At 43.6% G+C, this 270,039-nt stretch overlaps 4 protein-coding genes, 4 non-coding genes and 1 pseudogene across 12 annotated transcripts; 5 read left to right on the top strand and 4 right to left on the bottom strand.

Annotated features, from left to right (window-relative positions):
- Window positions 1-10,519: 10,519 nt before the first annotated feature.
- On the bottom strand, window positions 10,520-10,622 carry LOC131753891 (U6 spliceosomal RNA). Its single transcript, XR_009334959.1, has one exon. It is a non-coding gene; the product is annotated as a U6 spliceosomal RNA (small nuclear RNA).
- A 7,675-nt stretch (window positions 10,623-18,297) lies between these two features.
- GATM (glycine amidinotransferase) lies at window positions 18,298-34,649 on the top strand. The gene is made up of 9 exons (XM_059059405.2): window positions 18,298-18,649; window positions 20,126-20,344; window positions 26,407-26,602; window positions 28,031-28,221; window positions 29,360-29,497; window positions 29,639-29,803; window positions 31,078-31,141; window positions 31,825-31,941; window positions 33,914-34,649. The coding sequence occupies exons 1-9, from the start codon at window positions 18,581-18,583 to the stop codon at window positions 34,024-34,026; spliced, it is 1,272 nt and encodes a 423-aa protein (XP_058915388.1). The 5' UTR covers window positions 18,298-18,580; the 3' UTR covers window positions 34,027-34,649.
- Window positions 34,650-58,401: 23,752 nt separating this feature from the next.
- LOC131752858 (52 kDa repressor of the inhibitor of the protein kinase-like) lies at window positions 58,402-61,190 on the top strand (annotated as a pseudogene).
- A 58,311-nt stretch (window positions 61,191-119,501) lies between these two features.
- On the bottom strand, window positions 119,502-196,432 carry SLC28A2 (solute carrier family 28 member 2). The gene is made up of 21 exons (XM_059059376.2): window positions 196,370-196,432; window positions 195,499-195,571; window positions 178,492-178,596; window positions 162,727-162,976; window positions 159,278-159,369; window positions 159,055-159,143; window positions 143,113-143,204; window positions 141,837-142,020; window positions 139,524-139,665; window positions 138,209-138,322; window positions 137,777-137,854; window positions 137,243-137,323; window positions 136,717-136,797; window positions 135,221-135,346; window positions 135,008-135,138; window positions 134,408-134,576; window positions 134,032-134,229; window positions 133,359-133,440; window positions 131,580-131,678; window positions 131,302-131,413; window positions 119,502-120,735 (listed from the first exon to the last, which is right to left on the bottom strand). The coding sequence occupies exons 5-21, from the start codon at window positions 159,356-159,358 to the stop codon at window positions 120,618-120,620; spliced, it is 1,977 nt and encodes a 658-aa protein (XP_058915359.1). The 5' UTR covers window positions 159,359-159,369; window positions 162,727-162,976; window positions 178,492-178,596; window positions 195,499-195,571; window positions 196,370-196,432; the 3' UTR covers window positions 119,502-120,617.
- A 6,418-nt stretch (window positions 196,433-202,850) lies between these two features.
- Window positions 202,851-202,922, bottom strand: TRNAH-GUG (transfer RNA histidin (anticodon GUG)). The gene has a single exon. It is a non-coding gene; the product is annotated as a tRNA-His (tRNA).
- A 675-nt stretch (window positions 202,923-203,597) lies between these two features.
- Window positions 203,598-203,669, top strand: TRNAH-GUG (transfer RNA histidin (anticodon GUG)). The gene has a single exon. It is a non-coding gene; the product is annotated as a tRNA-His (tRNA).
- Window positions 203,670-205,179: 1,510 nt separating this feature from the next.
- Window positions 205,180-205,251, top strand: TRNAH-GUG (transfer RNA histidin (anticodon GUG)). The gene has a single exon. It is a non-coding gene; the product is annotated as a tRNA-His (tRNA).
- A 6,548-nt stretch (window positions 205,252-211,799) lies between these two features.
- SHF (Src homology 2 domain containing F) lies at window positions 211,800-232,009 on the top strand. 5 transcript variants are annotated; one of them, XM_059059391.2, is made up of 7 exons: window positions 211,800-212,297; window positions 221,175-221,316; window positions 224,228-224,437; window positions 225,855-225,995; window positions 227,278-227,449; window positions 227,592-227,711; window positions 231,195-232,006. In XM_059059391.2, the coding sequence occupies exons 1-7, from the start codon at window positions 211,800-211,802 to the stop codon at window positions 231,379-231,381; spliced, it is 1,470 nt and encodes a 489-aa protein (XP_058915374.1). In that variant the 3' UTR covers window positions 231,382-232,006. The 5 variants fall into 5 exon arrangements, with proteins under 5 accessions (XP_058915374.1, XP_058915375.1, XP_066886800.1 ...); XM_059059392.2 differs by lacking the exon at window positions 231,195-232,006 and adding an exon at window positions 229,078-229,214; XM_067030701.1 differs by having other exon boundaries at window positions 211,825-212,297; window positions 221,179-221,316; window positions 231,195-232,004.
- Window positions 232,010-234,187: 2,178 nt separating this feature from the next.
- DUOX1 (dual oxidase 1) lies at window positions 234,188-264,458 on the bottom strand. Its single transcript, XM_059057544.2, is given in 37 exon segments — window positions 234,188-234,375; window positions 235,037-235,165; window positions 235,321-235,476; window positions 236,616-236,774; window positions 237,023-237,255; window positions 237,681-237,834; window positions 241,592-241,702; window positions 242,177-242,187; window positions 243,171-243,226; window positions 243,482-243,581; window positions 244,262-244,492; window positions 244,702-244,738; window positions 244,740-244,881; window positions 245,416-245,547; window positions 246,185-246,254; window positions 248,162-248,345; window positions 248,619-248,716; window positions 248,975-249,200; window positions 251,326-251,511; window positions 252,178-252,216; window positions 252,219-252,323; window positions 252,325-252,396; window positions 253,129-253,241; window positions 253,937-254,074; window positions 254,658-254,776; window positions 254,987-255,152; window positions 256,538-256,738; window positions 256,962-257,064; window positions 258,130-258,220; window positions 259,615-259,711; window positions 259,861-259,921; window positions 260,305-260,453; window positions 260,554-260,755; window positions 260,920-261,107; window positions 261,853-262,050; window positions 262,240-262,301; window positions 264,397-264,458. Coding segments are annotated over 37 exon segments (4,686 nt in total). The 3' UTR covers window positions 234,188-234,270.
- Between the last annotated feature and the right edge of the window lie 5,581 nt (window positions 264,459-270,039).

The raw sequence follows: 270,039 nt of genomic DNA, 5'->3' as shown, positions 1-270,039 counted from the left end.
AGAGAGAGAAAGATAAATATCATATGATATCTCTTTTATGTGGAATCTAAAAAAAGGGTACAAATGAACTTATTTACAAAACAGAAATAGAGTCCCAGTTGGAGAAAACAAACTTATGGTTACCAAAGGTGAAGGCCGGGGTGGGGAGGGGGAATAAATTAGGAGATTGTGATTAGCATATACACACTACTATATATAAAATGGATATCTAATAAGGACCTACTGTACAGCACAGGGAACTCTACTCAATATTCTGTAATAACCTATATGGGAAAAGAATATAAAAAAGAATGGATATGTGTGTATGCACAACCAATTCACTTTGCTGTACACCTGAAACTAACAACATTGTAAATTAACTATAGTCCAATAAAATTTTTTTTAAAAAGCCAATGTTTTTACCTCTGAAGATGTGAACAAAATGCCCATTAAGTTATTCAATTATAATACCTCTACCTCACAGAGGTTCTCTTATTCTGGTTCCAAGAAGCTTTGGAGATCAAAAAAAGGGAAAGAAGACAGGACATGATAACTGTCCTAAATATGCAAAGGGCCGTCATATTAAAGAGTTGGCAGGTTTATGTATATCTACAATGCAGAACTGGCCAGGAAGTGAAAGTTTAATGGAGTGAACACCAGAGTTTGCCTCCTCATGTGGTCATGTGCAAGAAGTAGGAGACATAGCCAAGAGGCATAACCAAAGCCAATATAGGGAAGCAAATAAAGTTAAATCACTCTTAGAATTTTCTGAATTTGGTTTAAAACAGATGTATAGGCTGCAATATTAGAGATATGATATGAAGGAAACCACATGTTGCTTTGGGTTGGTCTGAAAGGTTGACTTTATACAAGGTCAAGCTAGAATTCTCTGACCTTGTAGGACCCATATACACAGAAAATAGTCACTTCTCTCTATCCCTAAAAGGTTGAATTCTCACCTTAGGTTGCAAACAAAAGCAAACAGAAATCCTGTTCCTGGACCTTCAGCTATTATCTACACATTCTCAGCAGAGCTATAACTGGCTTTTCTAGTCAGCCAGTGAAATCCACTGTGTCCCTTTAGGTCAGACCATTTGCAACACTATTATTTCAACTACCTTAATAGCCACATTATCATACCATTCAATCACATAGTTTTCTTCTTGTGGGAAACCACTCTAATAGGAGTTGTGTGGTCCTTTTGCCTGTTTTTAATATGACCCCAAATTTGGTGATTCTACGAATTGAAGAGTACCAATTAAAGCACCAAAGGTTGAACCACTAGAGGGAGTCCAGAACCAAATAAGCCCTAAGGCTGTAAAATTTGAGGTTGAAGTGTTCTCAACTGGTGGTTCTAGGTTTTCCCAAGATTCACACCCAGGTGTATGAAACAATCTGTTGACTATATAGTTACTTATATTCACATAATTTCTACATGCCTCAAGCCATGTATAACTCACTTCCCACATTGTTCACATTATCCTCGGTACTGAATACTTCATTTGTCCTTTGAAATGAAGGTCACTGTTTCCCTCCCACATCCAAAAAATGTGTGGGAGTGGTCATGAATGCTTAGGCATTTTTCAAAGTTTTCTTTGGGAAACTTCTTTCCATGTTTCTCTGCTACTCCCAGACCCTCAAACTTTTCTGACTTCAAGCAGACTCAGTATGTTTCATTGCGATGAAACAGTGTCTGACCTGCTTTGGTGCCACTGGGGTGGATTCTAGGCAAACATACCACCTCCAGACAGAATTCATCAATTCTTCCTTTGGCTTTCCTCGGCATGTAACCTGCACCCCTTTTAGTACATGGCTTCATCATGCCTTGAATGAGCTAGTTGTTTTCCTACCTGTCTTCCCTCTACTCCCTTCTTATTTTAAGAGTTGACACTGTGTGTTATCTTTAATCTTTCATTCTACCTTTTCTCAACAGGGCCTAGCTACTTGCTGTATGATCTTCAGCAACCCATTTAACCTTTCTGAGCCTGATTCTTGTAATCTATAAAATGGATTATTGTGAGGATCAAGTGAGATAATATTATTTTTTAAATTGAAGTATAGTTGATTTAGAATATTATATTAGTTTCAGGTGTACAACATAGTGATTCAGTATTTTTATTGATTATACTCCATGATATTCTATTATCTTAATTATAATGATTATTGTCCACCTTATAAGGACGTTATGAGATAATGTATAAGAATTTCTTTTGAAAAGTTGAAAACTCTATTGGTATGTAATATAAGGCTCTACTAAACAGTAATAGATATATTTAGAGGGTGCCAGTCACAGTTCTAAGTGCTTTACATGTGTGATCTCATTTAATCCTCCCAATAACCTTGGGAGGTTGGGATTATTATTTCTAATTTACAGATGAAGGAACTGAGGCACAGAAAGGCCAAGTAACTTCCCCAAGGTCACACGGTTAGTTAAGTGGCAGAGCTAGGATTCAAAACTAGCTCTGTGGTTCCCACTCTGAACCACTACACTATGTTTTGCTACAATCAAATTTCAGTTTACCAGCTAGGTTCACTTGTTACTTATTAGTTATGTGACCTTAGGCAAAGCTTAAAATTCTAAACCTAATTTTCATCATTTGTAAAAATTGATAAAAGGAATTCCTATCTCACAGATTTATTTACTCAACAAATACCTATTAAACTCCTCCTGTTTGCTATATGCTGGGCATATTGCAATATCACGTTGATTATATTCACATAAAACACCTGGCATACTGCCAGGCACATGGTAAGTGGCCAATGTTAATTATTGTTTTAATTAATAACAATAAGCCAATAACTTCTCTGACACATGTTTCCTATTACTCAGCTAGAGATAATGTACTGATCATCACCATATTGTCATTTCTACTGGTCCTTTAATTCTATTTGAAATATTTTTGTGGCACTGTTCTGTAGGATATTGCCTTGCTATCATAGCAAAAACAAACAAAACAAAACAGCAATACAAGTATCTCTCAGGGCTAAACAGAGAAAGTGCTTTAAATGGCTACTTTCTGATACATAGCTAAGGCTGGGTGAGGCATGCAAAATATGCTTACTACCAAGGAACATGAAGTACTGGGTTGGCCAAAATATTCGTTCTGTAACATCTTACAGAAAAACCCGCACAAACTTTTTGGCCAGCCCAATATATTCGATGAATGGGAAGCTGTGAGGATTATCAAATATAATGTTTTCAGGAAATGTACAATAAGGTCATCTTGGGAAAGAAAATAGCCCCACATTACATCTCCAGTGCCATATAAAGAGCCCAGCAACACTTCTGGTAATCCAGACAGGAAGGGATGGCCTGTTATGCTCTACTGTGCTCTCCTGCACTGTACTTTGGTGCTCTGAGGGTCCATCCTGTGCTTGCCTTACCCACATACTGTGAGAGTCAGCAGTATTTGCTAGATTGCATAAGAGATTTTACCTCCCTATATTGCTGATAATCAAATGAAATGATATATAGGAAATCACTTTGAAATAGTACACACAAACACACATGCAGATAGTGAAGAGTTATATACAAGAGTGTTGTAGTCACATCCAGAGAATACCTGATGTAGGAAGCAGATGTGGAAAGTATTATCTTCCCCATTTCTGCACTTGCTCTCAGCGTCGTTTTCTTAATGTGGCTACGCTTGCCTTCCTGTCTTGACTAGTTCCCCTTCGCCCCATTTCAGTTCCTATTTTTTTAAATAAATTTATTTTATTTATTTATTTTTGGCTGCGCTGTGTCTTCGTTGCTGCTCGCAGGCTTTCTCTAGTTGTGGAGAGAGGGGGCTACTCTTCGTTGAGGTGCACGTGCTTCTCATTGCGGTGGCTTTTCTTGTTGCCAAGCGCGGACTCTAGGCGTGCGGGCTTCAGTAGTTGTGGCGCATGGGCTTAGTTGCTCCACGGCATGTGGCATCTTCCCAGACCAGGGATCAAACCTGTGTCCCTTGCATTGGCAGGTGGATTCTTAACCACTGCGCCACCAGGGAAGTCCCCCAGTTCCTATGAATAAGAATAACAATAGCGAACGTGTAGTGAGTGGTGCTTTACATATATTATTTAATCATCATAACAACTCTGTGAGTTATCTACTAGTACTATTCCTGTTACTTTCAAGAAAGCTGAGATCCAGAGGGTTTAAACAACTTCACAAGGTCATACAGCCAACAAGTGGTAGAGTCAGACTTCAAACCTGGAAGTACAGCTCTAGAGCCCATGTTCCCACTACTATGCTGACTGCATCTCACCCTGCTATAGTGCCTGCCACTGTCTTAGATATGTATTTACCAAGCTAAATTTTTTCAGGCAGCAGTCAACATTTTTCTTCTTTACCGTTTATAATTCAGTCAATGATACCAGAGTCATTTTTTCATCTAAAATCAACTCTGGGGACTTCCCTGGTAGTCCAGTGGTTAAGACTCCGTGTTTCTACTGCAGCGGGTGCGGGTTGGAACCCTGGTTGGGGAAGTAAGATCCCACATGCCTCACAGTGCGGCCAAAAAATTAAAAATATATTAATTAATTAATTAAATCAACTCATATAATATTTGTTACCCAGTATGATAAATTCAGAATCCTATCAACTGATTCATGCTATAAACTTTGATTTTTAGTCATTATCTGGGGAAAAAAAGAGTTTAGCAATAACTGCATAATATTAACTAAACCACTAGCTTAGCCAGCTGACAACCACAAACATATCTACCCAAGAAATGAGGTCAAATCTCAGCTATTTTTCCTCTGATGATTACTTGATATAACATTAAAGCTGTAACCTCCTCAAGGGTTAGGCACAAGTTGGCAGAATCAGCTTTAGTAATGACATTGTAAACAGGGGTAAGCATTTTGAAATGTATGATGCAAAATATCTTTCTGAGCTATGGGAATGGAGTGGTGAAAGACTAGGACTTGAAAGAAACCCTGACTTGAGCATCCATGGATTTTGGAATCCACAGGGGTCCTGAAGCCAATCCCCCTTGGATAGTGAGGAATGACTTTAGATTTAAATAAGTAGATTCCATATGTCATATTAGTTTAATTTGAAAGCAGCTAAGGGTTTGGCTGCTGTCGCTTAGATCTTGAAGGACAGACAAATCCACCTTGTGTTTGTGAGAAAATAGAAGCAATCATATAAAATGTACATTAGTGTCATCCTAAAATCCTCAAGTGTAATTTTAGGATAAGAAGCCTCAAGTTCTAGAAGTGGACCTCTCTCCACAAAACTGATCTTTATGTAAAACTAGCTTATTGTCCTTTTGATGTAGTCTGGGTGCTTCTTTTCAACATCAAAGGAACCGGAAAGTCCAAGAACTGTTTGCCTCTAAAGTAGTTCTCTTAAGGAAGAGAATTCTCTTTCCCTCCTTTGGCTTATTTTAGAAGTATGAGTTATTTGTTTTTGTCACCTAGCTCCTTCTTTTTCTAAGCTCTGACTGTACTTTGTGAATGATCCATGTCTATTCAAAGCTCTTTGCAGCAAGAGAGAAAAGTTCTTCCCTGTCCCAGCAACTTCCTGGCCTCCTAAAGCCTTGCCAACAGCCAGACTACAAAGTGGGGTATATAGGGTTCCCTGGGTCCTTGTCACTCAAAGAATGATCTATGGACCAGCAACACTGGCATCACCTGGGAGGTTGTTAGAAATGCAGAATCTCAGGCCTGAATCAGAATCTGGCTTTTAACAACCTCCCTGCATGATTTCTATGAGCTGTCCTGCCTGCTCTTGTGTGAACACCTGTTACTTCTCTCTGGTCTAGAAGTAAGGCTGAGACCACTGTACCCCAGCCCAAAGTAAAAACCTTAGGTTTAAAACAAGAAGTCTTTGGTTATTTGGGGACGTAACTTCATTAATCTTGTCTGCTGGTTGTTAAACTTGGATTGGAAAAAACTTTAGAGGTCATCAAGTTTAACCATCATCATTGCTGTGAATTTTAGTATCATGATCAATTTTTGTAAAAAGGCTAAATTTTTGTTCAGGATATTCTGTTCAAGACGATAAAAGCATATGATATACCGTAGAAAGGCAGCCAGAAGAATGGGAGAAATTTATATATTTTTTTTAAAAAAGCTCTTGGTGACTGAAGGCATACATTTCAGTAATCTGGAAAGTTTATTGATGTGAACTCTCTTAGCCATGGTGGTGTCCCCCAAAGAAGTGTTTATCTCTTAAATTCATATTCTAACACCATATGCTTATTTTATATCTGCTCAAACTTACTGTCTTATACAGTTATAATTTTAGTTTAACTTCCCACAAATTCAAGGAATTGCTATTATCTACTAAACTAAAATCCCCATAAATAAAGGGAGGATAAGAGATAAATCTCCCTAATGAAAGAATTCCAAATACTATATGAAGATAAACCTCTCTTCCCTTCCAGGCCGGTCCTAGTGACTCACTTCTAAAGAATAGAGAATGGAAAGGAAAAATACTAACTTTATAGTGGAGAAACCTGGCACATACCACCTTCACCAAGTGATCAGGGTTAACCTCACTAGTGATAGCATGGAGATATCATTTACCTCCTCATGTAATGTGATGAGAAGGGCACTTGGCATTTGTGGTATGCTTTCCAAAAACACATAACCCCAGTCTAATCATGAGGAAAACATAAGACTAAACCAATTTGAGGGACAATCTAACAAATACCCAAAGAGTACTCTTCAAAACTATCATGGTAGCCATAAAAAAGAACAAAATAATGTCATTTGCAGCAACATGGATGGACCTAGAGATTGAGTGAAGTCAGAGAAAGACAAATATATGATATCGCTTATATATGGAATCTAAAAAAAGGCTACCAATGAACTTATTTACAAAACAGAAATGGAGTCACAGATGTAGAAAATAAACTTATACTTACCAGGGGGTAAGGGGGGGAGGGATAAATTGGGAGATTGGGATTGACATATACACACTACTAATATATAAAATAGATAACTAATAAGGACCTATTATATAGCATACGGAACTCTGCTCAGGACCCTGTAATGGCCTATACGGGAAAAGAATCTAAAAAAGAATGGATATATGTATATGTATAACTGATTCACTTTGCTGTACACCTGAAATGAACACAGCATTGTAAATCAACTATACTCCAATAAAAACTAAAAACAAACTGTCATAGAGCAAAGACTAAGAAACTGTCACAGACCAGAGAAGACCAGAGAAGACATGACAACTAAACATAATGTGGTATCCTGGATGGGATACTGGAATGGAAAAAGGACATTGGTGGGAAAACTGGTGAAATCTGAATAAAGTCTGGAGTTTCATTAATAGGAATACACAGTGTTAGTTCCTTAGTTTTGACAAATGTACCGTGGTAATGTAAGATGCCAGCATTAGGGAGAACTGACACTGGGTGACAGGTATATAGGAACTCTGTACTACCTTTGTAACTTTTCTATAAATCTAAAACCTGTAATGGAAAATAAAAATAAAATGTCCCACAAACTCATGAGAATAGTTTTAACACATTAAAGTAAGATTTCTCTTGATACGTATCTTCTGCAAGTTTAGAGGGCAGACTTGGGCCAAACACCGACCTATACTATCCACCTTTAAAATACTTCTTGAGGCTTGTTAGCACCATTTTGCTAAACCTGGAAGTTAAAGTTTTACACATTTGAATTCCCAGAACGTAAAATAGAAGTCCATTTTCCTAAAGCTCATTTAACTCTCGCAAAGAGAATTGCACTGATCTCAGCAACGTTTGATGCATTCGCATGGGTCATTGGGCTTTTCTGAGCCGTGGTTATCCCATCGACAAAGTGAGGTCCCTCCCGGTTCTAAAATTCTATATATATGCCTCTCTCAAATATGTTAAACATTATTTAAAGTTCGGTATCGACTCTGAGAGGAGAAAAAAAATGAACATTTTGATTAGGCAATTCATTCCACAGACATTTATTAAGCAGCAATCACTGTGCTCTGGTACAGGACCTATAGCCCTTGCTCTCCAGAGGTCTCAGTCTGGTGATAGAGACAGATCTGGAAACAAGCTGTTACAGGCATGTAACAAGTGCTGTAAAAGAGGTGCACTGGTACTCAGGGAGGAATTGCTTCGCTCCGCCTGTAGAGGCTAGAGACGGCTTTGGATCTGACAAACAAGGACAACAATGAAACATTACAAGTTGATCTAACCGGAGTCAGTGAGGAATCTGTCCTATAGTAGTAAAATTTATTTGAATTGGCTGTGTATGAGAATTTGGGATTCCTGGATTTTCCCAGCCATACATTGGCTGTTGAGTCAGTAATTCGGCTGCTACAGAGCTGGGCCAGAAAAGTACACTGTCTCACGTGGCAGATGCGCTCTCTGGGGAATGTTGATATGCGTCAACATTCACATGAACGAGAAAACTTTCTAGAATAGGCCATGTGTGGGCTACATATTCTGTCATTTCTAAATCAGGCCTCATTAAACATTCATGCCTCTCAGATCATTTCATTTCCATCTTACGGCTGACCATCTGTGGCTCAGGCCTTACAACCCTCAGTCTTAGCATATAGCTTTGCTTTTAAATTCTGAACAGCCTGGCAGAAATGGAAATTTAGGATTCCTAAGCAAAAATTCAAAATTGGCTCCTACCTGGACCCTAAGCTTGCAAATTCTGAATAATTCTACTTAGGCAGGTCTTTCTTGATCGAGAACGTTGACATGACTGTGGGGGGAGCTTTGCCACTTAAATGATCTTGATGGGGGTGGGGATAAGTGCTCTCTCCTGGGATGTTGCCCAAGCCAACCCGAGAGAGGGGTACAGAAAACTGGTAAATGTTACTTCTCCACTTCCCAAGGCCTAGTTAGAGAAATGCCTTCTCCTGGGAGTGATAATTTGGGGAAATTCCTCACCAACAACAAGTGAGACAGATGGGAGTGAAACAGCAAGCACAGATCTGAGAGAGCTGGGCAAAGTGCACAACAGACAGACGTGCCTTCCCACGCTAATCCCTGCGTCCTGCCAGATCATCACCTGCGTGGACACAGAGGAGCCAGGTGGCCATGGAAGGTGTTCTCCCAGAGCAGGGTTTGCAGCTTTCCTGGCGCTGTGAGGGAAAACATCTGGGACAGTAAGAGAGTTCTTTGCAGTATACAAAGAATCCTTTTCTTCTAAAGAAAAAATTGAGATTTATGGGTTTTTTTTTTCCTGATTATAAATGTAAGAATGGCTCATAGAGAAAACTGCACAAGTTGCTGAAAAGAAGAAAGAAGAATATAAAGAACACCCATTATCTCTCTATCCAAGGATAGTAACTATTAAAATTTTAGTGAATTTCTTTCCAGGATTTTACATGCATAGGTATTCATCACGGTTGAGAGCATAATATATGTATAATTTCATATTCTGTTCTTTTTCTCTTAATATCATGACATAAGAATTGCCCTATGTTATTAAAATTCTCTGTAAACATTCTTCTTAGTGGCTGCATGTTTTATCCGATGATGAAATTTATTTACTCTAAATCCTAAATTTATTCATTCATTTAAGAAATATTCATTAAATGTTTTTATTTTTTCACTTAAGAGCCCAATGCTGAATGTGTTTTAATTTCCTTACCCATCCGTTAGTTGTTGGCCACTCGATCCCTTTCTTATTTCATAGCTTTTTTTTTTTTTTTTTTTTTTTTTTTGAGGATCTAGGCCAGACATGAAAATAGGGAGTCAGAGTTAAGAAGAAGGTTGAAAAAATAATGGGAGAGGAATTTAGGCTGAATGAATGAGACAAGGGAGAGGGTCCAGTGAAAGCTGCTCTCCCACCACTAAGGCATCCAAGGATATTTCCTGCAAAATCAGGAATTGTTCATGGGCAAATAAATCTTTTGGCACTAACATTATATAACTTAATGATGGTGATTCAGTAACTTCTCCACCATTTCTGGAATTGGTCAAATGCCTTCCTCACTCTTGGGTGCTGACTACATGTGGCCGACCCCTGGCCAGCACCACCAGTGCAAGCAGCTGTTGGATTAGGAAAGGGAAGTGCCAACTCAGAGGGGAATGTGAGGCACCTTTTACAGCAGGGTGAGTGGAGCTATTTTAGCCCCTGCTAAAAGTCTAAAGGGTGGACTCAAGAGGGGATGAATATGTAGTCTATTTCCAGAACCATCCCCATAGGATAGACCTTTGTGGAGCATCCATTCCCTCCCTGATGTTCTCCCCTCTTTGACTGAAGTGCAGGGGCAACAGCTGCACCTACGCTAAAGAGGTAAAGAGAAGGTATCTTCTCTTGCTTCTGCAGAGTTCTCAGTAAAACACCTAAGCCATTACTATGCTTGTTTAGAGTGCTCATACTTTATGCTTTCCTTTGCTGTGCAAAGCTTTTAAGTTTCATTAGGTCCCATTTGTTTATCCTTGTTTTTATTTTCATTACTCTAGGAGGTGGATCAGAAAAGATCTTGCTGCGATTTACGTCAGAGAGTGTTCTGCCTATGTTTTCCCCTAAGAGGTTTATAGTATCCGGTCTTACATTTAGGTCTTTAATCCATTTTGAGGTTATTTTTGTGTATGGTGTTAGAGAATGTTCTAACTTCATTCTTTTACATAAAAATATGGAACGCTTCATAAATTTGCATGTCATCCTTGTGCGGGGGCCAGCTAATCTCTGTATTGTTCCAATTTTAGTATACATGCTGCCGAAGCAAGCACTGGAGTGCTCACACTATGTTCTGGTCTTTCCCTGTCTTTGGCATTCAGCTATAGCTGACCTGCAGAAGTTCAATTTGTCAAAGACTCTACCACGCAATCTTTATAGGTACAGTGTTATCCTAAGCAGGGCAGTTATCTGATAAATAACTCCCAGAAGAAACACTCAGATATCCTGAAGGATAAATGGAAGCATGTGACACAACATGAAGCTTACAGGAGAGTATCTGATATTGAAAGCAGTTGGATTACACATATAATGTGTTGCAATATGTATTTCCCTGAGAATTTGGAGAAAATCAAGAAGTATGAGAGGTAAGGGCACAGGCTTTGAACTCTGTGCTTGTGTTTGAATTTGCCTCTGTCAGTCACTTGGCAGCTGTTTGACGTTGGGCAATTTATTTAACCTCCCTAAGGCTTAATTTCTTCATCTACATGAGATTTGAGATTATTTTAAGAATACCTCCTCAGGACTTCCCTGGTGGCGCAGTGGTTAAGAATCTGCCTGCCAATGCAGGGGACACATCCCTGGTCCGGGAAGATCCCACATGCCCGGAGCAACTAAGCCCATGCGCCACAAATACTGAGCTTGCGCTCTACAGCCCATGAGCCACAACTACTGAGCCCACGTGCTGCAACTACTGAAGCCCGTGCGCCTAGAGCCCGTGCTCCGCAACAAGAGAAGCCACAGCAATAAGAAGTCTGCGCACCGCAACGAAGTGTAGCCCTGCTCGCTGCAACTAGAGAAAGTCCGCGCACAGCAGAGAAGACCCAACGCAGCCAAAAATCAATCAATCAATAAATAAAATTTAAAGATAAATGAATAAATAAAATTTGTCCTTATTTTTTTAAAAAAAGAATATTTCTTCATAGATGAGTGAATAAGATAACATACATGAAGCTCTTAATCTGGCACATTTAAGCACTCAGTAAATAGTAGCTATTATTAAGTAGAGTGGAAGTTATTTTCAAATTAATTCAGTCAACAAATATTAATTGAGCACTGTCAGGGGCAGGGCTGTATGATAGCCCCCCTCCCCTTATACTTTATCTTTCATGTGAACTGAGTTTTTCTCCGTGGGTTCATTTATATTAAAATGATAACATTATCTTTTTCAAAACAGCAGATTTGTTACATTATCTACTAAGTCCTAAGCAAGTCTCAGAGGCTCCTCCAAAAGATAGGAATATTGGTGGTAATGTCTCTTACAAGCCCATTGTTTAATTCTTGATGTGAGCAGTAGTTACTATTTATTTTTCTGCTCTAAAAGAGAAATTTCCTTAGCTTTTCTTAAGAGAAATCACTTAGCTTTGAGGTTAACTTTTGTAACTTTTTAAAGATAAAAGTGTGTTTTTAACCCCAGAGTCCTATGCTATATATTTAAAGAAGTATTCCCCCCTTTACTATTTTTTTTTTTTTTGCGTTACGCGGGCCTCTCACTGCTATGGCCTCTCCCGTTGCGGAGCACAGGCTGCGGAGCACAGGCTCAGCGGCCATGGCTCACGGGCCCAGCCGCTCCGCGGCACGTGGGATCTTCCCGGACCGGGGCACGAACCCGTGTCCCCTGCATCAGCAGGCAGACTCAACCACTGCTCCACCAGGGAAGCCCCCGCTTTGCATTTTTAAACAACTATTAATTTGGCCTCACTTGAAAGAATGCTGTTGGTTCCTATAAACGGGCATCAGTTCCTCTCTAAATAAAGGTATTTTAATTTTTATCTGTCCGAAGACTGAGGTGACCCAAAGATGATGTACCAATGGCCAATATGCACATGTAAAGACCATCAACATCATTAGTCACTGGGGAAATGCAAATTAAACCCACAGTGAGACACCATGTCACACCCACTAGGATGGATATGATCAAAAACAATGGACTTACAAGTGTTGATGAGGATGTGAAGAAACTGGAACCCTCACACATTGCTGGTGGGAATTTAAAACTCGTGCAGCCGCTTTGGAAAACAGTCTGCCAGTTCCTCAGAGTGTTAACCGTGGAGTTAACATATGATACAGCGATTCCATTCCTAGATATACATCCATGATCAATGAAAAATACATTCACAAAAAAACCTGTACATAAACGTTCACAACAGCATTATTCATAATAGCCCAAAATGAAAACTATACGCATCCATCAACTGATGAATAAATATAATGTGGTAAATCTATCTATGGATAGAATAGATATGGAGTATTATTTGGCCTTAAAAAGGAATAGTAAAATAGATAGCTAGTGGGAAGCAGCTGCATAGCACAGGGAGATCTGCTGGGTGCTTTGTGACCACCTAGAGGGGTGGGATAGGGAGGATGGGAGGGAGGCTCAAGAGGGAGGGGATATGGGGATATATATATATGTACAGCTGATTCACTTTGTTATAAAGCAGAAACTAACACACCATTGTAAAGCAAATATATGCCAATAAAGATGTTAAAAAGAAAAAAAAAAGGAATAAAGTACTGATACATGCTACAATATGGATTAACCTTAAAAACATTATGCAAATTGAAAGACGCCAGGCACAAAAGACCACATATTGTATGGCTCCATTTACATGAAATGCCCAGAATAGGTAAATCAATAGATAAAAAGTAGATTAGTGGTTGCCAGGGGCTGGGAGGAGGTGGAAGGGGAGTGTCTGCTAATGAGTACAGGATTTCTTTGGGGGATGATGAAAATGTACTGGAATTAGTGATGACAGATGGACAATTCTGTGACTATACTAAAAACTGCCAACTTGTACTCCTTAAAAGAGTGAACTTCATGCTATGTGAATTTATATCTTCTCAATAAAGCTACTATTTAAAAGTAAAAGACTGGGCTGGAACAGATGCAGTTGTTTTTCCATTAACAAAAATTGCCTGCCATATACTCATGTATCAAGACATTATCACATATTATCATTATGACCTTTGCCTTTTAGTTTAAGTTCACTTAGGACCTGAAAGAGAAGAGTGCTTACTGCTTTTAAATTCCAGAGGGTATCTGAAGACTGAAGTGAAAGAAATTAGAAGATTCCTTGAAGCAGACACTACACGTTTCTTCCTTAATTTTCTTAAAGCCAGGTCAGTTTGAATGCTGAAAATTGGTATCAGAGCTCCTAGGCTAACATTCTGAGCTGCAAGTAGTTGGAAATGTAGACCAGACACTCAGGAGAGAAAGTGCTGCTACTTGGAAAGAACAACTTGGAAGTCAGCTGAATGGTGGGGATAGCTGAAGTTATGTGAGAGGATTTCTAGAGACATAAAGGATGTTGAAATCAATGACTGCAATGACTCAAAGAGGGAGGTCCGGTGATCCTAGCCTGGGCTTTCAGAGCAGCACCTCCTTCACTGGACGATTGATTGAGGGCCTATGTTTTGTCAGGTGCTGTGCTCAGCATACAGTGGCAGATAAAAGAGGCTCCCAGCCGTTTTGGAGCCAACGCCCAGTGAGAGAGAGATCAGCAGGCAATTCCAGTGCAGTGTGACAGATGCTGTGAGGTAAGAGAATGGGGTGTGGTGGGGGCCAAGCCGGTCCCCCAGCATTTCAGGTCCAGAAACTGAATTTTATCAGTTTACCCAGAATTGACTAGGCAGGCAGGAAAGGGAGAACATTATGAAGGAGAACATACTTTGAGAACAAGAACTGAGCTACACTAACCACACCCACCAGACTGTGAAGGATAAGCTAGAAAAAGGATTTAATACTTGACGAGGAAGGTTCTATCTTTCCAGCCTTATCTTTCACTTGTGCTCATCCTGCAGGGTAACCCCCTCCCCATGTCCCCATTCCCAGGAATTGGAAGCTTGCTTGGTAAAGTCAGAATCTGAAGGAGGTGAATATTCTTAAAGGATATTTCATCAAAACCCATGAAATCATTCTTGTCCTCAATAGATATCACCTTTCCAGGAACCAGAATATTGATTCCATCCTTAGATAGAGCTGGATGAATAGACTCTGATAGATGGTACACTCTGGCTTCCTTTGTAAAAACTCCATTTTGGCAATCATACCTCTATAAATGCAGTCCTTTAAATATTTATTTGCTTATTAGGTAATTCATTCACATGTTCAAAATGTAAAAGTACAATATGGTATACAGTGAAAAATCTCCCTCTTGCCCTGACCCCTAGTCACGCAGGTCCCTGTCCTGGGGCAACTTAAGTTATCCGTGTCTCATGTAGCCTTCCAGAGATTTTTTTTTTTTTTTTTTTTTTTTTTCTGCGGTATGCGGGCCTCTCACTGCTGTGGTCTCTCCCGTTGCGGAGCACAGGCTCCGGACGCGCAGGCCCAGCGGCCATGGCTCACGGGCTCAGTTGCTCCGCGGCATGTGGGATCTTCCCGGACCATGTCACCAACCCGCGTCTCCTGCATCAGCAGGCGGATTCTCAACCACTGCGCCACCAGGGAAGCCCCAGAGATATTTTTTTAATGCAGTCTAAATAATATTTTTTAAAAATTGCACCTTCCTTTAATTACATTCCAGTCATGAGAATATATTTAAGTCACCTTGTTTGAATTTGAGTAATCCCATTTTTTTCTGATTTCATTTGAGAGCTATCCTGTCTCTTAAACTATAGGTACAAACATCTCTTAGAATGGGTAACTTCTGCTGACAGCCAATCTCATCCATATGTGTGTGTATGTGTGTGTGTGTGTGTGTGTGTGTGTGTGTGTGTGTGTGTGTGAGCTTCACAGTGTATCTGTATCTTTAAGTTCTAGGAACACATTATGATTGCTTCCTATGTACAGATTCTGATGTCAATCATGATAGTAAAATAATGACTTCTTACAATAAGCTCTTTTGTTATTTATTTTCTTGACCCTATAACTATACTAGTTTTTTGTTTTAATCTCAGGACACGTTTCAAAAACTCTGTACTTTGTTGGTTGGAACTAGGTAGAGTAGGGCATATCCCCAAAGCAACAGTAATGAGGGAGATATTGGAAAGCAGAATTTGCCATGCTTCTGATGTGTTTTCTATTCCTTGTCCTCTTACCTGTCCCCACCATCTGCCACATTACCCTAAATTATGCCTCTAGATTAACCTATAAGAGTATACTACTATTAGACATGAATATGCATAACCATTAGTTACGAGACCACCAAGATCCTACAGGTACTGGCTCAGTCAAAGTTATTGGTGTCATACTAACCTATTGCGAATGAGGGAAAAGACGACAGAGTTCACACTGTATTCCATTTCTTCTGAAAAAAGCAGCAACCAAAGACCGAGGTGTTAACAGGTATCACCATCAATACTTTGCAGAGTTGGCTCAGCAGTACACAAACAAACCAGTGTGGAAGACGTGTGCATCCAACTGATAAGGTCAATCTAAAAATTGTTACAGGACTTTTTCAAGAGAAAAAATAAATGAATAATAAATTAACAAATAGGAAAGGAAAATTAGGGGGTGAGGAAAGTGCTTTGATTTGCTTTTACAGTGGTAGGACTGGTTTGGGTGGCTCTATCCATATACTTCCCTCTGGATTCCAGGAGATAAAGGTATGTACTATGACTATAATGAGGGTTTTTTTGTAATGTGAAACTTAATAACCTCCTGGCCTTATTATTTCCAGACACTCCCAATTCTTACATCTACAAAACCAAAACAGTGCCTTTAATGAGTGACATGAGGATGTCCTCAGATCTCAGACAGAAATGGAACAAGTAATGTCAATACCACTTGTTGTGTATACTTACTGTCCCCTTACATTCCTTTATTGAAGAGCAGCACATCTCTGGCCACGCTAAGTACACTGAGAGAATTAGAATTTAGAGGTGGCTGCATTTAATTGCTGGGAGAAGGCACTCTAAATTTTGAGAAATGTTAGAGATTTCCCAAAGCCTTTACTAGAAGTGTGACACCTTCATGAGAAAGGTGAAGGAATTTGATTCCAGGTCACACAGCAGGTTAGTAGCAAAGCTAAGACAAGAACATAGATTTATTGACTCCTTTCACCTGATTATCACATTTGGAGGCCTCCTTATTGTTAGGGCTGGTAAACTATTACCTCATATTCGTATAGCTCTTAGTGCCACATTAAGTTCTGCGTGTACGACCTCTCCTTTTGGCCCATTTGTGTGCTGGGGACAATAAATGCAATTGTTCTCCCTTTGAGGATAAGAATATTACAACTCAAGAAGACACAAGGTAGTCTATAACAGAGTCAAGACCAGAACCCAGTACTCCCAATTCCCTCTCCAAGGCTGTTTCCACCATGCTATCCTGCTTGTCTAGTGCCTGAACTGGAAAATGAGTGCGAGACAACACAGTTTAAAAGACAGCTCTTAGAACAGTATGGAGGTGCCTTAAAAAACTAAAAATAGAACTACCATATGACCCAGCAATCCCACTACTGGGCATATACCCTGAGAAAATAATAATCAAAAAGAGTCATGTACCACGAAGTTCATTGCAGCTCTATTTACGATAGCCAGGACATGGAAGTAACCTAAGTGTGCATCGACAGATGAATGGATAAATTACTCAGCCATAAAAAGAAACAAAATTGAGTTATTTGTAGTGAGGTGGATGGACCTAGAGTCTGTCATACAGGGTGAAGTAAGTCAGAAAGAGAAAAACAAATACTGTATGCTAACACATATATGTGGAATCTAAAAAAAAAAAAAAAGCTTCTGATGAACTTAGGGTCAGGACAGGAATAAAGATGTAGACGTAGAGAATGGACTTGAGGACACGGGGACGGGGAAGGGTAAGCTGGGACGAAGTGAGAGAGTAACATGGACATACATACACTACCAAATGTAAAACAGATAGCTAGTGGGAAGCAGCCGCATAGCACAGGGAGATCAGCTGGGTGCTTTGTGACCACCTAGAGGGGTGGGATAGGGAGGGAGGGAGGGAGATGCAAGAGGGAGGGGATATGGGGCTATATGTATACGTATAGCTGATTCACTTTGTTATACAGCAGAAACTAACACACCATTGTAAAGCAATTATACTCCAATAAAGATGTTAAAAAAAAAAAGACAGCTCTTAATTACTTATTAAAAATAATTACATATATTGTAGGCACAGACACTAAATACTCTCTGTCCCCTCTCCTTCTAACAATATAAATGTTAAACCGAGTTCTCTAGTTTTGCACAAATCCGCAGCAATTAAAACTTTGCACTGTTTGGGAGCTACTTTTCTAACAAATGTATCCTTATCAAATTGAAACAAAATTTTAAATACATGAAATAGAAGGGAAAAAATTCCCTGTAGTCCTCCCTCATTTCTGGCCCACATTTATCTCTATTTTCATGACTGAGTTTCTCAAGCCAGGGACACATGGCTGAAGACTATTTGAAACGACAAGTATTCCAAACAACACGTAACAGGCTAGTGGGTGGACCACGCAGCACCCCGGGGAGCGGATGACCTGAGTTCCAGACTTGGTCCCCTCTAGGCTCCGTCCCGGGGTTGCCCTAAGAAGCCACCTAAACTTGAGGTGGTTTCGTTCACTGCAAAATGAGGGGACTAGATCAGTGCACGGAGATGAATTTAAACGTGAGACTCTACTCACGCTTTGCATATTTAAATGCATAAGTGTAAATTTAAAACCATACATGTATATATCATTACGTTGACTCGTCAGAAATCGCGTCCTCCTCCCCGTCCCTGAGACTGGAGGCCTGGTTCGGCGGACCCTGGCGGGGCTGGCTGAGCTCGGCAGAAACCAGTAGGCGGACTGACAAGCTAACAGAGGGCCAGCCCGGGGTACTTGACCCCGCGTCCCCCGCTCTCCCTGCCCTTCCTAACTCCCGGGCGGCCCCGCGCGCCGCCGTGCGCTCCGCGGCCCCGCCACCTGCTCCCGGCAGCCAATGGGGCGCGCGGCGGGGGGGCGGGGCGAGGCTACAAAAGGCCGCGCACCAAGACACCCTGCTGCGGGCGCGCTCTCGGGGCACTGGGAAGGAGGTGACCGAGCGCTGGGCACAGTCGGCTTGTGGACCAGGCGGGCGCGAGGCGATGCTGCGGGTGCGGTGTCTGCGCGGCGGGAGCCGCGGCGCCGAAGCGGTGCACTACATCGGGTCTCGGGTGCGTGCGCCGCCGCCTCATCGGGCAGCCGCGTGCTCTCTTCTCCCTCTCCTTTCCTGGTTTTCCCCCGCCAGCCTTGCACGACCCTGTCCTTTCTGGGCCCCCTTGGAAGCTCGGCTTCAGGAGCCTTTGCCGGCTGCCGGAAGCTTGGCGGTGCCCCAGGGGAAGGGGGCGTGCGTTGGGGCCACACCTAGTGGGCACAGCTGCGGTCTGCGCGCCCCGGGCTGCGTTGGCCTTCAGCGCGGGGCTTGCCGCCCTCCCCAGCCGGAGGGGGCGAGGGCGACAAGCAACACCGTTTAGTGAAAAAGGGCGGCCTTTTGGCGGCTCATCGCTATGGGTGGGCAGAGAGTTGGGCATGCGTGTACCGTGGATGGACGGGAGAAGGGGCGAAGTGGGACTCGGGGACGGAGGGGGAGCGAGCAGTCTCATTCCAAGTGTAACGTGGAGTCCTCAGTCGCGAGAGGAGTTGGAGCGAGTTCGGTCTGTACCCAGATTTCTGCCCGGTCCTGCCCTCCGCTTCCCTGGTATGCAAACACGCGCCTGCGGCAAACGCTCCCTAGCTCCTGGGACGGGAATAGCCAGGCAGTTTGGCTTCCGCCAGCAACTGGCTTCAGAACAGCTGTCACTCCCTCCTGCTTTTTAGTTTCCACCTTGGCTCCCCTCCTGCCTCCTTCCTAAGGCTTTTAACAGAACCGGATAGAGATTTGTGGGGTTGAGGTTTGCCCAGTGTGTGAGAGACTCTCCCTGCTCTAGAGTTTATGGGCTCTACATTTTCAAAAGCCTTTTTTGAAGTTCTTAGATCTCCTTCCTAGTTGTTTAAGTTTGTACCTGGGTTAGTTAAACCTTATCTTGGCTAGGGTACTGTGGACCATCTGTAAAATAAGCCCATGGCACTTGGTCACTCTCTCATAATCGCAGTGCCAAATAATGTGAAGTGTGTGTCAGTGAGGACAAATTGATGGTTTGAAGCTGATTATTCTGAAAGATAAAGTCATTTAAAATGCTTCTATATTTTCATTTGCGTGGGGCGGGGGGAGAGGATCCGAATACTAGTAACCTTTGGTACTGAAAGGGACAGGAGGGTCCCTCCCCCAGCTGGACTTGGCAGGGAGATCTGGAGCCACTTTCTGTGCTTTTCTGGGAAGAAGGGTGACCCATCATCTGCAGAAAACTTGATTGCAGAAAACCATTCCGAGATATAAATGGGGGTGTATGGTCTTTGGGGACAAAATCTTCTGAGAAGTTTTAAAGATTTATACCAATTAACATAATAGATAAAAAGATAATGTATACATAAACACAAAAGTAAAATCTGTAACCCCACTACCCACCTATCCACTAACATCTCGGTTTACATTCTCCTAAAAGATTTTAAATGCCTGGCTGTGTTATTCTGGGTTTTCATCCCACCTCTACTTCCCCCTCCCCCAAGTACTGTGCAGGACCACACAATAATCTTTTCTTTGTTCTTGGAAGCTTGGAAGAACTGTAACGGGATGGGTGCAGCGAACTTTCCAGAGCACCCAGGCAGCTACGGCTTCCTCCCGGAATTCCTGTGCAGCTGACGACAAGGCCACAGATCCTCTGCCCAAGGACTGCCCTGTCTCGTCTTACAACGAATGGGACCCCTTAGAGGAAGTGATAGTGGGCAGAGCAGAAAATGCCTGTGTTCCACCATTCACTGTGGAGGTGAAGGTAAAGCCAGCGTTTCACATGTCTGAGCGGGTTTATAGCTCATGGTCTGCAGTCTGGCTTCTGCTCCCAGTCTCCTCTGTAACTGTGCACTTTAGCTTACCCAAGACTACCCAGATCCAGTGGCTGATGATATCTTACTTGGCATCTCTGCAGTATTTGACACTATCTACACCAATGATTACTCCCTCCTTCAGGTTTGGGGAGACCGTTTTGGGGGGTGGGGGTGATATTAGTTCTTTCCCTATTCCTCACATCTTCTTCCTTTACGGTCTGTAATGTTGGGCTAAACAGAGTTTCACTGTAGCTGTTCTCACAGCTTCCTCCCACCCCTCCACTCTGGTCCAGATCTCTCTTCTGAATTCTGTCCATATGAACACGTGAAATTCCTTGCTGGATATTGCCACTGGACCTCAGACGTGGCACATCTGAGTTCAGCTTCCAGCCACTCTGCAAAACTGGGACGTTCTTCATTCCTTCCTTTCAGTTTCTGGCATTCCTGTTTATTCAAGCTAAAACGTGTATTTATTTCTCCTTCAGTCACATCCTCCACATCCATTCTCCAAGATTGAACAAGTCTTTTATCAAAATGAACCTTACCTCCATCCCTCTGCTACTGCCTTAGGTCAGGATCTCACCTACTGCCTGGACTATTGCAGTTAACTCCTAACTGGTCTCCCCTATTTGCTGCACTCTCTAAACCACCTCTAGCTTCTATCAGAGTAATTTTTTAAAACCCAAATTCAATATTGTTACTCATCTGCTCCTATCAGTCCTCTATTTTGCTAGCCTCTCTCCTCTAATAATTTCACCCAGGTTTCAGCAGACTTTATGAGATAACCATATAAACAGCCAAATTAGACTACTACCAAACAAGCCTGAGGCCTTTGCTCCCACCTAGAACTCTCCCACCTACCTTCCTGCACCCCTTTTGTCTGCAGTTTAAATCTCCCCCTCTTCCTACCACCTAGTTCCAGTGGCACCTCCCACAAAGCCTTCCAGGATTTCCCTGGCAACAAGGAATATCTTCCTTTTTTTAAAACTCTTAGTGCTCTTTATCTGTAATATTATTATGACCAGAGTCTCTGTGGGCTGATATTCTGGTTGTATACTGCATAAGGGTTCCATCCGCACTTCAGATGCAGCTTAAGCTTCCATTAATAATGGGTTACAAATACATCTTCAATGTACTTAAATTCTTCCTGAATATTAACATTTTTATTTGTAATGTGGGTTGAGGAAATAAGTTCTGTTACATCACTGTCATCATCATCAGAAATGTTGCCTACCTTGTATCAGGGCTCCAGAGTTATTAGCACAAAAGAACTTGCTTTCCATCTGGAGAGGTATGATGTCTGTTAACGTAGAAATGAAGACTAATAGTAAGTATCTTATGGCAACTAGCTGGCAAGACAGTTGAATTCAAATACCAGGAGAGCTAAGGGAAAAGCAATGACCAAATGCTGGATAGTTAGGAAGTCTTCTTCCTAAACGAAGAAAATAATTCTTGAGTTAGACCTTGAAGAGAAGGTAATAGAAAAAGTCATAACTTCTTCTAGTTGTTCTGAAACTACCTTTGGTTTTGATATTTGAAATTTGATGAACAGATTAATTTATGTATCATCCACATGTTTTAAAAAGGCACGACCTTTTTAAAGTCTTTTCTTGAAAGAAGTCCCATCCCCTAACCATTTTAATTGGGTGGAATTAAATTTCAAATTCAGGCAATAGTTTATCCTTCTATTTGTCTTTAGAATAATTGACTTTTATATCATGTGATCTTATAGAATCAGAATTCTAAGACATTATTTTGAGTTCTTTGTCACTTGATTTATGATTTTAGATTTTGAAATTTCATGGACTTTTGGAAGGTGTGCCAGGCTGAAGTCAGGAGATGAGGATTGAATTAGGTATTTGATAAAAGCTTATTAGCTAATCTCAGTTAATCAGCTATTTGACCTTGTGATCTTGATTCCACAAATTTCTGGGCCTCACTAAAATGAAGATATTAAGAGGGTTGCTATCTACCTAATGAGATGAAATGGGAAGGTAAAAGATTACATGTTACTTATTTTTAAAGGACAAAACTACAACTCATTGTAGTTTTATGTATGCAATTTGCCAAGTCTGTTGAGGGTATAATAATTGTAGATAATAGTAGCTTTAGCAGTATTGCTTTCATTCATTTGTCTGGTTATTTCTGCTTTATGACACATAAGAAACTAGGTATCGAGGGAGAGGAAATTAAATCTAAGACATGCATGGCCAACTAGAAGGTCTTACCTTCTAGTTGGAGAAAAATGACACAGATATATTAATCAGTTTGGGACCAATGAAATATAAAATAATGTAGTAAACCATTTATAGGCAGTTAGAGCATAAGATGTGTTGGAAGATGTAAGTGCTAGAAAAATTTTATGGGAATGAGGAACATAGTCATCAGGAAGCACAATTTTTGAAAGCTATGTGGCTTTTTATTCTGCAAACATGGTGAATACTTTCCATCAAATATGTGCTTTTTGTTTTGCTTTTGTCTTTTCTTTCTAAAGCCCTCGATAAAAGGACCTTTTAAAAATACAAAGTCGAGGGCTTCCCTGGTGGCACGGTGGTTGGGAGCCCGCCTGCCGATGCAGGAGACACGGGTTCGTGCCCCGGTCCGGGAAGATCCCACATGCCGCGGAGCGGCTGGGCCCGTGAGCCATGGCCGCTGAGCCCGCGCGTCCGGAGCCTGCGCTCCGCAGCGGGAGAGGCCACAACAGTGAGAGGCCCGCGTTACTACAAAAAACAAAAAACAAAAAACAAAACAAAACAAAACAAAAATACAAAGTCGAGTGGGATGAATTGGGAGATTGGGATTGACATATACACACTACTGTGTATAAAATAGATAACTAACAAGAGCCTACTGTATAGCACAGGGAATTCTACTCAATGCTCCGTGGTGACATAAATGGGAAGGAAATCCAAAAAACAGGGGATATGTGTATACGTATAGCTGATTCACTTTGCTGTACAGCAGAAACTAACACAACATTGGAAAGCAACTATACTCCAATAAAATTAATTAAAAAAATACAAAGTCGATCAAGGTTAATGTAATAAAGTTTGCAGCTGGATAAATAATGTTTCTATTGAGATTTCCTAGCCTTCCAAAGACAGTATTTAAAATTCATTTGGCAAACACCCCTAAAGGATTTTAGGCTCTGAAAGACTGTCAGGTTTCTAGGAGTGCAGCCACATGTCTGAAACAGATTATTAAAAACATCACATGCTAAGCATTTAATATAGTGTTTTTTTATCTTGCAGACACTTGGTAAATGATTGCTAACTTATTTAGCAGGGTTATAAAGGAAGTGTAAATAATTTCCAACTATCTCTTGGAAAATGTAGCCTGGCCTGATCATTCAGACTTTGTTCAACCTTAGCCAGAGTATGAACTATACAAGAGAATTCACACTTGTTCAAATAACTATTTTCTCCCAGGAAAGTTTATATTTATCAAGCAAGCTTCACTCTGCACAAATAGTCACATGGGATACTTTGGAATGTGTCCAGCAAGAAAACATGGCTGTGCAGCAGAAACTATTTAACCCAGTGTTAAATTTTCAAAGACTTCTTGTCCCCTCGTGGACTGTTAGAGATGTGCCTGGCATGAGAAGGAGGAAGTGGTGAATGGATGAGTAGTACCCGGATGTATTTGAGAGGAATATAAAGAGTTATTATTATCCTCTCCTCTGGTTGCTACTGTAGGACCTCCTAGGAGTAGAAAACAGTAGAGTGCTCTTGTTTTGTTTTGTTTTTTAAAAGAGTGGATTGATCTTAACAAGCCATCAGATTTTTAATTCTGATAACATTTTTCATGGGCCAGAAATTGAGCTTATTGTTTACCTATAGATCTTCAAAAATAAAGCAACTAACTGATCATTTAGACAGGGTTTGGCAACAATTTTCTTTACAGGGCCAGTTAATAAATGTTTCAGGCTTTGCAGACCATAGGTCTCTGTCACAAATACTCCACTCTCAGCTCTGCCACTGTAGTGCAAAACCACCACAGGCAATATGTAAATGAGTATTTCTATATTCCATAAAACTTTATTCACAAAAACAGGCAGCAGTCCAGATTTGGCCCATGGACTTTAGTTTGCCAGTCCGTTTCAGAGCTTCACTGGCATCTCCCTGTTTGCTGAAGACCTGTTTTTCAGATTCTTAATCCCTCCCCAGCAGGCTCAGCTCCAGCCTAATTGACGTGAACCTAGGTATTGAACTAACAAGAGGCAGGTCTGCTTCCATATGTTTGATGTTTATCAGGCTGAGGTGAAAGTGGAAGTAGAGACGTATAATCTGGAAAAGACATGGTCTTTGACATTAAAGAGCTAGACATCTAGATAGTCTATCTCATTACCCAGTTTCCCCTTCTTTATGGCACTTACCACTGTCTGAAGTTATCTGATTTTGAAGTTATCTGATAATAGAAACCTTATCGGACATGATTAGGACTGGTGGTTGGTTAATCAATGATATAAGGAAACATTTTAAAAACACCCACTTTAACACAGACCTACTAGAGAATGGACTTGAGGATACGGGGAGGGGGAAGGGTAAGCTGGGACAAAGTGAGAAAGTGGCATGGACATATATACACTACCAAATGTAAAACAGATAGCTAGTGGGAAGCTGCTGCATAGCACAGGGAGATCAGCTCTGTGCTTTGTGACCACCCAGAGGGGTGGGATAGGGAGGGTGGGAGGGAGGTGCAAGAGGGAGGAGATATGGGAACATGTATATGTATAACGGATTCACTTTGTTATAAAGCAGAAACTAACACACCATTGTAAAGCAGTTATACTCCAGTAAAGACATTAAAAATAAGAATAAAATTAAAATTAAAATACCTGCTTTAAACATTTTTTAAAAACTTAAAACATATAAATGTATGTTGCTTTGCCAATCTTTTGATGAAGGTCCAAGGATTTTTCTAGCATTTGGATCTTCTGATTGGAATTCTGCTTTATGTGTCTTAATAAATTATATCCATGTGCGTCTCCCACATTTCCCAATGTATTTTTTAATTTGACTGAGAACTTTGCACATGGAAAACAATCTGAATGAAGAATGCTTCCAGACTTTTCCACTTTTGAAAACCAGTATTTTATAGTTGTTGTACCTACCCTAATTCAATAGTAATTTTTAGCAAATTGATTGAGCCTTTTTAAAGCATTCAACCGCTTTCCATTCAGTTGTCTTTTAAAATGCATATAACCCTCGGACACTTTCTAAATGTTAAGTTTTTTTTCAGCTACTTAAAATTTTGGGGATTTGCTTATCAAATCACTTCTTTTTATGGTGAAAGGACCTGAAGCACTATGAGAGCTTAGATGGATTGGGGAGAAGAGAGGTTGGTGGGGAGAGACACTTTGGCAGGGAAGTGTAGGAAGCACTAAAGGTAGACTTACACCGCTGCACAGGTTTGCCAAGTGGTGATTCTGTTGAATGAGAAAATAATCAATAATGGCTTTTTAAGACAAACAAAGCATAGTTGAGAGTATGTCCCTAACCTTTAAGCGAGCAGTGTCCTATTTTCCTGCAAAGTATCTTGAAGTGCTGTTTTTTAGACAGAATTCTGGGATGCCTGGGTAGCCCATGGTTTTATCTTTGTATAGGTGTGCTTTTATTCTTTTAAGCTATTTTGTTTGTTCTCTTCTTTGATTTCATTGAGACTGTCTAATGGGAGCGTCCATGTCCTATTTTGTCTATGAAGCATGTAAAAACTGGTCCAAGAGCATTCCAAGCCCGTGTGAGGGCAGACATGCTGTGTGTGGTAAGGCATGAGATCTCAGGCAGAAGGAACAAAAGGTCTCAAAACATCCAGAGAATTTAGAGATCTTCATTCAACAAATATTGAGTGTCTTCCCAGAGTCAGTGCGCTTGGTTCTGGGGATGAACACTGCACCAGATGTGGTCTCAGTCTGAATTCCATTAAGTTATACAAGTTCACAATCTATGAACCTATCTTGAGTTGTAATTTTTTCCTGTTAAGTATTTCACTTACTTTCTTCTGGTTCTAGGCCAACACATATGAAAAGTACTGGACTTTTTACCAAAAGTATGGGGGCCATCACTTTCCCAAAGATCATTTGAAAAAGGCTGTTGCCGAAATTGAAGAAATGTGCAATATTTTAAAAATGGAAGGAGTGACAGTGAGGAGGCCTGACACCATTGACTGGTCCTTGAAGTATAAAACTCCTGATTTTGAGTCTACGGGTAAGTGATGTTGGATACTTAAACTGCTAGAGTCTTAATTTTTTTATTTCTCTCATATCTGTAAGGAGAAAGCTCTGATTATTTCTCAGAGATCCCTTTGTTTTAATAATCCTTCAAAACTTTAAAGAGGGCTTCCCTGGTGGCACAGTGGTTGAGAGTCTGCCTGCCAGTGCAGGGGACACGGGTTCGAGCCCTGGTCTGGGGGGGATCCCACATGCCACAAAGCAACTGGGCCCGTGAGCCACAATTACTGAGCCTGCACATCTGGAGCCCGCGAGCCACAACTGCTGAGCACGCGTGCCACGAAGACCGTGCTCCACAGCAAGAGAGGCCGCGATAGTGAGAGGCCCACGCACCGCAATGAAGAGTGGCCCCCGCTTGCCACAACTAGAGAAAGCCCTCGCGCAGAAACAAAGACCCAACACAGCCATAAATAAATTAATTAATTAAAAAAAAAACTTTAAAGATTATTTAGGAACAGTTTGGTTCTTTCTGGTAAGACTTAGATACACATTCTAAACTCCATTGTAAATCTAGAATTTCCTTGAAAGAAGCAGGTTTTCTAAACTTAATGAGCATTCCCTTACATAAGACCAGTGGATTCCATTTACTTTTCCTCAAGAACAGAAATTAAAAGGGGAACAGAAACATTCCCATCTTATTTTTATTTTTTATTTATTTATTTATTTTTGCAGTACGCAGGCCTCTCACTGTTGTGGCCTCTCCCGTTGCGGAGCACAGGCTCCGGACACGCAGGCTCAGCGGCCATGGCTCACGGGCCCAGCCGCTGCGCGGCATGTGGGATCTTCCCGGACCGGGGCACAAACCCGTGTCCCCTGCATTGGCAGGCGGACTCTCAATCACTGTGCCACCAGGGAAGCCCCCATCTTATTTTTAACTGACACTGCTGCAGGATTGTTTTTGTGCCTGAGTTCAGTGTGTGTTTTTTTAAAAATATTTATTTATTTATTTATTTGGTTGTGCTGGGTCTTAGTTGTGGCAGGTGGGCTCCTTAGTTGCAGAGTTCGGTGTGTTCTAATTTACAGTTGTATAAGTGATCCTTGGCCCAATTTTCATCTTGTGGTACTTATATTCCCTGAAAAACTCTGTTAGGAGTTACAAAAGGTGAAAACTTGGTGGTTCAAGATGTCTTTGAACAAGAGATGCTTCTTTTTCTCTTTTCTTCTTCATTTTCTTTTTTTTTTTTTCTATTTGGCCTGGCTTCACCATCCCCATACAGAATTCATTTTAACAGTCTAGCATGTGTCATTTAATATTTTTTCATTTGCGTATAATTATATACATATACACATATAGGTTTTCTGTAATTTTAATTTTTTTACCAAAGAATGAAATCACATTATATAGACTCTTCTGTCTTGGAAATTAGCATCACTGAAGTTGCTGTGGAACTTTCTGGCCTGACAGGTTTATATGGTGCGATGCCTCGAGACATCCTGATAGTTGTGGGAAATGAGATTATTGAGGCTCCCATGGCCTGGCGCGCTCGCTTCTTTGAGTACCGCGCATACAGAGCAATTATCAAAGACTACTTCCGCCGCGGGGCCAAGTGGACAACAGCTCCTAAGCCCACAATGGCTGATGAGCTTTATGACCAGGTAAGTCCCCAGTTATGGGAGAGCTTATTAGTAACTTTTCTAAATAATCCACAGAGACTGAAAGATTCTCTGATACCTTGTATTTATTATGTATTTCAGAAGCTGAGATCACTTACTTTTCGAAAACTGATTGTTTTATGATGAAAATAAGAATAAATGATAAGTATAATAACAGTAATAATAATAGCTAACACTTATTGGTGTTTACCACGTGCCAGATCTTTGAGCACAGGCTCCGGACGCGCAGGCTCAGCGGCCATGGCTCACAGGCCTAGCCGCTCCGCGGCATGTGGGATTTTCCCGGACCGGGGCACGAACCCATGTCCCCTGCATCAGCAGGTGGACTCTCAACCACTGCACCACCAGGGAAGCCCCATGTGCCAGATCTTGAACTAAGTACTTTATTTACATCCTCAGTCCTGTTTATTTTTCATAACAGCCCCACTAGGGAGTAGTTTCATTCCATTACAGGGAGGAAAACTTGTCTAAAGGCACATTGGTGGTGACAGAACAGTCACTAGACTGAACTCCAGCCATTTCTAGAAAAAGAATTTGGTCTGTAGGCCATATTCACAGTAAAAGGAAGTATATGTCTCTTATTAGATCACTTACTATTTGATGACTTATAGAAAGAATCAAAAAATGAAAATTTCTTTAAACCCTTTATGGGTTTAAAGACAGAAGTAAGTAATGAATCTATTACCCAACCGCACACCCAATCAAATTTGGTAGGGGATGCATGGCATCGCGTTTTATGGTATGAGTTAGTCTCAGGGCCAACTTCCTTTTTCAAAAGAACAGAATGACTTCATCTTGCAGATTTTCAATAATGTAGATAGATACATAAATCATTGGATGGGTCATGGAGTATTTCCAGTTTCATTACTGCCTCTGTACCACTTGCTTCCAAGTATCAGGAACTTGTCATGCCTTGTTTTTACTTTTTTTGTTGGTGGTTTGGTTTATTTTGGTTTGCTCAGCATGGGCCTACATCTTCCCATGCATGTTTCAGTCTAGAACAGGGCAGTAGTATTTCAGGAAATGATGACGTTGAACTAATTTTCTTAGTAATGAAGGCCCTATGAGTCATCTCCTCATGAACCAAGGCATTGTGTGTGTTCATTCTTCTTCCAATTAGGATTACCCCATCCGTTCTGTAGAAGACAGACACAAATTGGCTGCTCAGGGAAAATTTGTGACGACTGAGTTCGAGCCATGCTTTGATGCTGCTGACTTCATTCGAGCTGGAAGAGACATCTTTGCACAGAGAAGCCAGGTTGATAAAGGCTACCTCGGAAATTTCTCACTTTATTATTATATTTTAAATTTCTGAAATTAAAATATTTTCATCCTATTTTTAGTTATCTAAACATAGAACCAAATCTTTATAGGTTTATGTCTCCTTTTTTATTTTCAGGTGACAAACTACATGGGCATTGAATGGATGCGTAAGCATCTCGCTCCAGACTACAGAGTGCATATCATCTCCTTTAAAGACCCCAATCCGATGCACATTGATGCCACCTTCAATATCATTGGGCCCGGTCTTGTGCTTTCCAATCCTGACCGACCATGTCACCAGGTAGGGGAGTTCTTAGGACTCTGGAAAATCAAGAGAGTTTGGCAACTGAAGGAATTGCCACTATTATTTTAAGCACTTCTGTGATTCCTAATGGTTCTAAATGACAGATTCAGCAATGCTCACATTATTATGATCAAACATTGGATTGCTTATGTTATATTTACTACAGGATGTCCAACACTCAGAAATATACACTATAGCCATGATAATTAGTGTAGTGTCATCAGACTCTAACTTTGGCTGCTTGCTGCTGTCAGGGCCTCAAGTTTGTGCGTATGTGTGTGTTTTTATTGAACAGAGTGGTATTATCTCATAACTTGCAGCCAAGGTTCCTCAGCAGATGAATTGCAAACAAGATGATCTCTGCATGTCTGGGGTAACACCACTAGGTAGTGAGTGTCCTCTTCCCTCTCCAGCGGGGCCCCCTTCAGCCAGGTCCACCCTGCAGGGGAAGAGCAGAGCCACTGCACTGCAGCAGGTCTATCCCCACTGCAGCCTCCTACTTCTGCCCACTGTCCCCTACTTCCAGTTGGGCGGTGACTGATTCTGTGTTATTTGCTGGGCTGCAGTGCGCCATTGCAGAATTCACTATTTTACCATATCACTTTTCATTTCTATTCTATATATTGAGACCAATGACCAAGATTACTTATTCACTTCATTTTAATTTATTTATATATAATTTATATAAATCAATTATATATATTATGAAATATTTATTTAATATAATTTATTGATGTACTAAGTGGGTATGTGAACTAGGGATGGTTGGGTTATAACAGGTCACTAGGGACAGTTATGGTTCTTTGGGAGTATATACCTAACATCTGTCTTTATACCATGGTCACAGACGTAAAGTGACAGACTATGAAGTGGATGGACTATGGGTTTGACATAGTCATATTTTGTTTTCTTACAACTAAGTAATAGGAAATATTTTCATTTTCTTTAAAGAGAATTTCTCAAGGAAAATATCTTTGGTCTTTTAAAATCTCTGAAACCTGTGAAAAGCACAAGAATATTTTGAAAAGCTTTAACATTTCTGTTACTTTTTAACTTTAATCTGGCAATCTGAGGATTTTATGTACATTTTAACTAAGATTCAGACAAAATCAAATGTTTTTAATTTTTTAATTTTGACAGTTGAGAAGACAGCTTCTCAAAAAGAATTATTAATCATTAAGGGCTATCAGAGACCAAGAATGATAAGAATAGTATTTATAGATTTAAGCCTCTTTGGGTTTGGGGGGTTTTTTTTTATCTTGGTCTTGCAGATTGATCTTTTCAAGAAAGCAGGATGGACCATAGTTACTCCTCCAATACCAGTCATCCCAGATGGTATGTTTACTTTTGTATACTCATAGCCTAAAATAATTACTTCAGTGGCCAAGAATCTTTCACCTATAGACAGCAGCCTGCATATTAGCAATTTAGAATATTTCTCTGGTAAGCAGTAAACTGGTGCTTGGCACTACGGGTACTAGAACAAGGCTGGACTTGCGTTCACAACCTCTCCTTCCATAGAAAATGAAAAGACAGGAAAAATCAGTATAAAACAATATCACGGAAAGCAAGAAATGGCTTTTTAAAGACAACAAGGTGACGGGCTTCCCTGGTAGCGCAGTGGTTGAGAGTCCGCCTGCCGATGCAGGGGACGCGGGTTCGTGCCCCGGTCCGGGAAGATCCCACATGCCGCAGAGCGGCTGGGCCCGTGAGCCGCGGCCGCTGAGCCTACGCGTCTGGAGCCTGTGCTCCGCAACGGGAGGGGCCACAACAGTGAGAGGCCCGCGTACCCAAAATAAATAAATAAATAATAAAGACAACAAGGTGAAATTCAAATGTGTAATGAGTATGGATTGATTCATAACATTTACAGATAGTCTTAAGATTAAAAGAAACTTTCACAGGGAAACTGAACTATTGAAAGAATTGAGCTGTCACTTGAATATTCTTCACTTCTGAATCCTTGCTTTAACCAAGAATAACAGCAGACATGATTTAACGGTTATTGCTATTTTTAGATCACCCACTCTGGATGTCGTCCAAATGGCTTTCCATGAATGTCTTAATGCTAGATGAAAAGCGTGTTATGGTGGATGCCAACGAAGTCCCGATTCAAAAGATGTTTGAAAAGCTGGGTATGTACCCAGCATAAATGAAACATGTTCATATTCAAAACTATTAAATGAGAAGAAATGACATGCTAGGTCTGATGTATGATTTATCTAATCAAATTTCTGTTCCTTTTAGAAGTACCAAGTTATTATTTCATAGATGGACAATATATTTGTTTTCAACAATCACAACCTCAAAAGGTTGGAGATGCATCCCAGGCTTCTTAGACACCCCCTTAGCAATAAGTTTATCAATCTTCTGTGACTTATCTAACTTCCTGGTGCCCAAGTGTGGAGAACTACCCCTTTGCAGATAAGCATATAGATGATTTGGCCCTTCGCCAAATAAGAAATTGTTGGGGTCCTTTAAAAGTAATTTGTCATTACATATTTTAAAGGACGTATGAGGATACAGATATAGAAGTGACTTATATGTGTGATAAGCACTGTGAACAAAGTAATAAAATACAATAGAGGATGTCAGTAAATCATTTCAGCTTTGAACTGAAAAGCAGAACTGGTTAGTACTTGGGTGGGAATTTGCTTATCGTGGTATTCAAAATTTAGACCAGTTATTCTATACTGAGAAAAGCGTTGAAAGAATTTTCATATGGCTGTTAGTAGGGTGCAGAAGTGTGAGTTTATCACTATCATTCTACTTGACATATCCTAAGTGTCTAATAAAGTCAGGCGGTACACTTGTTGAAATCATGTCATGTTTTGATTTATGTCTTATATTTCAGGTGTACTACTCAGAAGATATTGTTTGCCCCTTTGAAACATCCCTCTTTAATGAAGTATCAGTTTTAAAAGATTAGCCCATTAGTTTTAGATTAAGCCCAATCTAATGATTTCACCCCTAATGCTATCCCACTTTTTTTTTCATGGCTTTCGTTAAATAAGCCAATTGCTTGGGTTCAGTTTCCTTGTCCATTAAGATTTTATTGTTTCTCAACTTAAAATATTATTAAGTACCAAATATTTGATTTATAATTTTGTTTTTAATAAAGTCTTTTTGAACATAGGGAACTTGTTAAAGCAATTTAAAGTTCTGTCCAATTCAGGGTTAAATGGCTCTAGCCATCTGACTAACATAGATATGTCTTTCTATCAGGAAACACATGCTCATGGTTAAAAGCCCACTTCTTATCCCAAGCCCACTCCTGAACCCATGTCCTAACCCTGTTTTTACTCTTCAGAGCCCTGCTCAGTCTTACTTTCTCATGAAAGGCTTTCCAGATGACTCATGCTGCCTTTCTAACTATACCAGTGGACCCTTTAGCAGCTCTGTAGCTTAGCTTTCCTCTCAAAATAATGGATTCCTCGAGAGAGAGGAGGATAGATTTTCTTTTTAAAACCCCATTATGCCAAACAAAACAGATTCTTCCAAAATACCATTGGTTGACTGGGCCATGTACATCATAACCATATTAATACAAACGGTGCTGGATTAAATTAATTGCCTGAGTAGCTTTGATACCTGTATGACCATACAACCCAGATGAGCTCTGTTCCATTTTTTCCTTAAGGTGGCCTGGTCAAGCTAATTGTGTCAGATAAACTCTGCTTATATGTGGGTAGTTTAAGTCAACTTTTCAGGTTGGCTAAACTATACTTTTCTTAGTAAATTGACATGGTAAAATTAGAAACAGTCTGACAAAGTAGTTAAAGCATAATTCTAAAAGGCCTTGAAATTTTACTATTTGGATTGTTTCTGAACGTTTGTCAGATATATCCGCTCATGAAACCTGTTGACTTGTGAATAGTCAATAGAACAAAATAGACTTCAGAGTCTCTGCTGACTTTCTGGTGAAGGTTTTATATTAGAAGTGGAACAGATTAGATGAAATATAATTGATGAATAAAATTGAAAGACTATCCTGGGGTGTACTTAAGGGTTAGAACCACAGGATTCCTACCCATTTTTAGGTTCGTTTCTATAGAAGAATCTTCATGTGAGTCCATCTAACTGGCCACGTCTCTCTCTTTCATGCAGGTATCAGTACCATTAAGGTTAACATTCGTAATGCCAATTCCCTGGGAGGAGGTTTCCACTGCTGGACCTGCGATGTCCGGCGCCGAGGCACCCTACAGTCCTACTTTGATTGACCAGGCCTGCTGGGGCTTGGGGCTTGGCCTCAAATAAACCTAGGAAGCTTAGGGATAAGGTTCATTCTCCTGCTTTAAAAAGTGCATGAACTGTAGTGCTTTATACAATCATATCCATAACAGGGGTCTTAAGCCTGGTTTATTATTATTACTTTTCTTTGATAAAAGGAAAATAACCTGTGCTAGATCTTACTATCTTCTCCTAAATTTTTTACTATTTGGCTTCAAGCATAAAAATTTGGTGAATGTCTACCAAAACAAAAATTAGTCATTTGAGTAACTTGGCTACTAATATATTTAACCATCTACCTCTGTTTTTAATTTTCTTTCCAAAAGGCAGCTTGAAATGTTAGTCCTAATAGTCACGTTTTTTCCTTTTTGCTAAACTTGTGAATGTTTGTATCACTCCTTTTTTCTAAATAAAAGACTCAGAATGTACATACATCTTATAGAACCAGTAATTGTCTCTTTTTCTAATAAGGAATTTTGGTAATTTTTAATTTTTTGTTTTAAAAAGTAACTTAGACTATGCAAACATTTAAGTGAATTTTCCATGAATATTTTTAATATTCTCATCACAACATTGGTGATATTTGCTATTAAAAACCTTTTCATACAACTTACCTCATTTCAAGTGATTTATTTTAATCTCTTTTTTCTTCTCTGTCCAGAATTTTAGAGGAATATTTAGTGCAATAGGATATAACTATCAGTTCCAATTCCTAAATTTTGATGTTCAGTATCTAATGGATACACTGCATCTTTGGTAATCTAAGATTTGTTTACAGATGTGTAAATTATTTAAAGCACAGACTTTAAAAGCATTAAAAAAAAACAAACTAAAGGAGGTAAAAACTACATGCGATGTGAAATAATTTTAATGTTGGATACGGTACATGTATTTTTATTCTAATAAACTTTTGTGTTACAGAATGGGTTTTATTAGAGTTTGGCATCAGCCTAATCATTTTAAGCATAAGTAAATTATGGGAATATAGCTCTTGGAACAGTGTTCTAATGCTTTGAATTAATCAATATATTCACCTCCAGTAGACAAAAATTTAAACCTGATGCTTGTATTCAGAAATGTTTAGCAGAGTCAGATTTTATTTATTAGTTAATCCAATCAGTCAACAGTATCTGAATGTCTTTTGAATATAAGGGACTAATCCTAGGCCCCAGAAGAGGAAAAAAGTCTCCATTCTCTAGATACTCAGTATTTTGACCCATGAAAAATCTGTGGGGTGGGGATGGGGGGAGGTGTACTTTGAAGTGGTCATGGGTTTCGACCGTGCCTTTGTAGCCTAGTGTCTTTTTTCACACACCACAGAAATACCTGTCCATTCTACACTCGACTGAATCCTGCTTAAGAAACCTTAAAATCATGTGGATTGGTGCACGCTTAGGGGATATATTCCCGGGTCTAAATACTACTCTGCAATTCTATTACACACCCCTCCACATTCTCCTCAGTGGCTATTCCAAACCTTCACTTTGTTCTCTTATCTGATCGTATTGTTTCATTTTTCACAGAGAAAATAGAGGCCTTCAGGTGTCAGTTCCCTCAGCTTTTCTGCTCCAATTCTCTATAGATTTACCTACATTTGCATTCCCTGGTTAAATTCTTTCTCTCCTTGCCTGTACTAGCTAAGCTTCTAAAGAGAAAAGTTGGGTCTTCCTCTCAGCACTCAACTGTACTTCTCAACGCTCTACAAAGACACTTCTTTCACTGATGCAGAGAAAGAGGTGAACCTTTTGACCAGGTCTAATCCACACAACTGTCCTTAGATTTTAATCTTTCTCTTCTCTTTCAGGAACTGGCTTCATCAGTTATCATCTTTCTTATAACTCCAGCCTGTGTGTGTGTGTGTGTTTTCCCTCAGTAAATAGTCATGTTCAAAATAATCTTCAAAACAAAAACTATCCCAACTGGCAATGTCACTGTCTTTTAGAGCTCAGTTTCCAGAAAGAATACATCTACTGATATGTCCACTTTTTCACCTTTCATTTACTCTCCAATCTCTTGCTATCTGATTTCTACCTTATTGCTTCAGTGTACTGCTGAGAACCCTGACCCAAGTGTCATTTCCAGTGCACACAATTCAGGCCTTACTGACCATTCCTTTGAATGTCTCTCCTCTTTTGGGTTTCTGAGATAGCACTCTCTCCCATCTCTTACTGATTTTCAACCTCCTCCACTGGACTGTCTTCTTCCTCTGTGAAGGGTGGATGTCCACAGGGTGCTTCCCTGGGACCTATTCTTCTCTTCTGGATCCTCCCAGGTTATCTCACCTGTGCACAGGTCTTCCCTCTGCATATCCACCAGTAATTCTCAGAGGCTATGTGGGAGGGGAGGCCCTAAGCCTGGACCTTCTAGTCTAGGCCTGGCCCTGAGCCCCAGGTCCTGTTCCCCAACTGTCTGTGGACATTATCTGGATGTGCAAAGGCATCTCAGGCTCAACACGATCACAACTGACTCAGTTGGCCAAGCCATCCTGGACTCTTCCCTCTTCCTCATCTCATTGGGTCTCTAGCATTGGCCTTTTGCATGGTTATTAAATAAGATGATTACTTCAACAAAGATAGCTCAACTGAATGATTTAATAAAGTCTCTATTTTTAGATCCTTGACACTGCTTGTGGGTGTCCCCTCTTGTCAGAGTTGTGGAGGAAAACAGAAGCAGCCTGGTGTCCACCACACAATTGCTATCAGGTTTCTTTTTGTCATCCACCAGTCCTGCAACCTGGTGGCTTCTCTGGTATCTGCAGCAGGCAAAAGCCCACCATTTGCCGCTTTAGAGTCACGGTTTCCAGATCACTTGCCAACAACTGCAGATTGCCATTCCTCCTAGGGAACACCAAGCCTTTTGTAACTCGATGTCTAAGGAAACAGCTGTGCATATTAGGATGAACCTACTGTCATAAAAAATGAACTAAATTTAAATAAAAATATCTAATATCGCCAGGGCAGGTCTAGTTTCTAGTAAAATAGCAAGGTATTCCTTTCAGGAATAGCCTTTTTTTTTTTTTTTAACATCTTTATTGGAGTATAACTGTTTTACAATAGTGTGTTAGTTTCTCCTTTACAACAAAGTGAATCAGTTATACATATACATATGTTCCCATATCTCTTCCCTCTTGCGTCACCCTCCCTCCTTTTAAAAATAAAGTTCATGGATCTGACCACTCTAGTGTGTTAACTTGCAACTACATAGGAATACTACCCAATAGTTCAGAAGAATGTAAAAATACACTACCTCAGATTTTTTTCGGTCAACTTTTTGATGTAGAGAATCTTTTTTTTTTTTTAGAAATTAGAAGAATACGAAAAACACTTAAATTCCCATCACAGTGCACTAACAGTAACAGTTAAAGGAAGTTTGACTGCTAAAGTCTCATAGCACTTAAAATGACAGTGCTTATAAATCTATACAGTTTATTGCAGGAAAAGGACACAATATAGCAATAGTATTAAAGTAAAGCTATGCGTCACAGCCAAAGGCCATCTCACAGCAAAGAGTCCAGGGCAGCCAAGCCTGACCTGCATTTGTTAACCCCCCGTAAGGGCTGTCTAGACACACTTTCTCAGATCTGGAACCACCAATATGAGCATGGACCATCTCAGAACCAAGGAGCCCAAGATAGAGTCTCTACCAGGGTTTCTCATCCCCTGTTGGTCACGTGGGCATATACTTGCTATGTAACCAGTTCCAATGACAGAACCCTCGGGGTGTCTCAGACCGGGTGCAAGTCAACTTCACTGTTATCAATAAACAATGTCAACAGCTTGCCTTGAAACTCCTCCCACCCATGGTTACAAAGCAGCACTAATAATCAGTAGATATTATGCCTGGACCAGAGGACAGTGTCAGGTGGGTACATTTCTTATTTTAGTAAAAACAGTTCAGGCCAATTTCAGGTCTGCAGGAATTAACCCTCACAGCACGGTCTATCCCCCTCATCCATGGTCAAGACCATTTGAGGACAAAATGGTCACTCTTAGTTTGAGAGCCATTACTTGCTTGACAATATATAATCAAGTAGACAATCAAAATGTACATGAAAATTCCATGCATTTGTAATAATCCGTGGGCAGCTGGTATGGATTTAAACAAATAGCTGAAAGCTCCAGCATAAACTTTCTTGTACTTCTGAACTAACTTTACAATTTGTCTACTTCTACAGCCACTGTATTTATGGTATGTATCTGCTGAGGGATTTCAGGGAATGTAGTCGACCTACCATTGCTCAGGTCAAAAGTTTCTTCATGCCGGTTCTCCTCCACAGGGATAATATCCTAAAGGGGTTTAGTTCAGTCTCCCAATATTCACATTTGATTGTCCATATCAATATTATCACACGTTTTTTTTTAGCTTCTACAATATTAGTTTTACCCAATTATCTAATGTAATTCTACCTTTAATCCTCCTCAGGTCAAGTTATAAGACATAGTCCTATAATTTTGTGGAACGGCCCTTCAATCACTTGTTTTCCCTCAGTTTAAAAAGCATATGTTTTGTTTATCCCCATTTTCTATTAACCCATTACTTTGAGAGTGACAAGTAATATGCTAAGCCTACTGAATATGTTTCTTTGCCTACCGTTTCACTGTATATATAGGCAGTGAAGTGTCTTGATCTGATCTGATGATGTAACTAGGAGGGCCAAACAGGAAGGAGATATGTGTGTGTGTGTGTGCGCGCGCGCATGCGTGGTTGTTGCAGTCCTTGGACAGAATTTGCAACGCTGACTTTAGCCATTGGTATGTGAAACCAAACCCTTAAAGCCAATATTTAAGTTGCCAAACAATAGGTAAAGGGACAATGTAATCTATTTGCCAGCTATATGATGGACCTTTTCCCCTGGGAATACTTCCCCAGAGGAACTGAAAATTCTGCCTTTCCTGTTGGCAAATAGGGCAATTTTTATTAAGAGTTTGGGGCTCAGCAGGGCCAAATAACAGCTGGCCAATCCTCTTCAGGAGGTTCTACAGTCAGTCCTAGGGGAAAAGAGGTTACTTGTTTGTGACTACAGTGAGTTCCTCACATGGAAACTCCCAGGAACATGCTCCCATTGTGTACCAAATCCATTTTAGGATGGAACTTGTTTGGGCATTGTCCTTCTTGTTGGAATGCTTTTCTAACATCACCCAGGACATGCTGGTATTTCAGGTCTTAATATAATCTTATATCCTTCTATTATTGGAGCTGTTCCGTAAATGCTCAATAACAAGCCTGTAACTGTCTTCAAAAGGAATATACTAGAGAGCAGCATTTGGCACTTTTCTAGTTCAAAAGTCCAGGTCAACATTGAGCAGTAGACCTTTGGCCAGAGACTCCAGTTGGCATGAGTGCAGGCAGCCAACACTTCTAATTTTATTTCATCATTAGGATCATAAGGTCCTAATGGGATCATTTGGGCTACAGCCCTCTGCGGTTCTAAGAAGCCTTGTTGCTATTCAGCTCCTCAGTCAAATATAGCCTTTTTCTTGGTAATCTTATAAAGTGAAACTAACAGTATCCCTAAGTGAGGGATACAATTTTTCCAAAAGCCAAACAGGCCCACTAGGTGTTGAGTCCCTATAGCCTGAGAGGTGGGAAGCAATAATTTATTGCTCATTGTCTATAGTATGCAGTCCCCCCAAATTTCATAGTCTGTGTACAGCCCTGGATTTTTTTGGAGTTAATCAATTATCTCCAATTAGTTATATGATTTATGACCTCTGTAAGGTCTCTTTTAGCTTGATCCTCAGATTTTGAGATAACCATAATATCACCAATATAGCATATTCAAACATTTTCCAGTTGTATTAGATCTAGGGCCCACCTGACCAGACTGTGACAATACATGGGCGAGTAAAAATATCCTTGATGTGATACAGTAATTGTGTATTACAGACCATAACATGTCAATGCAAGTTGTGGTTGCCTCCCCCTGTCGACTGATAATGGGAACAACACATTTTCTGTGGGATTCTGTGGTGAACTGGCTCACATTCTGCTTCCTGTACCCTGCTGTCTGGATTAGATACCACTCCTCCATCAACTGTCCTGTCTTCCAAAAATTTATAGGCAGCTCTCATCTACTGTTCTCTCTTTTCTCTTAGTCCTTGTGGGTTTTTACCTTGTTATTGCATTAGTATCATTTTAGGGCAGTTTCAGGGGAAAGTGAAGATAAATGTTTATTTTTAATCCAATTCAGTCCCTAATCATGTGTTAGTCTTTAGACAGTTAATTCTAAATAGCATGATAAAGGAAGAAATTGAGGGAATTTCCCCCAAATCGCACAACCTGGTTGCACACCGGGAATTAAGGTGAAATGGAAGTGAACCAGCCCTTGTACCATCTGCAGCTCAGCTTCACATCATTTGAGTAGCCCAGAAAATCTCTAGCTTGGAATTGGATTAAAGTGATACTTGATGGCTGGTACTCTCAGATGCCTGAAAAAAGTAATAAGAATTCTTCTTTGAGGGAATGTAACATCTGTCTAGGCTTCAGATTGTTTCTAAAAATAAGATTTCATATACAAAGTCCCATACACAACCAAAGATAGACAGATAAATGAAGAGTAAAGACCCTTTCAGCAAAACATTCAACAGAAATATATCCACAGAGACTCCAGATATCAGATTATCAGACAACAGACTATAAAGTATCCTCCCACTAAGAAGCCCCATACCCATTAGCAGTCATTCTCCTTTCTCTTCTAAGCCCTAGGCTATGACTAATCTACTTTCTGTCTCTATAGATTTATCTATTCTGCAAATTTAATAAATGGAATCATACAAAATGTGGTCTTTTGTGATGGGATTTTTTCACTTAGCAAAATGTTTTCAAGTTTTATCCACTTTGTAGCTCATATCAGCACTTTACTCTTTTTTTGTGGTTGAACAAAATTCCATTATATGGGTATTCCACATTTCATCTGTCCATCAGTTGGTGCATATTTATGTTATATCCATTTTGGGGCAATTATGAATAGTGCTGCTGTGAACATTTGTGTGCAATTTTTCGTGCGGACCGAGCAATACCAGAGTGGAATTGGAATTGCTCGGTCATATGGTAACTCCATGTACTACTTACAGAAAGAAAAAAAAAGTTACATTAAAAAGAAACTAGTAAGGATTCTTTGAGAAGATAAAATTGATAAACCATTAGCCAGACTCATCAAGAAAAAGAGGGAGAGGGCTCAAATCAATAAAATTAGAAATGAAAAAGGAGAAGTTACAAAGACACCGCAGAAATACAAAGCATCCTAAGAGACTACTACAAGCAACTCTATGCCAACAAAATGAACAACCTGGAAGAAATGGACAAATTCTTAGAAAGGTATAACCTTCCAAGACTGAACCAGGAAGAAATAGAAAATATGAACAGACCAATCACAAGTAATGAAATGGAAACTGTGATTAAAAATCTTCCAACAAACAAAAGTCCAGGACCAGATGGCTTCACAGGTGAATTCTATCAAACATTTAGAGAAGAGCTAACACCCATCCTTCTGAAACTCTGCCAAAAAATTGCAGAGGAAGGAACACTCCCAAACTCATTCTATGAGGCCACCATCGCCCTGATACCAAAACCAGACAAAGATACTACAAAAAAAGAAAATTACAGACCAATATCACTGATGAATGTAGATATAAAAATCCTCAACAAAATACTAGCAAACAGAATCCAACAACACATTAAAAGGATCATACACCATGATCAAGTGAGATTTATCCCAGGGATACAAGGATTCTTCAATATATGTAAATCAATCAATGTGATAAACCACATTAACAAATTGAAGAATAAAAACCATATGATCATCTCAATAGATGCAGAAAAAGCTTTTGACAAAATTCAACACCCATTTGTAATAAAAACTCTCCAGAAAGTGGGCATAGAGGAAACCTACCACAACATAATAAAGGCCATATATGACAAACCTACAGCAAACATCATTCTCAATGGTGAAAAACTGAAAGCATTTCCTCTAGATCAGGAACAAGACAAGGATGTCCACTCTCACTACTATTATTCAACATAGTTTTGGAAGTCCTAGCCATGGCAATCAGAGAAGAAAAAGAAATAAAAGGAATCCAAATTGGAAAAGAAGAAGTAAAACTGTCACTGTTTGCAGATGACATGATACTATACATAGAGAATCCTAAGGATGCCACCAGAAAACTACTAGAGCTAATCAATGAATTTGGTAAAGTTGCAGGATACAAAATTAATGCACAGAAATCTCTTGCATTCCTAGAGACTAATGATGAAAAATCTGAAAGAGAAATGAAGGAAACACTCCCATTTACCATTGCAACAAAAAGAATAAAATACCTAGGAATAAACCTACCTAGGGAGACAAAAGACCTGTATACAGAAAATCATGACACTGATGAAAGAAATTAAAGATGATACCAACAGATGGAGAGATATGCCATGTTCTTGGATTGGAAGAATCAATATTGTGAAAATGACTATACTACCCAAAGCAATCTACAGATTCAATGCAATCCCTATCAAATTACCAATGGCATTTTTTACAGAACTAGAACAAAAAAACCTTAAAATTTGTATGGAGACACAAAGGAACTCCGAATAGTCAAAGCAGTCTTGAGGGAACAAAACGGAGCTGGCGGAATCAGACTCCCTGACTTCAGACTATACTACAAAGCTACAGTAATCAAGACAATATGGTACTGGCACAAAAACAGAAATATAGATCAATCGAACAGGATAGAAAGCCCAGAGATAAACCCACGCACCTATGGTCAACTAATCTATGACAAAGGAGGCAAGGATATACAATGGAGAAAAGACAGTCTCTTCAATAATTGGTGCTAGGAAAACTGGACAGCTACATGTAAAAGAATGAAATTAGAACACTCCCTAACACCATACACAAAAGTAAACTCAAAATGTATTTGAGACCTAAATGTAAGACCGGACACTATAAAACTCTTAGAGGAAAACATAGGAAGAACACTCTTTGACATAAATCACAGCAAGATCTTTTTTTAATCCACCTCCTAGAGTAATGGAAATAAAACCAAAAATAAACAAGTGGGACCTAATGAAACTTCAAAGCTTTTGCACAGAAAAGGAAACCATAAACAAGATGAAAAGACAACCCTCAGAATGGTAGAAAATATTTGCAAACGCATCAACGGACAAAGTATTAATCTCCAAAATTTATAAATAGCTCATGCAGCTCAATATTAAAAAAACAAACAACCTAATCCAAAAATGGGCAGAAGACCTAAATAGACATTTCTCCAAAGAAGACATACAGATGGCCAGGAAGCACATGAAAAGCTGCTCAACATCACTAATTATTAGAGAAATGCAAATCCAAACTACAATGAGGTATCACCTCACACCAGTTAGAATGGGCATCATCAGAAAATCTACAAACAACAAATGCTGGAGAGGGTGTGGAGAAAAGGGAATCCTCTTGCACTGTTGGTGGGAATGTAAATTGATACAGCCACTACGGAGAACAGTATGGAGGTTCCTTAAAAAACGAAAAATAGAATTACCATATGATCCAGCAATCCCACTACTAGGCATATACCCAGAGAAAACCATAATTCAAAAAGACCCATGCACCCCAATGTTCAGTGCAGCACTACTTACAATAGCCAGGTCATGGAAGCAACCTAAATGCCCATTGACAGATGAATGGATAAAGAAGATGTGGTACATATATACAATGGAATATTCCTCAGCCATAAAATGGAATGAAATTGGGTCATTTGTAGAGATGTGGATGGACCTAGAATCTGTCATACAGAGTGAAGTAAGTCAGAAAGAGAAAAACAAATATCGTATATTAACACATATATTTGGAACGTAGAATAATGGTACAGATGAACCAGTTTGCAGGGCAGAAATTGAGAAACAGATGTAGAGAACAAACGTATGGACACCAAGGGGGGATAGCGGCAGGGGGGTGGGGGTGGGGGGGTGATGAATTGGGTGATGGGGTTTGACATGTGTACAATGATGTGTGTAAAATTGATGACGAATAAGGACCTGCTGTATAAAAAAAAATTAAATTTAATTTTAAAAAAATTTACATTCCCCCCTCAAAAAAACTAGTAAGAATAAAAATAAGCCTACTAATATACCAAATCAGTATATGATTTGTGTGATTCATTTGTATAATAGTTGGTATGACTGTATTATGGTTTGAAAAAGATGATGAAAAGGATCTGAAGGGCAAAATTGCTCTCATGTGAAGATATACTAAATTGATTGAACTCAGTCTAGAAGAAGGAAAGCTGAGGAAGTTATAAAATCAAAATTATTGACGTTACAAAATCTTGACTAACTGGTCAACCTCCAATTTATTTAACCATTTTCAAAACACCTCAGTAAGAGTACAGTCTTGATTTTAAATAAGATAGTTTAGGAACCTAATAGCAAAGTAATCTGGACTCTGTTGGGTTTTTTACCCAAAAAAAAGAACATATATGAATATTAATATATGAGTTATTGAGAATCTACCATAAGCTAGGCATCATCCTGAGTACAAAACATGCTTTATCTCATTTGACCTTTCTAAAAAACTTCAAGATAGGTATTATTTTTCTTATTAAAAAAGGAAGAGAAAATAAAGGTTAAGTGCTCATGTCCAAATCTCTCCTATTTTAACAACAACAATTTTCTCTTAAATCACATCATCCCCCAGCTACCTCTCATTTTATTCCCCCCATGTAGAGGGAAATTTCATGAAAAGATTGCTTGTATTTCCCATAATCATTTTCTTACCATCCACTTATACCTGAAGTTTGCCCCACGACATTGTCAGAAACTGCCTCCTCTGAGTTCAACACAGAAGTGAGAGTTCCAGTGCCATTTTCCAGACTTTCTCTTAAAAACCTCTTCCCTTGGCTCATCCTCTAGAGCAGGATTTAGCAAATGTTTTCAACATCCTTGGAGCTAAAAATGGCCTTTGTATTCTTCAATAGTTGAAAAAAGTCAAAAGAAGATTTCACAACATGTGAAAGATTACATGAAATTCTCATTTCAGTGTCCGTAGATAATGCTTATGGGACTCAGACACATGTATTCACTTCTGTATTGTCTATGGTTGCTTTGGTGCTACAACGGCAGAGTTGAGTAAGTTGGGACAGAGGCCTTATGTGGTGTGCTATCACTACTTCCCACTGCTGCTTGTGGGCTATGAATCATACTGACACACTTAGAACTTGACAGATCCCACTGACACAGTTAGAACTTGACAGTGTTTCAAGTGCTTTATGTATCACTGTATCCATGACATTTTATTTTTTTCACTGCCAGTGCATACCCATCATGTCAAAACAAGAAAAGTGGACTTCAAATGTCATGTCTCTAAGGCACAGTGGAATGTGGGTTATTTTGATCAAATTAGATGGCAAAGCATTGTTTATTATACAATGACATTAAGGCTGTGCTGACATTACCAACCTAAGTCTCATCACAATATTCCCAACTCACAGGAGAGGAACAGTCAGAAAAATTGAAAAATCTTAAATGGAATATCTCATCACAGAAAAATTTCTTCACAAAAATAAAAAATGAAAATAAGGCTGCAACAAAAGCCAGTTTCCTACTGGCTCATTTGTTAGCCAAGAAAGGAAAGCCATTTACTGCTGGTAAGTTCACTGGATCATGTGGATTGTAGCAGCTAAAGGAATGTGTCCAGAAAAAACAAACTTGCTTAAAACTATTAGCCATTTGGTGGGAAGTGTTGCTCCAAGAGTTGAGGACATTGGGAGCAACATCAATAATCAATTAAACAAGAAGGTAAACGGGCCTCTCACTGTTGTGGCCTCTCCCATTGTGGAGCACAGGTTCCGGCCGCGCAGGCCCAGCGGCCATGGCTCACGGGCCCAGCCGCTCCGCGGCATGTGGGATCTTCCTGGACCGTAGCACGAACCCGTGTTCTCTGCATCAGCAGGCGGACTCTCAACCACTGCACCACCAGGGAAGCCCATGTCAACAGCTATTACTGATACTGTATCTGCTAACACGGAGAGGGATCAACTTGAAGTCTTAACACACATCATGCCCTAGAGAATTTTCATCTTTCCTTCTCTAGACAGCTTTCACACATACCACAAAGGTTTCAGATTCGTTCTCTTCTCAAGCAGGGGCATATTTATTCTTGCAGGATTCTAACTGCAATTCTCAAAGCTCTAGGATAAATATAGTACATTTTCAGAGAGTGTCAGTTTTATTCCAGGATTTGGAGAAAAACTGTTTAAAATGTTTGCCCCTTAAAAGGTTTTTGTGACACATGTACAAGTAAAATTAGCAAAATTCTGCTTTTCCATGTCAGTCAAACTTGTGTTTTTTCTTTAATGAATACTGTAGAGTAGAAAAGTTTTTATGTGTAGAGAGTGATTGAAAACTCTGGCGTTTTTTGGTGTAATCGGGGAACCCATTGATATTAGCTCTGGAGTCCCTTAAGTGAATGCAAGACGCTACACAAGGCAAAAACAAATTTTGTGAGTATCTGTGGCCCACATTTATACTTTGACCAGAGTAGACAAACTTGAACATGTGACTTCTCTGGGAATCCAAGAAGGCTGAGATATCTATTGTACAATAGATATTTATCTACCTTATAAGTTTCTCACCTCGTAAATCACTGCTACTACTTGGATTATACACAAAACCATTGGCTCCTGCAAATCAGCTCCATTTCCTGATATAATTGCCCTCAATCAAATGTTCTGGTATATTTAAATATTTCTGGATAAAATCATATGATATTTAGGATTTGGTTCAAAATAATATGGGATAGGAGAAGTACACTGGAGTAAGGTTTCAAACTCAAGGTCGACTTGCTTTTCATTAGGCAAGAAAAGAGAGGTGATGACCAAAGACAAAAACCTGGATAATTTGACTAACTTGTTCATCGTGGTGATAAAGAAAGTCTCACTCAATTTTTTTATTTAATAGCTTTGGGTTTATTTGTTTGAAGTCTAAATAATTTCAGATAACAACTGCAAAGCAAAACTGTTAATTTTTTTTGTGAACATCAATAAAATTGCTATAATAATAAAGATTGAGAGTTAGATGGATATCATAAGGACTAAAACATTGAGATTCTCTGTTCATTTAAGCATAGTGAAAGTTTTGGCTTTAGTGAAATAGAAAACATCATTACTCATCTTTCTTCAACATAAAAGTGTTTTGACAAGAATTCTGTGGAAATAGTAAAAAAGGCTGACTGGGTCAGAGAGCAGATCATATGACACTGGTTACTTGGCCTGTGAGTAGGATGTTGCAATTCTCAGAATTGTTTATCACAGGAACCTGAAAATATTGCACCATCACTGTCTCTCCAGCAGCATCCTACAAATATTTTTTCAGCATTTACCCTTTTATAGCCCACAAAGCAGTGAAAAACTGTTTGCCAGTTTTTTGTGGGTGTGGGTTCTAGAGACACTGGGACTCCAAAATAGAGAAGAGAAATTGTCGAGATGATGAATCTGATATTGGTGTCAGCTGCCTTCGGTGCAGCCCAGTTTTCTGACATGGCCAGAATCCAAGGAAAGCAGCCTCTCCATTGAACCAATGATATAAGCAGAACATTTCTTTTTCCCTGAATGATAATTTAAAATATTTTAATATATTTTAAAATATGGTGTTATTATAGTATAAAATGAAATATTTGTATGGATTTTAATATTTCAAAAAGAGACTTCAAAGAAATTTAATGATTTTATTGGCTACTTTGGCCATACCCCCGTACTCTCCAGAGTATGATTTGTTCTCCTCTGGAGGGGTAACTGGTGGAAAATACTGAAAAGTCCTGATTGAACTGTTTTTTTTTTTTTTTTTTTTTTTTTTAAGGAAAGCTTAGGAAGGTATCAATTATTTAAAACTTCTCTACATGAAACATAGGGTGGATAGCTAGTGGGAAGCAGCCGCATGGCACAGGGAGATCAGCTTGGTGGTTTGTGACCACCTAGAGGGGTGGGATAGGGAGGGTGGGAGGGAGGGAGATGTAAGAGGGAAGAGATATGGGAACATATGTATATGTATAACTAACTGATTCACTTTGTTGTAGAGCAGAAACTAACACACCATTGTAAAGCAATTATACTCCAATAAAGATGTTAAAAAAAAATTCTCTAAACCATACATATGGGGAGAAATTCTTCTCAGTTATTTAAAATTCAGGCTAACAAAATATTTTTACATAAACAGTAGTTTTATTATTTTCTAATACTCTAGTGTATTCAAATTAGGCTAAGAAAGCATTGCCTAATAGAGAATCGGTGAAATGGGGGAAAAAATGAACTGATTTAAGAAACCATGGGCTTACCACAAATCAATTCCTAAATTGAAATTTATTATTTGCATAGACATTGAAGATAATGCCTGAAACCTTTTAAAAAACTAAGTAAAATTTCCTGTATAATTCTGTAGACAGCCTAAATTTTCTATGGGAACAATTATCTCTAAGGTAAAAGGGGAAACTTTGATTTTGTCCCTTCAAATGGTCAAATCTGTTTTAGGAAGGTTTTATTATAACCTACATTGCACAGAAAGGATGCTTGGGTGGTATTTGTGGAGATGCCCAGAAAAAAAATGTATCGTCTGGTCAAAGCTGAGACATTGAGGTCAGCATTTTCATCCCATCCTGTCCTTGGGCTCCAGGATGCAGGGATTGTGGCTTTCAAGTGAGCGCCACAAGTCTTTCCACTCTGTCCCTACAGAAGCTATTTCCTTAACCAGAATTGCTGGCACTTATTGTGCACAGAGTGGGAACAAACTCCTGGCACAAGGTTAGAATGTGTTCAGCGTTCTGAGAATTGCTTTAGCAATTCTCCCCTCTATAATGCATCCATATTTTTTTTCTCTTTACTAGACATTTCCACTAGTATACAAATATAGTACTATTACTTCCACTTAAAAAACAAACAAACAGCCACTCCTGACCTCATTCCCCCATCTAGCTTACTGCTCTATTTCTGCTCCTGACACAGAAAAACTCCTCAAAATAATCATCTACCCACCTTGTCTGCAACTCCTCTCCCCTTCTCTTCTGAGCCCACTCACTCAGGCCTCTACCCCGACCTCTTCACATAAATTGCCCTTGTTAGGGCTATTAATGTCTCCCACGTTGTAAAATCTAAGGCACATCTTCTTTATCCTTACTTGACCCATCAGCAGTGTCCTCGACAATTGATCACTTTATTTTTCTTCCTTGTAACATTTTCTGCCTCTGCTTTTCAGGACACCCCTCTCTCCTGGCTCTCCTCTCTCCTCAATGGCCGCTACTCAGTCTCCCTGGTTCCTCGTGTCTCTCTGACTTGAAACGCAGGACTGCTCCAGGGCTCAGTTTTGGCTCTTTGTCTTAGACTACAATTTCTCCTGGGGAATCTCATTCAGTCTCATGCATGTAGATGACATCCAAATGCACATTTCCAGCCCTGACCTGTCCACACGCATATCTTCAGCTGCCTGCTCCACATTTCTACTTGTATGTCTAATAGGCGTCTCAATTTTCATATGTCCCAAACTGAACTCCTGATCTTTCCCCCCAAACCTGCTTCTCCCTGAGTCTGCCTCTGCTTATTTAAAGTAATTCCAACCTTCCAGTGACTCAGGCTAAAAACTTTGGACTCATTGTCCTTCACTCCTCTCTTTCTCTTGAATAAAATGATGAAAGAAAACGTTGAAGTCTGCACAACATAATGCTTAAAGACAAAGGGCTAGAATTTTTACCACAGCCTAAAAGTTGCAAAAGGGCTACTGCCACCTCTTTCTCTCTAGAAATGTCAAGCTTCCAACCATCAGCTATAATCACCCTATGGAGAGATCAGGAAGCTTCTGTTCAGACCTGCAACTTCTACTAACTGGGTAACAATTGTTCAAACTGGTTCCAGGAAGGAAGGAAAAACACAAGGTTGGACATCACATTCCCTTTACACACACCACTTATATACGCCAAGTATTTTCACACACGTTTCTTTTATTCTCTACTTTCAAGTGGTCAACTTTCCCACCAAGTGCTAAAGGGGAGCTCTGTGGCCCTGGAGACATCAACTACTGGAAAAGTTCTTTGCAGAGCACGTAGGTGCCATAGTTGCTGCTGGGCACTTGTATTGGAGAAACAGAGCTGGCCTCACCTCCTTTGAGGACATATCGATAGAGAGAGGATTCCCAAGTAGTGGGGAAAAATGCTCCCACGGGTAGAATGTAGAATTTAAATCTCTCCGGGAATTTTTAAACAGTAAAGTATGTCTTCTGCTTTTTTGAAAATCAGCCCATCTGTAATTTCTTTGAAGATAAGAGATCTGTTTTCTACTTTCTTTTGTACCACTCCCAAGAGCCTGAGTGAGGTGCTTTGCATTTGATGGGTACTCAAAAAAAATGTTGGTGATTGTTCTGAACTTTATCCTCCCCCTTGGGAACTGGGTGGGTTCCTTTATTCTTTAAGAACTAAATCATATTTCTATGTGCTTCTATCTCCAAGACCCAAAGACGCACCTACTTGCCACACAAGCAGGTAAAGATACACAAGCCCCAGTGAAGAAGGCACTCATGCAGTCTTGGAAAGTTGGTCTTCTGGTGGGACATCACTGAGGCTTCAGGCAACAGGGGAGATGAGGAGAAAGGAACTTAAGGTAGCCAAGTGTTCTTGGCTACCAGTTTATTAGGAGAAATTCTGATAGGATTCTTAGTTTATCACTACTAACAGCTCTGCCTTCTCCTTTGCAAATTGGCATTTGTATTCTGTCATCATTTTCACTATCAACCTTGCAGTCTTTAGTGTCTTAAATTCATTTAAATACATTTCTTCTTCCCTACCCACAATCCATCATACATAACTGATTCTGATAAAAAAGAAATGGGACATTATCTGATACATATCCTCAAAGACCTAAAATATTTTTAACAGCTCCATCTGAAAAAATTGTGACAAAGGAGCATGAAGAATTCACTTAGTATTTATGTTTTAACTTTACTTTCTGTTAAATGTAATTTTAAAATGTTCTTTTCTAGAAAAGATACATGAATGATAAGGTTCTTTAAAAAAAGAAGGTGCACAATAGAAACCTGTTAGAGCTATTACTAAGGAAACCCACGAACCCAAGAAATGCCTGTAAATAAGTGCAAGTGACTGATGCAGATTAGAAGCTCAATTCTGGTTTCAAAGAAAAAAAGCAAAGATAGAGGAATAACTTTCTTTTTTCCCCATGTTTTACTGAGGTGTAACTGATGTATAACATGGTATTAATTTAAGGTGTACAACCTAATGACTTGATTTATGTAAACATTGCAAAATTACAATCGTCTAGTTAACATCCATCATCTCATATAGTCATATGATTTTTTCTTATGATTAGAATTTTAAGATCTACTCTCTTAGCAACTTTCAAATATACAATATAGTATTGTTAACTATAGTCATCATGCTGTATATTGCATCCCCAGAACTTATTTCTTATAACTGGAAGTTTGTATTTTTGACCCCCTTCACCCATCCCCTCCATCCCCCACCTCTGGCAACTACCAATCTGTTCTGTTTCTACGAGTTCATTTTGTTTAGATTCCAGATATGTAATACTATATGGTATTTGTCTTTCTCTGTCTGACTTATTTCACTAGAAATAACTTTCTTATTAGAAAGGTTGTATTAGTCAGGGTTCTCCAGAGATACAAAACCAATAGGATAGAGAGAGAGACAGAGAGAGAAGAGAGACTTATTTTAAGGATTGGCTCATGGAATTTTAGAGGCTAGAGAGTCTGCAGTCTTTAGGGCAGGCAGGCAGAGTTTCTCTATTGCAGTCTTGAGAAGAATTCCTTCTCCTTTGGGAAACCTCAGTCTTCGATTTTAAGACCTTCAGCTGATTAGATGAGGCTTACTTACATCATGGAAGGTAAACTGCATCATTCAAAGTCTACTGATTTAATGTTAATCATATCTAAAAATACCTTCACAGCAACGTCTAGACCGGTGTTTGACCAAACAACTGGGCCAGGTTGACACAGAGTTAACCATCACAGAGGTAGTCAAGAAGGCGTGTTCTTCCTCTAGTTCTTCTAGCTGAGGAAGGAAACAGCTCTGAGTACTCAGGGATGTGGTGCACTGGGCAAAGTCACCTAAGCTTGTTCAAGACTAGCAGACACCAGCCTAAAGCTTAAGTTAAAGCCTCAGCGGAAGTAAGAGGTTTTGGTAGTTGACAAAGCTGCTGAAGGTCCCAGAACTGTGACTAGGGCCCTTGGAAGACCAAATTCAAGAAGCGTTCAGGGTGAATTTGAAAATTCTGTTCTTCTTAAGGCTTAGATAAAATGAAGTAAGAGAGATAATACTAGAATAAGCAATAATCGATAACATCGAAATTAGTATGGGATAAAATTAATTATACCTAGGAATTTTTTGAAACTGCCTCCGATTATGTATAATGCTTTACACTTAAGGAGAATTCTAGGAATTATTTATGTCTAGGTCCCTTATGAGACTACTATTTCTTTTAAAAAATCAAAAGCACATCAGTCTTTGACCCTCTTAACCACTGTCTGTGAGAATGGCACCTAGTGGTAGCTTAATTAATACCTAAGTAGAAATAAAACAATTTCTGGAACGCTAGTTTTGCAAATCTAAGCCAAAACCTATCATGTGAGAGCAAAAGTCCAAACTGTTGCTTTAAAATATTCCTTCTAAACATCTAACTCTTGACTCTTCCTCCCTTATTCCTCTTCTTTGAATTTCAGTGAAGAACACGCATTCTTAAGAAACCTCCTTTTATTATGCCTTCCATTACTAATCCTATGTTCATCTACTTAGCAAGGGCACAGGGAATTGACACCATTTCTATTCCCCTGGTTTCTGATCATTTTAATAAATTCAGTATTCATGCTTTACATTGTATAGAAACAAATCTTCCACCAGGGCCTTCACTTTGGCCCTAATGAAATATACTCATTTCTAAAATTGCCTGTAATATTCCAGAGGTTTAATAGGAGGAAAAGGAAGTGGGGAGTTCCTATTGTGATCACTCAAGTTTTCTCACATGATCCCTACCGGGGCCCAGGTTGCCAAATCCACAAAGAACAAGCTCTTTCCTAAGAAAGAGAAAGTAGATGTGAGAAGTTCTGTTTCTCCTGCCAAAAGTCTTTCCATCAGCCCAATTATACGAAAAAAAAAACTTAAGAAAAACGCAGATTAAGGGATGGGCAACTGTCAGAGATTAGACTAGTGACTCTATCCTTTATTGACAGGCTAGGGAAGCTGGCCTTCTTTACACTATGGATTTGAAAACTATTTCATGATGTTGTTGGGGCCAGTGATATCACTAATTCCCTGGGAATGGGGTGGATTAACTAGGAAAGGAATGTATTATCAATTCTAAAGGACTGGCTATTAAGTCTGTGGCTCTTCCTTTTTTCTTTCTCTTTGCCCTCTAGTTATTTACAGAACTTTTAGTGCTCACTAGCACCTTCAGCCCGGGCCGAAACATGCAAAAGAATTAAAATTCAAACTATCATTTCCCATAGATCTGTCTTCATTTCTAGGCACCAACCCCGCGTTGGTTTCCATACTACATTGGAGGGGATTATATTGTTCTCTTCCACATTTTATTGTTAACACAAGCTGGTATGGATGTGACTGTATACTTCTGTGGGTAGGCTACGTATAGAAATGTACCGTTATTCATTTCCTGCCCATTCTTCTATTCCAGAGAGACATTTATTCTCATGCTGGAACAACTACTGACAGGCCACAAACTTATTCAGAGAAATTTAATCCACAGCATCTCAGCGGCTACAGGATAGGGCTGATGCTCCATTGGTAGCAGCTGCCAAGAGGTTCTGTGCCTCCCTGTTGTGTTAGAAATTATTTTTATGGCACATTTTCTGAAAACTGTTAAGATTTTATGGGCCTATAAACAACTCAGCTAGAGAAAACTGCTATAGCCTACACAAGGAAATTTGGGGGAAAAGCAGTAGAATTCAGGGCCAAGTGGCTGTCCATAGTGTCTGACAAGAAAGATTATTCTAGACATAATGAGAGAGTAAACTCTGCCCAAAGATGAGTATGGTAAAATGTCAGAGAGACTGTTTTAAGAAAGAGCATATTTATTATAATGGGATATCAGTGTGCAGTGGAATGTAGAAGCTACTCATTTTCTTCCTCTACGATTTGTCTACTTTTTATCCTGGATTTGGACTCTTCCACTGCCAGATAGATCAGTTTCAATATGGCAAAGCCTCTGGGGGCAGCCATTTCAGAGTCAGCAAGCAAAGATGAAGAGTTAGTTTGCAAGGTCAGTGTAACAGAAATTGCTTTCTTATCCTGAAATTCCTGGTAGATGGGAATGCTCTGCCACCCACTACTGGATGGCATCTAGGATGATTTCTGATTCTTCCAAGGAACTCAGTTTAGAGAATGAGTTAACACCCCCATCTTTCCTTCACTCTCTAGAAGACTTGCTGTAGACTAATAATTTCCTGTCATAGTTATAGAGCAAAGAGGCTTGGCTTTCATTACAATAGGGGCATAAAAATACTAATTTAGAAAAAAAATGAATTCAGCTACTATGGTTGGATAAAAAGCCAATATGATGAGATTTGTTAAATTCATAAATGACTTCAGGGCGGTAATCTGCAAATGGGAAACTGAGTCAACTCTGTGTGTTAATAGCAGTGAAGCAGTTTCCCCTGTGCTGGTTCAAGTAGCCATCCCTACACTGGGGAACCTTGGGAAGAACCTGGGAAGTACTGGGTTGGCCAAAAAGTTTGAGTTTTTCTGTAACCTCTTATGGAAAAACCCAAAGAAATTTTTGGCCAACCCAATACACTCCATATAAAGTAAATTCCAGGGGCATTCACTGAAGCCAAAGCAAAACTAGCGTCCAGACCAGAAAACTGACCCATATCATACCAGAATTTAGTTCTGGGGATTGATGGAAGTAGGAAGGAGAATACATTTTTATTGTTTATTTTGCCATCTTGTTTGCAGATTGCCTGGTTAATGTAGGTTACTTTGGGCATAGCAGCCACAGAAACTGAGTGCAGCGGGAAACAATTCTTGTGGGTATGGTAAGTAGAATGTATCTTTTTCATTAGGTAATCTCAGATATTTTTATAAACACATCTCAGAGTCCCCAGAGCTCTGTTGGGTATAGAAGGTTTTTCAATAACTTTTTTTGTAGGAACTTTCCACAATGATAGAAACTCATCCCTGCCGTTCAGTTAACTTGAGGTTTTCCTAATGTTTGACTACTTAATTCTCCGGATTCAGGTTCCCACAGTAAAATAACTTGCTCCTTCTACTTCTGGGGTTGTTTCGTGAGCAGAGTAGCGAGTGTTCTTTCATCTCTGGCTGCCCACATCCAATTCCGATTATCGTTCTAGTTTGCATACAGCGGCACTGCTAATTTGTCCGTGCATTGCAGGCTATTGCTCTCTGAAATCCATGCCTTGATGACTGGTGACTTTGCTACTACTGCAAGGAGTATGATGGATGTCTACATGTCTTTTGTTAAGCTTCTGGCAAAAGTCAGAGCACCAGACACTGAGGAATGTAAGCTTCTAATATAGCATATCAGGCATGTAATATGGTTATTCAACTGCCCCTTCTAGAGTACTGGATCCTGAACATGTATGTAGGCATTTCCTTACTGGTTTTAATGAGTGCTTTGGTTCTTTAGGGAAGACAAAGGTAAAAGAATGAGGACCCCAGGGGAATTTTCCACTCAATTCCTAAAACACAAGTGTACCCTAAATGCGGTATTCTTTGGTCTAGTCTAATTTATCCCTAGGAACACTGTCTGAATATCAATAACTATTTTCAAGGTAGCCTAACTTTCCAGTAGTGTGTTCCAGAAGCCACTGTCATAAGGAATCCCTTTGGTGTACTTGTCCTGCATCCAGTCACAAATCTGTGGGGAGATTAGGGATTTCTAGTTTGTCTACAAACTGTAGGGTGGCTAAGGGACCTCTTACCTTCAGGGTAGACCCAGAATATAGGCTTTTGGGGAAGGGGTTCTGTTTAGTCTTGTTAAGGAGAAGTCCAATGGGAGAGGTCTGCTCATCTGAGCATTTCTTTTCCCTTTGAAGAATTCCAGGGCATTCCATTTTGGCTCAGAATATGTGGCGAATTGAAGTAAAAGCAGACCTTTCTTGGACTAGCTGTGAGCTACAATAGTTTCACATCATCGCCACTCAGGAATGATATGACAACTGTGTGGTTATAGGAAATACTTCAGGAAAATATATTGAGATAATATCTTTTAAAGTTTATGAATTTCTTTCTCCTCTAGTATTTATTGAGCTCAATCTCAGCTTATACTCAGAAATTCTGATTTAATTATCTAGGACGGGGACCAGGGATCCTGATGATCTGAATATGCAGCCTGCGTTGAGAGCCACCAACTACCTAACCCCCTCATTCTACAGATGAGGAAATTGGGGGATTAATTAAAATGGCACCAATACAGCATATTTAAGTAAAAAAATTTTTCATAAATATGTAGTTAATAATTTTTAAAACCTGAAACTGCTTGACCAAGGGAGACTTAAATGTCTGGACAATCGTTTACCACTTTTTTGGGGGGGTAGGGGAGGACTAAAGGTCTCCTTATCTCTGATATTAACTCTCTAAACATGGATTAACCTTTCTTTGAAAGAATTACCAGCCAAATATTTACCCACAGGAGCTGACACAAGCAAGTTTAAAAAGAAAAAAGAGGGACTTCCCTGCTGGTTCAGTGGTTAAGACTCTGCGCTCCCAATGCAGGGGGCCCGGGTTCAATCCCTGGTTGGGTAACTATTCCATATGCTGCCTGGCACGGCCTAAAAAAAAATAATAATAAACAAAAAAAAAGAAAAAAAGAATAAAACTTGAAATAACATAGTTGACTCTCACTTTTTAACTTTCTCTAACAGAACTTTTGTATACAAATAGAAGAGCTATTTTAAATAGCTTACCAAATTAAAAACCAAACAAGGATTAAAATCTGAGAGGCAAACAGGTGCCATGGTGATTTTTTTTTTTTTTTTTTTTTTTGCGGTACGCGGGCCTCTCACTGTTGTGGCCTCTCCCATTGCGGAGCACAGGCTCCGGACGCACAGGCTCAGCGGCCATGGCTCACTGGCCCAGCCGCTCCGCGGCATGTGGGATCTTCCCAGACCGGTGCACGAACTCGTGTCCCCTGCATCGGCAGGCTCACTCTCAACCACTGCGCCACCAGGGAAGCCCCATGGTGATTTTTTTAAATGGCTATACCTTCTTTGACACACCCCCCTCAAAGAGTGGGGTTTGTTTCCTCCCCTTGATACAGAATAGCTAGAGACTGCTTTAACCAATAGGGCAGGGCTCAGCAAACCTTTTCTGTAATGGACCAGATAGTAAATATTTTAGGCTTTGCAGACCTGTTGCAACTACTCAACTCTGCATCAGAGCACGAAAGCAGACACAGAAGATACATAAACGAATGGACATGGCTATGTTCCAATAACACTTTCTTTACAAAGTCAGGTGGTAGGATGGATTAGCCATCAGGCCACTGTTTGCTGACCCCTGCAATAGAGTGTGGAAGAAGTGATGCTCTGTGACTGCTGAGGTGAGGTCATAAAAGGCCACAGAGCTCCTGCCTGGGTCTCCTGGAACACTCATGCTCAGGAAGGTTCCTCTTGGAATTTGGTCACCATCCTGGGAGAAGCCCACACGAGAGAGAGGCCCCACACAGGTGCTCTCCTCAACAGCCCCAGCCCAGCCCTTCATGTCATCCCAGCCCAGATGCCAGCATGGGAGTGAGGAAGCCTCCACATGATTCCAGTTTCCAGCCTTTCAAATCACCCCTCAGCCTTTGAGTCTTCCCCGCTGAGGCCCTAGACATCGTGGAGCAGACATAAAATGTCCCCACCATGCCCTATCTGAATTCCATTAGGATAATAAAACTTTTGTTTTTATGTTGCTAGGTTTGGAAGTAGTTTGGTGTGCAGCAACAAATAATTAGAACAGACATTGAATAAACAAAATGCAAGAGCACATGTGGAAGGATAAAAATCTCAGGAAAGAGAGTTTCTGTATGTGTAGAACATTCAGTGCCTGACATTGCTGTGGTTTCAGATACTTTGTAAGTAATACTAAAACAAAATTTATGATGCTAGTCTATACTAGAAAAGCTTTCAAACTTTAAGTAGTATGAACTATGCTAGCAGTCACATTTAAATTACAATGAACTAACTTCATCAGAATAAGCAAGAGAGAATGCAAGCATGATCAAGTCGGTCTTTTGTAACCTAATCTTGGAAGTGATATCCATCATTTTTGCCATGTTCTATTTATTAGAAGCAAACCATTAGGTCCAGCCCACACACAGAGGCAAAATCATTGGGGGGCAGTTTAGAAGCGTGCCTACCCCAGAATGCAAGAGGTAAATTTTGGGGGGAATGTTTGCATACCTAAAATGGTCTTTTTCTACTCTCATATTTAATTCATAGCTTGGGCATAGAATTCTAGGTTGGCAGAGTTAGGCTGGTTCTCCTCCCCAACCTTGCCTGAGGGTGGGATGCCCTGAGGAGATAGGAAGGGGGAAGCAAGACTTGAGAGATGAGGACGCTTAACTCCTTCACGGCCCCCACTGCACAAGGAAGAGTCAGAGCTGGTCTTTAGGTTCCCTGGAGGACCTAACCAGAGGCAGAGCAGGTGAAGAAGCATAGCAAAGCAGACTTAAAAATATAAAACTTAGAAGATAAAACATTATTGGTGATGTGCCAAACACTTTGAGACCTCTATGATCTGTAGAAATAGTCATTATAGTACACTTTTTTTTATCTCAACAGTCATCTGAACAATTTGCCTAATAAACAGAAAACAAAAAAATTGAGTGAAAGTGAAATCATGACACTGAAACATAAAAACCAAAACCAAAATCAACAAAACTTCTGAACAGGAACAAAAATATAAGGATACAAAGTGATGCTCAGACCCCCCGTGCAGAAGGAGGTGAAGAACTAGATGAAGACATTTTATCTTCAACTCTTGAAGAGAATGAAACAATACCTTAAAACCTTTATTTGAAATTTCCTTAAAAGAACTTTTTTTTTTAGATTTAAGTATAGTTGATTTACAATATTATATTAGTTTCAGGTGTACAACATAGTGGTTCAATACTTTTATAGAGTATACTCCATTTAAAGTTATTACAACATAATGGCTATATTTCCCTGTGCTGTACAGTATGTCCTTGTTTACTATTTATTTTATACATAGTAGTTTGTATTAAAATTTCAATTTCTATGTAAAACAAAACCTACCTCTGGATGGACATGAGGCTGATGAACTCCCATAAATTCTCTTGACTTCTGATAACTCTCAAGCACTGCAGAAGTGCAAGACAAATTCTGGTGAAGAGGTCCTGAGAAGGCACTTTGAGACAACACCAGTTAACATACTCTGTTGGCAAACAGCAGAATCAGCTGCTAGAGATCCGTGAGAGCCTCATTCAGGAAGAAACCCTCAGGGAAGTGAGGGACTCGTGATCATGACGATGTGTGAACGTAACTGGAGAAGAACACCAGACCTTCCTGGTGAGGTTTGCTGATGAATTTCATACTCAAGAGAAGAATTTGTAGGATTCCTTCCTCATCAAGATGATACAGAAATTCTGGTTGTGTAATTTCACACTGGGGTAACTGAGAAGTAGGGACTAAATATGGAGCACTGACATGGCCAGGCAGACGTTGTATCCAGTAGATTTTCTTCAAAAATGAAAGTTGTTGCTTTAAGACTCGTAGGGAAGTATCACTAAGCTGTCTACCCACTCTGTTCTTCCTGTGCCTTATATATGTGGTTGGCAAAATCAGTGCCTTTTAGGGGCGTACCTGTTGCATTGGGAACAATTGAGGAAGGTTGTTCTTTTATCCATCAATTACCATGACTCTTTCAGAACTTGCCAATGTAATTTCTGTCTCTTCTCAGAATAATGAAAAGGGTAATGACCTGAAGGAAATTTATCATTCTCAGTGGACAGACAAGAACGATGCTTTTGAAATTTAAATAGATCTCCTACAAGCACTTACTTTATGTTTAGATGGAATAACCATCTAGCTGGCGGAGCATTTGTCCTCTGCAGTGTATCAACAGATTTTTATTTCATTTTTGTCACTGTTGTCGTTTAAAGTGTCCTATCTTAACCTCTTTTAAAAGTCCTACCTTTTTCAAGAGTCTTTGGAGAAAATCTCCAGGGGGCAAATCTTTGATGTTTTCTTTGCAGTCAGTAGAATGATTGCAGCATTGCATTCACTAATGAGGTGATGGAAAATATTAAAACTTACCATGGATTTTGGTTTGAGGAAGCCATAAGTTTGATAACCAAACCTGATATTCAAATCAAACTCCCTGGGAAATTCCACAGAGTTCAGCAAGGTAACCTGGAATCTCAATTAACCTCTGAGACTTACTCTGAAGAATCCCTAAATGTTCCAACAGTGGAGCACATTACTTGGGAACTTAAAGATACAGCTGACCCCTGAACAACACAGATTTGAACTGCACAGGCCCACTTATACGGGATTTTTGCAATAATAAATACCACAGTACTATGTGATCCACAGTTGGGCAAATCCATGGATAGGGAGGAACTGTGGTTAGGGACAGCTGACTGTAAGTTACATGCAGATTGACTGCAGGCAATGTTGGTGCCCCTAACCCCCAAGTTGTTCAAGTATCAACTGTATATACTCAGAACAACACCCCAAAGCCTGTAAATGTTCATCTCTGGTACCATCGGTCACAGGACAGCTCAAATTCAACATATCAGAGGAATAGCATGCTGACATGTACACAAGTGACTTAGCAAACCTTGACACACTCTCAACCCAGCTCCACAATTGGAGAATCAAGCAGAAACACAGAAGGACAGAGGTAGAGCTTCCATCCACCCCTTATGAAGCCCTCCACCTGCCGGGCCTCAAGTTTTTTCCTAATGTTTATGCATTGCTGAAGGGCCTTTGCATTCTTCCTGTGATGGAGGTTAAGAATGAGCCCCATGAAAATGGAGGAAAGCATCTCAAAGCACACCTGAGGAACACTTTGACAGACCTAAGCTCAAGTAACTTGGTTTTGCTTAAAATGAATTTTTATATAAAACATGACCTGGATTTCATGGTAGACACATATATCAAACTATACAACTATGCTTCCTACACATAAGTCATAAACTATCAAAATATCTAAAAGAATGTTTAAAAATAGGTTTCCTCCTATATTTAATATTTGAAGGAAAAGCTGTAAGGTGCACGTAGTCACCTTAATCTTTGAATATTTTTGCCTACAGGGCTCTGACTGAATACATTAGCCATTGATAACCTACCTGTTTAAAAAACCACCATTTTAACATTCACACTTTGAAAACTTATCTGGTCTTCCGGAAGATAGTACTGAAAGCACCACGTTTCATTTCTGCCTGATCTCTGGTACCGGCACTCTGGAATTGTTCAAAGTCATTTCAAACACAGCATTTGTTATCACTGTGGACCCAACTGTATTGAGTTATCAGTTCTTTGAAGGAATAAATTTTGGGGAGGTGTGGGAGGAAAGAATACATTTTATAAAATATTACAATGAATCTCACAACTGACCTTTGACTAGTTGAAGGTTTAAGTGTATTGTTAAACATTTGTAATGTACAGCGAAGGGAATTACCAGAGAGAGAGAGAGAGAGAGAGCGAAACTGTGAGCTGGTTAAACAGTGTAGTTTTGTCTTTATCAAGTGAACCTAAAGGAACAAGTTACAATTGAAGTTCAAATGAAGAGCCTACCACTGTTGTTCCACATCTGGTTGCTGCTATTTACGTTATTTTGTGGAGCCTACATCTTCTTTTATCATAACCTTTTTATCAGGTATATGTTAAACACTTCTGCATCATGCTCAAGACAGAATTAGAGGCAATGGATACAACTAATTTACTGTTTTCTTCTGCTTTTTCTCTGACTACACTTACTTCATCTTGAGCTGGAAAACTTGCAAAAATAAATATTTTGTGGTTCATTTAGGAATAAAACAGTATATATGGCTATTGTCTTTAGTGAGGAAAATAAATTTTATTTTAATCTAAATGAATTTTTATTTCATCTTATTTCAACAAAATAAGCTTATTTCAATATAAATAAAATATAGATTTGGCTTTTCAATAAATTTGTTTTAAAATTTCATTTTGAAAACATTGTGCCTAGATGAGTTTGCTGGTGAATTCTTCCAAACTTTTTATATGGAAAAAATTACACCAATTCTCTATAATCTCTTTCAGAAGACAGAAGCAGAGGAAATACTTCCTGATTTTAGGAGGCCAGAATTACCATGATATCAAAACTAGACAAAGACATTACAAGAAAAGGAAACAACAGACTGATCTCTCTCATGAACATAAATGCAAAAATATTTAGCAAAATATTAGCAAACCAAATCCAATAATGTATAAAAAGTATTATACACCATGACCAAGTGGGATTTATCCCAGGTATGCAAGATTGGTTCAACATTCAAAAATCAACTAATGTAATCCATCACATCAACAGGCTAAAGAAAATCACATGATCATATCAATAAATGCAGGAAAAACATTTGACAAAATCCAATACCCATTCCTAATAAAATCTATCAGAAAACTAGGAATAGAGGAAAATATCCTCAACTTCATAAAGAACAGCTACAGAATACAGTTAAAATACTTAATGGTGAGAAGTTAATTGTCTGTGTAGAAAATGTGAAAGAATCCACCAAAAATATCCTGGAACTAATAAGCAATTATAGCAAGGTTGCAGGATACAAAGTTAATATACAAAAGCCAATCATTTTCTTATGTACCAGCAATGAAGAAGTGGAATCTAAAATGAAAAACACACTACCATTTATATTAGCACTTAAAAAATCTAATACTGAGGTGTAAATCTAACAAAATATATGCAAGTTCTATATGAGGAAAAATACAGAACTCTGATGAACAAAATCAGAGAAGAGCTAAATAAATGGAGAGATATTCCATTTTCACAGACAGGAGGACTCAATATTGTCAAGATATCAGTTCTTCCCAACTTGCTCTATAGATTCAACACAATCACAATAAAAATTCCAGAAAGTTATTTTTGTAGATGTTGACAAACTGATTCTAAAGTTTCTATGAAGAGGCCAAAGACCCAGAATAGCCAACACAACATTGAAGGAGAACAAAACTGGAAGACTGATACCACCAGACTTCAGGATTTACTATAAAGCTACAGTAATCAAAACAGAGTGGTATTGGCATAAGAATAAAGAAATAGATCAAGGGAACAGAGTACAGAGCCCAGAAACTGACCCACATAAATAAAGTCAACTGATCTTCAATGAAGGAGCAAAGGTAATATAATAGAGCAAAGACAGTCTTCTCAACAAATGGTACTGGAACAACTGGACATACACATGCAAAAAAAAAAAAGAAAGGAATCTAGACACAGACCTTATACCTTTCACCAAAACTAAATCAAAATGGATCACAGGCCTAAATGTAAATGCAAAAATATAAAAGATAACATAGGCGAAAATCCTAGTTGACCTTAGATATAGGGGTAACTTTTTAGATACACCAAAGGCATGATCCATGAAAGAGATAATTGATAACCTAGACTTCATTAAGATTAAAAACTTCTGCTCTGTGGAAGACAATGTCAAGAGAATGAGAAGACAAGCCACAGACAGACATATTTGCAAAAGACACATCTGATAAAGGACTGTTGTCCAAAATATACAAAGGACTATTAAAATGCAACAATAAGAAAACAACCCAACTGAAAAATGGGCCAAAGACCTTAACAGACACCTCATCAAAAAAGACGTACAGAAGAAAAATAAGCATATGAAAATATGCCATCACATTAAACATCTTCAGGGATATGCAAATTAAAACAACAGTGAGGTCGTCACAACTACCAGAATGGCCGAAATCCAGAACACTGACAACACTAAATGCTGACAAATATGTAGAGCAACAGGAACTCTCATACATTGCAAAATGGTACAGCTGCTTTGGAAGACAGTTTGACAGTTACTTACAAAACTTTTTAAAAAGATACTTTAAAAAATCAGCTTGGGGCTTCCCTTGTGGCGCAGTGGTTGAGAATCCGCCTGCCGACGCAGGGGACGCGGGTTCGTGCCCCGATCCGGGAAGATCCCACATGCCGCGGAGCGGCTGGGCCCGTGAGCCATGGCCGCTGAGCCTGCGCGTCCGGAGCCTGTGCTCCGCAACGGGAGAGGCCACAACAGTGAGAGGCCCGCGTACCACAAAAAAAAAATTAAAAAATAAACACTTATATGTATATAAAAACATGCACACAGATGTTTATAGCAGCTTTATTCATAGTTGCCAAAAGTTGGAGCAACCAAATGTCCTTCGGCAGGCAAATCAATAAACCATAGTACATTTTATTTTTGGCCACGCCACATGGCATGTGGGATCTTTGTTTCCTGACCAGGGATTGAACCTGCACCTCCTTCATTGGAAGCGTGGAGTCTTAACCACTGGGCCGCCAGGGAAGTCCCAATCTGTGGTACATTCAGACAATAGGATATTATTCAGTGTTAAAAAGAAATGAGCTAGGGCTTCCCTGGTGGCGCAGTGGTTGAGAGTCCGCCTGCCGATGCAGGGGACACGGGTTCGTGCCCCGGTCCGGGAAGATCCCACGTGCCGCGGAGCGGCTGGGCCCGTGAGCCATGGCCGCTGAGCCTGTGCGTCCGGAGCCTGTGCTCCACAACGGGAGAGGCCACAGCAGTGAGAGGCCCGTGTACCGCAAAAAAAAAAAAAAAAAAAAAAAAAAAAAAGAAATGAGCTATGAAAAGCCATGAAAAGACACAGAGGAAACTGAAGTACATGTTACTAAGTAAAAGAAGCCAATCTGTAAAAGCTACACACTCTATGATTCCAACAACATGACATCATGACATTCTGGAAAAGGCAAAACTATGGAGATAGTAAAAAGATCAGTGATTGCCGGGGGTTAGGGTAGAAGTAGGGACCAAGAGGTGGAGTACAAAAGACTTAGTGCAGTGACAATACTCCGTATGCTATAACGGTAGATACACGTCATTATACATTTGTCAAACCCATAGAACGTACAACACTAAAAGGGAATAATGTACGCTGTGGACTCTGGGTGATTATTATATGTCAATGACGTTCAATGATTGTAAAAAATGTACCACTGGTGGGGGGATGTTTGTAGTAGAGGAGGCTGTGGGTGGGCAGGAAGGAAGAATATGGTAAATCTTGCCTTTTCTGCTCAATTTTGCTGTGAATCTGAAACTGCTCTAAAAAAATAGTCTATTTTTAAAAAATTTAACTAATTCACAGAGTGATTTTTAAAAAATATTTATTTGGCTGAGCTGGGTCTTAGCTGCGCACAATCTTCGTTGCCGTGTGTGGGATCTTTTAGTTGCAGCATGTGAACTCTTAGTTGCAGCATGTGGGATCTAGTTCTCTGAACAGGGATCAAACCCGGGCCCCCTGCATTGGGAGAACAGAGTCTTAGCCACTGGACCACCAGGGAAATCCCTCACAGAATGATTTTAACAGAGTTTATGTGATGAATAAAGAGTACTCCAAATACCTAAGCACATTTTTTTCTCTTTTGTAAAACTTCTCAGTGGCCTCACTGAAGGCAGAGAAACTAGTTATGAGTCTATTAGAAATGATCATACCTGAAAAGCTGATTTTTTCAATCAGTATGTCTCCAAAGACAAATCTAGAACCAACTATGGTACTGTTCAGGAAAATCTGGGTGGGTGCGGGGGAAGAGCTATAGTTAATACACAATCTCTCTAACCTCTAGATGAGGGTTCTCAACAGGGGACCATGGACTCCTGTGACATCCATAGATCAAGGCAGTCCTTGAACTCTATGAAACTTTGTAACATTTTCATGTATGTGTATTTTCATGGTTTTTAAAAAATCAAATTCTAAAAGGATTCCATGACCCAAAAAAGGTTAAGAACTACTAGCTAAATTATGTTTTTACCCACGTTTAATCTGCTTTTTAAAAAGTAGACCTAAGTAACTCTTTGGAGAATGAAAAAAACTACCACAACAGGAATACTGAGCACCCGGAATTGTGGAAAAACTGCTAGGTACAGCATGTTTAATTGGATGAACCTAAGAATCATGTGGGAAATCAAAAAAATCTGGTCCTACTCAACTAGGTGCTGACGATAGGAAAAAAACTCAAAACTTTTCTCTTTTTTTGTCTCTTTATGCCTTTTGTCATCCTGTAAGGATCATGGGACCCTCCTTAGCAGAGGACTATCTCCTACATCAAACCAGAACTATTGGGACTTCCCTGGTGGCACAGTGGTTAGGAATCCGCCTGCTAATGCAGGGGACACGGGTTCGAGCCCTGGCCTGGGCAGATCCCACGTGCCGTGGAGCAACTAAGCCTGTGTGCCACAACTACTGAGCCTGCACTCTAGAGCCCACGAGCCACAACTATGGAGCCTGCGTGCCACAACTGCTGAAGCCTGCGCACCTAGAGCCCATGCTCCACAACAAGAGAAGCCACGGCAATGAGAAGCCCGCACACTGCAACAAAGAGTAGCCCCCGCTCGCTACAACAAGAGAAAGCCCATGCACAGCAACAAAGACCCAACGCAGCCAAATGAATGAATGAATGAATTTTTTAAAAATCAGAACCATTATCTGGTAATGCTGGTATTTGGATTAAATGAATACATTGGCTTAATGCCTGGAAATATTAAGGATGGATAAGCCAGCAGCTGATGGGTGTGACAATATCATGCCATATTGATATGGCCTACTCATAATTCCATAAATGCCTCACTCTGAACCCTTCAGCATTAGGATGTATAATTCTCCTTTGTGTTGAATGGGAAGACTATGTTTTTACCATGAAGTTCAAGTCATTTTTAGGATATCATCTTCCACACCACAACTCTTACCTAATATCATTTCCTTTAAAGTGTGACTGAAGTGAGTATTTTTTGTACAGAGTACACTAAAATCCTGATGCAGTTACCTTTTGTTAATTTATTACAAGCATAATCCATAGTAATTTATGCCTTTCTGTTATATAAAACCATATCCTCCCCAAACGATTCATTTGTAATTTGACATGAATTATATTATTTTTCACTTTCCAAACATCTTGCTTAGGCCAATATTAAAGTAGCTTAAAGGCCCAAAGCATACAGCAAAATGGGAATATGACCCTGAAGAACTTTAAATACCAAGATGAAACTAAATTAGAATAATGGGCTGTGGGTTATAATACATTATTACATTATAATAATGTAATATTAGTAAATATAATCATAGTAAGTTTAAGAGAAGGAATTTTATTTTATTTTATTTTATTTTTTTTTTGCAGTACGCGGGCCTCTCACTGCTGTGGCCTCTCCCGTTGCAGAGCACAGGCTCTGGACGCGCAGGCTCAGTGGCCATGGCTCACACGGCTCATGGGCCCAGCCGCTCCGCGGCACGTGGGATCTTCCCGAACCGGGGCACGAACTCGCGTCCCCTGCATCGGCAGGCACACTCTCAACCACTGCGCCACCAGGGAAGCCCTAAGAGAAGGAATTTTATTTACTGATCTTCATAGCCTCTACAGAACTTAGCACAGTGTCTACAACAAAGTAGATTCCAGAAGAGTCTGATAAATAATCTCTTAAATATTTATTTTCTTTGCTTGCCTGTATTTATATTAACAGAAAAACTCTGAAATGTTGGGCCCCAAATTCAGTTGAGGTATTGCTAGTTTAGTCCTATATTTTCTATAGCCATCTTTATATTGTGTTGTAGTAAGACCCTTAAGAATTTCACTTCTATATATTATCATGGGGACATAATCTGAAAGTCAACAAAACTGTATGCACAATGATATCTGTAAAATCCTTAATTATAAAAACAAACACTGAAAACAACTTAAGTGTCAACAATGGGAAAATGGTTAACTAGTTACAATGGAATGCTTAAAGTAAGTTTTATTTAATTAAATAAATTACATTAAGAATATAATTAATTTTAACATTAAGGTAATGTTTAATGATAATATTAAGTTAAAAAAGAACAGTCTACAAAAATGTATATACATTTTACATTTCAACTATGTAAAAATATACAAAGGAAAAAAGTTGGAAAGAAAACAAAATTCATCAATTTTAAGATATATTCTCTACCACACACATTTTCTAAAATTGGGATTCATTGTATCACCAAGTATATATTAACTGTAGTATCCTTGTTTTTCTAAAAGGTTGTTGGTATATTTGAATTTCCTTTCATGCCTTACTTTTTAAATGTCAATTGGTTATCTGGGTAGTGGGCCATTTTGTGGGTAATGGGTCATTTTATGCTTTCCTGTATTTTTTTAAAAACCCTATATTTAAATGTTTTTAGAAAATTAATGTTATGGGAAATTCTAGCCAAAGTCTCTAACACTATGATGTATATATTTTTTTCATTTTTCTTCTGGAAAGAAGATGAAGTTAACAAATCATGATCATGAAGTATTTTGTTTTGTTTTGTTTTGTTTTGTTTTGCGGTACGCGCGCCTCTCACTGTTGTGGCCCCTCCCGTTTCGGAGCACAGGCTCTGGACGCGCAGGCCCAGCGGCCATGGCTCACGGGCCCAGCCGCTCTGCAGCATGTGGGATCCTCCCGGACCAGGGCACAAACCCATGTCCCCTGTATTGGCAGGCGCCACCAGGGAAGCCCCATGAAGTAATTTTTACCAGGATTTGTGTAATCTTTCCAAGAAAGTAAATGCATATATATCAATAAGGAAAAAGTACATGCAGTTTTGCAGAATGTCCATGAGAAGTCATACATCTTTCTTTGTTAATGCTTACTTGCTATTTAATGTTTCTATTAGAAAGTTGAGAGAGACCTGCCCCTTAGTACTTTGAATGAGGCTACAAAGTTGCATGAATGTCAATGTTGAAACTGCCTCAAGTGAGGAGTAAGAGTTAAGTACACACTGTCACCAAGCGCCCACAGTATTTGCTTGGTGGAGGTATTAAAGGGATCAGAAACCATTGCCCTCTTCCTTGAAGCTGTCACTCAATACTGCCCAGGAAGTTGGGCTGTAGGTTGTCCAGCAAATGCTGTCCAGCTCTAGGACCATGCAAGCCATGTCAGCTTGGGTGGCCCTGGACTGCACAAATACTTGAGAGAGTCTCACCTTTGGCACGAGACTAAATGCAATGCAAATAACACAAAAATTATGCTTAGAAATGTCTTAGAGAATAAAGGAAAATTTTAAAAAAATTTTTAATGTTTTTTGCTTTTTTGTATCCTAAAATTTCCATTTCATTTCATTTAAAAGCTTTGTCCAGAGACAGGAGATCATCTTTATTTTTGGCAAGGTTCTAAATGGCTAGGCAACTATCCTAACATAATTTATTTACTAATTAATCTTTTCCACATTGATTTGAAATAATGCCTGTATCATTTACAAAATTCCCATATACACATTCTATTTTTAGACTCCCAATACTATTCCACTGAAGTGTAGATTTCTTGGCATAACATACCAAATTGTTTCAAGCATTATAGCTTCATGATTAAATATCCAATTGGGTCAGTGTATTAGTTATCTATTGCTGCATAACAAATAACCCCTGAAATTCAGCATCATAAAACAACATTACCTCACACAATTGTAAGCAATCTGGGAGCAGCTTAGCTGGGTGGTTCTGCCTCAGAGTCTCACAAGGTGGCTATCCAGGTGTAGGACGGGGCTGAAGTCATCTCAAGGCTTGACTGGGCTGAAGGAGCTCACCCACATTGTTGTTGTTGACAAGGATTGGTTCCTCACTTAAGGCTGGCAAGAGGTTTTAATTCCTTACCACGTAGGTCTTTCCACAGGGCTGCTCACAATATGGCAGCTTGCACCCTCCAGGGTGAGAGACCAGGGGACAGGGGAATGTCCAAGGCCGAAGCCTGTCTTTTATAACCTAATCTTGAAGCTGACATATCCTTACCTCTGTCATATGTTATGGGTAACACAGACCAATTAATTTGTAAATTAATAGTGTTCCAGATTTAACAAAGAAAAGTATAGCATTCTCAGTTAAATATAATTTTCAGATAAACATCAAAATTTAGTATATCGCAATAAAGTGAGTCACATGAATTTTTTGGTTTCCTAGTGCACGTAAAAGTTATGTTTACACTATAATGTAGTCCAGTAAGTGTGCAATAGCATTATGTCTGAAAAAACAATGCACATACCTTAATTAAAAAATACTTTATCACTAAAATATGTTACCCACCATCACAGCCTTCAGTGAGTTGTAAGTTTCTTTGCTGCTGAGGGTCCTGCCTCGGTGTTGATGGCTGCTGACTGATCAGGGTGGTGGTTGCCGAAGGCTGGGGTGGCTATGACCGTTTCTTAAAATAAGACAACCAAGAAGTTTGCCACATCGACTCACTCTTCCTTTCACGAATGATTCCTCTGTAGCCTGCAATGCTGTTGGATAGTATTTTACCCACAGAACTTCTCTCAAAATTGGAGTCAATCCTCTTAAACCCTGGCACTGCTTTATCAACTAAGTTTATGTAATACAGTAGGCCCCTACACACGAATGAGTTCTGTTCCGAGAGCGCGTTCCTAAGTCCAATTTGTTTGTTAAGTCCAACAAAGTTAGCCTAGATACCCAACTAACACAATTGGCTATATAGTACTGGACTGTAATAGGTTTATAATACTTTTCACACAAATAATACATAAAAAACAAACACGAAAAATAAAGAAAACATTTTTAATCTTACAGTACAGTACCTTGAAAAGTGCAGTAGTACAGCACAACAGCTGGCATCCAGGGGCTGGCATCAAGTGAACAGGCAAGGAGAGTTACTGACTGGAGGAGGGAGAGGTGGTAGGATCACCAGCAATAGGAGACGGAGGGCAAGCTGCAATTTCACTCACGCCTGACACTGTCAGCACAGATTCTGGTTCCTTGCTGGATTCAATTCTATCTACCCTCTTGAAAAAACGATCCAGTGATGTCTGAGTAGTAGCTCTTTTTTTCTCTTCACAGATAACACAGTAGCACTGGATTGCACTCTGAACGGCGGCTGCAACCTTCGTGTACCATTCTACGTTTGGGTCCTGTGCCTCAAAAACTAACAGTGCCTCCTCAGATAAAGAAGATCCCCTTGCCATTTCCTGCGTCATGAATCTCTTCGATTCTTCAATTACTTCTTCTTCCTCTTGTCTCTCTTCGTCCTTTCTCTGGGCCTCCAATTCCATCAGGTCTTCACTAGTATGCTCTTCGAGTTGCACAGCCAGGAGTTCAATGAAGTCATCCTCTTGCAGATCTAGCTCCACCTTCTCTCTGAGGGTCACTAAGTTGCTGAAGACCTCTTTGGACTCCTCATCCACCTTCTCAAATCCACGAAAATCATGAACAAAGGTTCTTCCAAACCCCATTCATGGTGATGGGCATAACCTCACACCAAGCAAAATCAATGGTTTTTATGGCGTTGTAGATGTTGTAGTCCTTCCAAAATTGTCACAAGGTTGTTTCTGATTCATCACTTGCCTTTACTGCCTGACGAAAAGTGTGACGTAAATAATATTTCCTGAAAGTCACTATAACTACCTGGTCCATAGGTTGGATGAGTGACATAGTATTCAATGGCAGATGCACTACTTTGACGTTGGGATGAAAGTCATCCATGAATGAGGGTAGCCCAGAGCACTGTTGAGCAGCAAAAGAATGTTGAATGGGACATCCTTCTCCCAGCAATATTTCTCTACCTCTGGGATAAAGTGGTGGAAAAACCAGTGCTGGAAAATGGCCTGTGTAACCCAGGCTTTGGGGTTACTCTTCCACACAACAGGAAGAGAGCCCTTGACTATGTTTTTAAGGGCTCTTGGGTTCTCTGAATGATAAACTAAGAGAGGCTTCAGCATTGACACCAAACAACAGAGTTAGCCTATCCTTTGCTGCTTCATAGTCAGGCAACCACTTTTCCTCTTTACTGATATAACTTTGGTCTGGCATCCTCTTCCAGTACAGCCATGTCTCATCCACATTGAAAACCTGTGCCTTCATCACTAATTTCTCGAAGTGTTTCAGGAAATTCCTGGGCAGCTACCATACCTGCATTTGCTACTTCACCACATACTTTTTTTAAAAAAATTGGAGTAAAATTGCTTTACAATGTTGTGTTAGTTTCTGCTGTAAAACAAAGTGAATCAGCTATATGTATACATATATCCCCTCCCTCTTGGACCTCACTCCCATCCCCCACCATCCCACCCAGCTAGGTCATCACAGAGCACCAAACTGAGATCCCTGTGCTTTATAGCAGGTTCCCACTAGCTATCTATTTTACACACAGTAGTGTATTTATGTCAAACCTAATTTCCCAATTCATCCCACCCTCCCCTTCCCGCCCTGTGTCCACACGGTCCTTTCTCTACATCTGCGTCTCTATTCCTGCCCTGGAAATAGGTTCATCTGTACTATTTTTCTAGATCCCACATATATGAGGTAATATACGATATTTGTTTTTCTCTTTCTGACTTACTTCACTCTGTATGACAGATTCTAGGTCCATCCACATCTCTACAAATGACCCAATTTTGTTCCTTTTTATGGTTGAGTAATATTCCATTGTATATATGTACCACATCTTCTCTATCCATTCATCTGTCAATGGGCATTTAGGTCACTTCCATGACCTGGCTATTGCAAATAGTGCTGCAATGAACATTGGGGTGCATGTGTATTTCTGAATTATGGTTTTCTCTGGCTATATGCCCAGTAGTAGGATTGCTGGATCATATGGTAATTCTATTTTTCATTTTTTAAGGAACCTCCATACTGTTCTCCGTAGTGGCTGTATCAATTTACATTCCCACCAACAGTGCAAGAGGGTTCCCTTTTCTCCATACCCTCTCCAGCATTTACTGTTTGTAGATTTTTGATGACGGCCATTCTGACCAGTGTGAGGTGATGCCTCACTGTAGTTTTGATTTGCATTCCTCTAATAATTAGTGATGTTGAGCAGCTTTTCATGTGCTTCCTGGCCATCTGTATGTCTTCTGTGGAGAAATGTCTATTTAGGTCTTCTTCCCGGTTTTGGATTGGGTTGTTTGTTTTTTTGATATTGAACTGCATGAGCTGCTAATATATTTTGGAGATTAATCCTTTGTCCATTGATTCGTTTGCAAATATTTTCTCCCATTCTGAGGGTTGTCTTTTCATCTTGTTTCTAGTTTCCTTTGCTGGGCAAAAGGTTTTAAGTTTCATTAGGTCCCATTTGTTTATTTTTGGTTTTATTTCCATTACTCTAGGAGGTGGGTCAAAAAAGATCTTGCTGTGATTTATGTCATAGAGTGTCCTTCCTCTGTTTTCCTCTAAGAGTTTTATAGTGTCTGGTCTTACATTTAGGTCTCAAATCCATTTTGAGTTTATTTTTGTGTATGGTGTTACGGAGTGTTTTAATTTCATTCTTTTATACATAGCTGTCCAGGTTTCCCAGCACCACTTATTGAAGAGGCTGTCTTTTCTCCATTATATATCCTTGCCTCCTTTGTCATAGATTAGGTGACCACAGGTGCATGGGTTTATCTCTGGGCTTTCTATCCTGTTCGATTGATCTATATTTCTGTTTTTGTGCCAGTACCATGTTATCTTGATTACTGTAGCTTTGTAGTATAGTCTGAAGTCCAGGAGCCTGATTCCACCAGCTCCGTTTTTTTCCCTCAAGACTGCTTTGGCTATTCGGGGTTTTTTGTGTCCCCATACAAATTTTAAGATTTTTTTGTTCTAGTTCTGTAAAAAACGCCATTGGCAATTTGATAGGGATGACACTGAATCTGTAGATTGCTTTGGGTAGTATAGTCATTTTCACAATATTGATTCTCCCAATCCAAGAACATGGTATATCTCTCCATCTGTTGGTATCAACTTTAATTTCTTTCATCAATGTCTTATAGTTTTCTGCATACAGGTCTTCTGTTTCCCTAGGTAGGTTTATTCCTAGGTATTTTATTCTTTGTGTTGCAATGGTAAATGGGAGTGTTTCCTTCATTTCTCTTTCAGATTTTTCATCATTAGCGTATAGGAATGCAAGAGACTTCTGTGCATTAATTTTGTATCCTGCAACTTTACCAAATTCATTGATTAGCTCTAGTAGTTTTCTGGTGGCATCCTTAGGATTCTCTATGTATAGTATCATGTCATCTGCAAACAGTGACAGTTTTACTTCTTCTTTTCTAATTTGGATTCCTTTTATTTCTTTTTCTTCTCTGATTGACATGGCTAGGACTTCCAAAACTATGTTGAATAATAGTGGTGAGAGTGGACATCCTTGTCTTGTTCCTGATCTTAGAGGAAATGCTTTCAGTTTTTCACCATTGAGAATGATGCTTGCTGTAGGTTTGTCATATATAGCCTTTATTATTTTGAGGTAGGTTCGCTCTATCCCACTTTCTGGAGAATTTTTATCATAAATGGGTGTTGAATTTTGTCAAAAGCTTTTTCTGCATCTATTGAGATGATCATATGGTTTTTATTCTTCAATTTGTTAATATGGTTTATCACATTGATTGATTTACATATATTGAAGAATACTTGCATCCCTGGGATAAATTTCACTTGATCATGTTGTATGATCCTTTTAATATGTTGTTGGATTCTGTTTGCTAGTATTTTGTTGAGGATTTTTGCATCTATATTCATCAGTGATATTGGTCTGTAATTTTCTTTTTTTGTAGTATCGTTGTCTGGTTTTGGTATCAGGGTGATGGTGGCCTCATAGAATGAGTTTGGGAGTGTTCCTTCCTCTGCAATTTTTTGGAGGAGTTTGAGAAGGATGGGTGTTAGCTCTTCTCTAAATGTTTGATAGAATTCACCTGTGAAGCCATCTGGTCCTGGACTTTTGTTTGTTGGAAGATTTTTTTTTTTTTTTTTTTGTGGTACGCGGGCCTCTCACCGTTGTGGCCTCTCCCGTTGCGGAGCACAGGCTCCGGACGCACAGGCTCAGTGGCCATGGCTCACGGACCCAGCCACTCCACAGCATGTGGGATCTTCCCGGACCGGGGCATGAACCCGTGTCCCCTGCATCAGCAGGCGGATTCTCAACCACTGCGCCACCAGGGAAGCCCTGTTGGAAGATTTTTAATCACAGTTTCCATTTCATTACTTGTGATTGGTCTGTTCATATTTTCTATTTCTTCCTGGTTCAGTCTTGGAAGGTTATACCTTTCTAAGAATTTGTCCATTTCTTCCAGGTTGTCCATTTTATTGGCATAGATTTGCTTCTAGTAGTCTCTTAGGATGCCTTGTATTTCTGCGGTGTCTGTTGTAACTTCTTTTCCATTTCTAATTTTATTGATTTAAGTCCTCTCCATCTTTCTCTTGATGAGTCTGGCTAATGGTTCATCAATTTTTTTATCTTCTCAAAGAACCAGCTTTTAGTTTTATTGATCTTTCCTATTGTTTTCTTTGTTTCTATTTCATTTATTTCTGCTCTGATCTTTATTATTTCTTTCCTTCTACTAACTTCGGGTTTTGTTTGTTCTTCTTTCTATAATTCCTTTCGGTGTAAGGTTAGATTGTTTATTTGAGATTTTTTTTCTTGTTTCTTGAGGTGCGATTGAATTGCTATAAACTTCCCTCTAAGAACTGCTTTTACTGAGCCCCATAGATTTTGGGTAATCGAGTTTTCATTTTCATGTGTTTCTATGTACGTTTTAAATTTCCTCTTTGATTTCTTCAGTGATCTCTTGGTTATTTAGCAGTGTACTGTTTATACTCCATGTATTTGTGTTTTTTACAGGTTTTTTCCTGTAATTGATTTCTAATCTCATAGAACTGTGGTCGGAAAAGATGCTTGATATGATTTCAGTTTTCTTAAATTTTCCAAGGCTTGATTTGTGACCCAAGATGTGATCTATCCTGGAGAATGTTCTGTGTGCACTTGAGAAGAAATTGTATTCTGCTGCTTTTGAGTGGAATGTCCTGTAAATATCAGTTAAATCTATCTGGTCTCTTGTGTCATTTAAAGCTTGTGTTTCCTTATTTATTTTCTGTCTGAATGATTTGTCCATTGGTATAAGTGGGATGTTAAAGTTCCCCGCTATTATTGTGTTACTGTCGATTTCCCCTTTTATGGATGTTAGCATTTGCCTTATGTATTGAAGTGCTCCTATGCTGTGCGCATAAATATTTATAATTGTTATATCTTTTTCTTGGGTTGATCCCTTGATCATTATGTGGTGTCCTTCCTTATCTCTTGTAACAGTCTTTATTTTCACGTCTATTTTATCTGTTATGAGTATTGCTACTCCAGCTTTCTTTTGATTTCCATTTGCATGGACTATCTTTTTCCATCCCCTCACTTTCAGTCTGTATGTATCCCTAGGTCTGAAGTGGGTCTCTTGTAGACAGTATATATATGGGTCTTGTTTTTGTATCCATTCAGCCAGTCTGTGTCTTTTGGTTGAAGCATTCAATCCATTTACATTCAAGGTAATTATTGATATGTATGTTCCTATTACCATTTTCTTGTTTTGGGTTTGTTTTTGTGGGTCTTTTTTAAAAATTATCTATCTATCTATCTATATATTTATTTTATTTATCTGGCTGCATTGGGTCTTCAGTTGTGGCACGCAGGCTCTTCATTGCAGTGTGCAGGCTTCTCTCTAGTTGTGGTGCACAGGCTCCAGAGCATGCTGGCTTAGTTGCCCTGCAGCATGTGGGATCTTAGTTCCCCAACCAGGGCCCAAACCTGCATCCTCTGCATTGGAAGGTGTATTCTTAACAACTGGACCACCAGGGAAGTCCCTGCCTTTCTCTTCTCTTGTGTTTCCTGCTTAGAGAAGTTCCTTTAGCATTTGCTACAAAGCTGGTTTGGTGGTGCTGAATTCTCTTAGTTTTTGCTTGTCTGTAAAGCTTTGATTACTCCATCGAATTTGAATGAGATCCTTGCTGGGTAGAGTAATCTTGGTTGTACGTTTTTCCCTTTCATCACTTTAAATATATCCTGCCACTCCCTTCTGACCTGCAGAGTTTCTTTTGAAAAATCAGCAATAACCTATGGGGATTCCCTTGTATGTTATTTGTTGCTTTTTCCTTGTTGCTTTTAATTTTTTTCTTTGAATTTAATTTTTGTTAGTTTGATTAATATGTGTCTTGGTGTGTTTCTCCTAGGGTTTATCCTGTATGGGACTCTCTGTGCTTCCTGGACTTGGGTGGCTATTTCCTTTCCCATGTTAGGGAAGTTTTCGACTATAATCTCTTCAAATATTTTTTCAGACCCTTTCTGCTTCTCTTCTTCTGGGACCCCCATAATTCGAATGTTGGTGCATTTAATGTTGTCCCAGAGGTCTCTGAGACTGTCCTCAATTCTTTCCATTCTTTTTTCTTCATTCTGCTCCTCAGCAGTTATTCCCACCATTCTATCTTCCAGCTCACTTATTCATTGTTCTGTCTCAGTTATTCTGTTATTGATTCCTTCTAGAGTATTTTTCATTTCAGTTATTGTGTTGTTCATCACTGTTCTTTAGTTCTTCTAGGTCTTTGTTAAACATTTCTTCTATTTTCTCAATCCGTGCCTCCATTCTATTTCTGAGATTTTGGATCACCTTTACTATCATTACTCTGAATTCTTTTTCAGGTAGGTTGCCTATTTCCTCTTCATTTATTTGGTCTTCTAGGTTTTTACCTTGCTCCTTCATCTGTAACATATATTTTTGTCACCTCATTTTTTTTTTGATGGGTGGGGCTGTGTTCCTGTCTTAGTGACTGTTTGGCCTGAGGCGTCCAGTTTGCAGGCAGTTGGGTAGAGTCGGGTCTTGGTTCCAAGATGAGGACCTCCAAGAGACCTCACCCCGATTAATATTCCCTGGGGTCTGAAGTTCTCTGTTAGTCCAGCAGTTTGGACTCAGCCCTCCCACCACAGGAGCTCAGGCCCAACCCCCAGTCTGGGAGCCAAGATCCTGCAAGCTGCTTGGCTCGACCAAAACAAAAAGGGGGGGGGGGCAGAACAATAATAAAGAATAAAAAATAAAATAAAATTAGAAAAATAAAAAAATGTATTATAAAAATTAAAAATATAAGTGAAACAACAACAGCAAGGTAAAACAACCACACACACAAAAAAAAGCCAGAAAAGGCCTTGGCCGTGGGAGGCAGGGCTTTGGCGGGAGCAGGGCTTTGGCATAGGGTGTGGCCAGAAGGGGCCTCAGAGGGCAGAAGATCAGGACCTCAGCAGGCTCCCTGGGGCCCAAATGGGTGGGGGAAATGCTGGCCCATTCCCTCCTATCCCTCAAGGGTCTCTTTCCATTTCCACTGATCTCACCGTGGGTGCGCCCCTCCCGAGCATGGGAACCCCTCCCCTCCCCCAGCCGCCCCTCAGGGGCACAGGTCCTGTCCTGCCTCCACTTCTCCTCCCCACTTCTCCCCCACCACATCCTACCAGGTCGCTCAGGGGTTCCTCCCATCCCCTTAGATGTCCGAGGTCCCCCACCAGCACCTGGTAGGTGCCCTAGTTGTGAGGAGACGCAAACTCCATGTCCTCCTACTCCTCCATCTTGACCTCCCCAGTTTCTCGCCATTTATCTTTACATTGTGAATCTAGCCTTGAACCAATGAAACCTGCCACGGCTGGCATGAAAAGATGAGCCCTCTGATTATTTGCTGTGCTTCTTCTTCAAGTCTTCATAAAGGCTTTTAGCTTTCTCTTGAATCAGCATTAAGCTGAGCAAGACTCGAGGCTGATGCTGATCCTGCATCCATACACTGAAAAGCTTCTCTATCTCCTCCATCACTTGTCCACACTTCTTCAATATTATCATCAACATCATCAGCACAGCAGACTTCACATGTTCCATGATCTTGTCCTTGTTCTTTAGAATTGTGCCAACGGTGGAACAATTAATGTTATAATAATGAGTGACAGCTACCATCTTTTTGCCTCTCTCCACTCTCTTAATTATTTTCAGTTTGTTTACATCGTTATCGCTTGTTGCTTCTTAGCAGTACCAGCTATATCACCACTGCTTTTACACTTGTTTCCAGACATCCTGGGCTTGAAATAAAGATACTGTACTACTGTACTCTATACAGTACTGTAAAGTACACAAAAGCACAACCACTTGTAGAGGATGCATGCACGTGACAATGTACGCCAGACACATGAACTTACTTACATGATTGGACATGCAAATTCACGTTCGCATCTTTGAAAGTTCACAACTTGAAGGTTTGTACTTAGGGGACTTACTGTTTTATAAATCCTCTGTGGTCATTTCAACAGTCTTCACAGCATCTTCACCAGGAGTCGATTTCATCTCAAGAAATCACTTTCTTTGTTCATCCATAAGAAACAACTCTTCATCCATTCAAGTTTTATCATGAGATGGCAGCAATTCAGTCATATATTCAGGCTCCACTTCTAATTCTAGTTCTCTTGCTACCACATCTACTGAGGCCTTTAACTCCTCAAAGTCATCCATGAGGGTTGGAATCAACTTCTTCCAAACTCCTATGGATACTGATATACTGACCTCTTCCCATGAATCATGAAAGGTTTTTTTGTTTTTTTTTCCCTTTCGGGAGGAAGAAAGATTGATTTATTACTTGCAGCTAGTAAGGAGAACACCCGGGGATCTTTCCCGAAGCAGTGTCTCCACAAATGTTCTTAATGGCATCTAGGATGGTGAACCCTTTCCAGAAAGCTTTCTATTTAGTTTACCCAGATCCATCAGCGGAATCACTATCTATGGCAGCTATAACCTTATAAAATGTGTTTCTTAAATAATAAGACTCAAAACTGTTAATTACTCCTTGATCCATAGCCAGCAGAATGGATGTTATGCTAGCAGGCATGAAAACAACATGAGGGAATTCCCTCGTGGTCTAGTGGTTAAGACTCAGGGCTCCCAATACAGAGGGCACGGGTTTGATCCCTGGTCAGGGAACTAAGATCCCGCATGCCACTCGGCGCAGCCAAAACAAAAAATAAAAAAAAAACACATGAATCTCATTGTACATCTATCTCCATCAGAGCTCTTGGGTGACTGGGTCCATTGTCAATAAGAGTAATATTTTGAAATGAATCTTTTTTTCTGAGCAGTAGGTCTCAACAGTGGGCTCAAAATATTCAGTAAACCATGTGGTCAACTGATGTGATGTCATCCAGGCTTTGTTGTTCCATTTACACAGCACAGGCAGAGTACGTTTAGCATAATTCTTAAGGGCCCTAGGATTTTCAGAATGGTAAATGAGTATTGGCTTTAACTTAAAGTCACCAGCTGCATTAGCCCTTAACAAGAGAATCAGCTTGTCCTTTGAATCTTTGAAGCCAGATATTGACTTCTCCTCTCTAGCTATGAAAGTCATAGAGGGCATCTTCTTCCAATATAAAGCTGTTTCATCTATATTGAACTCTGTTGCTTAGTGCAGCCACCTTCATTAATTATCTTAGCTAGATCTTCTGAATAACCTGCTGCAGCTTCTACATCAGCCCTTGCTGCTTCACCTTGCACTTTTATGTTATGGAGACAGCTTCTTTCCTTAAACCTCATGAACCAACCTTGACTGGCTTCAAACTTTTCTTCTGTAGCTTCCTCACTCTCTCAGCCTTCACAGAATTGAACAGCGTTAGGGTCTTGCTCTGGATTAGGCTTTGGCTGAAGGGAATGTTGTGGCTGGTTTGATCTTCTATCTGGACTAATAAAACTTTCTCCCTATCATCAGTTAGGCTGTTTTACTTTCTTATCATTTGTATATTCACTACAGTAACACTTTTAATTTCCTTCAAGAACTTTTCCTTTGCATTCATAACTTAGGTAACTGTTTGGTGCAAGAGTCGTAGCTTTCAAGTCTATCTGGGCTTTTGACTGCCTTCCTCACTAAGCTCAATCATTTCCAGCCTTTGATTTAAAGTGAGAGATGTGCAGCTCTTCCTTTCACTTGAACACTCAGAAGCCACTGTAGGGTTATCGACTGGCCTAATTTCTATATTGTTGTGTATCAGGGAATAGGGAGGCCCAAGGAGACAGAGAGAGAGATGGGGGAACAGCTGCTGGGTAAAGCAGTCAGAACACACACATTTATCAACTAAGTTTGCCATCTTATATAAGTGCAGCTTGTGGTGCCCCAAAACAATTATAATAGTAACATCAAAGATCACTGATCACAGATCACCATAACAGGTAAAATAAAAATGAAAAAGTTTGAAGTACTGTGAGAATTACCAAAATGTGACACAGAGACACAATATGAGCAAATGCTCTTGGAAAAATGGCACCAACAGGACTGCTCAACACAGGGTTATCACAAACCTTTAATTTGTAAAAAAACACAGTATCTGTGAAGTATAATAAAGCAAAGCACAATAAAATAAGGTATGCCTACTAAAAACTTATGCATTGTTTGTCTGAAGTTCAAATTTAACTGAGAATTCTATATTTTATCTGGCAGCCCTACCCTGGTACAATATAGGAGGGGACTACACAAGGGTGTGAAAGCCAAGAGGCAGACAGTGATCACTGGGGTCTGTCTTATAGGCTGGCTACCTGAGCTAAGTCTTCCCATACAACACTTTTTTTTTTTTTTTTTTTTTTTTGGCTGATCAATTTCACAGTCACTCTTTCAGTGAAACTGAAAATCAAGTCACGTTCCAAAAAAAGAAATCAGTTATAGTTTTTGTTGAGATTTCATTAATTCTACAGATTAATGCAAGGGAAATGGATATATTTATAGTATGGTGTGTTCTCAGCAAGCCTTTTTATATCCTCTATTAAGTTTTATATTTTTCTTCATCTAGGTCATGCATACTTCCTGTTTGGAGTTTGCTGTTATTATAGTTTTGATTTGTGATTATAATTTTACCTATGACAGATTTGAGCTGGGTTTGGTTGGAATATAAGACTATTATTGATTTTTGTACATTTTGTAATGGCTACCTTACTGAAGGTTCCTATTATTTCTAGTAACTTTTAAGTTGACTCCCTTAGGTTTTCCAAGTACGTTATAATGTCATCTGCAACTAATGATAATTTTGTCACCTCCTTTTCAATATTTACTATTTTGTTTTTTTGACTGATTATACTATCAAGCAGTTATTTTTATGAGAAAAACTTGAGCCTCAGAATAGTCTTCTGAATTGGGAGAAAATAATATATAGGAAAAGTACTTTACACATTTTATTATTTAGATTGAGGTGTAACTGTAAGTATGATGTTTCCAGACTACCCTCCCCAAATCTGCTACACAAAAAGCTTCCCAGAATTTCACTTGTTTAAGTATCCCACATCTGCGTTACTTTGAAAGAACTTATAACAAAGTCTGCCTTCCAGAAACAGTGGAACTTTTTCCTTACCATTTCAGGCAGACATTCAAGGGGAATTTTCACAGGACTTTAGACATGTCACTTCCCCCCAAAGTGTATTACATAAAAAGCTTTGGATCAGGAAAACAAGAATCACACACACACAGATAAATAAAGACTCCTGAAAATCCAGAATACGGTCCACAGCACAAAAACAACATAACCTAATGTGAGAGGGAGAAGAAAAGCCCAGAGAGAGAGACAGCTCACAGGGGAATGCTCTGCCAGGCACTGGCTCCCTCTCTTAAATAACAGCTGTTAATAAATCTCTTGAGCAGTGGGAGTGTCAGATTTTTTTAGCTGGGAAACAGGGGTAGCTATCTGGCCGGAAGGGAAGACTGGAGGACTTGTCTTAACTGAGTGCTGCTTCTGGGTAGTTAGCACACCGTTTTTACTTCGAATACATGTTACACAACAATAAAAATAACGTGCTTTCTAAAGATGCTCTTATTTATAATTTACAAACTTTTTTCTTCTTACATATGAATTCTGATTTTGGAGGGCAGTTGTGGGTTTTATGCAAATCGGTGGGGGAAGCTAAAGCTCTCCTAGGCCACTCCTTCACACCCACAGGTCTACAAAGCACTGTTCTAAATTGTATGAAAGCATAAAGTTTAAAAAGATACGATTCTACCCATATGAGAATAGAATCTAGAAAGGAGTGGATAGATGTGTAACTGATTCACTTCGCCATACAGCAGAAACTAACACAACATTGTAAATCAACTACACTCCAAAAAAAATTAATTAAAAAATAAAAATATAAAAATAAAATATACAGTTCTTACCCTCAGAAAAGCACAATCCAAAGGTGTAAAGAGAACGCAAGGAGGGAATCAAAGAAGGTGACTGAGGTAACTAACTGTTGACTATGGGCACAGCACAGAACTACTCAACCTCCAGGTTTCAAATGATAACACAGATGTTCAGGGCTAAGTTGATTTTAAAATTCTGCCTTAACACTCTGTTGATGATGGCAAAATATGCCCATGGAGGGGGGTTATAGGAACAAGGAAGGAGGTGTGTCTTTTCCTAACACACCGGGTGATGTGGTCCTAAGCCGTGATGAGTCTGGGCACCAGACTCATGGGCACCTCCTCCCGTGTAACAGCTTTTTGGGAAACAGGTAATATGAGCTATTTCAAGTCCTATGGAGAGTTTAACTTGGGTCTGGAGGCTTGGAAAAAAATCCAGATGGAGTGGCTTCAATTCAATACATATTTACTGAGTACGTTTGTATCAGGTACTACGTTGGGGACAAAATAAGACAAAGGTCTCTATCCTCAGAGTCAATGGAAGACGTTTTCATCTCTGACATCTCAGAATCACACTCAGGATCTTACCTGTAAATACTAGCGCAAGGAGCCACCAACACAACTGGTCTTGCATTTTCTAGAAGTTTCTTGCCTTTGAGATTGTGTGCCATTTCTGAACAGAGTACAAAAAATAAAATGTAAAAGGTGCTCTGGCATGCTCTTTAACTCTCAAATGCAGACCTCAGGGAAAAAACACTGCAAATTTCAGCTGATTTTGCTCTTGCTCCGTGGGAGACTGAGTTAAAGCAATTTTTAACTTAATGAATGCTAACTGTGAGCCAATTTAAAACAAATATGCCAGACCAAGCCATCCTGTTTGGGCAGTAATCAAAGCAAACCTCATCTTAGCCTGGATCAGTGACGTCTACCAGAACCTGAATGCCTGGGGAGAAAGACTAACTTAATTAATATTCCGCACTGAATTCTTCATTCTAACCACCATCCCCTCCTCCAAAACCTCTTTCTCTCCATGCTTTCTGCACCTGAGAAAATGGCAACCCAGCCACCCAGCCACTTGCTCTATCTGGACACGTTAACACATCTGCTCTAGACAATGACCGAGCCCAGACCATGACCAAGTCCTGTCAACTCTGCCCTCCAATACATCTTGAATTTGCTTACTTCTCTCTCCCCTACCAGTACTGTAACCCAAGTCATTCATATCTCCCACCCGGACAACTGCATTAGCTTCCAAGCTGGTGTGCTTGCTTCTACCCTGACCTCTATCAAATTCCTCAGATACATATTTGATTTAACTTGTTTATTGGATATTTCTCCCCTCAGAATGTAAGCTCTGTGAAGACAAAGACCCCTTCTGATTTTTACTGGGGTATTCCTGGTGCCTAGCACAGTACATGGCATACAGTAGGCATCAATAAGACTTGAGAGAATAAATGAATGATAGAAGTCCTCCTGTCCACACAGACAAGTAAGGTTCAGAGTCCACTCTCTTAAGAGTCTTTTTTCCCTCAGAGCCACATGAGCCATTCCTCAAAGAGAACTGTCTTTTTATTTCCTTCCTTCATTGTACGGTGATCTTTTAGCAGTCTTTTAGGAAAAAATCAGAGTGAGCTCTGAAAGAATCCAGACAGAGCCTGCTTCTTTCTCATGCTTTGGAAAGAGATGACATTTTATGAAGAAAAAACAAAACAAAACAATCTTAGCCCTTTTGAGGCATTACTGCCATCTGGGGGCAATAATATTAATCTGCAGGCAACCAAGAACTTTTCCCTCTGCCTACTAATTGTCTCAATTTTTCTGAAATGTAACAATGATTTTAACCTTGGTACAAGTCTCCTTTTATCCATCATGCCTTCTATTCTGGAAACATATGTCCTTCAGTTCTAGGGTATTTTCTTGAATTATTTCATTGATATTTTTCTCCCCATTTTCTCTTTTGGGAATTCTTATAATTTGGATGTTAGATCTCCTGAATTGGCTTTTAACTGTCTTATCCTTTTTCTCCCATGTTCCTCCTCTCTTTTTTTGTACTACTTTTTTTTTTTTTTTTTTTTTTTTTTTTTTGCGGTATGCGGGCCTCTCACTGTTGTGGCCTCTCCCGTTGCGGAGCACAGGCTCCGGGCACACAGGCCCAGCGGCCATGGCTCACGGGCTTAGTTGCTCCGCGGCATGTGGGATCTTCCCGGACCAGGGCACGAACCCATGTCTCCTGCATCGGCAGGCGGACTCTCAACCACTGCGCCACCAGGGAAGCCCTGTACTACTTTTTTAGAGGCGATATTTCTGGCTCCACCAACATATCTCCAAAACAACCTTTGGCAAAACAAAGCTGAGGGACTTCCCTGGTGGCGCAGTACTTAAGAATCCGCCTGCCAATGCAGGGGACACGGGCTCGAGCCCTGGTCCGGGAAGATCCCACATGTCATGGAGCAACTAAGCCCGTGCATCACAACTACTGAGCCTGCGCTCTACAGCCCGCGAGCCACAACTACTGAGTCCACGTGCCACAACTACTGAAGCCCATGTGACTAGAGCCCGTGCTCCACAACGAGAAGCCACCACAATGAGAAGCCTGCACACCGCAACGAAGAGTAGTCCCCACTTGACGCAAATAGAGAAAGCCTGCACACAGCAACGAAGACCCAACGCAGCCAAAAATAAAAATAATTTTTTTTTAAAAAAGCTGAGTTTATTCTTACTGAAGGAAGGGACAGCACTAACTTGACGGAGTCTTAGCCTCTTGGAGGGGGGGAGGGCAAAGCTTAGTTATTTCTGAGGTTTTGAAACCTGGTTTAGGGCAGGTCTTTCAATGCTAGGGCTTGATTAGGATTGGACAAGAAAAATAGTTTAGCGTTGGTGGTCCCAGCAAGGAAGGATTTTGAGATGCAGATTCAAAGAGTCTAGGGGAGTAAACTGTTCCTTGATGCTATCTATTGGTAAGCCCAGCATTTAAATGGGTTTGGGGGATGGACAGTCCCAGAAAAAACAAAATTATTTACATCTGTCACTGCCTTGTGAAAAAGTTCCCTGTAATAATAAAGTTACACTTGAGATGAGTGGAATAGTAAGTCTTGTAAGTGAAAACAATAAGCTGTGTGGGTACAGATGGTTTCAGTTCTCAGGGGTCTCCTCACCTTTTCTTTTTTTTTTTTTTTTTTTTTTTTTTTTTTTTTTTTTTTTTTTTTTTCGGTACGCGGGCCTCTCACTGCTGTGGCCTCTCCCGTTGCGGAGCACAGACTCCGGACACGCAGGCTCAGCGGCCATGGCTCACGGGCCCAGCCGCTCCGCGGCATGTGGGATCTTCCCGGACCGGGGCACGAACCCACGTCCCCCACTTCGGCAGGCGGACTCTCAACCACTGCGCCACCAGGGAAGCCCTCCTCACCTTATTTTCCTTCCTTTCTGCTGAATTCTTCACTTCTACTATAGTATCTTCAATTTATCAGTCTTTTTTCTTCTGAAAGCTCCTTTTTAAAGCCTTCTTTCTTTGGAGGGACAAGGATATCAACAAGGACAGAAAACAGAATTTTTTAAAACAAGTTTCCCTGCCAGCTTCATCGCCTCAATGTCCTCTGAGTTCCTTTTGGTGTCTTTCATGCTGGGGCTTTCCTGGATTGTCTGAGGGTGAGCCTTGGCTGTCTATGAGGAACAATGAGACCAACAGCAGAGGTGAGGCAGGGTAGGAGGCCAGGCTGGTCAGTGCAGGATGATCGTATTAGGACTGCAGGGTTTTGCCCCTCTTGGGCTGGAAAGTTTTCCCACTGAGGAATTATCCAATTGCCTGTGGGTCAAGGAGGGCATGGAGCAAGGCTGGTTGCCAACATTCTCGGAGCTGAGTTGCAAAAGGGGGCTGAGATATCACCATCCAATACTGAGGTTCACTTAATTCTAATTTTCATTACAGTATCTCTGTCCTCAGCTATGCCTCTTATTTTTTTGTCTCACTCACACTCCCCCTTTCAGAGACATCTAGTATCTTTCCTGGGGGTTCTAAAAATTGGCTTGTTATGGCTTCCCCACTAATAGCTTGGTGAATTACTACTCTGCTAAGTCAGTTTCCACTCTTCCAAAATGTGGTTGCTGTCATCTGCTCACCCAGGTTCTTTGTCTTGTGGGTTTATGCATTTTGAACTTATTCCTTTTAGAAGACTTTGGATAGGCAGCAGAGATAAACGAATGTGTTCACTCAACCACATTCAACTAGGAGTCTGCATTATATTCCTAAGGTTCCCTCCAACACTAAATACTGTGATTTTAAGTGCATTTTTGTTAAAGCAAGAGTGAACACAGTTGGGAATGATACTGGAGCAAGTACAACTTAAGAATCTCATGTCCAACTGCATTAGGAGAAGAGAGGTAATTAGCTTTTTTTCCCCCCAATGATCAGTCTGGGAAGGCTTTATGGAAAAAGCAAAATTTGAGGAACTATTTATATGATAAGAAATACTCATTTTGACACAGATTAGATGAAAAAATATTTTAATAACTAAACCTGAGGAATTATTTATTTATACATTTTAAAAAGCAGCAGGAGTGGAATAAAAGAGAAGTTGAGGGAGCCTACAGCAAACTTATTCTTGATCTAGAATGCAACAGGGACCTACCATCAGGCTTTAGGTAGTGAAATGGTATCAGAAAGGTGTGAAAAGAAAGATAATGCAGGAAATTTTGGTATCAATTATAAGGATAAATTGAGGGAGGAAGAGACAATACTAAAAGAGAAGAAGAAGAAGCTTTTTTAAAGAAATGGAAAAGCCAATCTTCTAAAATTCATAGCGAAATGCAAAGGACCTTGATCAGCCAAAACAATACTGAGAAAGAAGAACAAAGTTGGAGGACTCCCTCTCCAATTTCCAAGCTTACTATATGGCTATGGTAACCTAGAACAGTGTGGTACTGTTCATGCATAAGGATAGACATATAGACCAATGGAATATAACTGAGAGTCCAGAAATAAACCCATACATCTATGGCCAATTGATTTTCAACAAGCATGCCAAGACTATTCAACAAGAAAAGAATAGTCTCTTCCATAAATGGTGCTGGGACAACTGGATACCCACACTTCTACTTCAAATGATATATCAAAATTAACTCAAAACGGATCAACAGCCTAAATATAGGCTAAAACTAAAAAACTCTTAGAAGGATACATATGGGTAAATCTTCAGGACCTTGGATTCAGAATGGATTCTTAGATATGACATAAAAAGCAAAAGCAACAAAAGAAAACTGGATAAATTAGACTTTATCAAGATTGAAAACTTTTGTTCATCAAAGTATGTTATCAGGAAAATGAGAAAGACAACCCATAGAAGAAGAGAAAATATTTGCAAATCACATGACTAATAATATAGAGTCTAGGGACTTCCCTGGTGGCACAGTGGTTAAGACTCCACACTCCCAATGCAGGGGGGTCTGGGTTCGATCCCTGGTTAGGGAACTAGATCCCACATGCATGCCGCAAATAAGAGTTCTCATGCCACAACTAAGGAGCCCGCATGCTGCAAATAAGAAGTCCTTGAGCCGCGACTAAGGAGCCCACCTGCTGCAACTAAGACCCAGCACAACCAAATAAATAAATATATTTTTTTAAAGAGTCAGGGGCTTCCCTGGTGGCGCAGTGGTTGAGAGTCCGCCTGCCGATGCAGGAGACATGGGTTCATGCCCTGGTCCGGGAAGATCCCACATGCCGCGGAACGGCTGGGCCCGTGAGCCATGGCCGCTGAGCCTGCACGTCCGGAGCCTGTGCTCTGCAATGGGAGAGGCCACAACAGTGAGAGGCCCGTGTAATGCAAATAAATAAATAAATAAATAAATAAATAAATAATAAAAGAGTCAGTATTCAGAATGTATAAAGAACTCTTACAACTCAACAACAAAAAGATAAACAACCCGAAGTAAAAATGGGCAAATAACTTGAATAGACATGTCTTCAAACAAATTATGCTGGGACTTCCCTGGTGACGCAGTGGTTAAGAATCCGCTTGCTAATGCACGGGACACAGGTTCAAGCCAGGTCCGGGAAGATGCCACATGCTGCGGAGCAACTAAACCTGTGCGGCACAACTACTGAGCCTGCGCTCTAGAGCCTGCGAGCCACAACTACTGAGTCCACGTGCCACAGCTACTGAAGCCCATGCTCCTCAACAAAGACAAGCCACCCCAATGAGAAGCCCGCACACTGCAACGAAGAGTAGCCCCTACTCGCCGCAACTAGAGAAAGCCCGCAGCAATGAAGATCCAACGCAGCCAAAAATAAGTAAATTAATTAATTTAAAAAATTAACCAATGGCCAACAGGCACATGAAAAGGTGCTCAGTATCATTAATCATTAAGGAAATGCAAATCAAAACCATGAGATAACACTTTAAGTCCATTAGGATGACTATTTTTGAAAAGTGGAAAATAAGTGTTGGAAAGGACTGGAGAAATTGGAACCCTTGTGCATTGCTGATGGAAACGTAAAATGGTGCGCCTGCCACAAAAAACAATTTGGTGGTTCCTCAAAAAGTTAAACATAGGATTACCATACGACCCAGCTATTCTACCCCTAGGTATACTGTATATAGAGGAATTGAAAACAGGGACTCAAGCAAGTACATGTACATGAATGTTCACAGCAGCATTATTCACAAAGCTGAACGGTGGAAACAGTCCAAATGTCCGTCAACAGATGAATGGATAAACAAGTTATGGTACACACATACGCACAATGGAATTTTATTCAGCCATAAAGAGAAATGAAGCACTGATACATGATACGTGGAGGAACCTCGAAAACACTATGCTTAGTTTAAGCCAGACAAAAGAGATAACATGATTTTACTTCTGTGAAATACCCAGAATAAGTAAATCCACAGAGATAGAAAACAGTCTGGAGTTGTCAGGAACTTGGAGGAAGAAAGAGTGAAGAATGACTGTTTAACACATATGGGGTTATCTTTTTTTTTGGGCGGGGGGTCAATAAAAATGTTTTGGAACCTGATAAAAGTGGTGACTGAATGATACTGTGAACGTTCTAAATGTCACTGATCTGTATACTTTAAACTGGTTAATTTTATTATGTGAATTTCACCTCAATAAAAAAAGGGGGAGATGCTGAAAGACCCACTAAAAAGGCCTTAGGAGTAAGACAGAAAAAAGCATAGTGACACAAATACAAAGAAAATCAAAACAAGGAATTATAAAACTGAGAATTTCACCCTGGAAACAATGATGGATATGAACATTCTTAGCTCAAAAAAAGGGAGCGGGGTGTACATAATCACCAAAAAAGCAAATGCAAGGATTTTCTCATTGGTAGAGCTCTGGGAATGCTGGTGGAATAGGTGAGACGAGTGATTATCTAAGACTCACTAAGATACTGAAGGGCAAGAAACCTAGAGAGAATAGAGATAGGGAAGAACCCTGCATTTCTGAGAACAAGGGAATTTGACAGGGATACCTCAGAATGGTTTGAAAGTGGATACAGGGAAGACTAGAAAAGAAAAACTATTACCCTAAGGATCAGGACCTACAGACAGGATATCGTGATAAAAGATAGGAAGACACTGAATACCTAACGGAGACTATTCAAGCTTTAAAACCTACATCTGTCTAAGTAATTTGTGAGGAAACCTTGATTATATTACAACTACACATTGTGTATATACTGTACAGTATATACACGTACTACAGTACATTTGCATTGGAGCTCTATGAGTTGATATAGTGGACAAACCGGAAGATGTGAGGATTCACAAAGCAGTAATCTAACATTTTAATTCTCAGAAAATAGTGTTGAAAGGTTAACCTAATGAGTGTATAAAGGTATGTATACAAAGGTTTATTGCAGCGCTGATTCTTTTAGCAAAAGAAAAAAATTGAATCAAAGTGAATATCTACTAGAATGGAAAAGGATACTTTATGGTACCTCCATACAATGAGATACTATGAAGACATTTAAAAGGGTGAGGTAGATTTTTACATATTGGCTTAGAAAGAGGTCCAAAACATAACTAAGTGGGAAAAAAGCATAATGTATAAAGCATAAAGCAACAATATATGCACAAGAGTTTCTATTTTTTGTAAAAACCAAAGCAAAGGGAAAGTCCCAAGGAATAAGTTCTATAAATGTGTGTTTGTGTTAGCCTAGAATAAAGCCTAGAAGACCACACACACAACTGTCAACAGCAGTTACCTCAGGTGGTAATGATTGACAGACTGTGCTTAAGTTAATATGCCCTCAGAATACTGCCTGGCACATAGTTAATGCTCATTACACGTTAACCACTATCATTTTCACTTTATATACTTTGACACTGAATTATTATAAAAATTACTTCTGTAATTTAAAAACACAATGCTTGCAGAATGAGAAAAAAAATGGCCAAAAACATGAATAGATGGTTACTCTCATTAAGAATCAAGAAAATACAAATTAAAACAACATCATTTCTACCCATTAGATGGGCAAAAAATAAAACATTTATGATATCCATTTTGTTAAAAGTTTGACTGAAGCTGCATTATCATGCACAACTGGTGAAAAATCAATTTGTATTATATTTATAAAGGTTTAAACATGTATATCCTTTGATCCAGCAATTCCACTTCTAGAAATTAACCCTAAAGATATAGTTGCCATATACACAAGTGATTTGTATAAGAATGCTCACCCAGCAGTGAGAAACTGAAAATAACCCAAATATCTATCAAGGAATGAAATTAAGTCACATGCAATATTATGTAATCATGAAAAAGAATAAGACAGAGCTGTATATATCAAATGGAGAATTCTCTAAGATGTTAAGTGAAAAAAAGTAAGTTGTGAATCTGTGCCAGGTAGTTTATTGCTCCTTAGCTCCAAATCTACCCTTCTTTGCCTGTTTTGTGATCCCGGACGTTGTAAGCATTTTTCCTTTGCCCTCTGATATGATTTTAACCTTTACCAGTAGAGGGCGCCGGAGGAACTCTCATGAGGAAAGGGTAGGCTTCTCCGTGCCTGGGTGCTTGCCTACCATCAAGTTTTAACAGCACCCCGTGGGTGTCTTCCCATTGAGTTCCCTCAGCATCCCTGTGAGCAGCTTCCCAAAATCCTAGTGGCTTCCTGGCGAGTTTCCTCAGCCCTCCAACTCGGCATTCCAGCACATCCAGTTTCCTGCATGCCAGCCCTTCAGTGGGCAGCAACTCAGCAAACTTTGTCATCCAGTGACATAAACCATCACAGACCCTTCCATATAGTCCAATTATCAGTCCTGGAGGAAAAGAGGGCCTCTTCCAAATTCTTTCCTTCCTTAAATGCTTTGCCTCAACCCTGGAGGTAGTGGCTGCTCCCTATATCGGCTATCGAATTCTTTTAGAGTTCTCGTCACCCCTTAGTAGTTAATTCCCTATTACTACTTAATAATTCTCTATGTCAAACTTACTCTATTTGATGTGTGGTTTCTGTCTCCTGACTGAGACCCTAGATGGATATAGTGTCTCATTTATGTTTTTAATAACCTGTGTGTGTATGTGTACGCACATACCCACCCCCCACACACACCTATGTAAATGTACAGACGAAATGGAATACACTAAATTATTAACAGTGATTATTTCAGGAAAATAAGTGGGATACAAGGATAGGGTAAAAAAAAAAGGATTTTCTCATTTACTCTATATACATCTCTTGTTTTAATTTTTTACAATAAACATTAATTCAGGTATTACATAATTAAAACACATCTATAATATTTAAATATATAATATTAATATATTTTAATATATAATATTAATATATTTAAAATATGGTATATATGGTAATTACATATAAAATGTCAATTTCTGGGACTTAAATTATATAATTTAAAACACATATATATTTTTAATATATAGAGAGAAGGTATATATTTTTTATCTCTATGGCATATATATGGACATATATATATATCTCATGACAATTTCTGGGAATTAAAATGGTAGATGGCTGTTTCATGACTGATGTTTGCTTCTGAATAAATAAGCTATCTAATTATAAATAGAAAAAAAGAATAAATTATAAAAAGGCAATGAATAGTATGAAAAGGACAAATTCTAGGTGATGAGGATTTGAGATTATTGCATGATATCAAGAGATGCCAGAAATCATGGCACTGCTCACCATGTCAAGAGTTGCACATGCAGGAAAAATGGTAATAGGAAGATGGACAACTACAGCTTCATGATATTCAATTTAAATAGAAGTTAGTAGCTACAGTATAAGAGGACACTTATACATTTAAAACCTGCCTAAGCCACTCCTAAAACCTGGGAGCTTTGAGTAGAAGGGAACCTAATAGATTAAACCCTTAAGTGCCAGCAACTGTCATTCCAATAATTTCCAGCTTTATTTCTCAACTTTCACCCTTGCCTAATTGCCTATTCCACAGTAGCCATAGCAAAATGTACTGCTACAGTCAGAACTGTAAAATCAGCATCCCCTAACTCCTAATTTAGCAGGGAAGCCTAAAATATAAAATTTTCTTGAAACTAAAGTGTTTTATGACCAAATGGAGGAACTGAACTTGCAGTAGCGAAGTAGATACATGCTCCATTTATATACAGTATAGATTACTGAACTTGTGATAAGTATAAAGAGCCTTAGACTTAAGACATGGAAACTTTGGTGTGGTTAAAAAAAAAAAAATCATGGCCCTGCCACTATCCAGTAATTCTTTTTTTTGTACTTAATCAGTTAGGCAGACAGGTTTTAGAGTCAGATCTCTGGTGATCAAATCCCAGCTATACCACATATTAGAAAGTTAATCACTCAGCCTGTTTCCTTATTTGTAAAAAGAGAACAATAGTACCTATAGCCCAGGTTTTTGAAGAATACATATAAGACATGCACAGCACCTGGTGCTTACTAAGGTCGCAATACATGTCACGTTCACCTTTCCGAGTCTCTGTTATTTTTGTTTTTTGGGGGTTTTTTGTTTTGTTTTGTTTGTTTTGTTTTTACCTAATAAATGTGGGATCCCCACTAGATTATCTCAAAAGTCCCAAACCTGCCTTACCAGTCTGTAAGTCTACACGATCATGATGGGTTTCTTAGGCGGCGGCGGGCTGGGAGGATGTACAGAAAATAGCCTAACATAAAAGTCAACGAAAGAAAATTTTTCAGAAAGGTGGCAGATAAATCAGTAGAAACTGTCTTCAGGGAGTATACGTTAGAGAATGTGTTGGAGGAGTCAAAGTGCCAGGTATCCTGTAAAGGAAGAGGTAAGAAAAGATTCTCCTTTCTCAAAACTAGAGGATGTGAGGGGTAATCTTTCAGTGACCTAGAGGTCGAATCTGTTGATCCGTTAGTCCAATGCTTTGAGTAGAATGACAGTCCCAGTCAAAAGAGCCTAGGAAAAGTCCCATTATCAGCCTCGTCTTAAAGGGCCAGACAGCACTTCTGCACTCACCAGGTAATTTGCAGGCCGAGCGAGGCAGAAAGTGTGGCTAGGTTGGTGATCATATGACAGCTCTCTTCCAGGCTGTGCTTTACTGCCTCACTCGGAATGAACTCCTAGGGCATCCTGTAAGGTGGGTTATCCTACTCTTCCCACTCCTCTTTCAACGTCCCGTCTGCACTCTCCCTTCCCCGTCCAGTTGGTCTGACCACGCCGCCCGGTCCCCATCCTTCCCTCACTCTCTCCCTCTCCCCAATTTCTCCGGACCCTTCCAAACTCCCACACTCTCTTTCTTTCCCATCGTTTCTTATTTCCCATGTTCTGCGGTCGCAGCCCCCGCTCTTTCCTTTACCACCCCGTACACGCTGCTTTCTCGTGCTCACCTTGCTCCAGCCGACCGCGGCTCGCCGACCCTCGCAGGATTGAAGGCAGAATTGCGAGCGCCCCAGAGGCCCCGCCCAACGCGCGTGAACGTCCCGATTCTCCCGCCCCCTGAAGGCGCAGCCCGAGAGCAATTGGTCCCCAGGGTGCGCCTCCCAGGACTGGCAGCTCTTTCCACCCAACCGACGTGTCCAGCCTGCCAAGGTCCGAACAAGCCTCCTTGTTGTTCCTCTTCCAACCTTTCAGTCTGTTCTGCGGGGGATGGTTTTAGTACGGTCCTGTTTCCTTGCGAGGAGAGCTGCACCCAGATTTGCTTTACATAGGAGACGAGTCAGAATTAGAAAGCCTGCCCTTCCTCTCCAAATTGTCTCCATGTTCATGTGTGTTGGCCCAACTTTTAAAGAAGTCCAACAAACTGATTCATAGCCATGGACTGAGCTCCATGATGATAACAGTAGCTAACACTCCAAACTTACTGTGCCACAGACACTATTATAGAAGCTTTATAAGAATTAGCTAATTTCTCTGTAAGGTAGATGCATATTATCTCCATTTTACAAATGAGGAAACTAAGTTACAGGGAGGTTAAGTATCTTGACCATGATCAGCTTAATAAGTGAACTAAAACTAGAACACAGGTGGTCGGATTTCCAGCTTTATTTCTCAGCTTTCACCCTTGCCTATTCCACAGTAGCCATAGCAAAATGTACTGCTACAGTCAGAACTGTAAAGTCAGCATTCCCTAACTCCTAATTTAGCAGGGAAGCCTAAAATATAAAATTTTCTTGAAACTAAAGTGTTTTATGACCAAATGGAGGAACTGAACTTGCGGTAGCGAAGTAGATATATGCTCCATTTATATACAGTATAGATAACTGAACTTGTGATAAGTATAAAGAGCCTTAGACTTAAGACATGGAAACTTTGGTGTGGTTAAAAAAAAAAAAATCATGGCCCTGCCACTATCTAGTAATTCTTTTTGTTGTACTTAATCAGTTAGGCAGACAGGTGTTTTTTTTTTTTTTTTGCAGTACGCGGGCCTCTCACTGTTGTGGCCTCTCCCGTTGCGGAGCACAGGCTCCAGACGCGCAGGCTCAGCGGCCATGACTCACGGGCCCAGCCGCTCCGCGGCATGTGGGATCTTCCCGGACCGGGGCACAAACCTGTGTCCCCTGCATCGGCAGGCGGACTCTCAACCACTGCGCCACCAGGGAAGCCCGGCAGACAGGTTTTAGAGTCAGATCTCTGGGGATCAAATCCCAGCTATACCACACATTAGAAAGTTAATCACTCAGCCTGTTTCCTTATTTGTAAAAAGGGAACAATAGTACCTACAGCCCAGGTTTTTGAAGAATACATATAAGACATGCACAGCACCTGGTGCTTACTAAGGTCGCAATACATGTCATATTCACCATGATTCCATTACTCATCATAACACATGTATACCACATTACATCATATAATTTATAGACTGACTACCAGGAACAAAAATGTTAAGAATTTGATTGAATTTATTACCATATTATGGTAATATTTATTATGTCAAATCTAAGTTCAGATAAGGTCCATGGGCAATTTCTAATATTGTTCAACAAGTTTTCATTTTTAGGATACAGTGAACAGACTAAATTTAAGATTTTCTATTAAAGATCTTGGTGAGTTGATTGTAGAGCAGGAACTCAACTAACTTTGCCAACAAAAAGGTAATTTGAATAAGGAATAGTAAAGAAATGAACCAGTCTCACAGTGGCCTATTTAAACCCTAAACTCTTTTTCACTTAGGGACTGGAAAGTGATGGTCCCTTCAGGGAAGTGGTGACATGAAAAGGCAAAGGAATACATAGTGGTTCAGATTAATACAGAGCAACGAGACTGTATCAATATGTTATGCTAAGTAGCTGGAGATGAGGACTTCAGCAGTGAATAAGTGAATAAAAAATGTATTTTCTCTTTCATACTTCAAATTATACCAGTAAGGAACTCTATAGGATGTGTTAGGAGAACTAGTTCCTTCCTTTCTTCTCCCATGCTTCATACTTAACTCTGCCCCTGTTGCGAAACTCATTTCCCAACCTTTGCTGCAACTTAGTTCATGCTTTTGCTTTACCAAGTAATTTCTTTGGTGGGCCTCCATCCTAAAAGTTGAGTTAGGTATCCTCAGGGCTCTTTACTTCTGAGGCAGAGAGGATAGAAATTCAAGCTTAATGTCTAGTATAACTGATTGGGTAAAAATTGTCCTTCCTTCAGATTCTGGATGCTAATGGCCTTCATTATGGAGCTTTAGCAAACAGTCAATTCTGGCTCTGAAAGAAGAGAGTAAGAAACACTCTTGCATTTTTTTTCATTTTGGCATAATATATATGAGTGATGTGACTACGACTCGTGAACAAAAGTTGGTTATTTTTATACTATTCTTTACTACATTTGGCCTTAATGATGACACAGAGACACAATAGGAACAAAAGAATTAAAATTCTTTAAGAAAAGACCAGGTCCAGATTGTACAGCTCAGAATTCTCACAGTGGACCAAAAGGACTAAATTGGATAACTAGATTGCCTTCCCTGATGTTAACCTACAGATTCAACAGGAAAGCATCTTGTAACTTTCCCTGCATGGAGCCAGGATTGAGAACATAATACCTCTATTGTGACTGTCACTTATTTGCTGTTGGTTCCAAATCTATGTCTCCAACTCTGATTTCCTATCCTGAACTTTAAACTCCAGCTGCCTTCTTCATCTCTACCTGGATGCCCGGAGTGTCCCACAGCATCTCCAACCCAGAGTGTCCAAAATGGGGGAATTCCCTAGTGGTCCAGTGGTTAGGACTCTGTACTTCTGGGGGTGCAGGGGGTGCAGGTGAAACTAAGATCCCACATGCAGTACAGCTCGACCAAAAAGAAAACAAACACAAAACGGAATTAGCCTATCTCCTCCCTTACCCCCACCCCAGAACTATTTCAGTAAATGAATAACAGCCCCCACTTAGACTCAAGCCAGATTTAGAGAACATTCCAGATCCCTTCCTCTCCTCATCTTCCCTTCTCACTCCTCTAATTAGTAGTAGCCAATCTCTTGTATCCACCCCGTGGAGGCATTGTAACTTCCTGGGTGAGGTGGCCGCAGTCAGTGGTGGGTAATTAATTCTCTGGAGAAAGAGGCAGCTGTGAGCCATCAGCATCCACAGACACTGCCGGGCCTGGGGGCTCCAGCCCGGTGCAAGGAGATCTGGGCAGGGCACCCCAGTGTCTACCACACCAGCCCTCATCACCACTTGAACTACTGCAGTAGCCTTCTCGTTAGAAACTCTACCTCTAGACTCAACCATCTCTTCTTGTTCAGCATCCAGGTGGCAACCAAGAATGATCTTTCCAAAAAGAAACTGATCATGCAACTATTCAAAATTATAGAGGAAAAAGCTAAACTCCTTAACTTTTCACATCAACCCTTCATGATAAGACCTTACACCACCTTCCTAGCCTTATTTCCAAGAAATCTGTTCACCCACCTACACTTCATGACGATCTCACACACACACACGTACACACACGCAAGTTTCACACTGACCTCTGCTCTAGCAATATCAAACGCAAACCCTTCAAACTCTCTCACGTTGCCATGCTTTTACACTGCTGCTCAATCTGCCTACAATGTCTTTCTTACTCCTTGTTCCCACTTACCTACCTGAGAAATTCCTGTTCCTTCAACTGTAAGTGCAGCATCACCTTTAAAGCCTTCCCTGGTTTCTTTAGACCTACTCAACACTCTCATGGTACCAAATGACAGCACATAGCACATTGCGTTGTAATTGTGTACTTAAGCACACGTCTCTCCCATTAAACACTAAGCTACTCATTGAGTCTCCTGGAACCAGCGTGTAGTTAACACTCAATAAATGTCAGCTGTTGATCTTCCAGCTTTATCACCTGTGGAATAACAGGTTCCACGAGTTTACGACTCACCGTTTCATGTGATCCTCTCTTACATGCCCCCAAGATGCCATTTTGAAGCTCCACGACATATTCCCTTCCTTTAATATTGTAGAACTTGGTAAACAAGTCCATGCTCACTTGTGATTTTTACCAACTTCAGCATTATTCCTCCTGAGTCTTTTGCGGTTCTAACTAATATGATAATTTATATTTGAGCTGAGTAAGCTTTAAAAGCTGAGTAAGATTTCTATAAATGAGGAATGAGACAGTGTCCTTCCAGACTTAGGAAATAGCATGGATGTGGGTGGAAGAATGAAAGCACCAGTGAGTCAGAGCACTGACCAGCAGTCTCAGGAGAACGAGGGATGTGGTAGGAGAAGAGACAGGAGACCAGTGAATGTGGAACCTTGAAGGCCTCGCTGATTGAGATGGAGGGCACACCTGGGGAGTTAGAGTGTGTGTAAGTCCTGGCTCTACCACATCCCAGCTGGGTGATCTTAGGTAAGCATCTTAACCTCTCTGAGCATCACTTTCCTCATTTGTAAAATGAGAAAGCTATGAAAGTTAAAAAAAAAAAAAAAAGGCCCCTTAAAATGTGCGGACTGGACGCTAGTGGGGAGATGGCTGTCAGAACGGAAAGGGAAGAAAACCATTTCTAAGGAAGGGGGAGGCCCGGATGGGGTCTGGGAGGACTCCTGTCCCAGACCTTGGTGGCCCAGCATATGCAGATGGAAAAAGAAAGATGGAAGTGACTTCCTGGTCAGACTGAAATATCCCAGAACGACTCAGGAGGCGCAGTAGACAGGCTCAGCTGTTGCCCAAGCCAGTTAACTTCCTGGGAGAGGTTGCCCAAGTGGGCTGAGAAATAGGAAAATAGTAGGTCTTCCTAGGGTGAGAATTGGGCTGGGGGAGACCACCAAGTGGTTCTCACTCTACACCTGGCACAGAGTCGCTTGCCTGAGAGTTGACAGCACGTGCAGATAGCAGAGAAGCAGCACCAGCTGCAAGAGCATTCACACCCATGCTGAGATCAACACACTTCTCAGTGGGTGGTGAGACTGGAGCAGAGGAATTTCTGGGCAACTGCAGGGTTCATGCCCCCCAAAGTAATCGAGGAGCCCATGAGGCAACCCACCAACACCTGAAAAACAGGAGGCTCCTCAAAACAAGGCTGTTGAGGAATAACACTTATGTTCAATCTTTGTGTTTCCGAGTAGAGAGACATCAGCTAAATGAGGTTCCCTCCGTCACTCCTCCTTGGGTATCTGTGTTCGAGATGTGCTGGGAGGAGACTTGTGTGAGTGGTGAGTTTGCAAGAAGGGACACAGCGTATGAGGTTCAGCCTCTCACTTCCTCCTCTTTGGGACCCAGCCTATTCTTGGGATGCAGATATTTTAGTCTGTATAGTAAAGAGACTGTTCCTGCAGAGTGAGGCCTGAGGTTGTCCTTGGCTATTTGTCCTGGGTGGAAAAGGGCTGTACGTTCTTCAACTTAGCTTTCATCAGTCAAATAAGGAAAAGAAAAAAAGCTGACATTCTCTTTTAATTAATTTAAAGATTTTTTTGAAATTGATAAATTACTAACTTTATTTATCGAAAATAAATTTGAATTTATTTTCAAACTTTCAGAAAAATTGCAAGTGCAGTACAAAGAATATCCACATCCCCCTCACCCAGGGGGTGTTACATTTGATCACATTTGCTCCTTCTACAGAAGGAGTGTACTGTATGTATATATATAATTAGTTGTTTTCTGAGCCTTTTGAGAACAAGTTACATCCATGATACCCCACTATCCCTAAATACTTCAGTGTGTATTTCCCCAAATTAAGGACGCTTTGCTACTCAACTACCATAAAACCCTCCGAGTTAGGAAATCAACATTGATACAACACCATCTGTTAGTTCACAGACTTCCACCCGCATCCTGTCCCAAGTCACATTTCCCCAACTCTCCCAACAATGCCTCTTCCTCCTTTCTGGCAACTAGCCCTCACAGGAACACACGCTGCCATTGGGGTCCTGTCTCTTCCGTCTCCTCTGGCCAGAAACTGTTCTCCCTTTTTCCCTGCCTTTCACATCCTCAACAGTTTTACCTCATGTCTGTGACACTTTTAAGGAATACAGACCTTACACTCTGGAGAAATGATCCTTAATCTAAGTTTGGTGTTTCCTCTTGACCATGCTGGAGTTGTGCTTTCTTGTCAGGAATTCCTCAGAAATGATGCTGGACACTTTCTAGGGTAGAGACGGGGCCTGCGTTGTCAATCCATCCCACCACTGGTGATATTAACCTTTGTCACCTGGTGGTGTTACGTCTGCAGTTTTCTCTCCTGTAAGGTCCCCATTCACCTTTGTAAATGTTGATTAGTACTTCCTGGAGATGTGCTGCCAAATTTTGCCATCAACCTCCAGTTACAGCCCTAGCCTTCACTGACAGCTTTACCTCAATAAACCACTACTATGAACGTTGCCAAATGGTGATTTTCTACATCCAGCATTCCTGCTACGTTTAGTACTTGATATTTCTACTGTAAAGAAGATCTTTCCCTCCTCCCTATTTATTTACTCTTTCATTTATTTATTTATATTAGTATGGACTCATGAATTCCTATTCATTTATTCATTCATTATCATAAGTTACTATCATTATTTTCATGCTTAAATTGATCTAGGTTTGGCCAACGGGAGTTCCATCAAGGGACTTCTAAGATCTTTTGACATGTCCCCATCATTCTGTAAATATTTTCTTGCTTTCTGGAACAAGATATTCCAGGATCACCTTGTATGTTCCCTGCCCCAGCCCTGGAATCAAGCATTTTTTCAAGGAGTCCTGGCATTTTAGAGAAGGGTGGTATTTGGAAACCAAGATCTGGCTACTAGATGTGCTCACTGCTTCCAGAGTGTCATTGCTTCCAGACTTTTTTTCAGTGGACAGAGCTAGGAGGTCTATGTACATAAGTAGGCATGTATGTAGACACATATCCATGAATTTATACCAGTACTTCTAAAACCACTACAACACCTCTGGGTTCTTTTGAACTTTGCCTCTTTCCATGCTTCCCTTCTCCAATGGTGAGAAACCTGGCTCTCTAATCCCAAATATATTTAATTATTTGCTCAATGAATTTTCTTAGTTGCTCAGTGTAAGCAGCCTCCCAGCCCTGCTGTTTGTCTCCTCACCTCGCTCTTGGGCACCAGTGGGCACAACGCCAACATGTTCTGCACAGGGCCTTCCTTTCCCCTTGTGTGTGTGTCCCGGGGTGCAGGTGGGCAGCTGCCACACCACCTCATGCAGCTCACCCCCGCCCCCAGCTCACTGCCTTCGCGCCCAGGAGGAAAGAAAACGAAAGGGAAGACAAGACTGGGGCCGGGGAGCGAGGGGAGCAGGGAATGGGATTTAAAAAGAATGGCAGATGTTCTCTCATTAAAAAAATATCCAGCTAACCAACTCCTTTGTCTTTCAGTTGATCCTGAACTTGGGCAGGTAAGGAAGGTGTTTTTTTTTTTTTTTTTTTTTTTTTTTTTTTTTTTTGCGTTATGCGGGCCTCTCACTGTTGTGGCCTCTCCGGTTGCGGAGCACAGGCTCCGGACGCACAGGCCTAGCGGCCATGGCTCACGGGCTTAGTTGCTCCGCGGCATGTGGGATCCTCCCGGACCAGGGCACGAACCCGTGTCTCCTGCATCGGCAGGCGGATTCTCAACCACTGCGCCACCAGGGAAGCCCGGAAGGTGTTTTTTTGATTGTTTGTTTTTACTGCCAGTTTTCCTTCACTGCATGCAGAACTTCAACAATGGAATTTTATTTCCTGGGAGGCAAAGATTTATTTCTTTTATATTTGGCTATCCCCCCAGAGAGACCGGTTACATTTTCACAAACTGTTTGAAATTCAAACAGTGTAAAATTTCTTTGTTCTGCTGCTGGCTGTAGTTCACTTCTTCATCTTGGAAAGCACTATCTATCCTTATCAAACTACTAGCCAGATGGTGTCCTAATGACCTGGGAGAGGACTTGGGGAAATATCTTGAAGTGAGAAAATTGTTGAAATTACTTTGTTGTGGCATCATACTCCTCTGAGGGATACACTTTTGAGCCCAGATTGTATTGAAGAGTTTGGTGTTCTACCTCCTGAGAAAAGTATAAAGGAGGAGGGCATTTAAAAATCAGTCCAGGGACTTGCCTGGTGGCTCAGTGGTTAAGAATCCACCTGCCAATGCAGGGGACATGGGTTCGAGCCCTGGTCCAGGAAGATCCCACATGCCATGGAGCAGCTAAGCCCGTGAGCCACAACTACTGAGCCTGCGCTCTAGAGCCCGTGAGCCACAACTACTGAACCCACATGCCATAACTACTGACCCCGTGTGCTACAGCTACTGAAGCCTGGGCACCTAGAGCCCGAGCTCCACAACAAGAGAAGCCACTGCGATAAGAAGCCTGTGCACCACAACTAAGAGTAGCCCCTGCTCGCTGCAACTAGAGAAAGCCCACGAGCAGCAACAAAGACCCAGCACAGCCAAAAATAAATAAATAAATTTTTTTAAAAAAAACAGCCCATAGCCTCTTTAGCCATACATTTTCTAAAGTGCTTGAGCTGAAGTGCCATCCCTTACAGAAAGGATTGGGTTGGTCCAAAGGCCAAATGGGAGTTGGGAAACAAGAGAAGGCAGGGGAGAGGCGTAGAGGGTGGGCGTGGGTAAACAGCAGATGGTCTGGGACTGAATCTGGAGGCGAGGCTGGGTGCAACTGGAGGTAATAAGTACTGAGGTCACCAGCCAAGGCTGTGAGCGAGGAGGAAGCCTAAGCCACAGGGCCATAAAAGGACCCCCAGACCTCTACACACACAGCACTCGGTCTCTGTTTACTGCTTGCAAGCCAGTCCTTGCAAGCTAGCGGTGGAGTACAGTGTCAGAGGTCCACAGAGGCCAGAGGTGCTCCTGGTGCTGGGCCTCTCAGCAGCACCCCCTCACCCGACCCACCTCACCTCCTCTCTGCCACAACAGCGCTGCCCTTGCCCCTCCAAGTCAGGAAGTGACGGAGGAGGCAGCCAGGGAGTCTTAGATGAGTCATCCTCCCTCGTGAAGGAGGGTGGCTCTCAGCCCTCACTGGCTCTTTTTTAAATTTTATTTTCAGTTTTGGCTGCGTTGGGTCTTCGTTGCTGCGCGCGGGCTTTCTCTAGTTGCGGCGAGCGGGGGCTACTCTTGGTTGCGGTGCGCGGGCTTCTCATTGCGGTGGCTTCTCTTATTGCGGAGCTTGGGCTCTAGGTGCCCAGGCTTCAGTAGCTGTAGCACACGGGCTCAGCAGTTGTGGCACGAAGACTCAATTGTTGTGGCTCATGGGCTCTAGAGTGCAGGCTCAGTAGTTGTGGCACACGGGCTTAATTGCCCCACGGCATGTGGGATCTTCCTGGACCAGGGCTCGAACCCATATCCTCTGTATTGGCAGGCGGATTCTTAACGACTGCGCCACCAGGGAAGCCCTCACTGGCTCTTTTTAATCCAAGCCCATCATTATTGCTAGAAGAAATGCCTCCAGATTCTTAGTTTATAGATGATTCCAACCTTAGTTTTCAGTAGTGATAAATTATTTCCTCCCGTCTCCATGCTCTATTGATTATTTCAGTGGACTTGGGGGAGGGAGATGCTAGGCTTCCATACTCTACCACCATTCTGCTCGGAAGAGTCATACATAAGGAGCAGGCAGAAGAGACTTAGAAGGAGCCATCGGAGAAGTAGGAGGAGAACCAGAAGAGGTCAATACCGCAGAGGTCACAGGAAGATGAGTGGTCAGCGGTTCCAAATACAGGAGTAAAGAATAGACCAAATTTGGCAATCAGGAGGTGACTGGAGAGGGTTGAAAGCACTGTTTCAAAGGAGTTACTGGGGTGTCAACTGAGCTTCATATGTAGAAATGGAAAAGAGCAAATGTGAGAACCTTTAAAAGACGTTCAGCAATAAAGAGACAAGAAGAGTGACGGGATAAAGATTGAGAGGGAGTAAGGTGAGGAGAGAAGGTTTTTTGGGGTAGAGGAACCTTGGCGCAAGGGAGGTGAGTGGCTCCCTGTCCCCAGGTCCCCCCTGCTGCACAGCTTGCTTCATTCCCACTGTTGGGCTCAGAGTATGACGTGGGAAGGCAAGTGTGCCCTGGAGAGATCACCCTGACATCCACTCCAGCCTCTGTAACTTCCAAATGTGACCTAGACCACACTGCTTCTTGCAAATCATGGCCAGCAGTACAGCTGAGGACCTGAAGAGCTGACTAAGTTCTGCTCTTACAGAAATCCTAGCAACAACAATGAACTAACATGCTGAATACATACAGTAGACCCCATGATTCCAGGTTTTACATAGCTCATCTGAGCTTCACAATCACTCCCTCATGTGTCAATATTAGGGCTCATATTTTGTAATGAGAAATCTGAGGTTTGGGAGGTGAAATTAGTTGCCAAAGTCATAGGGTTGGTAAGTAATAAAGCAGAGGTTCAAAATCAGATCTTTCTGATTCTCCTTGGATACCTGAGGCCAAAATATAAGCCATGAGCAACATGAGACCTGAGGACAGACCACGAGTAGCCTAGATTCATGGAGAGTATTGAGTTATAGGACCAAAGAGAGAAAAGTTAGGGCCAAGTGGGTTTGCCTGATAAAATACAGGATGCCCAGAGGGCTTCCCTGGTGGCGCAGTGGTTGAGAGTCCGCCTGCCGATGCAGGGGACACAGGTTCGTGCCCCGGTCTGGGAAGATCCCACATGCCGCAAAGCGGCTAGGCCCGTGAGCCATGGCCGCTGAACCTGCGTGTCTGGAGCCTGTGCTCCACAATGGGAGAGGCCCGCGAACCGCAAAAAAAAAAAAAAAAAAAACAAATACAGGATGCCCAGTTAAGTTTGAATTTCAGATGAACAGCAAAAAATTTACTAGTATAAATACATCCCAAATATTGCATGTGACATACTTTTACCAAAAAAATTGGTTGTTTATCTACAATTCAAAATTAACTGGGCTCCATGTATTTTTATTTGCTAAATCTGGCAACCATATGGCCAGATTATGGAAGGTTTTCATATATACTAAGGAACTGAGACTTTATTCCATAGCTAATAAGGATCCATGGAAGATTTTGGCACAAAGGAGTGACATTGGTGAAGTGGTACCTGATACCAGCCAGAAGACAATGGCAAGTCCAGGTAGGGAATTCTGAAGTATAAGACAAGGATGCTAGAAGAAGGAAAGAAAAAGGGCAGGATCTTGTGGCTGGTTAAAAATAGGCAGGTAAAGAATGAGGAGAAATCCAATATGACAGGTTTTCAGCCTGGCTGGCTGGAAGAATGACAGAGCTACTAATGAAAAGACAGGTCTGGGGGAGTAATTGCTTTGGAAAGAAAAATAGACTTTGAGATGACACTTGTATTTCTAAGTGAATCTTAAAACAGGAAAAATAAGTTACCTCTTCTTCAGCACCTCCTCCCAGGTTCTGCATGATAGGATGTTACTCAGCCTCACAGCCACCCTGCCGGTACATATTATTACCGCAGTTTTCTTTTTCTTTTTTTTTTTTTAACATCTTTATTGGAGTATAATTGCTTTACACTGTTGTGCTAGTTTCTGCTGTATAACAAAGTGAATCAGCTACATGTATACATATATCCCCATATCCCCTCCCTCTTGCATTTCCCTCCCACCCTCCCTATCCCACCCCTCTAGGTGGTCACAAAGCACCGAGCTGATCTCCCTGTGCTATGTGGCTGCTTCCCGCTAGCTATCTATTTTACATTTGGTAGTGTATATATGTCCATGCCAGTCTCTCACTTCATCACAGCTTACCCTTCCCCCTCTCCATATCCTCAGGTCCATGCTCTAGTAGGTCTGTGTTTTATTCCCGTCCTACCCCTAGTCTCTTCATGACTTTTTTTTTTCTTAGATTCCATATATATGTGTTAGCATGAGCAAAATCGACGTCACCAGTAGGTGGCAGAGCCAGGTTTTAAAGTCCCAGGCTACCTGACTAAAGTCTGGTCTTATTTCCTCTACTCCACACTGCCTGGGATTAGAGAAATAGAAGCAGAACTTCAGAGTAGTTGTGTCTTGAGTTCTCTTGATCCATCTACCTTGTTTAGAGGCTTGGCTATCTAATGCCTCTATTGATGCATGAGGCTTACCAAAGTTGTCCTGTAAACTGCCAATTTCTGAATACATTCGGAGGTCAGTTAAGACACCCATCTATAGAATGATGGAATTAATGAAATGTTACAGGTTTAAACAGTTTAGGTGGGGATTCACTCTTGGGTTATTTTCCTACAACTTTCATTTTCCAAGAGAAAATGACATCAGAGATTATCTTGATCTTTTATTCTACCTAGAACTAAAGTCTTTTCAAATTTGGCTCTGCATGATTTTTGTCAAGTTCCTTCCTATATTATTCTGATCCTCACATATTCTCAGGTCCTATAATTCTTTTAGAATGTAGGCAAATTCCTTCTGGAGCAGGACCTGTACTTTCCTGGTTAGGGTGTGCACAGCTCTGACACTGGTTATCAGACTGGAAGCAAAAAAGGGCAATGGAGGAAAACAAGAGTCATCTTGCAATGAATCTATTAATATTTCATTCATGTACAGTCTCCAGGTAAAGGGAGACTGTTTTCTTCAGTCAAGAGGAAATGGACTGCTTCTTCAGGCCAAGAAGATTTAGGGACAATTGGGAGGTAAAGGTTCTGAGGCTCTCATCCACCCAAATATTTCTTGTCCAGGTCTTAAGGTCTCATATTTTTCCTATCTGGAAAAGTCCTTGACCTGTTGAAGCTCTGCATTCAATCTCTTTTGCAGCTCTGCCACTCTGGATCCTGAATCTAATTTTCCACAGTGCCTCACTTGCTCTGCAAGAGATCAGAGTCTCCTTTATGGCTGCCAGAGAAGTCCTCAGGCTTCCACAGTGTTCCTACATCAGCAATTAGCTGCTTCAAACTATTGTTTTCTTTTTTGCAAGGCTTCCAGTGCTGTCAAAAGCAGCCAGTCTCAGGAGTTTGGGGTTGGTAGATGCAAACTATTACATTTAGAATGGATAAACAACAAGGTCCTACTGTATAGCACAGGGAACTATATCCAATCTCCTGGGATAAACGATAGTAGAAAAGAGTGTATATATATATATATATAAAGAATATCTCTATGTGTATAACTGAGTCACTTTGCTGTACAGCAGAGACTGGCACAATGTTGTAAATCAACTATACTTCAAAAGAAAAAAGGAGCCAATCTCTTCCCCAATCCTTATCATTATCATTTCTCCCATACCAATCAAGTACAGCATCTACTTGGTATCCCAGTGCTTTATCTTCCTCCTGCACCTCATCCCATTTCACTATAGATGAAAGCTTTAGTAACTGTGATGCCATGCTACTTCATAGCAGGAATTATTATCCCACTTACTATCAGCAAAACCATTCCTATTGCCTTCAGATAGGTGGGCTATTCAACTCCAAAATCTCATTTTGAGGGTCTGTTCTTAAAGACCACTCCTGGTACCAGTGCTTTTTTTTTTTTTTTTTTTTTTGCGGTATGCGGGCCTCTCACTGTTGCGGCCTCTCCCGTTGCGGAGCACAGGCTGCGGACGCGCAGGCTCAGCGGCCATGGCTCACGGGCCCAGCCGCTCCGTGGCATGTGGGATCTTCCCGGACCAGGGCACGAACCCGTGTCTCCTGCATCGGCAGGCGGATTCTCAACCACTGCGCCACCAGGGAAGCCCGGTACCAGTGCTTTTTAATAAAGAGTCCTAAGAAAACAAAACTTGAAGCAGAAGATAATGTACTAATGCTTTGTTGATGGGTGAAATTTCAGGGAAGAAAGTGTGAGAGAAAAAGGAAGTGAGGTAGGGAAAAAGTGAAAACAGACATAACGGATGTGTTACTAAGATGGCCATAGCTTCACTGCAAACAAAGTTGGCGGCTTGATCATCCAGGGCATCTCCAGGAAGTACTTATGAAGCTACTACTTCTCAGAACTGCCCTTCACACAGGAGAAAGAGTGAGCAATGCTGGCTTCTTTCTGTCTCCTGTCTCTCATTGGTTAAGTTTGATCTACCCCCAGACATAACTCCCCTACACTTCTGGATTGTTTTACCCAGCCCTACCCCTCCCCACCCAGGTAGCTTCTTGGGAAGCTAAAGCCTCGGCAGTTCATTCTGGCCAATTTTCAGGTGCTTCAGTTTTTCCTCCCAGTCAGTACTACCTGTGGAGGACCCTCAGTTTGTGGGGGCCAGATAGCACCAGGAGCTATAACTTCACGACTATAGGATACCTCATAGTGTTTTTGTGAGGACTCAGTCAAGTAATACCCAGTGCCTGGCATTTAGTATACACCCAGCAAATGTTAGCTATTATTATTAATAGTAATTAAGTGAAAATTTTGTGTGTGATTGTTATGTGATATGACTGTTATGAGCATCCTCCTCTCCACCCCCCAAGCCTTTGTCAGGCACCACTGGACCCAATCATCACTCTGATACACAGCCAGACTCATCTGGGTGGTTCAGCAATGCCATAGGCAGTGGTCCACAACAGCGGGGGATAGCCAAACATCCAAATGGATTTGCAACAAATTCACAAGAGTGGTGGCCACTGGCCAGGCAGCATACAGCTGTGCGATGGAGCTGAGTATCTTCCCTTTATAAAATATGACTAGTGATACTGCCTTTCATTGTTTAGCCACCTTAAAAAATTCTTTTAAACATTTAACTTGGCTCTGAAATCCACTAAGGAAATAAGTTGGTATTGTTTTTTTTTTGTTCTATAAATCATAGCCATGTAGCTGAATGATAATTTGCCCTTTCACAGAGTCATAGATTTGCTTCTGAAACCATGAACACAGGAGCCCTCAAATATCAAATACCTGAAGGATAATATTTTCTTTGGGAAATTTCCTACATCATCCTCTGAGTTTGGTTCATCACAAACAAATATCCTTCACTTAATGAATAATTCAAACCTTAGTCTTGTCACCATGGAAAAGAGGGCTCCCTCCTCCATTTTTTCTGTATGAGACACTCAGTGCCACAGACATAATGTGTACTTCCCTTGAGGGAACAACAGCTCTTGACAAGTGGAAATATGATTTCAGCAAAGAAATTGCTGCTCTATGTGTTAAAAATGGCTTCAATATTCTGTTTGGATTCCTGCTTAAAATATACAGAAAGGATTTTTATAGTCAAGGTAAATCTATGTGATAAATGTGATAGACATAAGCCTTGAAACTGAAAAGTGCATTTGGGGTTTTCAAAAGATATGCTTTTCTTTTCTGGATATAAGAGTTGAGTTTTTAAAAATAAAAACTGGTAAAAGTTATTATCTAATGAAAAATGTAAGCTGTTAACACGGGTGGTTTCTAATAAATTTCCTAAATCATGCTTTTCTTGTTGATGACAAGTGTTTGTCATGAGTATCTGGTACTTGTTTGAAACCCTTTGATGACCTAGTCGCCCCTGTTCCCAGATCTACATCACCTCCATTCCCTGAGAAAAGATTTGGCTCCATCAAGTCTGATCTTTGGTCTTGTGACTTAAACGTGGCATGGGGTTCCTGTTGGAGTGCCTCAGGCCACCCTCAGCAACTACCAGCCAGACCTAACCCAGCCCTTTGCCCCATCCTTCTGAGACTACCTTTGGCCCCAGGGGAGGAGTTGGGACATGGGCAGGACATGAAGCCAGGTGCCATCGAAGTTGCAGAGAAATATAAGAAATATTTGGTAGAGTTATGCAGAAAGTATTGAACTTTAAGTTGAAAGATATGAAAAAGAAAGCAAGCCAAGGAATCAAGGAGAGAACGTTCCTTAAGAATTTCTGTGTTCGAAGCGCCTTAGAGTTAAAAAATTTAACCTCCAAAACAACCCTGTAATGAAGCCATTATTATCTTCGTTAGTATAACTGTGAGAATAGAGGCTCTTGGAGGTTAGGTACTTTTTCAAAATCACTGAGGTGTAGATTTCTTAGGGAAAGTCGGTAGATCTCTGTGGTGATTGTGTACATGGATGGGTAGCATGAGACAGTGGTAAGAAAGAGACTGGATGGACTACTACTCAGCTATAAAAAAAAAAAGAATGAAATTTTGCCATGTGCAACAACATGGCTGGGCCTGGAGGGTATCATGCTTAGTGAAATAAGTCAGACACAGAAAGACAAATACTGTATATTATCACTTACATATGGAATCTAAAAATTAAAACAAACTAGTGAATATAACAAGAAGAAAAAGACTCACAGATACAGAGAATAAACTAGTGCGGGAGAGGCAAGATAGGGATAGGGGATTAGGAGGTACAAACTACTATGTGTAAAGTGAATAAGCTACAAGGATATATTGTACAGCACACGGAATATAGCCAATATTTTATAATAACTATAAATGGAGTATAAAGTGTAAAAATTTTGAATCACTATGTTGTACACCTGAAACTAATATAATATTGTAAATCAACTATATCTCAATTTTTAAAAAAGAGAAGAAAAAATAAAAGAAAGAGATTGGAAAGCTAGATTTCACCCATATAGCGAAAAGCCTTATTAAACTATATCCTTTTCATTATACCATGCTGGCTGAGGTCCTTGCTAGCTCTGTAACCAAGGGTAGGTGTACTTAAACTCTCTGTGCATGAATTGCCTTGTTTTTAAAACAGAGGGGAGAAAAGTGATGACATCATACATACCACAAATGGTTCTGTTAGTTTCAATGAACTCATGTAAAAAAAAGAAATTCATACATAGAAAAATGCCATACAAACTCAACTCATTTCTCATTATTTCAAGTTTCAAAATTTTACAATCCAGCTGGGAGGACATGACATAAACATAACTTACAGAGAATAACCACAGCAGTGTAACTCAAGGTTTAGCTGTCTTGATATATCAAAAGTCCTCTCACCTACTGGAGAATTCCCCATCCTTTACAATTTAATGGAAATGGTCTTGAGCCCCCGTCCTATATAAAATGAGAAAAACCAGCATTGTTCCCAATGTTTCTGAGGTTTCTTGGACACCTTACCTCTCTCCTTATAATTTATGGCTCTATTTTACTCCTGTTGACTGGAGTGCCTATACCATACTATCTGTACTGGATACCACCTGCATTCTTGAATTCATCAAAATACCACTGGCACCAGATCATATAGAGAGCAGACTTTTCCTGAAGATTTGAGGGCAAAGTTGGTGGGGTTAAATATTAAGTATCCCTCTTCTTAAATGTTCTTTGCCCATTTCTGCCTGAAAAGTCCTCACTGGCCATCTATTCACAAACTAGCCCAGCATCATTTTGCTCTATTTTTGTGTGTGTGTGGTATGCGGGCCTGTCACTGTTGTGGCCTCTCCCGTTGTGGAGCACAGACTCCGGATGCACAGGCTCAGCGGCCATGGCTCACGGGCCCAGCAGCTCCACAGCATGTGGGATCTTCCCAGACCGGGGCACGAACCCATGTCCCCTGCATCGGCAGGCGGACTCTCAACCACTGCGCCACCAGGGAAGCCCCATTTTGCTCTATTTTTTCTTTCTTTCACCTTCCCATTTTCTACCTGCTACCCATACCCTCCCCAAACCTATAATGCATATGTAGCAATAATAACTAATACTGATTAAAAGCTTACTTTGTACTAGGCCGTATGGTCTTTCATATAGCAGACATTTTCTCTCGCTTTGTTTTGCCCCCAGGTGTCTAGGCCAAAACCTTTGGAGTTTCCTCTTTTTTGTTTCTCAACAATATTAAATGCATTTTTTGCTTGCAGGTTTGGTCTGTTTTGCTAGGCACAGTGCTAGCTCCTAAGCTTTGGTAATAAATAAAACAGACTTGGTTTCTGCCCTCATGGAGCTCCATGTTCAAAGACCTGATAAAAGTAACTTGTTAAATAAAGACAATTCTGTCCTTGAGGTAATTGCCAGTTTTTATAACAATCATTTTTCTACTTACTGCAATAGAAGACAACAATAAGACAAACTGCAAAATAAGACAAAAATACAAAAGATGCCACACAGCAGGACATGATTGGCACACAAGTCGTTCAGAAATAATAAATACTTTAGAAGCTGATGAAATCACGTGGGTTAAGCTGGTCGGCCTTGAGGCACTGGATTAGAGAAGGAAAGAAGGCAGGGAGGGCTGGGATAGAATGAGAACAGACATAGTGGTTAAGAGTCTTTTGGAGTTAGACACTCCCTGGGCTCAAATCATGTTTCTGTCACTTACTATGTGACTCTAGGGAGCAACTTAATCTCTCTAAGCCTATCTCTCCTTTGGAAAACTGGGATATTAACTACTTTTTTTTTTTTTGGTATGCGGGCCTCTGACTGTTGTGGCCTCTCCCGTTGCGGAGCACAGGCTCCGGACGCGCAGGCTCAGCAGCCATGGCTCACGGGCCCAGCCGCTCCGCAGCATGTGGGATCTTCCCGGATCGGGGCACGAACCCGTGTCCCCTGCATGGGCAGGCGGACCCTCAACCACTGCGCCACCCGGGAAGCCCTACCTTTCTTAAAGGATTGTTGTACAGATTAAATTGGGGCAGAGGACATGCAAATCTCATTAAGCAACTGCAAGGAACTTGATAAGTGTCAAGCAAACGTTCATGTATAAAGGAACAAATGCTCTCTATTTAAGATCCTTACACCTTGGGACTTCCCTGGTGGTCCAGTAGTTAAGACTCCATGCTCCTAATGCAGGGGGACCGGGTCGGATCACTAGTCGGGGAACTAAGACCCTGCATGCGGCACAGCAGAGCCCAAAGGGAAAAAAAAAAATCCGTGCACTTTAACTACTTGTGAAAAGAATAGCTTTGGCACACCTTATCATTTACATAATGTACTTTTTTCATATATATTATTAATTCAAATTTTCTAGCAACTTATAAGGTAGATATTATTATCATCACCTTCATTATTATAATTATCAGCAGAAGTGGAAATTAAGCTTTCGAATTATTAAGAACTTTCAGGTGGCTTGAAAGGGACTCAGGACAGGACTTAGAATCCAGATCTTCCAGCTTCTAATCTTTTTATTCCTATCTTGAAAGTCAATTATTCCCACAGATGGGATAACCTTTTAAATGTCTGACAACCAATAGCTTAGCCAAAGAATTTCACCAAGAGTAGTTCAGGCATCTAAAGGAGAGTCAGAAGTGGGAGGCTAACACAAACTGTTTACATGTACCGGTCTAGAAAGATGTCCACACACATAAGCAAAAATTGCAGGTTGTGGAATACTATACACAAAAGAGGCTTTTGATGGTGTAATGTTTGCAAGAACAGACTCTACCCATTCAGTGATCCAGTCGGCCACTCTCCTTTCTTCATTTCCACAGTCTCCCTTCCATTAGGGGAAACACTGACTGAAACCACCCGCTCTGGCCAGGCAAAGACAGTAACAGTTTGCATGAGTTATTTTACGACAGGAGATCCTAGTAAGGACCACGGAACTAACAAGCCACCACCAACCAGAAGAATATGGGAAAGGTCAAAAGGAAAGAGGAGACGCCAGTCCACAGGTCCTACCAACCTCCCAGAATCCTCGCCGGAATCCATCTTGGTTGAGGTGTTGTGCGCCACCAGGAAGGACCCTGAGTCAGAATGATTGGCCAGAGACAACCCGGAAACTAATCCCATCACCATAAAGCCCGAGACTGCGAGCCACGTGGCAGAGCAGTCCTTCCTGGGTTCCCTTACCCTCCTGCTCTCCACCTGGGTGCCCCTTCCCAATAAAGTCTCTCACCTTGTCAGCACGTGTGTCTCCTCCGACAATTCATTTCCGAGTGTTAGACAAGAGCCCACTCTCGGGCCCTGGAAGGGGTCCCCCTTCCTGCAACATTTCCCACTACTGCTCCTACATCCCAACACAGCCCCCTTCCTAGTTCTCCAGTCTTTTCTCTTGGCCGCTCTTCCTCAGGCTCCTCTCTTCTTTCTGCCTAAGACTCCTTTATCAGGGATGGAAACAGGGAGACTTGTTTGTGGAGGTCAAGTGCATGCGCCATGGGAATCTGCATGTTTGCCCCGCCCCCAGGACGGAGCCCGAGGGCTATTGGTCCCCGTCTTGCGCCTCCCCTACGGGTTGACCAGGCACTTCGAACTCAACCCGGGCCCGCCCAGCGCACTTCCACCCCGGTCTCCGCCGTGCTCACCTGCGAGTGCCTCTTGGCCCCAGGAGGCAGCATTGGGTTTGCCCGTATTACGCTCAGCTTTTCCTGTTCGTTCCTCCCGCTTGTGAGGCTGTTCTGCTGGTGATGGTGTTGTCACGCTTCCGGCTGTTACAGGGTGGCCCTCTAAGTGTGAGAGTTGAGACCAGATTTGCTTGAAATAGGAGACAGAGTTAGAAGGCCAGCCCATTCCCCTGAAAGGAGATAAGAAGATCCCTCCACCCCATACCCATCCTCGTGTGAACTAAATTTCATACATAACTCAATAAACTCATGGTTGTGAACTCAGCTCCTTAAATGGTAATAGTAGCTAACCCTTACATTGGGCTTACAGTGAGCGGACACCCTTGATCCCTTTACAACCTCACAACCGTTAACTATAAAGGTAGGTCCCATTAACCCCATTTTACAGACAAAGATGCCAAGGCACAGAGACGTTAAGGAACTTGCCCATGATCCTCTGGGATAAGTGGCAGAGCTCAAAGCAGAACCCAGGTAATCTGGCCTACTGTCCAGTACCACCAACCACTGCATTCAGCTGCCTCTCAGAAAGAAACTAGGCTAGGGTAAAAATCAGCGTGCAGGACAAGAAGCACGTTTCTTTATTGAGGCTTCGTTTTCTTTTACCTCAAGTTTGGAAAATAAGGGAGAGAAGTTGGGACAGGAAACTGGAAGGAAGACCAAGAGGTTCTTTTTAAAATAGAATTATTTATTTATTTATTTATTTATTTTATTTTATTTTTTTGTACAACAGGTTCTTATTAGTTATCCATAAGATAACTATATGGATAGTCAATCCCAATCTCCCAATTCATCACACCACCACCCCCTCGCCACTTAAAGTTATATATTTATTTATTTAATAAACTTTAATAAAGTTTAATAAACTTTATTTTAACGTATTTCTTTATTAAAGTATAAAGATATTTATTTATTTATCTTTGGCTGCGTTGGGTCTTCATTGCTGTGCACGGCTTTCTCTAGTTGTGGCAAGCAGGCGCTACTCTTCTCTGCAGTTCGTGGGCTTCTCATTGCAGTGGCTTCTCTTGTTGCAGAGCACGGGTTCTAGGTGCACAGGCTTCAGTAGTTGTGGCACATGGGCTTCAGTAGTTGTGGCTCGCGGGCTCTAGAGCGCAGGCTCAGTAGTTTTGGTGCACGGGCTTGGTTGCTCTGCGGCATGTGGGATTTTCCTGGACCAGAGATCTAACCCGTGTCCCCTGCATTGGCAGTCAGATTCTTAACCACTGTGCCACCACGGAAGCCCAGATCAAGAGGTTCTGAGCTCAGATAATTGTGAAATGGAAGAAGGTAGACTAGCTAAAGGAACATACAAATAGTCTCTCTATATAAAATTATATATATATTTATATATAAATTTTACATATATATAAAATTTACTGAGGTGAAATTCACATAACATAAAACTAACCATTTGAAAGTGAACAAATCAGTGACATTTAGTACATTCACAATGTTGTGTAACCACCATTTTGATCTAGTTCCAAAACTTTTCCATCATCCCACAGTAAAACTGCATACTCATTAAGTAGTAATTCCCTATTCCCCCCCCACACCCTTGGCAACCACCAATCTGTATTCCGTCTCTATGGATTTATCTATGCTGAATATTTCATATAAAGGGAATCATACAAAATAGAAACATACAATAATAAGCCTTTGTGTCTGGCTTTTTGACTTAGCATAATGTTTTCTAGGTTCTTCTGTGTAGGATATATCAGTACTTCATGCTTTTTATGGCTGAATAGAATTCCATTGTATGTACATAACACAGTTTGTTTATCCGTTCAGCCATTGATGAACATTTGGACTGTTTCCACCTTCTGACTATCATGAATAGTGCTGCCATGGTCATGCATGTACGTGTACTTGTTGGCATACCTGTTTTCAGTTCTTTTGGGTATAGCAAGGAATAGAACTGTGGGGCCAGGGGGTAAATTTAACTTTTTGAGGAACTCCTACATCCTTTTGAAACTCTTCCTTAAGGCTATAATATTATTAATACTATAAATAATATTAGATATAAGAAATATGTTAAATATTTTCAATCAGAGTATCTCAGCCTTAGTACCGCTGACATTTGGGGCCAGAGAATTCTTTGTTGTGGAGGCTAACTCGTGCATTGTAGAATGTTTAGCAGCAGTTCTGGCCTCTACTCCGTCGAAGATGTCAGTAGCATTCCCCCAGTTGTGACAACTAATTATATCTCAAGACATTGCCAAATGTCCTCTGGGAGGACAAACTGTCCCCCCTCCCTGCCGAAAATCACCTTTTTAAAAGAGTCATTGTAAACTTGAAGCAAATATGGCACTAAAGCAGAATACTAAAATGAAGTAAGGGCCTCTAAGAAACGGATATTCCTTATAAGTTTGCATATAGGAAAAACTGTTTACTGTGTAATGATGTTAAAGAGTTTTCAGGTTTATGAATGTGTGGCAGCCAGAAAAATCTTATCATTAAATATTCATGGAACTTTCATATGTACCTTTAGTACCAAAAACCCAGCTCATCCACAGAACTCCAAGAAATACAGCTTTTCACCTCAGTACACATTACATACCAAATCACATTTATAGCACACCCACATCACATAATTTTTAAAAAATTTTGTCAATTATATATTTTATCCAAGTGTTTAAATTGTCCAAATGCCCATTATGATACATTGTTTTGATACAAAAAGAAAAATGAAATGAAACCCAGTAAGCTATAAGTAAAGGGCATTAAACTGCAACTTTCATTCTCAAATGGGTACCTCTAACAGCATCCTTCCCAAAGTATTCAGATAACATCCGAGGTCTACTTCAGGGCAACTCCAGCCAACATAAGTGAAGCATTTGTCAATTATGTGTTAATTATATATTACAATAACTTTTATAGTAATGATTCCACATACAGAGTCATGAAACACTTTTTTTCTTTGTATATATTTATTTACTTATTTATTCTTTAAACATCTTTATTGGAGTATAATTGCTTTAAAATGGTGTGTTAGTTTCTGCTTTATAACAAAGTGAATCAGTTATACATATACATATATCCCCATACCTCTTCCCTCTTGCATCTCCCTCCCTCCCACCGTCCATATCCCACCCCTCTAAGTGGTCACAAAGCACAGAGCTGATCTCCCTGTGCTATGCGGCTGCTTCCCACTAGTTATCTGTTTTACGTTTGGTAGTGTATATATGTCCATGACACTCTCTCACTTTGTCACAGCTTACCCTTCCCCCTCCCTGTATCCTCAAGTCCATTCTCTAGTAGGGCTGCATCTTTATTCCCGTCTTGCCCCTAGGTTCTTCATGACCATTTCTTTTTTTTTTTTTTTTTAGATTCCATATATATGTGTTAGCTATATGGTATTTGTTTTTCTCTTTCTGACTTACTTCACTCTGTATGACAGTCTCTAGGTCCATCCACTTCACTACAAATAACTCAGTTTCATTCCTTTTTCTGGCTGAGTAATATTCCATTGTATATATGTGCCACATCTTCTTTATCCATTCATCTGATGATGGACACTTAGGTTGCTTCCATGTCCTGGCTATTGTAAATAGAGCTGCAATGAACATTTTGGCACATGACTCTTTTTGAATTATGGTTTTCTCAGGGTATATGCCCAGTAGTGGGATTGCTGGGTCGTATGGTAGTTCTATTTTTAGTTTTTTAAGGAACTTCCATACTGTTCTCCATAGTGGCTGTATCAAATTTACATTCCCACCAACAGTGCAAGAAGGTTCCATTTTCTCCACACTCCCTCCAGCATTTATTGTTTGTAGATTTTTTGATGATGGCCATTCTGACCGGTGTGTGATGATATCTCATTGTAGTTTTGATTTGCATTTCTCTGATGATTAATGATGTTGAGCATTCTTTCATGTGTCTGTTGGCAATCTGTATATCTTCTTTGGAGAAATGTCTATTTAGGCCTTCTGCCCATTTTTGGATTGGGTTGTTTGCTTTTTTCATATTGAGTTGTCTGAGCTGCTTATAAATTTTGGAGATTAATCCTTTGTCAGTTGCTTCATTTGCAAATATTTTCTCCCATTCTGAGGGATGTCTTTTCATCTTGTTTATGGTATCCTTTGCTGTGCAAAAGCTTTGAAGTTTCATTAGGTCCCACTTGTTTATTTTTGGTTTTATTTCCATTTCTCTAGAACATGGGTCAAAAAGCATCTTGCTGTGATTTATGTCATAGAGTGTTCTGCCTATGTTTTCCACTAAGAGTTTGATGGTGTCTGGCCTTACATTTAGGTCTTTAATCCATTTTGAGTTTATTTTTGTGTATGGTGTTGGGGAGTGTTCTAATTTCATTCTTTTACGTGTAGCTGTCCAGTTTTCCCCGCACCACTTATTAAAGAGGCTGTCTTTTCTCCACTGTATATCCTTCCCTCCTTTGTCAAAGATAAGGTGACCATATGTGCGTGGGTTTACCTCTGGGCTTTCTATCCTCTTCCATTGATCTATATTTCTGTTTTTGTGCCAGTACCAGACTGTTTTGATTACTGTAGCTTTGTAGTATAGTCTGAAGTCAGGGAGACTGATTCCTCCAACTCCGTTTTTCTTTCTCAAGATTGCTTTGGCTATTCGGGGTCTTTTGTATTTCCATACAAATTGTGAAAGTTTTTGTTCTAGTTCTGTGAAAAATGCCAGTGGTAGTTTGATAGGGATTGCATTGAATCTGTAGATTGCTTTGGGTAGTAGAGTCATTTTCACAATGTTCATTCTTCCAGTCCAAGAACATGGTATATCTCTCCATCTATTTGTATCATCTTTAATTTCTTTCATCAGTGTCATGATTTTCTGTATACAGGTCTTTTGTCTCCTTAGGTAGGTTTATTCCTAGATATTATATTCTTTTTGTTGCAGTGGTAAATGGGAGTGTTTTCTCAATTTCCCTTTCAGATATTTCATCATTAGTGTATAGGAATGCAAGAGATTTCTGTGCATTAATTTTGTATCCTGCTACTTTACCAAATTCATTGATTAGCTCTAGTAGTTTTCTGGTAGCATCTTTAGGACAGTCATGAATCACTTTTTACATCTTCCAAGAACTTCCACACACTGCTTTGATTATTATAATCTTGAAGTGAACAGGGCAAACATCATTCTTCCCAGTTTACAATAAGAAAACTGGTACAAGATTTTGAATAACTTGCCTGCATACATCTTCTTTCAGTAAGGGGCAGAGCGGAATGACACTCATCAAACTCCAAGGCAGACTGTGCCTGCCTCCCATATTTGTTTTACCAGAACATATATAGAAGAGTTCTGGCACGCATCACATAATTTTTAAGATGGCAACTAGAAGCAAGGTTTGCGAGACATTTTTTTACATAGTAATATTTATTATTTCAACTCTAAGCTCAGACAGAGCCCATAAGGAATTTCTTATTTGGTTCAGCCAAAAAATGGAAAAACGAGTGCTAATTTTCATTACTGACATACAATGAACCAAAATGAATATTTTACATTTACTATTAAAGATCAAGGTGAGTTAGGTGTAGAATGAGAACTCTGAGTACGAAAATAACTTTGCCATCAAAAAGCCATCCAGATCAGGACTGTTACAGAAATGGACCAGCTTTAGGCACAGACAGCATTGTTGTAGAGGTCACAGCATTTAGCAAGGGCTATGACACTGAACTCTTTATCTTCCCAGGGACCAGGAAAAGAAGGAGGGTTGGTGCCGTTCAGAGAGGTACTGAAATGAAAAGCCAGAGAGATACATAGTGGGTCAGATAAAAACAATGCAACAAGATGTATCAATAAGTTCTACCAAGCAGGTGAAAACAAAAACAGAAACTTATTAATGAATCCAATCACAATGACCAAATATTGGGCTGGCCAAAATGTTCATTCGGTTTTTTCCATAAGATGGCTCTAGTAGCACTTAGTTGTCTTTAACTTCATTTGAAACAATTGTATTAGATTGTATTGTGACAGCTGTCATATCAGCATGCAATTTTAAAAAAGAACTTATCAAAATTGGTGAATTTTTATGTAGCCATTTAAATATTGAAGATGGAAGAAAAAACCAACATTTCAGCATATTATGCTTTATTATTTCAAGAAAGGTAAATGCAACTGAAATGCAAAAAAAAAAAAAAACGATTTGTGCAGTGTATGGAGAAGGTGCTGTGACTGATCAAACGTGTCAAAAGTGGTTTGCAAAGTTCCATGCTGGAGATTTCTCACTGGACGATGCATCACAGTTGGGTAGACCAGTTGAAGTTGATAGTGATGAAATCGAGATATTGAGAACAATCAGCGTTATACCATGCGGGAGATAGCTGATATACTCAAAATATCCAAATCAAGCGTTGAAAATCATTTGCCCCAGCTTGGTTATGTTAATTGCTTTGATGTTTGGGTTCCACGTAAGTTAAGCAAAACAAACCTTCTTTACCGTATTTCTGCATGCGATTCTCTAATTAAATGTAATGAAAACATTCTGTTTTTTAAAAAATTGTTACGGGTGATGAAAAGTGGATACTGTACAGTAATGTGGAATGGAAGAGATTGTGGGGCAAGCGAAATGAACCACCACCAACCACATCAAAGGCTGGTCTTCATCCAAAGAAGGTGATGTTGTGTATATGGTGGGATTGGAAGGGAGTCCTCTATTATGAGCTCCTTCCGGAAAACCAGACAATTAATTGCAACAAGTACTGCTCCCAATTAGACCAGTTGAAAGCAGCACTCGACGAAAAGCGTCCAGAATTAGTCAGCAGAAAATCCATAATCTTCCATTAGGGTACGGCAAGACCACATGTTTCTTTGATGACCAGGCAAAAACTGTTACAGCTTGGCTGGGAAGTTCTGATTCATCCACCATATTCACCAGACAATTGCACCTTTGGATTTCCATTCATTTCAGTCTTTACAAAATTCTCTTAATGGAAAAAATTTCAATTCCCTGAAAGACTATAAAAGGCACCTGGGACCATTCTTTGCTCAAAAAGATAAAAAGTTTTGGGAAGACGGAATTATGAAGCTGCCTGAAAAATGGCAGAAGGCAGTGGAACAAAACAGTGAATATGTTGCTCAAATAAAGTTCTTTGTGAAAATGGAAAATGTGTCTTTTATTTTTACTTCAAAACTGAAGGAACTTTTTGGCCTACCAATAAATAGGACAGAATTAAGTGTATTTTCTCATTCATGCCCAAGATAGTACTAGCAAGAAATCCTATACAAGAAATCCTATACAATGTATCTGCTTCTCTGTCCAGTTCATAACCATAGTCCTTTGGGGAATTTCCTGTCCAAACATCACTGAAGCAAGATTTATTCCTTGTAATGATTTAGAATTGAATTTTTTCTAAATAGTGAGATGGTACTCCAAAGCCACTTTCTTCTTGAAAAAGGAAAATAGCTCAGGCTTGGTGTGTATGTATATATGTATGTGTGTTTTATGGAGGTATAATTGACAAATAAAATTGTAATGTATAGAGTGTACAACATGATGATTTGACATATGCATATACTGTGAAAGGATTCCCAACATTGAGTTAACACATCCATCACCTCACATATTTACTTTTTTTTTTTTTTTGGTCAGAACACTTAAGTTCTATTCTCTTAGCAAATCTCAATTATATAATACAGTATTATCAACTATAGCCACCATGTTATACATTAGGGCCTCAAACCTATTGATCTTATATCTGAAAGTTTGTACTATTATACCAGCTTCTCTCTATTCCCCTATGCCCCAGCCCTAGGCAACCACCATTCTATGAGTTTTTTTTGTTGGGTTTTTTTTTGGATTCTGCATATAAGTGAGACCATGCAGTATTTGCCTTTGTCTGGCTTATTTCACTTAGTGTAATTGTTCATCCACATTGTTGCAAATCGCAGGATTTCCTTCTTTTGTAAAGATGACTAACATTCCATTGTATACATACACAACATTTTCTTTATCCATTCATCTGCTAGTGGACACATAGGTTGTTTGCATACCATGGCTACTGTTAATAATGCTGCAGTGAACATGGGAGTACAGATAGTGACTTTGTTTCCTTTGGATATATACCCAGAAGTAAGATTGCTGGATCATATGGTAGTAGTTCTATTTTTAATTTCTTCAGGAACCTCCATAGTGACTGTACCATTTTACATTTCCAGTAAGAGTGTATAAAGGTTTCCTTTTCTGCACATCATTGCCAGCATTTGCTATCACTCGTCTTTTTTATGACAGCCATCCTAACAGGTGTAAGGTGATATCTCATTGAGGTTTTTATTTGTATTTCCTTGCTAGTTAGTGATATCGAGCACCTTTTCATGTATCTGTTGGCCATTTGGTTGAGTTCTTTGGAAAAATATCTATTCAAACCCTCTGCTCAATTTTAAATTGGATTACTTGGATTTTTTTGCTATTGAGCTGTATAAGTTCCTTGTATATTTTGGATATTAATTCCTTATGGGATATATGGTTTGCAAATATTTTCTCCCATTCTGTAGGTTGATTTTTCATTTTGTTGATGGTCTCTTTTTCTGTGCAGAAGCTTTTTAGTTTGATGAAGTCCCAATTGTTTTTTGTTTTTTGCTTTTTAAAATTTTTATTATTTTTTGGCTGTGTTCATTCTTCATTGCTGTGCACAGGCTTTCTCTAGCTGCAGCAAGCAGGGGCTACTCTTTGTTGTGGCGCATGGGCTTCTCACTGCGGTGGCTTCTCCTGCCACGGAGCACAGGCTCTAGGCACGCGGTCTTCAGTAGTTGTGACGTGTGGGCTCAGTAGTTGCGGCTCGAGGGCTCTAGAGTGCAGGCTCAGTAGTTGTGGCTCACGGGCTTAGTTGCTCCACAGCATGTGGGATCTTCCTGGACCAGGGATCGAACCAATGTCCCCTGCATTGGTAGGAGGATTCTTAACCACTGTGCCACCAGAGAAGTCCCCCAATTGTTTATTTTTGTTTTTGTTGACTTTGCTTTTGGTTTCACGTCCAAAAAATCGTTGCCAAGACCAATGTCAATGAGCTTACTCCCTACATTTTCTTCAAGGATTTTCAAGGTTTCAGGTCTTATGTTAGTCTTTAATCCGTTTTGAGTTGATTTTTGTATATGGTGTAAGACAGGATCCAGTTTCATTCTCCTACAGGGGGATATACAGTTTTGCTAACACCATTTATTGAAAAGACTACCCTTGGGCTTCCCTGGTGGCGCAGTGGTTGCGAGTCCACCTGCCAATGTAGGGGACATGGGTTTGTGCCTCGGTCTGGGAAGATCCCACGTGCCGTGGAGCAGCTGGGCCCGTGAGCCATGGCTGCTGAGCCTGCACGTCTGGAGCCTGTGCTCCGCAAAGGGAGAGACCACAACAGTGAGAGGCCCGCGTAACGCAAAAAAAAAAAAAAAAAAAAAAAGACTACGCTTTCCCCCATTGTATATTCTTGGCTCCCTTGTTGAAAAAACATGGGTTTACTTCTGGGCTCTCTATTATGTTTGATTTATCTCTGTGTTTATTTTTAAGTCAGTATCATACTGTTTTGATTACTATAGCTTTGTAATATATTTTAAAATCAAGACGTGTGATGCCTTTAGCTTTGTTCTTCTTTTTCAAGATTGCTTTGGCTATTCGGGGTCTTTTGTGGTTCCATATGAATTTTAGAATTTTTTTTTTCTATTTCTATGAAAAATGCCATTGGAATTTTAATAGTGATTGCATTGAATCTGCAGATCACCTTAGGTAGTATGAACACTTTAATAATATTCATTCTTCTAATCCATAAACATGGAGTATATTTTCATTTATTTATCCCTTCCATTTTTTCATCAATTATTTAATAGTTTTCACTGTAGAGATCTTTCCTCTCCTTGATTACATTTATTCCTAAGTATTTTATTCTTTTTGATGCTATTGTAAATGGGATTGTTTCATTAATTTCTCTTTCCAATAGTTCCTTGTTATTGTATAGAAACACAAATGATTTTTGTATGTTTATTTTGTATCCTGCAACTTACTGAATTTGTTTATCAGTGCTAACAGTTTCTTGGTGGAGCCTTTAGGATTTTCTATGTATAAGATCATGTCATCTGCAGACAGAGACAGTTTTACTTCTTTTCTGATTTGGGTGCCTTTTATTTCTTTTTCTTGACTAATTGCTCTGGCTATGATTTCCAATACTATGCTGATTAAAAGTGGTAAGTGTGGTAATTCTTGTCTTATTCCTGATCTTAGAAGAAAAGTGTTCAGCTTTTCATGATTCAGTATGATGTTAGCTGTGGGCTTGTCATATATGGCCTTTATTATGTTGAGATACATTCCTTCTACATCCAATTTGTTGAGAGTCTTATCATGTAAGGATGTTGAATTTTGTCAAATGCTTTTTCTGCATCTATTGAAATGATTATATGGTTTTTATCTTTCATTTTGTTACAGTGTTATATCACAGTTATTGATTTGTGTATGTTGAGCCATCCTTGCATCCCAGGAATAAATCTCACTTGATCACGGTGTATGACCTTTTTATTTTTTTTTTTTTTGTTTTTTTGTTTGGGTTTTTTTTGTTTTGTTTTTTGCAGTACGCGGGCCTCTCACTGTTGTGGCCTCTCCCGTTGCGGAGCAAAGGCTCCGGACGCACAGGCTCAGCAGCCACGGCTCACGGTCTCAGCCGCTCTGCGGCATGTGGGATCTTCCCAGACCAGGGCATGAACCCGTGTCCCCTGCATCAGCAGGTGGACTCTCAACCACTGCGCCACTAGGGAAGCCCATGACCTTTTTAATGTACTGTTGAATTTAGTTTGCTAATTTTTGTTGAGGATTTTTGCATCTATGTTCATCAGGAATACTGGCCTGTAATTTTTTCTTATAGTGTCCCTGTCTGGCTTTGGCAACAGGTAATTCTGGCCTCATAAAATGAATTTGGAAGTGTTCACTCCTTTTATGTTTTTTTAAAAAGTTTGAGAAGATTGGTATTAATTATTCTTTAACTGTTTGGAAGAATTCACCAGTGAACCTGTCTAGTCCTGGGCTTTTTTTGTTGAGAGGTTTTTGATTACTGATTCAATCTCCTTACTAGTAATCATTCTGTTCAGATTTTCTATTTCTTCATCATTCAGTCTTAATCAGTTGTATATTTCTAGGAATTTATCCATTTCTTCTATGTTATCTAATTTGTTAGGATATAATTTTCCATAGTAGTTTCTCAAAATCCTTAGTATTTCTGTGTTATTAATTGTAATACCTCCTTTTTCATTTCTGACTTTGAGTCAGAAAACGTCTCTCTCTTTTTCTTAGCTTAGCTAAACATATGTCTATTTTGTCTGTCTTTTAAGACAAATGGCTCTTAGTTTCATAGAAATTTTCTGTTGTCTTTTTTTGTCTCTATTTCATTAGTTTCTGTTCTGATCTTTGTTATTTCCCTTCTTCTATAACTTTGGACTTTGTTTTTCTTTTTCTTGAGGTGTTAAATTAGGTTGTTTGAGATCTTTCTTTTTTTCTTAATGTAGGTGTTTATCACTATAAACTCCCCTCTTTGAACTGATTTTGCTGCACCTCATAAGTTTTGGTATATTGTGTTTCCATTTTCATTTGTCTCAAGATATTTTTTCAAGTTTTTCCCCCCAGTTTTATTGAGATATTATTGACATATAACATTGTATAAAGTGTGCAATATAATGATTTGATATAGGTATATATTGTGAGATGATTACCACAATAAGTTTAGTTAACATCCATCAACTCACACAGTTACAGATTTTTCCTTGTGGTGAGTAAAGATATTTTATTTCTCTTTTTATTTCATTTTTGACCCATTGTTCAGGAGCATGTTGTTTAATATCCATATATATGGAATTTACCAGGTTTTTTCTTGTTATTGATTTCTAGTTTCATACTATTGTGGTCAGAAAAGACATTTGTTATAATTTCAGTCTTCTTAAATATATTAAGACTTGCTTTGTAGCCTAACATATAATCTATCAGATAATTTCCATGTGTACTTGAGAAGAATGTGTATTTTGCTGTTGTTGGATGGACTGTTCTGTAAATGTCAGGTCCATCTGGTCTAACATGTAGTTTAAGTCCGATGTTTCCTTGTTGATTTTCTGCCTGGATGATCTATCTGTTGTTGAAAGTAGAATGCTGAAGTCCTCTACTATTATTGTATTGTTGCCTCTTCTGATTTGTTAATATTTGCTTTATATATTTAGGTGCTCCATGTTGGCTGCATAAAAATTTACAGTTGTTACATCCTCTTGATAAATTGACCCCTTTATCACTATATAATGACCTTCTTTGTTTCTCATTATAACTGTTTTGGCTTAAAGTCTATGTTGTCTGATATAAGTATAGCTACCTCTACTTGTCTGAAAAACTCTCTCCTTCAATTCTGAAGGACAACTTTGCCAGGTAAAGCATTACCAAGCATTGGTTGGTAGTTTTTTTCTTTTTAATGTATCATCCCACTTTTTTTCTGGACTGTAAGGTTTCTGCAGAAAAATCTGTTGATAGTCTTATGGGAGTTCCCTTGTATATAACAAGTTGCTTTTCTCTTGCTGCCTTTATCTATGCTTTCTTTGTCTTAGTTTTGACAGTTTAATTATAATGTGTCTCAGTGTGGGTCTCTTTAGTGTCCCAAAGAGGAGAATTGAAGCCAGCACCTAGATGCAGACTGATTAGAAGCTGGACTCTCAGGCACCAGCTGGAAAGTATGCAGTCAAACCCCTTCCAGGGAAAAAGTGGGAGATGGACATTTTTGACTGCTTCCTCTACACTGAGCCTTGTGAGGCAGGCGGGGGGTGGTGGGGAGGTAGGCACAGTACAGTCTTAAAAATTGGGGCACTAGATGTTCAGTCTAAACCCTTCACTGCTTAGGGATAAGCTTAGAGTTGGGAGTTCCCTTCCATTATATGGTGCTGTGCCAGGGGTGGGTTTTATGATGAGACTGTTTCTCAGCCTTTCCTACCCAATTCAATGTGGGTATTTTCTCAGTTGTAGGAGTCATTCAGCTAGTTTCTGGATTTTTCTTAGAGGGAATTACTCCATGTGTAGTTGTACATTTGGTGCATCCATAGGAAGAGGGAAATTTAAGCCTCCTTTGTTGTTATCTTGGTCAGGAGTCACTCCAAATATATTTAGCATGAATGAATTGGACAAAAACCTTATCTCTTTCAGATTTTAGACACTAATGATGCTTAGTATATGACTTTAGGCAAAAAGTCAGTTTCATTTTGAAGGCAGAAATGACCAGGAAAGAGTATTCTACTAATTTTTTAGTGAAGTTCAGTGATGTAAAGACAACTCATCATTAAACACAAATTAGCAATTTTCACTTCATTCATTTACTTTAGACTATGCTTACAATGACATCCACTGAACTTCCCCAAGAACATGGGAGTCATAACTATGCCAGACCAATGATCTATCCAGTTTATAATTCATTAAAAGGATCATTTTTTCAGAGGATGTTGGTTGCTTTCTCTGGTGAAAACCTCCAAACACAGGAGGGTAATGTCTGTTAACTTAACCATAGTAACCTGTTAAGGAGCTGGTACCCAAACATCTACCTATATACTGAACAGATCATTTACTTAATGACAACTTCCAAATCTATCTCCAGTTCTTTTTTCTCTCCTGAACTTCAGACCCAAGTTGGTTTGTGAGTTGCTTAACATGATGGTCCCACAGGTATCTCCAAGTCAACATATCCACCTGAATTAAGCCATAATCTCTCCCCTTTACTCTCATTCCTGGAACTAGTCCTCTTCCCGTCAGTGAATGAATGGAATCCCTCAGACCCACTTGCCCAAGCTGGAAAGGGTACAGTCATCCTTATCCTGCCCTTCACTTCAATAACCAATCCTATTGATTCTCCTTGTTCTAGTGCATCTTCATCCTCACAACTACTTAGTATCAGCTCTCAACATCTCTTACTTGGGAGTATTACAGCAATGTGTTTATTGATCTCCCTGACATCCAAATGGCTACCAGCATGACCTTTTGAAAAAACATACCAGTGTTAAGAATTCTATAAGTCAAAGTTTAAATTCCTTATCATTTCATACAAGGCCTTATAAGATCTTTCAGCCTCATTTCTCAGAACTCTCTTCATTCACACATATATCACTACTAATACACACATCTTTTGCTTTTGCAGAACCAAACATTCTTTTTTTTTTTTTTTTGCGGTACGCGGGCCTCTCACTGTTGTGGCCTCTCCCATTGCGGAGCACAGGCTCCAGATGTGCAGGCTCAGCGGCCATGGCTCACGGGCCCAGCCGCTCCACGGCATGTGGGATCTTCCCGAACTGGGGCACGAACCCGTGTCCCCTGCATCAGCAGGCAGACTCTCAACCACTGCGCCACCAGGGAAGCCCCCTCAAATCTTTCATTTTGTGTCCTGTAACTAGTTCTTTCAGCTTAATGATATACTCTCTTTTTTTTCAACTGACTTCTTTCAGTATTTTTTCTTTATCTTTGATTTTCTATAATTTCAAAATATGCTTAAGTATAGTTTTCTTGGCATTTATGCTGCTTGGTGTTCTCTGAGCTTCGTGGATCTGTGGTTTGGTGTCTGACATTAATTTGGAGAAATCCTCAGTCATAATTGTTTCAAATATTTCTTCTGTTCTTCTCTTGGTATTTACATTATGTGTGTTACACCTTTTGTATTTGTCGCACAATCCTTAGATGCTCCATTCTGGTTTTTTTTTTCAGTCTTTGCTCTCTTTCCTTTCAGTTTTGAAGACTTCTATTGATATATCTTCAAGCTAGGAGTTCTTTCCTCAGATGTGTTTAGTCTACTAGTAAGCCATCAAAGATATTCTTCATTTCTGTTACAGTGTTTTTTGATCTGTAGCATTTCTTTTTGGTTTTTTCTTGGGATTCCTATATCTCTGTACTTACATTGCCCATCTGTTCTTGCTTGCTGTCTATTTTATCCATTAGAGCCCTTAGCACATAAATCATAGTTGTCTGAAATTCCCACTCTGATAAATCAAAATCTCTGCCATGTCTGGTTTTGATGCTTGCTCTATCTCCTCAAATTGTGTTTTTCGCCTTTTAGCCGGCCTTGTACTTTCTTCTTGATAACTGGACATGATGTACCCAAAAAAGGAACTGCTGTAAATAGGCCTTAGTAATGTGGTGGTGAGGTGTAGGGGAGGGGAAGCATTCTGTGGTCCTATGATTAGGTCTCAGGCTTTTAGCGAGCCTGTGCCTCTGCACTATGAGCTTCACAAGTGTTTCTCAGTTTCTCCTCCCCTTTAAGTGGGATAGGATGGCTAGAGTGGGCTTTAGTTGGGTGTTTCCCTTCTTCCAGGTCAGGTAGGCTCTGATAATACCTCAGCTGGTTAGGCTCTGGTTGACTAGTTTCTCCTGAGGGCAGGCCTTGTTTAAAACAACAGAGTGCTCTGGTGTATTTCAAAATGGCTCCTTTTCCCCTCTCGCTGCCAGAAGAATGAGGAGGTTTTTGTCTGATATTTACTTTGAGAACTTGGTCTAGCTCCCGGAGGTAAAACTCCCCAAAGTGTAGGGTTGCCCCCTATAACTGGGTCCCCCCAGAGTTTTTAACATCCAGACCTGTCCTCACTGAAGCTCCAGCAATTAGTTTCAGGTTTTCCTGCCCCAGCACAGGATTCTGTGGCAGTTTCCACTCATGAGTCTGCTCCAGTAAGCCATGTGTTTGCCTGTCTGTCCCTCCAATCTTCAGGTGAGCAGTTTGCCCTGTGTCTCTTACAGATCCAAGAAGAGTTATTGATTTTTCAGACTGTTCAGTTTTTTTTCTTGTTGTTAGGATGGAGTGGTGACTTCTGAGCTCCTTACATGCCGAACCAGAAGACTATTCTAATAATATCCCAGAAATTGGTAAACAAGTTCATTTTTACACTATCCGAATGCATCATGATTTTATCAATTCAACTTTATCCTCTCTCATTCTTCACTTCTGTCTGAAGAAGGCCATAAGGTTTTGGCCACTTAGGACCATTGCCTAGTCTTCACCTACAACTTATCTATGTTCCAATCACAATAAATACATCACTTCTGATCAGGGAAACCACCCTCCCTTACTTCCTCTCACCCTTCACTTCTCAGTGCCCCATCAATACAGGTAAAATCTGTCACTTGTCCATGCTAGAGCTACTAGTGAGTATGCATCTAATAAGAGAAAAAAACGGAGATCTAGACCAACACAAATACATGTCTCCCTTCTTATACACTCTATTCAGCATCTGTGTGGTTACCCTCAAGACCTTACTTCTCCCCACTCCCAGAAGATTCCTGAGTGGAGGAGAGCATAAAGGAGGAGGGGCAGGGATTCCAGTGCTCACTCACCTCCGAAAGAGCTCTCTGCAGCACACATAGGTCTCATAGGTTTGATTGGTGAAACTTGTTTTTAGGAAGGAGACACAGTCAGTTTCAGCTCCCCTGGGGACATACAGGATTCCTGGGTAAAGCAGACAGAGATGCTAAGGGGAGGATTTTACACATGTTCCTTAAGGTTCTTAATTCTTTGGGTATAAATTGAGAACACTGTAGATTTGGTGACTTTTCTATGCATATGTGAGATGGAGAGTTAAAACAATATTCTGAGACTAAGCTGAGACACTTACCTGCCACACAGGCGCTGATAAGGGATACACAGGCCCCTGTGAAGAGGGCACTGACCACAACCTTGGACAAGTCACTCTTCCGGTGGGGTACCATTGATGCTGCGGACAACACAACAAAATAATTCAATCTCTTCCCTACGAGGCAATTAGGCATACCCCATGAAACCCCATTAGAAGAATGCTGAGGATCAAAATGCAGCAGATGAATAGCATTCTTACCACCAACCACCAGAGGCTGGACAGTGGTACCCTAAGAAGTGTGTATATTCATTAGTCCTAAGGGGTCACTAACTTAGACATTCCCCAGGTCAAGGATTGTGTGTCTGACCCTAACTATTTAGTGGTTCCGTGCATATTCCCAAGATATATCTGAATTAAGCAATGCCCTGGGTTGCTCCAGACAGGTGCAAATGCCTTGGGTGTTCACTAGTTGAAATCTGCATTCTTAACCTGGACAGAATTAGACAGACTATTTTGAGCCAGAGAAATAAAGAGGGCAACATTCACCTAAGCCTTAGTCACTTGATGCATATCCCACTACTGGATGACACGCTCACAAACAGATTGTAATCAGGCATCAGAATTAGAATAAAGGGACTTCCCTGGGGGCGCAGTGGTTAAGAATCCTCCTGCCAATGCAGGGGACACAGGTTCGAGCCCTGGTCCAGGAAGATCCCACATGCTGCAGAGCAACTAAGCCTGTGCACCACAACTACTGAACCTGCGCTCTAGAGCCCGCAAGCCACAACTACTGAAGCCTGCGCGCCTAGAGCCCATGCTCAGCAACAAAGAGAAGCCACGAAAAGAAGCCCACACACTACAACGAAGAGTAGCCCCCGCTCACTGCAACTAGAGAAAGCCTGTGCGCAGCAACGAAGACCCAACACAGCCAAAAATAAATAAATAAATATTTTTTTAAAAAGAATTAGAATACAGACAAGTGTTTAACAGAAGGGAAAAAGATAAACTGAAAGGAATTTGTTTAACCTTTAAATTGTTTGATCAGCTACCAAGTAATTCAACTTAATGATTCTAGCCCAGAATATGAGTGCCATAAAAAATGGACACACTGAGCTGTATTTTTCTTACACTCTATTTCTCACTTGGATCTTCCAAACTCTTGGAATCCCCTGTCTTCAAGGACAATTCCACTTTCCTCATATTATTTCCTCCAGCCATCACCATTCAGCAAGATTTTCAGCAATCTAATTGTATCTATCTATGTATGCTTCACATACTCACTCCTCCCACACCTGGTTACTGGTAGCTTTTAATCCAACACTTCACACCATTTGCTCTAATTATCTATCTGCCTTATGTGTCTGTTGTTTTTATTTGTCCTTTGATTCCTTGTGCAATGCCTAATTCTGTGAAGTTACAACTGGTGAGCAGCATAATTTCAGAAAGTACCTTCACTACTGAATAAAAAACAAAATACGTTTACTTTACCTATATATGCACTATGTCCATTTAATGGCAAAATAAAAATAATAGCATTATAGTCTTCCTCATAGGGAAAATAAAAATGAAATTGGTCTTTGGGGCCTCCATTTGAAAGGTAAAAAAATGACAGAAGTTGAGATTGCAAACCCAGCCTGGGCTTCATGCATAGTCAGGTAGCATGATTACCTTAACTCCAAATTAACTGCCACCTGAGAGGCCCATTTCACATCAGCTTCTCTAACTGGTCTCAACTCATACTGAAGCACCAGGACTGCCCACTACAGATGCTGGGAACTGGCTGGCATATTGGGTAGCTGGGAAAATGAATTAACTCACTCAAGCCTCCCAGTGTGATTCCTATGGAACTAAGATTGGCAAATCCACAGAGTGAAAATGTTGTAATGATTTCGGCTCTCACCTAGGGAAAACAAAAATAAATAAGTAAACTCAGTCCTATGTGCGCAGTCGTATAATCATGATAGACGTTCCAGAGTACTTAGAACCCCCAATCTTGTGTGTGCTACTCTAAGGTATATGGAAAGGATGCTCAGAAAATAATTGCTTCATGAGTTATTATAGGGATAATGATATGGAACCACCATGGCCTCTTTACCCAATGCTCTTCTTGTTGAAGCCTATGAATTAGGAGAAGGCCTAGGAATGAGGATGACTGAGAGAAAAGAGATAGAGGAAGAGAAAAAAGGAGCTCAGTTTATAGCAATTTAAACTTATAAATGAAGAAGGAGACCTTAGACTATCAGAAATAGTATCCTCCTTGGACTGTCCCAACTGTAAAGGCTCAGTAATTACATTCTAGAGAGAGTTGGGTCAGAGTGTAGGGGACTAGCACACTGACCTCAGGGCAGCTCAGTCACCGAAGCTAAGCATACTGTTACTCTTGCTTTGTGGTCAGGCCTGGGACCCTGGAAAGGGATCTGTGGGTGTTAAACTTTAGTGTAACACTTGTTGTCTGCCTGGACTGTTTATGCTTTTCTAGATTGTCACTTACAGAAATCCACTGTTTCTCGCCTCCAATCCACTCTTCCACTCCAGAGAGACGTTTGTTTTTGTATTGAGACAGTTGCTGATAGGCCACAAACTCATTCGTGAAGAACTTGATCCCCACCATCTCAGCCACCATCGGACAGTCTGCCCACTCGACACCCATCATGAAAACCACGGGCCTTAGGATATAGGAGCAGATGACCTGGGTGAGAGAAAGAGACAGTCAGGAGACAAAGACTTCTCTGGAGCCTTGACTCAGTCTCCTCCACCCTTCTCCTCTCCACGCTCCCTCAGTGCACTGTGGGTCAGGAGGACATACACAATTCAAGGACTACTTAAACACATCGGAGAGGGACAGCTCAACAAATGGAATCCTTTACCTGAAAAGTGAGTCCCTGTATGTCTACCAGTTCCCCTAGCCAGGAGAGGGCAGCATTGATGAAGGCCAACACGGCCAAAAAAGCAATCAGGTTGGCTGCTACGTTAGCAGCAAGGCCTATGGCATCTGTGGCTCCATTGCTGGCAGCTTCCAGAACATTCTTCTCCTTCCTGTGGTTATTGGGCATAGGGGAAGAATACGGTGTCTAGAGTAATCTCGGCTCCTCAGAGAAGAGCTGTCCCAGTGTCCCAGTAGTGCAGGAGTGCAACAGGAGAGTGCAGGAACAACTTGAGAGGTGATGGGGGTTCCTAGTGACCCTTTTTGTGGAAATTACACTGAAGCAGTATCAGATTTAATCGCCATGAAATGGTACTGACACAAAGGACAGAGGATAATGGCATGCAGAAGAGAGAGGCAGGTGGGAGGGTTAAACAAAAGAAAAAAATCAACATGATTAGCTAAAGGCAGAGGTAGACAAAAGGGGATATGGAATCATATTATTCCTTCTCCAGGAGACTTGAAGCCTCTGCCACCATAGCACCACTCTTGACTCTGCACCTGACCTCACCATCTCCCAAATTATATGCCTCATTGGACTCACCCACGGGGCAATTTTACCCCTTCCTTATTCTTGAACTTGGACTCCTCCACTTCTGGATATACCAGCTTTGACAAAGCAAGAGCAGAAGGGGCAGCCATCACAGAGGCAGAAATCAAGGATGATGCGTCAATCTGTAAGGCCAGACTCAGGAATGAGTGTCTACAAAACCCAGACTTGGGCTCACCCAAGAGTGATCAAACAGACTATGCTTACCCCAAAGGATATGAAGGCTCCCAAGACAGTGCCTGAGATGGTGGCAAACCCTCCAGTCATCACTGCATGGACTTCTGAAAGCGTCATGTCTGCAAGGTATGGACGGATGAGCAGAGGTGCCTCTGTCTATAAAAAAGAAGAGAGTCAGATTCAAGAAGGTGCAGCTCCCCATCCCAGAATGCCTGCCCCAGATCCAGGCACACATCCCTCCAGTGTGGGTGCTCTTCCAAAACTAAGCTCTGCTCTTAGGCTCTCCCAGTGTCTCGCTCACACCTCTGGCATCTAATCATATCCTGGCTAGCACTCTTCTCATGTGTTTTCTTATCAGTTTGTCTCATCTATTTAAAATTTAGAATGCTATAGAAGACAAATGGTATATTTCTTTTGTATGTTCTCAATGTCTAAAACTATATACTCGGGAATTCCCTGGTAGTCCAGTGGTTGGGACTCTGCACTTTCACTGCCAAGGTCCGGGATTCAATCCTTGGTTGGGGAACTAGGATCCCACAAGCCACGTGGCGTGGCCCAAACAAACAAACAAAAACTATATACTTAGTGAATGACTTTAGTATAGTGTACTTACTGAGTACATATTAATTGCTTAAAATGTACTCATTAAATGAATTGCAAATAGATGACTGAATCCCAATGTTGATGAAAGAATCAAAAGAAATAATGTTTGTGAAAATGGTATGAAATTATGAAGACCTAACTATGTAAAATATATCTAGCACTGACCTAAGAAATATTTATTATTTAATGAGTGACAACTATGTCTAGCGCTATATGATATGCTAGGGACATTCCTATGAATAAGGCAAAGTTCCTACTCTTGGGACTTTATAGTCTAGCAGAGGAAACCAAGCTGATTATGGAGAATTTCAGCAAAATGCAGCATGCTATGGTAGAAGTGTACAGAAGTATTCTGAGAACATTTCAAATACCATTAAGCAGCCTAGGGCCTTAGGAGAGAAAGACCTCAATACTAATTCCTTGTCAGTTTGACAAGCCATTGTCCCTAACATTGAGTTGATCAGTCAGTAGCATATATTGAACACCTACTCCATACAGACAAATGTATCAAACAAGTATTATGGGGACAAGCTTTGGTGTTAGCCCTGAGCAAGGCAAGCTATTGTCTCCTTAGAGACCCTGGAAAACAAAGGTCACAGGAAGAAACCAGAATATAGAGGAAACATCTTTCATAGCCCCTGAAGGGGGATGACTTGGACCAGGCCATTTCCTTAAATTCCTGTGTAAGAAGTTGGATCTGTGGTTAAGTATGTCCTCATTATATACACCCAAATAAGTATTATTAGGTATGAAAGGTGAAAGCAATGAGCTGAGTCCCAAGTTTTCTTTCATCAGAGTGACTGGCTGCCCATACAGTCTTCATCTATTTGACTTTTCAAAAAGAAAGCATACATTTCTCAAATTGTTTTCTGCCATAGTCTCTGTTCCCCAGAGAAAAGATCAGAAGGCCTCAGGGTGCTTACCATACCCACAAAGATGTTTCCTGCCACAGCCAGGGTCTCTGTGGCAGTGGTGCCCATGGTGATTTGCAAAAACCAGGCAATCTAAAGGGATGCAAAGATCCAAACCATTAACATTAGCAGAAATCTTGGGGTGTATCCATCAAAACTCCTCCTCCATTATGTTGGTAAGGAAACTAAGGCCTAGAGAAGAAGAGGGACAAGGCCGAGACCACAAACCAAGTTACAAACAGAGCCTGGACCAGAACTCAGGACTCAGGACTCTTGGCTTCCAGAAAAAGTAGATTAAAACTCAGTATGAAATGGCAGTTCAGCCCATTTTTTCTCCCTGCTCTGCCCCTCAGCCTGCCTAGGGCCTGGTCCTGAGCACCTGATATCAGGCACACTTGAAAGTTTGCTTTTCACATTGGTTCTAACGCTCTAGATCTGACATATGATCATTTTTTCCCAAAGTAAGTGCCATCTTCATGCCTCTTTATAGATCACAAGACAAAGGCCCACCTCCTGACTGTGCAGGAGAATGACTCACCTTCTGAACTACCCACTGCACAAAGCCCAGGTAGTAAAGTATGGACATCACACATCCAAAGAAAAGGATGATCGGTAAGGCCTATAATGAGAATGATGGGGCAACCAGTGAGATACTACACTGAATGTGCAACTGTGTGCCATAAGAAGACTCTGTTTCAGGTCTCTAAGTTAAGTTCTTAGCATCCCAAGCACAGCTGATACAGTATAGATACTCTGGATATTTAAACACAAGCTAGTCTAAGAATAAATTTTAAATGTATTGCAAATCTATTATGCCGTCAATACTAAGCCACAAGGAGATGTTTTCTGAGTCTTGTTCTCCCATCCCTATTTCATTCCAATTTCAGTATGACAATGATCAAAGGGCAAGAGATTAATGCTGCTTCCTATATGGATAAGATCGAATCCTCTTCTTAGGGTCAAATTGGTATATAGACTGGCTGATGTCTTGGATACACATCTTCATCATCTCGCTTTATCCCCCTCACTCTAACTGCCACTGACCATCATTCTTGCTCATGAAACATATGACCTGAAAAGCGAAGATATCCTTGACCAGCATATCCCCAAAAACAAAACTGGAACCAGCCACAGTATAGTTGAGAAAAATCTGAAAAAAAAAAAAAAAAAAGAGAGACAGAACAAGAGTGAAGCCAGAAATGACACAGGGAAGATAGAATCAGCCTCATGTATGATGAGGACTTACTGCTGCTACTGAGGTTGGCCTCCCTTTGACAGCATGGGAAGCAGCCTAAGTCACTATGAGCTACTCATTGAATGACAGAGGACTCAGCAGTTCCATTCTCTTTATTTGTATGCTTAGTTGTACCCCAGTATACTCTCTCCTTCCCCACCAGATCACCCACCACCATCACTAACAAGACATAACCTGATCTCCTCATGCTTTCCCCCAGTCTCCTTTCTCTAGGGTTCTAAAAGAGCTCTCATATTCAGTTTCTCATACCTGAATCTGGTTTCCCAGCCATTGAAATGCATTAAATCCAGGATCAGTTCTGATGACCAAGATCCCAAAGACAAACTGAAGACCTAGGCCCCAAAGCACTGCCCTCCAGGACACCTGGGACCAATAAGAACGTTATTCTAATGTGAGCTCTAAACCCGACATGTTCATTACTGGCTGGGGTTTTAAACATGGGTACGTGTACTCTGGAACCAACCTAGCATGTTAACAGTAAATCTGGGGTAAGATGGAACAGGGAGCAGGGGGAAATAGGGCAGTAGTATATAAAGAGCCGCATACGTCTATGTGGTTTTCAAAACTATGTCTACAGGTTAGACCTCACACACAGACACACGCACACATACATATAAAAGCATCATAAACCAATACTTTAATATTACTATGTGCAATGTAAGCTGATTCTCTATTGTATTCTATTTTCTTTCTTTCCTTCTTTATTTTTTGTTTTGTTTGTTTTTTCTTTAACACTGGCCTGGATCCACAAAATTGATATCAAGGCTCATTAACAAACCTACAGTTTGAAAATAAATGGTCTAGGGCCTGTGAGAACTTTAAACTTCACTTAGGAGCAAAATTGTCAAAGGGGCCAATTCCAGAGATTGTTAAGAACTTAGTTCTATGCCTTTGTTTGTTTGGGGGTTTTTTTGGGGGGGTTTTTTGTTTGTTTTTTAACATCTTTATTGGAGTATAACTGTTTTACAATGGTGTGTTAGATTCTGCTTTACAACAAAGTGAATCAGTTATACATATACATATGTTCCCATATCTCTTCCCTCTTGCGTCTCCCTCCCTCCCACCCTCCCCTCTAGGTGGTCACAAAGCACTGAGCTGATCTCCCTGTGCTATGCAGCTGCTTCCCACTAGCTAGCTATTTTACATTTGGTAGTGTATATATGTCCATGCCACTCTCTCACTTCGTCACAGCTTACCCTTCCCCCTCCCTACATCCTCAAGTCCATGCTCTAGTAGGTCTGTGTTTTATTCCCATCCTACCCCTAGTCTCTTCATGACATTTTTTTTCTTAGATTCCATATATGTGTGTTAGCATACGGTATTTGTTTTTCTCCTTCTGACTTACTTCACTCTGTATGACAGACTAAAGAAGATGTGGCACATATATACAATGGAATATTACTCAGCTATAAAAAGAAATGAAATTGAGTTATTTGTAATGAGGTGGATAGACCTGGAGTTCTATGCCTTTGTGATCAATACTTGGCTCATGCACTTTGTAATTAGTAACACATGGTCCTTGGCTAGGTATTACTATGCCCACCCTGCAATACCCAAAACTCACTGCACTGCGGTGTTTGGAGCAGGCAAAGAGGATGAGGGTGAACATGCAGATTCCTGCAAAGGAGATCAGCTGCTCTGGCCTTTGGGCTGTGTCTAGAGCCAGCCACAGGATAAGGCCAACCAAGGAGACTCCTGCGAACACACTGGAGAGGGAATTTCAAGACCATGTCATCAAATCAGTGAGTGAATAAGAAATCACTAACTTTACCTCTAAAAAATAGACATTCACCACAAGGATAAATGAAAGAACTCAACAGATTAGACACAGAGACATATCTTTAGAATCATTCATCTGGTGGTTTCCACCTCTCCCCTCCCCTCAACTCTTTTACTCAAAGAATGAATCTGAAAGAGTCCAATCTGAGGACATAAATCTCATGACCTCCTTTTCTTCAAGTTATCATATCAGTAAGATGTGATATAAAGATTTATTCTTTAAGAATGTTCTAATGCATAACCAAAATATTTTAAAAAGAAGGAGGAAAAGTCCTCCCATGGATCTCCACCCACTTTCCAACCACTCCAAGGGCAAGAGTAAAGGCTAAGCCAAAAATCAACTACTTAATGCCCTGTGGTCCCTTAATGTACCAAACATCCTTGATCAATACATAAACTAGTCTCCTCATGTCTGAGTGTTGGAGTCATTTCAGTTCAAGGGAAAAGAATTAGAAGGTGAATCACATATGAAAAGAAAAGAAAACAAAAAGAGCACATTGTCCGTTGAGATGTCATAGGAACAATGATGACGAGGACAGAAGGGATTTCAGGTCAGGGTTGAATTTTGCAGCTGTTCTCACTGTGAACTCAAAGTGAATTAAATCTGGCTTCCATGGATAACTAATAAAAACGTGCTGTATAAAAAATTTAAAAATAAAATTAAAAAAATAAAGTAACATAAAAAATAAATAAATAAATCTGGCTTCCAGAATCCATCCTGTTAATGAAGAAAGTCCTTTCGCTCTATCCCTCCAGTGTCAAATAAATCAATGATCCAAAATTTAGGCTATAGTCTGGTGTGTTTCTCCAAATGATCACTGTTGCAAACATCCTGAACAGCTATTTTCTGTGCATCCATTGGACAAAAGGCATAAAAGTGGAACATATAGAGTCTGAAAGTTATCCTCTCACCCCAGGCACGTGATCAAAGGACACGTGCATGCCACAGTTAGTTAGATGAGGTGCGGCTGCTGTAGCATCCAGCTCAGTATACACTGAACAGTGAGTTTGCTCCTTAAACTCTAGGGAATTATAAGACACCAGTGGGTGCAGGAAGTCTGGAGGACTAGAGGGAAAAAAAGTACAAAACGTATCTGGGAACTAAGGGAGAAACACACGACCACCAAATCAATTTGATAGTTTAATGCTGCTATAAGCCTCTTTGCTTTGATTTCTTCATTGAAGAGGAGTATGGTTTTTCTCATTTCTGATACCAGCCCTGACAATAAACAGATTGAAACTCTTCTCTGAAATGGAACCCCTCCTGCCCCCTAGCAATATTGAGACATAAGGCTATAAGAAACTGGACTAAGTTCAGTGTTCAGAGGCCCGCTGCTATTTGCTCACTGAGCCTTGGGTTTTTTTGTTTTTGTTTTTAACATCTTTATTGGAGTATAATTGCTTTACAATGGTGTGTTAGTTTCTGCTTTATAACAAAGTGAATCAGTTATACATATACATATATCCCCATATCTCTTCTCTCTTGCATCTCCCTCCCTCTCACCCTCCCTATCCCACCCCTCTAGGTGGTCACAGAGCACAGAGCTGATCTCCCTGTGCTATGTGGCTGCTTCCCACTACCCATCTATTTTATGTTTGGTGGTGTATATATGTCCATGCCACTCTCTCACTTTGTCCCAGCTTACCCTTCTCCCTCCCTGTGTCCTCAAGTCCGTTCTCTAGTAGGTCTGCGTCTTTATTCCCGTCTTGCCCTTAGGTTCTTCATGACCACTATTGTCTTTTTTTTTTTTTTAGATTCCAGCTCTATTTACGATAGCCAGGACATGGAAGCAACCAAAGTGTCCATCAACAGATAAATGGATAAAGAAGATGTGGCACATATATACAATGGAATATTACTCAGCCATAAAAAAGAAACGAAATTAAGTTATTTGTAGTGAGGTGGATGGACCTGGAGTCTGTCATACAGAGTGAAGTAAGTCAGAAAGAGAAAAACAAATACCATATGAGCCTTGGTTTTGTAAAGTATAGGGGAGGGTCTGAGAGAGAGCTCAGGAACCATCAAAGGAGGAAAAGGGTAATGGATTGGGGTTTAAGACAAGTTGTGGGATGAGGGATATTGAGATTCTTATCTTACCGTTTCATCCAAAGCTTCAGGCAGGAGTTTTCAAGGGGCTTCAGACATCTCGTTAATTTTTCACCAAAGAACCTTTTCAGAAAGCGGTGAACCAGGACTAAAAGCACCAAACAGGTGAGGACGAACAAGGCCAGTGCCCTATGGAAATTCAAGATGCAAGCTGCCAGGAAGTAGGCAGCATAAGCTAAAAAGAGAAAGTACAGAGTAAGGATCAGCAAGGCAGAGCCCCCTAGGACCAAATGAAGATTTAGTCATGAATGTCTGGGACTTAAGGCAGGTAAAACTCTCTAGCGACCTTACCACCCAGCCCTGTCAGACTGAGATGCAATTCTCAAGGCCAGGATAGATGGCTAACTGTTTTCTTGGGGTATCCCAAGGAGGAACCAACTTAGTTTGAATGTTGCATATTTTCACTTGTCCCTAATAAAATCTCATTCCCTTCTATTTTATCTGATATTCTCTTTCTATCCCTGGAAGTGGATTTAATCAGCACCCACCTTTATACTCTTAAAAAGTCATCTTTTCTCAAAACTGTACAACCCCAGTCATTTTAATCTTTCCTCTTCAACAGAGCCATGCAAACAAGGCTACTACTAGGAGGTACAGCCATATGGTTCTCATTCCATGGCCCCTTGACTCACCCCAAAATATAATTTTTGTTCTCACTACCCCAGCTGCCTCTAATATTCACATCAAAGTCCCATATGTCACTGACAGTATATTTTAAAGAAAGGTTTGCTACCTATTTTTTTTTTTTTTTTGGTCATGCCCCACGGCTTGCAGGATCTTAGTTCCCCAATCAGGGATCGAACCCGGGCCCCAACATTGAAAGCACTGAGTCCTAACCACTGGACCGCCAGGGAATTCCCAAGAGGTTTGCTATCTTTTAAAAATATTTTATATCATTGATCTTACCAGTAAACCAGCAAATAAGTAACATACTACAGGCTTCTTTCACAGACTTCAAGAACTATGCCCCTCACCTAATCAAGATACTTAAAAAAAGACAAGCCCAGATTCTCTGACATATTTAAGTCTATCAAATAGTACATTTTGAAAAATAGCTTATTCTCAGAAGTGCAACTTATTTACTTATTCCTAGAAGTGCAACTCTATTAATTACAGCTCACCTACTAGTAATTAAGATCTATACATCATATAGCCCTTTAGATCAACTTGTGAATAAAGTTGCTTTCCATCTAATAATAGTCTTGACACAAGGTCACATTTCTAAAACAACTGTGTCTCTCACTTCCGTGGATCCTCAATACCTTACCCAAACACAACAGGCTCAGCAGGATCTTCTTGAACAAGGCAGCATGTATCTTACAGAAACTTCTTGCCCTGGCAAAAGGCTGTAGGTTCCTCCTGATGAGAATCCAAAAGTTAAGATCCAAAAATTATTCCATCCTGTTTATATCAATTCCCAGAACTTAGATTGCCTGGCCTGAGGAAGAGTTTTCTCTTAATGAAATTCATCCTGGGGAAGTTAGGTAGTGTTCTAGCGATGCCAGAAAGGCCAGGTCAACCTTGCCAGTGGGCAGCGGGTCAGAACACTCTTGCCCAACCTGGACTAGCAATATCCTCAGTAATTTCCTACCACAGAAGGGAACACTGGTCACATCAGGGATAGACTACTGGGACCTACTCCTTCCTGTTCCCTAGGGACGAGGGATTGCTCAGCTTCCAGATTCAGAAAAGGGCCTATTCTTCTGAGAGAAAATAAAAATCACATAAACCCATAACCCTGAACAGTCAATCAGATATGCATTGACAAACTGGATGGAAAACACTACCACCCTCAAGAATTCCTGGGTGAGAGGGCCTGAGAGAAGGTGCCCAGCAAGTAGAACTTTTCAAGTTTAATTTACCAAGCATTTATATAGTGCTTTCTACGTGCTGAACTCTTCCTAAGAAGTTTAAAAGTACTAACTCATTGACTCCTAATAAGAACTCTTGAGTGGCTACTATTATCATTCCCATTTTACAGATGTGGAAACTAGAAAACAGAAAAGTACCTTTCCCAAGGTCATGGAAGTTGTAAGGAGCATAGACAGAATGTAAACTCAGGCAGTCTGGCTTCAGAACCTGAGCTCTTAACCATCTTCCTTTGCTGCATCTTACCTAGGCCCCAGGCTCACCTGTCTCTGACACTTTTAAATGTCCTCAGCACAATGAAGTCATATGAACAAAAAGCTCTAATTTCCAAACTCTTAGAAGCTCAAAAGAAGATGAGCCCAGCAAGAAGGTCCCAGTTGGCCATCATGCTGAGGCATGACAGCTTAGCCAGGGCTGGGACCAACCACTAGCTCCAAATACCCTGGGGACTTCGCTCACAGATTTCCATGGCTCTTTCTCCATTGCTACCTCTCCCATCTAACACACTCCCTCTTCTTTATACAAAGCCTTCCTTTCCACTCTTCTCTCCTTCTCCTTATTTCTCCTTTCTTCAGGGAGTCCAACCCTGTGTTAGTTGAGTAGTGTGTGTATTATCAGATATAGGTGATCTGAGAAAGGAGAAAACATTCTTTATCACCACCTGACACCAATTCAAGAGAACATTTAGGATCTCAAGAACTCTGCTACCTTTCCATGCTTAATAGAGAAAGTAGTGATTAAAAACCATTGCTTAGAGGTGTCAGTGTACCTGAAGGATGTCAATATCTTTGGAATATCATTTGCAAAGTATATCAAGGAACTAATGTAATTTCAATCCTAGACTTCCCATGTGTGCCAGATATCTTTGGTTTGCTCCTCCAGATCCACTCTCCACCTTGCTCTGTGCCCTGGGATTCTAACCCATGTGGACTGCATCAGTGGGATTACATAACCCTCTGGATTATCTAGTTGGGTTCTACCAAGAGGATCCAAAAGGAGATCAGAGTGTATAAAAAGACTGAGGTCAGCATATTGAAGTCTTCTTTATCTGACTCTCCTTCTGGATTCTCTTATATCTTGTCCCTTGCCTAGGAATAGTGACTGTTCATTGCTTCTAGCCTCAGGTTCTTGCACTATGGTTTCTTGTGATTCCACTACATCTTGCACACATCCCTGTAATGGTCTCTCTGTAAATAAAGCCCCTCTGTAAATAAACCCTTCTCTAATTATCCTAATTTAAGTATTCCATCTGTTCCTGTTAGGACCCAAACTGATTAGGTGAAGCTGATTTAAAATCATACCTAATCAAATACCAGTTCAGCAAAACCATTGCAAAATTAGAGGGGACACTCACTAGTCCAGGAAAAATATAAACCACATACCTAGAAAAGATTTCTGCCATTACTTCATGACCACATTCAACCATTCCCTGGGAACTAAAGATCAATGGGTACTACCAGAAGTCAGTGAAGAACACTCATCTCTGCAAAACCCATGAACAAACTGATCCTAGCATATCAATTTACAACTGGACCTCTGCTTTAAAAAATTAAAATTAAAAAAAATCATACAGGACATTCCACGGAAAAGAGAATATATGTTCTCAGACCCTTTTAAACCAACTGAGAAGCAGTGCATAGAGGTATGTGCACGGGTGTTCATGGTCCTGGCATCCTGCTTGGCCTAGGATCTTGCTAATACAACCAAGCTCTTTATATAATGGTTCAGTTTGAGAGTTAGTAACTGTGTTATACTCAGAAGCTGAATTGAGAAAAAAAAAATCTGTCTGGTAGATGGTGACACTTGATATCTTGTCCATAACTTGCTGTGATGTCTGTACCCACTCATAAATTCCCCAGGTATGTGTGTGGAAGGCTTTCCAGATATGGACTAATAATAACGCTCTCACTTACATGCTTACTGCCTGCAGCCTCAAGTGACAGCATGATAGGTTGTGGTAGCTGAACATAGCATTAGTGGTCACTATAGGTCAGGCCTAGCAGCAAGGGTGTTTATGCATTTTCTCAGTGACCCTTTCCACAAGTTGTGGAAACTCCCCCAACTAAGGGAGACAAAGCTATGGACATTCCCAGGGTCTGGGGTACTATCTTTTAGCAGTTAGAATGGAAGGTGTAGATAGCTTTCAAAAAATCCATCTCCTGTGACTGTTGACAGTGGGGCCCTGGGTGAATCCTTGCTCGCCCTGGCTTGAAGTAAGAACTAGAAGAAAGAAAATGAGTCAACCCAGTACCAAATGACAGTCTGAGTAAAGGGCAAGGGCCTCCAGGTAGAAATGACCAGAATCTTTTCAAGGTGTCCAAAGTTTTCATTTGATGATAGCATAAGAAGAACTGGTCAGTGGGTACTGTACTGGGTACCACTTTGCCAGATTCAAAGGTGTGTATAAAACTGGTTTAAAACTGGATGGGCAAGGGTTGCTGGATAGTGTTGTAGAGGAGCTCAAGAACAGGTACAAAAAGTGTCCAAGGGAGAATGGTGATTGAGAAGCAAAGAGCTTATTAATAACCAAAGTGGAAAGCCAAAAAGGAGTTGGAAAACCAGGGAAGGCAAGAGGAAGGCCTATCAGATAGAGGCCAGCAAACCTACATTGGAGTCAGAGGCTCTGTGCACCAGGGGATGACCAGTTCTGAGAACCATCAGCCCAGGTAGAGTGAGAAGGGAACCTAAACCAGAACACAGCCGGGTGCTTAACTGCTGAGTTGTGATGGATATGTTGCCTTAGAAAAGAATCCTCTCTCCACACAGGACCCAAATCTCTGCTTGATGTGCAATACAAAGTCAGATCTTCTTCACACTAAAAGTAGAGATTCAAAGATCCACAAAAACAAGAGGGACCTAGTTAGTGGGTTTTCCAACCGGCCCTTCTACCCAGCCTTAACTTCTTCCTTCCAGAACTCTTATCCCTCCAGGTTAGAGGTAGCAGGGATTCTGAAAAACAGTAGAGTCTCCCCAGGTAAGGCTCTCTCTCATTAAGGAGAGTCACGACTCTTTCCCCAATGGCCTTTGCAGGAGAGCCCTTTAGTTCCATTTTTAACAAAACTTTCTCTAGTTTCTAGTATATGATTAATGCTCATCATGTAGTTCCTATGCTGATACAATTTGTCCCTATTTACAACTTCTTTTAACGATTTCAGTAGGAATTTGAGGACAAGGGAGCTCTGGCTCATTTAGCTGTTGAATTCAGGCTGAGGCCCTAAAGAGAAAGAAAAACAAAAACAAAAACTGGAGGGGTTGCAGGGAGGAGTTCACAGCAAGGATGGGCTGCCTAAAGTTCTTCACTCAAGATGTGCATTGACATGCAACTTAGTGCAGCACAAGATGCCCTTCCAGACCTCCCTCCCAGTAACTTGTGCAGTTCACACCCACCCACCTATCTTGCCATCCCCATCCGTCCCTGCCAGGCTTACCATCATCCTCCCAGGAAGTTAGAACAGTTGCTCTGATAGGACAGCCAGAAGAAACAACAGCCTTAGTAGGAGCAGTTGGAGAGCTAGGAGGAAAAGAGAAAAAGAGAAATGATCTTTAAGGAGAGGGCTTCCCTGGTGGTGCAGTGGTTAAGAATCCGCATGCCAATGCAGGGGACGCGGGTTCGAGCCCTGGTCCAGGAAGATCCCACGTGCTGTGGAGCAACTAAGCCGGTGTGCCACAACTACTGAAGCCCGCATGCCTAGATCCCATGCTCCGCAGCAAGAGAAGCCACCACAATCAGAAGCCCGAGCACCGCAATGAAGAGTAGCTCCCACTCGCCATAACTAGAGAAAGCCTGTGTGCAGCAACGAAGACCCAATGCAGCCAAAAATAAATAAATTTTAAAAAATAATAATAATAATTTTTTTTTAAAAGGAGGAGAGGTCAACAACATTCAGTGATGTGTAAGATCAGGTAGCATAGCAAATGAGAAGATGGCCATGAACAGGTGACTGGTTCTGCATGAAAGAGCCATTTACAGGAGAGTGGGTGAAAATGGAGTTGCAGGGGATTGAGTGAGTGTGAGTATATATGGACTACTTTTTTAAAAAATTGCCTCTAAAGGAAAGAAAAACCAGATACTATTTAGTAAGCACTTTTTACCAGGTACTGCAAGACCTCATCAATCATCCTCCCCTAAAACCACAAGGTTAATATTATATTCACTGGCAAGGAAAGTGAGCCTGCTGGCAAAGTTAGGATTTAAACCCCAGATCTTTCCATTACTCCATGTGGCTTGTAATTAGACATGAAAGACTGGAATTCCAGAGGGAACATTCCAGAATTCCAAAGTTATAATTGCGAAGAGAGTAGAGGAGAAGGAGCAGGTAACCGTGCCTGTGAATGTCAAAGAAGCTTTCACAAAGAAGAGGACAGATGAACTGATCCTAAAGGTAAAGGGGAAGGCGCTTGCCAAGGGGATGTGTTTCAGGGAGTTAGAAGAGAGGGCTGGGCCACCTCTAGAGGAGGAAAAGCATACTTGAGTGAGCCAAGCATTTTGAAAAAACAGTATGATTTACTGTCGCTGAGAAGCAGGGAGCATGTGGATGGATGGCGGGAAGAAAGCATGCAAAGAAGACAGAAGCCAGGTCATTTAGACTATGTATCATGCTTAGGAATTTCAGTTTTATCTTGTAGAAAGCAGAGACCCATTGAAGAATTTAAGCAAGGTAATAACATAAGTATATATGTATTTTTTAGAAAGATCACTCTGGAGGCGGGTGGTGAGGGATGGGCTAGGGGCCAGTATGGAAGTAACTGAAGGTGCAGGGGAGGACTGATAGGAGGTGAATGGCATAGGTGTTTGTTTGTTTGTTTTTTAATTTTCAATTTAATCACAGTATGACACTAATTCCTTAATATCAGTTATCTAGTCAGAGTTCAGATTTCCCTGCTTTTCTCATAAGTGTTCTTTGTTAGTTTTGTTCTTACAGTTTGGGTTTTGAATCTAGATCTTTTTAAGGTCCATATGTTGCAGTTGGACGAAGCTTCTTTCAAGTGTCTTTCCACCTGAATGTCCTGCCATCTTTTATTTGTTGAGGAAAGTAGATTATTTGTTCTGTAGGTTTCTCCCAGGCTGCATTTTGATGATTGCATCCCTGCGGTACAATTGAACCTGTTACTCCTTCCCCCTGTATCTCCTATAAATCGTAGGTAGAGTTAGAGACCTGATCAGATTCCCTTCTCAGGGAGGGGAGGCGGGTGTGCAGGACTGTGTCAGAGACGTTGTGTGCTTTTATCAGGAGGCAGAGGCTGTCTCTAATTTTGAGATGTTAGCATTGACGACTGTTGCCAGGATCTCTTAATTCATTAGGAAATTCATGTTTTTATTATAAACATTTTATTCAGAATTATATGAACCTTGCTGAATTTTCCTGAAGAAATTGTTTTCCAGAATGATCTCCATTAGGTCACTTTATTGCATTAATCAGTTTTTCATTAAGGCATTGAATTATTTTAAATTATTTTCCATTTCCACTTTAGAAGATTTTAAAAATTCTTTTAAAACTTTGTAACAAAGGCATAGGTGTTTGAGAAAGAGGATTAACATCAAGGGGAGGGAAACTGGGATGACAAATGAGGTTCCTTCCGTGAGTGACTCAGTCAGGGTGATAACATGAACCAAAAATAGAAAAGACAGGAGGAGGAACAGACCTGAGGAGGAAATGTGAGTTTATTTATCTTTGTGTGCCTAGAACCCAGCCTGACTAGGGCCTGACTGAGTAGAAAAGTATCAAACCTATGCTGACAGAAATTTGGTTTTAATGTTTAATTTGAAGTGTATATGTCACACCTAGATGAAGGTGTTTGGTAAGTGGTTAGATATATAGGTCAGAAGCTTAGAACAAAGATTCAGCCTTCAGATGTGGCTTTAGGAATCAAGACATTAAGTGTAAGAGTGAGAAGAGAAGACAAATGACAGGCTCTGGAAAACAACAGACAAGAAAGAACATCCAGAGAGGTAGAAGAATGAGGAAGGGATAGTGCCATTAAAATCAATAAGTGAGTTTCCAGAAAGAAAGGGTCAGAAGGGTCATGCTACAGATGCCCAGTGAAAGTGTGTGTACATTGGACTTGGTAAGTACGTTTTCATTGCTCACTTGAGTAAAAGATTTTCAGCAGAGCAGTGATGGTGAAAACTATATTGTACTGGGCTGAAAATTGAATGGGGAGGTGAGAAAAATGGAAATAGCAAGGAAATCCCACATTTCCAAGAAACTTGGCCATGAAGGAAAAAGATATCACAAGTTTGAGATAAGGTTGATGTTTGAGGAAAGAAACTTGAGTATATTTATAGATTGAGAGAAGGAATAATTGAAGAGGTAGGGGAAAGAGGCCCTGTTGAAGGGGATGGAGAAGGGTGGCATTAAGAAGATGGATAAAGAGGTTGGCTTCAAACTCAGGGAGAGTAGGACTTCTGATAAGGAGGGGTAAAGATAAGGATTCATGCAGGTGCAGGTATATTTAAGTTGGAACATACGGGAAGATAACTTAATGTTTAAACAAAAATAATAATAGTGTAGTATGGGGTTTATAACATATGTGAAAGTAAAATATATAAACATAAACAAGAGTAATATAAAGGCTGGAAGAGGACATACAGAAGTATACTATTATAAGGTTCTTATACTATATGCCAAGTATACTATTATAAGTTTCTTATACTATATGCCAAGGGGTATAATATCACTTGAAGGTAGACTTGATAAGTTGAAAATATACACTACGGGGGACTTGCCTGGTGCTCCAGTGGTTAAGACTCTATGGTTCCACTGCAGGGGGCACCAGTTCCATCCCTAGTGAGGGAACTAAGATTCCCACATGCCACATAGGAAAGAAAGAAAGAAGGAAGAAAGGAAGGAAAGAGAGAGAGAGAGAAAGAAAGACAGAAAATATATACTACAAAATCTAAACCAACCACTAATATAGCAAAACAAAGAGTTATACCTAATAAGCCAATAAAGGAGGTAAAATGGAATCATTTTAAAATATTCAGGGAGTTTCCTGGTAGTCCAGTGGTTAGGACTCCATGCTTTTACTGCCAAGAGCCTGGGTTCAATTCCTGGTTGGGGAACTGAGATCCTGCAAGCTGTGCAGCACAGCCAAAAAAAATTTTTTTTCAATTAATCTGAAAGAAGGCATAAAAAGAAGAAAGGGTATTAAAGAGGAAAGGCATTTTAAAAAAAAACAACAATAGAAGACATCTGTGTTTATGGATCAGAAAAATTAATATTGTTAAAATGTCCATACAACCCGAAGCCATCTATAGATTCAATACAATCCCCGTCAAAACTCCAATGGCATTCTTCACAGAAATAGAAAAAACAATCCAAAAATTTGTGTGGGACCACAAAAGACCTCAAATAGCTGAAGCAATACTGAAGAAAAAGAACAAATCCAGAGGTATCAAATGTCCTGATTTCAAACTGTACTACAAAGCTATAGTAATAAAAACAGTATGGTACAGGCATAAAAAGACACATAGACCAATGGAATAGAATAGACAGCCCAGACTTTAAGTCCCACATATACAGTCAGGTAATATTTGACAAGGGAGCCAAGAACACCCAATGGGGAAAAGATAGTCTCTTTAAACAAATGGTGTTGGGAAAACTGGATAAACACATAAAGAACAATGAAACTGGACCCCTATTTTATACCAATCACAAAAATTAACTCAAAATGAATCAAAAACTTAAACATAAGACCTGATACCATAAAACTCTTAGAAGAAAACACAGGGAAGAAGCTCCTTAACATTGGTCTTGGCAATACTCTTATGGATAGGAAACTGAAAGCAGAAACAACAAAAGCAAAAGTCAACAAGTGGGACTATATCAAACCTAAAAGCAGGATTTCCCTGGTGGCACAGTGGTTAAGAATCCATCTGCCAATGCAGGGGACAGGGGTTCCAGCCCTGGTCTGGGAAGATTCCACATGCCGCAGAGCAACTAAACCCACAAGCCACAACTACTGAGCCCATGTGCCACAACTACTGAAGCCCATGCACCTAGAGCTTGTGCTCTGCAACAAGAGATGCCACTGCAGTGAGGCCCGCGTACCGCAACAAAGAGTAGCCCCCGCTCACCACAAATAGAGAAAGCCCGCACATAGCAACAAAGACACAATGCAGCCAAAAATAAATAAATAAATTAATTAATTAATTTTTTAAAAAAACTTTAAAGTTTCTGTACAACAAAAGAAACAATTAATGAAATAAATGTAATGGGAGAAAACTTTTGCAAACCATATACTGGATAAGGGGTTAATATCCAAAATATATAAAGAACTCATAAACTCAATAACAACAACAACAAAAGATACAATTTAAAAATGGGCAAAGGAAATGAAAACACATTTTTTCCAAAGAAGATATCCAAATGGCCAATGAGTACATGAAAAGATGCTCAACATCACTAATAATTAGGGAAATAAAAACCAAAACCACAATGAGATATCACCTCACACCTGTTTGAATGGCTATCATCAAGAGACAAGAGATAACAAGTGTAGGCCAGGATGTGGAGAAAAGGAAACCTTATACACTGTTGGTGGGAATATAAATTGGTTCAACCACTATAGAAAACAATACAGTGTTTCCTCAAAAAATTAAAAATAGATCTACCATCTGACCCAGCATTTCCACTTCTGGTATATGTCCAAAGGAAAAGAAAATAGGGTATCAAAGAGATATATGCACTCCCATGTTTACTGCAGCATTATTCACAATAGCCAAGATATGGAAACAATCTAAGTGCCCATCAATGGATGAATATATAAAGAAGATGTGGTATATATATATATATGAAATGGAATATTATTCAGCCATGAGAAAAAAGGACATCCTGCTATTTTTGACAACATGGATGGACCTTAAGAATATTATGCTAAAAGAGGTAAGTCAGAGAAAGACAAGTACTGTATGATCTCACTTATATGTGGAATCTATTAAAAAGCCAAACTCGGGAATTCCCTGGTGGTCCAGTGGTTAGGATTCAGCACTTTCACTGCCAGGGCTCTGATTCAATCCCTGGGTGGGGAACTAAGATCCTGCAAGCCTTGTGGCATGGCCAAAAAAATAATAATAATAAAATAAATTAAAAATTAAAAAGCCAAACCTTAAAAACCAGAAAGTAAATGGTTGTTACCAAGGAATGGGGTGGTGAGGGGATAGGACAGATGGTGTTAAGGGTACAAACTTTCAACAAATAGTAAATAAGCCCTAGAGAACTGATATACAGTATAGTGAATATAGATAACAGTATTGTATTATAATCATCAAACTTGCTAAGAGACTAGAACTTGATTCCAACTACTAAAAAGAAATGATCATTATGTAACATGATAAAGGTGCTAGCTATTGATACAGTGGCAATCATATTACAAATATAAATATATCAAATTAACATGTTGTACACCTTATCTTTGCACAATGTTATATGTCAAATATATTCCAATTTTTAAAATTACATTTAGTTGCAATCCAGAGATTAGATGAAGGATCTGGGTAAACAGCTGAGCTAAATTCTCATTGATTGTGAATTGGGCCTTTACTTTTTATTTTGTCTACTTTTGTTTTGTGGAGCCAAGAGTGACAAATGAAATTATAAATGCTTCCCAAATCCTAAATTTTATCATTAAGAAAACTTTCATAAAATCAGTGGCATGGGGTGACTTTAATTGATGAGAGGAATGTAATATTGGGTAACTAGTGAAAAGACAATCTATTCCTAATGGATGACTGGGAAAATTAACAGTGGAAGAAATAAATTTGATATGTTGAGAAAAGAAAAGAGCAGTGGAGCCAAATAAAAACAAATAAATAGCTGGGACGTCCCTGGCAGTCCAGTGGTTAAGACTCCATGCTTCCACTGCAGGGGGCGTGGGTTCAATCCCTGGTCAGGGAAGTAAGATCTACATGCCACACGGTGTAGCAAAACAAAATGAAACAAAAACATATACACACACACGCACACGCACACACACACACACACACACAAATAAATAGCAAGATGGTAGATTTAAATCATTAAATGTAAATGGCCTAAAAACACCAATTAAAAAGCAGAGACTGGCAGGTTAGCTTTAAAAAGCGAGAGGGAGACTGCTCTTTTTCTGAGAGAATGGAAAAAGAAAAAGAGGACAAAGACAAAGAAAATTATAAGTGATGAATGGGGGTCTTAGTAACAAAAATACTCTTCTTAGAAAGGAATGATAGTGGATTATATACAGTGGAGATTGTATAGCTATTATATAGCAGTGGAGATGGGGATGGGTAGGAAAAAGTGGGGTTGAGAATTTGAAAAGAATAGAAGTTTTAAAACAACTACTAAAGGTAAATAAGCAGGTGAGTCCACACATAACAAAGTGAAGTGCCAAACCACTGAAGATGGCTCAGGCAGTCCAGTTTGGCGCCGAAGTTCCACTTAATTGTTTTAACTTCTGATGACTTTACTGGGCTCCACGTGAAGACTAGGCCTGTCTGAACAGAATTTATAGCTGAAATTCAGCAAGATTTAAAGCAATATTAATTTGGTACATGATCATTATCCTTTTTTTCCTGGTAATTGGCTTGAATGAAAAACCACTCATGTAAAAGAAAATTTTAATGACTCAACTCTTCATTTCTGGAATCAAGAACCAGAAGAGCTAATATTTAGAAGACAAGGTAGGAAAAAGTACGACTCTTTTCCTGTAGGGCACAAGAGCCCTTCTCAGGTCTACTGGCCCTTCCGTCAGCCAGACCTAAACTTAGGACAGGATGCTTCCCTGCTAAGTCGGCCCCAGGACCCTAGCATCACTGTGGGGGTGGAGGGGGGCATAAGGGAATATGGCTGAGGGTCTGTGGGACTGAGGGGGAGATGAATGCTCTTATGAAGCCTAGTTTCCTTTGCTTTCAGCAGGTATACCCTCTATTTTACAGAAATTCAGCCTCTCTTGCCCTAGATCCTTTAGCACATCTCTGATCCAATAGCTTCTGAGCCTCCTTTCTAAAATCTTAGGGAAAACTGGCCTTCCCACTTACCAAAGCAAATCCTCCAACTCTTGATCTCGATTCCACCTCCTCGCAACTCCTAAGGGCTTATCTGACAATTATTTATCTCACTATCTCCATCCTCTTGTATTCTCCATTCCTTTTCTTTCTTTGACTCCCCTGGCTCCTTCTTTCAGCCACCAGATGTGCTCAAGTTCACTAGTTCTTTAAAACAAACACCCCTCACCACCACCAAACATTTTTGAATTCTAACAACAACAGAAAGAACCCTCTTTAAAATGTTTGTTTTGCTAAATTGCTTTATAGAAATGGCTAAATTCAGAAAGAGTAAGGAAAAGAAAGAGAAGCTAAAACAGTTTGCACTGAAGGATCAGATTAAGGATATCCTGAGGAACCAAGAACAGAAGAAAGGATAAAGACAGGGGTCTGAGTATGTGTCCTGAGGATGGCTGGCCTTAATCAGTCATCAAATCTTGTCAATTCTACTTCAAAAGTGTATCTATTGAACTCTGAATATTTTTGAATTTTTGAGTATATACTATGGGTAAAGCATTGTAACAGGTGCTATAGGAGATAAAAGGATGAAATAGACATGGATCCTGCCCTCAATGTATTTACAGTCTAGTTTAGGGTATGCAATATACATATAAATCTGTAAAACTTTTAAGTGTTATTAGAGAAGATCAAATAGAAATGTTATGGGAGTTTTGAGGAAGAAGAGGCCTCTTTGGACTGCGGCCAGTGAGGTTGAGGAGGAGGAAGACCATTTGTGAAAATATCATGGACATGATTGCTCTTGCTTTGGGCCTTAAAAGATATGTTGTATCTGGGCAGAAAGATGTAAAATGAAAAGGCGTTTCACTCAGAGGGAATGATGGAAAACATGACACAGAGGCAGGAAATGAAAAGTTATATTTAAGGAACAATTGAGGGTTAATTCTAATGCATAGAGGAGCATTAGAAAGGGAATTGTAAGAGTTAATTTTGGGAAGTCAAGTTAGGTACAAATCATGGTTGGAGAGCAGGAGTGGGGAAGACTTGAATGCCAACCAGTGGGGAATGACAGAGGTTTTTGAACAAGGCAGTTCAGAATCATGCTTTAGGCAGTTCTGGTAGAATCTATATAAGATAGATGTGTAGCAAGTGGGAAGGACTGGAAACAAAAATCTGTATGGGTGCTATTTGAATAGTTCAGCAGAAACTAAATGAGTTTCAAAATCCAGATTCTACTATAGGTGGTAAAAGAAGGAAAGCAAACCACACACAGAAATACAGAAAGTAAACTAAATAGGGAAAATGTATAGCTTTACTAGGATTCAAAGAAATGCAAGTTATAACTTTAAAGCATGATTTAACATCTATGTAACAAATTTTTCATCTGAGAAAATATAAAGTTGATGAGATTTGAGGGAACTGGACACAATTATACATCAGAGCAGTTTAAGACACCAACAGCAATCTGACAAAATGTAGGAAGGTCCACAGTCTTCCCTAGTGGTCCAGTGGTTAAGACTCCACCCTTCCACTACAGTGGACATGGGTTACATCCCTGGTTGGGGAACTAAGATCCCACATGCTGTGCAATGCAGCTAGAAAAAAAATAAAATAGAATAAGAATTCAAGCCCAACATTGTAAATCAACTGCACTTCAATTTTTTAAATGAAAATTTTTTAAAAAGTTAAGCTCATTCCCTGGTGGCGCAGTGGTTGAGAGTCCGCCTGCCGATGCAGGGGACACGGGTTCGTGCCCTGGTCCGGGAAGATCCCACATGCCGCGGAGCGGCTGAGCCCGTGAGCCATGGCCGCTGAGCCTGTGCGTCCGGAGCCTGTACTCCGCAACGCGAGAGGCCGCAGCGGTGAGAGGCCCGCATACCGCAAAAAAAAATAAAAAATTAAAATAAATAAATAAATAGAATAAATAATTTTTTAAAAAAAGAATAGCTGTTGATTGCACAGTGGAGGATTTAAAAAAAAAAAAAAGTTAAGCCCAGTATTAGAAAAGTCAAGAGCTGATCAAGAGCTTCATGGAACCCACTCCCTAACTTGGGCAGGGCACTTTAAGGTGGATCTATACTCTGTCTTTTCTATGCCCAACACAGTCACTGGGCTAAATATAAACCAATTATCAAACAATCTTCTAAAGGCTCCACAGAAGTTAGAAGGTTTAAGTTTGATAGAGAAAGACACAGCCCTGTGTTTAAATAGGCTTTAATCTATAGGTAGCCTGACCACTGTCTCAACAACTACCAGGCACACTAGGACACATCACTGGAAGCTGAGCCACAGCATGGCAGATGCAAAGCAGGAGACCCTGACACTACTGGAAGAGGCAGAGGCTGACTAATATGCCATAACTATGACACCAAACTTCTGGTTTTTAACAAGATAGGTCATAAATCTCAGGACACCTCCTAATTATTTTGCTACATTTTACTGTTACCTAAGCTCTTAAGGTTCTCTCTTCTGTGTGTATGGTGGAAATCTTATGTAATGATATGCCATTGCCCACCTCTTCCCAATCCTCATTCAATGATATCCCATTGGTAGCTTGAAATAAGCCATGTTGAGAGTATTTTTACTACAGGCAAATGCTACAAATCAAAGGTTGATTTATTACTTTGTCTATATCAAGAAGCAGCAAACTATAGTCTGTGGGCCAGTCCATCCTTGTTTTTATAAATAAAGTTTTAAGAACATAGCCATGCTCATTTGTTTAGTATCATCTGTGGCTGCTTTCCCACTAAAATGGTACAGTTGAGTAGCTGTGGCACAGTCCCTATGGCCTGAAAAGCCTAAAATACTTACTATCAGGCCCTTTACAGAAAAAGTTTGCCAACCCAGGGTCTTACTCACTAAGGTGAGCAAAAATATGAACCAATATTCATGGCAAAACTACTCTTGGAGAGCCAATTCTTAAACATATGCCAGCACATCATGGGGTAGAGTTCATATATAGACCTAAGTAGTCTGATTCTAGAATTCCCATTAACCACTATATTGCTAAACAAAGTATGAAATATTATGTAAGCATGAAAAATGTATAGAAAGCTTACTGTCAATTCATAGAAATGTGATGTATAAAATAAGTGGAAAAACAAAAATACAAAGTAGTAATGTCCACATTGATATATATCAATTTGTATATAGATGTGAAATTCTGGAGAAGAAAATAGAATTTAAGAAGTTAAGCTTGTTTTCTCTATGAAGTCACTTAGTTAATTCCTATAAATAAAGAGAAGAAAACACATATCCAGGACTTCCCTGGTGGCGCAGTGGTTAAGAATCTGCTTACCCATGCAGGGGACAGGTTCGAGCCCTGGTCCGGGAACATCCCACATGCCGCGGAGCAACTAAGCCCATGTGCCACAACTACTGAGGCCCACGCACCTAGAGCCCATGCTCCACAACAAGAGAAGCCACCACAATGAGAAGCCTGCGCACCACAACGAAGAGTGGCCCCCACTCGCTGCAACTAGAGAAAGCCCGTGTGCAGCAGTGAAGACACCACACAGCCAAAAAAGAAAAAAACCCCACATATCCATATATCCATATATTCCCTTTAGAAACTATCCAACATCCTCTTCTAAGCTTCTCAACATATGACTTCTGCACTTTTTAATAAATATCCAGACTCTTTTCCACGCCGTGGAACACGGCTTCCATCTGACCTATTTTACCCCAAAAACTTCTATAGACATTACTTCTGCGACTATGACCATGACAAAATTCAGAGATTTTTCTCCTTCCTTGTTTCCTGATACACAGAACATGTGGATTGATTGTACCTTCATTCTTGACACTTTCTTCCCTTTTGACTTTCAAGACTGTACATTTTACCTTTCTGTATTATCTCTTTTGGTGGGTCCTTCTCCATCTTTTAAAATTTCTGATTTCTCTTTCTCCTCATCCCCAATCTGAGTATTCCAAGAGAGCTATTTTTAAAAAATTATATGGGTAAGTTAATATCCAAGCCTCAATTTTCTAATTGAAAAAGGGGACTAAAATTAGTACCCACCTGTTGGCATGAAAATTAAATGAATTAATTTCATAAAGCATTCTGCACAATGGTAAGTACTCAATAAATGTTAGTTGCTGTTATTCTCATTTTTGTTCTTTTTGTTGCCGGTCTAACCAACACTGATATCACTGAACTCATTACTTATGGCACAGGTTTACGTAACAATTAATTACATAAAAATGTATATTAGCACTTGGTAACAGCAGGTGGCTGTGAGTCTTATTCCGACAACAAGATCATAAGCTCCTGAGAACAGGGCAAGTTTGACCTCTTCTGAGTCCACCAACCATACTAGCCAACCCTAGGCCTTAACTGAATCAATGCCAGAACACCTGTACCTCTGTTGAGTGGGGGGTTCCAATCCATCCCCAAGGCTGTGTCCTTGCTCTTCAGTCTTCCTGGTTCCCTGAGGATTTATTCCTTCTTCCTGTAAGCACAGGTAGAGTTGAGGTCAGTCATAAGGCCCTGCCAGGGGTGACAGGGATTGCGAGCTACCAAAAACCCTACATGAGGCCACGCATCAGCCCACAGAGATGTGCAGAAACTAAACTGGTGAGTTACCGTGAGCTCCAGCCCTGGGTTCTCTATACCAGTCTCCACTGTGGACAGAGCAATACCCTCTCTTCCATTTGTTTTCTCCATCTCCCGTTCTCCTGAAAAACAAATTCAGAGCCAAGGCTGAAAGATTCGTTGTTCTATAATATGGGGTCGGATAGAACTTTTAGGGCCAGTTACCCACAGGAAAACAAAACTAAAAATATTTAGAGATTTAGTTGATTTCTTTAAGAACTGAGAATTGAGAAAATTGGAAACATAATTCTAAAATAATAAACAATGAAATATAGACTTCTACTTCCTATTGTGAATAGCAAAGGAAGGGGAAATAAGATAGGAAAAGAGAAATGAAGGGCAAGGGAATTGAAATGAATCAGTGCCTCACCCAGGGCTCCAGGACCCGGACTAAAAAGGACCCTCCTTCAGTCCCCTTAAGGGTTAGAGGGCAACTACTCCTGTTAGCCTCCAAGTGGCCCCACTGAGCTGTGCTGAGTAGGAAGAAAACAAGGAGGCAGAGGGCTAGGAAGACCACAGCCCCCAACATATTACTGAGAAACCAAGATTAAGACTTTCCAGTTCCTGACTATAATGTAGCATGAGAATTGTTTTTGGAGCATCTAAGAGAGTACCTCATGAGATAAATAAAAGAAACCTACATGTAGAATAATCAGTATGAATGTTAATTATCCCCAGTAAAGAAAGTTTTAAAACAAAATGAGACAATAAAGAAACAAACACTTGAGCCTCACTATAAGCAACCTTAATAAATAAACATTCAAAGTTATAATATAGGTTCATCTGAGATTTTTTTTACTTAGTAGAAATTTTCCTTCAATTTTATGGAATTGTTTCTTGTTTTTGTTTTTTACTGTGATCTCTTCAACCATTTAAATATAATTTTATTGAATATACATAAACAAACAACTTTTGTTTTTTAAATCAGAGCTTTCCTGTGTAGGCACAGAACTACTTGAATTTGGTCTAAATATGATCAATTAAGAAATCTGGCAAATCAGGTTCCTGCCCTCCTCCAAGACCATTACTTACTCCAGTTTGTAGGATTCCTTCTGGTGCCTCAGTGAAGGACAGAAAGAAAAACCCAGCTCCACGAGACCTTGACCCTGAAGGGATGGGCTGGAAATGAGAGAGAGGGATTTCCTGATTGGCCCATTTTCCCTGGGCCCTCCTTTGCTGTGCCTGCCCTTCTCTGTAGAGGAGGAGTGCAACTCTCAAGTTAAATATTTATATGTTCTAAAGACTATTTTGCAGGGTCAGGTCTAAGAATTCTGCAGGAATTCCTAACAGGCACATCAGCAGGAGCGTTGCCCAGCACAGAACTAGGCACGGGGTAGTATGCAGAAGGAAAATAAGAGAAGGATCTCTGTACTCAGAAAATTTAGCATCATTTTGTATGGGAAAGACAGTTGCTAGAAAACAGCAGAATGAAGGACGGTACATGATTCAATTCTAAATGACTGTTAGGAAGTCTTTTTCTAATCCATTTAACAAATATTTGTTAAGTATTCACCATCACCCAGGCACAATTTTGGGTGCTGAGGACACAAAGATTAATGGGATATTGCCTCTGCCATGAAGGAATTACAAATCAGTGAGGAAAGACATGTGTCAAGAAAAGCTTTACAGAGTTGGTAACATTGGCCCTGAGTCTGGAAAGTTTTGAAAGGTTAAGTAGAGAATCACTGATGGAGAAGGGGAAAGATATACCACCAAAGGGAGAAACTGAAACAAAGGCACAGAGGTGAAGACTTCCCTGACACACTAAGGAGGCTGTTAAAAATAGCTGAAGATGCAGACCTACTAGAGAATGGACTTGAGGATACGGGGAGGGGGAAGGGTAAGCTGGGACCAAGTGAGAGAGTGGCATGGACATATATACACTACCAAACATAAAATAGTTAGTGGGAAGCAGCCGCATGGCACAGGGAGATCAGCTTGGTGCTTTGTGACCACCTAGAGGGGTGGAATAGGGAGGGTGGGAGGGAGGGAGATGCAAGAGGGAAGAGATATGGGGATATATGTGTATGTATATCTGATTCACTTTGTTATAAAGCAGAAACTAACACACCATTGTAAAGCAATTATACTCTAATAAAGATGTTAAAAAAATAGCTAAAGAACAGAGGGAAATTTTTGAGAAACTAATGAAGGAGGGACAAAATAAAGTAAGAAATTAGTTAAGGAATGGAGGGGGAAAATGTGAATGAGACGGTGGTAGTTTATCAAGAAATAAGTCTGGAGATGCAGTCAAGTGCCAGATGGAGATGGGCTCTGTAAGCCAGGCTAAAAGTTTGGGCTTATTTGGAACCAACTGCGGAGGCAAGAGGAGAATGGATTGGAAGGATGCACACTGGGGACAGGGAGACCAGTCAGGAGACAAAAGCAATAGCCAGGTCAGACATGGTGAGGCTCTAACCAAAGCAGTAGATGGAGAGAAGGAAACAAATCTACTGGATGTGGTGACTAATTGGGCATAAGGGAGTAAATGAAAGGGGGAAGTTAATTCTTAAGAATTGTTCAGAATGATCTATTTTCTTCCTGCTCCTACCTGCCAGTAATACTGAGCTGTATGTTGTTACCTAAACACTTGATGCTCCCTTGTGCCTGTGTGACTGTTTGTGGATGTTGTTCCTTCTGCCTCCAACACCCTGCTCCTATTTACTTACCTGGCAAATTCCTACACCACGTTCAAGTCTCTGTTGCAAGGCTACTCTCTTCAATGAAGCTTTCCATGATTCCCTCCAGATGAGACTTAAGACCTCTTTCCCCACACCCCTACTGCAACATGCTCTTGCAGAAGACTACAGAGCATTTAGTGCTCTAAATGTTTACTTGTCTCCCAGTAGACCATGATCTCATCAAGCACAGGCTCTTTATCTTGTTCACCACTGTATCCCCAGGCTCAAGGCCTGCCACAATATTAGACAATCAATAAAGATTTGTAAAATAAGTGAAACAAACAAACACAGATTTCTGGCTTAGATTATTGGGTATGTAGATGATGATATCACCAAAATAGGAAAACATATCTCTATGTCCCTAGCTCCACGCATGCATGCATGCATGCACGCGCGCACACACACACGCACACACGCACACACACAAACATAAAAGCCCTACCAGAGTAAATGTGTGTTATATTCTGCAACCTAGAGCAACTCATTTTGCCTCTCTGGGCCCCTTCTGTTATTCCTGCCCTGCCTAATTGCCCAATGCCATTTGACAAGATAATTAGGAAAAATTAAGTAATTTAGTACAGAAAAAGAATTTGAAAAACAGTAGGTAAACTTGCAGTTGTAGTCTACTATTGTACATTCTTATAGAAACTCAGAAAATTAAAGATATTTTCAAGCTGACATCTAATTACAATCTCAGTATGACTGTGAAGTCTCTCTGACTCATCCTAGCTCACACTTTATCTCTGTTTTCATTTTTACCTTAGAAAATTGCCAGTTCTGGGGTCAAGCCCGGGTATAGTTATAGGCACAAAGCCTAGCGTTCAGTCCAGGTGAAATGATGCCAGTGATCACATCTGTCTTCTCCTGCCCTTCCTCTTCGTTCTTTCTATTTCCTCTAGAAGGTGTGAAAAATCCATGTTCATCTTCTAAATGCAGGCTACAGCACTCATCTCACTTTTCCAGCAGATCCAAGTTTTCTTTAAATGCAGGTACAATTGATAACACCCAACTGCGGAGAGGAAGAGAATTAATCTGTCTGATACCTCCCCTTGAGTAACTGCTGGCTCACAGGCTTGGGCTTCATTGTTTAAATGTTTTCTTTTTCTCTTATCATTTACAGTTTGATAAACTCTCAAAGTACAGATCAGGAAGAATGAAATGATTTACCCAGAGTCAACAGCTAGTTAGTGGCTAAGCCAAATCAATATCCTGGGATCCTCACTCCTCGTTCTGTGCTATTTCTGGGCTGTAGGATGAAACATAGAGATGCTTCTGTCTCTGCAGCCTTTTACAGTTTTTCAAAAGATTTTCCTGTACTTTCACTGCTCATCCTCATAATATTCCTGTAAGCAAGTCAACTACTAATCCTATTTTAGGTACAGAGAAAATTATATTCAAAGAAAATGAGCAATTTGTCTAAAGTCATACAGCTGCTTAGGGCAGAGTCAGGACTGGAGGCTAGCTATGGTCATTTCCATGGAAGCTTGGCCTTAGAGCTCTCCTAAAGTCTAGGGGTTGCTCCTGGAAAACCAGGTGGCCTGCCACAAACCCATCTAGGAAATAAGTCGGGTATAAATAATAAATGATTTTATCCTTCCTGCTTTGACCTCTCCTTGATTATTAGTACAAGCAAGGGGAACTAGAGAGCATATAGAAACTTCCAATTTCGGTCTTAATGAAGTAACTTACACTTAACTAACCCTCCTGCTGAGAACAACTAAAAAGGCTAGACAAATATACAAATCAACAGGTGAAAGCACTGCAGAGCAATCAATGGAAGCAGGACTTGAAGATTTTTGATTCTTGAGAGAAGGGAAGCATACCAGTTGAGTTCCACATTCATCCTAGCTCTTTTTCTGAGGGAATTTTATTTTTCAAATCACAATGCAGAGAAATAATGCTCAAGCAGTCTTTTTGAAGGAAAAAAAAATCATAAAAAGAAAAGAATAATGAAGAAGGAACCTAAAAACCTGCAACCAGATTTCAAAGTCATTGGCCAACTCAAAAATTTTAGATGCTCAAAACAAGACACCAAGAAAGTCAGTGAAAAACAGTATTTGGAGTGCTTAAAGACCTCAGCAGACGGACTTCCCTGGTGTCTCAGTGGTTAAGAATCTGCCTGCCAATGCAAGGGACACGGGTTCAAGCCCTGGTCAGGGAAGATCCCACATGCCGTGGAGCAACTAAGCCCATGTGCCACTACTACTCAGCCTGTGCTCTAGAGCCCACAAGCCACAACTACTGAGCCCACGTGCCACAACTACTGAAGCCCGTGCACCTAGAGCCCGTGCTCCCCAACAAAGAGAAGCCAGATCAATAAGAAGCCCGGGCACCGCAATGAAGAGTAGCCCCCGCTTGCTGCAACTAGAGAAAGCCCACGCACAGCAACGAAGACCAAACACAGCCAAAAATAAATAAATAAAATAAATATATATATTTTTTAAAAAGACCTGAGCAGAGATTTCAGCAACTATGTGGTACTGGAGAGACAAATGTTTGTTTTGGACCTTGATAAACACATCAGGCTTTCCATTGAGACCCTAAAGGGGTCATAGCCTAGTAATAAGAAACATGCCTTAAGAACAAACACTGTGCCCTAGAGGAAAGACAAAGCCGAAATAACAAACATAAAACAAAGGCTCAACAGAATCAAGTCAGTCTATTTCTACCTTATCTTCCTGACAAAAGAAATGCTAACCTTCTTTAAGCATATATAAGGGAACACGGGTTCATGCCCCTGTCTGGGAGGATCCCACATGCGGTGGAGCGGCTGGGCCCGTGAGCCATGGCCGCTGAGCCTGCGCTCTCAGAGCCTGTGTTCTGCAACGGGAGAAGCCACAACAGTGAGAGGCCCGCGTACTGCAAAAAAAAAAAAAAAAAAAAAGCATATATAACATATCATCCAGAGCCTCCACAAAGGTTCAATTACAATGCCCAGCATCTAATTTAAAAGAACAAGTCATTCTTAAAAAAAAAAAAACAACAACAGATAATAGAAACAAATCCGTAAACGATTCAGATATTAGAAATATCAAACAGGGACTTCAACATAACTATGATTAATCTTTCCAATAAAATAAGGGGAAAGGTGGAGAAATAGATGAAAAGATGGAGATTTAGAAAAGACAATTAAAATTTGTAAAAAATAAATGCACATTCTAGGGATTAAAATTAAGAACTAACTGCGCTTCCCTGGTGATGCAGTGGTAAAGAATCAGCCTGCCAGTGCAGGGGACAAGGGTTCGAGCCCTGGTCTGGGAAGATCCCACATGCCACGGAGCAACTAAGCCTGTGCACCACAACTACTAAGCCTGTGCTCTAGAGCCCTGAGCCACAACTACTGAGCCTGCATGCCACAACTACTGAAGCCCGTGTGCCTAGAGCCTGTGCTCCAGAACAAGAGAAGCCACTGCAATGAGAAGCCCGTGCACCGCAATGAAGAGTAGCCCCCGCTCGCTGCAACTAGAGAAAGCCCACGCACAGCAACGAAGACCAAACACAGCCAAAAATATAAAATAAAAATAAATAAAAAGAACTAACTAAAATGGTTTAACGAACTGGATAAAACAGAAGACAGGGTGAGTGAACTCAAGGAGTTGTCAACAGAAAATATCTGAACAGCACAAAAGAAAAATTTAGGGGAAAAAAGCAAAATAAAACTTCTATTTTCCATTTTGGATGTAGAAAGCTGGAAAAGTCTTGTTCCCATCTTCATAACAATTTAAAAAATTCAGATAATCTGAAAATTTACAATTTTCTTTAACCCATCAGTGACCTGAGGTTGCAGGGCAACCAATTATCCCCAAATCTAAGGAAGGACAAGTCGACTGGAAAAAAAAAAAAAAAAAAACACAACCTAAAAGTTGAAAATTATGTTTTATTTGGTGGGCCTACTGAGGACTTAAGTCCAGGATACAGCCTCTCAGATAACTCTGAGGGACTGTTCCAAAGAGGTAAGGGAGGTGCCAGATATAGAGGAGTTTTTGCAAAAAAACAAACATAAACAAAGAGGTATTCAGAACATCAAAAGATTACTGCTAATTAAAGAAAACCAGGTATTGCAAGTTAATGAATTTAGCCTTTTTCTGTGAATAGGAAGAGACAAGAGTCTGGGCTTACTGAAATTATTCCTTTGATATGAACCTTAACAATCTAGGGTCAGTAACCTGTTTTTTTCTACATCCTGAATTCCCTCCAGGTGTGCCATCAGGAGCAGCTGCAGTGGCTGATGGCTTGATGGCCTCAACATCCTTTATTTACTATAATAAAATGGCTGGTGACATTCTTTGTCCACAGCACCCTCTCTTGGACATAAATTTGACCAACATTTGGTAGGCATTCCATGACCAATTTTGCCCCACTACCCTAGGAAGGCTCATTGCTGGATCAGGTGAGGATTCTGTTGATAGGCCACTCAGTGTGCTGGGGTTTTTTTTGGATTAGGCCCTGTTGATAATCTGAAATTCTCTGGCTCTCTTTTCTTACTAGTTTCTTATAATCCAGAAAGTATTTTCCCTTGTTGCTTCTTGTTGCTCTATTATAATTATTCTATGTAGAGATAAATATATGATCAACTGCCTCAAGATGTTTAGCCAGTATATTTCAGAAAAAAGTCATAACATTATAAACCATATTTATCAGTTCATTCAGCCCCAGGTAATTAATTCCTATTGATCTGGATAAAGTCATCATGTTTTTCATTAGAGTTTTGTAATTTCTTACCTAGTTCAGTGGTATTGTAAGCAGATAGGGGAGGGGGTCCCCAGAGAAAGAAAACCAGGTATGGCTTTCCTGACATAACAGAAGCAGCTGTGGGCCTAAGTCAATTTGTGGTCTAAGCCTGGCCACAGTGCTTGCCCTTAAACATGTCTCCGTAATTAATGATCTTAAGGGAAGTGAGAGAATACAGGAACAAAGAAAAAACAGTCAAGAAACAATAGTTCAGGGATAAAATAGATCCCTCTCAAGGGATGTACATAACAATCTGATACATATCTTTGAGTTCTGCAGCAACTAAGGACCCCACCCAGGTAGAGGATGGAATGATGATGTTGACCTTTTGTGACTTCAATCAACTGAAGCTTGGACTCTGTTGACCTTTGCCCCAGTTCTATGCTGAATTCTCCTCTGCTTAAGCCCCTTCATGAATTCGCATACACCACCCAAGCCCCTTCGTGAATATGCATGTACCCTTAGCTTAAAACTTCCCCAATTTTGCTGTTTGGGGAGACAGTGCTTTGGGAAAGATCCCTGGTGTTCTCCCTACTTACTGCAAGTAATAAATCCTTCCTTCTCCCAGTCTTTGGCTTGGTTGTATCTTTTGGCTCAAGAGGCAAACACAGTTTTTTGAGTAACAGTATGATCTAAAAGTTATCAGAGGGACTTCCCTGGTGGCGCAGTGGTTAAGAATCCGCCTGCCAATGCAGGGGACATGGGTTTGAAGATCTCACATACTGTGGAGCAACTAAGCCCCTGCGCCACAACTACTGAGCCTGCATGCCACAACTACGGAGCCTGCGCACCACAACTACTGAAGCCCTCATGCTCTAGGGCCTGCGTGCCACAACTACTGAGCCCACGTGCTGCAACAACTGAAGCCCATGCGTCTAGAGCCCGTGCTCCGCAACAAGAGAAGGCACCATGAGAAGCCTGCTCACTGCAACGAAGAGTAGCCCCCACTCGCTGCAACTAGAGAAAGCCCACGTGCAGCAATGAAGACCCAACACAGCCAAAAAAAAAAACTGCAGAAACTATTTTAGATGGACACACCCAAAACATAATTATTCCTAAAGAGTGCACATGAAAATTCTTACCTCATTTATCTTTATTTTATAACTTATGAAAATATCATACCAAGTTAAATTTTTTTTCTTTTCTTTTTTCTGATGATAAACTCTGCAATAGAAATAACATGAACTTACTGACCTTCAGTATACCTAGGTACAATAAAAGTAAGACATGTCTATATTGATTAAATCAACAAGCTTAAGCTAACTTTAATACCAGATATTAATTTAATATTAATATTTCCTAGATTACATGAACCTGAAAGTCATTCTGGCCTGCTTCTTTTATATTTAGAAACATTTAATTTGTAAGCACTTGCTTTTAAGTCAGCTAGATAGAACTCTTTTATAAATTTAGTTTTGATAATATTTTCTGGAGGTAGAGACATCTCATATGTATAATGTATATACAGACATATAAACAGACAAAACTAGAGATCTCATAGCTTCACTTTAACACTTAGTTATGAATCAGGTATTACAATATAAACTTACTAGTTTGTAAATAACAGTTGGAATAAGTTAAATTTGTTTACTCAGATGACTAAGGCTTTACTATTTGTGGAAAAGACTTTTAAGATTTGTATTTGTCCTTGATAAACCATTAAGGAGGCTACGTACGAATCAGATTTGGACTAAGGGAGCCTTTCCAGTGGTTTGAGTTTAAAAAGGCCTTATTTCCCTTTTTTGTTCTCCCTTGGTTTCAGGTTCTACCTGATTGAGTGAATTAGGCTCAGTCTCAGGTCACTGTGGACTGTATTTACATTTCTGATTTGTAGAGATTTGCAAGACAAAAGTTACTTTTAATTCTCAAAAAACTAGTCTGCCACCTAAGTGATATTAAAAGATTGACTTGCCCAGCTATATTTTCTTTAATTTGCCTTTTTGTATTAGTGAGATGATCTCCAACTAAACTGAAAATTAAGAGTTCTGGAAATTCCCTGTTTAGAATCCTAGTCTATTCAACTGACTGCCAAATGTTTCTGAAGAGTTGTTTTATCAAGCAGGCTTTCTCTAACTTAACTGCAAACACAATAAAGAGCTCCATCTTAGTCATTTTCAGGGTGAGATTTCCTTTAATTCCCAATTAAGTAAGTACTTGTAAGTATAAGTTTTGTACGTACATAAACCTGGTTGGGATGTTAGTTGGAGGCTGACAATCTGTCTCTCCTTTTTCTTTTGGTTTGAAAGCTTTGTTCCCCATTCCTAAATTGGTCTGTTGAGATAAAATCACTAGTGAAGATCCTGCCATGGGCCAACGTACTGTTCGTGAGCTTAACTCCTCTAGGTTTCACTCTAGAGTCCTTTCAGCCTGCCATTTCAGTAAACAAAGGATGTTGAGGCCATCAAGACATCAGCCTCTGCAGCCACCCCAGCGGTGCACCCTGAGGGGATTCAGGTGGGAAAGAACAGGATACCTGCTAGTTGAGGTGCATATCAAAGGAATAATTTCAATATGCCCAGACTCTTGCATCTTCCCATACATAGAAAAGTGCTAAATTCAAAGTCTGGCTTTCTTTAATTAGCAGTAATCTTTTGATGTTCTGACTACCTGTTTTTTCTTTTTTTTTATTTTTCAAAAACTCTTATACATCCTGGCTCTTCCCTTACCCCTTCGAACAATCCCTCAAAGCTATCTGAGAAGCTGTATTATCCTGGGCTTATATCCTCAATAACTCTACCGAATAAAACATAATCTTCAGCTTTTGGGTTGTGCATTTTTTTTTCAGTCAACACATGTCAATAGTTTTATAAATAGTTTAAACATACCAAAAAATACAGAGATTGTCAGATTGGATTTTAAAAAAAAAAAGCAAGACCCAACTATATGCTGTCTATAGGAACCCATTTTAAATATAAAAACAGAATAAAAGTAAAAGGATGGGAAAAGAAATATCATGTTAACACCAAAAAAAAAGGCTGGAGTGTCTATATTAATATTAGAAAAGTACACTTCAGAACAAAGAATATTGTCAGAGATAAAGAGGAACATTACATTAATGGAAAGCAGTCAGTTCACCAAGACTATATCACAATCCTAAATGTGTATGTGAAACCACACAACTCAGATTGGGACTTGAACACGCTGTCTTTTGTGTGTGTGTGTGTGTGGTACGCGGGCCTCTCACTGTCATGGCCTCTCCCATTGCGGAGCACAGGCTCCGGACGCGCAGACTCAGCGGCCATGGCTCACAGGCCCAGGCGCTCCGCGGCATGTGGGATCTTCCCGGGCCGGGGCACGAACCCGCGTCCCCTACATCGGCAGGCGGATTCTCAACCACTGCGCCACCAGGGAAGCCCAACACGCTGTCTTTTAATTGAGGTCACACACGTGGTCTCAGGACTTAACGAAGTTCAGGTTCTTTATGTCTCATCACAGAAAGAATTCAGTGAGAGACAAAAGTGGTAGGTAAGAAGTGGATTTATTTAGAGAGATACGCATTCCATAGACAGAACACAGTCCCTCTCAATAGGCAAGAATGGCTTTGGGAGAACACACTCCACAGACAGAGTGTGGGTCATCTCAGGAGGCAAGAGGCCCCAAAATATGGGGTGGTTAGTTTTTATGGGCTGGGTAATTTCATAGGCTAATGAGTGGGAGGATTATTCCAACTATTTTGGGGAAGAGGCAGATATTTCCAGGAATTGAGCCACCACCCACTTTTCGGCCTTTTATGATCAGCCTTGGAACTGTCATGGTGCTGGTGAGTGTGTCATTTAGCATGTTAATGTATTACAATGAGTGTATAATGAGGCTCAATGTCCACTGGAAGTTGAATCTTCCACCATCTTGGACCTAGTTGGTTCTAACCAGTTTATGTCACATCTTCAACAGCCATGTCATTCTTTTAAAGGTTGTGCCCTGCCCCCTTCCCTCCTGTTTCATATGGACTAAATAATGTAGCTTCAAAGGATACAAGCCAAGAATGGATAAAACTGAAAGGAGAAATAGACAAGTGCAAAACTATGGCTGGAGAGTTTAATACTCTTCTCTCAATAATTGATAGCATAAATAGAAAAAAATATGAGAAAACAGAAGATCTAAACAACATCATTGGGCTTCCCTGGTGGTGCAGTGGTTGAGAGTCCGCCTGCCGATGCAGGGGACATGGGTTCCTGCCCCAGTCTGGGAAGATCCCACATGCCGCAGAGCGGCTAGGCCCGTGAGCCATGGCCGCTGAGCCTGCGTGTCCGGAGCCTGTGCTCCGCAACGGGAGAGGCCACAACAGTGAGAGGCCCATGTACCGCAAAAAAAATAAAAAATAATAAATAAATAAACAACACCATCAATTTACTTGACCTGACATATTTAAACATTTCACCTGACAAGTGCAGAATATACATTGACTTTAGGAGTATACAGAATATTCACCAAGGCAGACCATATTCTAGGGGAAAAAAAACACCTTGGAATATTTAAAATAATTGAAATCATACAAAATATGTTCTAAGGCAATTAAGGAGTTAAACTAGGAATGTTTAACAAAAAGATACCTTGAAAGTCCCCAAATATTTTGAAATTAGACAAGATAGCTGTAAATAACCCATGACTCAAAGAAGAAGTCACAAGAGAAATTATAAACATTTTAATTGATCAAAATTTTAAAATATCAAAATCTGGGACTTCCCTGGTGGAGCAGTGATTAAGACTCCGTGCTCCTGATGCAGGGGGCCTCGGTTCTATTCCTAGTCAGGGAATGAGATCCCACATGCATGCCACAACTAGGAGTTCACATGATGAAACTAAGGAACCCTCATGCCACAACTAAGGAGCCCACTTGCTGCAACTAAGACCCAGCACAACCAAATAAATAAATAAATAATCTTAAAAATAAATAAATAAATTAAATAAAAATCTCTGGTGGGGACTTCCCTGGCAGTCCAGTGGTTAAGACTTCACCTTCCAATGCAGGGGGTGCAGGTTTGATCCCTTGTCAGGGAGCTAGGATCCCACATGCCTCACAGCCAAGAAACCAAAACATAAAACAGAAGCAATACTGTAACAAATTCAATAAACACTTTAAAAATGGTCCACATCAAAAAAAAATCTTAAATCAAAATCTATGGCATGCAACTGAAGCAGTACTTATATTAGTAAATAAACAAACCCACAACAAGGTCTAAAATCAATTATCTAAAACGTCACCTTAAGAAACTGGAAATAAAAGAGTAAATCAAACCCCACACAGACTGAAGGAAATAATTAAGAGCAGAAAACAAGGAAAGTGAGACCAGGAGAAAAAAATATAAAGAAGATCAATGAAATGAAAAGCTTGATTCTTTGAAAAGATCAATTAAATTGATAAGCATCTAGCTAGAATGGTAAAGGAAAAAAAGAGAAGAAACAAGTTACAAATATCAGGAGTAAGAGGGGACACCACTGTAGTTCCTACATACATTAAAAAGATAATAAGGGAATAATAAAGACAATTCTATGCTCACAAATTCAAAAATTTAAATGAAACGAATCCCATGACTCAAAACTGCCAAAGCTCACTTCAGAAGAAATAGATTATCAGCATAGTCTTATATCTATTAAAATATGTACACTTAAAAACCTTCCAACACAGAAAACTTAGGCCCAGATGTCTTCAAATATTAAAATTCTACCGAATATCTAAGTGAGAAATAAAATATTGCCTGCCATATCTGTAAACAAAGGAATGCACAGTCATCAGCGATTGCAGCCACCTCCAGTGATGAGCTGGTAAGCCCTGAGGGAACTCAGGATGAGAATATACAGGATACTGGCCCCAGATAGCTGAGGTGCATATCAAAGGAATGATTTCAGAGAGCCAGGACTCTTGCATATTCCCATAGAAAAGCAATAAATTCCTTAACTTGAGATATCTGGTTTTCTTTAATTAACAATAATCTTTTTTTTCTTTAGTTTTTTTTTTTTAACATCTTTATTGGAGTATAATTGCTTTACAATGGTGTCTTAGTTTCTGTTTTACAACAAAGTGAATCAGTTATACATATACATATGTTCCCAATCTTTTGACTTCTGACTACCTGCCCTTTGTTGCAAAACTCCTACATATCCTAGCTCCCCCCTCACCCTCTCGGAGCAGTTTCTCAGAGTTAATTGAGATCCTGCCTCCTGGCTTGAAGTCCTAAGAATGTCTGCCGAATAAAACATAACTCTCAACTTTTAGGTTGTGCATTTTTTTTCAGAGGACATACGAAAGAAATAATACCAGTTTTCATAAATTCTTCCAGACTGTAAAAGAGGAGGGAACACTGGTGGCTCATTTAGGAGGCCAGCAATACCCTGATACAAACACCAGATGGTAACATAAAAAAAAACTACAGATCAACATTCCACATGAACATAACATGAAAAAAATCCTCAACAAAACACTAGTAAATCAAATCCAGCAATACATAAAAAGAATAATGTATAATAATAAAGTGGAATTTATCCCAGGAATGAAAGGCTATTCAACATTTGAAAATCAATCTAATTTACCGCATCAACAGACTAAAAATGAAAAGCCACGTTATTACCCCCGTAGATGCAGAAAAAGGATTTAACAAAGTTCTATATTTGTTTATGATAAAAACTTATAGCAAACTAGGAATAGAGGCAACTTTTCAATCTGATAAAGAAGGTAAACAAAATACCCTAAAACTAGCATCATTTTTGATCATGAAAAACTAAATAAACATTTTCTCCCTAAGATCAGGAACAAGACGCTCTCACCACTCCCATTTAACAACATACTGGAGATCTAGAGAGTACAACAGGACAAGAAAAGACCTAAAAGACATATGGATTGGAAAGAAGATAGAAAATTATCTCTATTCACAGACAATATGCTTTTCTACATAGAAAATCTCAAAATATCTAAAAACAAACAACCAGAACTTATAAGCAAGTTTAATTAGGCCACAGGATATAAGATCAATAAATAAAATCTACTGTATTTCTACATTCCAGCAATGAACAATTGGAAACTGAATTTTAAAAAGAGTACCATTTACAAGAGCACCAAAAAACATGAAATACTTAGGTTTATTTTATTTTACTTTATTTTTATTTATTTATATTTTTATTGGAGTAAAATTGCTTTACAATGTTGTATTAGTTTCTGCTGTACAATGAAGTGAATCAGCTATATGTATACCTATAATCCCTCCCTCTTGGACCTCCCTCCCACCCCCACCCCCATCCTGTATTCTGAAAACTATAAAACCCTGGTGAATGAAATCAAAGAAAACAAATAATTGGAGACATATTCCATGTTCATGAATTAAAAGACTCAATACTGTTAAAATGTCAATTCTTCCCAAAGATTTTAAATAAAAATTGACAAACTGATTTTAAAAGTTACATGGAGATTCAAAGGAACTAGCATAGTCAACACAATTTTGAAAAAGAACAAGATGGGAAGATTCATAGTACTTGCTTTCAAGGTTGTTATGGATTGACTGTGTCCCTCCAAAATTCTTATGTTGAAACCATAAGCTCCAATATGATGGTATTTGGAAATGGGGCCTTGGTGAAGTAGTTTGGGTTAGATTAAGTCATGAGAGTGCTGTCTTCATGATGGGATTAGTGGTCTTATAAAAAAAAAGAAGTATCTCTTTCTGTGTAAGCACAAAGGCCATATGAGGATGCAATAAGAACATGGCTGACTGCACACCAGGTAGAAAACTCTCACCAGAACCTGATCATGCTAGCATCCTGCTCTCAAACTTCTAGCCTCCAGAACTATGAGAATATAAATTTCTTGTTTAAGCCACCCAGTCTATGGCATTTTGTTATGGCAGCCTGAGCAGATTAAGGCAAAGGCTTATTATAAATAGACAATAATTAAGACAGTGTGGTATCAGAGAAAGCACTGACACATAGTTCAATGGAATAAAGAGTCCAGAAATAGACCCACAAATATATGGTGAATTGATTTTCCACAATGTTGTAAAGGCAATGCAATGTAAAAAGGATAATGTTTTCAACAAATGGCATCAGGACAACTAGGTATCCATATGCAAAAAATAAAAATTAATGTCAATTCATAACGTGCCATATTTTAAAAGCAACTCAAAATGGATCATAGACCAAAATCAGAAACTATAGAGTTTCTAGGAAAAAAAAAAGAGCAAACCTTTGTGATCTTGGATTAGGCAAAAAAATTTTACATATAATGTCAAAAACACAATCCATAAAAGAAAAATTAATAAGGTGGATTTCATCAAAATTAAGAATCTGGGCTTCCCTGGTGGCGCAGTGGTTGAGAGTTTGCCTGCTGATGCAGGCAGGGGACATGGGTTCATGTCCCGGTCCCGGAAGATCCCACGTGCTGCGGAGCGGCTGGGCCCGTGAGCCGTGGCCGCTGAGCCTGCGTGTCCAGAGCCTGTGCCCCGCAACGGGAGAGGCCACAATAGTGAGAGGCCCGCGTACCGAAAAAAAAAAAAAAAAAAAATTAAGAACCTCTATTCTTCAAAAGACACTATAAGAGAATGAAAAGATACACCACAAATAGGTAGAAAACATTTGCAAATTACATATCTGATAATGAACTTATATTCAGCATATATTTAAAACTCTCAAAACTGAATATTAAGAAAAAGACAACCAAACAACTTGATAAATGGGCAAAAGATTTAGATCTTTCACCAAAGAAAATATCAGATGGCAAAAGAGCATATGGAAAGATGCTACGTCATTAGTCATCAGGAAAAGGCAAATTAAAACCACAATGAGATACCACTAGAATGGCTAAAACTAAAAAAACAAGAGAGAGAGAGAGGAAAAGGAAAAGAAAGAAAGTAAAGAAAAATATGGAGCTTCCCTGGTGTCGCAGTGGTTAAGAATCCGCCTGCCAATAAAGGGGACATGGGTTCGAGCCCTGGTCCAGGATAATCCCACATGCCACAGAGTAACTAAGCCCATGTGCCACAACTATTGAGCCTGCACTCTAGAACCCGCAAGCCACAACTACTGAAGCCTGTGCACCTAGAGCCCGTGCTCTGCAACAAGAGAAGCCACCGCAATGAGAAGCCCGCATACGGCAACAAAGAGTATCCCTGGCTCACCACAACTAGAGAAAGCCCGTGCACAGCTATGAAGACCCAACGCAGCCAAAAATAAAATAAATAATTTTTTTTTAAAAAGAAAAAAATGACAATACCAAGTACTGATGAGTTTGCAGAGCAACTGGAATTCTCATACGCTGCTGGTGGGAATGATCTCTACAAGAGTATGTAAAAACAAAATACAAAAATCAACTATATTTCTATGTACCAAAAAAATGAATTTTAATGAAAGATACTTTACCATACAATTTTTTAAATAGTGTATCTTCAAATACTTTTCTGTCTCCACCATCTATGCTCTCTTTTGGGGACTCCAATTAGATATATATCAGGCCCTTGAAGATATTCCACAGATCTCTAATACAGTGTTCTCTCTCTCTCTCCTCTATGTTTCATTTCGGGTAGTTTCTATTGCTATGTCTTCAAGTTCATTAATCTTTTCATCCTCAGTGTGTAAACTGCTATTAATCCCATCCAGCATACTTTTCATTTCAGATGGTGTATTTTTTTTATCTCTAGAAGCTTAATTTCAAACATATCTTTTTTATAATTTCTATCTTTTTAATATCTTCTACTTCTCTCCTCATTAAGCTCATTACTTTCTTCACCTTCTTGAACATATTTTAATATATATGGGATACAGTAAAATACTTGTTTTAATGATTTTATCCTCTAAATCTATCATGGGTCATTTCTGTGTTTTTTCTATTGATTGATTTTCCCCCTTGTTATGAGCCTTATTGTTGTGCTTTATTACATAAAGTAAATTAAATTTTTTTAAAAATAAGATGGTATTTTAAAGTCAGATGACAGTTAATATGAGTTTTACATAGTTGGGTGCTATATTTTCTGTATTCCTTTAAATATTTTTGGACTTCATTCTAGGATGTAGCTAAGTTAATACTTGGAAACAGCTTGAATCTAGCAAGTCTTATTTTTTTCTGGGTTGTTATATAGGTCCCAAACAGCCTTTAAAGGGACTTCTCTGGCAGTTAAGACTCTGCATGTCCATTGCAGGGGGTGTGGGTTCGATCCCTGGTCAGGGAACTAAGATCCCACATGGAACTAAGATCCCACATGCCACGTGGCCAAAACAAAAACAAAACAGCCTTTAAACTAGGACTAATTTGGTTCTACTATGAGGCAGTCCTTTTCTGAGAACTTTACTCAGTGCCCTAAGAATTAGGAGGTCTTTCCACTTGGGTTAATAGTTTCCCAGTTCTATGTGAGCTCTGAGGATTTTTCTGCCTGCTGTTTTCCAGTTCATCTTTCTCAGCCCTCATTGGTTTCCTCACATGCATGTCCTTATCAGCTTTCTATTACTCTCTCCTCCTCAGTACTCTGCCCTGTGAATTCCAGCCACCTTGAACTGAACTCTGAACTCCATGAGATCACTGGGCCCTTTCGCACTTCTCTGAGCTACGGCCTGGAAACTCTCCAGGCAGTAAGCTGAGACAATCATAGGGTTCATTTTATCACCCTTCTTTCAAGGATCATCATCCTGTGCTGCCTGTTGTCCAACATCTGAAAATCATTGTTCCATATATTTGGTCAAGACTTTTTAGTTGTTTAGAATGAGAGAGTAAGTCTGGTCCCTGTTACTCCATCTTGGCCAGAAGTGGAACTCTCTAAGTAATATCTGAGTGCCTACTAATTGTGCTGGATGCAGCTTTAGATGCTGAGCATACAGTAGTGACCCACACAGACAAGGGTCCTGTCCTCTGGGAAGAGGAATTTTAACGAAGGCCTGTGAAGACAAGTATTGGGTTCTATAGCAGGAATAGATACAATTAAAAAGTCTTCACTTCTATATTCCAGGAATTCCAGATCTAAAGCTGTCTGAAGCTGTAGCTGCAAACAATAGCAGATTATACTGGAGGGCTGAGCGGAGGGGTAGAGGTGGAGCAGACATCTCTATAAAAAAATGTTGCCTATCATTTTGTAAATAGAGTGGTAGTTGGCTGTAACGAAATATCATTAGTTTAAGAGCTGACATGGATAACTATAGTGCCCATTCAATAGAATCCTAAACTGAGTTAATTCATGTGAAGTACTGACTTAGCTCAATGCTTGATGGGGACTGCTTTTCTCCTCACTTCAACTCAATTTGGCAAATAATTATGGACAAACTCACAGCTCAGGGTAGTGTTTGGTGCCTTTTCTCCCACTCCTATGCAACTTCTATTATTATTCCTACAGTCTTCTGTCCTCAGATGCAGAATTCTCTCCAGAAGAATCTCTCTTATTCAAGATCAGCTACATAATTTGTGGGGCCCAGTGTGCAATGAAAATGTGGCCCTCCTTTTTCAAAAATATTAAGAATATCCAGATGTTGATAGCAGAGTATTAAACCAAGCACAGGACCCTTCTGGAAGTGGGCCTTGTGTGACTGCCTAGGTCACACACCCATGAAACCATTCCTGCTCCTGTCTCACCTGCAGACAAATTCCAGTCTCCTCTGTGACGCCCTCAACCATCTGTTAAACAGACAGAAAGGCTCTCCAGCAGCCCAGTAACACAATTAGCACAAACAAACAAACCAATCAAAACACTCATCACTCCCAGCTCAAATGCACAGTGCTTCTCCTAGTGTTGTGACACAGCAGGCATTTAATAAACACTGTTGGATAATAAATAATGAAGAAAATGGAATAAATCATGCCCTAAGGAAAGGAGCTAGAAAAGCTTTAATCACCAGGATTTTTCCGGCACCCATGCAATCTTCCCACGTGGGTTATCCCTTCTTGAGCTCTAGGATAGGTCTGCCAGGGTTCACACTGTGCTGATGTCATCTAGCAACCTTTAGAGAAAATGCAGAAAATTTGTTTAATATGAAGAAATTATATTTAGAGGAAAGGCAGAGAACCAACAAACTGAAAATTTCAACTTTCTAATCATTGGCTGAGCTAATGTTAAGTGGATATACTATTATCTTGTTACCACCTAATGAAAAGAACAGATTTGGAAATTATCCTGCTTCCAAGAGGGTGATTGAAGAAATCAAAGTTCCAAGGAGAAGAACTTCTAGGCCCTCCCATTCCTCCCTTGCTCAGTTCCATCTGGCCTTGGTGCCAGCCAGGGTCATAAAATAGCTGCTGTCTGGAGGGTTGGAGCAAGTTATCTTGTAGAATCTTATAGATTTTTAGAGCAAAATGGACCTTTAAGATCTTCCTCTTAACCACAACTGAACTGACTGTGGGTAATGTCAGTCATCAAGCTGCAAGCAGCTGCCTGGTGAGCATGGTGTAAGGACCCTGTGCTCTGCTGGTGGTGCACTCAGGCCCTCAGTGAACCCGACAGCCTATTACACATCTTCCACTTCATGGAGGTGACACCCAGTCCCTCTCTCTAACGGTGACCTTGAGAAGTCTCCACTCATTCTCCTGTCTTCCCCAAAACCTTTCCACTTAGATGATCCACTGATGTCTCAGGACTAATTGTTCTAAACCCAAAATTACAGTTATCTTCTTAGATGCCATCTCCTCCCAAATCCCTCTGTTACCCACTCGGTAAAGCATTCCTTTTACTTACTTTTCTCCTTCTATGCCCCCAGTGGTACTTTCCTCACTTGGCCCTGTGTAGAAGTAGTCATGTGTTAGAGCCAGGTACAGAGCTTGAGTTAGAGCTAGGGCCTTTGTTCCCTCTCACCAGAGAGAAGACCTTGTGAGAGAGAAAATAAGACATGGAGTAGGGTGCAAAGGAAAGCATTTAAAGATCCACTTCTTTAATGTCACAATTTTTAAAAGGGTTGACCCTGAACACCAGGCCATGTGAATTACTGGGGACAGTTAAAATGGCAGGTTTAGGGACTTCCTTAGCAGTCCACACTTCCAATGCAAGGGGCATGGGGTTTGATCCCTGGTTGGGGAACTAAGATCCCTTAGGCCACACAGTGTGACCAAAGGGGGGGAAAAAAAAAAAGATCTTATTGGGACTTCCTTGGTGCCTGGTGGTCCAGTGGTTAAGACTCCGTGCTTCCATTGCAGGGGATAGGGGTTCAATCCTCGGTCAGGGAACGAAGATCCCGCATGCTGCGTGGCAGGGCCAAAAAAAAAAGTTGCTTTCAACAAGGACCTACTGTATAGCACAGGGAACTCTGCTCAATGTTACGTGACAGCCTGGTTGGGAGGGGAGGCTGGATGGGACTCCCTGGTTGGGAGTTTGGGGGAGAATGGATACGTGTATATGTATGGCTGAGTCGCTTTGCTGTGTACCTGAAACTATCACAACATTGTTAATTGGCTATACCCCAATATAAAATAAAAAGTTTAGGGCTTCCCTGGTGGCGCAGTGGTTAAGAGTCCGCCTGCCGATGCAGGGGACGCAAGTTCGTGCCCCGGTTCGGGAAGATCCCACATGCCGGGGAGCAGCTGGGCCCGTGAGCCATGGCTGCTGGACCTGCTCGTCCGGAGCCTGTGCTCCACAACGGAAGAGGCCACAGCAGTGAGAGGCCCGCATACCACAAAAACATTTAAAAAAAAATAAATAAATAAAAAAAATTAAAAAAATAAAAAGTTTAAAAAAAAAAAGGCAGGTTTAAAGGAGTGGTGATGACTAGTGTTTTCCAAGCACCCCCTTATTTTTTAATGTCTTATACATCCAACTATGATTTATTGTTTGAAATGTTTGCCATTTTTCATGGAATTCTGCTGCTCTTTAAAATTTTGCCTATAAGAAATTTAAGGTCTTTTTCTCTCTAGCTTTGTCTCCCACATGGGTTCCTTTCAGAGTAGTGAGACATTGAATGTGTAGAGGGCGTGGAAATAGAGGAGGGAGATGATAAATACCCTTCCATTCCGCAGCACTAGTCTTGGCCAATTCAATGACCAAGTGCTGGATAACCTGCTTTTTCATAAAGAGTTTCTAGAAATACCTAATTGAAAGATCAACCAAATGTTACCTCACCACAGAAAGCAGAGTGAAAATATGGTTAAATCCTAAGGAAGTATAACCTCTCTGCCCTGGTGTTAAGGAATCCTATTTGTAAAGATTCTTTCCCGACATCCTGTTTGTAATTTCTCTACTTCTCTGACTCTACCTCCCTTCCTTTTTCAACTCTCTCTCTCTCTCAAACCCCTTCCTCTCTGTTTCCTACCTCTCCTACTTACACCTTGCAGTGCTTTGCCTGAGAAAGCTGTGATAGAGAGAACTCAGCCTCAGGAATGCCTGCGGGGGCCTCCTCAGTCCTTGCAGAGTGGAGCTGGTGACTGAGGCAGACGGTGCTAAGGGCATGTTTGTCACGGAGCTGGTGGATGAGCAGTCAAGGCTTTATGATGGGAATGGATGATGCTTGTGGAGAATCCAGTGAGGCCCTGTGAGCACGCTCATGTGTTCTAGAGATTCAGCATTAACAATTACCTCCCACAATTAGTCTTACAGGACTGTGACTAGAATCTTTATTCTCTATTTGCTGAACTTCTTGGGAGACTTTTGGCTTGGGTTTTGATTAGAAAAGTCTGACCTCTAGTATTCCTTATTGATTTATAGTTGATTTATAGTCCTTATTTATTTAAAGTTGATGTTGGTTTCTCACTCCTGACCCTCCCCCTAGATGCTCTAACTATATCCCATTGGTAAAAGTCTATCCTTGTTTGGAAAACAAGTAATAAGAAAGTAATCCTTAGCCAAACTATTTGTTATTAACCACTTCAGGGTTTGTCTCTTTGGGTTTTTGTGTGTGTTTTTCGGTTTTTGGTTTTTTTGTGGGTGGGTTTTTGTTTGTTTGTTTTGTTTTGTTTTACTTTTAAGGCAGGATTAGAAAGATTTGGAGTCAGAAGCTCCATGAGCAAAGTGACCTCATGCCTTTGGGGAAAGTATTTAACTTTCTTGAATCTTGATTTCCACTTCTGCAAAATGGAAGTGATGATAAGTATATCTGCCTACAAGATTTGGAATCTGCCTACTAAATGAGAACAAAAGGAAAAGGAAAAGAACATTTGTATAAATGGTAAGATTCTCCCAAAATTTTAATAGCTGAAGTATAAAGATCCTAATATAGATCCTTTGCTTGTTTTTTAAAGCTATTTTGTTCATTTATCATATTTCAGGCATTACTCCAAGCCTGAAATGCATTTCATGCATTTTCTCATTTAATCATGACCACACACCTCTGAGGAAAGTACTGTTGCTATCCTAGTTTTCCAGATGAGGAAACTCAGGCTTAGAGAGATGAAACAATCTGCCAAAGTCCCAAAGTAAGCAAATGACAGAGCTGAGTTTGAGCTCAGAGTCCTTGCTCTTAAATATGACTCTCTACCGTTCATCCTGCCCTAGCCTCCCATGCCTTCCTCCTCTCTTCCTATTTTCTTTTTTTTTGGCCTCACTGCATGGTGTGTGGGATCTTAATTCCCCAACCAGGGATTGAACCCGCGTCCCCTGCATTGGAAGTGCAGAGTCTTAGCCACTGGACCACGAGGGAAGTCCCTCTCTTCCTATTTTCATGCCACCCATCCTTTAAGATCCAACATAGATGACTCCCCCTTTTCCTGAAAGACTTTGGACTCTATTTCAGTCCCCAGTGAATTCACTGTCCTCTTTTACTGCCTGAGCTACTCATGTGTCAATCACGTGGCATCGTTTATATTTTTCTCTAGTATTGCTGTTTGTCATAATGTTGTCTTAAATTGTAGTCCAGAGGGAAAAAAGTTTGTATAAAAGTAGCAGTAGAATTCCTCATTGAGAATTGTGGGGTTTTGGGGGGTTTTTTTTAAGCAAATTATCTTGATTGGCTCTTTGGCTATGAAGCTCTGTTAGAGCAAAGATCCCAGCACCTAGCACATAAAAGTTGTGTAAAATTTATTTGTTGAAAAAAATAGAAGCTCCTAGGATATGTGTCTGGATTGTCTGGAGCAAAGGAAAGTGAGAATGTGTGTTATTTGAGAAATGTAAAAGCACTTAGCACAGTTCCTGGTACAAAGTAAGCATTCAATAGGTGGTGTGTCTATTTTGTCCTACATAAGTAATATAGCATGAATTATTGGATCAACCTGGGAGGAGCAGGTAGAAGAGGGCAGGAGAAGAAGGAAATGGAGCAATAGGGTGGTTGCTGGGTCTCTGTAAAAAGTGGGCCAGTGAGGTCTTTTCAGGGGCAATTAGGGAAAGGGACATTTAATGTCTGCTGTACTGAGCTACAACTTCACCTTCCTTCCCTCAAGTCTTCAGTAAAATCTGCTACACATACAGCTCGGTGCCAGTGATGCTTGGAGAATTCAGGAAGCCAGATGGTGTTCAGGGCTGCTGGGGTGGAGGTGGGGGCAAGGATATGATACAGACAAAAAAAAAAAAGGCAGCCCATCCAGCAAAGTTAGAAAATTCAGCAGAAGTGTGCAAACAGAGCCAGAGACAACAAGGAGAGAGGCCCCAAGAATTCTCAGAAATATTGGGAATGATGGTGATTATTCTCACTCTACAGGAGATGGGGGTTCAAGACAATTTTATTTAAATATTAAAGGATGGGGGTTCCCAGTAGGTCAGAGGGCTTTGGGGACATCCAAGTGGCTAACACTTCAGTCACATGTATACTGTTATCACTTGGTTTAAGTTATACCCCCTTAGCTGTATTGTAACCTCTTTGGGATAGGAACTATGATAAGGTGTTGCACTGAATCTGTATGGCTTTTTTTCCTTGCATGAATTACATTCCTGTACATTGACACACTGGATCCTGGCAATAACTCTTTGAAATAGTATGGCAAGTATCAGTGTATATCCCCTATCTTCATAATAGGAGAATGCAGCCTTAGTGGTGACTGCCTGGGAGGTCTTGCTGAAGCTAGGCACCCAGGCACCACAGGCCCAGTCCAGACACTGATGAGGTTTTGTCAAGCTCCACGTCAGAGCACTGAATGAGCTAAATGGAACTTGACAGAGGCCTTTGGGGGGAGAGAGAAAAGGCTCACACAAAGCATGTCCTAATGTGATTACCTAAAACTCAGTTATTATTAATAAAAATAGTTAACCTTTACGGAGAGCTTACTTGGTTCCAAGCTCTGAGCCAAGGGCCTTTCATGCATTATCTCACTGAATCCTCCCAACCCCCTCCAAGATAATTACTGCCTTTTTAAAAAAAATAAATTTACTTATTTACTTTTGGCTACATTGGGTCTTCGTTGCTGCATGTGGGCTTTCTCCAGTTGCCATGAGCTGGGGGTGCTACTCTTCGTTGAAATGTGCAGGCTTCTCATTGCGGTGGCTTCTCTTGTTGTGGAGCACGGGCTCTAGGCATGTGGGCTTCAGTAGTTGTGGCACACAGGCTTAGTTGCTCCATGGCATGAGGGATCTTCCCGGACCAGGGCTTGAACCTGTGTCCCCTGCATTGGCAGGCGGATTCTTAAGCACTGTGACACCAGGGGAGTCCAATAGTTAGTGCTTTTTTTTTTTTTTTTTTTTTTTTTTGCAGTACGCGGGCCTCTCACTGCCACGGCCTCTCCCACCACAGATCACTGGCTCCGGACACGCAGGCCCAGTGACCATGGCCCATGGGCCCAGCTGCTCCGTGGCATGTGGGATCCTCCTGGACCGGGGCACGAACCCGCGTCCCCTGCATCGGCAGGCGGACCCCCAACCACTGCGCCACCAGGGAAGTCCAGTTACTGCTTTTTAAAACCCCTATTTTATAAAAACCAGGATTTAGAGAGGTTAAGCAACTTGCCCAACTTCTGTTAAGTGGAAATCTTAGTTTTGAATCCAGACAGTTGGGTATTTCTCAAGGAGAATCACAGACTCCCAATCAGTAGGTTACAAAATTGCCTTGTCTCCCCTAATCAGAGGGTGCTGATAGGGGCATTGTAGCTGGAGCACTGATTCAGCCCCTCAGTTCACATCTCCTCAGGAAGCTGCTCCAGTTACTGATAAAGCCTTCCACAAGCAGTGTTGCAATAAAGATAAGTATAATGGCATTCTTCTGAAGGGAATTAAGGCAATTCTGACAGTAGGGAAGGGCAGTCTGGCTGAGCTAGCTTTGAAGTCTACAAACTCCGCCTGTGATTCAGTCTATAGTCAAGTTCTCAAGAACTTTTCCAGTCCTGTTGACTCCATGGCCTAAAAGAGTGGGACCTCCCTGTGAGAAAGATGAAACAGAGCAGTTGCTACCACCTCCTCGTTTCACTCCTCTCCTCTCCACCTCCGCAAGCCTTTCTAAGGAAACCATTGTCCCTATCACCTGAGAGGAGAAGGAAATGGGGTCCAACCTGGGTCAGACAGGGGTGTAGAGAGGAGGGGCCATGTCTGAGACATGCACTAAGGACAGCACAGATAAACAGGAAGCCAGCAAAGAGAGTCTTTGGAGGTAAAGGCGCCTCTCTCTTTTTCCTTTTCTCCATCCTCTGTCTTCCTCCTCTCCAGCCTGATCAAAATCTGTCCTCAGGAAAAGACCTGAGATTGGCTGCTTCCCTGGGAACCAAAGGCAGGAAGTAACCATGTAGTTTCTGTGCTCTGTAAAGGGCTTTGAAGAATTGGGGAGCAAATGAGGGAGGTAGACTTTGTCTGATTCAGGATTATTTCCCCAGTGCCTAGATCATTGCCTGGCTCTTTAGTTGTTGACTAAATGAATATTGGAGGCCAGGGAGTCCTTCTGAAGACCCTAAAATTGAACACCTATTGGCCCCAGGCTGTGGACCTCTGAGCCACAGTTGTTAGAGCTTCTGAGCAAACGAACTTCTGATGCTGAGAGATAGGCAGCAGAATGTGTGAAGCAAACACTAAATACTGTATCACTACATGTACCCAGGGTGCCCTTTAGCTCCTAGCAGAGATTTATAAGCCTCATCCCTGCCTCTAATCCCTGCTTCCAAAATAGTAGAATGCTGGCTCTACCATTGGAGGACATGCCCCCAACTTTCTGGGCACAGAGCAAGGGGTCTGGATTAAGCCTTCCCTGCTGCTAATGTGCTGAATTGTGTCCCTCCCCACACCCCCCACCAAATTCATATGTTGAACCCCTAAACCTTAATGTGACTATATTTATAGTAAGGAAGTAATTAAGGTTTAATGAGGTCATAAGGGCAGAGCCCTAATCCAATAGGATTAGCGTTCTTATAAGAAGAGACACCAGAGTGGTCACTCTCTCTCCACCATGTGAGGACAAAGCAAAAAGGTGGCCAACTGCAAGTCAGGAATGGAGTTCTCGCCAGAAAATAAATTGGCCAGCACAAATAAATTTCTGTTGTTTAGCCACCCGGTCTATGGTACTTTGTTGTGACAACCTGAGCAGAACAAGACACCTGCTTCCTCTATAATGCTTCAAGATTTATGCTCAGAGAGGTTCCAATGAGCAGACATACCTTCTAGGCCCACTCTTACCCAAGCCAAATTTCTTCCTGTTATATATCTTTTATTCCACACAAATGGACACAACACTGCTTTTTCTCACACTCCATTTCTCCTTTGCCACGTCTTAAATATTAAGACACAAATGAGGCAGATTCTGCAGGACAAGAATGCTTTGAAGATCCAGGTATACTATGAAGCCCTGATGGTACAGAGAGTCTTCTCTCTTAGTCTGTCTTGGTCTCAGGGTCTCAGCATCAAGTAGGTGGGCTGGGCTTAAGATGTGTCTGTTAACTCTGGAGCTATACTTCCTGGTTTCAAACCCAGGCTCTGCTACTTACTGGTGATGAGGCACAAAGCATGTTTGAAATAAGGATGTTAACAGTACCTATCTGAAAGGGGTTTTGAGAGGATTAAATCTAAAAAAAAAAAAAAAAAAAAAAGATGTCTCCATTAAAATGATCATGTTACTTTGGGGTAGGAGGATAATATTTTTAACACCCTTCAACAACTTAGTAAGTCACCTGGCTCCTTCTGAAGGGAACTGGATAAAGAGATATATTTAATTGGAGGAAAGAAGGTTCAAGAGCCCTGGGAGGGAAAGCTTAAGAACCAGAGCTGGTGTCTATAAGAGTATGAAGCTAAAATCAGCAAACCAGGTTTGCTGACTTGATAGTTGTTCCCCTATTTCACAGAAGATAGAAAACTACAATAAAGTACTTGATGCGGGCAAAGCATAATCCTCAGCAAATGTTAATAAACAATTATAAAGCATTTAAGATAAGACCTTAAATGATTAACTGATTATCTTGGAAATTAAAGAACAGGTCCCCAAGGTATGGGACCTGATTAGAAAGTTACACATATATATGTGAGGGGGGGCCAGGGTAGGAAGATGGTAGCAGGAGGCCACTCTATTAGAATAGGCTGAAGGGGAAGGGGAGGAGTATGTAGGTTGGCCAGAGACAGGAGGTGGGAGAACTCTGTTTACTGACAACTGTACCTGTATCACTTGCATGTCTTGGGGTAGCCATAGTGCTGGACGTTAATCACAAAGACTACTGCCCTTACCAAACTGATACACAACCAACTGCTTAGGAGGGGACCTAGAAATAAACCATTGGAAACATAAGGGTTTTTCTATGAAATTGTTAGGAAGTGTTATCAGACTTATTTTCTGCATATTTTCCAATCCCAACCTTCTGCCTAATTAGAATGTTGGGCCTTTGCAGCCTTGAAAATCTCTTAGGGTGAGTCACCAGCTATTCTGTAGAATTTCAAGATACTCTGTTGTCGGGAGGAACCAAGATGGCGGAGTAGAAAGACATGTTCTCACTCCCTCTTGTGAGAACACCAGAATCACAACTACCTGCTGGACAATAATTGACAGGAAGACATTGGAACTCACCAAAAAAGACACCTCACTTCCAACGACAAAGGAGAAGCCACAATGAGATGGTAGGAGGGGCACAATCACAGTAAAATCAAATCCCATAACTGCTGGGTGAGTGACTCACAGACTGGAGAACACTTATACCACAGAAGTCCACCCACTGGAGTGAAGGTTCTGAGCACCACGTCAGGCTTCCCAACCTGAGGGTCCAGCAGCTGGAGGAGGAATTCCTAGAGAATCATACTTCGAAGCCCAGTGGGATTTGATTGCAGGACTTCGATAGGACTGGGGGAAACAGAGACTCCACTCTTGGAGGGCACACACAAAGTAGTGTGTGCATCGGGACCCAGGGGAAGGAGCAGTGACCCCAGAGAAGACTAAACCAGACCTATCTGCTAGTGTTGGAGGGTCTCCTGCAGAGGCGGAGTTGACTGTGGCTCACTGTGGGGACAAGGACACTGGCAGCAGAAGTTCTGGGAAGTACTCCTTGGTGTGAGCCCTCCCAGAGTCTGCCATTAGCCCCACCAAAGAGCCCATGTAGGCTCCAGTGTTGAGTTGCCTCAGGCCAAACAACCAACAGGGAGGGTACCTGGCCCCACCCATCAACAGTCAAATGGATTAAAGTTTTACTGAGTTATGCCCACCAGAGTAACATCAGCTCTACCCACCACCAGTCCCTCCCATCAGGAAACTTACACAAGCCTCTTAGATAGCCTCATCCACCAGAGGGCAGACAGCAGAAGCAAGAAGAACTACAATCCTGCAGCCTGTGGAACAAAACCCACATTCACAGAAAGATAGACAAGATGAAAAGGCAGAGGGCTATGTACCAGATGAAGGAACAAGATAAAACCCCAGAAAAACAACTAAATGAAGTGGAGATAAGCAACCTTCCAGAAAAAGAATTCAGAATAATGATAGTGAAGATGATCCAGGACCTTGGAAAAAGAATGGAGGCAAAGATCGAGAAGATGCAAGAAATGTTTAATAAAGACCTAGAATTAAAGAACAAACAAACAGAGATGAACAATACAATAACTGAAATGAAAACTACACTAGAAGGAATCAATAGCAGAATAACTGAAGCAGAGGAACGGATAAGTGACCTGGAAGATAGAATGGTGGAATTCACTGCTGCAGAACAGAATAAAGAACAAAGAATGAAAAGAATTGAGGACAGTCTCAGAGACCTCTGAGAGAACATTAAACGCAACAACATTCGCATTATAGGGGTCCCAGAAGGAGAAGAGAGAGAGAAAGGACAAGAGAAAATATTTGAAGAGATTATAGTTGAAAACTTCCCTAACATGGAAAGGAAATAGCCACCCAAGTCCAGGAAGTGCAGAGAGTCCCATACAGGATAAACCCAAGGAGAAACACGCCAAGACACATAGTAATCAAATTGGCAAAAATTAAAGACAAAGAAAAATTATTGAAAGTGCAAGGGAAAAATGACAAATACAAGGGAACTCCCATAAGGTTAACAGCTGATTTCTCAGCAGAAACTCTACAAGCCAAAAGTGAGTGGCATGATATACTTAAAGTGATGAAAGGGAAGAACCTACAACCAAGATTACTCTACCTGGCAAGGATAACATTCAGATTCAATGGAGAAATCAAAAGCTTTACAGAGAAGCAAAAGCTAAGAGAATTCAGCACCACCAAACCAGCTATACAACAAATGCTAAAGGAACTTCTCTAAATGGGAAACACAAGAGAAGAAAAGGACCTACAAAAACAAACACAAAACAATTAAGAAAATGGTCATAGGAACATACATATGGATAATTACCTTAAATGTGAAAGGATTAAATGCTCCAGCCAAAAGACACAGGCTTGCTGAATGGAAACAAAAACAAGACCCATCTATATGCTGTCTACAAGAGACCCACTTCAGACCTAGGGACACATACAGACTGAAAGTGAGGGGATGGAAAAAGATATTCCATGCAAATGGAAATCAAAAGAAAGCTGGAGTAGCAATTCTCATATCAGATAAAATAGACTTTAAAATAAAGAATGTTACTAGACACAGGGAAGGACACTACATAATGATCAAGGGATCAATCCAAGAAGAAAATATAACAATTATAAACATATATGCACCCAACATAGGAGCACCTAAATACGTAAGGCACCTGCTAACAGCTCTAAAAGAGGAAATTGACAGCAACACAATAATAGTGGGAGACTTTAACACCTCACTTACACCAATGGACAGATCATCCAAAATGAAAATAAATAAGGAAATAGAAATGACACAATAGACCAGATAGATTTAATTGATATTTATAGGACATTCTATCCCAAAACAGCAGGTTACACTTTCTTCTCAAGCGCGCATGGAACGTTCTCCATGATAGACCACATTTTGGGACACAAATCAAGCCTCAGTAAATTTAAGAAAATTGAAATCATATCAAGTATCTTTTCTGACCACAAGGCTATGAGATTAGAAATGAATTACAGGGAAAACAACATAAAAAACACAAACACATGGAGGCTAAACAATACATTACTAAATAACCAAGAGATCACTGAAGAAATCAAAGAGGAAAGCAAAAAATACCTAGAGACAAATGACAATGAAAACACGATGATCCAAAACCTATGGGATGCAGCAAAAGCAGTTCTAAGAAGGAAGGATATAGCTATACAAGCCTACCTCAAGAAACAAGAAAAATCTCAAATAAACAATCTAGCCTTACACCTAAAGGAACCAGAGAAAGAAGAACAAACAAAACCCAAAGTTAGCAGAAGGAAAGAAATCATAAAGATCAGAGCAGAAATAAATGAAATAGAAACAAAGAAAACAATAGCAAAGATCAATAAAACTAAAAGCTGGTTCTTTGAGAAGATAAACAAAATTGATAAACCATTAGCCAGACACATCAAGAAGAAGAGAGAGAGGACTCAAATCAATAAAATTAGAAATGAAAAAGGAGAAGTTACAACAGACACTGCAGAAATACAAAGCATCCTAAGAGACTACTACAAGCAACTCCATGCCAACCAAATGGACAACCTGGAAGAAATGGACAAATTCTTAGAAAGGTATACCCTTCCAAGACTGAACCAAGAAGAAATAGAAAATATGAACAGATCAATCACAAGTAATGAAATGAAAACTGTGATTAAATATCTTCCTACAAACAAAAGTCCAGGACCAGATGGCTTCACAGGTGAATTCTATCAAACATTTAGAGAAGAGCTAACACCCATCCTTCTCAAACTCTTCCAAAAAATTGCGGAGGAAGGAACACTCCCAAACTCATTCTATGAGGCCACCATCGCCCTGATACCAAAACCAGACAAAGATACTACAAAAAAAGAAAATTACAGACCAATATCACTGATGAATATAGATGCAAAAATCCTCAACAAAATACTAGCAAACAGAATCCAACAACATATTAAAAGGATCATACACCATCAAGTGGGATTTATCTCAGAGATGCAAGGATTCTTCAATATATGCAAATCAATCAATGTGATAAACCATATTAACAAATTGAAGAATAAAAACCATATGATCATCTCAATAGATGCAGAAAAAGCTTTTGACAAAATTCAACACCCATTTATGATAAAAGCTCTCCAGAAAGTGGGCATAGAGGGAACCTACCTCAACATAATAAAGGCCATATATGACAAACCTACAGCAAACATCATTCTCAATGGTGAAAAACTGAAAGCATTTCCTCTAGATCAGGAACAAGACAAGGATGTCCACTCTCACCACTATTATTCAACATAGTTTTGGAAGTCCTAGCCATGTCAATCAGAGAAGAAAAAGAAATAAAAGGAATCCAAATTGGAAAAGAAGAAGTAAAACTGTCACTGTTTGCAGATGACATGATACTATACATAGAGAATCTAAGGATGCCACCAGAAAACTACTAGAGCTAATCAATGAATTTGGTAAAGTTGCAGGATACAAAATTAATGCACAGAAATCTCTTGCATTCCTAGAGACTAATGATGAAAAATCTGAAAGAGAAATGAAGGAAACACTCCCATTTACCATTGCAACAAAAAGAATAAAATACCTAGGAATAAACCTACCTAGGGAGACAAAAGACCTGTATGCAGAAAACAATAAGACACTGATGAAAGAAATTAAAGATGATACCAACAGATGGAGAGATATGCCATGTTCTTGGATTGGAAGGATCAATATTGTGAAAATGACTATACTGCCCAAAGCAATCTACAGATTCAATGCAATCCCTATCAAATTACCAATGACATTGTTTACAGAACTAGAACAAAAAATCTTAAAATTTGTATGGAGACACAAAGGACTCCGAATAGTCAAAGCAGTCTTGAGGGAACAAAACGGAGCTGGAGGAATCAGACTGCCTGACTTCAGACTATACTACAAAGCTACAGTAATCAAGACAACATGGTACTGGTACAAAAACAGAAACATAGATCAATGGAACAAGATAGAAAGCCCAGAGAAAAACCCATGCACCTATGGTCAACTAATCTATGACAAAGGAGGCAAGGATATACATTGGAGAAAAGACAGCCTGTTCAATAAGTGCTGCTGGGAAAACTGGACAGCTACATGTAAAAGAATGAAATTAGAACACTCCCTAACACCATACACAAAAATAAACTCAAAATGGATTCGAGATCTAAATGTAAGACCAGACACTATAAAACTCTTAGAGGAAAACAGAAGAAGAACACTCTTTGACATAAATCTCAGAAAGATCTTTTTTGATCCACCTCCTAGAGTAATGGAAATAAAACCAAAAATAAACAAATGGGACCTAATGAAACTTCAAAGCTTTTGCACACCAAATGAAACCATAAACAAGATGAAAAGACAACCCTCAGAATGGGAGAATATATTTGCAAACAAATCAACGGACAAAGGATTAATCACCAAAATATATAAACAGCTCATGTAGCTCAATATTAAGGAAACAAACAACCCAATCCAAAAATGGGCAGAAGACCTAAACAGACATTTCTCCAAAGAAGACATACAGATGGCCAGCAACCACATGAAAAGCTATTCAACATCACTAATTATTAGAGAAATGCAAATCCAAACTACAATGAGGTATCACCTCACACCAGTTAGAATGGGCATCATCAGAAAATCTACAAACAACAAATGCTGGAGAGGGTGTGGAGAAAAGGGAACCCTCTTGCACTGTTGGTGGGAATGAAAATTGATACAGCCACTATGGAGAATAGTATGGAGGTCAGTTAAAAAACTAAAAACAGAATTACCATATGATCCAGCAATCCCACTACTGGGCATATACCCAGAGAAAACCATAACTCAAAGAGACACATGCACCCCAATGTTCATTGCAGCACTATTTACAATAGCCAGGTCATGGAAGCAACCTAGATGCCCATCGACAGACAAATGGATAAATAAGATGTGGTACATATATATACAATGGAATATTACTTAGCCATAAAAAGGAATGAAATTGGGTCATTTGTTGAGACGTGGATGGATCTAGAGACTGTCATACAGAGTGAAGTCAGAAACAGAAAAACAAATATCGTATATTAACGCATATATATGGAACCTAGAAAAATGGTACAGGTGAACCGGTTTGCAGGGCAGAAATTGAGACACAGATGTAGAGAACAAACGTATGAACACCAAGTGGGGAAAGCGGAGAGAGGTGGTGGTGGTGGTGTGATGAATTGGGTGATTGGGATTGACGTGTATACACTGATGTGTATAAAATTGATGACTAATAAGAACCTGCTGTATAAAAAAATAAATACAATAAAATTCAAAAATAAAAAAAACAACTAATACTAAACTTTCTTTGGGTTATTTGTATGGAAATATGTTAATATAAATGTTTCAGACATTGCATGAAATTCCTAAAAATCTTATATGTTCTGGTATAATGTTATAAGTCATAATTCTAGTTATTACTTTAAAATGTATATCTCAGAAATAACTGAATTTCCTTGTGAATTGCATTATTATGAACTTTCATCAAATCTTTAACCATGGCCATTTTTAAGTCTTTTGTCATTTACAGACAGTTCTGGGTGTACTCTGATGCTTTTGCAAAAATGTTCCTATAAAAGGGTTTCATCTTCAAGGAATTCATGGAAAAGACTCTGACAAGTACAGGTTTCTGGTAACTGACTATACTGCTGAACTGAATTAATAAGCATTTTCAGAACTGTAATGAAAAACTGATGAATTCATAAAAGTGCTAACAAAAGATCAATATGAAAAAAAAATTAATTACATGGGACTGAGTGAACTGATGAGGATGATTATAATTTTTGTGACTTTCTGTTTGAATTTTTAAAAAATGTGATGTAAAAAATAAAAAAAAAAAAGATACTTGGTTGTCTAGTGGCTGAGCCTTCATTGCCTTGCTGGTTTCCAGGAAAGCAGGCCCCTAAATCCCTCAGCACAGACCCAACAATTTTTTCTTTAGGGCCCATTAAAAATTGCTGGGGTTTCCCCTGCCAAATTCATATATATATGAATAACTTATGAATATGGTTTATATATAAATAAAGCATTCCAACAATTTTCTTTTTAAGAGTTATGAAATCTGTACCACTGCCTTCTGAGACCCAAGCAAATTAAAGATGATAGGATTGTTAGGGAACGGTTAGCTGAAACTGCCCACCCTGGCCAGGCACAACAGTAACAGATTTGCTTAATTCTCCCACCTCAGGATGCTTCAAAAGAACACACAGCCAGTGAAGGGTCCAAAAGCAACCCAGGTAAAACCCACGAGGGGCCAAGAAGGGGAGGAGACACCAGTCCATAATATGTCTCGCCAAGCTCCCAGAAACCCTCATGATGAAAACCATCGTGACTGAGAGATGCGTGCACCACCAGGAAGGGCCCTGAGCCGGACCAAATGAAGGCACAAGCAAGATGACTGGCCAGAAACGATGTGGAAAGCTAACCCCACCACCATAAAACCTGAGACTGCAAGTCACAAGGCAGAGCAGTTCTCCTGGGTTCCCTTACCCTGCTGCTCTCCACCTGAGCTCCCCTTTTCAATACAATCTTTTGCTTTGTCAGTACGTGTGTCTCCTCGGATAATTCATTTCTGAGTGTTGGACAAGAGCCCACTCTTGGCCCCTTGAAGGGGTCCCATCCAGTGACAGGATGACACTAGCAATATATACAAGGACCGAGATTTGTAAAATTTAGTGGTAAGAAGAAAAACAATTTTATTCTGGACCTTTTAGTTAAATCATTGAGGTGAAGAACGAACGTAAAGAACCTTCTTCTCTGGACCAGCCTTTGTTAAAGAATCAGAAACCCCTACTCCTTTGGGGGCATGTGGTTGTGAGCCGTTGAAGCAACCTGTTAAAAGTAGAGCCAGCTTCAGTTTCCTGAGATTAAACCAGGCTGAAACTAGGTTTACAGACAGCACAAAAGTCAGGTGCAGGGCCTCGTGTCTCTGTTGTAGAGCTATGCCTTGGGGATTTATGCCTTGGGTCAGTTATTAGCTGTCTCCTATAACTACTTTGTTTAGGGTAATATTATTTATAGAACCTTGATTAGATAAAGATTAAGAGAATTATAAAATACTTAGGTATTCATCCAGCCCAACTCCTTCATTTTACAGATGGGGAACTGAGGAAGATAGTCTCTTCAAGGCTATTTGGACTTATACTAACACTCTCCTCAAAGTTTTTCCAGTGTCTGCCGAGTTCTAAAGCCACTTTCACATTGTGGGTTTTTGTTATGGCAGTGCCCCACCTCTGGTAACAAAATCTGTATTAATTACCTATCACAGTGCAACAATTACTTGAAAATTTAGCAGCTTAAAATGACAAACATTGGTTATCTCACAGTTTCTTAACTCAGGAATTTGGAAATGACTTAGATGACTGGTTTTGGTTCAGGGTTTCTCATGAAATTGCAGTCAAGATGTCAGCCAGGGCTGCAGTCATCTGAAGGTCTGGCTGAGGCTGGAGGATCTGCTTTCAAGGTGGCTCACTCACATGGCTATTGACCAAAAAATCTCATTTCTTTGATGACTATTGTGGCAGAAGGCCTCAGTTCCTCACCTCATGGGTCTCTCCATGGGATTGCTTGAGTGTCGTCTTGACATGGCGGGTGGCTTCCTTCAGAGCTAGTGATCTGAAAGAGAGCAAAAAGGAAGAGACATGCACTTTATGACCTCATCTAAGAAGTGAAACACCATCACTTCTACTTCATTCTATTCGTTTGAAGGAGTCACTAAGTCCAGCCCTAAGTCCAGAGAGGGAAATAAAGCTCTACCTCTGGAAGAGAGGAGTATCAAAGAATTTGTGAACATATTTTAAAACCACAACAAGTTCTCTCAGAGCATTTGCTCTAAAGAGAATTAAGTGGAAAAGGAGTTCTTAGTAGCTTTGATGATAGTAGGAAAGTAGTAGTAGTAGGAAAGGAATTCATCTAGACTCAGTCTGAGGCTACTGAACCAGAGTAGTCATGACACAGAAGTATTTTGACTCTGAAATTTATGAGTAAGTTAGGAAAAGTAAGGGTCAAGTCAGTTTGTTGCAACCTGTGCGTGTGTTTCTCCCTCTTAACTTAAATTTACATTTGAATTTGCATATCCACATCTCAATACTAACAATATAGTATATATACATAAGGGTAACACAGATACATCTATTTTCATACTATTTGTCTACTGTAATTCTAGAAAATATTCCACCCTTGATATTAGAGCTTCTCTCAAGCTTCATATTCATTCCCTTCATCCAACATGTCCATCCCCTCTACCTCTGAGCTCAAGAGGAAACACCTATGGGTGTGATGTGAGGGAAGAGCCTCTCCCCCTAGATTAGTCCCCAAGCCCCAACGTCAACCACCAGACCAGGGGGCTGAAATCCTCTTCTATCTCTCCCTTGAATTAAGACTTTTGTCAATAATTACCCATTTACACCTCACCTTTCTGAAAGGAAGATGCGATTATGTCCCTCTTCTGCTTAGAAGTGGAGACTTAAATGGTCCCACAACGCTTATAAGAGAGCCTCTGTGCATAGAACTATATCCAATCTCCTGGGATAAACCATAATGGAATAGAATATTTTTTAAAAAGCATGTCTCTATGTGTGTAACTGAGTCACTCTGCTGGATAGCAGAGACCGCCACAACGTTGTAAATCAACTATGCTTCAATTTAAAAAAAAAAACGCCTCTGTGAATTCCTGACACTCTATAATAGCTGCACTATTTTGGAGAACAAGCCTATAACTTTCAAGGGATCCCCAAAGCAATAAGTTACCACAAAATGTCAAGATCCACCAGCCTCCAGGATAAAGGCCTGTCTCAATAAGGGGCAAGAGATTCATCAATCTGGCTCCACCCTTGCTCTCTATTAAGAAAAAAAATGTTGCCTGCCGTTCTAGTTCTACAAGGATCAGGCCATCAGCCACTGCAGTTGCCCACTGCCAGCGTGCCCTTAGGGGAATTCAGGATGAAGAAAAACAGGAAACATTCTATGCTTTGGGTACACTGGCCTTGCGGTACGCGGGCCTCTCACTGTCGTGGCCTCTCCCGCTGCGGAGCACAGGCTCCGGACGCACAGGCTCAGCGGCCATGGCTCACGGGCCCAGCCGCTCCGGGGCACGTGGGATCTTCCCGAACCGGGGCATGAACCCACGTCCCCTGCATCGGCAGGCGTGCTCTCAACCACTGTGCCACCAGGGAAGCCCTACATTGGCCTTTAGATAGTTAAGATGCATATCTAAGAAAAATTTTCAAATGAATTCAGATGCTTGCATTTTCCCAGACACAGAAAAGCACTAAAATCGCTAACTTGAGATACCTGTTTGTTGTAATTAGCAGTAATCTTTTGATGCTTGACTACGTTTTCCCAGCAAAAAAGTTTACATATATCCTGGCTCCTCCCTTACCTCTTTGGAGCAGTTCCTCAGAGCTATCTGAATGGCTGTTTCCTGGGCTATAGTCCTCAGTAAGGTCCTCAGATAAAACTTAACTCACAACTTACATTGTGTGTTTTTCTCTCAGTCCACATCTCCATCCACTCTCCCCTCCATATCTTACGTCACAGCTTTATCTTTCCCTATGCTGTTTGTTCACACTTCCTGGCCTTTGTTTCTGCCTTTCTCTCTGCCTAGGATACCCTTTCCCCTTCTCTGCCAGGAAAACTACTCTGCATGCCTTGAAACCCAGCTCAAATGTCATATCCTGGAGGAATGAATGATTTAAGTTCCAATATACTTTGTATGTATATAGCTGTAATTACTTCTTCACTCATCTGATTAACCCTGCACTGACATGATCTCTGAGTAAGAATGTTTTATTCGAATTTGTATCTCCAAGGCCTAGCACAGATCATACTAGGGACTACTATTTGTTAGGTGGGTGGATAGGGGTTAGCCTGGATCATTGCCTGATAGAACAGGGACCCTTCTCCCTCTGAGCATTTCTCTGCAGACCCACTACAAACTGAGGACCATCTCTTCTCAGTCTGATGCTTTGCTCTCTGGGCTCTGTAATGAGCTTTGTACTTTTAGATTTCACTGACCAGTAAAATTTCAAAAGTAATTTTGCAGACCAAATTAGGACTGCCAATTTTTAATTTTTTCAAATTTAAAGACTTTTAAAAAATTATCACCTACTTTTTAAAAAGTCACTATAACACCTCAAAAGTAGGAAGACCGGGCTTCCCTGGTGGCGCAGTGGTTGAGAATCCGCCTGCCGATGCAGGGGACACGGGTTCGTGCCCCGGTCCGGGAAGATCCCACATGCCGCGCAACGGCTGGGCCCGTGAGCCATGGCCGCTGAGCCTGCGCGTCCAGAGCCTGTGCTCCGCAACGGGAGAGGCCACAACAGTGAGAGGCCCGCGTACCACAAAAAAAAAAAAAAAAAAAAGTAGGAAGACCATAACCTTAGCCTAGAGAATAGTTCTTTGAATTAAACACATTTAGCCTTTTGAAAAGCCTACCACATCAACCTTATTTTTTCTCATTCCATGATGAAAAATTCATCCCTGTTTATCAGCTCTAGAATAATGTTTGGAAACCACTGATTTTTTTTTTTTTTTTTTTTTTTTTTTTTGCGGTACAAGGGCCTCTCACTGTTGTGGCCTCTCCCGTTGCAGAGCACAGGCTCCGGACGCGCTCAGCGGCCATGGATCACGGGCCCAGCCGCTCTTCCCGGACCAGGGCACGAACCCGTGTCCCCTGCATCGGCAGGCGGATTCTCAACCACTGCACCACCAGGGAAGCCCCGGAAGCCACTAATTTTGACCTTTGCTTCTGAGAGGTGGTTCCTGCAATCTTCTTGACTCAAGAATGAGTTTTAGGCCTCATGACAGGAATAGTCCTGTAGGATCTACCCATGGCTTTTTTTGTGTGTGTGGATGTAGAGAGAAGTACCTGGGAACAAGAGACCAACTAATGTACATTGAACACCTCTATGCTAGTCATTTGGCACGTATATGAGGTGCACCTCTCAGTTGACAAACTCAAGAATGCAAAAAAAATGCAATTTTACTTCTTTGCTTACCAAATTTATTATCTATCCAACTATGTTCGACCTAGTGACAGAAATACATCTTAATTCAGGGTCCCCTCCTCCCTTTCTTTCCCTAGGGGTTGCATCTCTGATCCAGGGGACTGACTTAGTGTGTCAATGGGGCTGGATTAAACCTCCCAAGGTCTTAAGCACTGAAAAAATTATGCTGCCTCATATGTAACTGAAATTTTTTAAATAATTATTTTATAGTTTATTTTTTCCCAACAAAGCTCTGGGGTTTTTTTTTCCTCCTGAAGTTGATCACTTCACTGCTTTTTATTCTTTCAAAAAATTTTCTTACTTCTTGGGTGGATGTTTTGTTTTCCTTCTGTCCTTGGCAAGTTCTTGACCTTCCTATGGGGTTATCTGGTCCTGCCCATTGGCCCTAAGCATCCACCTGCTTGTATTGGATTACCTTGCAGGTCCACGCAGGTCACCACGGAGTCCTCCTCACACTGTCCACACAAGACTGCCTCACATCTGAAGGCTCTTTTTGACACATGTGGGCCACTCTGGGTGAGAGTTTATCTTTTTAGTGTAAAACTTCCATCCCTATTAAAAGGCAACACTTACTATTATCAGTCATCTTACTTTGTACAGACAAAGGAGCTGAGGGGGTACATGGGTAGATAATAGGCAGGGAATAGGAGGACACTATATCACGTTATTTTCATTGGCACACATTCTTTTTTTTTTTTTTTTATTTAACTTTCCTTTCTGATTCCTGCACTAGACTATAGGTCTATAAGAACAACCCATCTGTCTTATTCATTACTATAACCCCAGAACCTAGAACAATGCCTAGCACATAGTAGGCTGTTAGTAAATACTGTTGATCAAATGAACGAGAATGAATGAGATAAGGACAACACAAAGAGGTAGAAGGGGATCAGAATGAGGGTGCTGGAAGTGCTGAAAATAAACTTCAATTATTTTACAATTCTGGAAGTTTGTGTTAGCTCTTCCTTGGAGAGTTTCCTTCCATTGCAGCAAGGGATGTCTCCTCTACAGCATTCCTTGTGTTGTTTTCTGACTGTTGCCTGTGGACTAGCATTTTCTTTCAGCCAGAAAATAAACTATTTGGGGCAAGAAGGATCATATACAGTTTTGCAGCTCCCCATGAGGTACAGCACTTTAAGAGCTAAAATATGCTAGTTTACTGAATGAATGAATGACTGGAACTTGAGTCCTAAATATCCAGAGAATCCCTGAGGAATGGGCTCAGTGTTATAGGGGCTAAATCCAAAGTGGTATCTTCTAGACTAAGTTTTATCCAGCCTCAGCACTCTACATCCACTTCCTGGGGAGCAGTACCTCCTAGTGGAAGTCCAGGGCTGCTGCCTCCTTCCTAGATGCTCCCAAACATGGGCCCTCGGTGACTCCCTCCCAGAACTGCATCTTCTCCTCCTCAAAACCTCAATGTCACCCTCATCAATGAAGCCCAGTAGACGATGAGGCCCAGCAGACTCAGGCAGGTCCTTTCTAGTAACCCCAAGTACTCACAAGGTAAATAATGAAGGGCTGCATCAGAGCCAGGTAGTTCTCTAGAGCAGACCAGCACCTCAAACTTTAAGGTGCAAATGAATAATCTGGAGAGAATCTTGTTAAAATGAAGGTTCTGATGCAGTAGTTCTGGGTTGTGGACCAAGATTCTGAATCTGAACTAGCTTCCGGGTGACACCAAAGGATGCTGGTCCAGTCTGTACTGCACCCCTGTGGTGACTGGCAGCTACAGCAGTAGCAGCTCCCAGATGTACCAAGTCTGACCAGCAAGCTATGGGGCTGACCATTTAAGTAAACACTCTGAAGCTTATGAAGTACATTTCTCCCCTTCAAAGTTTGTCCCTTGAAGGTTTGTCTGCCTCTTTCCTGGTGCTGAGACCCTAGAGAAAAGCTCCGACCTCCAGCTGGAAGGGGTAGGGGAAAAGACACATTCCCAGAATCAGAAACTGCAAAACGTTGTTTAAATCAAGAGGTCAAGGGGAGGGAGCTAACTGACTGCTCAGTGGGTGTCCCAGAGCAGCAGTCTCTCATCCCAGGCCAGAGTCTCTAGCTCTCAGCTTTGCCAGCCTGGAAACTCCATTTTGTCAGTACACCCAGAGATAAGCAGACTCAAGGGAAATGAATCATACCAGCCAGACTCTTAAGAGTCTAAACCAAATGCCAACAGTAAGAAGAACAGACGCCAACTAATCAGAAACTTGTTCAGAGCAATACTTTCCCTGCAGGAATGTCTACGTGGGCTGGCAAATCATTACCAAAAGTCTGTTTGGGGACCTGAAATCAGAGCAAGGGGAATCGAGTGAGCGACCTCAGAAGAGGATATTATGACATTTTGATAGCTGGATGCACCCATCTCCATGGATAATTGCATACCCGTCAGGAAGGTCAGCAGTCAGAAGTTAGGAGAGCACCTTCCCCTTCTGTTACTCTTCCTGCAACTGGGAACTTTCTGTTCAGATTTCTTTAGTGCATTCTTGCCCTCAAATACACTTCAGTTGCCTTGGATGGATGTGAATGGCTAGAGTGGGTTACCTCCACTGATGTATGTTTGTAGTTTTTATTTTCTTGGTTGACTGTTTTTACTCAAAATACTCTTAGGAAGTGATTGCCCCAGAATTTCTCCCCAGATTCTGAGATCAGCTCATTGCCCAGCACTGAAGCACCAGCAGGAGAGGAATGGGGGTTGGAGGGAGGGCCATCAGAGAAAAAGCTGGATCCTTTTCTTGCTTCCCACCCTGACATCTTATTCTAGGCTGCAGATTTTTTTAAAACTTCAGTACAGTTATTTGGTAAGTGGTCAGAGGAACAGAAGTTGTCACATTTCTGTTGGCTGGTTCTTTTTTTGCTGGTGATGTTGATTTTCTATACATATAACACTTAAATCAGTGTCCAAAGTCTGGCAAGTTCTCAGGCTCACCTTCCCTCATTCTATTCTCTCATGGTCTGAGCTGTCCTGTTGGGTGGCTTTAAAGTCGTCAAACTTACGGAAGTGAGAGTGGGGAGACCTGGAAAATTACAGCCCTCCACAGTTTCTTGCTTTTACAGGCTGTTCAGTAAGCCTTTGTTGACAGATTGTCAGTAAACAGAGCACAACTCGACTGCAATGTCCATCTCTCCCAGGAATGCTTCCTGACTTGCTGTGCCACCCCCAGGTTCCCTGGGAGAACCTGGAGAGGCTCATTGCTCACTGAGTCCTATCTCATTCCCTCCTTAACAGTGATACAGCTGCTGCCAGCCACCTGAGAGCCAAATCCAAAACATATTTCCATTTTTGCCTAATGCCTAAATGACAGACCTAAATTTGTTGAGTCTGGATTTTTTAAGTGCTCATAAAACAAAGTAACAAATAAAATTTGCTTTAAACCTGAGGCAGATTAGGAAAAATCCTCAACGAGAATATCCTTCTCACCCAGGAGGCTGTGGAGATGGAGGCCACAAAGTCCTCTTTCGCACCCTCATAGTGGCTACGGGAACCAGCACCTCCAGAGCAGTCAGATTTTTCACTAGTCACACTGTATTGTCTACTCTGCACTCTTCTAACGCTTAATGTTTGCACAGTATTCCTATAATCCCTTCACTCCAAAGTACTGAAGTTTTAGCGAGTGTGAGGGCTTTTTAGAAAACCCAGTAGATGACTTCACCATTGACAGGGGCCAAGTGAGGAAAGATAATGAGTACAACCCAGAATAACCTCCCCTAAATTAAACAATCATATAGGAAGGAAGATGACGATTGGCTGATTCACTGAAGACCCCGCGTTCACCCTTTGCCGCATTATAATTTCGGCCCTGACCTCACGTCAAGCAGCACCTGGGGCCTAACCGCCGAAGAATGTGGCTTCCGGAATCTAAAAAGGTGCCCCTGCCGTGCCATTGTTCCCACAATGCCGTGACTCGGATTCGAACCGAGGTTGCTGCGGCCACAACGCAGAGTACTAACCACTATACGATCACGGCGAGCTACTGGGACGCCACGAGGAGCGCGTCATTGAGTGTCGTCCTCGTCTAGGTGGCTGCCGCTCTCGCTTTCCCAAGCCGCTCACTGTCGACCAGGCCCCTCTGGCCCTGGCGCCCAGCCCGAAGTGGAGTAGAGGCGCCGTGGACTCCCGGCCGAAGTCTCTGCTGGTCATCCGCACGGCCCGTGAAAGAGAGGACATGAAAGTCCTCTGCAAACTAAAGGACTCCTAGGAGGCCAGGCCTACGGACCGGGACTCTCACGCAGCCTGTAAGAATGTGAGGCCTGTGGGTCGTCCGAATGGCGGCGCTGGGCCCCTCTCACACCCACCGTGCCCTGGCGCTCACGCTATCTGAACGGGCTCTTGCTAGGAATGGGCCCGTCTCTTAAATCCCACAAGAAGGAAAATCAGTTCGGACCCAGCCGCACAACTTCCTTCGAGATGCGGAGTAAGGGGAACTCGCAGATAACCCACACCTCGGTAATGAGGCAGTGGACTCTGGCGGGCGGGCGAGGGCTGACATATCTAGAAAGCAAGCGGGCAGTGCGCCTGCGTTCCTTCAGGGAGAGGCGAGGTTAGAGATGGGCGGGAACCAGTGGTGACACGGCAAAGGGGCGGGGCTTTAAACAGAGAAGAGCTTAGGCGACAAAAAAAACGCACGGGTCCCCAGTAGCTCGCCGTGATCGTATAGTGGTTAGTACTCTGCGTTGTGGCCGCAGCAACCTCGGTTCGAATCCGAGTCACGGCATTGCGAAAGCAGTGGCACGGCAAGGGGCCAGCTTTTTAACGCTCTCCTCCATTTTTATCTTCAGTTTGTAATAACTTCCTTGAAAATGGACCCCAATCCCCTTGTGAAGTTGGAAACGATGTTTACGCCAGGTCTCGCTAAATTGGACTTCGGAGGCCTATAGGCTTCCGCTTACCCTGGCCTACGCACGTTAACCTGCCCAGCCCAGACAAAGCACAGAACACTCACAAGACCAAGAAGTTATAATTGACATATGTACCAATGTCCATGGCAGCACTGAAAACGGGCTCCCAATAATAGGAAGAGAACACTTCGCAGAGGAGGTGACCTTTGAAGTAGCTCTTAAAGGCAGAAAGGGAATTTGTCAAGCAGCCAGGATTGTCAAGCAACAAGGATTATCTCGTGTGCTAAGGGCTTCAAAAGGAACAATCATAATTCCTCTTTTTAAGTCTTCTCTCTTCCCCACCCCCACTATGCCCACAGGCCTTGGTCTGACAGGTAGCAGGCGCCTCTTAAGGACCTGTTGAGTGTATGAAAGCAAGTAACTAGGCAATGGGAAACGACACTGAGGGAAGGCCACAGGATGAGCTGGAAAAGGTAGACAAATTTCCCGCATTCTCGAGGGTGGGGATGAGAGGCGGAGGAGTGAGAGGATTCTATTCGTGTTTAGCAAGATCCCTCTGGCGGCTCTGAAGGGGGGCAGTGATTAGAGCAGACAACACTGAAGAGACCGGTGGTCTCTCTGGATTCACTCGTTAGAACCAGGGGTATGTTCTCATTTTAGCAAAAAGCCACTGCCTACTGTGGACTCGGCCTGGTTCTAGGCTCCATGGAGACGAGAGCACTGATGTACAAGAAGAAAAATCAGACCCAGTCCCTGCTGCGCCCAGGGACGCAACAGAGGGCACCGGGTCCGGCGGGAGCCCTGCAGAAGGACGAGTCAGGGCCGTCGCGGGAATAAGAGAAACAAGGAAGCGGGTGCTGGAGGGGAGGGGAACGGAACGGCAGGGTGTGTTCATTGAGTCCCTTCTAAGTGGACAGCCCAGTTCTGCGGGCATCCACATTATCCGTAGAGGCTGCCGTTAGGTCACTCCTGGGGAATCAACAGGGAGGAGAAGCCCTGAGGAGCGCCCCCCGGCAGGTCTGGGGTCGCTGGAAGGGTCTCCGGGGCAGAGGAGATGGGCTTCCTCCAAGGAATGAGAGTTACACAGCCTGTGAACACTCAGCTCCAGCCAGTCCCGTCTCTGGATGCCCAAGTGGTAACCCCTAAACTCTTACATGGAACCCACCCTTTCCCACGGCATCATCCCCACCTCCCGTGGCTAATGGGCCAAAACAGGAGAGAACCAGACTAACTGGCAAGAGAGCAATGCGCCTGCGCATTCTCAGACCCGGCCTTAGGCCGGAACCCGCCCCATAGGTGGACCCTTTGGTGACGTGCAGAATGGGAAGGACTTTAACTGTTGAAGAAGACTATCAGAAAAGCCCGCTGACAGGTCCCCGGTAGCTCGCCGTGATCGTATAGTGGTTAGTACTCTGCGTTGTGGCCGCAGCAACCTCGGTTCGAATCCGAGTCACGGCATTGTGGGAACAATGGCACGGCAAGGGGCTCGTTTTTTTTTCTAATTCATTTTCCCCTCCGCAGCTCATGACACTTTGTATAAATCGTGACTCATTTTTTAAAAATGAAACGCTGCATCTCTCTACTCTGAAAACTGAAACACCTCTATGATCACCACCTTCAGTAATTCTCATTTAATTATCTGAATACAGCTTGAGATCAAACAGTTGTAACCCCTTACCTCCTGAAAAATATGGAAAATCAGTGTCTAAATCATTCTCCTACACCAACAAAACAGCGTCCCTGTGGCCTTGCTATTTTTTTCCTTTTCATACATTTATTTTTTAAAAATGGTTTATTCATTATCAAATAGAGAATACATATGCACAAGCCCAGTGAAAAGTGTCTCCCTCATTGTTCACCCTATCTACCAATTATTGCCAGTTTCCTTTTTTTTTCCTGTGGCAGTCTTTGTATAAATAAATATTTATATATGTATGCAAATATATTCCCCCCTTGCTTCTTGCATAATACAGATGACCTCGTCTCTTCCTCCTCCTCACCCCCAGAAGTCAGACCTGAAGTGTTAGATTTGCATTGGTAGGCAATCTCCCTTTACAGGAAAGAGTATACATACCTAGGGGAATCTCCACCTGATCCAGTCCTTTTTCTCCCCAGGCACTGGCTTGCAGCTAGGGAGGGTGGGACACTATTTGGGGTGATAAGGGAAAGAAATTTCTTACTGTGCTTGTAAAAAACTTTTGGGAGCCTAGGCTCTGCTGGGAATCAGCCCTATTTTTATTTCAGGTTGGAAAGTCAGGGAAGCCTGGGTTTAGAGTTGGAAAGAGGGACTAGACTTGATAGTTCATTTGGAGACCCTCCACTTCCATCTCTTACCTTATTGTCCGGATCCACCTTAAATCACAAACCACTAAAGTTAGAAAATTCAAGTCCATTGAAGGCAGAACTGAATCCTACTATATTTGTGTTCCAAGAATACAGCCTCTCCATAAATATTTGAAAAGAGATTGCTCAAGTCCATACATGAGAGAAGTGGTCCGGTTTTCTTTATGGTTGCATCTTAAGTTGTATTCTTGCAACACAGAACCATGTTTTTTTTTCCTTTTAAAAAAAATAAATTTATTTATTTGTTTTTGGCTGCCTTGGGTCTTCGTTGCTGCGCGTGGGCTTTCTCTAGTTGCGGCGAGCGGCGGCTACTCTTCATTGCGGTGCGCAGGCTTCTCATTGCTGTGGCTTCTCTTGTTGCGGAGCACGGGCTCTATGCGTGTGGGCTTCAGTAGTTGTGGCTCGCTGGCTCAGTATTTGTGGTTCACAGGCTTAGTTGCTCTGCGGCATGTGGCATCTTCCCGGATCACGGCTCGAACCCGTGTCCCTTCCATTGGCAGGCAGATTCTTAACCACTGCACCACCTGGGAAGTCCTCCATGTTATTTTTTAATTTATTTTTTATATATATATTTTTAATTTATTTATTTGGCTGCGTCAGGTCTCAGTCGCGGCACGTGGGCTCTAGAGCGCGGGCTCAGTTGCCCCACAGCATGTGGGATCCCAGCTTCCCGACCAGGGCTCGAACCCTCATCCCCTGCACTGGAAAGCGGACTCTCAACCACCAGACCACTGGGGAAGTCCCCCCCATGTTATTTTATATCAGACAAATAGAAAACACGGCCCAAATGAAGCTCCATCTACATGCAGAATCTCTAAGAACAGAGTGCATATACGAGTATACTGGGATATGTTTGTCCCCTCAAGGTTGTGGACAGAGATGGATCCAAGGCAAGGCTGGAGAGCAAAGCCAGGGGCCAGACTTAGAAGACAAAACCAGAAGGAATGGGAGCTCAGGATGGGACTGGGCATTCGAAGTCAAGCAAATAGAAGGGAGGACACCCCACTTAGTACCCAGTAAGAAAAGTGAGCTCTAAGGTCTAGGTGTTGGAACATGCGAAAATTTAGGAGGTTAAGGGAGGAAAAGAGGATTTGCCTTGAGAGAAAGGAGTACAGTGTCATTTTAAGGAAAGTTTGGGAGAAGACAGTTGCAAGCACAGAGGAGGTCAGCAGACTCAGGTGCTGCAAAGGAGAAAGAGGAATGAGACAAAATAACTGGGCTTAACATTTAGAAGTCATTTTTGACTTTTAAAACTTTCTATGAGAGCAGATGGACAACGTGTATCAAGAGTAAGAAAAAAATGTACACTCTTTGCCCCAACAACTCCACTTTTGGAAATCTTCTCAAAGGAAATAATCCTAAACTTGGAAAAGTTATCCGCATAAAGATGTTTGTTACAGTTATTTAGAAGGGAGGAGAATGAAATAGCCTAAATGCTCAACAAATAAAGTGATGAGCTAAACTGAAGTATGCTCATTTGATGAGATATTAAATTGCCATTTTTAAAGTACAAAGTCCATTTTAAAATACCATTTCCAACTAAAAGTAAGACTCCCTTAAAAAAATGACTGGTTACATTTTGCAGCAGGGTAAGTACAAGTTGAGTCTGGAACATCTTGTGTGAGAATGCAAGTGTTTAAAGATTGGTGAGACCAAGTCAAAAGAATGCAGAAGCCTCTTGAAAGGGCTCCTGCTGGCCCAATTTGGACAGTTTTGAGCATCAAACAGAATGATGATGGTAATGGATTATATCACATTGAATTTTTTAAAAAAGAGTTTTTGAGACCATGGGGATGGGGGGAGGGGGAGGGAGGAGGAGGAGGAGAAACTCTTCTTTACAGAAATGAGTGCCAGATAACAAATGCAGGGACTTCCCATGGTGCAGTGGTTAAGAATTCCGCTGCCAATGTAGTGGACACGGGTTCGAACCCTGGTCCATGAAGATCCCACATGCTGCAGAGCAACTAAGCCTATGCACCACAACTACTGAGCCTGTGCTCTAGAGCCCACGAGCCACAACTACTGAGCCCCTGTGCCACAACTACTGAAGGCTGTGCACCTAGAGCCTGTGCTCCGCAACAAGAGCAGCCACCACGAAGCCACCTCAATGAGAAGCCCGTGCACCGCAAGGAAGAGTAGCTCCCGTTCCCCACAACTAGATAAAGCCCGCGCGCAGCAAAAAAGACCCAACACAGCCAAAAATAAATAAATAAAATTTTTAAAAAATACAGAATGACAATTAGAGTCATCATTTTGTGATCCCCAGTGTAATAACAAATGTAAGCATAGATCATCAATGGAAGCTAAAACCACTGGGTAAAACATGTTGGGAGCTAATAGTCTTAGGTTATCACACCACAACTTACTTTGTGAAATTGTGAAATGGAGAGATCTAATGGACTCCAACTTAACCAAGTGATCAAGCCTAGCATCACTAATGAAGGACAAATGTGCACTATTGGCTGGCCTGCCAGTGTAACACACTAGAAAGTCCACAACATCCCTCATGTAATGGTCTTTTTTAAAATGTCTAACCTGAATCTAACCATGAGGAAACTATGGAAAAATCCAAAATGTGCGACATTCTACATAACTGCCCCGGACATTTCAGAATGATCAATGTCATGAAAAACAAACTAGCAAGAAAAAAATGGGGAACAGTTCAAGATTTAAAGAGATTAAAGAAACAAACAAGTGCAACAGGGGAACCTTGATAAATACTGAATCAGGACAAAAAACAAACAAACAAACAAAACCCCAACTATATATATATGACATTTGGGGGGAAGTGGAAAAAAATTAATATAGACTGCATAATAGACAATACTATTATGGTAATGGTCTTATGGCCCCATGCAAGAATTCCTTATTCTTAGAGAATGGCTGCTGAAGTATTTAGAGCTGAAGTATCATGATACCTGAAACTTGCATCAAATGGTTAAGGAAAAAAAAAGGGTGGGGGGATAGAACAAATGTGGCAAAATGTTAAAAAGTAGTGAATCTAGGTGAAGGCCATACAGATTTCCACTGTACTTTTTTTGAATTTTTCTGTAGGTTTGAAATATTTTGAAAAAAATTGGAAGGAAATAAAGCTTATGTAATAAAAATGGGGAATATATGCAATGTTAAGTGGAAAAAATAAGGACTTAAAGTTGTGTATACCACAATTATAGCTACATAAAAATACGAACAAGAGAAATGATCTTTATTCATTTCAATATTTGTTAAGCTCCTGCCACATGACAGGTGCTGCACTAAGTGATGGGAACACCCAGCTCCCTTTCAGAATCCTGAGTCTATGGTACAATGCTTAACATGCTTAACTGCAAGACTTTGGATCTGGCAAACTCCACCCAGGTCTTAGAGGAGGTTTGCAGAGAAGGCCTCACCTCTGTATCCTTGGTTCCTAGCAAGTTTCCTGGTCCCATGAGGTGCTCAACAATGCCTGATTCCAGGAGCACACACTCTGGTGGTGGAGGAAAGTGCAGATAGTTTTAACAAATAGTTTAAAACAAGAGTAAGTTCATGGTGCACATAAGGTTACAGCTTTTAAATTATCATTTAAACTCTACCCTTATGATATCCTCCCCCCTCCTCATGTGACTTTACTTCCTACCCTTCCTCACTATGAACCTACCCCTTCTTTATGGTAGGCTGGTTCCCACCTCAATCCCTTCACTCAACTCATGCTGACCTCCTGGCTTGGAATGACCTTTCACTCCTTTGCTTCATCTGTCCAAATCCTACCCAGCTCAGGTCTACCCCCTCCATGAAGCCTACTATCTTTTGTGTAGATGTGATTGATTCCATTCCTCTGAGCTGTCAGCAGCTTAACTCCATATTTCTTAAACATATGTGGCTTCATTTGACATCTACCATGGTAAGCACTTTACTGTTTTCAAATCCTGTTCCATCATTTCCATCATTTCATACCCATCATTTCCCCTAATCCTCACACAACAGTCATCATGCCCTTTGCAGATATAAGGAAAGTGAGAATCAGTGGCATTGAGTATCTTGCCACTGATCCTCAGAGAACTGGCTGCAGCCCACAATTACTGTTGTCAGACACCTGGTGATTGAGGATACCCTCCAATATGGATCAACTGGACAATTCTTCTAGAATTTATTATCTCTATGTCCAGCTTTGCTTTGTTGGTCTATTTTTTAAGCTGCACATTTTTACGATGTGCACGTTATTTTCTCTATTATACCTCATGAAACCAGACACAATATCAGATATTTCAGTATCTCCTACAGTCCTGCGACTCAAAGTGTGGTGGGGGGGCCAGCTGCATCTGTATCACCTGGGAGCCTGTTGGAACTACACCGGGACCCCATCCCAGCTAGACCTACGGAATCAGAAACTTCAATTTAACTAATTCCCCAGGAGATTTGTGTGAATATCGCAGTTTGGAAAGCACTGTCCTATAACACCAAAGAATGTGCACAAAGCAGAAACTCAACAAATATTTTGAGACCTGGGGCCCTGGGAATCCTAGGGTATTCTCAGTTTTGCCATCATATCTTACTCTACTCCAGCTTTGAGCCCCCTTCCCTTGTGGGGCCTCACGTGGCTCTTTGCTCCCTCACAAGACAGATATGAGCCTAAGAGTGAGGGAGACACTGAGGTAGTGCTCAGAGGGATGTTGGTGAGGTGAAGCTGCTACCTTTCCATCAGAGTCAAAAGCAAATGTTGGAGTTGGCCTCAGGGCTACAATATTCCTGGGGAGAAATTGGTTTTATTTCTAAGACAAAAATGCTTGAGCATCCGAGCCTCTGGAGGATAAGGGGTTTATGACAGACAACACTGGAACTGTTTCTAGACTTGATTTATTGACTTGTCTGTTTCTATTCTGTCACTAAGCTGATTGGCAACGCAACCTGGGACTTGAAGGGATTTCTGTGTACATGCGTGCGCTGCCATCAGGGCCGGGTGGGAGGCGTTTGTGCAAGGGCTGTTTGCCCGTGAGGAGGGCGTTTGTGGAAACCACTCGGGAGAAGTGGGTGCCTCTAGGGAGCTGACTGTCTGTGATGTGAGATGTCTACCTGGAGTGGGTTCGAGTATGTGCACAGAGAGCAGTTGGATGGGAGGAGGTGGGTGGGGCTCCCAAGACAGCACGCCGGAGCCGGTAGTTCCAGACACATCTCACAGAACAGCCCCTGTCTCGCTCCCACCCCACCCCAGTTTTTCCTCCCAGGATATTATTTCCCAGTTGGGAGGCCTCGCGAGGATAAAGGAGGGGCGGAAGGCGCCGGAGGGCCAGGAACCCCGGAGTCCGAAGACTCCCCTCTTGGCGTCTCGCGCGAGGTGGGAGCTGGGGAGGGGGAACAGACGTGCACAGGTGAGCCCCCAGAGGGGCGCGCGTGGCGACACGTGGAGGATTCATCCTCACTCCATCCTCAGGAGTCGCATTCCCTGCCCTAGGGTCGCCACTTCACTTCTGCGTCCACACAGGCTGGAAGCCCCCGCCGGCTACTCTCCGCTGGGCTGGGGGAGGTCGCCTCCTGTAGGTAGCGGAACCCCGCCCCTCCCTTGTTACTGACGAGCCCCGCCCCCTCTCGCCGCCAGACAAGCCACGCCCCCTCTCACCGCCCCGCCGAGATCCGCCCCCGCCCCTTGCCGGGCCGCAGAGCTCCCCACGTTCAGTCTGGCTGGCCTCATGTTACTGAGCGGAGCTTCTCCTGCCGGCTCCGGCCCGGGGCCGCGGGCGCAGGGGAGCGCGGCGGGCGGCCCGGCTGGATCGCGCCGGGGCGCCGGAGGTGCGGGAACCAGCCCAGGAGGGGGCGGCAGCGGCGGAGTGGCCAAGTGGCTCCGGGAGCACCTGGGCTTCCGCGGGGGGGGCGGCGGCGGAGGTGGGGGCAAGCCGGCGCCCCCGGAGCCGGACTACCGCCCCCCCGCACCTTCCCCGGCCGCGCCCCCCGCACCTCCCCCGGACATCTTGGCCGCCTACCGACTGCAGAAGGAGCGCGACTTCGAAGACCCCTACTCCGGGGGGCCGTCCGGCTCCGCTGCTCTAGCCACCCCTGCCGTTCCCGGCCCCACGCCGCCCCCGCGCCACGGCTCGCCACCCCACCGCCTTATTCGGGTCGAGACCCCGGGCCCCCCAGCACCTCCTCCCGAGGAACGGATCTCTGGACCACCCGCCAGCAGCGACAGGGTGAGTGCCACGCCGGTTGGGGGGTGGCAAGGAGGAGAGGTGGTCGGAGGTCTGGGGCTTTCGAGAGGGACAAAGGTGGCCTGACCGGGGCCGGGCCCCTTGGTGTCACAGTTCCTGGCGGACACGATCTTAGTCCCTGACCCCGGGGCTCGGATCCTTCATCCACCTTTGTTCAGATTCTCGACCTTCTAATTTGGGACGTGCGCCCCAAACTCTGCCTCTTTCCCTTATTATAGCCCTTGAACTAGTGACCCTCCTCCTCCCAGCTCTGCTCTTCTAATCGCAGACCCCAGAGCCTAATCGGGGAGCCTTTTTTCTAACGGGATTTGAGCCCGTTTCTCCCCAGTTTATGGCCTTTCAATCCTCTGGGAGCAGCAGCTTACTGCCCTTTGATCTCTGACCCCTCCCTCTCAGGGCAGAGCCAGCACAAAGCTCCACTCCTCCTGTTAAAAAAGCCCAAGCATCCTTGGAGGTGCTGAAGCCCCAGGAAGGAGGTGAAGGCTGGGTTTCTCCCTGTGGACACGGCAAGAGCTGGCCTTTGCCTTACCTAGTGGGACTGGAGCCGGATGGACTGTTGTTCTCAGGAAGCCAGAACAGGCAGTATGCAGCTCTTCACCAAGGATGCTGACCACTGAGGTCCAGGCAGGCCCACTCCTGCACTCCTTCCCATATCCCCCCAGGTATGCGGACAGTCAGTGCTCAGAACCTGTTGCCCAGAAGGGGCTAAGCAACTGAGCCCACTTCTCCTCTCCTCTTGGCCTCCTGCTCCCCGGGTCCATTCTGAGTGTGGCTAGAGCTTTTTGTGGATCTGCAGGCTTGGGGTAGAGAGGCAGGCTGGGCATTCACTGTTTCTAAGAACATCCACTGTTGCTCAAAGGCCCCTGGTAGAGAAGACACCCCCTGCCCAACCTCAGTGCAGCCTTATCCCTCCCTGACAGCTGAAAGTCATCCCCAGGTCCCTGTAGTCCTAAATTCTAGGACGATGACTCGGTGGGCTGCCCTAGCTTTATTGTCCCTCTTCACTTACCCCTGGGAGCTCGCTCTGGGGCTTACTCCCCTCTCCTCAGCGGAGAACACAGTTTTCTTTGATTGGAGAGCAAAGTTGCTGTCTGAATCTGTTGGCTCCAGGGCTGAGGCTTTCAGCTGCGAGCACGCCACTGTTCTGCCTGATTCTTGGGTAAGAGAGATGTGTCAGGGTCAGAGCAGAAGCCTCAGGAATGTGAATTATTTTTCCCCTAGTTCCTGCCATGGGGCATGGCTACCCATCCTGGGCCAGGACTGTTCGCCTGCAGAAGGAGCCTGTGCTTTCTTCACATGTCCTTAGGCTCCTCTTCCTAATTTTCCCCGATGGTGGTGGCGGCAGTGAGGCGGAGGGAGCATTAGGCTTTGTTCTTACTATTGATCAGTTAGTCTCCTCCCCCCGACCACTGCCTGCTGGCATGTGGGCCTGAACTGTCCCTGGCCCTCCTCCTCTCTGTATCGTCTTGGAATGGCATAACAGGCTGCCCACCAAGCCGTGGGCTCCTCCAGGACAAGGACCTTATCCTCCTATTGTGTCTCCCAAGTGCCTGACACAGTGTTTGGCATAAAGTGGGGTGGTGCATAAATATCAATAAGTCTTGAGTGGTGACTCTCCATTGCTAGGGTGACCTGAGGGTCAGAGACTCCCCTAACTAAAGTTCCCCTTGTACACTTTCCCACAGAGACCCCAAGGAAGGGGCTGGGCCCACACAACCATGCAGAAACCCACAGCCTCTTCTCACCAAGGGCATCCATGCCTCTCCCTGGGTCGTCTCTGCGATCTGTGGGCTGCTCAGACCTTGGGGGCTAAGAGGTACCTGACTCCTTTGTCAGCTGCAGGGACAGGAATGAAATCCAGTAGGATTTCCTAGGAGCCATACAATTTGTGGTTTAATGGGTGTGTGAGAAAGACCCAGTATGCCATCTGAGCTGGCCCAGGGGCAGGGATGCTGACCTGGGGCCTCCTACCATTCAGAGAGAGCGGCTCCACCTCTTCAGGAGCGGAGTTTGGATCTTCTTAGGAAGAGCCCAGGCTGGGTACCTGAGCCCCTTAGCCTAAACCCAAGTGTCAGCACCTTCCTGCAGAACTCACACAGGATTGTGCCTTCTGGATGGTGAGCCAGCCTGGCCCCCGAGGCCCTGCTGAGCTGGTGTTCCTGTCCTGTGTGGCTGCTTTCTCCTTAGTCTCAGTTCCCCCTTCACTTAGCCCTGCAGGTCCTCTTGGCTTGCTGCTTTTGAGTCTCTTCCTGAGGTGAGATGAGGCTGGGGACCAGATTTTGCCTCGGGCTGGCTCACTTCTCTCCTTTTGCAGTCCAGCAGCTGATGCTGGGTGGGTCAGAACCCTCTGGGAGGAGCTGGATCATGAGGTTTGATGAAATGGGTACAAATGCTTCTGTGATGACCCAGAGAAATGAAGGGGAATGAGCCCAGTGGATGTAGGGGCTGGAGAGAATAGGCCTCAGACAGGACCCTGAGAGGCCTGGGGGCTCAGGACCATTAGCCTTCTCCCCATTCAGGGCTCTGGCTGCTGGCCCACCCTGAGACCCACGGCTGCAGTTGGCAGGGGTGCAAGGGTGGCCATCTGGGCAGGCCTGGCAGGGCAGGTGTGGGAACAGCAGGAGCTGCGCCCTGCACCAGGCAGGCAGGGCCTCGCCATCTGGCTGCAGGAAGACTCCCTCTTGGTACTGGGCCCTGTCTGGCCATCAGGCTATGCTCTGGCAGAGGGGCCAGAGAGCTGTGCCTTCCCTTGCTTTGCTCCCTTTTCTCAGACCTTCAACAGGAAAAACCTGATCTAATTAGGAAAGGGGGATGGGGATGGGAGAGGGGCCCTGATTGGATGAAGCTTTGAGTTGCCTCTGACCATCTGCACAGTGTGTCCTTTGCCTCCATCATGCCAAGATATGTGTGTGAGAGAAAGAGACAGAGACAGAGAATGAGAGAGTGAGAGAGCAAAACAGAGAGGTGATGTGAACAATAAGACAGTCAGGCACCCTGTATGAATTCAAACTAGGGTTCTTGTTCTTAGCTCACAGAGGGGCTTCTAGGGTTCATGAACCTCCAGAAATACTGTGCACATATTTGGGGGTATGAGCATTTTTCTGGGAAAAGGCTCACAGCCCTCAGATTCTCACTGGTGTTCGCAGGGCCCGAAATATTAAGAACTTTGAAGAATACTGTAGCTCATAGATGGTTTTCACATGGACTTGGATCCTCTGGGTGGAAACGAGTGAACAGATAGGCGGGAAGAAGAAAGTGAAGGATACTTTCCGGGTGTCAGAAGATGAACAAGACATGCCTGCCCTGGGATTAGGAGGGCAGGTAGGGGCCCTCCCTGGCCAGTGTTCATTGAGTGTTTGAGTATCATTAAGTGACACTGGCCTAGGCGCTGAAAGAGACTCACCACCTAGAAGACCGAGTCCTTGCCTTTGTTGAGTTTGTTTCCTTGTTTGCTTTAATGTTCTTTCATATGACTTGTGCAGAGTCTAGAGGTCTGATTCATTTATCTCACACGTGTCCTTGTGTCCCCTGATGGAGGAAAGGAGGAGGGCCCCGGTCAAGGGATCTGAAATTTGTGGCCTGTGCTGCTGTAGGTGCCACTGCCGTTGGTGCTTCGAGGGGGGCTGAGGCCCGCAGGCCTGTCCACTCTATCCACTGCTGCCTTCTCGTGCTGCAGCACTCCCTCCCTCTGGAAGACAACTGCGGCTTGTTGGCTTGGGCAGTGACTCAGTGACACCGCAGCCCTGGTGCTCCATTGGGAGCCAGGAACAGCCGGGACCCTGTGACCCTGGATGGAGCAGCTGGCTGGGGCCCGGGACTTGGAGGGCTACTTGCAGCCTACTCCCGTTGCCCTGGAGAACCAGTGTGATATGATATGGAAGTGGAGGTGGGGCCCAAACCCTGCATACAGTGAGCCTGTGGGGCTTGCAGAGCCTGGGGCTCAGCCATGTGGCTTCATAGCACCTCAAGGTGCTTCACTCTTTGGGAACTTGTTTTGTGTCTGTCACTGTGTGCTCTTGGAGGATCCAGGAATTTGTTCTTTGTATTTAATAATATAATCGTGGACATTTACTGAGCCTCCACCTTGTATGTAGTACCATTTGAAGCAGCTGATGTGTATTAGACCAGTTGATCCTTACAACAACCCTATGAGGACAAGTCTGTTATTATTCCAGCATTATGAAAAGGGAGACTGAAGCACAGCAATGTTGAGTCATGCTTGCATGGTTTCACAGCTAGTTAGAGAGCTAAGGTTCCCAGCTGGGCAGCCTGACTCCAGACTGGCTGCCAGCACCATGTATGGGACCTTTGCACAGGACCTTTGCACCTGCTGAGAGGAGGCCTGCAGAGAGATGAAGTAGCCACTGAGCATTTGCTAATGAACCAGGGGAAGGAGGCTCTTAAGGAAGGAATGAGGATTGCATTCTGTGCTGAGTTCGCCATTTCATGAATGCTGAAGGCCAGCACTTGCCACCCAATCCCAAAGTGGTCTCAGACATACCTTAGAAGGGTCTTAAAAGGTTTGGGGGCTTCCCTGGAGGCGCAGTGGTTGAGAGTCCACCTGCCGATGCAGGGGACACGGGTTTGTGCCCTGGTCCGGGAGGATCCCGCATGCCGCGGAGCAGATGGGCCCGTGAGCCATGGCCGCTGAGCCTGCGCATCCCGAGCCTGTGTTCCGCAACAGGAGAGGCCACAACAGTGAGAGGCCCGCATACCACACACACACACACACACACACACAAAAAAAAAAAGGTTTGGTAGCATCAATTGCATGTCTGTGATGAATGTTTTACAAGCATGGCATTGCTTTGTTACTAGAAAAGGATAATAACAAATTTGTTTCATGTGAAGGAGTTTCCCTGGCAGATAAAATTGGGAAGGGCATTCTAGTAAGAGGGAACAGAAGGTGCAAAAAGTTCAATCTTGAGGAAGGTAAATATCAATAGTACACCATTTCCCAGACTGACAAACTTTCAGTGGAAAAGGGATTTCATGGTTAAATAGTCTGGAGAAATGCTGAATTAAGCAAAATTAAGTTAGTCTTTTGGTTGCAGGAATTCTCAGAGCCTTTAACATGCTAAGGTGTATTTTAAATCTACAAATAGAGGAGAGAAGATGCTACATTTCCCAGTTTTTTCTGGAAAATCTGTGGCAAGGCAGTGAGAGTCAGGACACCTGGGTCTCTGTCTTTCTTGTCTCTGCTACTGCAAGCTGTGCACCCTGGACAAACACCTGAACTCTGGGGTCTTAATGCCTGAATAAAAGAGATTATCATCACGGCAAACATTTATTGAGCACTGACTCCTTGCCAGCCTCTGGGCCAAGGACTTTTTACATTCATTGTCCTCTACCCAGTCCTATGAGGTAGGTGCTAATACCATCCCCATTTTACAGATTAAAAAAACAGAGGCTTCCAGACGTTAAATATAAACTAAAGAAATGGAGAAAAGGGACAGTGGTAGACTTCGGGTACTTTGCAGAGCCCAAATCCCGTGACATGTGTCTCCTTTGCTCCCCTGGCCTCAAAAGTCCCACAGGTGGGGTCAGAAACTCGGAGCAGGGCCCTGCTGCAGAGTGGAGGGTTCAACCAGATGGTGGGCCTGCCGGCTACCTCAGGAGAGGCCTGGGCGGGAAGGAGAGGCAAGGCCTGCCAGCTGCTTTGGGAGGAGCACTGCCCAATTGAACAGGCGCAAGACCAGGGTCCTGGAGGCACCCTGCCACCCTCCTGCAGGAGTGGAGGGAGCCACGGGGCCCTCTGGGCAGAGCTACTTACCTACTAGTTTGGAAATATTTCAGCATTTCAACAGTGTACCAGAGGATTTGCCTAAATATCAGCCCTGGCTTTAGGTGCCTTCCCTGCCAGTTCCTTCCTTTTCTGCCCTTGAGTCAAAGGCTTTGATCTCTATCAAATGTCCATTCTCCTGACACGCTGCTCCTACAGCCCCTACTGGTTGGTCAGAGTTAGGATGAATGCAGATCTGAGAGTCTGTGTCACTCCAGAAGATGGAGTCTGGGTAGAAGGAGGCCTTTCGAGCATCCAGTAAATGCACAATGAGCACCTACTGTGTGCCAGGCCCTGTGATGGATGCCGTATACAACAGTGAGCACGGCAGAGGTAGAGGACCCATAAACAAAGTAAATCATGCTAGAGCAAAGGTGTCAGAAGCCTACAGGGGCAGCTTCCCCACACTGAGCAGTTTTGCCTCTTCCCGTGACCTAGAAGCTGCTGGGAAAGCAGGTCTGGTCTCTGACAGGTCCTCTATGTCCAGGTAGGGTGCCCATCCTTCAGAGCATGCGTTTCTGCTGCTGCTCCAATCCCAGCCCCGTGGGTGGCTTCCCTGGGCACCCTAGCCCAGGGCGGTGGCCAGGGCTTCCTGGAGCAGGGTGTGGAGCCAGGAATGGAACAGAGGAGCCATTGAGCTGCCCACAGAGCTGCCACCTGGGTGCCCATGGGCCCCAAGCTGCCAGGAGGGGGTGCAGCTCCTGGCACTGGCCCAGGACTCCAGTGGGAAGGGCGCTGCCTGCAACTCTGACTGGGCTTGCTAAGGGAAGGCAAGGGGGGCTCTGTGGAGTCGGAGAGGGGGGCCTGGGGCTTGGGCCAGGTGCTTCTGCTTATTGAGCAGCTTCCAGGGACTCATACCTCGTGTTTGACTCCCCAGGCAGATTCATGCTTCCTCCTCTTCTGAATGAACAAGGAAAAGTGCTTCCTTTGTCCATTCTTCCTTCCTCTTTTATATGAACTGATTTAACAAATATTTACTGAGCACCTTTAGGTATTGGGAATTTAGCAATAAATGTGGTTCCTGCCCTCGGGAAGTTCACAGTCTGCAGGAAGACAGATAATAAAACAAGTATTTACTACACAGTGTGTTGATAGCCCAGCACAGAGGCCCTAACCAGACCTGGAGGGAGAATGGAAGGCTTTCTAAAGAAAAATAATCTGATCCAGGTAAAGGGGAGGCCTTTGAGATAAGAAAGAGATTATAGAGCTTTCTGGTAACAAAGTAACCTAGGGGGGGTAGAGAGAACCCAAAGAGCCAGGTGGAATCTTTAAATCCCTTTAACTTTGGACTTGTTCTTTTGGCACTGGAGAGCCATTGCAAGGGTTAAGGACAGCACATTTGTTGATTCAGTTACTGTTAAGTAGCTGCCACATATGAGTGTAAGGCTGGGTGCCAACCTGGGTGGGTACCCAACGGGCTGGCTCCAGAGCCCCTTGGTCAGGTGGGTGAGACTGTGGGTGCCCGTTGGCCTGGGATGAAGCAGCTCGGGGTAGGAGTGGATTCCTTTTCTGCACTTCCTGAAGGAAGGAGGACTAGGAGAGGGGGGCTGTAAGGGGAAATAGGCAGTGATCTAGCAGATACATTTTTCTAGTGCCCACCATGAACCAGGTGCTTACTGGAGCTGGAGGGACAGAAATGACAAAGAGCCCCAGGCCAGTGGATGCTCTGGTGGAGGTGATGGGATGATCCGAGATGGTGGGCTTCTCAGAAGCAGGCAGAGATTCGAGGGAGGTAAAGGAGCTGGGGGTCTTGACTGGAACAAGGTGAATCGAATAGGAGCTGAAGAACTGATGGATGAGATGGTAGGAGCTGTTGGGACACGCTTGAGACCCTTAGAGGGGCCAGTGGGGGTTCAAGGAACATGCAGAAGGCGTGTCTCTGAGGTGGGAAGTTTTCTTTCTCCATCTCCGCCTTGCTAGAGGTCCCAGATCCTGTAACCCAGGACAGGTGGTCATCACCACAGCCTCCCTGCCCAACTGTCTCCCACAGTCCTGATCTGGACCAGAACAAAAGCCTAGACTGAGAATAGGGGAGAGGCAGGAGTGGTCCCTTCCCCATGCCGCAGGCCCCAGAGCTACCTCTTGTCAATGCCTGGCAACCCGGTGTGTGGCGCTCTCCCGCCCCAAGGTGCAGTTAGCGCGGCGGGCCGTGCTCTGTCTCTGCCTCAGCAGGTCCCCCCCCACCAAGCCTGTGCCCAGCTTGGAGAAAGGCTCTATTGTCCCCAGCTGCGCCCCGCCCTGAGCACCTTAAGCTCCTCTGCAGCGTGTGCAGCTTGCAGCCTGGGATGGGGAGAGCCAAGACCAGGCCTTTCCTGTCCCTGTCCTCCAAGAGCCCGGGGGATTTCAGCAGAGCCCAAACCCTGGCTTTCTCAGGGCTATCCTAAGGTGGTCTCTCCCAGGACAGCCAAAATGCCCAGTGGTAGCAGGTTGGCAGCATGATTTTGCACAAAGGGCACAGGTTCCAATCCTGGTTTCTCCACTTACGTGGAATAGACTTGGGCGTGTTGTCCCCTACCTGCCCTGAGCCTCCATTTCCTTAAAATGGGGATAATAATTCCCACATGACATTGTGAAGGATGTTGTGTGGATAAACCAGCGAACTGTGGCATAGTCAGTACCTTCCTTGATGGTCAGCAAATACTTATTTGTTTAGCATCTGGGGAGGCAATGGTAGGCATGGATCAAGCTAATCCCCCAGTTGCCTACCGTTCCCTGCTTATTCTTTGAATTCCAGAACCTTTATAACCAGGTCTCTGAATTAATTCCCTCTGTTAGGCCACCTGGTATAGGCTCTGGTCCTGCCTGGACCCTGACTGAGGCAGGCCTTAAAGCCCAGAGCCTCATCCTCTCAATTTAGCCTAGGGAATGGGCCAGAGGCACAAAATTAACAGAAAAGATGTACCATTCTGTTGGCAGCCTAGTGGGGACCCCTGCAAGGGAAGAGCCAGAGCTTCTCCCCATCCAAGCTCCTGGGCAGCCTGCCCAGGACTCCTGCTCCCATGGTCAGAGCATCCTGGGGAGAAGCAGAGCTGTCTCTCAGACGTCTGAAGCTTGCTCCCCTCACTCTCTTCCCAAAGTTAGCAATTCTAGAAGACTATGCGGATCCATTTGATGTTCAGGAGACTGGTGAAGGCCCAATAGGAGCTTCAGGAGCCCCAGAGAAGGTCCCCGAAAATGACGGTTACATGGAGCCCTATGAGGCCCAAAAGATGATGGCCGGTGAGTGATGGAGTTAGGGGTGGGGGTGGGGTGGGGGGTTGCTCCCTGAGGCCTGAATATCTGCAGAACAGGCTCTGGGACCCATAAGTTTAAGGACTGATTCCTTGGTCCCTAGAAAATATGGAGAAAGCCTTTGCTGGGTCTTTGGGGAGGGTGGCCATTGCCTTCAAGATAGTCATTTTGGAGAAGAAGCTGGGACTTGTGGTGCCTGAGACGTGAGGTGCTAGAGAAGGCCATACAACCAAAGGTCAGACAATAGAAGCATTTGGGATAGTCACAAATGACAAGCTAGTGGTGTGGGCTGGGGGTCATTGATCCCAAGAAGAGAATCACTAGCTTTAGGGAAGGTGATGGGTCTGAAATGATGGGACGTCGAAGCGAACATCTATGGCAATTGGAAACACATGACTAGAAATGCAGATGCAATGCACGTGAGACTGGGCAAGTAGTTCAAGGAGTGAGGGCAGGGAGAAGTGAATGAGACCTGGCCCTGGGGAACAGAGGTCAAGAAAGCATCCAGGGAAAGGGAACAATGTGGGTGATCAGAGAGGAGGACAGGGGTGAATCACTGTAAGCCAAGGCCTCAGGGAAGGATGAGAGGAAGGTTTGTTCAGAGGCAGATAATCTTAGTGCTGGGCATACAGGAGAGCTAAAATGAGAGAGGCCAAGAGGGGTAGTGAAGGTCTTGAAGGCTCAAATGAGGCATTTGGACTTGCTCCACAAATGGGAGGGGAGCCATTATGGATTCTTGAGCAAGAAAGGAACAAGATGGGGGCTTCCCTGGTGGCGCAGTGGTTAAGAATCTGTCTGCCAATGCAGAGGACATGGGTTCGAGCCCTGGTCTGAGAAGATCTCACATGCCGCAGAGCAACTAAGCCCGTGAGCCACAACTACTGAGCCTGCGCGTGTAAAGCCTATGCTCCACAACAAGAGAAGCCACGACAATGAGAAGCCCGTGCACCGCGATGAAGAGTAGCCCCTGCTTGCCACAACTAGAGAAAGCCTGCAGACAGAAACGAAGACCCAACACAGCCAAAAATAAATAAATAAATAATTTTTTTTTTTTTTAAAAAGAAAGGAACAGGATGAATATGGCATTTTTAGAGGATTACTGAGGCTTTGGTGTACAGAACACACTAGAAGAACTGGGCATCAGAAAGATGAGTTAGGGGGCTTCCCTGGTGGCACAGTGGTTAAGAATCCACCTGTCAATTCAGGGGACACAGGTTTGAGCCCTGGTCTGGGAAGATCCCACATGCTGTGGAGCAGCTAAGCCCACACACCACAACTACTGAGCCTGCGCTCTAGAGCCCGTGAGCCACAACTACTGAAGCCCACGCACCTAGAGCCTGTGCTATACAACAAGAGAAGCCACTGCAATGAGAAGCCCGCGCACTTCAACGAAGAGTAGCCACCACTCGCCGCAACTAGAGAAAGCCCGCGTGCAGCAACAAAGACCCAACTTAGCCAATAAATAAATTAATTAATTAAAAAATAAGAAAGATGAGTTAGTAGGCTATCGTGGAAATTGTTGAGGCTTTAAGGGACCAATAATTAACACCCCTTTCTTCCCCTCTGAGCTTGGAAGTAACTGAGGAATAGGATTAAGGAAACAGATAGATGGAGATAGCAATGCCAGCTTTATTACTGATAAAGTTGATTGGAGAACATTACTTAGCTATGTCACCAGAATGACATAACTAAGAATACTTCGCCACAGAATTAAACTTGCCTACTCAGGCTTGGGCAACTCAGGACAGCTATAGGCCCCTGCACGGGGGCAGGAGGAGAAAGAACCAGAATGTTCTCTCTCTGCAAGTAGGCAGATCTGGGAAAGAAAGGAAGCTTTCATTGGCCAATCAGATAAGCTGTTCTCCCTCCCTGGGAGAGGTGGGTGAGGGAGCAGAGAGCGGTAGGGAGTATTATCCATGGAGCCCCTGAAACATGAGCCTGTAGACTGGAGGTTCACCCTAGCAGTAATCTAGATGTGGAGAGTTGAGGGGGAGAGTCATCGGGTATTGGCACTGAACACACAGGATTCAGAGAATGAAGGAGGGCCAGGACCAAGGAGAGCAGTGTAGTAGACAGAAATGGAGAAAGTGAGAGGGCGGCTACTGTATTTAGATCAGAAGGGTGTAGACCCCCAGGAGGTCCGTGAGTGCCGTGGAATTGTATGTGAAAATTCGCACATTTTTCTGGGGAGTAGCTCCATAGCTTTTATCAGATTTTCACTGGGTCAATGATCCCCAAAACAGGATCACAGAACAGACTAGAAGAATTTTGGGGGAAAGCAGTGAGTTTGAAACATCAAAGTGAAACATAATGGCAGTTGGAAACATAGATGCAAAGGGTGCCATGAGACTGGAGAGTGAGGGCAGGGAGAAATTAATAAGATTTGGCCCTGGCGGACAGAGACCAAGAGAGGATCCAGGGAAAGAGACCAAACAGGGGTGATGGGAGAGGAGGACAGTCCATGAAAATGACTTGTCCAAAGGGGACAGTTTCAAGGAGGGGGTGGTCAGCAGTACCTGAGCAACAAAGAAGGATTTTCTGATTGCAAAATGACATAACTTGGGACAAAAGGAAATAAATAGATCTGAGTAGCAAGGAGATGGACGCTGCCTCAGTTTCCTAAATGTGTAAGCCTCAGCTCCCCAGCCCTTGTTGGCCATCGCAGGATCTTTCTTTTGTCTTTCACTCTGGTGCTTCTCTGCCCCTGCCTCTGTTGGGTCCCATGCTTTTGGAACCCTAGAGGTGTTCTGAGGGTGAGGGACTCCAGATGTGTGGCCACTGGCTCCCCCCAGAGCCAGCCTCTCCTCTGAAGGCTTGTAGCTGGGGAGTGCTGCTGGGGGGGGCGCTGAGCCAGGCAGCCAGGACTGCTCACACCTCCCCTCCTGCCTTGCCCTGGCAGAGATCCGGGGCTCCAAGGAGACAGCAGCTCAGCCCTTGCCTCTGTATGACACGCCCTATGAGCCAGAGGAGGAGGAGGGGGCCACCCCGGAAGGTGAGGGGGCCTCCTGGCCCCGGGAGTCCCGCCTGCCAGAGGACGACGAGAGGCCCCCTGAGGAGTATGACCAGCCCTGGGAGTGGAAAAAGGAGAGGATTTCCAGAGCCTTTGCAGGTGAGTCCCGGCTGGAAAGGGCAGGCCTGCTGGGGCCTCTGAGCAGCTTTCCAGGCCCAGGGGGATGGGAGGAGTGGACTTGGAGTGGGGTTGGGGGCAGGAGCTGGGCTCAAGGGAAGTGCAGTTGAGTTGCACCATGGACAGTGGTGAGTTGGACGGTGTGGACACAGAACTGTGTGCATGTTCGGGGATGACTCCCTGCATCACCACCTCTCAGAGGCCAAGAGGCTTGGGCCACTTCTGTCTTTTGGGAGGTGGGGTATACTTAAAAATAAAGAAATTCCAAACAAAATGATAAAACTTGTGGCATATGTGAAATACTTACACGTAACAAAGGAAAGCATTTAACACTCCAGACAGTGAAAACCCACTGTGTGTATAGCCTAACCCCAAGGGTATTTCTCAGGAGCAGGAACCAGTGGGGAGAGGGAGAAATCATCAGGTTTCTCCTGTACCAAGCACCCTAGTGTCCATCCCAGGCCCGGAGTGCAACATAGAGAGGGCCTGAGTGGGTGATACAAGAGCCTGGTACAAGAGCCTTGTTCAGTGAGAACATAAAGGACTTCAGTGCCGTTAGACCTCACTCCTACTCCCATGTCCTCCTCAGCCCTCCTTGGGCAAGGAGCTCATCCTGGAGCTGGACCCGGCTCTCCGCTCTGTCCTCCCCACCCCGGCAGCCAGACTGGGAAACCACAGGTTCCTAATTTGTTTCCCGTAAAGCCTGCACCGTTGAGGATGGGCCGTTTAGCTCCAGAAGTCTCCTTGGAGAATCAATACTGTTTGAATTGCTTAATGGGAAAATCTATGCTCCTCATTAGGAAACCTGTTAGCAGTCCTGCAGCTGCCAGTGGCATGGCTCTCCTAATTGTCAAGGCTCAGGGTTGAGGGTGTGGCGGGTAAATTTCAATAAAACATCTGCTCCCGCTTTTGAGTTTCCCCGACAGCCCGAGGCTGGGCTGTCTCAGTCTTGCTGCCCATGAGTTCCCAGGCTGCAGGCCAAAGGGGGAAGGGAGGCAAGGTGGGGCGTGCCAGGATGCTGTGTGGGTGTCCAGGTACGGCGCTGGGGAGTATGGGCAGCTCCTGGTCCTGCTTTTCCTCCCTGCCTGGGCCCTTTGGGCCCTGGAGGCTTGTGGGAGGTCACATAAAGGTGACCCGTGGGGCTGGCAGAGCAAGACCCTGTGCCCGGCTGTTTGCCCCTGGAGCCTCCCACCCACCATGGTGTGGTCAGTGTGGCTCCACCCAGTCCTCTGAGAGTCCTGTTCTTCCCTCAGAAGCTGCCCCTGCCTCTGCTCTGACCCTCCTCCTTTCTAGGCTGTCCTGTGTCCTGGCTCTGGGTTTGGTGTCTCAATCTCTGCCTCTCTCTGTCTCTGTCTCTGTCCCTGTCTGTCTCTCTTCTCCCTGCTGCTACTGGCTCCAGTTGACATTAAGGTCATCAAAGACCTACCTTGGCCTCCACCGGTGGGACAGCTGGACAGCAGCCCCTCCCTTCCCGACGGGGACAGGGACATCTCCGGTCCAGCCTCACCCCTCCCTGAGTCCAGCCTGGAGGATGGCAGCGGTGGGTCCTTTGGGGGCTTCTGGCCAGGGTGATGTGTCCTCTCAGCCCTCAGGCCCTGTGGATTGGGTTGGAGGAGCAGAGAGGTGGGGCAGAGTTCAGAGAACCCAAGAGGAATCCCCCTTGCCCTGGAGGAAGATGGAAGGGACAAAGTACACGTTCCTCCCTCCCCTAAAGGTGTAGGGAAGGTATCTCCTGAGGGAGGCCCCTTCCAAATATCTTTCCCCCCATGCCATAAAAATCTATTATTCTAAATTCAGTCTTCTGGGCAGAGCTCTGCCTGACCAGATCCCTCAGCAGTGCAAATAACGCCTGAGGCAGGGGCGATGCTAGCACAGGAAGTATCTAACTCCTTAAAGGAAAGGTTTGATCTTTGTATCTGGTGACTGGAAAGACAACGAGGGCTTGAAAGTGCTACACGGAGAGAAAAAGAGCCCAAATGGGGCGAAAAAAGACACTGAACACTTCATCTACTTTCAGTTTTACCCAGAATGGGCAGCTAGGGATGTGCTTGCATCTGTGCATACGCACACAGGCATGAACACCTGTTTGTACATTTGTGCGTGGGTGTGAGTGGGTATTTTGTAAATACAGGCTGAAGGAGGGTCTCTGTCATCTGTGCATGTGTGCTCGTGCCCATTTGGCCCACTGGTTTCAGCCCTCCCTGGGCAGGCTCAGCGGCCATGCCTGTCCCAGTCTGGGAGGCCAGAGCTGCCTCTGCTGGGCTTCTGTGGGTGGGGGAGGGGAGCCTGTGGGCCGCGACCTTGGGGGCGGGGGAGGGGCGGGCTGGCTGGCGGCTTTGGGCGGGATTAGCCTGTCAGGATGGCACCAAGGGGAGTCAGATAATTGTTCTCTGATCGATAAGTCATTTCTGCAGAACGGCTTGGCAGGGTGATTTGGAGAAAGGTAATGAACTCTTGAGGAGGAGAAAGAAACAATATTATCGGCACTGAAGCCACCCTGAGGGGGATGGAATAAGGGAAGGCTGTCAGCTCCTCCAGAGGGAGGAGCTTAAGTGGTTTCTCCTGTTGCTGTCTCCCCGCTCCTTCCACGGTGTAGGGACTGGGAGGCCCTGTGGCACAGGAGAGCTGAGCCCCGCCCCCGCCCCACCCAGGGATGGACCTAGGATACTGTCCCTAAAGTTGGTCAGGCTCATGAGCACACTCCACCCTTCCAGAACATTCCTTTGCCCCCTTTTGGCTGGAAATGGGTATGGGGCACTGGCTAGTCTATAGGGCTCTATCTCTAGGGTCCTCAGAGTCTATGACTGGTATGTCCCCCACAGCCCAGTTTGAAGGATCTGAGAAGAGCTGCCTGTCACCTGGCCGGGAGGAGAAGGGGCGGCTCCCTCCCCGACTCTCTGCAGGGAACCCCAAGTCAGCCAAGTCCCTAAGCGTGGAGCCCAGCAGCCCCCTGGGGGAGTGGACAGACCCAGCACTGCCTCTGGAAAACCAGGTGTGAGTGTCTGTGTCCAGCTGGGGACTCTCCCCTCCCTCCCCCTCCTGGCACCAGCTTGCCTGCAGGGGACACCAAGAATGGGTGGGCCTGGACAGCGAGGGACCCAGCAGAGATGCCCCCCTTCCTCTCTCTTGTCCTCAGCTGGTACCACGGGGCCATCAGTCGAACAGATGCCGAGAACCTGCTCCGGCTGTGCAAAGAGGCCAGCTACCTGGTGCGCAACAGTGAGACCAGCAAGAACGACTTCTCCCTGTCCCTCAAGTGAGTGGGGCCTGCTGGCTGGTGGCTTTAGGCAGAGTGAGCCTGTCAGGATGACTCCAAGGGGAATGGGTGGGAGGATAACCAGCAGGACAGGAGGAGTCTCCGGTATCTCTCCCATGCCCAGCCAGGCTGGGGAGAACTTCATCCCCTGTGAACATGTGCCGACTCTGTGCCAAGCCCTGGGCATCTGGAGAGGTCTGAGGCTCAGCCCCTGCTCCCAAGGAGCGCAGAGTCCATTGGGGGAAGCAGTCAGGCTATAGGGTGCAGCTTAGAAGGGTTCTGTCACTTTCTAGATCTGTGGCCTGGGGCCCCCTTAACCTCTCTGGGCCTCAGTTTCCTTATAAAATGGGGGAATAATCATATCTGACTTACAGGGAAGGATTAAATGAAATAAGCACTTAGCATAGTGCTAAGTGCTTAATGAATTATCACTATCATCATTATTAATGGAAGCCCAAGATGTTCTACAAGTACAGGTGAGGAGATAGGAACTTTGCCTGTGGGACTCAACAGGGTGAGATGGAGGCTGGGTGCTGCGAGGAGGATGGAGCAGTGGACACAAAGCTGTTCTTGTTCACTCTGAAGAAGAGGGCAGAAGGTCTGGGTGCTAGCAGCTGACAAGTGAGCTTTAAAGGGTCCTGGAAGAGGCAGGGGAGGCAGGGCTCCTCCTCCTCCTCCTTAGCCTTCCACTCTGGGCACAGATATACAGAGACCAGCGTCAGCCTCCCAGGTTCTACTGGCAGGAGGATGGCTAGTCCTCTCCTTGGTACCTAGGAGTTCTGCCTAGTAGAACCTGCACCCCACATAGCAACCTGTCAGAGTGCTGTGTCCATTCACATCCCCCATCATTACTGGGGCATCTGTACCACTTCCTATTACATTTTCTAGGAGGCATTAGAGTACAGGTATACCCCTACTTCAGACATAGCCAATATATGGAAATTTGGGAGTATTAAACAGATACACTGGAGGATAATTATTGAACTTCACTAAAAGATAATGGAAAAAATGTCAGGCTATAGTTAGATAACCTGAATTTCATTCTTGGTTTTAATAAAACTAGCTGTGTGACCTTAGGCAAATCACTTAACCTCTCTGGACCTCGGTTTCTACCTTTGCAAAATATGTCAATGGATACCTCTTAGGTTTCTTCCACCTCTTATGCTGGGGAAGTCTGCAAATTATAACATCAAAGGAGCATTTAGGAAAAATTCATTTGTCAAAAATTTGATCTACATAACTTCAGAATGTATATTGCTTTAAAAATTATAGTTAAGATTCATAGAGCATCTACTATGTGCCAAGCAGCATACATACCATCTCCAAACCAGCTACCGTCCTGCAAGATCAATCTCTTTTTTTATAGAAAGAAAATCGATTCAGAGGTATGTGACTTGCTCAAGGCCACCAGCTAATAAAGTGCCCAGAGCAGGATCTGAACCCAGCTCAGGCCAACTCCAAGAACCACACTGTTCCATTACACAGTTCCACCCCCCATCAAGTCTGGTATGGTCCAAGGCAAGAGGAGACATCGGGGGTGTCTGGCTCCCGGGCACAGCAGAGCCTGGGCCCTGCTTTATCTTGAGGAGTGAAAGGGGGAGGCCGGCCTGGACACTGATCAGGCCCCGCCAGCATCTGTCTGCCAGAGCCTCGTTTACATATAAATGGCTTCTCTGAAATACAATTATGGTTTCTCTTCTCTCTGTAATGGAAGGGCTTTCACTGGTAATTAAACAGCTTCCTCCAAAAGCCCTGCCAGCCCTAACCCTGCGGCCCAGCTAGTCCCACCTCAGTTCCCTGAGGGTCAGGCAAGGGCTCTGCTGTGTCTTAAGGGACCCTTGGGACTTCATCCCAGGAGGTCAGTTATCCAGGTGTGGAGGCTGAGCGCTCAGCTGCCAACTCAGTTCTCTGGCCACTTGTTGCCCTTCTTGGCCAGATCTGTCCCTGAAGGAGAAGATACAATGTACAGTTTTCAGGAGAGGGGATTCTGTCAAGTGGACTGTGGGGAGGGAGCTGTCCCCAAACTGTGGGAGCACAGGGCCTACCCTGATGCCCATAGCCTTGGGCCTGGGTTTTGGCATAGGGCAGACAGGGGAGGGCAACCACTCACTGCCTACCCTCTCTACTGCCCCAGGGGCTGTACGTGTTCCTCAGGCCCTTTGCTCTTTCCCCCAGGGCCTGCTTGGTCACTGTCAACTTCAGCCGTTATCTCAGCCCTGCAGATGAAGGATGGTCCCACACCCTGACACACACCCCCAGGCTTTAGGGAACTGTACCCTGGGGTGGGGGTGGGGGGGGAAAGGATGGTGTTAAGGGCCTGTTTTTTTCCTCCCATCCCTTTCCTCTTTAGTCTCCCCACTCTCTGTGCCTTCTCACTTGTGGCCCTAGTGAAATGGGACCAGTCAGAGCCCTCTTTGTACACAGACACGGGAAGCAAGTGAGGGGATTTGCCAGCCTCACCTCTCAAGGGTGGCAAACCTCATGAGGAGGCAGCCCCCTCCCCAGTCCTACCTCCCACACCAGCTTCTGAGCCCGGCCCTTGTCCCCAAGTAGGCTCTGACCAGCAGAAACTGGTACTCGGGCATCAGGGCTCTTCCCCAGCATGGTTTCCCCATTGCCTGTTTGGAGTTTCAGACCTGGGGCCTGGCCGACCAGGCCTGTGGTAGTTTGAACAAACGTTCTTGCTGGGAGCTGGCCAGAGCTCTGAGCAGCAGGGTCCTTGTCTTGTGGGCAGGGCTGGGCACTGATGCTGATTTCCTGGATTGTGGTGGGGAGATGGGAGAGGCAGTGGAGCATGTCCTCTCTGAGGGAGGGGATGGAGCTGCAGCCTCACAGATGATGTCATCCCAGGAAGAAGAGTTGGATAGATGAGCTGGGGGATTGGCCCAAGGCCCAGTTAGCAGGAGGGTGAAGGGATGTCCCCAGGACAAGGCAGCTGAGTATTCCCAGATTTGGGGGTGATGTCCAGCTCCCTCTCTCCCCTAGTCTCTGCAGGAGAGCCCCAACCAAGATTCGCCTGGTTGTCGCATGTGTCCACCCACTGTCCTGCCAAGGGTGTCTGTGTGTTCATGAGGCACCAGAAGCTCCCCCCACACAGATGTCCTCCCCCACAGCTCAAGGAGGGGGAGGGTAAGCTGGCCCTGGTCGCATAGGCTTGGGGGGTGCATAGGCTGAGCCAGGAGCGACTGGATCCCAGGGTTGGGGGGTGGTGCTGATAGCTTGTTTCCACCTGCACACACCCTGTACACTCACCACCCACACATTTTTGGCACACCCAGTGCCCTCACCACAAAGCCAGTACCTACTGCTGTCTACTTACAAAATCCCCCTACTTCCTCTCCCTGCTTCCTGGACTGACATCCAGCTTCCCTAGTTGCCTCCACTCTCAGCTGGCTTGGAACAACCATGTTTGCAGCGGGTGGTGGGGTGGTAACGACGACCGGAGAGGGCCCCACTCACCAGGGTCTCCCCTCCTCTTCCCAGGAGCAGTCAGGGCTTCATGCACATGAAGCTGTCCCGGACCAAGGAACACAAGTATGTGCTGGGCCAGAACAGCCCACCCTTCAGCAGCGTCCCTGAAATCGTGCACCACTACGCCAGCCGCAAGCTGCCCATTAAGGGGGCCGAGCACATGTCCCTGCTCTACCCCGTGGCCATCCGGACTCTGTAGGTGTGAGGCCCGGGCATTGTGACAGATCTGGACCCAGCCCTGTGTTCATCCCCTGGCTGAGGGCTGTGGCCCTTCCTGGGCCACATGATCTCTCAAACCTTTCTTGCCCTCTCCCTGGAATCAGCTGGAGATTCCTTAATTTATTCTAAAGGGAAGGACTACTGGAGCCTTGGAGTAAGAGGTGGTCTGGAGCTGAGGATAGAGGACTCCCTGGGGGGAAAGGCCAGCCCCTGGAGGAAGGGATTTCAGAATCGCTGATCTCCTGAGGAGTTTAAGATAGACAGCTCCAGCCCCTTTCTTCCCCTAGGGCAGAGGTGGCGACCTTCTCCCCGCCATCCTCTTTACCCAGGGGTGGAGGGGTGGATTGGGAATGGAGCTGGACGCGGGCCCTCGGGGCGCTCTAACCACCTCTCCGCCTCCACCCCCAAACCACCAGCGGGCTCCGCCCGGAGTCTGGAGGGGCTTCGGGAAGACAGACCCGTGGGATGGAGAAGGCATTGGGGGTGGGGAAGGAGGGGAAGGGCTCGGCCGGAGGGAACTTGTGCAGGCCCGGGGCCGCCCCGGCTCCGGGCCAGAGGCAATAAATAAACCCAGTCCTGCCAGGCACAGCCGCTTCCGCGCCTCCAGCGCCGCAGCTCCCTCCCGTCCCCGCGCCCCCGCCGCCGCGCCCCCCTCCCTGCCCCGGCTGACTGGGGGAGGGAGTTGAGCGAGCACAGATTCTGTTTATAAATCAGCTCTGGAGCGGACACGGGAGGCTGTGAAAAGCACTTTCGAAGCATCAAGTTCCTTCCTTTGACGAGATGTCAAAACATCCCCTTTCCCCCCAGCCCCAGCTGGGGGCACCAGAGCCGGCCTGCCGCGCGGCGCCCCCTCCCCGCCGCCCCCCCTCCCCGCCGCCCCGACGAGCGCGGCTCCCCGAGAGCGCATCTAATTTCCTGCCAACAAGCCATTTGTCTGGGAGGAGGGGAGCCACGGAGAGACAAAGAGGCAGTGCGCCAGGCGGGAGGGAGCGGGGCGCCCCTGCCACGCGGAAGCCGCGCGCCGGCGGAGGCGGGAAAGCTGGCGCGGCCGACTGCGTTTCCTTTCCAGAGGAAGCTTTGGCCTGCCGTGCCTCCCGCGGCCCCGGGCCCATGTGTCCGGCCCAGAGACCTGCAGCCGGCCAGCCCGGGCCCGGATCTCGTGGCTGTGGCGCCTGGCGGGGCCGTCCGCGCGCGCGCCCCCTGCTGGCCGCGCCTCTACCCGAGGGGCCACACCGCCCGCGGCCCTGCCGGCCCCCCAGCCCGCGCCCGCAGCCGGAACCCGCCGAGGCCTGAGGCCTAGTCCCTGGGGAATAACACTGGGCCGCCAGGCGGAGCTGCTGTCAAACCACTCCAGGCCCACCCTCCCGCTCCCACGGGGCCAGCTGAACAGAAGCTCCCGATGACCGGCTGAACTAACACCCCCGGGACGGCTGCCCTAGGAGGGCAGCCTGAGAGCCTCCTCCAGAACCGAAACCTGCAACTCCCAAGCGTGGTGTGAAGCACGGGAATTTGGATTTTCTAATCCAGTGGCTAGTTTCTCGAAATCGAGGATATGTGATCTGACGAATGCAAGAATTCTGTGGGGACAGTGGAAAGGATCACTTGAAATTGAGTCCTGCTTCAAACATTCCATCATAGAGGTTGCCCTATCCTTAAGTAGACTTGGAGGGCATTCAGTTATTTTGCAGATGAGTAAACAGAGGCCCAAAGAGGTTAGGTGATGTGCTCATCAGTCTCCTTGCTGTCATCACTACATAGAAGACTCATATAGGCACAGGTGCTCCACCCTCCCATGGCTCAGAGGACCAGGAGTAACTGAGGTCCTGGAGCAAGCCAGTGAACTCTGGCTCCCTGCAGACTCCTGTTGTGTCTTGCTTCACTGCTCCCTTCTTTGTGCCCAGCCCACCGTCACCAGAAGCCCTCACACCTCCCTTTGCCCCTTCTGACCAGGCCGCAGGAGCCCCACACTAGCTGCCCTGAGAGGCCCTCTGTCAGGAAAGGTGCCCCTGAGCAGGGGAAGGGGTCTCTAGCTGGGGTGCTTGGCCTTGGAGGGGTTCCCTTAGTCAGTGGGTACAGGCAAGCTCAAAGAGAACATGTGGACCAGCCTCGGTGAGCTGGCTGCGTGAGTGGACCCCACCCTGCAGCAGAATAAAGAAACCCTAAGACAGGAAAGTGGCTTATTTATAAAAGAGGCTATTAGAGCAAGAAGAGGAGAGAAGAGCTGAGGAGCACTTGAGGCCTGTTGGGGCAGGTTTTGACTACAGTACATGTTTAAAAAGTTGGCAGAAAAGATCGACTGTGCTGTCAGAATGGGGTGCTGAGGGGGTCCTGTAAATTGTTCTCTGTGGGTCTACCCTCTCTAAGGCATTTGCCAGCCCTTTTGACAATGGGGAGCTCAGAGGAGGGGAGATTTGGGGGAAGGGATTTTAGGATGCCAGCATCTGTGCTCCCATTTCATCCTTAGGCTCACAGCCCCCTACACACACACACACACACACACACACACACACACACACACACACACACACACACACACACACACACACACACACTTTGTCTGCTCCAGTCTTTTGATTTTTTTTCTTATTTTGGAAGAAGAGGTGTCACTTTGCCCCAAAGCAATAATAGCTCTCCTACCTCCCAACCTCTAGTCCCCACACAGTGCCTTTGCATTTCTCCAGACTGAGACCTTCCGGGCCTGGGAGTCCCTGAACTCGCATGAGGTGACTGACCATGACCACCTGGACCAAGGTTGGGAGGCGCGAATGGGCAGACGGCTGAGGGAGCCAGAAACAGGAAAGCTAGCGGTGAGGTATGGGGCCAAACCTCTGCTCCGCTGGGCAGTGGGCAGAGGCCCTGGGCAGGAGGCCTAGAAGTTCTCATGATGGTGGGAGAAATGAATCCCGTGACAGGCCTTTTCCGCATTCTTGGTCATGCCACGGGGGTCACAGCTAAACACCCCGATCTTCTGGACCTGTTGGAGGAAGAAGTGAAGGCTACCTCAGTGTTCAGAGGGAGGGCTAGCTTCGTGTTCATGTTAAAGACCAGCAAGAGTCCTTGGTGAGGACCATTCCATGTTCCTGATGAAGGTTTGCTTCGTACCATGCATGGTAAGGGCTGCCTCAATGTTTATAAAACTAACTCAATTTTGGTAGACTTGCTCTCTGTGCGTCCAGCCTTTTCCATTTTCCAACACATTTGCTAGCTTCAGGTCCAAGATCAGTGTTTCCAGTAGGGGCCAGGTTAATCAATGTCCAAGCTGAGGACAGTTTAGTGTCTGATTGAGGGCTAGCCCAGTTTTTATGAGAGTGTGGCTAGCATAGTGTTCATGGTGTCCAGGGTGAGGGCTGGACAGCATCAGTGGTAAGGATAACTCTGAGTCTATGGTGAGGACCAGCCCAACCACCGAGCCTTTCCTTCTGGACAAGGCATCACGGCTTCAGAGGTGGCAAGTCCCTGCTGCCCGATTCCTCCCTTTGCCCCTCAGGGTGACCCACACCTCTCCCCTTCCATTCCATTACCCCACCAATATCCCTGGAGATGGATTCTCCTTCCCTTATGGAGCAGGTTTGGGAGCTTTGCTCAGACCCCAAACTATAAAGGTGAAGAAAACCTGAATATGGGGTGGGACTGACCTGGGGGTGGACCTCCTGCAGAGAGTTGAAGAAGGGCTCGAAGGGGGGTCGGCCAAAGTGGGTGATGGAGCGCAAGCCCGTGAACAGACTCCGGTTCAGCACCTTCTGGAAGTGCCGCTCACAGATGTACTGGGGGAGGGAGTAGAGGAGGAAGGTCAAAGCCAGGCAGAGCCACGGTCAGCTCCTAGTCCACATGGTCGTCCACCCACCTGCCTTGGCCATCCTTACCCTGTCAACCCACATACCCACTGAGCTGCCCTGCCTGGCCAGCCCTGACGTACCACCAGCATGGTGGTCCTGAGGTCAAACTTCTCAGCCAGCTGGGTGATGTAGATGTGCACGGACACCAGGTCCTGGTGGTCATTCTCCTCCACCTCCCGGATGGTGTCAGCCAGCCACTCAAACTGCCGCTGGGTCCGTGTCACCCAGATGAAGTAGATCTGGGGACAGGGCTAGAGCTTGGGACCCAGCTCATCTCAGGCTCCCTATACCCCAGGAATCATCACACCAATAGAACTCTTCTGGTCTCTAGCAGCTTGTGCCTCTCCCCAGAAAGCCTGGGGAGGTGGAATGTATAGGGCCACAGGGCTGTGCTCTGAGGCAGGAGATGGCGTTGGCCCAGGGCACAGAGCAGTGGAAGTGAGCAATAGCCTGGGGCCATGAGAAAGGACCCTGTCAAGTGAGCTGAAGGTCTGTTGGGGTGGGAAGCAGCTTTCTCTTGCCGAGCCTGACCTTCCACTCCCTCCAGTGGGCCCTGCTCAGGCTGCTAGGCTCCCAACCTACAGGCTGCCCAGAGGGAGAGGGTCCCACTAAGGGGTATGTCACAGAACAGCCTCTGGAAAGACCCAGCTGGCTGCCTGGAGTGGATGGGCATGGGCTCAGAGAGAGACCAGGGGAATGGAAGCTGCCCCCCCCCGGGGGCGGGGAGGGACCCACCTCCAGCTTCTGATGGGGAGAAAAAGGGGGCTGTGTGAGTTCAGAGGCAGAGACAGAGGCACGGACAGAGGAGCTGTCTGTCACCCTCTGAGTGCTGACAGCATACAGGCTGGGCCTCTGCCCGCTGCATTCCTGTGGCCCTGACTCACCTGCCAGGCCCAGAGAGACAAGCAGGGGCCTGCCACCAGGGCCAGGGTGAGGCGAAGGGGCCTGGCGTGGAGGGGCCTCAGGGCCTGGGCTGTGTTCCTAGAGCCATCCAGGCCCGCCAGCCCTGCCTTGCTGCCTCCCCTCCTCTTGCTCTTGAGAGCAGAGCCAGTTTCACTTGTGCCCCACCCCAAGCGTGCCCTTCCCTCTCCCAACCCGACAGTGCTTCAAGTGCTGGCTTCCTCTCCAACGCTGCCTGGAGGGACTCTCAGAAGCACATCCTACGTGGGGCACCCCCTAACTGAGGGAAGAGCCTGGAAGGCATCGGCGAAACAACCCTGTCCCTTCGGGTCCAGGAATACCCCGACTTGCTTGGCGTCAGGCCAACTCAGCCTCTCCCAGACCAGGGAGGCCAAGGACAGAGGCAGGAGACAGGTTCGGGTGGACACAGAGATGGGGAGCAGGGGGCCAGGGGCTGGTGGGAGGAAGGGATACTCACCTTCCTACAGAACACTTGGCAGCTGACTGATGACTTAAAGGCCAGGTCTTTGAGGATGGAGGCAAAGGGGGTGACCCCAATGCCCCCTCCCACCAGCACGGACACCTCAAACTTATGCCACTCCTGGTGGCCCTCTCCAAATGGTCCATCGAGGTACAGCTGCAGGGAGGGGAGTGGGTTTGAGTTAAGTTCGGCTACCACCATAGTTCTGAAGCCACAAATGGGAGGCAGGGAAATGCAGGTAGGCGTATGGAGTGGGGAGTAGTGGGGGGCTTGTAGCATCATCTGGAAGAATCAGTCTCTGGATAGGGGAAGGGAGGAACACGGTGGGGAGTCTGGGGCAGCAGGACCGAGGCCTGCTAAGGGACTGTGGGAGCATGTGGTGTGTCCGGCCTGGGTCTGGGCACCGTTGGATGTTTGGCACAGCTGTCACCCGTCGGGGGTGAGTAGATCTCCCTGAGGCGGGTGGTCCAGGGTCCTACTGCCCGGATGTGCAAGCTAAGTGTGTCCTCGTGGGGCGCAGAAGTCAGGGTGAAGGGGTGGTACTCTGTGGTCCCCAGAGCCAGGCAGGCGGTCCGCACCCACTGTCCTGACTTGTACTCAAAGCCTTGGGGCCGCTGGAACTTGAAGTGGGTCACTCCTGAGGAGGGGAGGTGGGTGGGAGGCTGCTGTCCTGAACCCAGCAACAATGTGACCCCTAGAGAGTTCCCCAACCTGCAGCCTCAGCTCTGCTTTTGGAATATGACAGAGGAGGCTTCCCGTGATCAGAGGTCATTACTCCCCTCAGACCACGTCTACCCTGAGCGGGTGCTGGGCAGCACTGGGGTTGGTGGTCAGCAGGACAAGGAGCAGCCTGGCCTGGGCTCCTCCTCTCTCTGTTGTGAGAGAGGCTCAGGTCCCCTGGCAAAGAGCTTCTCTTACCAGCTCCCTCATCCCTACCACCTCAAGGACCCTGCTGACTCCACTGGGCCAGGCCAGGAGATTTCAAGGTCCAGGCTCTGGCCCTGGCCTGTCAGCTTCCTCAGTACCACCAGCCTGCTCCCCTGACAGACTCTATGTTAGTACCTGAAGGCAGCAGCTCAGCCTTCACCACACTGATCTCCACCTTCTTCCGGCTCAGGCTCACCAGCTTGTCCCCCATACAGATAAGTACTGGGACCAGGAAGAAGATGTGGAAACAGGGTAGCTGGATCAGAGCGAAGGTGCCATGAATGATGAGCTGGATAGAGCAAAGAGTATAGCTGAGATCCAAGCCACACTCACAACAGGGTCTGACCCCTGCATCCTTTCCCAATTGGCCCATCCATTTCTCACCTCACCAGGTGCCATGTTCCTTCCAGGCTCCAAAACTTAACCTCTCCCAACCCATCCTCCAAAGCATTTATGTTAATAAGACTGTTTGCATCTTCCTGACACCATCCTAGACCAAGCCACCTGCACTCATGCAGTAGCCTCCTACTTGGTCTTCCACTGGGTTGCCCTACTGTGATCCATTCTCTCCAAGACAGCCAGTGTGACATTTTAAAGTTTGTTTTACCATGTCATTCCCAGCTCAAAAGGCCTCAGATGATTTCCCGTTGCACCACAAGGCCTTGCAATGTTCTGGCCTCTACCTGCCAGCATTTCCCCCTCCCTGTTCTTCAGACACGGCAAGTCCTTTCTGCTTCAGGACTTTGCACATGCTGCCCCCTCTGCTGGGAATGCCTTTCCCCTAGTTCTTCCCATCCATCTCATTTTTCAGATCTCAGCAGAAACGCCACCTCCTCAGGCCTTCACCCAGCCCTCCCTATCCCTTCTCCCTGTTAACTCCCTTCAGAGCATTCTCGTCATCCACGATACTTGTGTTCCTTCATCCGTGGACATGTTTACTGTTGTTCTCCCCACTGGACTAGAGGAGTAGGGACTGTGTCCATTTCATTTGCCATGACACTCTCAGCTCCAATCAGTTTCTGCCTGGCACACGGTAGGTGCTCAGTAATTACTGAGTTAATGGAAGGAGTTTCCCCAATTTACCCTATCCCTTTGGAGACTAAGGACACCTAACCAGTCCTCCTTTTCCATGAAATAACGGACAGGTATTGTCCAGCTCCAGTCCTTTCCCCAACAAGCTGGTCTAATGTGGTCAGACACGACTTGCCGCCTTCTTCCCACTTGCTTGCTCCCGAGTATGGTCATCCTGGCTCCCGCCTCCACGTCTTCTCAGGACCTGCTCACAGAGGGCTCACAAGTGACCAGACCCCGAGGTCTCCCTTCAGACTGCATTCGCTCCCGTGCTTGGCAGCCTGTGGCTCTAGTGACCACCCCCGCCTTGCCACTTCTGCAACAGTGCTCTACGGGTTCTCCCTCTTTCCTTCTCTGGCTGTTTACATTCTGTCTCCTGCACTGGCTCTGCTCCTTCTCCCACCCCCAATCCTGGGTGTTGCCCAAGGCTGATTTCCTCACCCTCTGCTCTTCTCTTTCTATGATCTCCCACCTGGCACAGCCTCTCAGCTGAGCCACAGCCCTTCAGCTGCAGCTGCAACCTGCACAGGTCCGCCATGTCCTGCCAGCACCTACTGCCCTGTTGGCCATTCATAGCCAGGCCCATCTCCTCTGTGCCCCGAATATTCTATCATCATTCCCACCTCTGCACCAGTGTTCATGCCTTTCTCATTTTCTTTTTTTTTTTTTTTGCCCAACCAGGGATTCAGCCTGGGCCCTCAGCAGGGAAAGCACACAGTCCTAACCACTGGACCACCAGGGAAGTCCCTCATGCCCTTCCACCTGGAATGCTCTTCAGTTTCTACTCTGCCCTGTCAAACCTTAGCTTATCTCTCCTTAAGCTTAGTGAAAGTTCCACCTTCTCCCCAAAGTCTTCTCTAACCAGTGTGGCCCAAACGAAACTCCCTTCAATGAGCTCTTCTAACTGACTGACTAGAACACTCAGCTCAGCAATTAATCCTGTATTGTCTGTTCATTTTGATCATTTCACGTGCAGGGCACTTATCTCTGCAGCAAATCCTCAGTTCCTGAGGGCAGACCTTAGAGTCTCCCCCTCCTCTGCTGGGCCTAGCACAGAGCAAGTATATACTAGACCCTCAACACATAACAGTGACAGTGAACTCTGGTTCCTCATTCAGCTCTCCATTCCTCCAGCTGAGTGTTAGCCAATTCTTGAAACTTTCCCCACAGAGCTAACTGAAACCTCCTTGGGCTCTTCTCTGAATTGGCTCCAGTTTTCCCAAGTTCCTCTTTCATTATGGAGCTCACGCCCACCCCCAAGGCTTTCTGAGAATCCAACCAGGCTGAGAACAATGTCAAGGTGACTTCATACTCCTTTGTTTATACACCTTGCTCGGTGTTGGCTCTACCTTTAAACCACAAAGCTGCCGCAGGGTCATGGTTGACTGAGGAGCCTGGGGAACAGCCTGCCAGCTCAGTTTCTGCTTGCTATCCACCCTCTACAGCCTGGATCAGGAGCCTGGACACCCTTCCCCAGGGTCTGCTCCACACTGGGGTCGTTTACTTGTAACTTCTCTTTCTGCCAGAGGTCAAGTGGCCATACCTGAGATAAACGGGAAGGCAGCAGGTGCTTTGGCTCTGATCTCCCCCCAGGTGAGACACTCCCAAGCTGCAGGGGCTAGGACTTCCCAGCAGAGGAGCCTGTACCTTTCTGAGCTGCTAACTTCCCTTCTGGATCCCCCAGTGATCCCCACAACTGGAGATAAATCAGAAACCGAACTTGGTCTCAGGGAACCAGGCTGGCCACTCTTTTGAGTCTCCCATCTAGTTCAAAAAAGCTGCTTTATCACCAGAAACAAGACCATCATTTCCACCCCTAACAGAAACAGTAACCCAGATGCTAGGGCTCTCTACCCATTATCAGGAACGTTGGGAGGGAGGCATAAATTAGCCACAATTTCCAGAGAAACAAACGTCATCAGTTCTAGGAAACATCCTAAGCCCAGGCTGGATAGTCATCTTCAGAACCATGAAGTGCTGAGCCTCAAGCAGGATGGAAGCAGACCCTCCTACCTATCAGTGAAGACAGACTGCACCCCAGCACCAGCCTGACCCAGGCAATGATGACCTTTCTCCCTTGTCTCAGGACAAAGGAGAACCCTGTGTACAGTTCTGCCTGGAGCCAGGTGATAGGGCAGCCATCTGGGCTCTGCACTTCTTGAATGCTGGCAGCCAAGCTATCATCAATGGGGACATCAGGGCATTGGGACTTGGTTTAACTTCTCAGCAAGGCCCTCAGGGTGCCCTTCGGGGAAATGCCTGTGTCTGTGAGAAAGGCAGGCCAACTAGAGCCATGACATAGGGGCATAGATCAGAGTCATCTCTGGAAATAGCCAGCTGAAGCAGCTGAGGACAAAGCCAGGGAAAGGTGAAAAGGGAACAGGAGAGAAGAAGGGAGGGAATGTGAAGGAAGGGAGGCAGGGGCCCAGGTTAAGAAGGAAAGGGGAGAGGTGGAGTCTTAAAAATCCGTTCTATCAACAGTCCAATGAAGACATTTTGAGCAAGTTCATTAACTTTACAGGTGGCACTTAGCTAGCTGGATGGGGTAGCTAACACCCCAGAAAACAGGATCAGAACCAAAGTGGCAGAACTTATTTAAGGTAAGTTTCTATTTAAGAAGGTGACGCTCCCTTGAATGCAGACAGTCCACCCAAGAGCCCAAACCACCACCCAAAGTAGGGAAAGACTGGCTGGGCAGAAATGCTGTGGGGTGTCTGGAAGGAATGCAGATCAGCCTGGTAAGGCTGCTACTACAGATCCCATGCCAGGGAGTCAGTCTTCCAAGTGCCGCATATTGGGTCAGCCTACCTAAGAGCCCTATACTATAGTCTCCACCTTTTGAGAGAGATACGGAGAAGTGAAGAGGATACTTGAAATAACAAAGGGGATGGAGAACTGATGTTTCAGGCATCACTGCCTCCCTGGGAACATCTGCCCAGACTCTGCTGGCCTGGTTCACAGCCCAAAGCCCTCACCAGCACGTAGAGCAGGATGTAGCAGTGGTGGGTCAGCCAGAAGCCCCGGAAGCTGCGGCGCCAGAAGTGGTGGGGGGCAGGGGCGTACATGATGGCGAGAACCAGGAGCAGCTGACCCCCATGAGACCTGCAGATGAACATGAGGTGAGGGCAGAGGAGCAGGGCCTCACAGAGGGGGCTGTTCTGAGGCTGCCAGGGTCCCCTCTCCACTCCACAGCTCCAGGCAGGGGGCAGAAAGCCTAGCATCCTTCCCTCCTCCTCTCTCCGACACCACTGATCACAGGTACCTTTCATCTCAACAGACCCTCCTTGTCCTCGTGGACCTTGTCATGATCGTTATTTTTCAAGCACCTGTGTCATTACTTGTTTTACATCTGTCACTTTCTTGACTCTCAGGTCCACAAGAACAGGGACCAGGCTAGGCTAGTTCACCACTGCACCTGAGTGCCTAGTGCAGGGCCTGGCACACCATGGGCCTTATGGACATGTGTGCTGAGTGAATGAATGTACAGGGCAGCTGCTCTGAGCCCTCTGGGTAGAACTCTGGACATTGTAGGCCCTGCCGTCAGGGAGTCAAGGCTTGGCCAGCACTCCAGCTGCACTCTACCTGGCAGCCACAGCACCAAGCGTGAGCACACTGGCACCGTTAGTGAGCGAGTGGGACCACACTGTCGCTGCTCATCACCAGAGCCCCCCTGGATCTGGCCCAGATCTGGTGGGAGATCCCTCCTCTCAAAGGGGATCCCAGGTTAGAAGTGCACAGGAGGGCACTTCTGGAGCCATTCCACATAATGGTCCCTCAAGTGATCAAGGAGGAGAGAGGCAGAAGTGAAGAAGATTAGAGCCCTGTAGTGTGGAAAAGTAGAGGTTAAGAAGGGATCTAGCCAAAGCCTGTAAAGTCCTGAATGGAGAGAAGGGCATAAACGCGGCCTGATCCACTAAACCCCAGTGTGCAGGAGTTAGCAAGCACTCTCTGAAGTTCAAAGCCAATCGTTTTAGGGTTTAAAGAAAAATAAAAAACAACACGCTGTGTTTCACAGAAAGTAGCGTAGAAAACGTGTTACCCCAAGGGGGGAACAGAGTGAAAATATAAATAGCTTCAAGAAGCATTTGAATAGATTCACAGCCAATAGCTCTAAAATGGGTGATTATGGGGAGTTAGGAATATGCCCCCAAATAGCTCTTGTCAAGACAGACTACAGAATGGAGGGGGAGAGGGGGAGAGAGTGTCCACCAGGCTCCACAAAGAGCCTGGTCCCTCCCCCATGCAGCTGGGGCATAGCATTCCTCCAAGTCACTGTCACGGTAGGTGTGTGTGTCGGGGGTGGAGGGGTGCACTCCCATTCCTCAGAGGGAGGGACTAGTTCAGAGCTGGGGCAGAAGCCCAGCTAAGCTCCTGAGAGAAGGCCTGGAATGCAGAATCTCCTACTGCCCAGGAGAGCGCTCAGGGCAAGGGCAGAGCCTGGCACACCGTGAAGGCTATGGGGGCCGAGTGAGAGCGACTGGGCTGCCTGTGGCAGATAGAACCCAGAGCCTGGAACTCAGAGCCAGGCCCAGAAATTCACGGAGCAGAGAGGGCTCTCACCTGGCACGGTCTGGAAGAACCACCAGTAACACTTCTGGGGGAACTCGGACCTGAGGGTTAGGGAAAGCAAGGTTGGATCCTGTGAGAAGTCTGGGACCTCCAGAAAGGATCCTCCAGAGGAGGCACCCCACACCAGCCACCAGTCTCCCTTTCTGCGACTTGGGATTGGGACTCAGGCTGGTCATTGTCCTATAACTTGGAGGGTGACACACTCCTCTGAGCCAAGAGAATTTCTGCAAAGAATTCCAGCCCCTTCACCCCCGAGCCAGGCCACACACACGCACACACACATACACACTCCTCACCTGTTGTCATGGAAGAGGCCGGGGAAGAGGCAGGAGAGGATGCTGAGCAGGCTGATGGAGAAGAGGTAGACATTCACCACATGGCCTGCACTGTGTAAGGCTAAGGAAGACCAGACAGGGTGGGGTTGAGCCTGGGGCCAGCCCACTGCAGGGTGCTCAACCCATTCAGCCCAAGCTCTAGGACTCCAGCCAGCCAGAGTTGGGGGCCTGAAAAAGGACCCTAGGGATCTGGACTTACACTCTTTAATAAACCTCCTGTTCCTCCCCTGCCCCACATACACACCATCCATGAAAACAGCCACATGCGTCTGAAATTATACCATTAGAAGTTCATTCCTTTGGTTTCTCTCATAGAATTACGTGTTTTTGTTTGTTTGGCTCACCAAGAGGCTTGTGGGATCTTAGTTCCCCGTCTAGGTAAAGAACCCGGGGCCCTGGCAGTGAGAGCATCCAGCCCTAACCACTGGACCACCAGGGAATTCCTCAGAATTATGTTTTAAAACATAAAACCTGGGAGAGCTCACACATTATGTGCACTCATTCTGGGGTGTTAGTAACTTGTCAGTGGGAGGCTGGTAAGGTAGCCTTGAGAGTGTGGGGCAGTGAGGGGCTCCTGGGCTTACTTCACACCACTGCGGGGGCCACCATCATCCTATGAAAGGACATCTAAGACTCACACTCAAATTACGTGCAGGTAGAGAGGAGGGGGCTCTCAGAGGAGGGGGAGCCGGCAGGGGGAGGGAGGAAGTGGAGAGAATCCTCGGGACTCCCAGGCCCTGCTGGCGAGGACGATGGCAGTGGAGGCAACGAGGCAATGGGAGTCCACGGCGGCGTCGAAGGGCACGTAGCGGTTGATGAATGTCTCTCGCAGGAAGGTGATGAGGTTGCGGCACATGGCGAGCAGGATGTAGGAGAACATGAAGGAGAGGCTGGCCGCCGTGCCCCGCGACAGGATGATGCCCACGAGGGTGGTGTCCGTGATGCCTACGTGATGAGCCACAAAGGCAAAGTCAGCGGAGGGCCCAGTCGGGTGAGCTCAGCGCAGGCGCCGGCTGGCGGCTACCATTGCAGGCAACAAGCCTCCCGTGGTCTCCATTCCAGCCGGCCCCTCGCGCACCCGGAGGCCCCGCCCCCAGGGCTGTCCGTCACTCACAACAGGCCCCACCCCCAGGGCTGTGGCTAATTGTTAAGACCTGTCCCTTCACGGCCGTCACTCACAGTGTAGGCCCTCTCCAGGAAGAGAGCCCCAGCGATGGGGATAGAACACGGCCAGGCAGCTGATGTGGCGCCGGTAGTTCTCGACGAAGCGCTTGAACTGCTGCACAGTCTGGTGGCCACGGTTGCGTTGAAACTTCTCTCCGTGAGCCTCGGTGAACAGCAGGGGCTGGAACAACATTACCCTGGGAGACAGGAAGTCTCGGCTCTCTCTCGGCCAAGGACCCGATGCTAATGTGGACCCGCTCTCTAGAAGGGGGAAAGGTGCATCTAGTTACTCAAGCCAAGTAGGGTTCAGACCCCAAAGGCTCCTCAATACCATACTCCTCAAGTGGGCTGTCAGTGCGGGGACGGCCTCGCAGGTGGTCACGCGGTCACCTTTCCCCTTCCAGTCTGTAGCTCTCAACTCCCACTAGCTCCATTCTCACCCTTTACTGGAGACTCAAAGGACACTTCCTCCAGGAAGCCTTCCCTACCTCCCAGGCAGAGGTGAGCACTTCCTTAAGCTCTGAAGGCCCTTGCTCTTACCACTATTATAACATTAATCAGACATTGTAACTATCACTGTACCAGACTCTCTTATCAGACATTCTTGGGCAGGGATTATTCATCCTGCCTGCACCCCCAGTGCCAGCACAGTGCCTGGCACCAAGTAATCAATGTATGCATGCTGAAGGGATGGATGAACTGCCTGGGCTTAAGGGGAGGAGCAGGTGTACTTCTTGTCAAACCTCCGTCGAATTTCCTGGGGAGGGTCTGTGTCCATGGGGCACTGCATTCTCCATGTTGTCAGCCCCAACTTGATGTTGGCGCCCCTTCGGGGACAGCGAGCACTCACCCTGGGAGAGGGACTGGGACAGGAATGCAGGAGATAGGGTAGGACCTTGGCCACCTGAGCCACTTGGTCCTCTGCTGCCCCATGTCTGCCTCCACACCTACTCTGTTAAGAAAGGGTCAGAGCTCTCAGCCAGGGAACAACAGGATTCCCACAGAGACCTAGCAAGAGAATGAGTCAGATCCTGGGGCCCCCACCAAGGTGTCAATACAGTTGTGCCCTTCAAGAGGGCATCTGATTCAGGCAGCAGGTGAGTGCTGAAATCCAGCAGGCTGCCTGCTCTCCCCTTCCCACAGGGCTTTCTCTGCCTTTTTTTTTTTTTTTTTTGTGGTACGCGGGCCTCTCACCGTTGTGGCCTCTCCCGTTGCAGAGCACAGGCTCCGGACGCGCAGGCTCAGCGGCCATGGCTCACGGGCCCAGCCGCTCCGCGGCATGTGGGATCTTCCTGGATCGGGGCACTAACCCGTGTCCCCTGCATCAGCAGGCGGATTCTCAACCACTGCGCCACCAGGGAAGCCCTTCTCTGCCTTTTTGTAATTTGCGTGAAGGTGCTATTTGGGCTAGTGAGGGCCCTGATCCCAGTCATTCTGGGTAAACAAAAAGCACCTCCCTGACCCCAGCTCTCCCTCCAACATTCCCAGATGAGGGTCCACCAGATCTTACCCTGGCTGATGTATGAGGCTCGCTGGCAGAGGTCCTTGATGACTTCAGGCACCTCCACCCCTGCAACGCAGAGCTGGGCTAGCAAGAAGCTCAGGGCCCAGAGCCCAGGAGGACCTAGCTCAAATGCACAGCACCCACCCCATGTCCAAAACTATAGAGGATCCCTGGCCAGTACCCTGCCTCTGGGTGTGCCAGCCTCAGCCTGTGCCCCCAGTGGGAGCAAGACCCCACCACGGGTGGGTGGGGAGAAGGCTTGAAACAAAGTTGGCCAGGCAGGCTCCCCTGAGTGTGTGTCCACTTTCAGTCCCACATCTGGGACTGGTATCAGACTTGTGGGATAGGGCTCAGGAACTGTACGCAACCTGCCTGCTAAGACCACTCAGCCACAAAACCCTGCTAAAGACCCTCCAGCTTAAAAACTCCCAGGAGTTCAGTGTAGAATCTAGTTAGTACATATATGGGAGATCACTGTAAAATTCCTTCTACTTTTCTGTGTTTGAAAGAGCTCATGATAAAATGTTTGGGGTGGGAGGAACCCTCCCAGGAGCCACCAGTGCTGAGGGGCAGGGCAGGACTGAGCTGCAAATCCAGGATCTCACAGGAGGCCTGGGAGTCTCCAGGTCACTTCCAAGTGCAAAACCAGTCTTGAAGATTACCCTGGCTATAGACCAGGGTAAAAAGCTTAATTTAATGAAATGAATGTTTAAAACAAAGTATAGATGTCTATCCTCTCAAATGGTTTGGCAAACAGCAAATGTGGCAAAATGGTAACAAATGGCAAATCTAGGTGAAAGGTAAAGGGATGTTCCTTGTACTATTCTTATACCTTTTCGGCAGGTTCAAAGTGTTTCAAAGTGAAATATAGAGGAAACAACAAAGCACAACAATAATTAAAAGCAAAGCAAAATAGTACTCAATGCTAACTCTCTACTTAATCCTCAACCCCCAAGCCTGGTCCTTCCCTCCACTCCAGGGACTGGATGTCCCCAGGACTCTAGCCTCAGCTCACTTCCAGGTACCTGTCCCTGTTTTGCCCTCAGGCCCAGGTGCCTGCTGCCCTGGGCTGCCTGGGAAAGGTGGAAAATTGCAGAATCAGGAGTGCTGGGTCTGTGCTCTACCAACTCTCCTCCTCGCCAGGCAGGAGAAGCCCTGCCCAGAGGCGCAGCTATGTCTTGTACAACTCGCCCCTTGCCTCCGTCTGGGCTGCTCAGCCCTCCAAATTCTCATAACCCTGGGAGGGGCTGGGTTTGGCCTCAACATGCCCCAGTGAGAATCCCAGGTTGTGAAGACCTTAACAGCCCAGAGCAGGCCACAGGCAGTCACTCTGCCTGCTACCTGCCCCCTCCTCACCCTGACTCTAGCCCCTACACACCTGGGTCAGACACAGGTCGGGCAGGAAGTAGGGGAACGGAAAAAGAAAAGTGGGTCTCCATATACTCAGCAAACATTTAATGAGCACTCCTCCAAAGGATAAAGTGGCAAAAAAAATCAGAGCACCCCAGCACCACCAGACACCCCAGCTGAAGCGGGTATGGCTCAGGCAGGGCTGTAATGAGGAGACACTCTTCCCCCTTGACCTGGGGACCAGGCACTGGGACCTTTGACAGCAAAGCAGAATTCCAGTCTCCATCCCCCACCCCATCCATCCTGATCCTGCCCACCCCACCATAGTGCAGCAGGGCTGCACTATGACTTTTCTGGGCCCTAGAAAAGGGCCTTCCTACTTCCTACTGCCTTCCTGCATTAAAAATAAATAAATAAATAAAATTATATTTTACAATTATGTTGGCATAAAGAAGAATATAATTCAGGCTGGATACATTACATATTTATCATTATTATTATATTGCTTCTTTTCTTTTGATTTTAAAAGAAATATAAACATTTCTCTGGGCTCCTCAAAGTATGTGGGCCCTAGGCATGTGCCTGCTGTGTCTCATGGGTGAGTCAGCAGCAGGCCGCCCCACCTTTGACGCAGAGCTGGGTGTGGCGGAGCTCATTGAGCTCATTGTCGTGGTCCCGCAGCATGAAGTGGAAGTCCTCCCACGTCAGCTCCTGCGTGTCCTGGAAGCCTGACTCCCGGAACATGGACTCCACCACCTTGGCCGGCTGGGCCTTGGACAGGCAGTTGTTGGAGATCTCGATGAAGGACTGGGTGGGCGAGGGGAGCCATCAGGCCCCGACAAGCGGCCTGGGGCCTAGATGCAAGGGCCTGCAGGCCATCCCACCAGTCCTCCAGAGAAGAACCTACATGGAAGGGCCTTGACTGGCCAAATCCCAATCAGCTCCTTGTCACAACAGCCTCTGGCTATGTGGGTGAGGAGGAGGAGGCCCCTGCTCTTTACCCTCCTCTCCCTCCTTCATGCCCCACCTCATTCTTCCCACAGTCCCTGCTCTGCCCACTCTCCCCCTGTCCCACAGGACCAGCCTCAGCATTCTGATGAACTCGTCCTTGGAAATGAGGCCATTCCCATCAAAGTCATACATGCGGAACGTAAGGGGAGACTTCTCCTCGGGGGAGCCTGGGAGAAGGAGGACCCCATGAGAGCCCCAGCCCACCTACCTAAATCCCAGGCTGGCCAGGAGGGGCCTCACACTAGAGTGACCCACTGCTGGACGCAGCAAGGGGTCGCTCTGCTTCCTGACCCCTGCCTGGGCACTCCCAGATGTCTGCCATGACTGGAGACCTGGCCCTAGTGCTTCACCATCTCCCACAGGTCAGTTGCACTGCAGCCCCTTCCATCTTCTCCTGTCTGGACAATCCCTCCCTCCTCTCCCACCTTTCATGAAGACCACCAGGACGTCCAGGAACTCCCGGAAGGACAGGTAGCCATTGCCGTCCTTGTCGGCCAGAGAAAACATGGACTCCACAAACATGTCCTGGGGCTTGAGGCCCAGGGACTCAGCAAACTCCGCCCGGCTCAGCTCACACATCAGGGCCTCCCACACCTTCTGTGACGAGTCCAGGGGCAGGGTCCCTGCGTCCACCTGGTCGATGTCCAGCACCTGCACTCGGGCAGCAGCAGAGGGAGGGAGAGAAAAAGGTAAGACTTCCTGGACTTGAAGGCCAGCGGAGGCTTTTGGCACCACCTTTTAAGGTGTCTGCCCAGCACCCTCTCCCCTAAGCACTACCCCGCTGGCTCTGTGGATGGTCCCTGGGGCCATCTGTTCTACAGAGCCCTGGGCCCTCTGCATTAGCTGATTGGACCAGGGATGCACACTCGACCCAAGCAGAAGACCTGGGATTGGGACTGAGAGGTCCCAGGACTGTCTTGACCTGAGTGCTTTTAAAAAAACAACCAAGCTTTTCCTTCAAGTGCTCAGAGACACAGAGACAGAAGGAAGCAGGGGCACAGAGAAAACAGAGGCAGTCTGAGACAGGAGTGGCCTTATTTGCTGACAGCTTTCCCTTTCCTGGTCCTTTCCCAGCCAGGTCACAGCTCTCCTTTTGGACTTCCTGAGACACCACCTATGTCCTCAGAGTCAACTGACCCTTTGTCACTGCTAGCCTGAGCAGGTTTCTCTTACCTCCAAAGGAGTTTTGACTGAGAAAAAGCCTCGGGTGGGTTGAGAAGAAGTTGGGCTGGGGCAAGGGGAATGCTCATCACAGGCCATCTCCAGCCCCACCCTCCCAGGGGCTGCGCCAGCATAAGAGAACAGTCGGTGAGGGAAGCAGGCCACAGCACCTGTTTTTCCTGCCTGTCAACTGGGGCCCCCTAGTCCACAGTTGGCTCTGATTTCATGAGCTAAACTTCGTTGCTTCAAGCAAGGTGCTTTAGTGGAAAGAGCCTGGGGCTGGAAGGAAGAGAGCCGGGTTCATGTCCCAGCTCTGCCACCCACTCACTGCATGACCTCAGGTAAGTCTCTTCAGTTGTCTGGCATTCATTTCCTCACCTGCCCTACTTGTCTCACAGGGTTATTGTGAGAATCAGTGAGAGGTTGTGTAGAAAATGTTTTGAAAGCTGAAAGCACTGAACGGATAGGAAGTGTTGGCAGCTACCCCTACAATACAGTAACACACCCTCAGCTCCTAGCATGGGGAGTTCCCAGAGCCCTGATGCGTCCTGAACTGAGGGGAGGTGCCCAGGTCCTGCCCAGGCCCTGGCAATGTGTCACCCCGGCGGAGGGGGGAGTCCCTCCATTCTCGTGGATACACAGGTTCAACCTGTTGGTGGAGTGAATGACATGTCATGGGCCTGGCACATAACAAATGACCACTAAATGGTAGCTTCCCTCATAAATCCTCTCCCCAGGCAGCCAACCCTGTTCCTTCTCCTCAAACCTTAATTTTCTGCCCTTCTACTGGGCGCCTCTGCTCAGTCCTTCATGCTCCTTTCTTCTGAGCCAAAATTTTTCCAACTTCTTCTTGAGTGCCTGCCAAATCTTACCTCCACCATGACCTTACACCAGCCTGAAGCCTCGCTGCCTTTTCTGAACCCTTAGACCACTTATTTCCCGGGTCTCTTTTGTAGCTGTCATTCTTCCCAATTATTTTCCTTTCTGTGATCATCCCATCTTCCCAATGGGATGACAAACTCCTCCAGTGGGGACCCATGCTGTATTTATCTTACATCTCCCAAGGTTCCCCTCTCCACTATTCTGCTCCCAGGCTGCCTTCATTTTTGTACCAGATAGGGACTCAAGTCCTTGCATTTCTCTTCCTATCTTGTTTCCCCACATCCTCCCTACAGTCTCAGAAATCTGCAAGGTGGAAACTAATGTTCCACTGAGGCCTCTGCCAACGGCACTGCCCCAAGGAGGGGTGACCAAGGGCTCTCACTGCCCCTATACTGCTCATCTCACCCTCAGTTTCTGCAGCCATTTGGGCAGGATGAGCTGAGTGAGGGCAGAAGAGTGAGCAGCCATGAGAAGAGAAGTAAGTGACCCGTGCAGATAAACCCTTTCCCGGGCATTGCCTCCTTGGAGCCTCACAGATGAGTGTAGGCTTGGGAAGGGGCAGGAGCATCTCCTTACAGAAAGGTAGGTGACTTGGTGCAAATCACAGTAGATGTGATTATCAGTTGAGAACTCAGGGATTCTAACTTTCCCGGGAGTCACCCCATGGCCTCACACAGGTAAAGGCACCACCACAGGCAGACACACACGGACAGATCCGATCCCACATACACACCCGGGAGAAAAGGTGCCTGAAAAAGGTCTCCAGGAGATGGCTCCGCTGCTCCCACATCACGGAGGCCCTCATCAGCTCCTGCTCCTGCAGCTCCCACTCCTGGAAGCTCAGCCCACTCTCCTTCAGAGGCCCCCAGAGGTTTTCCAGCATCACCTGCCGCTCTTTCCCCTGGTCAAATAGCAGAACCTACAGAGGGGCCAGTAGGGAGAGCAACCATGCATCAGGGCCTCTTGAGGTCACAAGCTTTACATGAATTTTGCTGCGGGGCGGCAGGGGGCGGCAGGGGGTGGGGGGCACAGGAAGAAGCACCCTTGCAAAAGAGATACTGTCATCTCCTGGGCTCTGTGGGGTTAAGTGGAGTGCTTGTAGATGCAGAGGCAGCATTCAAAGGCACATCTGCAAAGCCATTCTTCCCTGTCTATTCCATACTGAGAAGGGAGGGGAAGGCAGGAAGGGCAGAGGATGGAGGGGACCAGAGCCAGACAGAGTCAGAGCCGAAGATCAGCCCCTGACTGAGCTCACTTCCGGAATCCCTAACAGTTCACTGGATCCTGCAATCAGGGCATAGGAAAGAGGGCCCAGCCTCTTCTAAGTACTCTCAGCTAGGACCTGCCAGGGCACCCTTAGAAAGGGAGGAGACAGACCCTGTCTACAAGAGTAAGAAGGGACTGTGGAGACCGTGTCGTCCAGCAGGCTCAGGGCAGGAAAACAGTGTTCCAGTTTCTCTATCTGGTACTACAGCTGGGGACTAGAAGCCAGAAACCCTGCCTGGCCCAGGGCTCCCACCCCTCCACTCAGCTGCCTCCATGGCTGTGGCTGTGGACAAGCAGCCAGGGGCCAGCTAGGCCGTACCAGGTCATACTCCTTGCAGATCCTGAGCAGCGGGGCGCGGCATCCCCGCGGTTGCTGGACAGGATGAGGTGGACCTGCTGCGGGGGCCTCAGCTGTACGGTGCGGAGCACAGAGAGCCTGCCATCCACCACGTGGATCTGCCTGGGGTTGCAGGTGCATGAGCACAGGCTGGCAGGGCTCCTTGTGGCCCTGCCATTCTGAGGCTGGAGAGAGACAGGGCTGGGTCAGCTGGGGCCCCCTGTCTCGGGGAGGAAGAGGGCGGGCTCAGGGCTGGAGGAAGACCAAGGCCTCTAAGCTCTTTGTCCTTTCTTGGGTCCTGAAGGTCGTCCCCTCCCCGACAGTCCTGCTGTGCCTCTAGCCCGTGAGAAGAGTAATAACTACCATGTCCTTAGTGTTTACTATGTGTCCAACACTGTACCAGGTGCTTTGCATGAACTGCTTTATTTAATTAACCTTCATAAATCTATGAAGTAAGTGCTATTATTATTATGTTACAGATAAGAAAAAATAGGTTTAGAGAGATTAAAAAGTTTGCCTAAAGTCCAGTAGCCCATAGGGGTGGAACCAAGATTCTAATCCTCAATGAGTGCAGACTCTAGACCTTCATTAATGACTTCTCTGTTGCCTGAAATTCCAGTGTGAGACAACACAAAGCAGCAGTTCTCGGGAATTTGTGCCTCACAGTAAGCCTGTGAAATGTAGGCAGGGTCCCGTGACTCCTCCCCGAGAGTCAGTCACATTCTCTTTTTTTAGGACCATTAGCAGGAGCTAAGGAGGATGGAGGACTCCTGGTCCAACTTCTGCCTAATGTCCCTGTGGCTCTTCCCGCTTACCCTGGCCTGCCTGGAGGCCTAGAAAAGGGAGGCCTTTGCCTGAGACTGCTGAGGGAGGTGGGGATGTAGCCTGGAGTCACGTCCTCCCCACCCGCACCCTGGCCAGCCCCAGGCCTACCTTTCATGCTCCCCACAGCTTCTCAGACACGATGCTCTGGCAGTTCTGGCCCTGGAGCCTCTTTAAATATCTCCTCCAGAGCTGGGCAACAATCCAGGCACTGAGCAGGCTCACTGAGAGGGCAGAGAAGGTGGGATGCTCAGAGGAAGGTGAAGGTCTGGAGAGATCAGTGGCTTCTTTCCCAGGCTCCTTTCCTTGGCAAGACTCCCTGCTTTCCCCACCTCTTAGGTTACCCATTCAATTGTCTCAAATTATGAAGCTCCCTTGGGGGCAGCTGCTTTGCATCCCATGGGAAGCTTTGGGTAGCATCTAAGGTGCCTGCCCAGCCTCCTCTGCTTCCATCACTCATATCCCTTTCCAGACAGAAACTGAGGCCAGAGTCCTTGTGCCAGAGACTGGACCCACTCCGCCAGTCTGCGGGTCGACCCACACACAGCCATGGCAAAGACTAAGTCCAAGCCTTTCCCCCGGCAACTACATCCCAGCCCTGGTTCTTAAGCAGGGATTTGCCTCTGACAGTTTCCCAGGCCCAGGCTCCTGCAAATTGCTGTGGATTGTGGATTTCCCATGGCTCCTGACCAATCTGGGCCCTTTGGGGGACCCCAGAAGAACAGGAAGACATTTCTCCCTGGAGCTGACTTACGTGCAGGTTAGACACTTCTCATGTCCCTCCTGCTCTGATGTTGTCTTCATCTGCTCAGAGGAACAGTACTCTGCATGGTTGGTTGGTTGTCATAGTTGGAAACACTCCAACCCCACCACCCAGCTTATACCTCTCACCCAGCCCCACCCTGCCCATCATTTTTACCCAGGAGGAAGCAGCACAGGATCCCGATGGTGACCCCGAAGCCAAATCCACTGCCTTCAAAATAGTCTTGCATGATGTGGGGAGCACAGGCTGGCAGGCCCTCTGTGCTGAGCTGTCTTAGCTGTGGGCAGGGGTCTCCTGGGAAGACAAAGGAAGCTACAGGCATGGGGGTGCTGGGCCACAAGCTTTAGTACAGGATCACTGAGGAGGTTAGGGTGGTAGAAAGAGTTCTGGGTAGCAGAGGGGAAGGGGCTTCTTATCCCTGCCGTTGTACCAAGAATGTGGCATCTGCCTACTAGGGTAACAAGTGGAATACAAAATGAACCTCAACCTGTCTCTCCATCACATGTACATATGTACACACACACAGACAGCCCTTCCTTTCCTCATCACTGCATTGGGATTAGATATCCTTAGGATAGTCTCACTGCACTCGGCCCTCCTAATATTACAACCATCCTGGCCAAATGTGAGCCTCCTCACCAGGTCTCTCTGCATCTCAGTCCTGCCTGCGCTTGGGCACCCGGTGGAATTGTGCAGAAGGGACCGTACATAGATGTATGTAGCCACCTTGGTGCCCAGAACCAAAGTTCCCAAGGGGAGAACCATAGCTCACGCCCCCCTTGGAGTCTACTATCCAGCCACACTGAACCAAGCCCATAGCTGAGGAGGGATGAGGCGCCAGATCCCAAACCCCGCCAAGTGCCCCCCAACCACTCACCAGCATGCCAGAAAAAGACGTTGGGCTGCAGGGCACCAGGGTTCACGTTGGTGACAGCTACTAGAACATCCTGTAGGGAAGTGTTTCTGACCTCAGCAATCTCTTTTTCAGAGAACAGCCTGGGGGTGGGAGAGATGGGGAGCTGTTGAGGTGGGAGAGAGATGCAGGCTCCCAGGCCGAGGAACCCAGATGCAGGAAAAGATCCAGAGAGCTTGGGGAGGGAGGGGTGGGCCAGCTGGGAATCAAGGGCCCATGGGGCTGTCTACAGGCAGAGGGTCTGGGGCCCAGGCCGAGGTAGAGTCCAAGGTGGGAACCCAGGCAGGCCTCACCCATTTCTGCTGTTCTCAAACCAATAGCAGTCACCACCCCGCAGTCACACGAACTGATGGAGGATGATGGTGCTGAGGAGAGGTCCAGGGTCCCCATGGCTCTCCAGGAGCCCCCCGGGGAGTAGCTTCAGCCAGAACAGGTCCTGGTTGTACAGGCAGCTGTGGCCTCCAGCACCTGGGGCCAAGAAGGGACAGGAGTGAGTGCAAAGACCTGGTACCTGCCCTCCGGCCAAGAGGTTGCTCCCAGAGATCAGCCCCAGGGATAATCATAATAAAGGACAGGGACAAGTCGTCACTTATTATGCCCTGGGCACTGCTCTGAGTGCTCTCTGTAAGTTAACTCATTTATGAGAACTCTCTCACAGATTCAGCTGCTTATTTTATATAGCTGGAATAAAACAGACAGTCAGTCCCCTATGTTACTTGTTTTGAAGAGGTATGAAAGTTGAAGGGTCAAAATCAGCACAAAGGTTGAATGGTAGAATGATGTGTTAGAAAAGGTTTCTATCCTTTAGAGGTAAACAAAAGTTTTTGAAAATCAAATTCCTGCATATACATTGCCTATATATATATATATATATATATATATATATATATATATATATATATATATGGCTGTGTTGGGTCTTCATTGCTGCACACGGGCTTTCTCTAGTTGCAGCGAGCGAGCAGGGGCTACTCTTCGATGTGGTGCATGGGCTTCTCATCGTGGTGGCTTCTCTTGTTGTGGAGCACGGGCTCTAGGCACGTGGACTTCAGTAGTTGTGGCTTGTGGGCTCTAGAGCACAGGCTTAGTAGTTGTGGCGCACGGGCTTAGTTGCTCCACAGCATGTGGGACCTTCCTGGACCAGGGCTCGAACCCATGTCCCCTGCATTAGCAGGCGGATTCTTAACCACTGCACCACCAGGGAAGTCCAAAGTTAAATATTTGCTACCTCTGGCATAGCTGGTGATTCCTATCTACCTATTGATTTTATAAAAGGTTACAAGTCTGATGTACGTATCACTTCTTTATAGCCTTTCAACTCTCCACTTTCCAACAATGTTATAAAATAGTAAGGGCAAACACAATGAAATAGGCACCCACTTGTAGAAACAATGCTATGCCAAGATGTTAAGGTGGCCAAAACTGGTCTGTTGGCTGGCAGGGAATGCCATTTGCCCAGGGGGTAGCTCAGGGTATGACAGCTGACTCCCCAAAAGCAGCTCGAATATTGGTGCATGAAAGTATAGTTTGTTCCTGACTCAAGGACCTTCTAAACTCATTTAGGGAGTTGTTGGGAAGAGTAAATGAGATGAACCCTATTAAGTGCCTGGCATGCAACAGAAGCTCAATAAACATTCTCTGGATCTGCACAGTCACAGAGTCTAAAGCCTAATCCTGCTGGTCTGGTAACCTCCATCCTGGTGTGTGATACTGGGAAAAGCGACCTGGGTGAGTCTTGCCCCTCTCACCAGGTGCTTGTCTCTGATGCATGTGTTTTGCCGTCCATCTTCCGTGTCTCAAGCCAGTGTGCCCTGGACCTCCCACCCTGCCCTCTGGGTCCTGACCCCTTCTCACAGGGCCATCACTCCAGAAGAGTGCAGGGTTGACATCCTGCCATCTGGTAACTGGAGGCAGGCCCAGTGTTGCCCTGGCCTTCGTGTAAGAGGGCAGGCCCAGATCCCGGCCCGGCTGCAGGCAACTGACCAGGTGGTCTGTGCGGGAAAACTTCAGTGGCCCAGGCCAGAAATCAGGATGAGATACCAAGTCTGAGGGAGCTCCTCTAGCCCATGCCCCAGGCTCCAATCAGCCCCAGGGGGACCTGAGCCATAACAGAGGGAGCCATGGTCAGCAGGTCAGAAGCTCTCTCAGCAGCGAGAGAGTGCAGGCTCCCAGCCCTGGGCACCCCTCCCTGCCCAACTCTGGAGCTCCAGCTGAACTTCTTCCCAGAGGCCAGGCATACACAGCCTGCAGGGACAGCCTCAGCCTCACCTCATACGACCTCAACCACTACATGGTCCTCCCACTCAGCGATCTGGGAGGCCATGCCCAGCAGCAGCGAGTCCACATCTTCAGCTCTTTGTAGGTTTGGGTGCTTTGGGGATGGGGAGAAGAGAGGGGCATGGCTAATGAGGCCAGCAGTTGGGCAGCCAGGCTCTCTCAACCCCACAGTTCATGTCCTGGGCCCACCCAGTCCTGCTTTTTGCTCCCAAACTGTGGGGCCATTGCTCCTCTACAGGTTGATTCCCCACTCAGGGTGCGCAATGTCCCCATCCAAAGCTCATGCTGCTAGGACACAGGTCTCCACAAGCACAAGGAACCGAAAAGTTTGCTTCTATTTTAGGAAACTCAATGGTATGGTTGACAAAGACTAGATCTAGGTCTTGGTCCTTGCTCGGTTAGTAACCAGCTGTGTGACAGGACCTCTCTGAACTCAGTGTCCTTCCCTTAATAAAAAGGGCCTTAGGGATTAATAAAATAAAATAAGTAAAATAATAAAAAGGTATTAGCAGGACACTGAGGTCTCTTTCAGCTCAGCTCCATGACTCTGATTCTATGCTTGCTTCTTCCCTCTTTCCTCCCACCGCCCTCCCCCTTTATGAACACTCTACACAAAGTACCTGATTTTGCTTTAAATTAATGGTCAGTGCTCTTTACCCATACTGGCCTGGACAGATGATTCCTGGTAATCTCTCAGAATTCCTCTCTCCACCTTGCCCTCCCCACACGGTCACATTCACACACTGCCCTGGTGTGTCTAACTGGGAAGTTTCCTTGGGGGCTGGGATGGCTGGGGTACTCCATTGCCTACAGGGGACCCAGAGTTGTCAAGGGAGAAGGAAAACCTAGAAGGAAGTGATAGATGTAGAGCCACATCTGCACAGGCCCCTGCTGTGCCTCACACAGCCCTGAGGTGGGCATGGAGGACTGGCGTTTGACGGTGTATAGCTACCTGGTCATCTCAGACAGTCGGGAGGGGAGATGGCTGGGGTGCCCCAGGCTGCTTCCTCTACCCCAGCCCAGCCCAGCTGGCTGCCTCAGTCCTATTGCCCTTCTTCACCACACACCCTCACACACAAACACACACACACACAAACACACACACACACACACACACACACACACACACACACCCCACATATGTGCCCCCAGCCCTGACCTCTTGGCTCCAGTAGCTACTGCAGACCCGGAGAGCTCTGGAGACACTTGAGTTCCTATTGATGACCCCCTGGAAGTGGCAGCTGGCATTTCTGAAATGCAAGGAGCAGGTTAGTGGTGACCGAGGCTCTGAAGCCCGAATGTCAGGCATCAGCTCTGGTCTCCAAGGCTAGAGCCAAGGGCCCAGGCTATTGCTTCCTTGAGGTGGTGTGTGGTCAGGGTAGGTCCTGAACAACATGAATTTTTGGAAGGTCCCTCTCCCCACATCAGACCAAACGTCTAAAAGTGTATCCCTTATTTCACCATGTTTCATTCTCTCTCTTCTTCTCTCTCTCAATAGATAAAGAGATAGAGGTAGATAAACTGTCAACTGAAAGAAAAAATGCACAACATAAGAGTTGTGAGTTTCAATTTTATTCAGGAAACTTACTGAGGACTACAGGCCAGGAAACAGCCTCTTAGTAGCTCTGAGGGGACTGCTCCAAAGAGGTAGGGGGAGAACCCAGTATATATAGGATTTGGGCTAGGGAATGCGTGCAGTCAAACATACATCTCTGTAAAAGGTTACTGCTAGTCACAAGGATCAGATACCTCAGTAAATGGTTTTTGTGTTTTTCTATGTATGGGAAGTTGCAACAATCTGGGTCCATTAAAATTTTTTCCTGAGATATCTTTAACTATCTAAGGGGTTTGTTTTTCCAAAGCACCAAGTGTCGTATCCTGTTTTTCGTCCCGAATTCCTTTTCAGGGTGTACTGTTAGAAGGCGACTGCAGTGGCTAATGACCTGATCCTTGTAGAGCTGGATGGTGGGCAACATTCTTTATATGTATTTTTATATATGTAAATTAAAACATTTTAAAAAGGATTATTCATCGTTCTTTTGAAATTGCTTGTCTATAGATAACTCAATTACTACAATTTCTTGGCCATCATCAGCCATATCCAGAAATTGGTCCAGAGTAAAAATAATCTAATCCATGAACTGTTTTAACTTATAATGCAATTGTAAAAAAATAGATTGCATGCTTTATTTTAAATTTAATATGTATATTTTTAAGTTTCCTTTTCATCATTTTGAAGTCAATACTTTTCTTCAGCTCTCACACATTTTTATTGTAATTCCCTCCAAAGGCTTACAAGCCCCACTTCCTGTCCTTATAGCTAAAAATATCCCCAGTGTAGTGTTAACACCTGAGGTTCAGACCCGCGGGCTTTGTGACTCACCTTCTGAACCTCAATTAGCCCGTCTTTAATTGGAGGATTAATATCTAAACCAGCTGCAGAAAAGTGGACATGAAGGTGCTCAAAAACCACAATGATGTATCTTTTTAAACAACTGTTGTTCTTCTTTCCCTCCATATTCACTGTTCCCTGGGGAATGGGCACACTTCTGATTGATAAGCCTGTCCTGAGGGCTCCTGAGGCAGATTTTTCTCAATAAACACCACCCCTCCAAACACACAAACATCTGAGCCCCTCCCTCACCTCATGTAGACGCCAGGGGGCACCATGGTGGAGAAGAACTGCTCAGAGGCCGCCAGGAACTCCGGAGAGATGCTGGGGTCCAGGAAAGGGCGGTACTCTGTCCACAGGGGTAAGAAGAGAAATAGGCTCTTTACCCTCACACACTCTCGTCACAGGAACCCACCTGTCTTCTTTGTCCTGTGGATCCTGACCGCCCTCCCCCTCCCCAAACCCCCCTCAGCCCAGGTGTTCCCCCAACTCCCTCACCTGTGTAATTCGGTGGTGCTTGCTGCAGGAAGCTGGGCAGCCACTCATACATCGCGATGTTCTGAGGGTCAAGAGAGGGGGAAATGGGAGGTCAGCGCTGGAGCAGCCAGGCCAGGAGGGATCTGAGCTCAAGGAAGGCTTAGGTGGGAGACGAGGACCAGGCAGGGGCAGTCACGGGAGAGACACTCAAACAGGAGAGGGGCCGAGGTGCCCGTTGCTCACGAGGAACGAGGGCAGAGGGGAGGGGGCAGCTAAATAACAATCACGAGAAAACCTCTGGTAATAAGTAGCGCTTTGCCTCCTTATCACTCTCAGGGGCTTTCCCTAGACGGTAGCTGTCTGGGGAGGGATGTTTCTGGGTGGGCTTGTCCAAGGATGGAGGGCTGTGCGGGGCAGCGGAGTCTCCCGGGGACCAGGATGTGGGGGGAGGGCCGCGCGACCGACCTGATAGGTGGCGATGACCCTCTTGCGCGCGTCCCCCCAGAGCGGGTACTGGCGGGCCAGCCTCTGCGCCCACAGGTTGTGGTAGCGGAACCAGAGCAGGCCCAGCGCCTGCAGGAAGGGCTCGCGGTTCCCTCGCTCCGCCCCGAAGGCTGCCCGCGCGGTGGGGACGCAGGAGAGGAGTTGAGCGCGGGTGGGCCCGAGGGGGGGCGCACCTCGCCGGCCGCCCCGCCCGCGTCCCCGCCGCCTCACAGTACAGCCCCCGGGGCCCGCGCTGCCCCGTGGCGGGGTCGGGCGCAGTCCACATGAGCAGCGGGTCCTGAGCGTCCCGGGGGAAGGCGGGGTCGGGCCCCGACGCCAGCTGCCCCCCGGAGAAGCTCCGCAGCTCGTCGCTCCAGGAGTGCGAGGAGCCATAGATGGCGCTGCCGTCCAGCCAGCCCGTCGCCTCGTTGGTCTGCGGGGACAGCGAGAGGCTGAGCCGGGGGTCGGGTGGCCGAGGCGGCTCAGGGAGGGCGAGGGCCGGGTGGCCGTTGCGGCTGTGCTGGGGGTGGGAGCCTCTCCCCAGCTGCCTCAGGTCCCGCCCCGACCCCACCCCCCCTAGCCGCCTGCCCCGCCCACCAGGTCCCGGGGGTTGCTGGGGCTCTGTCCGGTCTCGGGGTCCCAGTGGCTCCTCGGGAAGGGCAGCACCACGTCCCCGCTCTGGTTGCGATTGAACACGGGGTTTCCGGGCGGGATATGGATGTTGAGGACCTGGGCCAGGCAGCCAGGCTTTTCCACGCTCACCAGGTCCGAGAGCAGGTGGTAGCCTGCCCGCAATGGGGGAGGGCGTGGGAGGGCCAGCTGAGGGCCACTGAGCCGTGTATCTAGACCCCCAACCCCCTTCCCTTGAAGCTTCAAAAGACTCAGAAGCCATTATGGGCAAGTGTAAGCCTTGACCTCCCCGCCCCTTCCCAAGCCTTCGTCCAAACTGTTTTCATTGTGAGTTTGGTCTTCTGCTGAGTAACTGGGAGGTGCCCAGTGAATGTGCCTAAGCAGTAGGGCTGGCAGCACCGGCTCCAACATGCAGCTGGGAGTAGCCTGCCCAAAGGGCCTGCCAGTCTCAGTGGGACACTGGAAACTGGACAGCAAGTGTGGGCACCATGGATGGTCAGCAGGAGCTGAGCATTCCTGCTGGGAGCCAACAACCCACAGTCACTGCAGTCAGGCCCACCTGGCACCCCCATTTTGCTGGTCCACCCCCAGCCCTCCTACCAGAATCAGAACCCTGCCCTGAACTTGTCCTAGGAGCCACAGGGGCAGAGTGAGAACAGAGTCCCCCCAAGAGTACCTACCAGATTATTTCCATGCTCCTCTAACCCCACTCCCATCAACAACTCAAGGTGGCGCAGATTTATGCCTCCCCCAAGCAGACGTTCTCCCCCTGCTCCCACCCCTACCCCACCCCATTGCCTCCTTTTCCATCTCTCACCCCCTCTCTCAGACCCTCCATCACTCTCTCCCTCATTCCCCAACTCCCCGCCTCAGACACAGAGGTGTCCAGCTGACCCCCACTGGCCTCCCTTCCCCAGAGGTTCAGGCTCTCATGGACGAAGACCCCCAGCACTGTGCGGTTTCGCAGGGAGGCCTGCCCTGTGGGGCCCCTCATAGCTGTGTTGCTAAGTGCCCAGGGGTTGGGCAGGTGAGGCTCTCGGAAGGGCTGGTACACACCATCTGCATAGCTGGCTAGGATGAGGCGCTGCAGCCGAGAGCCTAGAGTAGGAGGGGTAGGGACAAGGATGAATCCTCAGGGGGCTCCCTGACCTCTCTGCCAGGCTCCTTTCCACACCACAGATCCTAAAACCTTAGGAATGGGTGAGCCTTTGCTGGTACCTGCCAGCCCTTGCCGCTGTGGCTACCTCCCTAACCCTGGGGCTCCATCTCCACTTGGCTCTCACCTACCTTTACTGCCCCATCTGTGCTCCATGAGGTTGTTGAACCACCCATCAAATATATCTGAGCTCCTGTGTGAGAACAGAGGGAAGGGGCAGCTGAGCAAGTCAGTGAATGAGAGGACAAGGCAGCAGCAGAAAGTGGATACCCAGCACAGTGCAGGGGGTAGGGTATAGAGGGCATTTACCCAGGGCAAAGTATGTCCAAACTCAAGCCCAGTCTTTAAGCTGCTCACTAGACAAATATGGCAGAGAGCACTTAAGTGGTGTAGCCAGTGTGTGCTGATAAATGGCCTCAGAGAGGAAGAGGAGGGTGAAAGAGAACAGTGGCAGTGGCGCAAGGGATGTAGGAGCCTTCTACTGCCCTCACACCCCAACTCCCTGGGGGACAGGACAGAAACTGTTCCCAGCCCTAAAACATCATACAGTGCAAGAGCCAGCCACTCTTCCACCCAGTGAAGGACATGTCATTCTGTGACTCACCCCTCAGCAGGGGAAATATGGAGAGGGGCTTGGCTCTCTCTCGTTGAGCCACTCTCAGAGCAAGGGTATGGGCCATGGGGCTGTGGCTTTGGGCCCTATTGCTACCCCGATCTTTTCCCCAGTTTCTTGGGTGAGATCAGGGACTGACTGGTCATGTGAATAACCCTGCTGCCTCCTATTCTGGTGCATCATGTTCCCCGTATGATTCCTCTATTGACCCTATTTTATTCTCCAAAAACTAGGGTCTAGGAGGAAGCACTCAGCTGTTGAGGAAAGAACTAAGGCAGTGGGGGCAGTAGGAAGGGTCTAGAATCAGAAGTGGAGCAAGGATCCTTCTGGTCAGTAGATCAGATGACCAGCCAGAGTCCTTTCTCCTAACTAGAAGGCTACAGGGCTTAGGCTCCCTCTCTGCTCACCTCAGAGAACAGAGAAAAGAAAAGGACTCTCATCAGCCAAAGAGAGACCCATTCCTCCAGTTGTCTCTCCACTCAGACCAAGGACAGGATCTCAGAGCTACTTTCCTGCCCCATGCCCTGGGAGCACGCACGTCAGCACACATCATACACACACTCGCCAGGGGGTCTGAGAGGGAAGATGACTCAGGCCCTGATGTTTGAGCAAAGAACTCAACTAAGGATCCAGGACATGGGGCAGGAACTAGGGCAGCCACATACATGTGATCTCTAAAATAAGATGAACCGGTGGCAGAACAAGGAGGCCGCCTCTTGGGTAGGGCATGGGGGAGAACACCTCTGGAAATAAGAGGCAAGAGCTGGGAAAAAAAGGAAAATCCAAGGCCAAGGCAAGGAGAGGACTGGGAGGAATGGGAATGTGGGCAGCTCTGGCAAGGGAGAAGCTGCACGGGCCGCCTCACTGTGCTATCGCCTCCAGCCAAGATCGATCACGCCACGGATTCTCTCTGCTTTCTCCTCTTGCATCCCCCGCCCCTGGTGATCAGCGACTTGCTCTTTTGAACCTAATTTGTGGCACCTTAAGCTAACTTTTCTCCTCAGAGACCCAGACTACAGAGAATGGCCTCAGATTCTAATAAGAGACTATCCAACGCTGAAGTAACAAATGCTTATGGAGATTATTATTATTTTTTTAATTTTTATTTTTTTGCCATGCCATCAGTTCCCCGACCAGGGATTGAATTCAGGCCACAGCAGTGAAAGCCCAGAATTCTGACCACTAGGCCACCAGGAAACTCCCGGATCTTATTGATTTTTGTTTTTGTTTTTATCATATTGTGTTAAAACACTGGTGACTTCCCTTTAGCTTTGGGTCCAGTCCGATACCAAGATCCTTTATTGTTTTGTGTGTCTAATCAGTCTTGTCCTCTATGGGGTGTCAGGGGTCCTTACTGCGTGAAGAAAGGGAGAAGACAGAAGAGAGAGAAAGGGCCCCCAGATTGTAAGGAATAAAATAGGAAGTGATGACACAGCAGATGAAGGCTCCCTAATTCTGTGTATTTGGGGAAACTTTTCATTCCATTATCCATTCATCTAGTCAAGAAGCTTGAAGTGAGCACCTACCATGTGCAGCGTGCTGGGTTAGCTAGGGACTAGGGATACAGAGGTGAATATGACACAGCCTCTGTCCTTGGAGGGCCCCAGAGGATGCCCTGCTGTGAGAAAAGAGGATGTTCCTCTGCTCCTAGCTGTGCTTCTCCTCCAATCTGTACTCACCCATGGGCACCCATGGCCCAACCAGGCATGTCCATGTCAGAGCCAAGCGGAAGCCCATGATGAAAATGTTAATAGGGCTCAGTTGTTAGAACACCCTAAAATGGAGACCCTAGAAAAAAGACAAAGGACAGAGAGAATGAGCTCCAGCAGTTCAGGAGAGTCGGGGCCTCTTGAGGCCCCTACGAATCAAGGCCCGGGGCTGGGCCAAGACCAGAGTGTGTAGCAAATGGCAGGAGACTGACTCTCTCCCAAGAATCTTTCATTCATTCAACAAACACTTGATAAGCACCCACTACATAGCAGGCACTGACCTAGGCACTGGAGATTAAGTGATAAACAAAGCAGACAGAAATCTCTGCCTTCCTGGACTTTACTTTCTCAGATTAATTGGAAACTTTGCTTTGACTCAGCTTCCTGGTGTGGGTGTGGGTGTGGGTGTGGGTGTGGGTGTGGGTGTGGGTGTGGGTATGGGTATGTTTTCCTTGGACAGAGTCTTGCCTGGGGGCCAGAACACTGGGTTGAGGCCAGGATACCGTGCAGCTGCCAGTCCACTAGTGTGATCTTAGGCAGGTCACTTATCTGCTCTGGACCTTGGTTTCCTCTTCTGGCTATGGGAGTACACATGCCTGAACTGTCTACCTCCTAGCCTGGTTACCAGAATCAAATGTGAGAATGAGGTTGAATTCCAAGCAAGAAAAGTGACAGATGTTATGTAAATGTGATATAGAGAAGGTAGGCTGAAGCTTGGCTTCTCTGGGCAGACTCAGAAAGGATGCAGCCCCCGGTGCTCATGTGTTTGGGGCTGGCTTCCTGCTCTCTCTCCCAGGCCAACAAATCACGTAGGGATGACAGGGAAACAGAGGCAGCAGGGGACTCAGGCTGGGACTCTCCTGAGTGGTGCAAGGAGTGCCTAAAGCCAGTGAAGACCTCCTAAAGGCAATATGGAGAAGGGGGTGAGGTGGGGCTGGGGAACTCTCTGTTAGAGGAAGGTAGGAGCTCAGGGAAAGCCTCATCTCTAGCCAAACCCTCAGGGCTCCTGGACAGGTTGTCTAGTCACAGAGGAGGGAACCCAGAGGATGATCTCCTCCCCGACTTGACATCTCCCATTAAACAAGTGAAAACAGTGTAGGCCCAGCATAATTCAAAAGCTCAGCATTCCACTCACTCCACCCCAGTGAAGAGCTTTGGATGGTTAAAGGCAAAAGGCTGGACATGCTGAAGTGGCCACAGTGGTCCTTCCCTGATCCAGGATGTCTTGCCCCTTCCCCCCACCACTACATCTTCAGGAGTCTGGGCCCAGCCAGGTGTACCACTCAACAAGTAAAAGCATGCGGTTAGCTTTCAGGCCAGGCTGTGGGGAGAAACTGAAGGGGAAGGTGGACATGCTTCATAACCACTCCTTTTGGGTGGGTAGCCACAACCATTTACGCAGCATCGCTGGTTCCGTAACTTCCCAACAACCTTGAAAGGAAAGCACAGCCTCATGACAGGGCAGTGAAGCCCCCGGGCTGTGGTAGAACCAGGAGGGAACACAGATTGCTTGCTTCTTTCCCCCCATGGCTGCTTTCCAGGCCCAATGTCCTAGTGTGGTGACCCTGGGCTAGGGAAAAGATGAGTCAGCTCCATAGGTAGTCCAACGTGGTCCCAAGGGAGGGCTGAAGGGGAAAGCCTGGACTCTAAATGCCCAAAGTTCCCTTTCTGGCATGATGTGCTGGTACCAGGAGGAGCTCCAGAGAGAGGCCCCAGGCCCAGGCAAACTAGGCCACCCAACATTCCCGGTTCCCAAAGAATCCAGTCTCTCCAAACCGTCGTTGGTGGGGGGTGGCGGGAGGATAGAGGGGCACCAAAGCTAGAATTCCCCTTCCCTCAAAAACGTGGCGGCGCTGGGGCACACGCCACCGCAGTCACCTTCCCCGGAGCGCCCGGGCCCGCGGGCGGGAGATGCCCTCCGGGGTCTGACCTCCGGCCGAGGCGTCTCTCGAGCGCGGACGGCGGATTGTCTCCCGCCGGGCTCACAGCTGGGCCCGCCACTTGCGCTCGGGTCCGGGTCCTTCTCCAGCTCTGCGCCGAGGCTAGCGGGGCTGGGGGGTGAAGAAGGGGCCGCCCCGCCCAGTTCTCAGGCGGGGCGGGGTGGGGTGGAGCGGAAAAAAGCGGGCGAGCCGGGAACAGCCGAGGGGCTCCGAGGGGACCCGAGGGGACCCGGACGCGCAAGGTGAGACCGCACGGGCTCGCAGGGCTCACATGGCGTAGATGTCCAGTCCGTGGCGAGGCTTGGCTAATGCGGCCGAGTGAACTGCGAAAAGGGCAAGTCCGCCTCTACCGGTCTGCTGGGGCTGGGGAGAGGGCAGAAGAGGGGGAGAGGGTGCGAGGGGACGGGGGAGGCGCCCCCCAAATCCCCTCCACGCGGGCGGATCTGGGCTCTAAGACCAAGAGGATCGGTCAACGCCTGCAGACCGGGCCACGCGTTCGAGCAAGGCATCCGTCCTAAGACCCTTTAAGAGTCCGTGCTAACACCCACCTCCCGGAGGTCCTCGTGAGATCTCGGGCGTCTCACCGCTCTCGAACGCGTCCCGCGCCCCGCCGGACCCCGGATTGCATCGCTAAGTTTGTGCTAGAACTGCCCGGGGTTGTGCGCAAGGGGCGAGGAGAAGCAGGGGTCCGAGGCATGGCTGCGTAGGACACGGTTCTCGTGCACCCGTCCTTTTTCTGTCCCAGGCTGGGTGGGGTCGGGCGCAGCGCCACAGAGCCTCGGGTGCGGTGTGTGTAGGTTGAGGCTACTTGGAGTGGGGGGCTGGGGGGGAGGGCGGGCAAGCATCCCGGACCCGGTTTGTCTGGTCATAGTCTAGTACTTAAGTGAATTAGAAGAGTGGGGATTGGAAGAGCGCCCCTCCAGGAGAAAGGGCGTGCGCTTTGGGCGACAGAACGTCCAGACCTGGTTCCTTCTCTATCCCATTCCTGGGAGCGCTGCGTGTGAAGGTTTCACCACGAAGAGGAGAGCTGCGCGTGCTGCGAGGCACGCAGTGTTTAGAAAAGGCGAAGGTAGCAAACAGCGGCCCGGGTTTGAGTGGCAGGGATGCGTCTGCTGGGGTCTGTGCGGTCCGGGTGGGTTTTGGAGGGTACCTTGAAGTGTTGTCCCCGCCCTGGCCCCTAGAGGCGCACTTCCTGCATCCGCCCAGACCAAGTTCAGATCTAGTGGGAGTTCAAAAAGTATGGTGAGAAACCAAGAACAGGCAAACAAACAAAACAACAACAGCAAACTTAATAAGGTCCCAAGGTTTATCTCTGCTTAACTGGAGTCTAGATAGTTTGGCTGGCATGATTCAGCACCCCAAGGCTCCTCACGCACCTCAGCCCTTATTAGGGATTCCTGCCCCAACGCGCTTTTCGTATCTTATTCTCTTCCTCCGCCTAACTCCTACTTTGGTGCAAAAGCACACATACAAACGCCCACACACCTTCTTGAAGAAGAGAGACTGAGACAGGAGTTCTGGACAGGGTCCCCTTAGCCACCCAGAGCTGTAAACTTTGAATGGGGTCCACCCTAACCAGAGAAATAAACCACCACATTCTAGTAGGTCTGTATGACCAATAAGAGCTCTTGGCAACTCTAGGCATGTCACTCACTCCCCCTTTGTAGAGAATTAGTAGTCTTTATGGGTTCTAGAAGAAGGGGAAGGCAGTCAGGGGAAGACTTCAGGAAGAAATCCCTGTGAAGTTACCAGAGGCCACAGAGCATTAAGAAAGTACATAAGAACCTTGAATGCTGAAGTCTGGAGCTTGTACTAGGCTATATTTCCTTAAAAGATTGTAGCTTTATTTCTTGGCCATCCCTCATACACACACAGGAACCCCACTTCTCCTGTGGTAGGTAAGGAATGGGTAACTGTATCTGAAATGCAACTGAGTATGAGAAATGCTTTAGTATTTCAAGGGAGTTCAGAAAGGGAAAAGGTGTCCCTTACATCTCCAGGCCAGGTGAGAAAGGAGAACCCCCAAAGTTGGGATTGGTGGGATTGGCCCACCCTGTGAGAAAGCACCTCAGTTTTGTCACAGGAGCTTCTCATGCAGTGTTTTTGTGTCTAGATGTCGGTTACTGGGAACTCCTTCCTTTTTGTGTCTGTATTTCTGTTTATATGAACCTGCAGGTGTATGTCCGACTGTATCCTGTCCTTATTTATATTAGTATATATTTATATCAATATAACAGTCATGGTAGTCAGCTAGGGGAGAAGTGATGGAGTGAAGATTGACGTGAGATTTCTCTCAGATTGGAAAAATTCTACTGTCAGACCCTCCTTGGTAAGCCAGGGAGGAAGATGTTCCCAAGGGAAACTACAAGCTTTGTAGGAAAAGCAGGATTATTGGGTGTGGGAACTTTTCATTTCAGTCCCACCTCTTCATGCAGGAGGCCTCTTAGCTTAATAATTAAAACCAAATTAGGATCAGGGTCAATAAAAATTAACTTTAAATTGGGCAATGTAGATTAAAGAAGACCTAATTCATTAAACTGAACAAGAAGGAATTAAGGTACGTTTTATTCACCAACTGTCTTTTTGCTTTAGTCAATTTTAATGTTTTGGAGACTTGGAGATAAGTTAACGTATTCTTCTGTACTTAAGATACACAAACCCTTTTGTTAGTGTTTCTTTGAATCATCATGTTAATAGAGATGAGCCATTCTTATAAAATATTTTATAACCTCTCTTTGAAATAAATGCAGGAATAATGCTAATACATGACCCTGATCAAAATACATTGCACCTTTATTATTTGCCTATGTTGCAAATATTTGTTTTTGAAATTCCAGCATTTAACATTTACTCTTACTTGAATACTATGTATTCAGACTTGCTTTATCTTCCTATATTAACCAAGATATTCTACATTTTATAGCCTTTCCTAAATCATATAGCCTTCCATCAAAATTGTAATAGCTTCAGTCTAGGTGTCATAAATAAAAAATTCTTAGACCAATAAATATCTGCTTTAAAATAAGTATCACTGGGACTTCCTTGGTGGTCCAGTGGTTAAGACTCCATGCTCCCAATGCAGGGGGCCTGGGTTTGATGCCTGGTCAGGGAACTAGACCCCACACTTATGCCACAACTGAGAGCCCGCATGCTGCAACCAAAAAGATCCCACATGCCGCAACTAAGACCCGGCGCAGCCAAATCAATCAATAAATAATAAAATAAAATAAATATTAAAAAGATAAGTATCACTATCACATATTTTACAAAATAATTTCATCCTCAGATTCTTACTTATCTTCAGCTGGAGTTGAAATTTATGTTTCAGATTCAATTAAACATAAACATTCATGCTTTGGAGACTCCAACTGTTGGAAGACGCTTTCTGAAAATTTTGTGAAAGCACTAAAAATTGATAGGGTTGGTCAAATCCCTTCCTGTCCAGTCCTTAGCCCTATGTTGGTGATAGTTAATGTTGAATGATTATGATAGAGGGCAGTGAGGGAGCATAGTTCCCTCGTGTGCAAAACAGAAGATGCCTCTCGCAGGGATAGGGACTCATTTATTCATATATTCATCCATTCCATCCACAGACTGATTGGTAAGTATATGCTGCATGCAGGGGACGCCAAGATGGAAAGACAAAGTCATCGCCCTTTAGGAGATTAG

Source organism: Kogia breviceps, chromosome 3 (genome assembly GCF_026419965.1).
Source record: "Kogia breviceps isolate mKogBre1 chromosome 3, mKogBre1 haplotype 1, whole genome shotgun sequence".
In the NCBI taxonomy this organism is placed as follows: domain Eukaryota; kingdom Metazoa; phylum Chordata; class Mammalia; order Artiodactyla; family Physeteridae; genus Kogia; species Kogia breviceps.
The sequence above is the reverse complement of the archived record's forward strand: the minus strand, read 5'-3'. Positions and strand labels throughout refer to the sequence as shown.

Coding starts and splice junctions, on each gene's coding strand:
- SLC28A2 (XM_059059376.2), bottom strand. CDS start 159,358: ATGGAGAAAACAAATGGAAGAGAGGGTATTGCTCTGTCCACAGTGGAG. Junction 142,021..143,112: donor GCTGAGCCTGTTGTGTTTGG/GTAAGGTATTGA, acceptor TTCTCTTTTTAG/CTTATGCTGCCTACTTCCTG. Junction 137,324..137,776: donor AGGATATCTTCGCTTTTCAG/GTCATATGTTTC, acceptor TTCTCATTATAG/GCCTTACCGATCATCCTTTT.
- GATM (XM_059059405.2), top strand. CDS start 18,581: ATGCTGCGGGTGCGGTGTCTGCGCGGCGGGAGCCGCGGCGCCGAAGCG. Junction 20,345..26,406: donor CATTCACTGTGGAGGTGAAG/GTAAAGCCAGCG, acceptor TTCTGGTTCTAG/GCCAACACATATGAAAAGTA. Junction 31,142..31,824: donor AATACCAGTCATCCCAGATG/GTATGTTTACTT, acceptor TGCTATTTTTAG/ATCACCCACTCTGGATGTCG.
- SHF (XM_059059391.2), top strand. CDS start 211,800: ATGTTACTGAGCGGAGCTTCTCCTGCCGGCTCCGGCCCGGGGCCGCGG. Junction 221,317..224,227: donor GGCCCAAAAGATGATGGCCG/GTGAGTGATGGA, acceptor TTGCCCTGGCAG/AGATCCGGGGCTCCAAGGAG. Junction 227,450..227,591: donor CTGCCTCTGGAAAACCAGGT/GTGAGTGTCTGT, acceptor TCTTGTCCTCAG/CTGGTACCACGGGGCCATCA.